We start from the raw sequence: 288358 nt of genomic DNA on the forward strand, positions 1-288358 counted from the left end.
GATAGCCCAGGAAATTATAGACCAGTGTGTCTTACTTCAGTGGTTGCTAAACTGATGGAAAAGATCTCGAGAGGCAAGATTTATGAACATTTGGAGAGGCATAATATGATTAAGAATAGTCAGCATGGCTTTGTCAAAGGCAGGTTGTGCCTTACGAGCCTGATTGAATTTTTTGAGGAAGTGACTAAACATGTTGATGAAGATAGAGCCGTAGATGTAGTGTATATGGATTTTAGCAAGGCATTTGATAAGTTACCTCATGCAAGGCTTATTGAGAAAGTAAGGAGGCATGGGATCCTTAGGGACCTTGTTTTGTGGATCCAGAATTGGCTTGCCCACAGAAGGCAAAGTGTAGTTGTAGACAGGTAATATTCTGCATGGAGGTCAGTGACCAGTGGGGTGCCTCACGGCTCTGTTCTGGGACCCCTTCTCCTCATGATTTTTATAATGACCTGGATGAAGAAGTGGAGGGATGGGTTAGTAAATTTGCTGATGACATAAAGTTTGGGGGTGTTGTGGATAGTGTGGAGGGTTGTCAGAGGTTACAGCGGGACATCGATAGAATGCAAAACTGGGCTGAGAAGTGGCAGATGGAGTTCAACCCAAATAATAATTAGTTGGTTCATTTTGGTAGGTCAAATATGATGGCAGAATATAGTATTAATGGTTAGAATCTTGGCAGTGTGGAGGATCAGAGGGATCTTGGGGTCTGAGCCCATAGGGCACTCAAAGCTGCTATGCAGGTTGACCCTGTGGTTAAGAAGGCATACAGTGCATTGGCCTTCATCAACCATGGGATTGAATTTAAGAGCGGAGTGATAATGTTACAGGACCCTGGTCAGACCCCACTTGGAGTACTGTGCTCAGTTCTGGTTACCTCACTACAGAAAGGATGTGGAAACTATAGGATGCATGAAGAGGAGATTTACAAGAATACTGCCTGGATTGGGGAATGAACTCAGCCTTTTCTCCTTGGAGCGATGGAGGATGAGAGGTGACCTGATTGGGGTGTATAAGATGACGAGAGGCATTGATCATGTGAATAGTTAGAGGCATTTTCCCAGAGCTGAAATGGCTAACACAAGAGGGCACAGTTTTAAGGTGCTTGGAAGTAAGTAGAGGAGATATCAGGATAAGTTTTTTACGCAGAGAGTGGTGAGTGCATGGAATGGGCTGCCAGAGACGGTGATGGAGGTGGGTACGATAGGGTCTTTTAAGAGACTCCTGGAAAGGTACGTGGAGCTTAGAAAAATAGAGGGTAAACCGAAGTAATTTCTAAAGTAAGTACATGTTTGACACAGCATTGTGGGCCAAAGGTCCTTTATTGTGCTATAGATTTTCTATGTTTCTAATTTTCTATGTAGATAGCTGTGGAGGCCAAGTAACTGGCATATTTAAAGCGGAGATTGATAGGGTCTTGATTAGTCAGGGTGTCAAAGGTTTCGGGGAGAAAGCAGGACAATGGGTTTATGGGAGAGAATAAATCAGTCATGATGGAATAGTAGAGCAGAATCGATGGGCTAAATGGATTAATTCTACTCCTATGTCTTATAATCTTAAAAAGGAATAACTTGCATTTTCAGCCACATTCATCTCCCCTACCTGGGACTATCTGCCTATAATTTTACACCCCTCCTCAGTACATCAGTCATCTTGAACTCCTGTTTTACCACTTCCTGCCTGTTCTTTAGACTGATATCTTGCCTCTCCACTCTCGGTCCTGATACAGGTTTTGGCTTGAAATGTCAACAATTCCTTTCCTCCCGCAGTTGAAACTGAGAAAGCAACAAAATACTTCGTTAGTTACACTTTTCTGGTGAACAATCACCACAAACAATAACCTGTAACTTCCCTTTCGACTTGGAGGTGATTCGATGTGGTAAGATGCAAGGCAAGGCAATGGGCCTGTTGCCAAGAGTGAGGGAAAACCCAAAATTCTATCGATTTAAGTGCTGGGCTGAATTGGATATGTTGGGTAGAGGCCAAATCTAGGCCTCAGAGCATATCAAAGCGATGTTTGGATGATGATATAAGCACTAAGCCAAATTGGAAATGTCGGGTATAGGCCAAATTGAGGCTGTGGGATCCAGGTTCCAGAGTGTGTCGAAGTGACAGCACCCAATGTTTGGATGACAATTTAAGCACCGGGTCAGATTGAAAAGGTCAGGATGAGGGACAGGCCAGTTCATCTCACTGCTCCACAGTGTTTACTCGACACTGCCCTGAACTGAGGCTATCTGTGAATGGACTTCTGTTCTTTACACTATCTACTTGCTTTATGCTTGCATGTTTTTTTTTCCCCTTTGTATATTGAGAGTTTGACGGTCTTTTTCTCTCTGGTTGCTGATCTCAATACATGAAGACCAAGAGGGACACCGTTTTAACTGGGACACCACAGAGGTTCTGACGCAGGCATGAGAATTTTTAGAAGTGTGGTTCTCTTCTGATAAACATATTGAAATAAACGCCATCTATGAACCTTTATGAGCCAAGGAAACGCGAGCCAGTAGAATTCAAAGATCAACTGAAGGGGATGCCAATCAGGCCCATATAAATGCGAGCATTCCCAGAGAGAAACGCCAACAACTGTGCAGTGAGGATGTCACCTTGTCTGATGATGAAGCAGCTTCAAGCTAATTGCCAAGCTCGGCAAACACCACAACATCAATAGATAGACACTAACTGAAGCTCCTTCAAAATAGATGTCTCACCCTTAATATCATAAAAATATCTTCCATTGCAACAAACTACCACCTGCGTGTCTAATCACAGGAGCAAACAGAGCCTAACCACTCATCCTTGCACCTGTTTCCCACTTTTCAGCTCAATTAACATTAACTGACACCTAAACATTACTTATCTCATTTGGCTTAATATTGATTGACATCAAAACTAAATTAACCTTAAAAACATTAAAATAATTCAAAGGAAGACACAGGAGACTGAAATAAAGGTCTAACTTTGAGTTTACTTTAAGTGAGGCACACACGTATCACAGAGTAGCAGACATCCCACCCTGCAAAAACTCATTTCAGGGAAGTAGTACCATCAATTTGCGGAAGACTCCCGGAACTTCCAGGAGAGGTGGGATGTCTGTAATAGAGTAGCTCCTTAGCAGCTGGCCAGCTAGTTTAAATAACGTTAGCTATGCTAATGAACGAATGACACCTGTTAAACTCACCTCAATATGTCTCTTACAGTCTTAACCCACCATGGGCAATAGAAAAGTCACTGTTGCAAACAGTGCAGCGAGAAACACTGTCATTATTTTGACCCCTATTAGGCAGGGGTACACTTTAGGGTAGTCTGGGGTGACACACATTTTATATTTTCTTTTTTTGGAACATTCTGCAATGGCGTGTGTTCTCTCTCTTGCTCTCTCATGGTCGCTCTCGCGCTTGCGCGCTCTCGCTTGCTTGCTCTCGCTCTCTCTCGCGCACTCGCTCTCAAAAAAATTGATTTCCGTGATATTGTATATAATTTGCGGGCATCAGGGAGCCACTATTAGTATGCGGGAGACTCCCGGAACTTCCGGGAGAGGTGGGATGTCTGTAGTAGCGTGCTGAGGTATGCAATTCTCATATTTATACATATAACCCGTAATGAATTATTTTATCTAAACAAGAATACTTAATCAACCATATTATTCATATATTAAATGTTCAGTAAGCCTCAGTTTCATCTGCCTGCACACCTCCCACACACCACATGGCCAACACTCCCAACAACATCAGTAGTCTTTTGGAAGACCTACTTCTCTTCTACTTTGCATGAGAATCTTGTCTCCCAATTTTAACCTATCTGTAAGTTTTATTATGTCACAACAAGCCTCTCTCCACCGTAGTTTCTCAGTGCATACTTATTTAACCTATTTAATGTTTTGACATGGTAGTGTGTGGTTCAAAGTTCAAAGTAAATTTATGATCAAACTACCCTGAGATTCATTTTCTTGCAGGCATTCACAGTAAAACAAAGAAATCCAATACAAGGACTGACAAGCAACCACTGTGCAAAGGAAGACAAACGTCGCAAATATAAATAAATAAATACTGTACTGTGGAAGCAGGTTTTGGTGAGTGAGGCAGAAACACTGATTAAAAATAAGCGTATTATTAATATATTTACAAACAGTAATAGATTCGAGCAAACATTTATGTTTCCCCCAAGTTGCACAAACTACAAAACTAAGTATTCAACAAACAGATACTTAACTAAAAACATGTGCGGAGCAAGCCTTCCCAAAGGCTCTGTGCGGCGTACCTTAGACGAAGGAGAGAGAGCAAACCCCTCATATGCATTACTCCTATACCCCCAAAGTGCTTGAAAGCAGACAGTACGTGCCACGGTGCACAAACCAACCAAGGGGAAGAGTGGCACATTTTAAAATACACCAATCAACAAAAGACATGGCAGAAGTGGCTTTCAACTGGCAAATAAGATACAACCCCACATAATAAACACTGAGAACATGAATTGTAGAGTACTTGGAAGTAAATCCATTGATTATGGAATCAGCTCGGTGTTGTGGTGAGTGAAGTTATCCACCCTGATTCAGGAGCCTGATGGTTGTAGGGTAATAACTGTTCCTGAACCTGGTGGTGTGGGACATAAGGCTCCTGTACCTTCTTCCCGAAGGCAGCAGAAAGAAGAGTGCATGGCCTGGATGGTGGGGGTCCTTGATAATGGATGCTGCATTCTTGTGGCAGTGTTCCTCGTAGAAGTGCTCACTAGTGCACACTTTGCCTGTGATGGACACAAAGATGTCAGCTGCGAGATTGGCGTTCACTTCCCACCGCTGTCTGTGAGGAGTTTGGATGACCTTCCATTGACAGTAGGGGTTTCCTTCAGCTGCTCCAATTTCCTCCAACATTCCAAGGATGTAAAGTTAGGGTTGGTAAGTTGTGAGCATGTTTTGCTGGCGCCGGGAGCATGGTGACACTTGTGGGCTGTCCCCAGTACATCCTCTGACTGTGTTGGTTATTGACACAGATGACACATTTCACTGTATGTTTTGATGCACACGTGACAAATAAAGCTAATCTTTAATCTTAAAGAGAGGAGAGAGAGCAGCGCGCCTCCGGTGAAAAATGATATTGTATCTGTTAAATAGGGGCCGTGGACAATTCTGATTTGATGGAGAATGGACGTGAAAGCACAAAGGAACATCTAGAGAAATTTCTGAAACGCTCGTTCCCTGCTGTCGTTACTGCGTAGTCGGGAATCTTTCGGAGGGTAGGCCTCAAAATCCCCGGCTCTGCCTGCTGTTGGCGACTGAGATTGAGGTCGAATCGTTCGGACGGGGATGGCGCTCAGTACTCGGTGTCGGAGAGCTGATCAGAGCTCGAAGTTTTCGGATGACTCAGAGTCGGACTGTGGTCGGGCATGGCAGGGAGAGTTTTTCTTCCTTCTCCCGTCTGCGTGAGATGTGGGACATTTGAGAGACTTTGAACTTTTACTGTGCTCATGGGCTTCTTCATCAAGTTATGGCATTGTTACACTGTTGTAACTATATGTTATAATTATGTGGTTTTGTCAGTTTTTTCAGTCTTGGTCTGTCCTGTGTTTTGTGATATCACACCGGAGGAAATATTGTATCATTTCTTAATGCATGCATTACTAAATGACAATAAAAGAGGACTGCGCATCTTCATAATCTAAAGTATGAAGTAAATCAGCAATTCATTCCTAGAGCAGCACATGCAAAATGCAGGAGGAACTCAGCAGGCCGTGCAGCATCAATGGAAATGAATAAACAGTCAACATTTTGGACTGAGACTCTTCATCAGGACTGGAAAAGAAGGGAGAAGATTCCAGAATAGGGAGGGGAGGAAGTACTTGCTATAAGGTGATAGGTTGGGGCCAGGTGGGTGGGGCTGGAAATTGTAGTTTACTGTTCCAATCAATGATGCTCTCAGTGCTCAAAATGAGAAGGTAGAGAGAGCGTTTACTCACACGAGGGAGCAGCAAGGAAGGTGATAGGTGGAAAAGATAAAGGACTGGAGTAGAAGGAATCTGATAGGAGAGGAGAGTGGACCAGAGAAGAAAGAGAAGGAGGAGGGGCACCAGGAGAGGTGATCGGCAGTTGTGGAGAAGAGAAGAAATAAGAGAGCAGCTAGAGTGGGGAATTGAGGAAGAGGGCAGGAGAGAGGGGAAAAATTGCCAGTAGCTGGAGAAATCGATGTTCGTGCCATCAGGTCAGACGCTACCCAAATGGACCCAAGAGTGGCCTCATCATGGCAGAAGAGGCAGCCATGCGTTTTGACATGTCAAAGTGGGAATGGGAGTCATATATTCTAACTCATTCATAGACTCATAGATACATAGAGTCACACAGCACAAAAACACGTTCCTGCTGACCAAGTTGTCTGTTATGATAAACTAATTGTTTCTCTGCAGTACGTTCTATGCATAACTTGCGGCAATCAGTGAAAATCCAAAATATTTATTCTGTATGTAATACTTATTGTACTCACCAATGGGTTCCTTAGGTTGTCATATCTAGGGGTGGTAGTGGGGATAAGCTCCCTCTACCTATAAAGTGCTCCAAATAGCGAACACCTCTAACAGCCTCTGACGGCCAAGTCCAACTCTTGGCCTTCATGTGTGGCTTATCTACTAGGCCCAGTGGACTTGTTTCTACCGACAAGAGGAGGGCCAAAGGCCTCAACAACAGCTGTTTCAGTCGGGGGGGGGGGACGCGTCAGCCTTGGACGGCAGCCCGCCAAGGAAAACAAAAACTCTGATTTTAAACCTCCGCTGCCTTGCAACCGTACCCACCCAAGGGAGCGGCTTCGGGAGTAAATCCCGAGGAAGAAATCTGGAGCCGGGGTCCCTGAGGCAGTTTGAAGTTGTTTACAACTTCACTCTGGCAGCCTCTGTGACAACACTGGTGCCAAGCTGTATTGGCACTTGCCCTTCCCTTGGACTACATCAGTGACGTGGAGAGGGGGAACCCGCTGCATGGGCAACAGCCGTTCTTCAAATCTTCCCGCCCAGGACTGCGCCCACCAGAGGCAAAAACCCATGATCCCCTGGGATCGGCGGCTGGCTACTACTCACCAGCAGAATTAAAAATTGGTACATTTTAATACAACATAAAACATAAATAAATAGGAAGCTAGCTAAATCACTAATGACAAAATTATATGCCAGCAAAAACAGTATCTTTCCAAAGAAGTTAAATTGCTTTCCGAAAAATCTCTTGTACCTAACATTGAAAGAAAATGAGCTGTTAAACATGCAGAGATTTTCAATGCTATTCTTTGACTCATTACATTCCTGTCACCTCAGCATTGACAGATCAGGAGAATCATGACATTATCTGACTTCTCTCCCCTTCAAAAAGGGAGCTTAAGCCATACACCCACAGGAACTGAGCTGCTCCCTAGTGTGAGCCAAGGCTCTCTCTACCTTTTCATCTTGATCATTGATTTGAACAATAAACTGAAATTAACCAACTGAATTGTTACTCTAAATCGCCAAAAATACCTTAAGCACCAAGCATATAAATAAATCTTTAATAAAATTGCTACTCTAATGTATATAAATAATTCAAAGGAATTATTTGGAGCCTCCAAACTGATGTCATGAATATCAATTTCTCCTTCTGGCAAAATATTTTCCCTCCCTCTCAACTCTTCTTTTATTTCCCATTCTGACCTTTTACCTCTTCTCCCCCTGCATATCACCTCTCCCTGGGGACCCTCCCTCTTCATTTTCCCCTGACTGAATAGACAGAGGAAGTGGCGGTTGGCCCACAAATCGCGAAAGCTTGCAGATGGTGAGAGGGAGGATAGGCAGGTGATAGAGAAAGGATGTGCTCAGATTGCTGGTGCGAGCTGTGTCTATTTTAATGCAAGGAGTATCATGAACAAAGCGGGTGAGCTTAGGGCATGGATAAGTACTTGGAGCTATGATGTTGTGGCCATTACAGAGACTTGGTGCGTGGCCAAGCGGTTAAGGCATCGGTCTAGTGATCTGAAGGTCGCTAGTTCAAGCCTCAGCTAAGGCAGCGTGTTGCGTCCTAGAGCAAGGCACTTAACCACACATTGCTCTGCGACGACACTAGTGCCAAGCTGTATCGGCCATAGTGCCCTTCCCTTGGACAACATCAGTGGCGTGGAGAGGGGAGACTTGCATAGGCAACTGCCAGTCTTCCATACAACCTTGCCCAGGCCTGCGCCCTGGAAACCCTCCAAGGCGCAAATCCATGGTCTCCTGAGACTAACAGATGCCTATATACAGAGACTTGGATGACTCAGAGGCAGGAATGACTACTTACAGTGCCAGAATTCAGATGTTTCAGAAAGGACAGGGATGGAGGCAAAAGAGGTGGGGGCGTGGCACTGCTGATCAGAGATAATGTCACAGCTGCAGAAAAGGAGGAAGTCATGGAGGGATTGTCTACTGAGTCTCTGTGGGTGGAAGTTAGAAATAGGAAGGGGTCAATAACGCTACTAGGTGTTTTTTTATAGACCATCCAATAGTAACAGGATATCAAGGAGCAGATAGGGAGATAAATTCTGGAATGGTGCAATAATAATAGGGTTGTCGTGATGGGAGATTTTAATTTCCCCAATATTGATTGGCATCTCCCTAGACCAAGGGGTTTAGATGGGGTGAAGTTTGTTAGGTATGTTCAGGAAGGTTTCCTGACACAATATGTAGATAAGCCTACAAGGGGAGAGGCTGTACTTGATCTGGTATTGGGAAATGAACCTGGTCAGGTGTCAGGTCTCTCAGTGGGAGAGCATTTTGGAGATAGTGATCACGGTTCTATCTCCCTTACCATAGCATTGGAGAGGGATAGGAACACACAAGTTAGGAAAGCATTTAATTGGAGTAAGGGGGAATACGAAGCTATTAGGAAGGAACTTGGAAGCATATATTGGGAACAGATTTTCTCAGGGAAATGTACAGAAGAAATGTGGCAAATGTTCAGGGGATATTTACATGAAGTTCTGCATAGGTACATTCCAATGAGACACGGAAAGGATGGAAGGGTACAGGAACAATGATAACAAAGGCTGTTGTAAATCTAGTCAGGAAGAAAAGAAGAGCTTACGAAAGGTTCAAAAAATTAGGTAATGATACAGATCTAGAAGGTTATAAGGCTAGCAGGGAAGAACTTAAGAATGAAATAAGGAGAGCCAGAAGTGGTCATGAGAAGGCCTTGGCAAGCAAGATTAAGGAAAACCCCAAGGGATTCTACAAGTACGTGAAGAGCAAGAGGATAAGATGTGAGAGAATAGGACCAATCAAGTGTGACAGTGAAGAAGTGTATATGGAACCGGAGGAGATAGCAGAGGTACTTAATAAATACTTTGCTTCAGTATGCACTTCAGAAAAGGACTTTGGCATTGCAGGGATAACTTACAGTGGACTGAAAAGCTTGAGAATGTAGGTATTAAGAAAGAGGATGTGTTGGAGTTTTTGGAAAGCATCAAGTTGGATAAGTCACTGGGACTGGATGAGATATACCCAGGCTACTGTGGGAGGTGAGGGAGGAGATTGCTGAGCCTCTGGCAATGATCTTTGCATCATCAATGGGGATGGGAGAGGTTCTGGAGGATTGGAGGGTTGCAGATGTTGTTCCTTTATTCAAGAAAGGGAGTAGAGATAGCCCAGGAAAATATAGGCCAGCGAGTCTTACCTCAGTTGTTGGTAAGTTGATGGAGAAGATCCTGAGAGGCAAGATTTATGAACATTTGGAGAGGCATAATATGATTAGGAGTAGTCAGCATGGCTTTGTCAAGGGCAGGTTGTGCCTTACAAACCTGATTGTATTTTTTGAGGATGTGACTAAGCACATTGATGAAGGTAGAGTCGTAGATGTAGTGTATATGAATTTTAGCAAGGCATTTGATAAGGTACCCCATGCAAGGCTTATTGAGAAAGTAAGGGAGCATGGGATCCAAGGGAGCATTGCTTTGTGGATCCAGAACTGGCTTGCCCACCGAATGGAAAGAGTGGTTGTAGATGGGTCATATTATGCATGGAGGCCAGTGATCAGTGGTGTGCCTCAGGGATCTGTTCTGGTACCCTTACTGTTTGTGATTTTTATAAATGACCTGGATGAGGGAGTGGAGAGATGGGTTAGTAAATTTGCTGATGACACAAAGGTTGGGGGTGTTGTGGATAGTGTGGAGGGTTATCAGAGGTTAACAGTGGGACATCGATAGGATGCAAAACTGAGCTGAGAAGTGGCAGATGGAATTCAGCCCAGATAAGTGTGAGGTGCTTCATTTTGGTAAGTCAAATATGATGGCAGAATATAGTATTAATGTTAAGACTCTTGGTAGTGTGGAGTATTAGCGGGATCTTGAGGTCCGAGTCCACAGGACACTCAAAGCTGCTGCGCAGGTTGACCCTGTGGTTAAGAAGGCATATTTATTGGCCTTCATAAGGTAAATTGGCCTTCATCAACCGTGGGATTGAGTTCAAGAGCTGAGAGGTAATGTTACAGTTGTATAGGACCCTGGTCAGACCCCACTTGGAGTACTGTGCTTAGTTCTTGTCACCTCACTACAGGAAAGATGTGGAAACTATAGAAAGGGTGCAGGGGAGATTTACAAGGATGTTGCCTGGATTGGGGAGCATGCCTTATGAGAATAGGTTGAGTGAACTCGGCCTTTGTTCCTTAGAGCGACAGAGGATGAGAGGTGACCTGATAGAGGTGTACAAAATAATGAGAAGCATTGATCATATGGATAGTCAGAGGCTTTTTCCCAGGGCTGAAATGGCTAACACGAGAGGGCATAGTCTTAAGGTGCTTGAAAGTAGGTACAGGGGAGATGTGAGGGGTAATTTTTTACGCAGAGAGTGGTGAGTGCATGGAATGGGCTTCCAGCAGCGATGATGGAGGCGGATACAATAGGGTCTTTTAAGAGACTCCTGGACAGGTACATGGAGCTTAGGAAAATAGAGGGTTATGGGTAACCCTAGGTAATTTCTAAAGTAAGGACATGTTCAGCACTTCATTGTGGCCTGAAGGGCCTGTATTGTGCTGTAGGTTTTCTCTGTTTCTATGTTCCTCTCATATCAGCTTCCTTCACCTTTCCAGCTCACCTGGCTACACCAATTACCTTCTAGCTCTCTTCCTTCCCCTCCGCCCAGCTTTTTATTCTGTCATCTTCCCCCTTCCTTTCCAATCCTGATGAAGGGTCTCGGCTCAAAATATTGACCCTTTATTCATTTCGCTAGGTGCAGCCTGACTTGCTGAGTTCCTCCAGCATTTTGTGTGTGCTGACTTGATACATTGTTGTATTTCAAGGCACATCAAAAGGATAAATTGTATTTCCTTTTTGTTGCAATAGGCAAGATATTGGAAAGTTAATAGACTATGGGTGCAATTTCTAACCGGCTCTAATTGATCTTCTGTTGAGAAGATATAGCCATTTCTATTTTTCTTTATGAACATATATAATCTTCCGTAAAGTGGGGACATATTTCCCATAAGTAATTTGTTTGTTCAGTTGAGGTTCTCACTCACCCATATTCCCCATCACTTCTATCTCTGCAACTACCCCGAGGCCCAGAGCCCTGTAGAAACTTGCCTCCAATTCTGGTCTCCTGCTGTTCCCAAATTTATTTTATTGATTTATAGAAAAGTACAGCACAGAAACAGGCCCTTCGGCCTACCTCGTCCATCTCAGACCATTTAAGTTGCCTACTCCCATCGACCTGCTCCGGGACTACAGCCCTCCATACCCCTACCATCTATGTACCCATTCAAACTTCTCTTAAATGTTGTATTCAAGCTTGCATGCACTACTTGTGTTGGCAGCTCATTCCACACTCTCACGACCCCGTGAGTAAGAGGTTTCCCCTCATATTCCCCTGGAACTTTTCATCTTTCACCCTTAACCGATGACCTCGAGTTGTAGTTGCACCCAATCTCAGTGGAGAAAACCAGCTTGCATTTACCCTATCTATATCCCTCATAATTTTGCATATCCCTATCAAATCTTCCCTAATCTTCTACATTCCAAGGAATAAAGTCCTAATCTATTCAACCTTTCCTTAAAACTCAGGTGCTCCAGTCCCAGCAACATGCTTGTAAATTTTCCCTGTACTCTTTCAACCTCATTTACATCTGTTATTCTCAATACTGAGGCCAAATATTCCACAGCTTTGACCATAAATCCTAGTTATGATTCCACAAATCTTCATTTTACCCCACCTTCAATTTATTAAACAACTCTTAGAGTCACAGAGCTACACAGCACTGAAATATGTCCTTCGGTCTAATTAGTTCATACTGACCAATTTGTTTACTCAAGCTAGCCCCATTTGCCTGCCTTTGGCCCATATCCTTCTAAACTTTTCCTAGCCATGTACTGTATCTGTCTAAATATCTTTTAAACATTGTAGCCATATCTGTGTTTTTCACTTCCTCCACAAATTATTCTGTATGAAGATGTAACTCCTTCAAGGTTATTTCAAAGAGCAGGGTTTCCTTTTCACTACCATCAATGCTGCCTTCACTCATATCTTCTATCCAAAGATTTAGCAGGATTTAGAGGAGCAAATATATGGAGAGTTTGTGAACAGTTGCAAGAAACATAAGGTTGTGATAGGCCAGGCAGCATCTCTAGGAAGAGGTACAGTCGACGTTTTGGGCCGAGACCCTTCGTCAGGACTGTACCTCTTCCTAGAGATGCTGCCTGGCCTGCTGCATTCACCAGCATTTTTTATGTGTGTTGCTTGAAATTCCAGCATCTGCAGATTTCCTCGTGTTTGAGGTTGTGATAGTACGTGATTGTATCTTTCCACATATTGACTGGGACTCCAATACTGTAAAAGGCTTGGATAGGATAGAGTTTGTCAAATCTATGCAGGAACATTTTCTTAATCATGCTACTGAGAGACACTGAGGCCCAGGTTAAGAAGAAGAAGGTACATACATCGAGGTTCCAACTAGAGGGAGTGTGATACCAGTTCTCCTATTAAGGAATGAGACATGCCAGATGACAGAAGTTTGTGTAAGGGAACACTTTGCATCTAGTGATCACAATGGCATTGTTTCAATATTATTATGGACAATGATAGCTCTGGTCCTTGGGTTGTGATTCTAAATTGAAGAAAGGTCAATTTAGTGTGGGTTGCGACGGATTATTTTCTGGCAAATGTGTATTTGGCAAGTGGAAGATCTTCAGAAGTGAAATTTTGAGTGTTCCTGGCAGAATAAAAGGTAAGGATAACAGTCTTAGGCCGCCTTCTCTCAAAGACTGGTGGGAGTGCGGAATGAGCTGTCAGCACAAGTGGTGGATGCAGGATCGATTTCAATACTTAAGTGAAATTTGGATAGGTATGTGGATGAGAATGATACAAAGGGCTATGGCCCAGGTGTAGGAAAATGGGACTAGGCAGATTAATGGCTTGGCACAAACTAGGTGGGCAGAGGGCCTGTTTCTGTGCTGTAGTGTTCTATGACTCTATGACTTTAACCTTGGTTTTTGAGAGATGCTGAAGCCCAGGTTAAAAAGAAAGAGGTACATACATAGAAAGTATAGGCAAAAAGGAGCAAATGAGGTACTTGAAGAGTATAAGAAATTCAAGATAATACTTAAGAAGGAAATCAGCGAATCTGAAGGGCTTCTATGGATATATTAAGAGCAAGAGGATTGCAAGGGATAAATTTGGTCCTCTTGAAGATCACAGTGGTCATCCATACATGGAGCCAAAAGAGATGGGAGAGATCGTAAATGGATTTTTTTTTACATCTGTATTTACTTGGGAGACGGACACAGAGTTAATAGGAGTGATGTCATGGACTGTATGCGGATTACAGAGGAGGAGCTGTTTGCTATCTTGAGGCAAATTTGGGTGGGATAAATCCCCAGGGCCTAACAAGGTGTTCCCTCAGACCCTGTGGGAGGCAAGTGAAGAAATTGCAGGGGCCCTAGCAGAGATATTGCAAACGTCCTGAGCAACAGGTGAAGTGCTGGAGGATTCGAGGATAGCTCCATTGTTTAAGAAAGGCTCTAAAAATTAGCCAGGTAATGATAAGCCGATGAGCCTGACAGGGGTAGGGGGTAAGCTATTGGAAGGTTTTCAAAGGGGAATGGATACATAACAACTTAGATAGACACGGACTGATTAAGGGTTGTCAGCGTAGCTTGGTCCATCGTATGTCACGTCTATAGAGTTTTATAGAGCGTTTTGAGGAAGTTACCAGGAAAATTGATGAAGGTAAGGCAATAAATATTGTCTACATGGACAGGCAAGGCCTTTGACAAGGTTCTGTGTGGGAGGCTGGTCAAGAAGGTTCAGTCTCTTGGCATTCAGGATGAGGTAATACGTTAGATTAGACATTGGCTTTATAGGAGAAGACAGGGAGTGGTAGTAGATGAGCGCCTCTCTGACTGGAGGGCCTGTGGCGAGTGTTGGATCACAGGAACTGGTGCTGGGTTCATTGTTGTTTGTCATCTATATCATTGACATGGATGATAATGTGGTTAACTGGATAAGCAAATTTGTAGATGACACCAGGGTGGGGGAGGTGGGTTGCGTAGTGGACAGCAAGAAAGGCAGCGGGATTGGGACCAGCTAAGAAAATGGGCTGAGAAATGGCAGATGGAATTTATAGACAATAGACAATAGGTGCAGGAGTAGGCCATTCGGCCCTTCGAGCCAGCACCGCCATTCACTGTGATCATGGCTGATCATCCACAATCAGTATCCAGTTCCTGCCTTATCCCCATAACCTTTGATTCCGCTATCTTTAAGAACTCTATCCATCTCTTTCTTGAAAGCATCCAGAGACTTGGCCTCCACAGCCTTCTGGGGCAGAGCATTCCATATATCCACCACTCTCTGGGTGAAAAAGTTTTTCCTCAACTCCGTTCTAAATGGCCTTCCCCTTATTCTTAAACTGTGGCCTTTGGTTCTGGACGCACCCATCAGCAGGAGCATGCTTCCTGCCTCCAGTGTGTCCAATCCCTTAATAATCTTATATGTTTCAATAAGATCCCCGCTCAGCCTTCTAAATTCCAGAGTATACAAGCCCAGTCGCTCCAATCTTTCGACATATGACAGTCCCGCCATCCCAGGAATTAACCTTGTGAATCTGCGCTGCACTCCCTCAATAGCAAGAATGTCCTTCCTCAAATTTGGAGACCAAAACTGCACACAGTACTCCAGGTGTGGTCTCACCAGGGCCCTGTACAGCTGCAGAAGGACCTCTTTGCTCTTATACTCAATTCCCCTTGTTATGAAGGCCAGCATGTCATTAGCTTTCTTCACTGCATGCTGTACTTGCATGCTTGCTTTCAGTGACTGATATACAAGAACACCTAGATCTTGTTGTACTTCCCCTTTTCCGAACTTGACTCCATTTAGATAATAATCTGCCTTCCTGTTCTTACCACCAAAGTGGATAACCTCACATTTATCCACATTAAACTGCATCTGCCATGCATCTGCCCACTCACCCAGCCTGTCCAAGTCACCCTGCATTCTCATAACATCCTCCTCACATTTTACACTGCCACCCAGCTTTGTGTCATTGGCAAATTTGCTAATGTTACTTTTAATTCCCTCATCTAAATCATTAATACATATTGTAAACAGCAGATACTTAATGCAGATAATTGTGAGGTGTTGCACTTTAGGAGTACAAACCAGGGTAGGACTTACATGGCGAGCAGTTGGGCACGGAGAACTGTGGTAGAACAGAGAAGTCTGGGAATACAGATGCATTATTCCTTGAAAGTGGCATCTCAAGTAGATAGGACCACAAACAGCTTTTGGCACATTGGCCTTCATAAATCATAGTACTGAGTACAAGAATTGGGATGTTACATTGAAGTTGTATAAATCAAATCAAAATCAAATCAAATCAAGTTTAATTGTCATTCAAACCTTACATGGATACAACGGAATGAGACAGCGTTCCTCTGGGGCCAAAATGCAAAAACATCCACTTGCATTTAAAATAACGAGAAGGAAAAATAAAAGAACATTGTCATGTAAGAAAACATACTTTTAATCCAAGACCCTGAGCAACAAGTCCCGCAAATGGATGGTTCCCTGAAGTCCAGCCTGTAACTCCACTGATCCAACACTGAAGGGCAGCACCAACAGGACCGGGCACCGGGCACCAGGCACCGGGCACTGGGCACCTCCCCCGCCCCCAACCGAACCTGGAAGCCATGCTACAATGCAAGTCCAAGCTACAACCGAGGCCACACTGCTGTCTCATCGCCTGTCTGGTTATCAAACAAGGGACACAAATCAGCAGCAATCAATATCCAACAGGGTCTTGTGACTGCGGAAGAAACGTCCAAGACGGTCACAAATACGACTCTGCTGAGGCATAAATAGGAGTAAATGGGAGTATTGTGTGCAGTTCTAGTCACCTACCTACAGGAATGAGGGGAGGTTTGATTGAGGTATGCAAAATAATGAGGTGTACAGAAAGGTAAATGCCAGCAGACTATTTCCACTGAGGTTGGGTGAGACTAAGATTCACAATCATGGGAAAGGGTGAAAGGTGAACTTTTTAAGGGAAATATAAGGGGGAACTTCTTCACTCACAGTGTGGTGAGAAGGTGGAACGAGCTGCTAACAAAAGCGGTGGATTGGGTTCGATTTCAATATTTAAGAGAAATTTGAACAGAGACTGGGAATTTGGAAATTTTGTACAACATTTTTTCATTTTTTTGCAGGCATTCACAGAAAATACAAGAAACACAATATATTAAATGAAAGAATGCCTCAACAAGACAGACAAACAACCAATGTGCAAAGAACAACAAACTGTTGAAATATAAAAAGTAAGTACTAAGTATCAAAAACATCAGATGAAGAGTTCTTGAAATTGAGTCCATAGGTTGCGGGAACGGCTCTGTGATGGGGTGAGTGAAGTTATCCCCTCTGGTTCGAGGGCCTGATGGTTGAGGGTTAATAACTGTTCCTGAACCTGGTGGTGTGGGTCCTGAGGCTCCTGTACCTTCCTATACCATCTTCCTGATGGCAGCAGCATTTCGGATCTCCCCCTCCCCCTCCCACTTTCAAATCTCTTACTAGCTCTTCCTTCAGTTAGTCCTGACGAAGGGTCTCAGCCCAAAACGTCGACTGTACCACTTCCTAGAGATGCTGCCTGGCCTGCTGCGTTCACCAGCAACTTTTATGGGTGTTGCAAGAAGAGAGCATGGCCTGGATGGCCGGCATCCCCGATAATGGATGCTGCTTTCCTGTGACAGCACTCTGTGTAGATGTGCTCAATGATGGGGAGGGCCTTACCCATGATGGACCGGGCTGTATCCATTACTCTTGGTAGGCTTTTACATTCAAGCCAATTAGTATTTCTATACCAGGCCATGCGGCAACCAGTCAATATACTCTCCACCACGCATCTATAGACTCAGTGAGCTGAACGGTCTAATTCTGTTCCTATATCTTATGGTGTTATGGTCTCTGTGGTCATAAGACACATGATTTTAAAATTCCTGAGAGCACAGTTACACAAAAGATCAAGTTACAGTTTTATCGATTCATAAGGAAATACAGCAATTATCACAACAAAACAGGGTGTATGACCCTGAACAGCTCTAATGATTTTCTCACGATGCATTGTGACATTAAATTTTAAGCAACAAACACATGGAGGTCTGTTTTTTGGCTGTGGACAGCAAAGAGCTCTTCACAGTTTTATTCTCTAAGCAAAGCCTTGATGCAAAGAACATCAAGGGTGCTCCACGAAGAGCTTTCAGCCAGCTCCCAGATCTTTACATTCAGGTTCAGATTATGAAGACACACAGTCCTCTTTTATTGTCATTTTATTTACTGTTTAGTTCAGGTTTACTACATATACACCAGTGTGCAATGAAATTCCTTGCTTGCGTGATGTTCACAGAGCGAACGGTGCACATAATGATAATAAATACCACAATGACTACAGCCATAAGATTAGTGTACTGGTTAGCACAACACTTTACAGTGCAGGCGACCTGGGTTCAATTCCCACTGCTGTCTGTAAGGAGTGAGATTGTACGTTCTCCCCATCACTGAGTGGGTTTCTTCCCACAGTCCAAAAATGTACCGGTTCATAGGTGATTAAGCTAGGATTAAATCGGGAATTGCTGGGCAGCATGGTTCGAAGGACCTGAAGGACCTATTGTCAAAAAATAAGTAAACACACAAAATGCTGGACAAACTCAGCAGGTCAGGCAGCATCCACAGAAATGAAAATAACAGTCAACGTTTCAGGCCGACATCCTTCTTCGAGACTGGAAAGGAAGGGGGAAGATGCCAAAACAAAAAGGTGAGGGAGGGGAAGGAGTACAAACTGGACGGTGATAGGTGAAGCCAGGTGGGAGGGAATGGTAAAGGGCTGGAGAGCAAGGAATCTGACAGAAGAGGAGAGTGGACCATCGGAGAAAGGGAAGGAGGAAGGGACCCGGGGGAAGTGATAGGCAGTAACAAAAAGGTAAAAGACCAGAGAGGGGAATAGAAGAAGAGGGAGGGGAGGAGAAAAAATTTACCAGAAGGAGAAAGTGATTGAAGAACTGCCAGCTGAGGGCATGGATCGAGTGGAGAATGAAACGTCGGAAAGGCCCATGACAGGTGGAGAGAGAGGCCCAGAGCTGTGGCAGAGAATGAGACAGGCCACCAGTTATCTTTGCACAGTGGAAAGAGCGGTGTGTAGAACTTGGAGAGAGAAACAGTCAATCAAACACGAGTATCTGTATCCTCGGTGTATCTTCATTGTATCTGTATCTGTATCTTTCAGTTAGTCCTGACGAAGGGTCTCGGCCTGAAACGTCGACTGCACCTCTTCCTAGAGATGTTGCCTGGCCTGCTGCGTTCACCAGCAACTTTGATGTGTGTTGCTTGAATTTCCAGCATCTGCAGAATTCCTGTTATATCCTCGGTGGGTCATTATTTCATTATGACTAGGGTTTGGAAAATGCTTCCTATCCTATTTACCTCAGCACATTACTGAACGAATCACTCATGCAGATGCACCCCATTCAACTCTTCCTTGCTCAGGTGAATGTCTCATCTCAGTTAGTCATGGTGTACATTATTTAGACCAATATTTCAGATAAAGACAGTCTGTCGGTGACAACTTAATTGATTCCACTATCTTCTTTCCTTCATCGTTATTCCAACCAGCATGGCAGGCTCATTTCATTTCTCGGGTCCTACAGACTGGATGTGGTGTTGCTGACTTATCCAGAAATCGTTATCTCCATCAGTTCCAAACTCATCAGCACTGCCATGAAATATCAGTCTAATTTCATTTTTTTAAATTTAGGCAAGTGGAAGATAACCCCAGCTCATGTAAAAACATCTACAATTTCTGTGGCTGACCCAGAGTAAGACTGATGAGTCACTTCAGGGTTCCTCTTAAGACCATAAGACATAGGAGAAGAATTAAGCCTTTCAGCCCATTGAATCCACTCCGCCATTTCATCATGGCTGATCCCGGATCCCATTCAACCACATACACCTGCTTTCTTTCCATCTCCCTTGATGCCTCAACCTATCAGGAATCTGTCAACTTCTGCTTTAAACGTACTCACTGACTTGGCATCCACCACCGTCTGTGACAGAGCATTCCTCAGATTCACCACTCTTTGGCTAAAGAAAAGTCCTCCTTACTTCTGTTCTAAAAGGTCGCCCCTCAATTTTGAGACTGTGCCTACTAGTTCTGGATAACCCCAAGAAGAGGGAATATCCTCTCTACACCCACTAGCCCTTTCAACATTCAGTAGGTTTCAATGAGATCCCCACACATTCTTCTAAATTCCAGTGAGTACAGGCCCAAAACTGCCAAATCTTCCTCAAATGTTAACCCCTTCATTCCTGGAATCATCCTTGTGGACCTCCTCTGGGCTCTCTCCAATGAAAATATTTCCTTTCTGAGATAAGGGGCCCAGAACTGTTGACGATACCCCAAGTGCAGCCTGACTGGTGTCTTATAAAGCTTCAGCATTATCTTCTTGTTTTTATATTCAACTGCCCTTGAAATAAATGCCAACATTGCATTTGCATTCTTTACCACAGACTCAACCTATAAATTAACCTTCTGGGAGTCTTGCATGAGGACATCCAAATCCCTTTGCACCTCTGATGTTTGAATTTTCTCCCCATTTAGATAATAGTCTCCATTTCTCATACAATTGGAGGGTGCAATAGTTCGATCTAAAACCAGTGTATTATGCCTAAACAATGGAGACTACAATGGGATGAGGGAGGATTTGACTAGTGTAGACTAGGAACACAGACTATATGGTGGGACAGTTGAGCCACAGTTGAAGACTTTCAAAGAGATTTTTCGCCGTGCTCAAAAATGTATATTCCAGTTAAAAGCAAGGCAGTAAGGGTGGGGAGAGCCAGCCTTGGATAACTAAGGAAATAAAAGAAGGCATTGAACTAAAGGCTTGTGCATATGAAGTCACCAAGAGTAGTGGGAAGCTGGAAGATCAGGAAAATTTTAAAAAGCAAAAAAGAACCACTAAACGAGCAACTAAAAAAAGGGAAGCTAGATTATGAAAATAAACTGGTATAAAATATAAAAACGGTTAGTGAAAGTTTTTATAAAGCGGAAAAGGGTGGCTAAATTGAATGTGGATCCCTTGGAGGATGAGAAGCGGGAATTGATATTGGGTAATGAGGAATTGGCAGAGGCTTTGAATGACTATTTTATGTCGGCCTTCACGGTGGAGGACACATCTAACATGCCAAAGATGCGATGGGAGGCGAGGACCTCAATAGCTATTATTAAAGAGGCAGTGCTGAGCAAACTTGTGGGCCTGAAGATAGATAAGTCTCCTGATTGTGATGGAACATATCCTAGGGTACTGTAAGAAATGGTAGAAGTTATAGTAGAGGTTTTGGTGATAATTTACCAAAATTCTCTGGAATCTGGGCAGGTCCTGGTGGAAGACAGCGAATGTCACGCCACTGTTCAAAAAACGGATGTAGGCAAAAGGCAGGTAACTATTAGCCAGTTAGTTTAACATCAGTAGTTGGGAAAATGCTTGAAGCTATCATTAAATAAAAAATAGTAAGGCATCTGGAAAGAAATGGATCCATCAGGCAGATGCAGTATGGATTTAGCAAAGATAGGTCCTGTTTAACAAATGTACTGGAGTTCTTTGAGGATACAATGAGTGCAATGGACAGAGTGGAGCAGATGGATGTTACTTACTTGGATTTCCTGAAGGTATTCGATAAGGTGCCGCATAAAAGACTTATCCATAAGATAACGATGCATAGAGTTGGGGGTGATGTATTAACATGGATAGAGGATTGGTTAACTAATAGAAAGCAGAGAGTGGGGATACATGGGTGTTACACTGGTGTGCAGCAGGGGTTGGGGCTGGGCCTGCAACTGTTCATGATATACATTAACGATCTGGAAGAGGTGACTGGGTGTAGTGTATCTAAGTTTGCTGAAGATACTAAATCGAGTGGAAAAACAAATTGTTTAATAGATATGGAGAATCTGCAGAGAGATATAGATAGGTTAAGTGAGTGGGCAAGGGTCTGAAAGATGGAGTACAATGTTGGTAAATACGAATTCATCCACTTTGGAAGGGAAAATGAAACAGCAGATTATTATTTAAATGGCAAAAATGGTAAATGTGCAGAGGGATTTGCAAGTGCTTGTGCAGACTATCAAGAAGGCAAATGGAATGTTGGCCTTCATTGCTAGAGGGATTGAATTTAAGAGCTCACTCTTACCACCTGCCGCGATCTAACAGAAAGTCCTGGATCCAGCTGCACAAGGCAGGGTGAAGGCCGAGGTCTCTGAGCTTCTTGTCGAGCCTGGAGGAAATTATGGTGCTGAATGCTGAACTGTAGTCCAGTAACAGCAATCTCACATAAGCATCCTCCCTCCAGCTGTGTAGAGTTGTGGCTATTGCATCATCTGTCAATCAGCTGTTGTGGTAGGCGAATTGTATGGGATCCAGTGTGGGTGGTAGCATGCTGCAGATGTAGTCCTTGACCAGCCCCTCAAAGCATTTGCTTATTATTGAGGTGAGTGTGACAGGCACCAGTTGTTTAGACATGTTACCTTGGTCTTTTTAGGTATAGGAACAATGGTGGATCTTTTGAAGCAGGAGGGCACTCTATACTGGAAGAAGGAGAGATTAAAAACATCTGCAATTTTCCAGTCCTCTGGGATCATGCCAAAATCAAGTGATTCTTGAAAGCTCATGACCAATGCATCTGTTATCTCTTCAACAACCTCTTTCATAACTCTGAGATGTAGTCCATCTGGTCCAGGTAACTTATCCACCTTTTCAGTTTGCCTGGCACATTTTGCTTTGTAATAGGAATGGCACTCACTCCTGTTCCGTGACACTTGTGGACCAATGGCATACATCTCATGTCTTCCACAGTAAAGACTGAAGTACCCATTAAGTTCTTTGTCCCCCATTACTACCTCACCAGCATCATTTTCCAGTGATCCAGTATCAACTCTCATCTCCCTTTAATTCTTTACATAACTGAAAAAAACTTCTGATATCTGTTTTATATTATTGGCTAGTTTGCCCTTATATTTCATCTTTTCCCTTCTCATAGCTTTTTAGTTGCCTTTTGTTGGATTTGAAAAGCTTCCCAATCATCCAACTTCCCACTCACTTTTGTTACATTATATGCACTTTCCTTTGCTTTTATGCAGTCCTTAAATTACTTTTTCAGCCATGGTTGCCTACCCTGCCACTTGAAAACTTCTTCCTCTGTGGGACATATCTATCCTGCGCCTTGTGAACTATTCCCAGAAACTTCAGCCACCTTTATACTGCTGTCATTCCTGCCAGTATCCTCCTCCAATCCACCTGGGCAAGCTCCTCTCTCATGCCTCTGTAATTCCCTTTATTACATTGCAATACTAATACGTCTGACTTATGCTTCTCCCTCTCAAAATGCAGAATGAATTCATTCATATTATGATCACTGCCTCCTAAGGTTTCCTTTGCGTTAAGCTGACTAATAAAATTGGGGGTTATTACACAACACCGAGTCTAAGATAACCTTTCCCCCAGTAGGCCTGAGCACAAGCTACTCTAAAAAACTATCTCATAGGCATTCAACAAATTCCCTCTCTTGCGATCTGACACCAACCTGATTTTCCCAATCCCCTTGCATATTGAAGTCCACCGTTACAATTGTGACATGTCCTTTCCAGCTCCTCTTGCAATCTCAACCCCACATCTTGGCTACTATTTGGAGGTCTATATATGATTCCCATATGGTTTTTTTACCCTTGCAGTTTCTTAACTCCTCCACAAAGATTCAACATTCTCTGGCCCTATGTCACCTCTTTCTAAAGATGTAATTCCATCTCATATCAATAGAGCCACACCACCACCTATGTCTTCCTGTCTGTCCTTTCAACACAAATTTTTAAATGGAAGGACACTACCATGGCTGACAAGTGACGTCAGAGCCAAAGTAAAAGCAAAAGAGAGGGCATACAAGGAAGCCAAAGTTAGTGGGAAGATAAAGGATTAGGAAGCTTTTAAAAACTTGCAGAAGGAAACTAAGAAGGTCATTCAGAAGAAAAAGATGAATTGTGAAAGGAAGCTACTGACTAATATCAAAGAAGATACTAAAAGCTTTTTTAAATATATAAAAGGTAAAAGAGAGTTGAGGGTAGGTCTAGAACCAATAGAAAATGTTGCTGGGTATATTGTAATGAGAGATGCAGAGATGGCAGAGGAACTGAATGTGTAATTTGCTTCAGTCTTCACCGTGGAAGACATCTGCAATATACCGGACATGCAAGAATGTCAGGAAAGTGAAGTATGTGCAGTGAAAATTACGACTGAGAAGGTGCTCAGGAAGCTTAATGGTCTGAGGGTGGATAAATCTCCTGGACCTGATGGAATGCACCCTTGGGTTCTGAAGGAAGTAGCTAGAGAGATTGCAGGGGCATTAACAATGATCTTTCAAGAATTGATAGATTCTGGCATTGTACCGGATGACTGGAAAATTGCAAACGTTACTCCACTATTTAAGAAGGGTGGGAAGCAGCAGAAAGGAACCTATAGACCTGTTAGCCTGACATCAGTGGTTGGGAAGTTGTTGGAATTGATTGTTAGGGATGAGATTGTAGAATACCTGGAGACACATGACAAGATAGGCCAAAGCCAGCACGGTTTCCTGAAAGGAAAATCCTGCCTGACTAACTTACTGCAATTTTTTGAGGAAATTACAAGCAGGGTAGTCAAAGGAGATGCAGTAGATGTGGTGTATGTGGATTTTCAGAAGGCCTTTGACAAGGTGCTGCACATGAGGCTGCTTAGCAAGGTAAGAGTCTATGGAGTGACAGGTGAGTTACTAGCATGGGTGGAGCATTGTTTGATCAACAGAAAGAGAGAGTGGGAATAAAGGGATCCTATTCCGCCAGGCTGTCAGTTACCAGCGGAGTTCCACAGGGGTCGGTTTTAGGACCACTGCTTTTTACAATATATGTCAATGATTTGGACTATGGGATTAATGGATTTGTGGCTAAATTTGCTGATGATACAAAGATAGGTGGAGGAGCGGGTAGTGTTGAGTAAACAGAGAACCTGCAGAAGGAACATACATCAAAGTTGCTGGTGAACGCAGCAGGCCAGGCAGCATCTATAGGAAGAGGCGCAGTCGACGTTTCAGGCCGAGACCCTTCGTCAGGACTAACTGAAGGAAGAGTGAGTAAGGGATTTGAAAGCTGGAGGGGGAGGGGGAGATGCAAAATGATAGGAGAAGACAGGAGGGGGAGGGATGGAGCCGAGAGCTAGACAGGTGATAGGCAGAAGGGGATACGAGAGGATCATGGGACAGGAGGTCCGGGAAGAAAGACGGGGGGGGGGTGACCCAGAGGATGGGCAAGAGGTATATTCAGAGGGACAGAGGGAGAAAAAGGAGAGTGAGAGAAAGAATGTGTGCATTAAAAAGAGTAACAGATGGACTTAGATAGTTTAGGTGAATGGGCAAAGAAGTGGCAAATGAAATACAATGTTGGAAAGTGTATGGTCATGCACTTCGGTGGAAGAAATAAGTGGGCAGACTATTATTTAGATGGGGAGAGAATTCAAAATGCAAAGATGAAAAGGGACTTGGGAGTCCTTGTGCAGGATACCCTAAAGGTTAACCTCCAGGTTGAGTCGGTTGTGAAGAAGGTGAATGCAATGTTGGCATTAATTTCTAGAGGTACAGAATATAAGAGAAGGGTGTGATGTTGAGGCTCTATAAGGCACTTGTGAGACCACACTTGGAGTATTGTGTGCAGTTTGGAGCTCCTTATTTTAGAAAGGATATACTGACATTGGAGAGGGTTTAGAGAAGATTCACGAGAATGATTCCAGGAATGACAGAGTTACCATATGAGGAACATCTGGCAGCTCTTGGGCTGTATTCCCTGGAGTTCGAGAATGAGGGGGGATCTCATAGAAACATTCCGAATGTTAAAAGGACTGAACAGATTAGATATAGCAAAGTTATTTCTCAAGGTAGCAGAGTCTAGGACAAGAGGGCACGACTTCAGGATTGAAGGACGTCCATTTACAACAGAGATGCGGAGAAATTATTTAGTCAGAGGATGGTAAATCTGTGGAATTTGTTGCCACGAGTGCCTGTGGAGGGCAAGTCGTTGGGTGCATTTAAGGCAGAGATAGAGAGATTCTTGATTAGCCAGGGCATCAAAGGATATGGGGAGAAGGCAGCGGAGTGGGGATGACTGGAAGAATTGGATCAGCCCATGATTGAATGGCAGAGCAGACTTGATGGGCCTACTTCTACTTCTATACATTATGGTCTTATGGTCTAATGGTCTTATATCCTTTTTTTTGTTAAACTCCAAACTATGACCTTCTTTCAGCCACGACTCAGTGATGCTCACAACATCATACTGACCAATCTGTAATTGTGCCATGAGTTCATCCACCTTTTTCCAAATGCTACGTGCATTTAAATACAACACCTTCAGTCCTGCATTCTTCGCCCTTATGAATTTTGCCTCTCTGGTACAACTTAACTCTTTACTCTGGCTGCAATTGTACCCAATCATTGGTTTGTCCTTGCTTACAGTCATATTACATAGTACACATCTACTTGTAAGTCTTCTAATTCATTTTCAGCTCTATCATACTGGTTCCCATCCTCTATCATTTTAGTTTTAACCACTCCCAACAGTTCTAGCAAACCTGCCTGCAAGAATATTGGTTCCCCTCAGAGTAACGTGTAACCTGTCTCTTTTTTACAGGTCACAACTGCCCCTGAAGAGGTCCCAATGATCCACAAATCTGAGTAACTGCCCCCTGCTTCAATTCTTCAGCCACGTATTTATCTACCACCTTATTCTATTCCCATCCTAACTGCCGTGTGGCACAGGCAGTAATCCCAAGATTACCACTCTTGAAGTCCTGCTTCTCAGCTTCCTTCCTAACTCCCTATAATCTGCTTTCAGGACCTCCTCCCTTTTTCAACCTATGTCATTGGTACCAATATGTACCATGACTTCTGGCCGCTCACCCTCCCTTCTCAGGATATTATGGACCCGTTCAGAAACATCACGGACTTCGGCACCTGGGAGGCAAACTACTATCCGTGCTTCTTTTTCACAACCACAGAATCACCAATCTGTCCCCCTAACTACAGAGTCTCCTATTACTGCTGCTATCCTCTTCAGTTTCCTGCCCTTCTGAGCCACAGGGCCAGAGGGACAACCTCTGCTGCTTCCCCCAGGTACATCTCCCCCTCCCACTCAACTGTACTCAGAATGGAGTACTTATTGTTGAGTGGGCTGTCTATAGGGTGCTCTCCACTATCCGACATTCTTCCCTCTCCTGACAGTCACCCATTTATTGGTCTCCTGTAGCCTTGATGTGACTACCTCCCTGTAGCTGCTGTCTATCATCTCTTCACTTTCCCTAACAAGCCACAGGTCATCAAGCTGCAGCTCCAGTTCCCTAACACTGTCTCTAAGGAACTGCATCTCAATGCCCCTGGCACAGTTGTGGCCATCGGGAAGGCAGGAAGTCTCCTAGAAATCCCACATCTGACACCCAGAACAGAACGTTGGCCCTGCAGACATACCCCCCTTTCTCTCAAGAGTCAATTCAGGAAAAAGTAAATAATAAATAAGGAATGAACTTACCTGCTTACTTTGACTCTGCCTGTTTTCGCCAAAACCTTGTTGAACCAAAGCATTACTACTCTGACTCAGACTACTCCTACTCCAAGATGACTGCTCCACTAGGTGGTACCTCTCTTTTATAGACACTCGCTTTTTAAAGCTCTTCAACAGACCTGTGCGGAAACTCTGCTGTTGCATCTGCGCAGAAGTCCAATCAACGACACCCATCAAGGAACTTCCTACTTTTTAAAGCTCTTCGCCAGACTTCGCAGGAACACTTCTTTTGTGTCTGCACAGTACTCCAATCAACTCCTCCATGGCGACTATCCTCAAAATTTGAGAGACTGACTTTAGCATAACAATTTAATGGCTTTAAGGTTAGGTCTTGTGATGTCGGGCCGGTCACCTGTAAGACAGGCAAGAAAGAAATGGTTGGATTCCTGACCAGTCTATCGCAATCCATTTTAATGTTTTCAGTAGCTCATCTCATGGCTTTCACTTTCCTCTGGGTTTGCCAGTCCGCTGTTGCAAACAACACACCACCATGCCCATGATTACAATGAGAAGGTGGAAAATTTTGAGATAACAGCTATTCATTTAATCCAACACCTTCAGAGGCTGTTTAATAACATTTTGACAAGTTTGAGTGAAACTGCCCTGGGGAATACCCAGGGCTAAACTCATATGCCAAGAAGCAATATATTTTCTTGTCTCTCGAGGCAGTATCTCAAGATAGTATTAGACATGACTGACAGACCTTGTCATATTCTACACCTTGGAAGGAAATTAGTACTCTGCCATTCATTATATTTTACTTTTATACTCTTGATGTTGGCATGAAATAAAAGCTTGAAAACAATTATCTTGACTTTGTAGTGTTTACGTGACAATTTCTTATACGTTATTTGGGAAGGCTGCTATATTCAAGTTCCAGCTGCATATAATCCTGAAGTGAAAATAAGGTGTTCCATTCTTCCTGTCAGATTGAATGATAAAACCATAAGACATAGGAGCAGAATTAGGCCAGTTAGCCCATCGAGTTCTCTCCATGGCTGATTTATTATCCCTATCAACCCCACTCTCTTTCCTTCTCCCTGTATCCTTTGACACCCTCGCTAATCAAGAATGCCCTCAAGAAAATGAATCTCAAGGTGACATATATGTGCTTTGATAATAAATTAACTTTGAAGTTTTAAACTTTGAACCTATTAACATCCACTTTAAATATATTCAATGATTTGGCCTCCACAGTCTTCCGAGACAATGAATTCCACAGATACACCACACTCTGTTCTAAAGGTATGTCCTACTATTCTAAGACTATGCCCTCTGCTCCTAGACTCCCCGAATACCACTTAACATCCACTCTAAATAGACCTTTCAAGTCCTTTCAGTATTCAGTAGGTTTCAGTGAGATCCCCTCTCATTCTACTAAACTCCAGAGAGAATGGTCCAGAGCCACCAACTACGCTCATACCTTAACCCACTTGTAGCCATCCTTTGGTGTGTTGGTTGTTAGCACAAACAACACATTTCATTCTATGTTTTGATATAAGTGTGATTTCAATCTGAATCTGAACCTAGATATGAATCTAATTTCTTTGCTCTTAACCAATTTACTACAGCACTCACTGTGAAAGATTAAATCTATTTTTATGTGCATGTGCAAGGGACATTGTATGAGCATCCAAAATTGTGTGTATCTGTGTCTGTTTGTTTTCCTATCTAAAACTTAGAACATACAGCATAGAACAGTCAAGCTCAAGGACAGACCATGCAGCCCGCAATATCTGTGGAAGGATAGGCAATTGGAAAAGATATAGAAAACAAATGTGATCAACAAGTGAATTAACTCTGGACTGCTGATCATGGAATTTTGTGGAAGTTCAAAAGATGGCTCATAAGGCTGTCCATTAGTTGGATTAGTTAAATGCAGACACTATTTCTCCATTCAGTCCCAATATGGATATATTTGTTGGTGTATATGGACACAGCAAACGTCTTTGCATGGCAGTTTGTGATGTAGTTTCCATGATTTCTACAAACATATATTAATGGTAATCTTTCAGGCAAACCCATTCCCACTGATGCCTTTCACTTATCATTATGTTCCATGTTGTGTGACGTGGGGATTATGATCTCTCTATGACCAGGTTTGATATTGGACAATTTTTCTACAGAAGTGCTTTGCCATTGCCTTCTTCTGGGCAGTATCTTTACAAGGTGGGTGATTCCAGCCGTGATCAATATTCTTCAGAGATTGTCTGCCTGGAGCCAGTGGTCGCATAACCAGGACTTGTGATATGCACCAGCTGGTCGTACGACCTTCCACCACCTGCTTTCATGGCTTCACATGACCCTGATTGAGGGGCAAAGCAGTGCTATACCTCCTATAAGAGGAGTGCCTTACACCTCCTTCGGTAGAGACGTCTCTCCACCTTGCCACCCACTCATTGACATAATCTTGCTCTGAACTCTTTATGCTGTTATTATGAGATATGACTAAGCTGCATTGCCTCACCAAACTGAATGGCTGACCCTTTGGAAATTTAAATAAGCTTAGCTATTTTTCTTTGTAATAAACTGGGAGATACACCTGTAAAACCAACAAGTCCCACAGAATGGCTGTGTCAGTCCTGGCAGGAAAACAAGTTTATCTTACCTTACTACTGTGACTTCCTAATGAAGCCCCCATAATGGAACAAGATAGGACATCTGATTGAGTGATGCGGCAACATCAACCTCTTGTTTAACATCAGTAAACCTAAAGAGCAAATCATTGACTTTGGGAAGGAGGAGACAGATAAACTAAGACCAGATCTACATTCATGTATTGGCAGTGGAGGGGGTCTGCAGCTTTGCATTTCTACATGTTATCATATCAGATCACCTGCTCTGGGCACAGCACATCAATGCAATCACAAGGAAGGTGCACTGCATCTTTACAATCTTACAAGATAAAGGAGGGTCAACTTGTCACCCAACACTCTCGCAAATTTCTACAGACGTACTTTTGAAGGATCCTGACTGGGAGGCATCACAGTCTGGTACAGCAATTAGACAATAGACAATAGACAATAAGTGCAGGAGTAGGCCATTTGGCCCTTCGAGCCAGCACCGCCATTCACTGTGATCATGGCTGATCATCCACAATCAGTGTCCAGTTCCTGCCTTATCCCCATAACCTTTGATTCCGCTATCTTTAAGAGCTCTATCCATCTCTTTCTTGAAAGCATCCAGAGACTTGGCCTCCACAGCCTACTGGGGCAGAGCATTCCATATATTCACCACTCTCTGGGTGAAAAAGTTTTTCCTCAACTCCGTTCTAAATGGCCTACCCCTTATTCTTAAACTGTAGCCTCTGGTTCTGGACTCACCCATCAGCGGGAACATGCTTCCTGCCTCCAGCATGTCCAATCCCTTAATAATCTTATATGTTTCAATAAGATCCCCTCTCAGCCTTCTAAACTCCAGAGCATACAAGCCCATTCGCTCCAATCTTTCGACATATGACAGTCCCGCCATCCCGGGAATTAAGCTTGTGAACCTATGCTGCACTCCCTCAATAGCAAGAATGTCCTTCCTCAAATTTGGAGACCAAAACTGCACACAGTACTCCAGGTGTGGTCTCACCAGGGCCCTGTACAGTTGCAGAAAGACCTCTTTGCTCTTATACTCAATTCCCCTTGTTATGAACGCCAGCATGCCATTAGCTTTTTTCACTGCCTGCTGTACTTGCATGCTTGCTTTCAGTGACTGATGCACAAGAACACCTAGATCCCGTTGTGCTTCCCCTTTTCCTAACTTGACTCCATTTAGATAATAATCTGCCTTCCCGTTCTTACCACCAAAGTGGATAACCTCACGTTTATCCACATTAAACTGCATCTGCCATGCATCTGCCCAGTCACCCAGCCTGTCCAAGTCACCCTGCATTCTCATAACATCCTCCTCACATTTCACACTGCCACCCAGCTTTGTGTCATCGGCAAATTTGCTAATGTTACTTTTAATTCCCTCATCTAAATCATTAATACATATTGTAAACAGCTGTGGTCCCAGCACTGAACCCTGCAGTACCTCACTGGTCTCCGCCTGCCATTCCGAAAGGGACCCGTTAATAACTACTCTTTGTTTTCTGTCAGTCAGCCAATTTTCAATCCATGTCAGTACTCTGCCCCCAATACCATGTGCCCTAATTTTGCCCACTAATCTCCTATGTGGGACTTCATCAAAGGTTTTCTGAAAGTCCAGGTACACTACATCCTCTTGCTTTCCCTTGTCCATTTTCATAGTTACATCCTCAAAAAATTCCAGAAGATTAGTCAAGCACGATTTCCCTTTCGTAAATCCATGCTGACTTGGACCAATCCTGTTACTGCTATCCAGATGTGTCATAATTTCATCTTTTATAATTGACTCCAGCATCTTTCCCACCACTGACATTATGCTAACCGGTCTATAATTCCCTATTTCCTCTCTTTTACAGTACAGGAATGTAAGAAGCTGCAGAGAGTAGTGAACTCTGCCCAATTCGTCACGGGCACATCTCTCCTCACCATTGGCGACATCTACAGGAGGCATTGCCTTTCGAAAGTAACATCTATTATCAAAAATCTATTACCATCAGGGCCATGTCATCTTTTCACAGCTACCATTGGGCAGGCAGTACAGATGTCTGAAGTCCCACACCACCAGGTTCATGAACTGCTACTTCTCTTCAGCTATTCAATTCTTGAATAAACCAGCACAACCTCCTTGATCACCTTGCACGACAATGGACTTTGGTTTATTTTGTTCCAATAGTGTTCTTTCTTATATAATTTCTGTATAATTCAGGTTTTTAGAGGGCGTGTCTCATGATGATAGGTTGACTGAACAAGGGCTATTCTCTTTGGAGAGAAGGAGGTTAAGAGTTTACTTGATAGCGGTGTATTCTTGATAAGAGGCATAGATTGAGTGGATAACTCAAAACTTTTTCCCAGGGTGGAAATAGTTAATATGAGTGGGCATAATTTTAAGATGATTGGAGAAAAGTATAGAGGGAAATGTTAGAGGTAAGTTTTTTTTACACAGGCAGTACTGAGTGCATGGAATGCCCCTCAGGGGTGGTGGGAGAGGCAGATACATTAGGGACATTTAAGACAGTCTTAGATAGCCTCATGGATAATAGATAAATGGAGGGCAATGTAGGAGGGAAAGGTTAAGATTTATCGCAGGGTGGGTTAAAAGGTTGGCATGTTAAGGTGTTTTCTGGAGTTAGGATATTAGGCAAGTATTAATTTCACCAGCAACCAGTCTTCAGATTTGAATGTGGATTGCAGATCAGATTTAAAATGCAGCACAGAACAATTAAACCTCAGATGCTTGCATATGCATGCATGCAGCCTAGATTCAGTGGAAGTTAACTTTTATTTTGGGTGTCTGCAGTGTGGGTGTGAGGAAGAAGCTGTGTGAAAACCTTACGTAACTCAAAGAAAGCATTGTAACTATGGAATTGCCCTGCTGTTAACTATGATCTTTAGCATGTCATGTAATGTTGGGTCAGGAGGCCTCTTCTTACAAGAGTGTCTCAATATGATGGTTGTTGCTCACTTTTGTTGAATAAGACACTTTTATGGCCACTAGCTTCAGTGTCTCTCCAGTAACTTTGCTCATGTCACAACATCATGGGCTGAGGGGCCTGTACTGTGCTGAAACTTTCTATGTTTGTTTATTTATTTATTTATTGAGGTAGGCACACAGTAGGCCTTCTGGCTCTTCAAACTGCACCACCCAGCAATCCCCCAATTTTAACTTAGCCTAATCGTGGGACAATTTACAAAGACCAAATGACCTACCAGCTGGTATGTCTTTGGACTGTGGGAGGAAACTAGAGCACCCAGAGGAAACACACGCGGTCACAGAGAGAATGTACAAACTCCTCACAGGCAGAGGCGGGAGTTGAACCCAGGTCACTGGTGCTGTAAAATGCTGTGTTAACCACTATGCTCTCATGCCATTTTCTTATTCATGTTGTTTCAAATGCTATGTGCATGTGACTCTGCTGCAAGTAAGTTTTTCATTACACCTGTGAATGCATGTACTTGTGCATATTATAGTAAATTTGACTGACTTTATACTGCATACTTCAAAGTCTTATGGGAACAAGACTTAAGACCTCATGATTTACATGCTTCTACAGGGTGAGTCTGGAAACTTTTAACTGGCAACTCCATTTTCTCTGTCTCCCCCTACTCTATAGTTGTGATTAATGAAGATTAAAAATAATGGGGAACGGTGAAGTGGAGGTGAATGGATTACTGAGTTGCGGCTTTAGCAATTGGCAGTGCAAGTACCACTGTTCCTATTCTATTAAATAAAACATTCCAAACAGGATTTATGACACGTTGGCATTTTAATCAGCTTCACAAACAAATAGGTTTCTAATCTTCAGATCTGGCAAGCATCAACTTAACACAAAAAGATGCTTTTCTTCTATGTTGCGTAGGATTTAAAGTTGTGAATACAATTTATTTGACAGTAGAATACATTCTTGTTAGATTCATAGAGCACTATTGCTCAGAAACAGGCACTTCAGCCCACCTAATCTGTGCCATCCTAGTTTTCTGCCAATGTTCTTCAAGTCTTTCTGATCTATGTAACTATCCAAATTTCTCTTAAATATTACAATTGAACCTGCATCTACCACTTCCACTGGCAGCTTGTTCCACACCTTCACCACCCTCTGAATGAAGAAGTTCCCCCTTAGATTTCCCTTAAATATTTCACCTTTCACCCTTAACCTAGTTCTGATCTCATCCACCCTGAGGGGAAACAGCCTGCATACATTAACCCAATCTATACCCTCATAATTTTGTGTACTCTACAAGATCTGCCTTCATTCTCCTGAGCTCCAGGATTGAAATCCTAACCTTCCTATCCCTATAACTCAGGTCTTCGAGTCCCATCAACATCAGTGTTCATTGTCTCTGCAATCTTTAAAGTATATTGATAATTTTCCTGTAGGTAGTTGACCAGAATTGCACAAAATACTGCAAATTTGTCCTCATCAATGTCTTACACAACTTCAACGTAACATCCTAACGGCTGTGCTCATTGCTCTGGTATATGAAGGCCAATGTGCCAAAAGCACTCTTTACAAACCTATCTACCTGTGATGACACTTTCAGGGAATTATGGATCTCTCTTTGCAGAACCCTTTGTTCAATTGGCATATCTCAGAGCCCTAACATTCCTTGTACAAGTCTTACATTGGTTTATCCAAAATGCAATACATAAAAATTACTGTAAGTTACAATAAATAATCAGTGCAAAAGAGGATTAGCACAGTAGGTTATTATTAGTAGGTTAGTAGTTTATTATTGTTACTATTCTATAGACGTATTGAGTATGTCCACAAGTAAATGAATTTCAGGGTTGTATATGGTGACATATAAGTACTCTAACAATAAGCTTACTTTGAACTTTCTGCCTGTAATTGAGCTGACTGAGATTACAACCCTCTGCGGATTCTTGTGATCCTCTGCATTTCAGCCTGCATATCAGGCGGTGATGCAACCATTCATAATGCTCAATACGGTGCATCTGCAGAAATTTACTGGAGTATTTGTTAACATACCAAATCTCCTCAAACTCCTAATGAGTTATAGCTGCCGCTGTGCTTTCGTCATGATTGTATCAAAATGTTGGGCTCAGGGTAGATCATCTAAGGAGCTGTTGCCCAGGAACCTGAAGCTGCTCACCCTTTGCACTACTGATCCCTTGATGAGGACTTGCGTGTGTTCTCCTGACTTCCTCTTCTTGAAGTCCACAGTCAATTTCTTGCTCTTGCTGACATTGCGTGTAAGATTGTTGTTATGACATCACTCAACCAGTCGATCTATATCCCTCCTGTATGCCTCCTTGTTGCCACCTGAGATTATGCCAACTGTGGTGTCATCAGCAAATTTATAGATTGTGTTTGATACATATGTGGCTGAGATTTTACATCAGTGCCATTATCTACATTACCTCAACACCTCTTCCTCCCTCCAAATCCAAAAACATTAATGGATCTTGAACAAACATTTGTGATGTGGTGTCAAAGAATGAAGGGAGAAGACAGGAACAGGGTACTGGTCAGGATGATTAGCCATGTTGGCGTTGATGGTAGAATAGACTTAAAGGGTTTGACACACAAAATGCTGAAGGAACTCAGCAGGCCAGGCAGCATCTATGGAAAAGAGTACAGTCGATGTTTCCGGCTAAGACCCTTCGGCAGGATTGTACTCTTTTCCATAGATACTGCCTGGCCTGCTGAGTTCCTCCAGCATTTTGTGTGTGTTAGTTGGATTTCCAGCATCCGCAGATTTTCCTTGTTTGTCAAAGGGTTTGATACTGTTTCTATTTTCTCTGCTTTACTTCCGCTCAACAACATACAGAATATAGTGTCCCACTTAATAGACACCCCATCCACAACCATCCCATCTCTCAACCTCCGCACAGTAGCAGCAGTTTGAACTATCTACAGGATGCACTGCAGCAACACGGCAGCGTTGTGGCTAATGTAAAGCTATTACAGTGCCAGCCACCCAGGTTCAATTCCCACTGCTGTCTGTAAGAAGTTTGTACCTTTTCTCCCTGACCATGTGGATCTCCTCCCAGGTGCTCCAGTTTCCTCTTACATTCTAAAACGTATTTGCATAGTTTGTTGTCTTTTGCACAGTGGCTGAATGCCCAAGTTGGTGCGGTCTTTCATTATGGTTAATGGACAGGTTAACTGCTCACGTGAGTGTAATTGGATGGTGCGAGTTCATTAGGCCAGAAAAGCCTGTTACTGTGCTGTATCAATAAATAAAGAAAACTCACCATCACCCCAACTTGGAAACATATCACCATTCCTATACTGTCATAGAGTAAACATCCTGAAATTCCCTTTGTAATAGCACTGTTGGTTTACCCACCATGCAAGGACTGAAGTGACTCAAGAAGACAGCTCACTACCAACTTCTCAGGGACTACTAGTGGATGAACAATTAAATGCTGGCTCACCCTGCAAAGTCCACACCCCTCAAAGATAGATAATAAAAACTAAAGAACACAGAATATAGAACAGCACAAGAACAAGCAATTCGTCCCACATGTGCCAAGTGAATTAAGCTAATGATACATAATTCCTCTGCCTGCACATGGTCCATAATTGCCAATTTAATTACTCTGGCAAAACATTGTGGACGGAGGGGCCTGTTCATATGCCGTACTGTTCTGTGTTCTAGAGTGCATTCACCCTAAATTGAAGAGTTCTGTTCATTGTGAAGATTAGCTCTAATCCTGCAGGAAATTTGATTCAAGTGAGCTGCAACATGAAGTTCAAAGCACATTTATTATCAAAGTATGTATACTTCATACGACCTTGAGATTCGTCTCCTTAAAGGCAGCCACAAGACAAAGAAACCCAATAGAACCCATTAAAAAAAAGACCCCGTCAAACACCCAATGTGCAGAAAAAAAACAAATCCTGCAAACAATAAAAATAAGCAAGTGACTTTCAGAACTGAAGTTCACAAAATTGAGTCCATAGCCACAAAGTCTCAGGCAATCTAGGAGCCTGTTAGTTGCAGGCCATAGCCTTAGTTCAGAGCTGAGAGAATAAACCTCGCCAAGCAGTGAGTTAAACACCAGTCCATCCCTCTCCTCCACCCCAAAATCCGGACCTTTTCAATTTGGCTTGGCACTTAAATCGGCCAAACAGTGTGTAGTCCTCACTCTCAGACCTGGGCCTTGGCACTTCAATACACTCCTCAGGCTCAGGACCCGCCACCTCAATTCAGCTCATACCCGAACTGTCCAAATGCAAATTTCTCACTGAGCTGATAAAAGCTTTTAATTACCAGTTTAATTAGTTTGGCACAACATCATTGGCCAAAGGGCCTGTTCCTGTGCTGTACTCTTCTATGTTCACTCAGCAGGTTTGTTGGTTCCTGGGAGAGAACAGTGGAAGAAACAGGTATCAACCTGTTTTTCTTGTAGCAGCCACCACCTGACCCACTGAGCAGCAGCTATTTTGTATTCTGGTTGCAAAGAAAGACATTTCATCATATTCTTTCCATGTGCATTTAAGTACTCCACACCACACAGATTTCTGAATCAGAATCAAAATCAGGTTCAATATCACTGGTATACTTTGTGAGATTTGTTGTTTTGCAGCAGCAGTATGTAATAGAAAAAACTATAAATTGCATAAGAAATATACAATATATATTTTTAAGTAGTGCAAAATGAAAGCAAAATAGATAGTGTACATGGGTTTATTGTCCATTTAGAAATCTGAAGGTGGATGGGAAGAAGCTGTTCCTAAAATGTTGAGTTTGTATCTGTGCAAATTACACATGGAGTACTTAATACACATTGAGCACAAGAAATTCACAAAGCAACCAGTAATTTAGTAATTGCATGTCTTTTGTTACAGTATATCCAAGAGGTTCTGTACCACTGACACCATCTGAAGACCATCAAAACAGTTGTAGTTACAATTACCAGAATGAACACTCAGTTTTGCTGTTGACACATCTTTCAGTGGATTTCAATACAGCAAGGCACTGCAAAACTAGGAAGGATATCTCTACATGACATAAATACTCTGAAGATTTCAAAAAAAAGTACTCCTAATATTTAAATTGCCTTGCCTGTCATTTGTTAGCAGCGTACTGTTCCTGATGCAAAATGGGGTTGGTCTTACTGCTTGTAAGCTATTGCTCAGGGGAAGCCACATATCTGTGTTTCGGGCTGTGACCTTTCATCAGGAACTGAAATATCAGCTGCTTCATAGATGCTGCCTGACCTGCTGGGTTCCTCCAGCACTTTGTGTGGGTTGCTCTGGATTTCCAGCTTCTGCAGATTTTTTAGCTGCAGAATCTCTCCTGTTTACATAGCTATGTGGCATTTCTTCTCCATGTCCATCAACTTTGGACCAGGTTGAGAATCTATGCTGGTTCTGTGACATATCTTGAAATCTGCATTTTAAGAGAGTTTAACAAGATTGAACCGACAAACAAATCCTGATGCAGGATTTTGACCCAAAACATTGACAAGTTCCTTCTTCCCACATATGCTGCTTGACCCACAAGACTGAATGGCTGAACCTTTGGAAATTTAAGCTACCTTAGCTATTTTTCATTTCAATAAACTAGGAGATGCACCTATAAAGACAGCTAATCCTTCAAGTATAGATTCACGAGGAGATTAAATAAGATGAAAAATATCTATGATGCAGGTCAAATTCAAGAAAAAACTGATTTAATGTTTCAGATTGTAAACATTGTATCAGAAATAGAATCAGAATTAGGTTTATTATCACTGACATTTGTCATGAAATTTGTTACTTTGCAGGAACAATGCATAAAAGTTACAATAAGTTACAAAATAGATAGTGCGAAAGACAAACAGTGAGGTAGGGTTCATGAGTTCATAGATTTGTTTAGATACCTGATGGTAGATGAGAAAGAGCTGTCCGTAAATCATCCGCTGTGGGTCTTCAGGCACCTGCACCTCCTCCCCGATGGTAGTAGAACATGCCTCAGATGGTAAAGGTCCTTAATAAGGGATTCCACCTTCTTGAGGCACTGCCTCCTGAAGATGTCCTCGATAGACTGTGCCTGTGATGGAGGAGGCTAAGTCTATAATCCCCTGTAACTTCTTGCAATCCTGTGCATTGCAGCCTCCAGGCTGTGACGCTACCACCATATATCCATAGAATGCTCTCCACCCTACATCTGTATAAATTTGCAAGATATTTTTATGACATACCAAGTCTCCTCAAATTCATAAGTAGAGCAGTTAGCGTGCCTTCTTTGTGATTGCATCAATGTTTCAAGCCCAGGATAGATCCACTGAGATATCGATGTCCTGGAACCTGAAGCTGCAAACCCTCTCCATACCTAACCACTCAATGAGGACTGGTGTGTGTGTTCTCTCGACTTCATCTTCCTGAAGACCTCAATGAAATCCTTGGCTGGTTGCTGTTGTCACACTACTCAACCAGCCAATCAATCTCACTCCTTTGCGATACAACAGGGTTCTGAGCAAGAAGACGTGAAAAATGGGAAGGGTAGTATAAATCAAACTGGAAGGTGTGTGATCAGGTGGCAGGCAGGAGAGATAAATGACTAAAGAAATGATTGTATGAGGGAAAAGTGGTGGTGACAGGGTTCAGAACTGCAGGTAAATCTGAAGGAGATCTGAATGGAAGGTAGATAATTGTTACCAGTCATCTGCTCTCTAATAGCATGGAACTGGCTATTACAATCTGAATTTAATGAGCTCCATTTTGAGTCCAGATGATTGTGAAATGGAGTATCACTGTTTCTCAGGCCTCTTACATGCTTCATTGGAGTGGTGTGGGATGCCAAGGGAGAGGTCCGGAAAGATTAAGTGATAAGCTACTGGACCCAGGATCACTCCAATGCAGGGGTTCCCAACCTTTTTTTATGTCATAGACCAATACCATTGGGTGAAGGGTCCATGGATCCCTGGTTGGGAATTCCTGCTCTAATGGATTAAGTGAAAATGCGCCACAAAGCAATTATTCAATCTGTGTTTATTTTTTCCCAATGTAAGCAATCTGGGAACGGGGAAGAATTTAGTACATGAGTTCATATCACTGTGTTTTGAGTGGAGAGAAGTTAATAACTTTCTTAAGGACTCTTTTTAAATTCTAATTGTCATACAGTTAGAGTCATAGATAAATACAGTGTGGATACAGGTCCTTCAGCCCATTCCAACCATAAAGCATCATCAACATTGACAATCAAAAGTAACTGTAATTGTGTTCTTTCTCGTAAAATCGTCTATAATTTATAACTGTTTTTCTTGTGAATACTGCATTTATGATGCCACATACCCATAATGCTGCTGCAGATAGATTTTTCATTGCACCTGTGTACACATATGCTTGTGCATAAGATGATAAAATGGACTTTGACAATGAGAAGTGTGTTTATAAATATGAAAGATCTTGGTAGTGTGATTTGACTGGAGAGGTGGTAACCTTAGGATGTGTTGTGGATTTAATTGGCAAAATCTGGAGGGAATAACTTTTCTTTGTATGCAGCGATGTTTTTGATCTGACATGCACAGCCGGAAAGGGCAGCAGAGGCAGAATCAAAGTGCCTTTCAAATGGATGATAATAAAGAAATTAAGTTCTACAAGACCGTGAAGAAAGGGAAAAAGACTGGAGGTAACTGGGAAGGACTTTCAAAAGGGTTGGTACAGGCATTGTGAGCTCACTCTCTCTGATACCAGAGCAGTGCGATCAATCGGGTCAAGTATGATGTTCTCCTAAGGGGGTGACAATTGGTGGGTCCTCAGGTGGCTGCAGAGGCCCATCGGAGATGCACAGATGGTGAAGTGTGGGCAGGCCTAAGTGGTGGCTGTGGTTAGGTCACTTGGTTGTTCAGTCTCTCCTTTCACAGCTGCCGCTTATTTTCTGTGGCACAGCGAAGGTTACTCTCATGTAGCACAGAATTCCTCCAGGTGTATTTATTTAGTGCAATGTCTTCCCCTTTTTTAGATGATAAGTACCTAAGGAAATCATGGCAATACCCAGCCAACGTCAAGACGTTCATCCTTTTCTTCTATGTATTAAATACAAGTTGCCTACCATCATTGCAGCATATAAATAGTGGAAGATTTCACTGCTGGAAGGTGTAGTGCTGACACCAAATCAAATAAGCTTTAATTGAATTTAGATTTCACCATCATTGATATTTCTGTGAGCAGCATCACCACTCAATCATGACTCTTAATGGCAGCAGTCACAATTCATTACAGCTGCTGTCTCTTTGCTGTGTAACAGACAAAAGAGGGTACAAGCTTTAAAGATATGGTCTCCAAGACAACCAGACATCAGTTATACACATTGTGGGTGTCATGGAAAAGAGGCTGGAGGGGGCATTGAGAGAGGACCAAAGGGTTCTGAGAGATGGAAACAGGCCCTTAGATCAAGACACCCATCTAACCTATTCCCATTTGCCTGCATTTGGCCCATATATCTCTAAAACTTTTCTATCTGTATACCTGTCCAAGTATCTTTTAAATATGGATAACGTATGTGTCTCAACAATGATCTTCAGCAGCCCATTCCATGTACAGACCACTCTCTGGATGAAAACAAGTTACCCCTGAGGTTCCCATTGAATCTCTTCCTTCTCATTCTAAGCCCATGTCCTCTTGCTCTCGATTCCCCAGTCCTGGCAAACAGACCGAGTCCATTGAATGTTAGCGAATACATTAATGCTGAGGGAGAATCTATGTACTTTATAATGAATTCCAAAAAGTGTCACCAGAGTTGTAAAAATGCTGTCTTGTTCATGCTGATGATAGACACACGCTTCACATACCACTTCCCACACAATGCCCACAAATGTAGAATATGGTTATTTGGTTCATGTTCTCCACTGAGGCAGGAATCACCAGGCATACAGGGAGACTATACAAAGCTGCCAACTCCATTTGAATTTATTCCTTCAGTTTCTGCATTAAATGGGAAGGGCTTCTGAGCCACTTTGCAATGTGAATAAGGTACTGGTTTTGTGTTGCAGTTCCAATTTACAATTTCCAGGCTTTGCTGATGGTGAGGGTTGATTTTCTTCTCCCCCAGTACTCATACAGCTTGGTCACCTGGACATTCCGTTACAGTGTGCTCCTTGTTCCTGCCACACACCTTAGTTGAGATGGTGGACAATACAAGTACCCACACAAAGAGTCATAGAGCAATGCAGCACAAAAACAGGTCCTTGAGCCCACCTAGTTCATGTCAAACTATTCTGCCTAGTCCCATCGACCTACACCTAGACCATAGCTCTCAATACCACCCCCGCCCCCATCCATGTACTTATCCAAAGTTCTGTTAACTTTTGAAATTGAGCCCAGATCCACTACTCTTGCTGGTAGTTCATTCCACACTCTCACCATCCTCTGTGTGAAGAAGTTCTCCCTCATGTTTCCCTTTAAGTATTTGACCTTTTACCCTTAACTTATAACCTCTAATTCTAGTCTCATCCAACCTCAGTGGAAAAAGCCTGCTTAACATTTACCCTGTCTAAACCCCTCATGAAATCATACCGCAGCAACATACTCAATGCAACTGAAATGGTTGATTCAAACGGCAGCATAGCAGCTTATCGGTTAGTGTAAGACTACTTGAGCACCAGTGAACTGGGTTCAGTTCCATCGCTGTCTGTAAGGAGTTTGCATGCTCTCTCCATGACTGTGTAGGTTTACTCCGGGTGCCCCAGTTTCCTCCCATATTCCAAAAATACACCGGTAGGTAGGTTAATTGGTCAAATAGGTATAACTGGGCAACACAGACTCACTGGGCCAGGAGGGCCCATTACAATACTGTATCTCTAAATAAATAAACTCATTGATGAATGATTTTCCTTGGAACCAGATATTTCGGGTAGATTTTCCACTGGAAGCATTATTTTGTTGAAGCCACTAACTCACAAGCAACACAAACTAGTCATGTAATCTATTAAGAGATGACAGAGTTGACAGTGAAGCAGAATGAATGCAAGAATTCCTCCTGTTGAGACGTGGCTGGTTTGCCACATGATGTGCTGCTTGAGACTGTTCACTTGACTAACAGCACTGAGGAGAGGCAATCAGTGGAAGATCTCCCACAACTTCCTACGATAGCACACTTTGCAACAAATACCAGTGTTCTGGGAGAGAACTGAACCCAAGGTGGAAGGTCAATTCAGCAGACAAGTTACTTTTAGCACAATTGAAAAAAGACAAGAGGCTGTGTGATAGCTGAAGTATACTGATAACTAAAATAATTTATTTTTCTCTGTGTGTTATGTATATATTTTATTAAACAGAGAATGTTGCTGATACACCAATCCACAACACGTCATCAGCAATCCTAAAGAAACTGTGGTAACATTGCAAAAGATTCAATTTAATTAGTTGGCAGTTTACAACAAAGAATTAGCACTGAAAACATGGAAAATTAAACTAAAATGCGCAGAAATTGAGGTGACAGCACAAAAATTATATGTTGAAGTAAACGATTAGAATGGCCAATGTGGACCAACTTACATGTGAAACCACAAGATCTCATAAAATACATTAACCCCTGTCCTCTTGAAGACAGAAAGAGGGAACGTACCAAACATGCTCATAACTTACTAGTTGCATACTTTGCCATGAGATATTTCTCCATACTTGCCATTGGATTATCAATGTCAAAATCAACCTTAAACAAGGGCTTTTGACCCAGGGCTAAGTAGCCCACCATAATACAGATCTGTGCAGTGAGGCCCCATATGGTGAATGACTTTTGCAGCTGCCGATCTTTAAATGTAAAGAAGTGCAGCAACACCCCCGAGTTGTACGGAGTGGAAGAGTGCTCCTCTGACTTTAAGAAGTGGTGCAATGGAAGGATAAACACGTCACTCACTTCGTTAGCATTGGGCTGTGGCCGGAAGGTATCTGAGATAAATGCCACCACTGGCGTCACCAAAGTATCATCCTGTGGTGGGTCAGAAAGATAAATATTATAATTATGTACATTCTTTGACTCCCTGTCCATGCTGATATTTCTCCCCAAAAGCTAGCCATACCTAATCATACACTATCTAAGTGACCTGTGAAATTCAGTTTCCATCTCCATCTCCCATTATCTCTACAGTCTCCTTCCTAACCAGCCTTTTGATACACAGAACATCAATCAACAGACATGAAGGGCAAATTACTCACAATTCAGCCCAACTTGTGCATGCTGATGAAGATCCCTCTCTGAGCTGGTCCCATTTGCCCCTGTTTGGTTCCTTTCCCATCCATGTCCAAAGGCCTTTTCAGCAGCTCTACCACCTCCTCTTGCCGCATGGTCCACCTACCCACCACTCTTTTTCCATCAAGTCATTTCTTACCCTAAATCTACGTCGTTTAGTTTCCAACTTTGGGGAAAAGTCCATGACCGTTCACCTTTTTATGCCCTCCGTGGTTTTATATACCTCAATGAGATCACCCCTCAGCCTCCTACACTTCAAGAAAGAAAGCTTCAGCCTATCCAATCTATCCTTATAACTCAAGTCACCCTGATCCCGGCAACATTCTTGTTGACTTCATGATTCACCATACATTTGTTAATATTGCCATCTTTGGCAAAACTGCTTTCTATAACCCTCAAATCTTTAAGTGCCACTTAGACTTCCTCGCATTTATAACCCTTATTCTGGCACGTGGAGTTAGGAGTTACAGTGAGAGTAATTAGTTTGACCTGTGAGTTTATTTCTCCTCTCTACCACAGTAGTACCCCTGTACTATAATTCACTAAGAACTAGCCATAGTCTAGCTCTGGTCCAGATATCTGTAAGCCACTGTTACCTTGTTGATGATAGGGACCAGCTTGCAGATAACTTCCACCTGATCTGGAGGAAGGCCGATTTCTTCTTGAGCTTCACGGAGAGCTGTATCTATGTCACTTCTGTCTTTCTTTTCCTGCTTCCCACCAGGAAAGCAAACCTCCCCTTGGCTGCTGTGCAACTTTAACAGAAAAACTCAGTTAGCGAGAAATATCATTGGAAATTACTTTAGAAGTTTCCTCCACAGTACAATGATTATTATAATCTACCCATCTGCACAATAATATTAAGTGTAACAGACTATAACTGTATTTTTCTCCTACACTGCTAGTGACATAAATATTTAGCTCTATCATTTATGTAGGTGATATGTACCATAATAAATGAATCAAGTTCATGGACAGTGCACACGGGTGACATTCATGAAGGAACAATCAAAAAAGCTTTATTTCTAATATTCTATTGCCAGTTCCATATTAACTAAAACTCTATTTTTCTCATTCTTTTCAGAACCTGTTGTTGCTGGAGCAACTTAACTAGCATGGAATTACGCTAGTTACAAGGGATACTGAAAATGGCACAGAACCATTCTTATGGCTTGCAGAGCATTGTAGACTCAGACAGTTCCAACACAGGTACAACCTCCACCTCACCATCAAGGACATCTTCAAGAGATGATGCGTCAAGAAGGTGGCATCCATCTCTAAACACCTTGTCATCCAGAATATGTTCTCTTCTCATTACTACCATCAGGAAGGAGGTACAGGAACCTGAAGACACACACTTAGTAATTCAGGAACAGCTTTGCCATTAGATTTCTGAATGATCCATGAACCCATGAACACTACTTCATTTTTCCTTTTCTTGGCACTCTTTTTTGTAATTGATAGTAATTTTATGTCTTTGCACTGTACTGCTGCTGCAAAACAACAAATTTCACAGCATAAGCAGCATGGTAGCGTAACACTATTACAGTGCCAGCCACCCGGGTTCAGTTCCACCCCTGTCTGTGAGGAGTTTGTACATTTGCCTTGACAAATTCCGGACATATGTGTTAGCAAGTTAATTGGTCACATAGGTGTAATTTGGTAGTGTGGGCCAGAAGGGCCTGCTGTGGTGTTGTATCTCCAGATATGATTATAAGTCTGTGATAATAAAGTTGATTCTGAATCTGGATTCTGCACCACCCACTGCCAATACTGCAATGGTGCAACCAATGAGTGCACTATTGTGAAAATTGTCAGTCTGAGACTGGCTGATGTTGCGTCGCAGATATTATAAGTGCAGCAAAAATTAAATGCTCTCTTCACCTTTTAGCCGTTTGCTATCTTCAGATATGCAACATGTACAAGTTTATTCTGGAAACTTAAAATAGCGGTTGTTGGAAATTACAGATAAAACACTCTTCTATAGTAGGCAGCAATACCATATGACTGTAGGAATTAAATCAGGTGGCAGTTTTACTGCAGGTCGTATTTAATTATGCAAGTTTTCTACTCTACCCTGAAACCACCATGATCAGCAGAAAGCCATCCGAACTGCACATCTCCTGAACTCTTGATATAAAATATATGCTTCAAGGACACACTGATTCAGATGCTATCTGTAACTCACAAGTGCTGTTGCCTATAGATGTCTCCAACCTGCAAGGTGTGCAGTTTACACTAAGATGATAAATAGTTAGGTTTACAGAGTGAATGCAACAAAACTGTCATCATATGTAGTCAACACCCAGCCAAACTAACAGCACTTTTTGGATTTCTGCTTGCATGGTTGCAGGCAAGATCCCATCATGGGCTATGTGTTTTGAGTGTGGGTTTGGTAATGGAGATAAACAAGAGCACACCAACTTAGACTAAATGCCCAATACTCATGGTCTAAACTTGCCAGATATTTCTGCTCAAGGTCCAAAAATATGCAAGGTGGATTTTGCTAACAATTGTAATGAAAGTGGATGACTGTGAGAATCAGAATAATTTCAAAGTATTTTTTCTACGAAGTTTATTTCCATCTCTATACCTTGTTAAGTTTAACAATTGCAAGGGTCTAAGAAGATGGCAGCCCAGGTCCTAGGTGGTGAAGAAAGCATATGGGATGCTTGCTTTCAATACACTGGGCACAGAATGTAACACCAGGGATTTTATGGTACAGCTTTGTAAAACATTGTCTAATCGACGAACTATGTGCAGTTTTGGCTGCTACATTTTAAGGAGTGATTGCACTGAAGAGGGTGCAACGGAGATTCACCAGGAAGTTGTGTGGAAATGAACAATTCAGTTACGAGCTGAGAATAGATATTTGGGGTTTGCTCTCCTGGAAGCTGAGTAGACTGAGTGGGCACTTGATGATGCTATACAAAGTTGTGAGGGGTGCAGGTAAGGTAGACACTAGAAAACTACCACTTTAGCAGTGATTACTAAAACCAGAGGGCACAGGTGTAAGGTAAGGGGTAGAAGGGATCTCAGGAAGATGACTGGAATCTGGAATGAACTGTTTGATGGTGTGGTGCAGGCAGAGACTCCCACAGCATTAAAGTACTGTTATGTGGCCTGGTTATACAACAATGCTATTAGTAAAAATGCTGGAGACGGGAGCTAAGGTTCATGGTTCTTTACTGACAGAAACCAAACTTGGCACACATGTACAGATCAATACATGCCTAATAGCGCATGCAACGATGTGTTACTAAAACATAAAGTAGTCCCTTTTTACACTGTAGGCTGTATGGTACATTCCTCCCCTTTTATTTTAATAGTGTATCAACGTTTTTTTTTACTGGGGCACTATGCTAAACAAATATGTTTACCCTTAACATATAAACGCCTACCATTTGTTTACTTAGTAACTTAATATCAAATTATAACAAAGTAACATAATAATATCAAATGATAACAAGCCTTTATAACTTAAGTCTCTGGGGGGGGGGGTCTTCTCTGCCTCTCCAGGTAATGTGTGTCAATAAACTTGTTTGTTTTAATACAGGTTTCCATATAAAAGGCATGAAAAGTTGACCTCTGAGCATAGGGAGTTAAAAAGATGTGCGCCTCCAACTTGCTAAGAGTTCGTGGCAGCAGATCGCCTCCAGATAATGAAGACTCCTCTGTGCAGCTGCCCTAGATATATACGCATCTTTGTGCTATCACTTGTGGCTGACAAGAGAAATTAGGGATAGTATCAATTCCAAAGAAGTAGCATACAAATTAGCCAGAGAAAGTGGCTCACCTGAGGACTGGGAGAAATTCAGAGTTCAGCAGAAGAGGACAAAGGGCTTAATTAGGAAGGGGAAAAAAGATTATGAGAGAAAACTGGTGGGGAACATAAAAACGGACTGTAAAAGCTTTTATAGATATGTAAAAAGGAAAAGACTGGTAAAGACAAATGTAGGTCCCCTGCAGACAGAAACAGGTGAATTGATTATGGGGAGCAAGGACATGGCAGACCAATTGAATAATTACTTTGGTTCTGTCTTCACTAAGGAGGACATAAATAATCTTCCAGAAATAGTAAGGGACAGAGGGTCCAGTGAGATGGAGGAACTGAGTGAAATACATGTTAGTAGGGAAGTGGTGTTAGGTAAATTGAAGGGATTGAAGGCAGATAAATCCCCAGGGCCAGATCGTCTGCATCCTAGAGTGCTTAAGGAAGTAGCCCAAGAAATAGTGGATGCATTAGTGATAATTTTTCAAAACTCGTTAGATTCTGGACTAGTTCCTGAGGATTGGAGGGTGGCTAATGTAACCCCACTTTTTAAAAAAGGAGGGAGAGAGAAACCGGGGAATTATAGACCGGTTAGCCTAACGTCGGTGGTGGGGAAACTGCTGGAGTCAGTTATCAAGGATGTGATAACAGCACATTTGGAAAACGGAGAAATGATCGGACAAAGTCAGCATGGATTTGTGAAAGGAAAATCATGTCTGACGAATCTCATAGAATTTTTTGAGGATGTAACTAGTAGAGTGGATAGGGGAGAACCAGTGGATGTGGTATATTTGGATTTTCAAAAGGCTTTTGACAAGGTCCCACACAGGAGATTAGTGTGCAAACTTAAAGCACACGGTATTGGGGGTAAGGTATTGGTGTGGGTGGAGAATTGGTTAGCAGACAGGAAGCAAACAGTGGGAATAAACGGGACCTTTTCAGAATGGCAGGCGGTGACGAGTGGGGTACCGCAAGGCTCAGTGCTGGGACCCCAGCTGTTTACAATATATATTAATGACTTGGATGAGGGAATTAAATGCAGCATCTCCAAGTTTGCGGATGACACGAAGCTGGGTGGCAGTGTTAGCAGTGAGGAGGATGCTAAGAGGATGCAGGGTGACTTGGATAGGTTGGGTGAGTGGGCAAACTCACGGCAGATGCAATTTAATGTGGATAAATGTGAAGTTATCCACTTTGGTGGCAAAAATAGGAAAACAGATTATTATCTGAATGGTGGCCGATTAGGAAAAGGGGAGGTGCAACGAGACCTGGGTGTCATTATACACCAGTCATTGAAAGTGGGCATGCAGGTACAGCAGGCGGTGAAAAAGGCAAATGGTATGCTGGCATTTATAGCGAGAGGATTCGAGTACAGGAGCAGGGAGGTACTACTGCAGTTGTACAAGGCCTTGGTGAGACCACACCTGGAGTATTGTGTGCAGTTTTGGTCCCCTAATCTGAGGAAAGACATCTTTGCCATAGAGGGAGTACAAAGAAGGTTCACCAGATTGATTCCTGGGATGGCAGGACTTTCATATGAAGAAAGACTGGATGAACTGGGCTTGTACTCGTTGGAATTTAGAAGATTGAAGGGGGATCTGATTGAAATGTATAAGATCCTAAAGGGATTGGACAGGCTAGATGCAGGAAGATTGTTCCCGATGTTGGGGAAGTCCAGAACGAGGGGTCACAGTTTGAGGATAGAGGGGAAGCCTTTTAGGACCGAGATTAGGAAAAACTTCTTCACACGGAGAGTGGTGAATTTGTGGAATTCTCTGCCACATCAAACTGTTGAGGCCAGTTCATTGGCTATGTTTAAGAGGGAGTTAGATATGGCCCTTGTGGCTACATGGGTCAGGGGGTATGGAGGGAAGGCTGGGGCGGGGTTCTGAGTTGGATGATCAGCCCTGATCATAATAAATGGCGGTGCAGGCTCGAAGGGCCGAATGGCCTACTCCTGCACCTATTTTCTATGTATGTTTCTATGTCTTCTTTACCCATGTCTCAATTACACAGCCAATCTTCATATTCTCCTTAGATTCCAAATAGATAGCCTGACCTTCACTGCTGCTTTCTTCTCTTTAATATAATTCCTTTCCACTTGCTCCATCTCCAGTTGCAGAAAAAGCTCTGTATTTTGTATTCTTTCCTTGTATTGTTGATCTGGTTTCTTCATCCCTTTCTGATACTCCTGCAAAGTGCCTTCCTGTAACTGCTGCAGCTGTCTTTTGAGAGATGTGAACTTCTCCTGGTACATCTGCTCTTTTACTTCCAGGTAGTCTTCATCATCCTGCTTATTGGCAATATCAGTCTCACTTGCATCCTCTGTATCTTCATCCAAGTCGTGGCCACCGATACTGTATTCGTCCTCATCGTCAACGCTGTCTAGCTCCTCCTTGTCGTTGTAATAGTCCACAATGGGTGAGAGGAGAGCTGCGGACATCTTCCCCGCCGACTTGTCCTCCTTTGTTGACACATCTAGTGCCTTGATGGTGTGCCACTCCAACTGGATTTTCCTGAGCTATTCCCATCCCAGCAATGGTGGTCCTCCATTTTTCAGTACATAGAGGTTCAGCTGCTGTGTTTTGTCTCTGTAGGTCACTGTCACTTTAATTTTGCCTTTGGGAAGCACTTTCTGTCTTGTGTAAGTCTTTAGCAGTAGTTTAGTTCGCTTCAGAGGTATATGAGAAAACGGTCATTTGTAGCTGTGTACAGAGATCACTGTTAAAGCTGAGCCTGTGTCCAACTCCATTTTCAGTCTCATGCCTGCCACATGTGGAGTGATCCATATTACTCTTTGATCATCTGACTCTTTCACGCTGTGAAGTTGCAGACAATTCACTTTTGTCTGAGTCGTTTTCCATTTTGTGCACATTGTTGTATTTTCCTTTCTGGGGTTTCTTATTTCTCTGTGTTTTGTCCTTTTTCTGCTGTTTACTGGCTTTGCAAACTCTGCCAGTGTGGCCCTGTTTGAAACAGTTTCTGCATTCTTTGTCTTTAAACCACCAATCATCAGGGTCATGTGATATGTTCCCACAACAGTAACATTTCTTTCCTTCATTTCTGTTCAGTGACATTTTATTCATAGCATATTCCAGAGATTTTTGTTGTATCTCTGAAGCACCCTGTGCTGCTGTTTCCGTTGATATTGCAATGTTCAGCGCCTTCTCTAATGTAAGGTCTTTTTCACCCAGGAGCATCTTCTGTGTGGTTTCACAGTGCATGCCACACACAAACCTGTCCCTCAATACGTCTGATAGACCAGCTCCAAACTGACAATGTTCTGATAATTTCAGCAATTCAGCACAATATTCAGAAATGCTTTCATTTTTGCTCTGATTCTGAATTGTGAAATTTAAATCTTTCAGCAATGATCAGTGGTTTGGGGTTTAAATGCTGTTGGAGAGTGTCTACTATTTGCTTGAACATTTTGTCTGCTGGCTTTTCAGGGGTTAACAAGCTCCACAGCAGGCCGTATGTTTTTGCTCCCATAATACTGACGCTGGCTTTCTTTTTATCCTTAACACCGTTAGCCTCACAATACAACTCCACTCTTTCAATGTAAGTTGCCCAGTCTTCAATGCCACTATCAAATGCTGTAATGGTTCTAATTATCGCCATCTTTGTAATGTTAATTAAGCCCCGTTCTCCCCTTATTTTCCTTTTTAACTCACGTGTCCTTTTTGCTAGCGCCACAAGCGCACTCCGTCTAGATGTGTGTGTGTCGCTCCTTTTTATCTCCTTTCTGGGGCAGGCAGACCCTCAGCCTCTGGGGGTCAGTGCCAGCTGTGGTCACAGCTGGACGTGCTGCGGCTTCAACTGTGTCTCTTGGTCTCCCGACGTTCCCGACCCGAGCTGTGCTCCCGTTTCCTTTCAGACTCACGGCCTTGCTCTGCCTCCTTCTCCCGCTCCTTGCACTCTTCTTCCAAGTGTCGTTATCAATTAAAACACAGCGTTCCGATACGATGTAGGTTCATTAACCTCGTCGCCAATTTGTTGTGCATGTGGCCTGGTTACACAACAATGCTATTAATAAAAACGCTGCAGATGGGAGCTAAGGTTCATGGTTCTTTACTGGCAGAAACCGAACTCGACACACATGTACAGATCAATTCCTGCCTAATAGCGCATGCTCAATATGCACCTAATAGCACATGCAATGACGTGTTACTAAAACATAAAGTAGTCCCTTATTATACTGTAGGCTATACAGTACAAGTACCATGTCAATAAGCAATAAAATTGCTAAGGTATTGGAGGTTATGGGCTAAGTGCTCCAGCACTCAGGGCATGCCCTTTTCTCACTGTTACCATCAGGTAAGAGGTACAGAAGCCTGAAGGCACATACTTTGTATAGGGTAGTTAAGAAAGCTTATGGGGTGTTAGCTTTCATAAGTCGAGGGATAGAGTTTAAGAGTCGTGATGTAATGATGCAGCTCTATGAAACTCTGGTTAGGCCACACTTGGAGTACTGTGTCCAGTTCTGGTCGCCTCACTATAGGAAGGATGTAGAAGCATTGGAAAGAGTACAGAGGAGATTTACCAGGATGCTGCCTGGTTTAGAGAGTATGGATTATGATCGGAGATTAAGGGAGCTAGGGCTTTACTCTTTGGAGAGGAAGATGAGAGGAGACATGATAGAGGTGTACAAGATATTAAGAGGAATAGATAGAGTGGATAGCCAGCACCTCTTCCCCAGGGCACCACTGCTCAATACAAGAGGACATGGCTTTAAGGTAAGGGGTGGGAAGTTCAAGGGGATATTAAAGGAAGGTTTTTTACTCAGAGACTGGTTGGTGCGTGGAATGCACTGCTTGAGTCAGTGGTGGAGGCAGATACATTAGTGAAGTTTAAGAGACTACTAGACAGGTATATGGAAGAATTTAAGGTGGGGGGTTATATGGGAGGCAGGGTTTGAGGGTCGGCACAACAGTGTGGGCTGAAGGGCCTGCAATGTGCTGTACTATTCTATGTTCTATGTTCTATGTACTCAGTGATTCAGGAAAGAGCTTCTTTCCCTCTGCCATCCGATTCCTAACTGGACATTGAACCTTTGGACACTACCTCACTTTTTTTTTAAAGTATACAGCCTTTCTGTTTTTGCATGTTTTTTAATCTATTCAATATATGTAATTGATTTACTTGTTTATTTATTATTATTATTTTATTTTTTTTCTCTCTGCTAGATTATGTATTGCATTGAACTGCTGCTGCTTTAACAAATTTTATGTCACGTGCCAGTGATAATAAACTTGATTCTGATCTAACATGGGATCAGCACTGATAGGTATTTGATGACCGTGCACTGAAGGGCCTGTTTCTGTGCTATGCGCGTCCAATAGATTAACTTCTTAAAGTGCTTATAGATTATTAAAAAGAATTTTAAAGTGTTAGAAGTGGTTTAAGTTTTATAATTTTTTTCACTAAATTTAAGACTCGGAATGTATCATTACTGAACAGACAGTTCTGACATTTTCATCAGACACCTGTCAAACTGTCTAAGACTGCAAGAAATCACGGAGTTACGAACACAGCCCCAGTCCCTCAGGAAAATGGTACTCCCCTCCAGTGATTTGGTCTACACTTCCTGCTGCCTTGGAAAACCTGCCAAGGATCCTCCCACCATTCTCTCTTCTCTCCCCTCCCACTGGACGGCAGATATAAAAGTTTTTGAGATACTATCAAGCTCAAGGGCAGCTTCAAACCATTGTTGTAAGACTTTTCAACACACCTCTCTTGCTATAAACTCTTGATCACAATCCCAGTCTAGATTGTCATGATCTTTGGATGTTATTTGTCTATCTGCACTTCATCTTCTCTGTAACTATAACACAAGATTCTGTATTCAACTTTCCTTTTGTACTTTCTCAGTGTACTTATGTACGGCACAATATGTCTAGAAGGCATGCAAAGAAGAGCTTTCCACTATAAGTGTGCAGCAATAAACCAATTATCAATTCCACATTTTCTCATTTTTTGACCAGATGAGGGTTCAATCACCCCACACACCACTTTCTTATTCTGCATGGTCCTTACGACATAGGAGACTGGGATACCGAGCATCACTATAGAATTTTCCGGCTGGAAAAAGCCAAGTTGCTTTCTTTTCTTATCAACATCCTTTACAAGCACAGATGATTCACCAATACTCAAGTCTTTCCCACAGAAGCTGGGAAATAATGTTTTTTTAAATATTGATTTTAATAATTGGAAAATCTGTGCATTTTATTACACATCTTCACTCACAATTCAAACCATCCACTTTATATGAAGTCAAGAACTATAATCCACTGGAAAAAGTTTGTTTGTACAAAACTCATCTTTTTGAAATGCATAATAAATACATCTAAATTATGGCACTGACTTTTCTAATTTAATTTCTGAGTTAAGATCAAAAGCGCTGCAATCTAAATCCTCTTAATGGGATTACTTGCTGACTTATCAACTGAGTAGTTCTAGTAATTTTATGACTCACATCTGTAATATTCTGTTACCATTTCTCAACTGACTCATCTTGAAATTTATTCAAACAGTAATACACCTGTGAAATTTTTGAACAATCCACACTATTCAAATGTTTAGAAATATAAGACTGGATAAGGTGTTGGTCATCATAAATTAGTACACATCTTGCACACAAAGATCTTATTTTAATTTTATGTTAATTGAACACCAGCTCATCTTCCTTCTTTAGATCATTTACAAACCCTCTACAAATTAGAGAAAACTCAGCTAGACCTTTAGTTAATAACCATAATAGCTCAGCAGCAAAATCAATATAACAGCAAATTCAGGAGGAGGTTATGATAACATTAATGAGTGAATAATCAGCAGAGGAGGTAATGCCTTCAGTGCAGAAGGCCTCTGAACAAGTATGGAACATATTGGCCTTGGATGGACAGAGGGGAACATAGATTATTTAAAATGCGACAATTCAACATTCATCCATTTGGGATATAGATCACTCAGGTAGAATATGAGATGTTGTTGTTCAAGTTTGCATGCAACTTCATGATGGTAGTTGAGAAGACAGAAATGGACAGACAATATAGAGAAGGCTGGGGACAGAGAGGTCAGTGTGGAGATGGCTGGGGACAGAGAGGTCGGTGTAGAGAAGGTTAAGGAAGGTCAGGTCAGTGTGGATCAGGCTGAGGAAGGACAGGTCAGTGTAGAGAAGGTTAAGGAAGGACAGGTCAGTGTGGATCAGGCTGAGGAAGGACAGGTCAGTGTAGAGAAGGTTAAGGAAGGACAGGTCAGTGTGGATCAGGCTGAGGAAGAACAGGTCAGTGTAGAGAAGGTTAAGGAAGGACAGGTCAGTGTGGATCAGGCTGAGGAAGGACAGGTCAGTGTGGAGAAGGTTGAGGAAGGTCAGATCAGTGTGAATCAAGCAGAGGAAGGACAGGTCAGTGTGAAGAAGGCTGAGGAAGGACAGGTCAGTGTGGAGAAGGTTGAGGAAGGACAGGTCAGTGTGGAGAAGGTTGAGGATTGACAATTCAGTGTGGAGGTGGAGGGCAGATGTCAGGGTGGAGAACCTGAGGATAGACAAGTCAGTGGGAGGGGGAGGGTAGAAAGGTCAGTGTGCAGATAGCTAGATGGTCATTCATTAGATTCTCTCTCTTCACAGACAGCACCTGATCCAATGAGTACTCTGAGCATTTCCTGTTTTTATTTCAGCTTTCCAGAAGCTGCAGTATTTTGGTTTCACCTTAATGGTGGTCTATCCTGATTTATGATTATATATTTTAAAGTGATTTCTATAAAAGAAATATATAATGACACATAAAACATATTTATACAATTAAAGAGCCTGTCAGGGATTAGAAGGCTCATTGCCCATCCATTAAAAGTGTTGGAAATGCAGAGGTTACCGCACCAGTGAATTGCTGATCTCTGTGGCTGACTGGCCACGAATACCCTGTCATCATACTAACTCAGACATTGCTTACACTTTCTATTCACTTGTACATTACCTTCATGGATCTGACTGTGAGCAGTACGTGGAGCTCCTCGTTTTTTATCAATAGAGGCACAAGCACTGAAGCCCTGGGGAGAGTCAAGTCTGAGTATTTACTTCCTATATCGTACACCTTCAACGCATGCTTGGCCCTCTCTTTAATAGAGGTCCTAATGGAAAATTAAAAAAAATTGTCATGCTGAATCCTGAATTGAGTTTTAAGTATCTGACTAGAAGCTATGGATTAAGGCAATGGTATTGTGAAGAGGATCTTCTGAAGAGGACAAATAGAAAAGCTGTCTCCTTTCTGGTTCCAATGACCAATATTGCTTGAGAATATGAATCAAAAGTGTGGATATATCCAATGTTGGAGGTGGGGATGGAAAGAAATGGGACTGCTGGGAATGTTTTGACAGCTGGCATACATCCAATAGGCCAAATAGCCTCCTTCAATGTAAGAGAATGTGAGAAGCATGATTGCTGACAAAATCCATTCACATTCACAAAATCCATACAGCATTCAGGCAGAAATTACAGAGAGAACCCATACAGATGAATCTTAAGCATGTCAAATTAGTACATTCAGTTTGTCAGAACACCATAAAAAGGAAGCATTTTCATGGCTATCATGTCATTGGGGAGCGGGGGTGTTCAGCTAATTGGTCCACAATGCAAACGTTTTGCTTTAAGCAGTAGTTATCAAATAAACTCATCAGTTAATGATATGGTAACAATTACCCTGCTGTTTTCTAGCATTTCAGATATACAATTAAGAGACAGCACTCTGGAATTTTAGTACCCTCTGCAATCTTAATCTGCAGCTTTCTCCATAAAAGTGTTAACACTGTGCTTAAAGGTTAAAGCTGGTCAAATTAAATATTGGCTGTGCACTTCAGCAAGAGAATAGTCTGGTATCTGAATTAAGTATAATTTCTCCATTCTCTTGGAGCACGGAGTCATTAATCTTTCTGACTGAATACTGTTATAACACCAGGGAGGTGGTATAAAGGAGAATAACAGAGCAGCTGTTGTTCGCACCAAAACAATATGTAGAGAAGCTGAAGTGAAATAAGGGATGGTTCTCAAAATTACGGCAGAAGAGTAGAGGGCTACGTAGGAGAGAAGGGTTAGATTGATCTTAGAGTCAGTTAAAAGATTAGCTCAACATCATAGGCTGAAGGGCCTGTACTGTGCTGTAATGTTCCATGTTCAATGCTTATATCACTTTGCATTTGATAAATTGTTGCCCTCAGTCAGTAAATATGATGGTGGTGGAAACTTTGCCTCACTTGAAGAACCATTTACTTCCTTGCACTTCAGGGTACACCTTCACAGACCTCTGCTACTTACTGCCAGCAGCTATTTTCCTCAAATGAAAGTAAGTTCCCTGCAATTACCAGAGTTTGAAATGAGGAAAAGTCATTGATTACAGAGTTGGTTGGTCTCAGAATCAGAAAGATCTGGGTTTAAGCCAGTTTCAAAACACTTCACATGTTGTGTTGGCTGTCTTGCACATGAGACTTGAATTCAATTGTAAGTGACAAGCTCAAAAGCAAATGTATAAATGCTCTTAATGATGTGCTGATTTATAATTATCCCTCACCTAGTATTATTAAAATAGTTAACTCTTTGAGATAGTAACTAGATTATTCATTGGCAGCTGCTACATCATTTCCTATATTGCTGACCACTCTGTAGCTGGTTGTAATTGGGGTGGCACTGTAGCGTAGCAGTTAACATAATGCTTTGCAGCACCAGTGATCTATGTTTAATTCCCACTGCTATCTATGAGTCCTGAAGTAGGGTCTCAGCCCAAAACGTAAACCCTTTATTCATTTGCATAGATGCTGCCTAACATGCTGAGCTCCTCCAGCAATTTTGTGCATGTTGCTATCTATAAGGAGTTTCTATGTTCTCTTTGTGACCACATAGGTTTCCCCTGCCGTTCCAAAGACATTCGGGTTAGGGTTGGTAAGTTCTGGGCATGTTACCTTGGCACCGGAAGCATAGTGATACTTCTGGCCTGCATCCAGCACATCCTCAGACTGTGTTGATCGTGGGTGCAAATGACACATTTCACTGTATGTTTTGATGTACATGTGTCAAATAATGCTAATTTTTAAAATCTTTAACATGCTTTGACGTGGTCTGGGGGTGTAAAGGCAAAGTATATTTGCAAACAAAATTGAATAGCAACATTTTGATTGGTGAAATGCAATTATTTCCCACAAAGTTACAATCCTCTGCCACTAAAAATGGGATGGATTCACTTCACAAGCCATTTCAATTTGAAGTAGTTCTAGATAATGGTTATGATCTTAAAAACTTCATCATTCCTCAGATTTTTATGACTGCCAGGATTTCTAATCATTGTCATCCATGGTTACTCTCCAGTGTCCTCAATGAACTCAAGCTATGGAGAGTGGTAAACACTGCAGCTCTAACAAGACTCCAGTATGAAGAACAGCAGACATGAAGATGAGGGTTTCAGTAGCAGGTGGGTTCAGGCAACACAATCAGGAAGAAGATAAAGGAGCCTCAAAACCCACATCACCAGGTTCAGGAAGTTATTATGCTCAACCATCAGGCTTTTAAATCAGAGGGAATAACTTTACTTGCCCCATTACTGTACTGTTCCCATAACCTATGGACTCACTTTCAAGGACTCAGCTCATGTTCTTGATATACACTGCTTATTTATTTATTATTATTTTGTTTCTTTTGTATTTACACAATTTGGTGTCTTTTGCACATTGGTTGTTTGTCTGTCCTATTGGGTGCAGTCTTCCATTGATTCTATTATGTTTCTTGGATTTACTGAGTATACCCATGAGGAAATGAATCACTGCATTGTATATGACAACATACAGTGCCTATAAAAAGTATTCCTCCCCCCGCCTGGAAGTTTTCATGTTTTATTGTTTTACAACATTGAATCACAATAGATTTAATTTGGCTTTTTGGACACTGATCAACAGAAAAAGACTACTTTGTGGTCAGTGATCTAAATTAATTACAAATATCAAACACAAAATAATTGATTGCATAAATATTCACCCCCTTCAAGTTAGTATTTAGTAGATGCACATTTGGCAGCAATTACAACCTTGAGTCTGTATGGATAGGACTCTATGTCAGTTTTGCACATTTGGACACTGCAATTTTCCCCCATTCTTCTCTGCTTAAGCTCTGTCAGATTGCATGAAGATTGACAGTCAACAGCCTTTTTCAAGTCCAGCCACAAATTTTCAATTGGATTGAGGTTTGGACTCTGACTTGGCCACTCAAGGACATTAACTTTGTTGTTTTTAAGTCATTCCTGTGCAGCTTTGGCTTTATGCTTGGGGTCATTGTCTTGCTGGAAAACAAACCTTCTCCCAATTTACAGTTCTCTTGCAGACTGCATCAGGTTTTCCTCCAGGATTTCCTTGCTTTTGTTGCATTCATTTTACCCTCTACTTTCACAAGCCTTCCAGAGCCTGGTGCAGTGAAGCATCCCCACAGCATGATGTAGCCACCACCATACTTCATGGTAGGGATGGTGTGCCTTTGGCGATGTGTGGTTACGCCAAACATAGCATTTAGTCTGATGGCCAAAAAGCTCAATTTTGGTTTCATCAGACCATTGAACCTTCTTCCAGCTGACTTCAGAGACTCCCACATGCCTTCTGGCAAACTCTAGCTGAGATTTCATGTGGGCTTTTTTCAACTGTAGTTTTCCCTCTGCCACTCCCTCATAATGCTGCGACTGGTGAAGCACCTGGGCAACAGTTGCTATATGCGCAGTATCTCCCATCTCAGTCACTGAAGCTTGCAACTCCTCCGGAGTTGTCATAGGTCTCCTGGTGGTCTCCCTCACTAGTCCCCCTTCTTGTACAGTCACTCAATATCGGAGGACAGCCTGCTCTATGCAGATTTACTGTTGTGCCATATTCTTTTCATTTCCTGATGACTGACTTAACTGTACTCCAAGGGATATTTAGTGACTTGGAAATTTTCTTGTATCCATCTCCTGACTTGTGCTTTTTAATAACCTTTTCACAGAGTTGCTTGGGGTGTTCTTTTGTCCTCATGGTGTAGTTTTTGCCAGGATACTGGCTCACCAGCAGTTGGACCTTCCAGATACAGGTGTATTTTCACTACAATCAATTGAAACACCTTGACTGCACACAGGTCTCCAAATACAGATCTCCATTTAACTAATTATGTGACTTCTAAAACCATCTGGCTGCGTCAGTGATTTGGTGTGTCATTGTAAAGGGTGGGGGGGGGGATATTTTGAAATCAATTATTTTGTGTTTTATATTTGTAATTAATTTAGGTCACTTTGTAGAGATTCTTTTTCACTTTGACATGAAAGAGTCTTTTTCCATTGCAGAGTGTAAAAAATAAAGCTAAATTAAATCCACTGTGATTCAATGTTGTAAAACAATAAAACATGAAAAATTCCAAGGTGGGTGAATACTTTTTATAGGCACTGTATACATACATGGATAATAAATTTACTTTCAACTTTGATGAAGGGGATATAAGAAGGAAAACTTGTTTCAGTGAAAAAGACTATACAGGGAACTTGCTGGTTTCTCTAATATGAAAGGATTTAACGGGGTAGGGATAATTTACCCAATGGAAGAAAAGCAAAACAAAACTTCAGAACTAAATTATGGTGAATATAAAGATATAATTGCACAGATACTAAATAATAAAAGAAAATTCAGAATACAAAAAAGATGACAGGGAAATTCAAGGGCAAACACAAAATACCGCAGGTAGTTACATATTTCAGGGAGATTAATGCTCAAGTTTATTACTAAAGTACATCATGGGCTAGATAGTAAAAGAAATAAAGATATTTAAGATAGAAAGCAAGGAGGCACATATAAGGAAAAGACAGGTAAACCTGTGATAAAGGAATATACTAATGTGTTAATTTGAATTAAATGAAGTAGACTAGGAGGAATTCCACATACATTAACACTGGCATGGGTGTCACACTCTTGTGCTGTATATGTACTACAGAATCAAACTCAGCTAGGAATAAACCCTCAAACCAGATGCCACCCATAAAAAATAAAGGGATAGCAGATATAATCTTATTCACAAACAGATTACTGAGAATAATGCCAGATCATAGTCTGAGAGCTAACATAATTTCTCTATTCAAGAGACAGACTAAATCCTCAGAATTATAATTATCTGAACATCAATGGTAAAAGTAATGAAAGAGACCAAACAATTTAAGATATAATACAAAAAAAATCTAGAAAATGAAATATGCAAGAGTAGCCAGTGTAGAGTTTTTCAAAAATATTTATTTCTAGTAATAAATTAAAAAACAGTAGAAAGGAAATGTAGTAGTTGTAAAATGTTTTTTTTCAGAATACCATTGATAACGTAGTCTAGACACACTATTACAGATACCCCCTTTGCTCTATCCAATGTTCTCCTTTCTCTGCTATTAAAAATGTGATTGCTTTCCAATTTTGGCTAGTTCTGATGAAAGGTCATCAACATGAAACTTTAATCTTTACCTCGAGTGTACTTACAGTATAGAACCCACTATTACAGGGAATATTTTTAATAAACAGCATAGACATATTTCAGCAGAAGGTAGAAATGGATATTTCTAAGCAGAATGAGCAAACAGTGTCCTCAGGAAGAGCCTCGGCCCAAATCATCGACTCTTAATTCCCCTCCATAGATGTTACCTGACCTGCATTCCTCCAGCATTTTGTGTGCATTGCTCAAGATTTTCAGCATCTGCAGAATCTCGTGTTTGTGAACAAAAATGCTGACAAATGAAGGTGAAGGAAGTTCATCTGCAGCATATATCCAATGAACAATATCGTCTGATGTAAGCTATTCCCTCTTGCAGAGAATTAAAATTAGATCTAGGTCATTCAGAATCAAAATCAGGAAGCACACTTTTGTGGGCACGTGGGATTTTATCTTAAAAAGGTTGCAGTTGCTTCATTCTTTCAAATGCGTAAGGTTGAGACCACCACTTTTTTGTTGGATGGGTAAAAGGATCAATGGGATAAGAGTCAAAGGCAGTAGAGTTGAAGTCAACCAAAAGAGTGAATGGCTTCCTCCTAGTACTAGATTTTAAAAATATATGTTTCACCTTTACATTTCACCTCTACAACTCCTCTTTGCATTCCACATCCTCTTGACTTTTCAACCAACTTATCTCTACCTCCTATACCAGCATGTATAAAGCATAAGTCTTGCTCCAAATTGCAATTAACCAAAATTCCCTTATTTTCAATTGCTTTCACATGCATCATTGCCAAGGATTACAATCTCTTCTTTTTTATTTGCTCTTCCATCAATTCCATACCCAACAATGGCTTTTTATGAAGAACTGCAATACTTAATCAGCAAATCATCCTAAACAAGAAATGTCAAGGGATGTCACCATCACCTTCTTTACATTAAATCACCCAACAGGTAAAGGCAATTTGGGCCATCATTCCTGCGTTGGCACCTTGAAAGAATTATTCCACTTTGCTCTTTCTACAGAAACCTATCAATATTCAAAGGCCAAGATAAACTGGGATGGGGAGAGGATGTTTCCAATAGTGGACAGGATGTTTCCAATAGTGGGAGAGTGCAGGACCATAGGGCTCAGTTTCAGAACAGAAGGATATCACTAGAACAGAGATGAGAAGGAATTTTTTTTAGCTAGAGGGTGCTGAATGTATGGAATTCATTTGTACTGGCAGCTATGAAGGCCAAGTCATTGGGTATTTTAAATAGATTTTTAATTCGTAGGTGTGTCAATGGATACAGAAAGAAGGCAGGTGAATGGGGTTGAGAGGGAAAATAAATCAGTCATGATCGAATGTTGAACACACTTAATGGGTTGAATGGCTTAATTCTGCTCCTATGACTTATGGACTTTCTCTGTAACCTCAGAAATCGTTTTCAAACACATGCAAATCCAATTTGAGAGTTGTAATAAAGTCTATCCTTTCAAACAGTTTAAAATATTTTATTTATAAGAACCTTTCCCTCTCTTCATTGTTTCTTGTTCATTTCTCCAGGCTTTGACAACATATACTTCATCTAAAGCTAAAGAGCATGCAGCTTCATAACACATGTTACATTATATTTATGTTATATTTCAGATATCCTTCCCTTAAAAACCAGTGTTACTGCAATGGATTATGGATTTGTTTTAAACACTACATGTGCTGATATTTACTTTGCCAGGATTAATACTGGTTCCACTTCCAAAAGCGTCAGTACTATTTGGAACTGCTCCTGAAATTCAAAGTACAGTTGGCTCAGATGGGGCAGTCATCACCTTCACACCAACTTCATTCTTGACAACGTCCACTCATAAATTTCAACCCTAAGATTGCTCAGTGAGTCAAAAATTAAGGGGCAAGAGCCAACAATAATAACAATACAGCTCAATATTAATATTGTTCTCTCTGTTGCAATAAAGCTGAATTCAAGTACTATGCCAATCCTTTTCTTACTAATTTTGTTGGAGATTAACATGCATAATTCAGCATTAAACCAATTTAAAATGCAATGGTTTCATTTTAAGAATGAAGCTTAAAAATGGCTTCATCTCAAACCTCCAGATCAAAAATTCATGCTGCCTGAATATTTAAGTAAAATATAACTGATGTCTTTATGACTATAAAAATAGGGGCTTTTTAAAATTATGCATACTGTATTAGTAAACATATAACATATCCAGGCACTATTCTCACTCTATTTTTGGCATATTGTGTGTGTCATAAATGTGAAGAATTTGCTTAAAATGTTCTACTGGTTTATTGAGGAGAAGAACAATAAGAATTCTAGAGCTTTTCATTGACATTATCACTTATTCTTTCTGTTTCATGTTTTGAATCTGTCCTAACATTCATCCCTTTATTGTTTCAACTATGATCTGCATTACAGCAACTTATCTCATTCAATCAACACTCATTCTCATTAATTATTTCACAAACTATCAAAAGACTACTGTACATTGAAATAACTACATTTAGATAGGGCTCCTGACCTATGGTCCATGGCATGGAAAAAGGTTGGGAACCCTTGAATTATATGAATAGACACTGAAATGTAAGATGTTAAATTAAATATGCACTGCGAACTGAACATTGTACTTATATACTTGAACAAAATGTGTTTAATGTAGCAGAATATCCTGAGGCCTTTCAAAGGAGTACTACCAAGTAAAAATGACACTAAGCCACACCAGAAAATATTAGAAAAGATGAAATTCTTGATCAGTTTTAAGGAACAAAGTAGTGAATTACTTGCCAAAATGAATTTGTTTCTGACCTTACAAATCTGCTACCAGGCTAGTCTAGAAATCGATAGGTTCTTGATTGTAAAGGAGTTAAGGTTTGTAAAGAGAAGGCGGAACAATGGTGTTGAAAATCAGCAGCCATGATTGAGCAGCAGAGCAGATTCAATGGGCTGAATAGCCTAATTCTGACCCTGTATCTTGAAGAAGTTGTTTCACTTCAGGAAAAATAGGTTTTTCCTTTGCTAGAATACAACCAGATTGACCACTAGAATAAACTATAAACAAGAATATACTGGTTTGACGTTAGAGCAGTTTTATCAGATTTATTCCTGGGAAAAGGGGACTGCACTACGCAAGGAGCAATGCTTAAGACTGGTCTTTACTAACTGGATTTATAAGTTATTATTAGGACATTCAAAATTCTGAAAGGTAATCAATCGGGAGATGTTGAGGTTTTTTCCTGTGATTGGAGTTTTGTACTGAAGGGCCGACCAAAACCCAACATTCCCCTCTACTACCTCAGGGTCCTCCCACTTCCTCACCCTCCCTCCATCACCTCAAACCGGTCTCATACCAAATCCTCTCTCACAAACTCACTGCCTTTATACCCCACCGCCTCTTCATTCCCTATCCTCCGTGACCTTGGTTACCCGGCCTGGTGACCAGCCCTCCCCGAGCGGCGCCCGGTTATCCGGTTCGGGTTTTCTCTCGCCCGCTGCCCCGCGGCTTCATAAAGCAACGCCATAGAGATACTTATGTAGATATAGATAGACAGAGGAGACACCTTGCCGGCTGGTACTCGGCCATCCCTTCTCTTCCGCCACAGCGACTCCGAAAAGCGCGGGGCAAAGGGCGTCCCCTGAGAGCGCCGACTCCAACTGTAGCGCCCCTCCCGCTCCAGCAGAGCATCGCAACAGCATAATGACCCTCTCTGACAACCTCAAGTAATATACACCATGACACTGCTGCAGGATTCATCCCTTTGTCTCCAAATGTTAATACCTCAATGCCCACTTAAGAGAGTCTTCCGTTGAATCTCATTCTTGGTTCTTGATCCTCCATCCTCCAAAATATTCCGCATGGAATTTAAAATGGAGATGGCAGAGGGTGGGCTTAGGGAGATTTTTGAAGAAGAAAAGCTGCCTTAAATTTAATTGCGTTTGGTTGTGTGACTGTGTTAAGAATAAGATTATTCCATGCTTTAATTGTGCGGGGGAAAAATGAATTGCTGCACACATCTGACTTGGTAGTTAGTATTTCAAATTGAGTTGAGTGCCCTCGTCTGCTCCTAATAGGTTTGGGTTTGATGTGGGATTGGCAGTCTATGTCGAGTTGACCATTTAACAGATGATAGTACCTCCCTTACACCACCCACCGCTTGCAATGGGTACTTCAGCTTAGGTGTGTTCTGATCCCTTATGTGCTCAAGTCCGAACTGCTATTTTAGAAGCAATCCAAGATTAACAATTAATTACATAACCTGATAATTAGACATTTAAAAAACCCAAATTCTCACATTATTGAATTACTAATTCAGATTATAGTGGAATCAGAACTCTCAGTAACTTGAGGTGTCAGAAAAAATTAGAAACTGAACAAGGTGGTGCAAGCTGAAGAAAGATAATGGAGCAGGGAATTAGTTGCTTTTTGTCATTGCATTGAGAAAGCAAGAACAGTGGTATGAGTTCCTTCTGCTGGGCACTAAAAAATAGTATCGTCTGCTTCATCAATAGGCCATGGAATCAGAATCAATTCAAATTCAAAGTAAATTTATTATCGAAGTATGTATACAGTACACATCCCTGAGATTCCACTTCCCACAGCCATGAAACAAACCCCCATCGTGCAAAAAAAGAACAAATCGTGCAAATGGTAAAAAAGAGCAGAAAAAAAATATAAAACATCAAACCATAAGTCCTTGAAACAATCTAGGAATGCTCAGTTTATTTCAGTTCAGTTCAATTTAGCACTGTGTTGTTCATTGACTGCAGGCTGTCCTCCCGGATCAAAATCGCAGTTCTAAGTAAATTTATTATTATAGTACGTATTTTTACCATATACTACCTTGAGATTGAGTTTCTTGAAGGCATTTACAGGAGAAAGTAAAAGAAATACCATAGAACTTACAAAAAACAATGAACAAAGACTGACAAACAACCATTGTGCAAATAAAACCGTATAAACAAAAAAATACTGAGAACATGAGTTGTAAAGAGTCATTGAAAGTGACTCTATAGGTCATATAATCAGTTCAGTGTAGTGCTGATTGAAGTTATCCACACTGGTTCAGGAGTTTAATGGTTGTACAGTAATAATTGTTAATGAACTAAGGCTTTGTACCTCCTGCCCAATCAGGTTTATTATTACTGTATAAGTCCTGAAATGTGTTGTTTTGTGGCAGCAGTACATTGCAAAACATTAAAATATCATGATATGTTACAATAAACAGCACAAAAGATGAATAATGGGATATTGTTCATGCACCATTCAGAAATCTGATAGCAAAACTGTTCAGCTATTCCTAAAATATTCTGGCTCCTGTACTTGCTCCCAGATGGCAGTAATGAGAAGACGACACATCCTATGTGGTGAAGGTCCTTAATGAAGAATGCTGCCTTCTCACGGCACTACCTTTCAAAGATGTCCCCATTGGTCAGGAGGGTTGTGTCTCTGATGGAGCTGGCTGCGCCTATAATTCCCTGCAACCTCTTTTGACCCTGTGCGTGCTATTCCCTTGTCCATTTTTCCAGTTAACCTAAGTCCTGCTGTACACCTTGGACAACTTTCATTGTACACTGCACCACCAATTCTGATGTCATCTACAAAGTCACAGATCGCGGCACCCACATTCTCACCTAAATCAGGAATACAGATTACAAGTATTAGTGGACCCATCACCAGTCCCTGCACCACACCACTGGCCCAGGTATCCAATCTGAAAATCTACCCGCCACTCTGCAACTTCTACTACAGATCCAATTGTGTAAACATTTGGCTAACTCACCACAGGTCCAACCTTTTGTCCTAGTCTACAGCACAAGGTTCTGTCAAAAGTCTTACAAAAATCCACATATAAAGCCTCTCATAGATCCTCTTGGTCACTTCTTCAAAACACTCTCAAATTTGTGAGATATGGAAAGCCAATGCAAGCAGTTCTTCACACCTGACCTAGGCATGTGCAGGGACCATTGGCAAAAAGTTGAATCCAGAACTGTACGTAGTAGAGTACCTTGTACGGGAACAAGCCTTGTGCCGAACCAATTAAATTAGTAATCAAATGGACAACTAAACAACCCTTTCTGCCTCCACAATGTCCTTATATTTCCATTTCTCTCACATACGGGTGCCTATATAAACATCTCTTAAAAGTCCCTAATGCTTCTGTTTCTACCATTACCCCAGGCAGCCTATTCCAGGCACCCTCCACTCACTGTGTAAAATACATACCCCTCACATCTCCTTTGAAATTACCCACTCTCACCTTGGATGCATGCCCTCTGGTAGTTCAACCCTGGAAAAAAAGACATTGTTTGTCTACCCTACCTATGCCTCTCATAATCTTATAAACCTCTACCGGATCTCCCCTCAGCTTTTGCCACTCCAGAGAAAACAACCCAAGTTTGTCCTACTTCTCATGATAGCTCATGCCCTCTAATCCACACAGCATCCTGGTAAACATCTTCAGCGTCCTCTCCAAAGCCTTGACATCCTTCCTATATTGGAGCTATCAGAACAGTATGCAATTCTCCAAATGTGACACAACAAGGGTTTTATAAAGCAGCAACATGACTTCCTGGCTTCTGAATTCAGCGTCTCAACTAATAAAGACAAGCATACCATAATGCCTTCATAACCAACCTGCCAACCCGTATAGCCACTTTCAGGCAGCTATAAACTTGGTCCCCAAAATCCTTTTGTTCATCAACACTATTAAAGGTCTTGCCCTTAACAATGTAATGTCTCTTTACACTTGACCTACCAAGGAGCACCACTTCACATTCGGTTGGATTAAGCTCCACATGCCATTTCTCTGGCCCTATCTGTGACTGATTTATATCCCACTGTATTCTTTGCCAGTTTCTCCACAACACCATCAATCTTTGTATCATCTGCAAACTTACAAACCATCCCATCTACATTTTCATCCTGGTCATTTATAAACACCACAAAGAGCAGATGTACTATATCCAACTGAAAGGTACTGTGCTTTAGTTGTGGCCCAATTACTGATATTTACAGATTGAACTTACTCTGTGGCATCTTAAGCACTCTGCTTATTTGTCCTGCTGCCTTTGTGAATCCTCAGACATGCTAAAGATCTCACTCTTTTCACAATTCTCACTATTGTCTCACAAATTGTGTTTTTCCTTTCCTTAAATCTTCTTAAATGTATGACAATGTTTGACAAGATTGCCTATTTTCAGTCGATCTCACTCGACTACAGGGTGGCACGATAGCATGGCAGTCAGCATGCATCTTTGGGGAGACGGTATGTCAAAGACTCACAAATTTCTACAGACGTCTGTGGAGACCATTCTAAGTGGTTGCATCACTATCTGGAATGGAGGAGCCACTGCACAGGATCTGAAGAAGCTGCAGAGGGTTGTAAACGCAACCAGCTCCATCATGGGCAGTAGTAGCCTTCCCAGCATTGAGGACATCTTCAAAAGGTGATGCCTCATAAAGTTGGCATGTCATTAAGAACGCCCCTCACATAGGATGTGTCCTCGTCTCATTGTTACCACCAAAGAGACGATAAGATGGTACAGGGTCCTGAAAACACCCACTCACTTCTTCTCCACCGCCATCAGATTTCTGGATAGAAAATGAAAAACTACCTCATTTCTCATTGTAATTCAGTTTTTTTCATTACCTATTTCACTGTACTGCTGCCGCAAAACAACACATTTCTTAACATCTGTCAGTGTTATTCAACCTAATTCTGATCCTGAGTTTTAATTCCCTCCACTGTCTGTAAGGACTTTGCAAGTTTTCTCTGTGACCTCGTAGGTTTCCTCTGGGTGATCTGGTTTCCTCCCACGTCTGAAAAATGTACAGATTAAGGTTAGGGTTAGTAAATTGTGGTCATTCTATGTTGGTGCCAGAAGCATGGTGACATTTGCAGGCTGCCCCCAAGCACATTCCTCGGCCTGTTTTGTTCATGGACACAAATGACGTGTTATATGTTACAAATCTTTAAACCTTTTGACCACTGATATCTTTTTGCTGTCCATTCAGTCACCTACCAATTTTGAATTCATTGAAATTATGAGAGTGTGAATGCTTTAATATTTTACTGCATTTCTCTTAGCCATAATTTTTACTATTCCCAAGCACTGGAGTTCTGCTAGTCTACCCTCACCACTTGCTTTTGTGGTTGGTGAGGAAATTTGCTGGTTAAAATAATAAAAATTCTTCAGCTAAGTGTAGGATCGTCAATTCTAAACGATGATCATTGCTTACAGGATGACACTGCAAATTGAGCCCTTTTAGTCCACTGTAACTATGCTAACTCTTTTTTTGGAAGAACTAACCCAATCACTCCTATAACTTTGCCCTTGTCAACATCTCTGCATCTTTGCCCTCTTCGAGGACTCGACCAACTCCCTTTTCGAAGTTAAGATTCTATCAGCTTCCACCGCCCTTTTGTGAGGTTCATGGTAGACTATGCTAGCTCACTGCATGAAGTACTAGGCTATCTTTTCTGAATGAGGCTCCCAACCACTGCAATATCCAATTCAGTTCAAAACTGGAGAGAAGAAAAAAAATCCTTCAAGGAATCACGGAGATTATAGAGTGAATGTTTTAATGTTTTATCATACATCCCTTAGCCATAATTTTATTTATTCACCTAATGCATTGTCCTTCAGATGAGGTAGCATTGTCCTTCAGATGAGGTAGAACCATAGTATACAATATACATTCCCTTGTCTCAATTGTTGTTGCTACAGGGCAGAAATAAAGACCTGGCACTTCTGGCGTTTTCTTACCTCCTTGTGCCTCCAAGTATCCTCAGGCAATAAGCTACATCATGGAAGTTGCTTTTGTTCTGAAAAGTCACTTTGCCCAGCAATTCCCATGTGAGATGAATGACCAGTTAATATTACTATTGATAGTAGATGTGCAAGGAACACTGGAGATCTGCCATACTATTGGTCTGCTTTTAGATTTGTCCATGTTAACCAGCTTAAAAATAACACACTGGAGTTTCACAGTCAGGTTTAATATCACTGGCATATGTTGTGATATTTGTTACGTTTGTGGCAGCAGTACAAATCAATACATGATAAATATGGAAAAAACTGAATTACACTACGAATATATATATTCAATAAATTAGTGTAAAAGTGAAAAGAGAAATTTAAAAAATAGTGAGATAGTGTTCATGGGTTCAATGTCCATTCAGAAATCTGATGGCAGAAGGGAAGAAGCTGCTCCTGAATCGTTGAGTGTGTGCCTTTTGGGCTTCTGTACATCTTTCCTGATGGTAGCAATGAGAAGAGGAAATGTCCTGGGTGATGGGGGTCCTTAATGAAGGACACCACCTTTTTGGAGGCACTGAAGAGGTCCCGGATACTAAGGAGGCTGGTGCTCACAATGGAGCTGACCAATTTTACAATTCTCTGCAGTTTACTTCGATCTTGTGCTGTTGCTGCCTCCCCCCCCCCATATCAGACGGTGATGCAGCCAGTCAGAATGCTCTCCACTATACATCTATAGAAATTTGTGAGTGTTTTTGGTGACATGTTGCCTTCCTTATAGCTTCATCGATAAGTTGGGCCCAGATTAAAATGCCTAAATCCAGTCACAGTAACAATTTCTAGCCATAAAGCATTTACAAAGAGACATGAGAGCGACTATATTTCATTAGGAGTTTGAGGAAACTTGTTATGTCACCAAAGACTCTCAGATTTCGACAGGAGTGTACTGTGTGGAACTTTCTAATTAGTTGCATCACTATCTGGTATTGAGGGACAACTGCACAGGATCGGAAATAAGCTGCAGAAAGTTGTAAACTCAGCCAGTTCCATCACTGGGCACTAGCCTCCCCAGCACTAAGGGTATCATTGAAAGGAGATCCCTCAAGAAGGCGGCATCCATTAAGGACCTCACCCATATGTCTTTGGAATGTGGGTGGAAACCAGAGCACCCGGAGGAACCACATGTGGTCATGGGGAGAACATACATCCTTACAGGCAGCAGTGGGAATTGAACCCTGATCAGCAATTGCTGGCACTGTAATGTGATGCACTAACACTACACTACAGTGCTGTGCTCATGTGGTGAAAAGTTAAAAATAAACAAGTTTCTTTTTTTTTCCACCCTGTCTGGCATTCCTCTGATAAGCCTGGTTCCAGAGACACTGGTGGAGTTCATTGCCACTGAGATGTACAGCTTGAAAATAGGCCAAATTATCAAATATCTGTCTTGTTATCAGAATCAGAATCACTTTTTCTGCCAGTATGTGAAACATACCAGAATTGATAGCGGTTTGCTCCCAAGTATAAAACACAGGACAATACTATAACAGACAACATAATAGCAAGCAACAATTTACAAGACAATAGTGCAAATAGCCATGAGCAATCACCAATTAGCAGAACAGTCACATGTGCAAATGTCAGAAATTAAACAAATAAATCTGAGCGTATGAGCAGTCTTAATAATTAGGACAAGGAGAGCAGGAAATACCATTTAGCAGATGTTTTGCAGGGACAGTTAGCAGTCAGGACTGTCAGAGGCTGCTGAGCAAGCCTCCAGATGGCTTTGGATCAAGAGGTGTGAGCCCCCACTCCCCCCACCCCACCACCGGACCAATGCTGCTGGGACACAGCCTGGGCCTGATCATCCCTGATTGTGTTGCCAGGGCAAAGGTGTCCGATGTTGAATGACCGTAAACATGTGATGACCCCAGGTTATATTACTGATGATGTGTCCCAGCATATCCTAGGCCATATCTGAGCATCAGGGTCTTACACCTGAGTGAGTTTTGTTGAGAAACTGAATAACTGCAGGAAAGAAGCCTCAGAGTTGACGGTTGGGGGTAGGTGGATCTCTTCGAAACTTACAGAATGTTAAAAGGACTAGAGAGGGTGGATGTGGAGATGATGTTTCCTATGGTGGAGGTTATCCAGAACAAGAGGACACAGCCTCAAAATTGAGGGGTGACATTTTAGACAGAGGAATTTCTTTAGCCAGAGTAGTGAATCTGTGGAATATTCTGCCAGACTGCGGTGGAGACCAAGGCTGTGGGTGTATTTACGACAGAAGTTGATCATTTCCTGATTGGTCAGGGCGTCAAAGGATATGGTGAGAAGGCGGGTATACGGGGTTGAGTGGATCCAGGATCAGCCATGATGGAATGGTGGAGCAGACTCGATGGGCCAAATGGCCTAATTCTGCTCCTATATCTTATGATCACCCAGGACATGCCTCGACTCAATGCTACCATCGAGGAGATAAAGGAACCTGAAGACACACACTCAACCTTTCAGGAGCAGCTTCTTCAGCTCGGCCATCAGATTTCTGAATGGACATTGAACACATGAACACTAGCTCATTCACGAGGAATTCTGCAGATGCTGGAAATTCAGACAACACACATCAAAGTTGCTGGTGAACGCAGCAGGCTAGGCAGCATCTCCAGGAAGAGATACAGTCGATGTTTCGGGCCGAGACCCTTCATCAGGAGGGTCATTCACTAGCTCATTGTTTTTTTGCTCTCTTTTCACTACTTAATTTAATTTTATATACTGTATATATTAAAGCAAATTTTACAACACATGCCAGTGATATTAAACCTGATTCATCTGAGAAACTGAATCTGAACTGCTATCAATTTAAGACATGAGGAAGATTTTTATTCGAATAACAAAGTGATGAACATACAATCTCTGGGCGGCATGGTAACGTAACGGTTCGTATGATGCTTTACAGCGCTAGTGATTGGGTACAATTCTCGTCCTCAGCACAATTTTGGACTGTGTTGGTGCTTACGCAAACAACGCATTTCACTGTGTTTCAATGTACGTGTGATAAAGCTAATCTTTCTCTCTCAAGTCTTTTCCTGCAGCCTGCAATTCCTTCATATGCACATTTGTAATTACAGAAATGTTGCTGTTGTTAGAAAGGATAAAAATAATTGGTTGTGAAACTGGACAACCCTTTGCTCTTCAACTGAGCCGTTATCTCCTAGCCAACTCTCACTGACACAAGTCAAACTTCCAGTTGGCTTCTTTGGCAACAGTGACCTCCCGAGGATGTATTCTGACACTGCACTCAAGTCCATTAAATATCTCCTTCAGCAGCAGAGTGGGAAACTGCTTTGAATATTTATCCATTTCTCTATTTCTGACTTAGCAGAGGATGGACTACAACACAGAAATAGGCCCTACAACCCATCTAAACTGTGCTGAACTATCATTATGCCTAGTTCCATTGGTCTGTACCTGGACCATAGCCCCCTGTACCCATCCGATCCATGTACTTGTCCAAGTTCCCCTTAAATGTCGAACCAGAACCCGCATCCACCACTTCCACTGCCAGCTCATTCCACACTTGCACCACCCTCTGAATGAAAAAGTTTCCCTTAAACATTTCACCTCAGTGGAAAAATCTTGCCTGCATTTACCGTATCTATACCCTCATAATTTTGCATATTTTTTGATTTTATATTTTATTTTTACTTAGAGATAAAGCTCAGAACAGGCCCTCCCAGTCTACTAAACCGTGCCACCCAGCAACCCACCTATTTTAACCCTAGCCTGTACTACTTCAGACTGTGGGAGGAAACCAGAACACCCAGAGGAAACCCACATGCACACGGGAAGGAAAGCACAAACTTGCTCACGGATGACACTGGAATTGAACTTTAAACTCTGACACCCTGAGCTGAAAATAGCATTGCACTGACCACAATGCTACCGGAACACCAATCAAGTCTCCTCTCATTTTCCTATGTCCCAGGAACTTGGCCCATCAAAGCAGAAAGTGAAGGACAAGGTACTCACAATTAGATTCTAGTTCCAAGCAAGCTGTTGCACTTGGATCTGAGGTGGAGACAGAGAAAAAGATGCTGCTTCAAGGACAGGAACGTGTTCCAGGGGAACCTACTGCACTGGTGGAATACAGATGTTAAACCTGCGATCCTTTCAATGGATAGTCCTCATTAATCCTCAATCTAGAAACAGCTTCACACTGTTAACCTTGCTACTGTGGGAGGAATCAAAAATTAAAAGTAAATTTATTAAAGTACATATATGTCACCATATACAACCCTGAGATTCATTTATTTGCAGACAATCACAGTAAATACAAAGAAATAAAACATAATGATAAATAAGTGATAAATATCACGAACGTGAGATGGAGAGTCCTTCGAAGTGCATCCATAGGTTTTGGGAAGAGTTCAGCATTGACTGAGTGAAGTTATCCCCTCTGCTCCATGAGTCTGAGGGTTGAGGTGTAATAACTGTTCCTAAATCTGGACTGCTGCATTCAGAAAATGATCTCCAAATTTGCACTATGACGGCTTTAGAATTAGGGTACGCACATTTGTGGGGTGCCAAGGTAGTGTTAACACAAAACCACTACAACTTGGGACGTCGGATTTGTGAGTTCACTTCCGGCGTCTTTGTACGAGGTTTGTATCTCTTTCCTTGAGTGCGTGGGTTTCTTTCAGTTTCCTTCCACAGCCCAAAGACTTAGCAGTTAGTAGGTCAATTGGTCCCTGTGATTAGGCTGGTGTTAAATCGGTGAGTTGCTGGGTGGTGCGGCTTGTTGGCCCAGAAGGGCCTGTTCCGTGCTGTATCTCTAAATTAAAAAATAATCTTTGCTGTTATTAAAACTACCAGATGGGTGGCAGACACCAACAGAATCAACAAACTTATTCGTAAGGCCAGTGATGTTGTGGGGATGGAACTGGACTCTCTCACGGTGGTGTCTGAAAAGAGGATGCTGTCTAAGTTGCATGCCATCTTGGTCAATGTCTCCCATCCACTACAGAATGTACTGTGTGGGCACAGGAGTACATTCAGCCAGAGACTCATTCCACCGAGATGCAGCACTGAGCGTCATAGGAAGTCATTCCTGCCTGTGGCCATCAAACTTTACAACTCCTCCCTTGGAGGGTCAGACATCCTGAGCCAATAGGCTGGACTTGCTTCATAATTTACATATTACTATTTAACTATTTATGGTTCTATTACTATTTATTATTTATGGAGAAACTGTAACGAAAACCAATTTCCCCGGGATTAATAAAGTACGACTATGACTATTAAACACAGGGACTGGCATTGAAAATATTAAAGAATGACAAATATTTGTATTGAATTCCTAAACAATTCTACTATCAACAGTGTGATGCTGCACTCAGTGAGTTTCCCTCAGGTCTGCAACTTTAGTGATCCACACCCTCTGCTGTCAGTAACAGATAATACATAACAAAAAATTTCCAGCGACCACAAGACTGCGTGTTCACTCCTGTGTTTTAGTGATAGTGTTTACTCCAGTGACACAATGACGCCCAGAGTTTGGCCCAGCACTGCCTGTTGCTTAAGTGTTCCACATAGGTCAAAGACAACTTCAGTTGCTGAATTTTAGTGCCAGACACACACAACATGTGCTTTGGGGGCTGGACATCTGCATTTCAGTTCTGAAGAAAACCGGTAACGATATTAACAGCATCTCTTCACAATGTACTCACAGAGTTCACTGAATAGAGAAACATTGTCTCAGGAAAGCAGCATCCATAAGCAGGGACTCGCACCTTCTAGGTCATGCTCTCTTCTGGCTGCTGCCATCAGGAAGAAGGTACAAGAGCCTCAGGACTCACCCTACCAGATTCAGGAACAGTCATTACCCCTCAACCATCAGGCTCTTGAACGAGAGGGAGAACTTCACTGGTCCCATCACTGAACTGTTCCCAGAAACTATGGATTCTCTTTCAAAGACTCTTCATCTAATGTTCTTAACATTTATTGCTTGCTTACTTATTTATTTATTGTTACTCTTTTTTTATATTTGCACACTTTGCTGCCTTCAGCACACTGGTTGTCCGCCCTGCTGGTGCAAGTTTTCAATGATTCTATATGGTTATTGGGTTTATTGAGTATGCCTGCAAGAAAATGAATCTCAAGGTTGGATATGGTGACATATATGTACTTTGATAATAAATTTATTTTGAAATTTGAAATTCTAACTTTCCCCCTAATTAAAGAGGATTATTTTGAGACCTAGCCTTTCATTTCATCAACAATTACTAAGGGCAGTGCAGGGATTTTCCCAGTTCCATTGACAAGTCCCCTTTCCCTGTATGCTTACATCAAGAATATTCCTGACTTTGAAACTACATCACAATTTAACACTGTTCCACATTCACCTCTGCACTTGGATAAACAGGCAAAGACCCGTGAAGTAATTCTGGTGAGAGTGGTGGACACTGGTCAGCACATGACAAAAACCAGCCTCATCCCCATTACTCTGGCTAGGGTTCTCACTGCTTTAGGAAAGTGGCCAATACAAAGACCCCATCTGATTCACCCTGGACAATCTCTCCTCTCCCTCCTCTCATTGGAGAGAAGATACAAAAGCGGAAACTTTGGGCTCAAGGAGTATATGGTGTATAATTTGATAATAAATTTACTATCGAACTTTGAACAAGGACGGCTTCTACCGTCATAAGACTATTGAATGAATGTTGTGCAATAGGATGTTGTTCACTCAACGGGAGATGGGCTTTATTGTGGTTGGCAGTGAACTGATGGTGTGGGTTTCAAGACTCCTTTATGGCATGAAACCATCTGCATTTGTGTGTGACTGCTGATACTTTGATTTGCACTTCAACTCCAGAGTAATGCTGTCTCGTTTGACCATATGCACGTATCATTGAATGACGTTAACACCTCGTTGTGAACTTGCAGCTTATTACCTGCCTGCACTTTCTCTGTAACACTACATACTGCTTTTATAACTTTTCCTGTTTTCGATCTCAGATAACATTCAAAGCGAAAGTTTTATCACTGTACCCCGATACATGTGATAATAAGTCAATATTTTGAAATATAATGAATTATTCCGCTGCTGACTTGCCTATTGTGTTTCCCCAGTACATCCAACCATCACCATTTGAATTCTTTGGTAGGTAGTGTAAAGAATGTAGATCAAGGTCTTCTACACAGAAAAATTACATTGTGTTTATCATCTTCTCTTTGTAAGTCATTTCCTGTTTATAGATCTAGAATTGTTCATGATCAAATTCTCAGGTGCTTGTGAACAATCAGTCAAGTACAGAAGATGTATCTAGTGCTGGGACACACCTTCTTGGCTCACCACAGGACCTCATTCCTGTTCACATTCACACATTCACCAAGAACGTGTACAGTTCATCCTATTGTTGCACATTTTGGTCTATTTTCCATTCCGTTCTGTCGATGTCCCTCCTCTCCGCCAAGCTCCTTTGGCTACTTTGGAACAGCAGTAAATATCCTCAGTCCGTGCATGGATTGTATTTCGTCTTTTAATGCCTAGAAAAGAGAGAGAGAAACTCTGACAAACTGCCATAAATGCACAGTGGAATGGCTGCGTCACAGCCTGGTGTGGAAACAGCAGTGCCCATGTGCAAAGAACTGTACAGTAAGTGGTGGATACAACCCAACCCATCACAGGCAAAGGCCTCCCATGATTCAGCCCATCTACAGGAACACCATCACAAGAAAGCACCATTCATTATCAAGGACCCCCACCATCCCCATACTCGCTTTTCACTAATACCATCAAGAGGAAGCCTTAGGTTCAAAGCACAAGGTTTCAGGGACAGGTATTGGGGCATTATTAGACCATAAAACATTGGAGTAGAATTAGGGAGTTCTGCCGACCAAGTCTGCTCCGACATTTCATCATGGATGATCCTGAATCCCATTAACCTGCCTTCTCACCATAACATTTGATGCTCCTGACCAATCAGGAAACTATAAATTTTTGCTTTAAATAGACCAATGCTCTTAGCCTCCACCGCAGTCTGCAGCAGAGTATTCCACAGATTCGCTACGCTCTGGCTAAAAAAATTCCTCTTTACCTCTGCTCTAAAGAGTTGCCTTCAATTTTGCGGCAGTGCCCTCTAGTTCTGGACACCCCCACCATAGGAAGCGTCCTCTTCGCATCCACCTTATTCAGTCTTTTCAACATTCAGTAGGTTTCAATGAGATTCCCACGCATTCTTCTAAATTCCAGTGAGTACAGGTCCAGAGTTGCCAAACACTCCTCATATGTTAACCGCTTCATTCCCAAAATCATTCTCGTGAACCTACTCTGGAATCTCTCCGGTGACAGCTCATTCTTTCTGAAATATGGGTGAAAAACTGTTGACATTACAAGTGAGGACTGACTAGTGTCTTAAAGCCTCAGCATGATCTCTTTGCCTTTATATTCTATTCTCCTTGAAATAAATGCCAACATTGCATTTGCCTTCTTTACAACAGACTCAACTTGTATATTAACCTTTTGGGAGTCTCGCAAGAGGACTCCCAAGTCCCTCTGCACCTCTGATGTTTGAACCTTCTCCCCATTTAGATCATAGTCTGCACCTTTGTTCCTTTTACCAAAATGCATTTTCATAAATTTCCCAACATTGTATTCCATCTGCCACTTTTTTGCCCATTCTTCCAATTTGTCTAGGTCCTGCTGCAATCACATTGGTTCCTCAGCACCACCTACCCTTCCACCTGTCTTTGTATCATCTGCAAACTTTGTGACAAAGCCATCAATTCCATTATCCAAATCATTGACAAACAATGTGAAAAGTAGCGGTCCCAATCCTAAGGAACGCCACTGGTAACTGGTAGCAAATCAGAAAAGGCCTCTTTATTCCCACTCACTGTCTCCTGCCTATCAGCCATTCCTCTATCCATGCCAGTATCTTTCCTGTAACGCCATAGGATTTTACCTTATTAAGCAGCCTCATGTGTGGCACCTTATCAAATGCCTTCTGAAAATCCAAGTAAATGACATCCACTGCCTCTCCTTTGTCCACCTTGCTCATTACTTCCTCGATAAGCTCTAACAGGCAGGATTTCCCCTTATAGAAACCATACTGACTTTGACTTATTTTGTCATTAGTCTCCAAGTGCCCTAAACCTCATCTCTAATAGTGCACTCCAACACTTTCCCAGCCACTGAGGTTAGGTTAATTGGCCTATAATTTCCTTTCTTTTGCCTTCCTCACTTCTTAAAGAGTGGAGTGACATTTGCAACTTTCCAGTCTTCTGGAACAATGCCAGAGTCAAGTGATTCTTGAAAGATCATATCCAATGCATCTGCTACCTCTTCAACATCCTCTTTCAGGACTCTGGGATGTATTCCATCTGATCCAGGTGACTTACCCACCTTAAGACCTTTCAATTTGCCAGGCACTTTTTCCTTTGTAATAGCAATGGCACTTACTCCTGCTCCCTGACACTCACGGACCACTGACACATTGCTAGTGTCTTCCACAGTAAAGACTGAAGAAAAATAACCATTATGTTCATCTGCCATTTCTTTGTCCCCCATTACTACCTCACCAGCATCATTTTCCGAAGTTCCAGTATCAACTCTCACCTCCCTTTTATTCTTTACATAACTGCTTTATATTATTGGCTAGTTTGCCCATATATTTCATCTTTTCCCTTCTTATGGCTTTTTTAGTTGCCTACTGTTGGATTTTAAAAACTTCCCACTCACTTTTGCTACATTATATGCCCTTTCCTTGGCTTTTATGCAGTCCTTAACTTCCTATTAGGGAATTTCATTTCTCACACAAGACTCAGACCCAGGTATTCATTAGGAGACTCTTTATTTACACGACACAGAGAGCTGTCCCTATGGAAAGCAACAACTCTGTTTACAATCAGTACACGCTCCCTCAACATGGCTAATTCTAATGAGTATGGTTTGTTCAACAGTTCTATATTCGGTATTGTCCTAAGCAAGCTAAAGAGAAAAACTCCTAAGTCACGAAGTCTCGTGGTGTACGGCAGCAAGCTAAAGAGCAACACCATGTAATCTTATGTCTACAGCAAAATCTAAAAGGCAAAACCACGTAACCTTCTGCTTATGTCTACAGCAGAAGGGCAGAAAGCAGCTCCACGATTTTCTGCTGATCCAGGCCTAAAGCACTACAGACTTTGTCTGTACAGGCAGTGATAGGGGTCTAGTAAGTGAAGGGAGAGAGAAGCAAAAAGATGGCAGAGCCTCATGATTGTCTCTTTTTATACTCCATAGATAAACAACATTCCATTCAGATAATAGTCAACCAGTCAGATAGCCCCTATTCAGATAAGCACCAGAAAAGCTTCCAGAGCTTTCCAAAATGTTACAAAGAACTGTAACCACGAGGGGACACACTAAGCACCGTGGCCACTAGGAAACTTACTAAACAGTTATGTGTATATAAGTAGTTATGAAAAAGAATCTAGCAAGTAATAAAATGTTAAGCTGCAAAGATAATGACAATTAGACAGTATAATCCCAACATGGGTTCCAAGGACACCTCAGTTAATGGTAGAGGTCCTTGGCATAAAAAAAGGTTTGGGAACCAGGGGTCTAGACTCTAATCTAACAACGTTACAATACAGACAAAGTCTTTGTCTCACATCTGACCCCAGTTGTCCAAAATCCTCCACACTACCCTCATCAGCAATGGTTGCCTACCACTGCCATTTGAGAACAACTTCTTCTGGGGACCTATCTATCTTGCGCCTTGTGAGCTATTCCCAGAAACTTCAGTCATCTCTGCTCCGCCATCATCCCTGTCAGTATCCAGCTCCAATCCACTAGTTTCCTTTATTACATTGCGATACTGATACATTTGACTTATGCTTCTCCCTCTCAAAATGCAGTATGAATTCAATCATACCCCTAAGGGTTCCTTTACTTTAAGCTCCCTAATAAAATTTGGAATATTACACAACACCTAATCTAAGATAGACTTTCCCCTCGTAGGCTCAAACACAAACTGTTCTAAAAAAGCCATCTCGTAGACATTCAACGAATTCCCTCTCTTGTGATCTGACACCAATCTGATTTTCCCAATCCCCTTGCGTATTGAAGTCCCCTATTACAATTGTGTTATTACACTTTTCACATGCCTTTTCCAGCTCTCTTTGCAATCTCAATCCCACATCCTGGCTATTATTTGGAGGTCTATATACGATTGCCATAATGTTTTTTTTTAACCTTTCAATTTCTTAACTCCACCCACAAAGATTCAACATTCTCTGACCCTATGTCACCTCTTTCTAAAGATGTAATTCCATCTCTTACCAACAGAGCCACACCAACGCCCTGCCTGTCCTTTCAGTACAAAGTACATCCTTTGATATTAAGCTCTCCACTATGACCTTCTTTCAGCCACAATAGAGTAGCGTGGCAGTTAGCACAATGCTTCACAGTACCTGTGACATGGGTCCAATTCCCACTGCCTGTAAGGAGTATGTATATTCTCCCTGTGACTGCATGGGTTTCCTCCGAGTGATTCAGTTTCCTCCCACAGTCCTAAGACGTACAGGTCAGTAGGTTAATTGGTCATTGTAAACTGTCCTGTGATTAGACTAGGGTAGTGGGGTAGGGTAGCTCAAAGGGGTGGAAGACCATATTCTGCGCTGTATCTCGACAAATACTCCCGAACCAGTGTGGATAACTTCACTCACTCAACTTTGAACTGATTTCAAAACCTAGAGTCCCTTTCAAGGACTCTACAACTCATGTTCTCAGTATTTATTTATTTCGCACAATTTGTCTTCTCTTTGCAATGAGACAACTCAGCCCCAAAAAGCTTCCTGCTAGAATGGAGCTAATCTATAGAACAAACGGGAAACTCACAGCCAACTGTAGTCATTAAGCTGTAGTATGTAGATGCTGCTTCCATATTTACACATCTACAGGCTGATCTTCAAGTCAGCACCAACATTTCTGCTAAACCTTTCCAGAGAATAGGCCTTAACGTTGTTAGATTAGAGTCTAGACCCCTGGTTCCCAAACCTTTTTTTATGCCAAGGACCTCTACCATTAACTGAGGTGTCCTTGGAACCCATGTTGGGATTATACTGTCTAATTGTCATTATCTTTGCAGCTTAACATTTTATTACTTGCTAGATTCTTTTTCATAACTACTTATATACACATAACTGTTTAGTAAGTTTCCTAGTGGCCACAGTGCTTTAGTGTGTCCCCTCGTGGTTACAGTTCTTTGTAACATTTTGGAAAGCTCTGGAAGCTTTTCTGGTGCTTATCTGAATAGGGGCTATCTGACTGGTTGACTATTATCTGAATGGAATGTTGTTTATCTATGGAGTATAAAAAGAGACAATCATGAGGCTCTGCCATCTTTTTGCTTCTCTCTCCCTTCACTTACTAGACCCCTATCATTGCCTGTTTATCAATTTTCTTTACTCTATTAACTGTTAATAAAATGACCATGAAACCTCAAGTTTTACGCCTTTTTCCTGACTCCAGAAAGACCTTGGACCAAATGCCTGCTGAATTCAGGCACCTTTCACATTTTGTGCTCAATGTACAACACCATGCTCCAACACTAATGATGATAGAAAGATAGAGGCCATATCCCATGTATCAGAAATGTCCTTTAAATAAATGGAGACATCAGTGATAAAATTTGCCATTAAAATGATTGCTCGAGCATTCACATTTTCACAGCATACAAGTTGTGAGATTTAAGGCTGATTTATACTTGTGCGTACTAGTTTACGCCGTAGCATCGCAAGTGGGCTATGCCGTTGTGAGCATTTATACTTGGGATTGGTGTGTCTGCGTCGCTCTGCAAATCACCGCCAAAACGCAAGTTGGCGGTGGGGTTTCTATGCCACTGTGTTGAGTTTCTTCATGTTGAAACTCAACACGAAGAAACTCAAATTTCAAACAATGGCAACTGAAACTGAAGGAGGGTGAATTTTCTGTGCTTGTCCGGCCACTGAGAGACATGGACGAGGAAATGCATTTCAAATATTTTCGGCTGTCGGCAGGCAGATTTGACGATTTGGTTCATCATCTCCGACCATTTATTTCGCATCCGTGTACGCACAGTATACTCAGAGACTGGCAATCACCATTCGAGTTTTAGCTTCAGGTGGAAGTCAACAGGCTGTAGCAGCTAGCTACAAACTGGCGTCAAGCACAGGGTCCTCCATAATTTTGGAGGTCTGTAAAGCTTTATGGAAAGCATTGCAGCCAGAGTTCCTTCCCTGCCCTTCAGTCGCCCAATGGGAAGCTATTGCAGCGTAGGAGGAAATGCGATGCTGCCAAGCGGACCAATCACAGTTGTTGCAGTCTGCGACACAGCGATGCGTAGTTACATTTTGGGAGAGGTGCGCGTTAGGCTACGGCGTAGGGTTGGTATAGAGTACTTATGGCGTACATTGACGCACAAGTATAAATCAGCCTTTACTTGCCACAAAAAGATGATGCTGCTTTGAGTATTAATTTTTAGCTATTTCAGAAACCTTGCTCAAACCCATCCCTCAGCCCACATCACATGGATATCAATGACCCCAGCGCACCAAATACCTGGTTGATCATCTGGTGCTGTTGCACAAGTCGCTTTCCTTTAAATTCGACTGATTCAATGTGGACTTCATACATGGCTCCACAACCTCCTATTGGGGGGGGGGGGGGAGAGTTGGGACAGAGGAGAGTGAGAGACCATCAGTAATTGGCTCTGGCCGCAGTGCCACAGACACCAAAATCATAAGAGACAATGTAAGTCAATGTAATGGTAACAAAGGTAGAAGAGATTCTGCAGATGATTTAAATCTTGAGCAATAGACACAAAATGTTGGAGGAACTCAGCAAGTCAGGCAGCATCTATGGAGGGAAATAGTCGATGCTTCAAGCTGAGACCCTCTATCACAACAGATGATGAATATAAACCTGAAGTGTTAGTTGATAAATTAAATATCAGAAACGTTCTCCATTCTAATATCCCTTACCAATTTCAATATTTAACAATATAATTACAATAACACCTCATATTTTATCTGTGCACCCTCCAATCCTGGGGGCACGACAACATCAATTTCCCAAACTTGTGGAAATTTGTTCCCTATTCCCCTTCTCTTTTTCCATTCCCTGTTCTGGTTTCACTCTCACCCTTCCCTTCTTCTCACGTCCCCCTGGTGCCCCTCCTCTTTCCCTTTCTTCCATGGTTCACTATCCTCCCATCAGATTCCTTCTTCTTTGGCCGTTTACCTTTCTGCTGCCAAACAACAAATTTCACAACGTACGTCACTGATAACTAATCTGATTCTGAGGCTCAGGATGAATTGCTTCAGGTCTGGAGGCACACATAAGTTGGTCTGAGGGAGACAGTGAGTCATGAGACTTCAATAATTCAACTGCTTCCAAGTTACTTATTAGCACTAGCCTTTCACTGAAGATTAACCAGGTTTAAATTCCCCAGCTCTTAATCCTTCCCTATGGTTCGCCAGCCCAGTAACTCAACAATTTTGTTTCAATAACCTTTTTTTAAAATATTTATTTGTTACAAGTTTGATGAGCTTCCGCCCTGCACACTAGTCAAAATGTTAGCAAGTCCTCCTCGGATATTTCCTCTCTTTTTAATGACTGCTGAAAATATAAGCCAGCTAGTTTCAATACTTGCCTGATATATCCACCACCTTGACCAACGAAGCCTGTGGAAATCTCTCCTTTAATACATTTCTTATACGGACCTCACCACTGGTTTGTGCCGAGAAGTTTCTTCGTATTGTACCAGTAAGTATAAGGCACTGCAAGTGGAAAAGCAGCCAGTTAATCGTCAGCTCAGTCCTAAGCTTCGGTGCACAGAATGGAGTACAATGGTGCACTGGTGACCTCAGCCTAAGAGAAGACAACCAGCTTCCAGAGCCAATTCTGTACCTCAGCTCTATATTCTTGACTTAACACATCGTCCACAGCTAAAATATTGAATGCACCAGCTTACGGAAGGATGCAGTAGCAGGAGACAGACGCAGAAAATAAGTGCATGGGTATTGCCAGTGAGGGTGGGAATGTTCAGGATGCTGGAGCCAGAAGCCCTCACTGCATTGTAAAAGATTTATGCCGACCCACAAAGCCACAAATAAGGCTGGAAAGGGAAATCAAAAGGATAACTATCTTAAACAAGAGAAAATCTGCAGATGCTGGAAATCCAAACAACACACACAAAATGCTGGAGAAACTCAGCAAGCCAGGAGCATTTATGGAAAAAAGTAGTCAGTGTTTCAGGCTAGACACTTCGGCAGGACTGGAGAGAAAACAGATGAGGAGTAGATTTAAAAGGTGGGGGGTGCTGGGAGGGGCTGACATGGAAATTTTTACTTTTATTGAGATACAGTGCAGAATATGCTCTCCTACTTTCCAAGCCATGCCACCCAACAATCCCTCAATTTAATCCCAGCCTAATCACGGGACAGTTTACAATGACCAATTAATCTACCAACCAGTACGTCTTTGGATTGTGGGAGGAAATGAGAGCACCCGGAGGAAACCCACACAGTCACAGGGAGAAGGTACAAACTCCTTACATGCAGCTGAGGGAACTGAACCTGGGTCGCCTGTACTGTAAAGCATGTTGCCAACCACTATGATATTGTGCCGCCTAAATGATGATTTAATTGACCACTTCCCGAGCCGCAGAAACTTAGTGGCTGGTGCGACACTGTTACAGTGTCAAGAGTTCATTTCTGGTGTCCTCTGTATGCAAGTTCGTATGCCCCCTCTCGTATGTGCGTGCGTTTCCTCTGCATGCTCAGAATTTCCTCCAACAGTCCAAAAATGTACAGGTCAGTAGGTGAATTGGTTACGGTAAATTGCCTCTGATTAAGTGGTGGGTTGCTGGGCAGTGTAGCTTGAAGACGCTGTTCCGCACTGTATCTCTCATCATCATCAAGTGCTGTGTTGTATGATGTGGACGATCATAGTCCGATGACCATGATTGCTCTTGGCAAATCTTTCTACAGAAGTGGGTTGCCATTGCCTTCTTTCTGGGCAGTGTCTTTACAAGATGGGCGACCTCAGCCATTATCAATACTCTTCAGAGGTTGTCCTCCTGGCGTCAGTGGTCGCATAACCAGGACTTGTGATATGCACCAGTTGCTCATACGACCAGCAACCACCTGCTCCCGTGGCTTCAGATGACCCTGATCAGGGGTTGAGCAGGTGCTACACCTTGCTCTAGGGTGACCCACAGGTTAGCGGAGGGAAGGAGCACCTCACACCTCCTTTGGTAGAGACGCATCTTCACCCCACCACCCACTACATCTCAAAATACAATAAAATTCTTTAACAAGCTTGCTAACAAAATGGTATTGAATTACATGCGAGATGTTAAACTGACTTCATCCCAGTCTTTTGGTAGCAGGGAGATTTGGATAAAAGTGACACGGTAAATGCAAAGAAACACAATAGAATCAATAAAAAACTGCACGTAAACAAAGACGAGTAAACAACCAATGTGCAAAAGACAGGGTAGTCCCTCCATTGACCGGAGTTGAGCATCCTAACCGCTGACACAAGCCAGGGTAGTACAACATGGAGAGCAAGCTGTCGCCCAGGCAGCAGGCTCCCCCTTTCCAAGCAGCTGATGAACCCAAAGGAACGGCAGATAACCGATACATATTGGCACCAGTGATGTCGCAGAAATTGACAGTCAGCACTGAACTCAATGTAGGATTGGCTTAGGAACAGTCCCCAAGGCAAAAGCCAACAAACTGTGGAAAAGGAAGGCAGCGAAGGGAAGGAAGAAGAAAAAGATATGGAGAACAGCGAGATCGCTTTTAAAACAGTAACACACCCCATACTTCTCCACAGGAATATCATTAGGAAACACCCAAGTCAACAACAGAGATATTAAAACAGGCAACCAAAAGCTTTGCCAAAAAGGCAGATTTTAGGCTTAAGTAGTTGAAGACAGCTGGAGCTTTGGGACTGGAATTCCAGAACTTAAGGCACAGGAAACTGAAAACACAACTACTAAGGAAAGGTTCAAATAATTGTAGAATTAATACATCTAATCCGGAGATCAGGTTACAGGTAAACTGGAATTGAAACACCAGTAACCTTCTATGGAAAATCCTACAAAAGATAGAGGATTCAGCCCAGTACATCATGGCTAAAGCCCTTCTAACCATTGAGCATAGCTACATGAAACACTATCTAGGGAAGCAGCATCCATCATCAGAGATCCTCACCACTCAAGCCATGCTCTTTTCTCGTGGCTGCCATCAGGTAGGTAGAAGCTACAAGAGCCTCAGAACTCGCACCATCAGGTTCAACAAGTCCCTCAAACATAAGGCTCTTGAACAAAAAGGTATAATTACACTCAATTTTACCTGCCCCATCATTGAAGTGTTCGCACAACAAATGATCTCACTTTCAAGGACTCGTTATCTCATGCTCTCATTATTTATTGCTACTTATTTATATTTGCAGATGCAGTTTGTTGTCTTCTGCACTCTGGTTGATGTTTCCATGATCCTGTTACACAAGGGGTGATTGATAAGTTTGTGGCCTAAGGTACAAGGGGTCAATTTTAGAAAACCTAGCACATTTATTTTTCAACATAGTCCCCTTGAGTGATTATGCAGAAAGTTTGAAGTTAATAACTCATCAGGGGTGATTGATAAGTTTGTGGCCTAAGGTAGAAGAAGCTGTTATTAACTTCAAACTTTCTGCACAATCAAAGAGTTGAACTGCATGTGCATGTAACGAGAGCTGTATAACTCATCTCCGTCTAACTTAGGCCACGAACTTATCAATCACCCCTGCTGTGGACACGTTCTGGAGGTCCAAGATCCATATGCTCCACGACCGCTGGACTAAGTATGTAAATGTAGGAGGGGACTATGTTGAAAAATAAATGTGCTAGGTTTTCTAAAATTGACTCCTACCTTAGGTCACGAACTTATCAATCACCCCTCGTAGTTACTATTTTATAAAGTTGGAGAATGCCAACAAAAAATAATCTGAGGGTTGCATATGGTGACACATATATACTTGCATAATAAAATTGACTTTAAACAAATTATATTCTAGTTTCTCAATCAGTTTCTGCATGGGGTTATACACAGGACATACGACACAGTCCGACTAGTCCATACCAAAGCAGAATCTCTTTTCACTTCTTCCAACTTTCCTCATGCAAATCTTAGAGCAACCAACTAAACCCTTTTCCCTTGCATGCTCGTCCAATCATCTATACTAACAGCGAAGGTCATATCAAGTACGTCCAACAGGAAGCCTGCACTATTGAGCAGTTTCCTTGCCCCTACTTACTCCAAAACAATAAGTAATGGCAACAAGTTGTCAAAACACAGATTGCACACTAGCGTTTCTCATATCGTTCCTGCAGAACTTCCCTGCATCGGCTCCAGTCCATTGATATCCTCATACTCTCCCCTCACTATCTACCTGTCCCCCACTCCCTCCACCCGTCCCCAGCCCTTCAGCCACCCTCGTGGAGTTCCCTTCACCCCCTCCCCGCGATGCTTCCCGTCTCCTCCCGCCAAACACCTCACCACACTCCGTCCCAGTGCCCAAAGCCGGCCCGCCGGTTCCATGCCGCTCCTCCGTGTCGAGCCGCTGCGGCGCAAAGTGAATGCGTCACCGCGCGCCGGCACGGACTACCGACGTCATAGGGCGGCTTGGGGATCGTGAGCGCCGCCAAGCGGCGGAAAGGAGCAATGTTGGGGAGGAATCGTGGTGACAGTGGTGGGATCAAAGAGAAGCGGGACAGAAAGGAGACAGACAGATAGATAGATAGGAGATGCAGAGGGAATGGGAAGACAGAAATTGAAAAGGATCAAAGTGGGCATAAAATAATGCTTTAGAACAGAGGGATCTAGGAATAATGGTGCATAGTTCCCTGAAGATGGAATCTCATGTGTGGTGAAGAAAGCTTTTGGTTTGCTGGCCTTTATTAATCAGAGCATTGAGTATAGGAGTTGAGATGTAATGTTGAATTTGTATAAGGCATTGGTAAGGCCAAATCTGGAGTATTGTGTACAGTTCTGGTCACCGAATTATAGGAAGGATGTCAATAAAATTGACAGAGTACAGAGGTTTACTAAAATGTTGCCTGGGTTTCATCTCCTAAGTTACAGAGAAAGGTTGAACAGGTTGGGTCTTTATTCTTTGGAGCATAGAAGATTGAGGGGAGACTTGAAAGAGTTGTTTAAAATTATGAGGGGGATTGATAGAGTTGACGTGGTTAGACTTTTTCCATTGAGAGTGGGGAAGATTCAAACAAGACGGCATGGGTTGAGAATTAGAGGACAAAAGTTTAGGGGTAACATGAGGGGGAACTTCTTTACTCAGAGAGTGGTAGCTGTGTGGAACGAGCTTCCAGCAGAAGTGGTTGAGGCAGGTTCTATGTTGTCGTTCAAATTTAAATTGGATAGATATATGGACAGGAAAGAAATGGAGGATTATGGGCTGAATGCAGGTCAGTGGGAATAGGATGCGGTAAGAGTTTGGCACAGACTAGAAGAGCCAAGATGGCCTGTTTCTGTGCTGTAGTTGTTATATGGTTATAAAAGAGAAATGAAGGTGTCAGAGAACTAGATCCCCATTCTCTCAGGCCGGTCTACCTTCGTTCATTCTCTACTATCAAGGACACCCAAATCCTGGCTGCCTGTACCCCACCTCACACCAACCCCTGTCGTTTGGCACTCAGGTTCTCAAGCCTTTGTTGCTTTGCGGTCCTTATTATTGAAACACTCGGGTCTTCCAATTTTGGCTTCTGGCACCGTGCTATTACAGCTCAGGTCGACGGAGTTCAATTCTGGTATCTTCTGCAAAAAGTTTGTACATTCCTCCCCGTGAACACGTGGGTCTCCTCTGGGTGCTCCAGCGTGTCTCAGTCCAAAGATGTACCGTTTAGTTGGTTAATTGGTCATCTTAAATAGTCTTCCGATTAGGCTAAGGTTAAATAAGTGGCTTGCTGGGCAGTGTAGCTTGTTAGGCCTACATCTTTAAATAAAAAAATTGTTTTTTATCATTGTTTGATGGAGATCTTCGATTACACTGTGTGTAAACCTCTGATGTTTTCTCCTTAGTCCTCTCCCTTTGAGACACTTGTTAAAACTTTGGTCATGTTGTAGATGTTGAATTGATTGACATGGCTCCAATGAAGTAGGATTAAATGGTGCTATATGCCTGTCCTAATATGCAAATTCAGCTCTGGCAGACTGGGCGGATGAGACCAACAATGAGATCCAGTGGCTTGGAGGGTGGCACTGCAATGCTCCGCGAAGAGCGAAGGGACGACCATGACCTCTTTTGTGCCAGATGTCATGGCCATCCACGACAACCAAGGAAGACTCCAGTTTGTGATGCTGGTTCATACCATTGGACCTGGACCTCTGAGGTCGAGAGAGGGGAACTGCCCCAGTGCCACTTTAAAAGCTCTCCCACACGGGTTTCCTGTCATCATCAGACAACCACCATACATATAAGCACATGTTCTTAGAAAGGCACATAAATATATACAGAATAGAGGAACATGGAGCATGTGCAGACAGAATGGAAGATACTTCATTACCAAAAATTAGTTCGGCACACCTTGGGCCAGTGGGTCTGATCCCAAGCAGTACTGCTCTACGTACAATGTATGTTGACAGAACTGCTTGATGTTCCAAATACCAGTTGTTTCATTGAATCCATCTGGCAAGGGATCAGGCTATTTGACTCATCAAACTCAACACTGGATCTTTCAATAGTCAATACCATTCTCATGCTCCAAATAATCTGCTGGAGGAACTCAGCAAATTGGGAAGCATTTTTGGGAGGGAAGGAATGATCTAAACCCTGCATCAATACCATTCCTCTAATGTTTTCCTTTCAAAGCCTTGAAAAAGACTTAAAAAAGGTGAAAGCCTTAATGGTATCTCCTTAGAGGTGAAAAGATCCCGAGCGGAGGAAAACCGGAGCTGGGATTTCAAGAAGAGGAGGAGGGTTGAAGATGGAGAAAGGGTCATCAATGCAGGGTGAGATGCCTTAATGGTTTTTCTGTAGATAGATATGAATGCACATACGAAACAGCGAATCTGTTTCCATCCAGGGGGTCAGTGTGGACATGGTGGAGGATTACAAATACCTGGGGATACGTATTGACAATAGACTGGATGGGTCAAAGAACACTGGGGCTGTCTACAAGAAGGGTCAGAGCCGTCCCTATTTCCTGAGGTCCTTTAACATCTGCCGGACGATGCTGAGGATGTTCTACGAGTCTGTGGTGGCCAGTGCTATCATGTTTGCTGTTGTGTGCTGGGGCAGCAGTCTGAGGGTAGCAGACACCAATAGGATCAACAAACTTATTCGTAAGGCCAGTGATGTTGTAGGGATGGAACTGGACTCTCTCACGGTGGTGTCTGAAAAGAGGATGCTGTCTAAGTTGTATGCCATCTTGGTCAATGTCTCCCATCCACTACATAATGTACTGGGTGGGCACAGGAGTACATTCAGCCAGAGACTCATTCCTTCGAGATGCAGCACAGAGCGTCATAGGAAGTCATTCCTGCCTGTGGCCATCAAACTTTACAACTCCTCCCTTGGAGGGTCAGACATCCTGTGCCAATAGGCTGGTCCTGGACTTATTTCATAATTTACTGGCATAATTTACATATTACTATTTAACTATTTATGGTTCTATAACTATTTATTATTTATGGTGCAACTGTAATGAAAACCAGTCTCCCCCGGGATCAATAAAGTATGACTATGACTATGACTTTGAACAACCAATTGAGTTAATGCGGAAAGTCTGGTACAGGCAGATAAATACTGACAACTACCATCTCAAGACAGAGAAACAGAGTCTGTTTCATGGCTGCCTTTGCTGCCCTGTTGCTGGGGTTTCGGGCAGCAAATGTTAAACTCATTAGCATCCCTCAGCAGTACAGTACTCAGCCTCAAGATGTTGGATACAAAAAGGGGAGCGGACAAGCTGGAAAGCTGTGTTCGGTGATAATGCATGTCTGTTTATAAAGGCACAAAACATTATATCAGAGTGATTAGGAGCAGCACACAAAAGAACATCTTTCCCCCTTCCTTTCCAGTCCTGACGAAGGGTCTCGGCCTGAAACATCAGCTCTTTATTTCTCTCCATAGATGCTGCCTGACCTGCTGAGTTCCTCCAATTATTTTGTGAGAGTTTCTCTGGATTTCCAACATCTGCAGAATCTATTGATTTTATAAAAAGTAAAACTGTTATTTCACTGTTCACCATAATCCATGTAGAGACTCCCAATTCATGGCTTGTAGCCGATCGGTAAGGACCAAGGATCAACTTTATTCACCAAAGGCGCATCAGGAATTTACTGTGGTGTGTTGGTCAGGGTGTGATATGCAACAAAAATCAACAACATCCAACAATTATGAAGTATAAAGAATTATATAAAAATGAAGGATAATATAAAAATTAAAAACAAAACTAATAGAGGTGAAAGGATGGTTATAAAAAGTACAAACAAAACAAACAATAGCATGTACTCACAGTGTAAACAGCAATATAAAACGTGGTTTAAAGCGTCTACAGTGCAGAGACGGGTAATAGAGGAGAGAGGGGCGTCTAACTAGAATGGTTGAGATGGTAAGATGGCGGCACATTCGAACGCTGCGGCCTCTTGGAGACCAATCAAAGGTGTCCTTTTCTTTGTTAAACGTATTTTTTTATGATCGTAAGATTATACTGGACTCCAAGACCTATGGTACAGCAGGTCTACCTCATCAACGAGTTGCTCATGGTTTGTAGTAGTCGGACAGTGGTTCAGAGGAGCTGATCTGGGTGCAGACAGTGCTGCTACTTGGAGGCATCGGAGTTGGTGTGTGAAGGTGGCATGCAGTGAAATTGTGAGTAACTGTCTTGGACATTTCTCTTGTGATTGCCAAGACCCTGTTGGACATTGATTTCTGCTTGCTTCCTTGTTTGGTGGTGAGACGGGCGGCGAGGCACCAGCATAGCCTCGGTTGTAGTGAGGACTAAGCCTCGAGCTGTGGGATTGCCTGATGCTACAATCCAGGAGAGGAGACTAGCGTGACGTCTGTGCTTGGTTGGGGCTGGCCTCTCCCATTGGTGCTTCACTCCACTGGTGGAATGGCCGCCTGGACCATCAGTAACCATCAATTTGCCGGATTTGTGATTGAGGGTCTTGGACTAAAAATGTCTTTTCTTGCGTGACTGCTTTGATTTTCCTTTCTTGCTATTTTGAATGCATGTGTATGTTTTTTCACCTTAGCCCCAGAGGAATACTGTCACGTTCATCTGTATCTATATATGGTGGAACGATAATTAAGCTGGGGGAAGAAACTTTTAAGATGGCACAAAGTTTTGGTTTGAATTCTTTTGCAGTGCTTTCCAGATGGGAGCTTTTGGAAAAGATCCTTTGCAGAGTGGGTAGTTAATAACAAGCAAACATTGTCAAGGCATTTATTTTTTCTTGTTGCATTATTTTATTGCAGATGCATTCATTTCAGTTCATTCCAAATTAAAAATAGAATACATTATTAATCCACGATTATAGACTGACTTCAAAATAGCATATACACCATCAAAAATATACATGCGAGGTACACCATAAGGGCGTTTCTGCATTACATTCATAATTTGAATGCTTGGAGTGCAAAATTCTCTGCTTGTGGTGTCTTGGGTCTGAGCGTAGAGGCATTTGACCAGCGTGAATACATGCAGCGGCTGTAGACGGTGAACATGTGTGTTACACCCTCAACAAATGGGTATAAATAGAAGCCAAAGTAACCAAACAAAACAAGTTGAGGGGCCAGAACAGTGTAGAATTTCCATCCTGGTAGGAGAAGGGAGGAGCAACTGTGTAATGACGACATATCCCATTCATTTGCAGGATTAAGACTCGCGTTTCCTTTCATTCCCCTGTCAGGGACACACTGAGTACTTTATGAACTGCTCTGGGGATCCTGACAGCAAATTTGCAAGATCCTACAAACATGAAGTTGGTGGTTGACCAAATGATCCAACTTTAATGATACTGAAGAATGAATACTGGATAAATCCCTGACACTTCCTCCCTAAGACGGCACCTCCAACTCCTCAGTACACAAAGGATTTTGTACTTGAGACGTGAACCTCAAAAACAGGCAAACAGAGTTTAGGTTTCTGCTGAACGTGAGAGTGTGAAATCCAAGACTTCCTCTAAAAATCTGACTCTACCTGCTCCCTCATATCTCCACCATGCTTGCCAATCTAATCTGCATTTTCCGCCCTCCCGCTGGTGGATCCACTCAAGAAGGGAGAACCAGATGCACCCTTGGGATCCAGTGTGCTGGGAACTCCCCTGAGGAATGGTGCTCTGGGTGGAAGGGTCACTTTACTACCAGGCAGTTTGGAGATGGCACCAGGAGGGACCTTACGATTGAGGATGAAGTGTACTCATTTGTACTCATTTACAACACAGACTAATATGGTCTGGTGAGTGCTTAATGCCAGCTGAGTTCATACAACGAGCTGTGCTGTGATTGGTGCCATGCCAAGTGTAGACAGAGTCCATGGAAGGCAGAGGGTGGATCTCAGGACTTCATGGAAACCAGCCTCCGTCTCCACGCTCCCTGCCAGCATAATCCAACACCCCACCCGTCCTGGACACTCTCTGTTCTGTGCCCCCTCCTCCACCATTGGGCAGAAGATACAAAAACCCCTGAAAGCATGTTCCACCAGGCTCGAGGACAACTTCTACCACACTGTCACAAGACTATTGGATGATTCCCTAAAGGGATAAGATAGACTCTTGACCTCACAATCCACTTCGTTATGGTCCTTGCACTTTATTATCTGCCAGCACTGCACGTTCTCTGTACCTGTAACACTATTCTGCATTCTGTTGTTGTTTTCCCTGGCACTGTAACTCAGGATGTGCCACAATAACAATCCCTTCACCAATGGTCAGCAGGTGTAACCCGAGCAACTGGAGCCCCTGCACGATAACTGGACATGGCGCAGTCAGGCGGATCTAACCAACCCATGCAATGTCCAGACTGTGATGAATTCAAGCCAGCAAGTATAATATGCTCAGCTGGAATTCCTGGATTGTGCTTCATTCAAAACCAGCAGATCTGACACAGCCAGCTAGATCCCACCTCCCCAGAATGTAATTGGACTCTGCCCCAGAAGGTCATCTGGATCCCCTGGGCCGTAATTGGCTTGTGGCAACACAGAGGAACTAACCCTCAGCAAAGCTGCAGATCACTTCACATCCTGCCTCACCTTCTGTCCTGAAGAAGGTGTCTTGGCCTGAAATGTCAACTGTTCATTTCCATAAATGCTGCCTGACCTGCTGAGTTCCTCCAGCAATTTTTGCGTGTTGCTTAGGATTTCCAGCTTCTGCAGACCCTCTTGTGTTTATGCTTTATCTTCTGCTGCATTTGAGTTGATCTGTGATATACGACAAGCCTATTGTCTGTCACTGTTTTTCACCATGACCATCTGGGACAGAGGTTCTGAAAATGGGGTCTACAGACACTTTACTTAATGGTTTGGTCCATGGCATAGAAAGGGTTGGGAACTCCTGATCTAGGACATCTTCAAAAGGATCTCCTCAAGTTTGCAGCATTCATCACTAGGGGCTCTCGCCATCCAGGAAATACCCTTTTCTGATTACCCATCGAGGAGAAGGTACAGAAGCCCGAAGGCCCACACTCAACATTTTAGGTTTCCAGCATCTGCATGTTTTCTCTTGTTTGTGATTAGGTACAACTTCTTCCCCTCTGCCATCAGATTTTCTGAAGAGTCCACGACAATGCCTCATTATCTATCGTTGGCATTATTCAATTTTTTTCTAACCTAAAAGTAATTTTTATGTCTTGTACTGTGTTAATGCCACAAAACAACAAATTTCATGATAGATCAATGATAATGAACCTGATTCTCAATTTTATTCCCGAAAGGAGCAGAAACCACAAGGCAGGCCTATTCCCGTCTACTTTTTCATTAAGACACAGTAGAGTATAAAACAGCAATAGGCCCTCTGGCCTACCATATCCATGCCAACCTTTTTGCCTAGCTACACTACACCTATTTGCCCACATTAGGACCATATCGGCCTATACTTTGCCTATTAAGTATTTGTCCAAGCACCTCCTAAAACATTGTAATTGTATCTGGTCCCACCACCTCCTTTGGCAGCACGATCTAGATACTAACCACACTCTGTGTGTGTAAATCTTACCCCTCTGATCCCATTTAAAACTCGCTCCACACATTTTAAACCTGAACCCTCATTGTTGATCCACCTTACCACGGGGGGAAAAAAAATCTGAGTATCTATAAACACGAGGAAGTCTGCAGATGCTGGAAATCCAGATCAACACACACAAAATGCTGGAGGAACTCAGCAAGTCAGGCAGCATCTACGAAAAGAATAAATAAGCAATGTTTCAGACCAAGACCCTTCTTCAGGGCTGAATATCTATGAAATTTAGTACTGAGCCAAGTCCAAGGTGTGTGTGTATATATATATATATATATATATATATATATATATATATACATATATAGCTAGGGTGCCTAAGACTTTTGCACAGTACGGTAGTAATTTTGTGTTTCACTGAACTGCTGCTGCCAAAAAAACATTCATGACATACGTGAGTGATGATAAATCTGATTCTGAAGAGGGAAAGGGAGAGGGGAGGGAGTGGGAAGTACCAGAGAAAGATTCTGTAATGATTAATAAACCAATTGTTTGGAATCAAATGGCCTTGCCTGGTGTCTCACGTCCGGGTGTCTATATCCGTGCCATCCCCCATCTCTTGGCATTCCTTTCCTCTCACCTGCCCCATACCCTTCCCTTGGCACTCCACCCCTGCCACTCCCAACAACCTTTGCTCCCACCAGATTTACTAATTCGCACTCCGCTTCACGTTGACAAATACAGTACTGTGCAAAAGTCATTTTCACACAAGCTAAATACATGTGCCAAGGCTTCTGCACAGCTCTGTATGTTTCCATATGCTTATATAATTCTATCAATATCTGAATCAGGTTTAATATCACTGGCATACATCATGAAATTTGTTAACTTTGCGGCAACAGTACAATAAACAAAATACTTAAATTAGGATAAGTACTGCAAAAACAGAAATTAATAAAAAGAAATGGGTGAGCTAGTGTTCATGGGTTCAATGTCCATTCAGAAATTGGATGGCAGAGGGAAGGAGGGGTTCCTGAATCACTGAGTGTGTGCCTTTAGGCGTCTGTACCTCCTTCCTGATGGTAACAATGAGAAGAGGGCATGGCCTGGGTGGTGGGGGTCCCTGATGATGGAAGCCACTTTTCTCAGGCACTGATCCTTGAAGATGTCTTCGATGCTATGGGAGCTAGTACCCTTAATGAAACTGACTAATTTTACAACTCCCTGCGGCTTACTTCAATCCTGTGCAATCGCACCCCCCCCCAATACAAGTTCTATCAGAAGATTCTTCATTACTACCACCAACAGGTTGTACAGGATGTACAGGAGCCTGAAAACACATACTCAATTTTTTATGAGCAGCTTCTTCCCTCCGCATTTCTGAATAGTTCATAAACCCATGAATACCACATTACCATTCTGTTCTCTTTTTGCAGTATTTATACATCTTCTACATTTTATATTTTAATGCATTGCACTGTACTTCTGCCACAAAACTAATTTCACAACATGTGTCTGCAATAGTAAACCGGATTCTAATTCACTCTATGGAAAACAAGCCAAACCAAAGCCATCTCTCCCAATAACTAAGGTCCTTCAGTGAAAGGAATGTGCTGGTGAATCTCCTCTGCACTCTCTCCATGGTAACTGCATCCTTTTTGTAGTATGGCAACCAGAATTGCACACCAAGTAGAGCTTAGCCGGTGTTTTCTGAAGATGCAACATAATGCCCCAACTTATATATTCTACGTCACCCTATAAAGAGAAGCGTGACATGTACCTTCTTCATGATCCTGTACAGAACAATGGGCTGGGCATCCTAGATCTTTTGATTCCCTCCTTACTTCTTTATGCTCATCACTGTTGCCTCTAAGCTGCGTGGGTGCGCTCTCGTGCAATAACTGAAATGCTCCCATGCACATAGCCTTTGTTGCCATCTAGCTGGAATTGGACACAGCTAGAAAAAAATGCTTGAAATGTGAAAGATTTTCTTTGCTGTATTTCAATACACGCTTCAATTAATAAAATCCAAATTATGCGATTTTTCAATTTTCATTCTAAATATTCTTAGTATGCATATTACAAAAAAAAGCCATTTAACATGCCTCACAGTTTTCAGACCGTGTAAGAATTTCCTGCTCAAAGCAATGGCTGGTCTGCGCAGCTATATATATTAAAAAAATGAGAAGGAATGCTGGTGCTGCTGTTGTTTCCCAAGGAAGAAGAGTGAGAAACCCACATCAGTTTTGATTTTGTTCATTGGCATGGCATCAAAGCAGGAACAAGATTTAACTTGGCACATATACAGTCCAGAAACAGGCCCTTCCCAATGATCTCATCTCCCCCCCGCCCCACCAATTATATAGATTTTATTTTTTATTTTCTCTACATACTCATCATGCAGAGAATTGTGAACTCAGCCAGCTCCATCATTGGCACAGCCTCCCCACCATCGTGAACATCTTCAAATGGCAATGACTGCATTCCTTGGAACATAGAAGATTGAACGGAGATTTTATAGAGGTATACAAAATTATGAAGGGTATAGATAGGCTAAATGCAAGCAGGGTTTTTCTACTGAAGTTGAATGGTCATGGGTTAAGACCATAAGACGAAGGAGCAGAATTAGGCCAGTTTGCCCTTTGAGTTGACTCTGACATTTCATTTTGGCTTATCCATTTTTCCCTCACAGCCCCAATCTCCTGCATGCTCTCTATATCCCTTCATGCCCTTACTAATCAAGAATCTATCAACCTCTGCCTTAAATATACCCAATGACTTGGCCTCCACAACTGTGTGTGGCAATGAATTCCACAGATTCACCACTCTCTGGCTAAAGAAATTCCTTCTCATCTCCATTCTAAAAGTACACACCTCTATTCTGAGAATGTGTCCTCTGGACTTAGAGTGGATATGAAGAGGATGTCTCCGATGGTAGGAGAGTGTATCAAGGCCTTTCACCATTTGATAGGTTTCAATGAAGTCAACCTTCATTCTTCTGAATTCCAGTGAATACAGGCCCAGAGCCATTAAACGCTCTTCATATGACAAGCTGTTCAAGCCGGGAATCATGTTTGTGAACCTCCTTTGAACCCTCTCTGGTATCAGCACATCCTTTCTAAGATAAGGGGATCAAACCTGCTCACAATACACAAGGTGCAGCCTCACCAGTGCTTTATAAAGTCTCAACATTACATCCTTGCTTTTATATTCTAGTCCTCTTGAAATGAATGCTAACATTGTATTTGCCTTCCTCACCACAAACTAAACCTGCAAATTAACCTTTAGGGAATCCTGCAGAAGAATTCCAAGTCCCTTTAGCCTCAGTTTTTTTTTCTATTTTCATTCCATTTTTAAAAAAGTCAGCCTTTTCCTTTTTTCTACCAAAGAGCATGGCCATACACTTCCCGATACTGTATTCTATCTGCCACTCATTTGCCCATTCTCCTAATCTGTTTAAGACCTTCTGTAGCTCCTCTGCTTCCTCAAAACTACCTGCCCCTCCACCTATCTTCGTATTGTCAGCAAACATTGAACCAAAGCCATCAATTCCATCATCCAAATCATTAACATATAACAAAAAAAAAGAATCAGTCCCAACACAGACCCCTGTGGAACACCATCAGTCACTGGCAGCCAGCCAGAAAAGGCTCCCTTTATTCCCGCTCTTTGCCTCCTGCCAGTCAGCCACAGCTTTATCCTTGCTAGAATCTAATACCATGGGCTCATAGATTGTTAAACTGCCTCATGTGTGAAACCTTGTAAAAGGCCTTCTGAAAACCCAGAATATATATCAACCAATTCTCCTTTGTCTATCTTGCTTGTTATTTCTTCAAAGAATTCCAATAGATTTGTCAGGCAAGATTTTCCCTTGAGGGAACCATGCTGACTTCTGCCTATTTTATTGTGTGCCTCCTAGTACCCTGAGACCTCACCCTTATCAATTGACTCCAACAATTTCCCAACCACAGAGGTCAGACTAACTGGCCTATAATTTCCTTTCTTCTCCCTCTCTCCCTTCTGGAACAATGGAGTAACATCTGCAATTTTCAGTCTTCCGGAACCACTCCTGACTCCAGTGATTCTTAAAAGATCATTACTAATGCCTCCACAATCTCTTCAGCCATCTTTTAGAACCCTGGGGTGTACACCATCTGTTTATGGGTGAAAGGTGAAAAGATTACTGGGCACATGAGGGGAAACTTCTTCGCTCAGCGGGTTGTGCAGGTGTGGAACAAGCTGCCAGCACAAGTGGTGCATGTGAGCTCAATTTCTACCTTTAAGTTTGGATAGGTACATGGATGGCAGGGATGTGGAGGGTTGTGGTCCCAGTGCAGGTGAATGGGAGTAGGCAGTTTAAATGTTTCAGCACGGACTAGATGATCAGGAGGGTCTGTTTCTGTGCTGTACTTTTCTCTGACTCTATGACCTAAAGAGGCAGCATCCATAGTTAAGGAACCTTGCCACCCAGGGTACGCCCTCTTGTCACCTCTACCATCAGGGAGAAGGTCTGAAGACATACATTCAACATCCTAGGAACAGTTGCTTCCCCTCTACCCTCAGATTTCATGAGTCTATGAAGCTCTACCTCATCACCATTTTTGATCTCTTTTTCCCACTTCTAATTTTATATATAAATTCCTTATTATAATTTATAGTATATTTTACATATTACACTGTACTGCTGCTGCAAAACAACACATTCAACAACAGAAGTCTGTGATAATAAACCTGATTTTGATTCAATTCCCCCCCCCCATCACCTACATGCAATTGACAACAGCTTTTTCTCTGGGATGCAGGAGGAAGGTGGAACACACAAAGGAAACCCACCCAGGCACAGGGAGGACGTGCAAATTCCACATGGGCAGCTGCTAAGACCAGGATTGAACCCTGGTCTCTGGCAGAACTGAGGCAACGGAATTACCAGTGCCACTCCACCCAGGCATCAAGCAGGCAGGACATGTCCATCAGAAGAACCCAGATCGCCTTCCAAGGAGTGCCTGTGCCTTACCTGTGGGCGCTACAGTATGTCGAAAGTCACCGTGGAGACCACAGCCCTCGAACTGTGTGAGCTGTGTCCCGTGAAGGGCACTTTTGCCTTCAGAAAGCTTGACACCCCTGCGCCCCTGCACAAGCAAAGTATTTGAATACAAAAATATTTTTTGCTCTCACCACTTTCAGAAGGGCTGAAGTAAAATATTACCGGATGCTTGAAATATAAAATTTTAAGCCATTTCCATCAAACACAATACAAAAATAGTGAAATAATCTGAATAATTTCCAGATATGTACATTTCCATATGGAGTCTTTTCTCCCCACATTCTGTTGCTTACAAGTAAATTGAGATGATAATGATATTTAGGAATCTACTGTGCTCAGCTCTCCGGGATATTGTGAGGGAATCCGTCCTTTCTTCAGACCTTGTATTTCTGCCTGCCTTTATCGCTGATCACACAAATGTGCTACATAGAAAAGATAAAATGAAATAAATTCAATGACTGTGGCATTGTTTATTTTCGTCAAGTTAAATTGTACTTTAACATGTTCAGTGGAAGTCTACTCATAAAATCATCATCATTATGTGCCCTGTCGTATCTCTTTTGACCATGGTTGTCCTTAGCAAATTTTTCTATAGAAGTGGTTTGCCATTGCCTTCTTCTGGGCAGTGTCTTTGCAAGACAGGTGACCCCAGTCATTATCAATACTCTTCAGAGATTGTCTGCCTGACGTCACTGGTCGCATAACCAGGAATTGGGATGTGCACCAGCTGCTCATACGACCATCCACCACCTGTCTCTTCAGGCAGATGGGACTCATCAGCGGTGTTTGGCAGCTCAGGTTGGAGAAGGAAATCTGATCTCAAACTTGTTACCTTGTGGCTATACCCGCTCATGGGGAAACCTTTGGAAGAGCGCCCCCCCACCACCTGCGGGAAAAAAATTGGGAGCTGGAGTCCCTATGACAATCCTACATTGAGTTCAACGCTGACTGGCAACTCCTGTGACACCACTGGTGCCAATTTGTATCGATCTATGCTGTCCTTTGGCTCCATCAACTACATAGAGGGGGGGCTGGCTACATGGGCAGCAGCTTGCTCTCCATATCGTACCGCTCTGGCTTGCGCAACATCCATGGTCGACCACAACCAACAGAGAGCCTCAAGAGTCACTCACAGCACATAGTTATGATCCAGCACATACAGTCACAAAATAATACCAGTCGTACAAGTCCCACAGTGGAACCAATTGTGTGTGGTCCAGGATGAGAGTGCGTCATGTCGTATATCTCACATGGCTGGGTCAAGCCAACTTGGTTGTTTTTTCATTCTATACTCCAACTTTAGAATTCAGACCAATGTGATAATTCATAAAAGTAGTTAACTTATTTCCAAATAGTTAGCTTGTGGAGAGAAAAATATATTAGTGAATACACAAGAGACAACAGATGCTGGAATATGGGCCAAAACACAAACTGATTGACGAAAGATTAGCGTCATTAAATTATCACTTATTCACAGGAATATCTCACATGAACATTCAAACATACAGTGAAGTGTATTATTTTGCGTCAAATCAAATCAGTGAGGATTGTGGCAGCCCACAAACATCGCCGTACTTCCTGTGCCAACATAGCATATCCACAACTCACTAACCCTAAACATACATCTTTGGAATGGGAGAAGAAACCCATGCAGTTACCGGGAGCATGCACAAGCTCTTTGCAGGCAGCGCTGGGAATTGCACCTCAATCGGTGATCACTGGCACTGTAAACTGATAAGCTACCATGTCGCCCTAGGGTACTCAGTGAATCAGGCAGCATCTGTGGAGGAAAATGAACAGGTGATGTATTAGGGACTGAAGGGTTCAGATTAAGAGTATCCACACAATACATTGACTGTTCGTTTCCCTCCATTGATGCTGCCTCGCCTGTCTTGAGTTCCTCCAAAAGTGTAGTCAAGGTGGCATTAATGTCCCTGAATACAACCCTGGTCGGAATTGAGCCCAGATCCTATGCCACAGCTATTGACAGGAAACACTTCACTTCCCATTCCCATTTTGACATATCCATCCATGGCTGCCTCTACTGTCGCGACAAGCACACTCAGGTTGGAGGAGCAACTCCTTATATTCTGTTTGGGTAGCCTCCATCCTGATGGCATGAACATCAATTTCTCAAACTTCCGGCAATGCCCCCCCGCCCACCTTCTCTATTTCCCATCCCCTTTCCCCTCTCTCACCTTATCTCCTTGCCTGCCCATCGCCTCCCTCTGGTGCTCCTCCCCCTTTTTCTTTCTTCCATGGTCTTCTGTCCTCCCCTATTAGATTCCCCTTCTCCAACCCTGTATCTCACTCAACAATCAACTTCCCAGCTCTTTACTTCGCCCTCCCACCCCCCGTTTCACCTATCACCTTGTGTTTCTTCCTCCCCTCCTCCCACCTTCTAACTCTGACTCCTCATCTTTTTTTCCCTCCACTCCTGCTGAAGGGTCTCAGCCCAAAATGTCAACTGTACTCTTTTCCATAGATGCTGCCTGGCCTGCTGAGTTCCTCCAGCATCTTCTGTGTGTGTTGCTCACACTTCACTATACCCCTTTTCACCTACGTCAGTCCTGTTTACGGAATCAAAGAATTAAATTTAGCTGGTAATCATGGATACTTCTCCCACTCAGCATCACCCTCACTTGTGGGATGGACCATTTCAGCAACCCAAGTGGATACTCTAGAATTCTCTTCGATGCTGGGAATGACTTTGGTTGCTAACATAAACAACTCATTTCACTGTATGTTTTGATGTACGTGTCTGAATCTTAATCTGAACATACTTCTTCTGTGCTTCCACAATTCTATGGCCCTTTCCTGGAATGAGGGTGTGAAGTTGTGTCGGAGGTTACATCTTTTGCATTAGATACTAATGTTTCAAAACTTCTCCGAGGACCGTCACCTTGTCATGGTGGAGAGGTTTTGGAGTTCCAGAGATCGATGTTGTCCAGAGTTGTCCGTCTGGAGCTTAGCTCCATGCGGGGTCACCCATGGTAGTAAGGTCAAGAGAGAAGTTCTACACAAAGAGAAATCGAACCAAGACCTCAAGGTGAAGCTGGCAGAAGATGATGACACATCACAACGGCAGCAGTAAGGTGTCCCCAGATGACGTTCATTGCATTCTACTGGACCCTGATCCTGATCTGTCAAGGACCATACAGTGGCTGCCTGTGCATTAGCCTGCCCATGTTAAACAAGTCAAGCACAGGTAATTATCATTAAGGAATTGACACTAATGTTTCAAAGAACTGCAACTGTAAGCTTTCCTTATGAATCGCTATCAGCTGAAAATGTCTAGTAAACAATAGTAATGTTTAAGAGGCACATCAGCACAAAAATGTGGGATATAGATTATGTTCAGGCAGATGTGCAATTTAGTTTGGCATCAACACTGTGGGCTGAAGTGTCTGCTTCTGTGATTTACTGTTTCATGTTCCTTTCTCCCAACGACGTTTACATGGAGCTCAGTCTATGTAAACTGGCTGCTACTTTTCCTATCTTACATCAGAGAAGTGACCATGTTTCAGAAGTGGAGGATGGTCCCCAGGGTCTGATCATAACCTGAACAGTTTGCTGGGCAGAAATGCAGCCGAAGTTTCTGGTGCGGAGAAGATGCGACATCAGCTGACAAATCCATCCCATTAGTTGCTCAAACAACTGGTCATATGTACAGCCTCTACCGAGTCTTCATAAGTTGGAAGGAAGCTGTATGTCAGCAGTGTCAAGAGATTCCTTAGGCTATTTGGAGGTTGTGAAAAATGGCAATATAGAACATAGATCAGTACAGGCCCTTCAGCCATGATATTGTGCCAACCTTTTAACCTGTTCCAAGACCAACATAACTCTTCCATTTCATATAGCCCTCAATTTTCTCTCATCCATATATCTATCTAACAGTCTCTTGAATGTCTATAATGTACCTGCCTCTACCACTACCCCTGCCAGTGTGTTCCACACTCCCGTCACTGTGTAAAAAAATCCCTCCTCTGACGTCCTCCCTATACTTTCCTCCAATCACCTTATGTCTCCTTATTTTAGCCATTTCTGCCCTGGGAAAAAGGCACTGGCTATCCATTTACTCTATGCCCTTTATCATCTGATAGATCTCCATCGCCACCTCCTTCACTCCAAAGAGAAAAGCTGTAGTTTGCTCATTCTATCCTCACAAGACATGCTCTCTAATCCAGTCAGCATCCTGATAAATCTCCTTTGCACCTTCCCTAAAGCTTCCACATCCTTCCTGTAATGAGGCAATGAATTCCTATAGAAACAATTCTTTTATTAATGCTTAAATGGTTCAATTTAATATCAAAATGTTTACAGTATACAACCTGAAATTCTTACTCTTAACACAATCAGATTGCATCCTTTCAGGTGGGCTTATTTTAAATAGGTAGATGCTTGTCAACAGGTAGTGTACAGGATGTACAGGTAGTTGAACTGAATGAATGTTACCTTGCACTGGAGAATCTAGACCAAATGAGACAAGGGATCGGTGACAAAGATGGGAAGAAATTAGACTCTCAATCTTTTAAACTATCTATTATCAGATGCTGGTGAATTTTTGCAACTCTCTATTGCACATCAGCTAGGATTTTAATGAATGGTCTGTACGAGTCTGGAGTTCAAAGTCCATAATCAGTGAGTCCCAGAGTCAGTGCTGAAGATCAAAACCTAAAGGTTGTCCTGTCCATGTATGTGAGCTGGAGCGTGGGTGCGAGGGAGAAACAGGGAATGTTTTGCTGATGTCGTGCTGCTGAACATGGTGGGCATGCTATGTTGGTGCAGGAATGTGTGGTGACACTTGTGGGCTGCCCCCAGCACATCCTTAGGTTGTATTAGTTGCTTACACAAATGTTGCATTTTGCTGCATGTTTATATGTCCAATCGATTGCTGGATGCATGCATGAATGGATAAATAATTCTGAGCAGGTAATGTAGTCCATCGCTGGTTGCATTTCAAATATCTGATGTGCATTCCCAAAAGTCTGTGGAAGGACCAAGTACCTTCAAAGCTAAAATCGTAAGACTTCTGAACACTAATAATTGAGAGGCATAGGATTAGGCACGAAACAGAGTCCAGATGAAGGGTCTCTATCTTTAATGCTGTCATTTCCCTTTGGAGCTGGAGTGCAAGCTTAATGGCAGGATTCTTCACAGTGAGGTGGATCAGATGGATCCTGACATTCAAGTCCATGGATCCCTCAAAGTTGTCACGTAGCTTAATGGCTAAAAAGGATTATGGGGTCTGTTGGCCTTCAATAGTCAATAGGGGACTGAGATCAAGAGTAGTGAGGTAATCTCCAGCACTATAAAACAAGTTTAAACCACACTTGGAGTATTGCTTTAATTTCTGGTGACCTCATTAAAGTAAGGATATGGAAGCTCTAGAGAGGGTACAGAGGAGGTTTACCAGGGTGCTGTCAGGATGAGGAAAGATTAAGTGAGATTAATAACAATCTGGTAGTTTCATGGTCTCACTACTAACACCAGCCAGGTTTTCCTTTAGAAATATTGATCATTAATGAGGATCGGTTAATAAAATGACTTCTCTGTCTGAGATAAGGCCATAACCATAGGACATAGGAGGAGAATTAGGCCATTTCGCCCATCGAGTCTGCTCCACCAATCTATCATGGCTGATTTATTATCCCCTTCAGCCCCATTCTCCTGCCTTCTCCCTTTCAAGAATGTAACCAACTTGTAAAAGACAGCTGAAATGAAATGGGTAGCATTGGACACTTACATTCAAATCCCGAAAATGTTCATTGTAATCCAAGGCGTATCCCACCACAAATTTATCTGGAATTTCAAATCCTACAACTGTAATAGAAGGAAAATTAGCACAGCGTCTACTGGTGCACTTCTTATCACAAAGTAGGTCTTTCTTCAAATATACTCAGTCTGTTTGGACTCCAGACTTTTAACCATATTTTATTCTACCATCTTCCCACCACAGTATCCAGCTGCTGGAGGGGTGGAATATAATGAGCGATGGGAACCTCTTTCAATTGGCAGAGGGGTTCAGACTTATTGGAAAATCAAGTCAAGTTTATTGTCATTTAAATATATACATGTATATTATCAAATGAGACAATGTTTCTCTGAAGCAAGGTATAAAGCACAGTAGTATTTATAACACACAATAACTTAGGCAAGTAGAGGCAAGATCTACAGATGAATTACACATAAATAAAGTGCATAAATTAAATAAATAGGATAAAGATGACACAAGGGAAAAGTACTTTTCTGCCACACAGCTAGCTAGCAGTTGTGATCTAGAAAACACATTCCGAAAGGTCAATTAAAATGGTTTCAGTCATTGTTTCATTATGGAATTCAACAAAGATTTGATGGAGAAAATATTCCAGGATTATGGGAAAAGAAATGTGGAATGAGTTTAACTGGGGAGTTCTTAAACAAAAAGTGCAATGAGCTTAATGGTCATTCGGCCCATCGATGTTGTATAATCTTGCATATTAGAGACATTTGAAACTAGAGGGAGAAAAAGAGGTTTACATAGAACTGTAAAGCACTTAGCCTTCTGAGTTGTGCCCAATGACACCTAACTAATCTGATTCTTTCCTACATGTTGACTGTTTTCCTCTCTTCTCTGCATATTCTCGTCCCTATTTAAGGCTCTCTTAAACGCCCTAAGCTACTTGCTTTTACCACAACCTCTGGAGGCACATTCCAGGCAGCCACCACCATGTAAAATAAAACTTCCTTCGTATCCTTTGTATTTTTCCCCTCTCACAAATGTTATTTAGTATTACATACTTCAGTCCTGGGAAAAATATTTTGGCTGTCTGTCTATATTCCGCATAATTCTATAAATTTAAATCAAACTCTCTTCTCAGCCTCTGCTACTGCAGACAAAACAGTCCCAGCTTGTCCAGCCTCTCTTCAGAGAGCATGTCCTCCAAACTAGTAAGGGTTAGTAAGTTATGAACATGCGCTGTTGGAGCTGGATAGGCTGCCTCCAGCATATCCTCAGACGGTGGATGCAGGGCATCTGCAGAGTATCTTGTGTTTACGATTATCCTCAGACCGTGTTGGTCGTTGATGCAAACGGCGTTTTTCACTGTTGTTTCAATATACATATGACAAATAAAACTAATCTTTATCTTTAAAAGCAGGCAACATCCCGGTAAACCTCCTCTGCACCCTCTCCAAAGCCTCCACGTCCTTCCTGTAATGAGGCAACCAGAAATGAATGCAATACTCTAAAATGTGGCCAAACCAGTGTTTTTAGAAGCTACAATTTATCTACCCTGCTCTTGAACTCAGTGCCTTGATTAATGAAAGCAAGGACACCATATGCTTTATCACCCCATCAGCCGATGCAGCCAATTTGAGGGAGCCAGGTCTCTGGACCCTAAGATCCCTCTGTCCATCAATGTGGTTAAGGATCCTACCATTAACTATGTACTCCCATTTTAAACTGGATCTCCCATAGTGCAGCACCCTACACTTGTCCAGATTAAACTTCAACTGCCACTTCTCGACCCATATCTCTAACTGATGTATATCACACCATATCCACAATATCATCAGTCTTTGTATCATCTGCAAACTTACTCACCCATCTTACACATTTTCATCCAAGGCTTAGAGGGGCTCTGAGAGAGATTTTTTTCATTCACAAGGTGGTTACAGTCTGAGTTGAATGCCTAGCACAGCAAACTGCCAACTCTTACAACTTGTTATTAGGTTGATTACTTGAATCATCAAGGTATGGTCCCCAACTTTAACACTACAATTATTAATACACCTCCCCCCCCCCGGGTGCTCAGGATTCCCTCACGTTCCAAAGGGGCGCTGGCTGATTGGTTGTGATAAATTATCCTAAGTGTAGGTGATTAGCTTGTGAACTGAGATGGAGTTCATGGGCTGGTGAGAGAGACTAGGTTACAAGGAGAAAGGAAAAGGGATTGCTGACAGTCACAATAGAATCAATGGGCTAAATGGACTCCTTCTACACAGCAAATAGGAGAATGAGAATTTAAACCAAATTAAAAAGGGACAGATAACTGAGCCAATGAAACCCATTGGTAATGGTTGCAAAAATGTCAGCGGAGCCAACTTTGCATCAAGTCACCACTCTTTGCACTTTGAACTTTTACCTTTTTGACCATACTGCCTTGTGGGACTTTAGCAGAAGCCTTGCCTCTTCACAGCTATTCCAGATCTTCAGCAGGCTAGGTCCCAAACTCTACAACACCCTTTTCTGAGCATCACTGCCCCTTTAATGCTCTCACCTCTTACAAGATGTTCCCTAAACTCAACTGTTTATTATAACATCTCTCTTCGGCAGCCATTATAATTATGATACAAGTGCCAGCTTGCTAGAATGTTCTATGCCCATCTTTGAGTACAAATGGGAAAAAAGCAAGAGGCCCAAGGGGAATCCAGAATGTTAGCTGGCCCCAAGTCTCATTTCTCCAAAAAGAATAATGTAGTTGTCTCAGCTCCAGGCTAAGTTAGACCTGTGAATGATGTTCCTGACTCGCACCCACTGGGTGTCACTGGTGGCATTAAAAGGGAAACTAGTACTACACTGCATCTCAGGTGTTATCCCAATGAAGAAACTGCAGTACTTACAGTCCGGTCTGTATCCTGAGCTCTGAGGAGTTCTTTTCAACAATAAGCTGTGAACAGGTTAAAATGAAAGCCATTTAACTTTTGAAATGTGCAAATAAAGTAATATTGAAAACTCAAAGGTTAAAATTGATGGACTGATCTTCTGGGGAGCATATCTGAGAAACACTGAGGAGAAGCCATTTTCACTGCTTAGGGAGTCACGCGGATGAGTTAGGCAGGTTGAAAATTACAGTTAGGCCTCTCGGGAGTGAAATACCATCAATAAAGTTCTGCAAATGCTCAGCAGGTCAGGCAGCATCAGTGAAGAGAGAATCTTTTGGGCCAGAAGTCTTATCAGAACTGGGAAAGAAAGACAAAAGACAGTTTTAAAATTGAAAAGTTGACTTGAGGGATGGATAGGATGAAGGGAATATCTGCAATAGTGTGAGGCCACGGTTGCCGTGGGGATGATCTGCAGAGGTCATTCGAGCAAATGAGTGCAGTTAGAGAGTGACAAAGAAGTGTGACGCATTGCTGGAAGTAAAAGATACCCAGCTGGGCAAGCTGTACCAAAGGAGTGAGGGGGAAAAAATAAAACCCAACATCATAGTTAGATGATTTACATCAGAAGTAGCCAGTTTGTATACAAACGGAGAGAGCAGCCTAGCTGAAGTTGGAGAATTTATAAGGCTACAACATGGCCACGTGGAAGGGAAAGTGTTGTTCATCAAGTTTGTACTGGGACTTGGCATAACAGGGAAGTGGGATGGAGACTTAAAGGAATGCAGTTGGGAAATACTTCCACAAATCTTGGAACTTTGAAGTTCCCATTAGCCATTGGCCTGGCAGCATATGTTGTGGTGTATCTAATTTTGTAAAATATTGCTTGAAATCCGAACAGCTCCAAGTAACACTTTAACTCTTTGTGAACCCACGTCTCAAGGTGTCTGTACAAGTTAAACACTGTGGGTTTGTTAAATGTTTGCTGATAGTGGCTGGAGTCTGTTTTTGGCTTCAGGCACCAGTGCCATGAGAACTAAAAATCTTTCTCTGTGTGTCTCGCTTTGCTTGTGGATTGAAACTCTTTATTGAGGCACCTTTCGTTTGGTTCTTTGCACTTCACCTAGACAAAGGAATCGCAAGCAATCGGTGCCTAGGATGGATCCAGGGTGGATCTGAATTTCCAAGTGTTGGAATTCAGAATTCCCCCAACAACAGCGACAATCAAGTCTCCTGACAACAGCAACAATCAAGTGGAGACTACGAATCATGAGCCGGAAACCTTTGCAACTTGCTATATAGTATTTAGTGTGGTTTATTTGTGCGTTCTGTTTTATGATAATAAATTAGGCTCAAGTTACTTTTATGTGGTTGTAGGCTTATTACCATATCTCCTGGAAACTTCCAATTGCTTGGGTCTTTTGGGTCTGATCAATCAAGCTCAATTCACAGTATCTCCAATTTTAGGCCAGAATTTGTTAATCAAAGACAGGCGTGCGAGATCTGATCATAAATCAGCCCTGAGGTCAAGCCTATGGAAATAGGATCAGGTGTGGATTACTCACATATACAGCAGAGAGTTTCACACAAAGGCACTGCTGATCATATGTCATCTTCCTCCTATATCCCCAAGCACCTTATGGACCACATAGAGTACAAGATTTTGGCCTCCTTACCTAAGCAAAAATAAGCATTGGAGATAGTCCAGGGAGGCTTATGGAGTTCATTCCTGGAATGAAGGAGTTGTGAGAATGTTTGGGCAGTGTGTGTCTGTAATTTTGCTTTTACCCATAGTGTGGTGGATGTTTGGAATGCACTCAAGGCTGGTGGTAGAGGGAGATACGTTAGGCACATTTCAGAGACTCTTAGATAGAAACACGGATAATAGAAAAATAGAAGACCACTTGGGAGGGAGAAGGGTTAAATTGATCTTATAGTAGATTAAAAGGTTGACAACATCATAGGCTGAAGGACTTGCACTGTTCTGTAATGTTCTATATACTCTTTGGAATTTAGAACTGCGAGAGATGATCTTATTGAAACATGCAAGGAGGATTGACAGGGTAGATCCCGAGAAAGTGTTTTCCTGGTAAGGGAATCTCAAAGTGTTGGGGCCTAGTCATTGTAAAAGGGGTCATCTATTTAGTACAAAGGAAAGGATTGCTTTTTCCTTCTCCGAGAGTGTTGAGAATATTTTAAAGTCTCTAACCCACGGAAGGTTACAACTGTTATTGAATATACTCAAAGTCAAGATATGGACTTTTGTCCTAAGAGAGCAAGGCATTTTGTGGAATGAATTGGAAATTGGGGCCGGGGCCAAGGCCAAGATCAAATCAGCCACGTGCATTTTGAATAGTGATGAAGGCTCGAAGAGGCACGTGGCTTTCTCTTGTTTACGTTCTCCATTGTCAGCTAAGCCAAGTCATGCCAGGATGAGTGTTGGATCGTTCCCTTACCTTGCCACTTTGACCATCTGGGGCTTGTGGCTCTCCAGAAGTTTAAGGAGCTTCTTCATCGTTCTCCCAGTTTCCACAATGTCCTGGAGAGGAAACAACATGAGGTAATGGTTTATTCCAAAGTTACACAAGTTTTTTGGCAAGCTGGAGATTATATAAATTAGGGGGTGGGGGGTGGGGGGCAGTGGAATACAGGATATTATTTCAGAAGTCCTAGGTTATTGGTAATATATACTTGTCCCAATTGTCCCTAATCCATTGTAAATTACTCCCTCAGATTTACTCCATTAAATCGTAGCCTTGGTCATAACTTCCTCTCAGGCTCAGAACATTATAACCTCACACTTCACTCCTTTGATAAAGGTCAGTTTCTTCACAAACTGACCACCCACTGATGAGCCAGGTCAGCCATTTACAAAGCCACTACCCCACGCCACGTCCAAGTTTCTTCATGTCACCAGAGCAAGTCAGTGCATCACAGAAAGAAAGGGTAGGAGGAGGGGTACCAGAGGGAGATGCTGGGCTGTGAGGAGAAATGAGGGTGGTGAGAGCAAAAGAGAAGGTGGTGAAAGGGGAATGTGAAAAATAAGAGAAGTCTGTTTTTTTTTCCTGAAATCTTGGAAACCAGTATTTTGGATGTTAGTGTGGGCACAGCATGCATCCTATTCATGCACATTTAGTTCATGCTGCACATCTATTTAAAGTACATAACAACCACCACCTATAGTCATGTAACATCTTCAATATAGCAACAGTTCCCAAGTGGCTTTATGTTATCAGCGATACAAACCAAGTCAGGTCTGAAGGTAGACAAGACACCTGGCTCAGACAGACTACAGCCCAGGGTTCTGAAAGGTTGTGGAGGCTGCTTAAGTTAAGAGCACAAGGTATTACAGGAAAAATACTAGTATGGATAGAGCATTGGCTGATTGGCAGGACACAAAGAGTGGGAATAAAGGGAGCATTTATTGATTAGGTGCTAATGATTAGTGGTGTTCCTAGGGGCTGGGCATTGGGAACACTTCTTTTTATGTTGCATGGCAATGATTTGGCTGATGGAATTGACAGCTTTGTTGCCAAGCTTGCAGACAATACGAAGATAGGTGGAGGGCAAGTCGTCTTGAGGAAGCAGGGAGGCTGCAGAAGGACAGATTAGGAGAATGGGCAAAGAACTGACAGACTGAATACCGTGTAGGGAAGTGTATGGTCATGCATTTTGGTAGAAGGAATAAAAGAGTAGACTATTTTCTAAACGGGGAGAAAATTCAAAAATCCAAGGCGCAAAGGGATTTGGGAGTCCTCATGCAGTATCCCTTAAACATTAATTTGCAGGTTGAGTCAGTGGAGAGGAAGGCAAATGTAATGTTAGCATTCATTTTCAGAAGACTAGAATATAAAAACAAGGATGTAAACCTGGGGTTTATAAGGCTCTGCTGCATCTCTTGGAGTGTTGTGAGCAGCTTTAAGCTCCTTAACCAAGAAAGTCTGTACTGACATTGGACAGGGTTCAAAGGAGGTTCACAAAAATGATTCCGGGAATGAAAGACTCATCATATGAGGAGTGTTTAATGGTCTGGGCCTGTATTTGCTGGAAATTAGAAGAATGGAGGGGCGGGATCTCATTGAAATCTACTGAATGTTGTAAGGTCTAGATAGAGTGGATGTGGGGACAATGTTTCCTATAATGGAAGAGGCTTGGATACGAGGGCGCAACCTCAGAATAGAGGGACATCCATTTAGAAGGGAAATAAAGAGTAATTTCTTTAGCCAGATTTTAGTGAATCTGTAGAATTTGTTGCCACAGGCAGCTGCGGAGACCCAGTTATTGTGTGTATTTAAGGCACAGGTTGATAGATTCTTGATTAGTCAGGGCAAGGTAAGTTTTTCCCCCTCCAAATCCCTAAAGACTTATAAATCATCACATATAAATCTTACAAATAATGCTTCCAATGAAATATTAAACAGTGCTGCAGTAGATTAGAATATAAGCAACTTACTTCAACTATCAAGATGTTCTGCATCATGTGTTAGCAGTTGGGAGAGAGAAAACAAATAAAAATAATTTTAGTTTCATTTCACTTTGCATTAAATATTAAATTACCAGTTTGCACAATTTTGAGAGATAATGGTAAGTGATCTGGGCACAGGCTTTGGGCCTTGATTATGACTTATGATTATGATTATGAGGACACGCAGTCCTCTTTTATTGTCATTTAGTAATGCATGCATTAAGAAATGATAAAAATGTTTTTCCAGAATGATATCATGAAAACACATGACAAACCGACTTAAAAACTAACAAAAATCACTTAATTATAACATACAGTTACAACAGTGCAAAGCAATACCGTAATTTGATAAGAACAGACCATGGCACAGTAAAAGTCTCAGAGTCTCTAAAGTCCCATCATCTCACGCAGATGGTAAACCTCCAGCGCCGCCAACTTGCCGATGCAGCATCCCGGAAGCATCCGACCACAGTCCGACTCCGAATTCGTCCAAAAAACTCCGAGCCTCCGACCACCTATTCGACACTGAGCACCGTCTCTACCGAGCGTTTCAACTCCGGCCCCAGCAACAGGTGATACGCAAAGCCAAGGATTTGGGGCCTTCCCTTCCGGAGATTCTCGATCGCACAGTAGCAGCGGCAGCGAAGCAGGCATTTCAGAAGTTTCTCCAGATGTTCCTCTGCGCTTCATGGCTGTCCCCATCAAACCCAGATTGTGCACAGCACCTCTAGTTACACATATCGATATTCATTCGGAACGGCCGCGCGCGCTGCGTCGTTCCGCCATCTTCTCCTCCCTCCTGTATTACCTCATTATATTAGTCTTCACTAATCAATGTTCTTAGCCACATCTTGTCTTCTAGTCTCAACCCTCCCCCATTTCTTCTCTTGCTAAGACTGCCTTCTAGAAAGATGATTAATTCACTTAGAAGTGGGTGGCGGCGTGTAAATATGTCTCTACCAAGGAGGTGTAATGTGCTCCTTCCCTCTGCTAGCCTGCAGCAAGGTGTAGCGCCTGCTTCGACCTCTTCCCTCCCCCACCCCCGATCAGGGTCATGTGAAGCCATGGGAGCAGGTGGTGGATGGTTGTGTGAGCAGCTGGTGCAAATCACAAGTCCTGGTTATGTGATCACTGACGCCAGGCCGACAGTGTCTGAAGAGGATTGATCATGGCTGGGGTCATCCATCTTGTAAAAACACAGCCCAGAAGGCAGCAATGGCAACCTGCTTCTGTAGAAAAATTTGCCAGGAACAATTATGTCATGGAAAGACCATGGTCACCCAGGTCATAAGACATGGCACATAATGAGCAATTGAAAAGGACCTTCTCATCCACCCTCTAAACAACTCCAATATTCCACACTGCTAAATCCAGAAGCTATGATCTAGCATTTTAACTCCTCATAAATGGATTGAAAATATTTTGTTATGGACGTTATGAAGTTATAGAGCTGTACAGCACAAAAATAGGTGCTTCAAACTCCAATGCCGACATTTTTGCCAATCTAAACTAAAATCCATTTGTCCATAATAGATCCCTATCCTTCCATGCCTTACCTTTCTAAGTATCTGTCAAATTGCTTCGTAAACATACAGCAGTAATTGTATCAGATTTTGTCACTTCATCTAGCACCTCCACCCCTATCTGTCCTCCTAAATGCATCACTTTGGACTCGTCAGGATTAAGTTACATCTGCCATATTTCCAACCCAATTTTCCAATCTACCTACAGCCTCAAAATTGTCCTCACTCTCGACAACGTCACAGATTTTCATGTCATCCCTGGATTCAGGCTTCAGACTCCTAGTCTGTTTCGCAGATCCCTGCACAAGCAGATAATTTAATTATTATGTCACCTATTGATGGACCATGAAGGGAGAGGTACAATATATTTTAAAACAGAGTGATTGATAGCTGGAATGCGTTGCCAGAAAAGGCGGAGGAATCAGATACAATTACCACTTTTAAGAGATATATAAACACATGAATAAGCGAGGCTAATGCAGTCAAATAGGAATTAGCGGAGATGGGTAAGAGGGTTAGCAGGGGTAATATGGGCTGAAGGGTCCATTACTGTGGTCTATTTTTCATGACGAGGCTGGAATCTCTCATACACATTTTTTCTGCAACATTTCCTTTTTCTAAAAATTGTACATTAACCACATGAGAATTAAAGATTAATAAGTGCAGAAAAAGAATGGGCAATACAGAATAGATCACTGTTCCCTCTAAGCTGCATGGTTGCACAGCCTCACAGTAACCAAAAATGCTCCTGCGCACATAGCATGTGCTACCATGCAAATGGAATAAAGGTAGATGCTTACAGAATGTGAAAGTTTCTTTACTGTACTGTATTTCCATTACCCTTCAATTAATAAAATCAAAAGTATGTAATTTTTCAACTTTCATTTTCAATATTCATTGTATGTTACAAAAAGAAATTAAAGCACTGTGCACTTTTCAAGCTGTGTAAAAATTTCTTGCTGAGAGCAATGGCTGGTCCATGCAGCTGTAAAAAATATAGAGAGAGCGTTGGTGGTGCTGTTGTTTCCAAAGGAAGGAGAGCAAAAAACCCAGATTATTTTGGATTTTGCACATCGACCATGGCTCCAAAGCAGAACTAAGACTTTATTTGCCACATGGGGTGGCACGGTAGTGTAGTGGTCAGCATGACTATTTACAGTACAGGCAACCCGGGTTCAATTCCCACCGGTGCCTGTAAGGAGTTTGTACATTCTCCCCGTGACCATGTGAGTTTCCTCCCACAATCCAAAGACGTACTGGTTGGTCAGGTTGATTGGTCATTCTAACTGGCTGGTGATTAGACAAACATTAAAATGGGATTGCTGGGCAGCATGGCTCAAAGAGTTGGAAGGGCCTATTCCGTGTTGTATCTCAATAAAAAGAGTGTAGAAACAGGATCTTCGGCCCACTGAGTTGGTGTCCATCATGAACACCACACCCCCCTCACCCCCATTTATATTGATCTCTATTTTTATTCTCCCCTCACACTCATCATACAGAGGGTTGTAGACTCAGCCCGCTCCATCCCCCCCCCCCCCACCATCGAGAACATCTTCAAAATGCAATGCCTCAAAATAAAAAGGGAACATTGGAACAGATGCCTTCTCTCTTCGGTTGTCCATCGAAATCCGATGACAATGTCCACTCCTTTAACAGTGAGATCTTTGATGACTATACAGTCCTATCCTGGACCCACAAGCTCTATTGCAGGTGGGACATGTATATGTGGTAGTGGTGGCAACCATGGCTGCGTTTCTCCTGGTTCTCTTCTGCTGTTTTCTGGTTGTTCTTTCCATCTCCAGAATACGAACTTCGTCCCTACACAGCTGTCGCCAAGTGATACGGTCAGAAACAACCTCCTCCAGGTCCTCCGGTCTGATCTTGCACTTCCTTAAAGCATCCTTCATCTGATCCTTATAGCGCTTCTCCGGCCTTCCAGCTGAGCGTCAAGCATGATGTAGCTGGCCGTATAACACTCTGCGGGGTAGCCGACATGGGGGCATCCTTATCACGTGCCCCAGCCACTGCAGCTGATGCTGGGTGATCATGGCCTCAATACTTCTGCAGTTGGTCTTTACAAGTATTTCAGTGTGAGGCACCTGATCATGCCAGGTAATTCCCAGGCTGCGCTGGAGGCAGCTTATGTGGAAGCGCTCCAAGGACTTGATGTGACGGCTGTAGGTTACCCAAGCTTCACAGCAATAAAGGAGGGTGGTGACACAGACTGCTTGGTCTACGGTGACCTTTGGGGAGGGACAAAGGCTCCTGTTCTGAAAGACTCTACACCGAAGTTTCCCAAAGGAACAGATGTACTTAACAAAGATCAGCACAGCACAGGAATGTGCTTCAGCCCATAACGACACTGCCACGCATGACGTCAAACTAGCCCAATCCTTTCTACCTGAACACAATTCATATCCCTTGTCCCGATCTAAAAGCCTCTTTAGCACCACTATCACATCTGCGAGGTCCAGGATTGCAAGGTAGAAAATGGAAAAAAAGATTATTTAAAAAAAAATGAAGTACTCCATTTTGGTAGACGAGTATTTCAGAGACGCTGACCATCATTCCCCACGCACAAGGACAGGAATGAATGATATGGGAAAGTATTTAATTGAATTGGCAGCAGCGTAAATTGGGTACAGATGTATTAGGAAAATGCACAGCCAAAATGGGGAAGTTATTTAGGGACCACTTGCATGGTGCTCTGGATAAACAGAGAAAGGAGGGTAGAGTAAAGGAATATCTAATCAAGAGGACGAAAGAAGCATACTTAAGATTTGGGAAGGGAAGACCAGACACGGTCTGCAAGAGTTATAAAGTGGCCAGGAAGGAGTTAAAGAAGAGACCGCGGAGAGGTTAGAAGGGCACATGAGAAGGCTTTGGTGAATAGGAGAGTAGGATTAAGGATAACGTACATAAAAAACAGAAGGAGGGCTAAAGTAAAGGTTGGAACAATCAGGGACAAAGTTGGTGAGGGGTGATGTTATATGCCTGGAGATGGAGGAGGTCGGGAAGATCCTTAATGAATACTTTGCCTCAGTGTTCACCACAGAATGATGAATCTGAGACCAGTACAGAATCAACTAATGTACTGGATCATGTTGAGGTTAAGAAAGAGGGGATGCTGGAGGCTACTGAAAAAACATCTGGAAATACGTCCCTGGGGCCGGACGGGATATACCTCAGGTTACTCCAGGAAGTGAAGACATTGCTGGGGCATTGACGATGATCTCTGTGTCCAAGAGTAGTAGTACTGAGGATTGAAGGATGGCAAATAGAACACAGAACATAGTACATTAACAGCATAGTACATTACAGGCCCTTCAGCCCTTGAAGAGACATTTAAATGACACTTGGATAGGCACGTGGTTGTAAGAAAAATAAAGGGTTATGGGCTATGTAAAATGTTGGGTTAGATTGATGGTAGTGTAGATTTATAAAGGTTGGCAGAACATCATGGCTGTCAGGCCTGTACTCTGCTCTACTCTTCTGGGTTATATTTTAACGCACTGATAATGACTATTCTATATAAAACATTAAGGAAATCACATTTGGAATACTATGTGCAATTTTGGGTTCCAAAACACAATGTTGAACCAATAGAAATAGAAGCTACTAGAATAACACCTGGTATGAAGTTGAACGACCATAAGATTCTATTTTCATTGGAACAAGAGACATTTGATGGGAGCTGATAATCAATAAGAAATGTTACAGATTAACCAGAAAAAGACAATTTCCAACAACTGAACTGTTGAAAGTTAAAGAGCAGATTTGAATTTTTCAGAAAATATCCTGTGTACATTTTAATTTACAAAGAGGTGTATAATGCTGTGAAAATGAAGGAGACTGTGTGGGCGTTGGTTAACCTGGCAGTTTTATTATGGAGACTTTGGGGAGTTAAGAATGAATGATTGGACCTGGTTGTATCTTTAAGTTTTCCAACTTAAACAAGGTGGTTCTGAAATGTCTGGAATTGCCTGGTGTTTTAAGGCAAGATAGGTTTCTATAAAAAAAAAATAACAGCAATCATACAGTAGTTACTTCTGGTGGTTTCTGTAATGAATGAAGATAGAGAGACCAGTTAACTCCAGAATGGAAAGATAATGGTTTATGAGAACTGTTCTTCAAAGGAATTTAGTGAAACCAATCGAGGAGCCTTGTCTAAAAGACTTCGGTTTGAAAACCATGTGAACTTATATCTACAGATGGTTCGGGGGGAGTTGCAGATTTGGAATAAACAGTAGTGTATGTAGTTCATTCAGAAGTGTCAGTAAAAATAAAATTTGTGCAGTCTTATCTGAGGCTGTGGTCAACTAACCTACCAACCCACACATCTTTGGGATGTGGGAAGAATTATCTCATTATTCCTTTTTTCTTTTACACTATTTATAGAGGAAGTAATGTAAAATAAATATATTGTAATGTATTATCATTTATAGTAATTTTAATGTCTGCACTAAACTGATCTTGCACAAAAAAAAATAAATTTCAGACATACACTTCAGTAATAATAATTGTCTAGCCCCATCTATCTGCACCTGAACCAGAGCCCCCATTACCACCCTCCCCCATCCATGTATCTATCAAATTTTTCTTAAATCCTGAAATCAAACCACTTCCACTGACAGCTCATTTCACACTCCCACCACCCTCATATCCCCCTGAAATATTTTACCTTTCACCCTTGAATCATGACCTCTAGCTCTCATCTCACCCAAACTCAGTGGAAAAAAAACAGGAGAAAGTCTGCAGATGCTGGAAATCCAAAGCAACACACACACACACACAAAAACACACAATACTGGAGGAACTCAGCAGGGCAGGCAACATCTATGGGAATGAACAAGCTGTCAACTTTATGGGCCGAGATCCTTTTTCAGGACTGAGAAGAAAGGGGAAAGAAGCCAGAATAAAAATGTAACAGGCACGTCAGTGATAATAAACCCAATTTTGATTCTGAAATTGGAGCTCACAGAGGAAACGCACGCAGTCACAGGAAGAACATGCAAACTCCACATGGACAGCATCCGAGGACAGGATTAAACCTGGGTTTCTGGTGCTGTTAAGTGGGCACGTGGCCAAATGGTTAGAGCATTGGGCTAGCTACCTGAAGGTTGTGAGTTCGAGCTCCAGCCGAGGGAACGTGTTGTGTCCTTGAGCAAGGCACTTAATCACACATTGCTCTGCGACGACACTGGTGCCAAGCTGTATGGGTCCTAATGCCCTTCCCTTGGACAACATTGGTGTCGTGGAGAGGGGAGACTTGCAGCATGGGCGACTGCTGGTCTTCCATACAACCTTGCCCACGCCTGGAGAGTGAAGACTTTCCAGGCACAGATCCATGGTCTTGCAAGACTAACGGATGCCTTATAGGTGCTGTTAAGTAATAACTTGACCAGTTGCAGGGAAAATGCAAGCACAACCTTGGACTGCTGTAGAGGCAGTATTGAGAACACATTCATGTGTTCTACAGAGGACATCCTATTGGAGGAATGACATTTAGTTAATAATTTACACAACTAAATGAAAGAATTGGATTTTACCAGGGAAAAAAAATTTGGATTTAGGCTGCCATCTAGAATAATTACCCCTGAAATTGAGAAATTCATCATATTCTGTACAGAAATGAGGCAACATGATGAAAGGCAGTCTGGGCAAGACGGTTCCAAGCTGCTTTCTCCATTGAGATCATTGCTTCAACTGAGTTGTTTTATTTTATGTTCATAGGGATTGTTTTGGGGACAGAGAGGGGAGTTAGAGATCAGGTTAGGGTTTGGGGACAGGTATGTGGGGGAGTTAGTGGTCCAATTAGAGATTAGGGTCAGGGATGTACAAGAGTTATAGGTCAAGCCTGAGTCTAGGTCTCCCTTCTGTGTTCGAAGGCCAGCAACGTGGATGGGTGATAAGGACATCCATGGACATCCAGCTGTCCCAGATCAGTTGGTCGCAGGAGACACCAAGGGCTGGTGAGCCGAATAAACTAGAGATTGAGCCTGGAGTTCAGAGTCCTGTCATCAACTAGTCCAGGCGTCATAGGTTGACAGGAAGTTTGAGAGGAAATTAAAGCTTGATTGCTTAAACCTGGAGGGCTGCCCTAGATTTGGAGTGTCCATGCTTGTGGATGGGAGGGAGGGGGAGAGACAGGGCTGTTGTTGTTTTGACCTGTTGATTTTATGTTCCATGTTGCTCTACTGAGCATTGTGGGTGTGCTATGTTGTCACTGGAATGTATGGCGACACTTATGTCTGCCCACAATGGATCCTCAGGTGTTTTGATTGCTAACACAAATGATCCATTTTACCATATGTTTTGATGTCCACGTGATAAATAAATCTGAATCTGAATGGAGTCAGGAATATGTCAAGTCCTTGCTCTGTGTGTGCTTCAAGGCATGATGGGATTGAGAGGACAGTGGCAATGTTTCTCCCTGTTGGAGAGTCAAGACCATTGAGGTAAAGTCTTAGGATGAAGAGTTAGCCTCCAAGGATAGAGATGAAGGGGAATTTCATGGTGAACCTTTGGTCTTCTTTGCTCCCATGAGCTGTGGTTGCTCTGGCATTGAGAATTTCAGTGCCAGAATGAGAGCAACAGACATTTGAGGAGGAACAGTGGGAATGGTGATCATTCCTTGAAGTAATTGGATGGTGGAGCAAGTTTTCTTGGTCTGCTTGACCCACTCCTGCTTTTATTTCTCATGAAGAGAGAGCACCTCCATTACAAAAGAAGGCACATCAATGAAGTTAGAGAAACAAAGTTAACGGGAAGACCAGTGGTGGAAGGTGAAGGTGGAGAGGGGAAGGAGGTCAGAATCAGAATCAGGCTTATTATCACTGACAAAGATCATGAAATTGGTTGTTTTGTGGCGGCAGTACAATGCAAGACATAAAACAATTTCCAAATTTGAAATAAAAAAATACAGACATAGTGAGGCAGTGTTCACAGGTTGATGGACAATTCAGAAATCTGATGCCAGAGATGAAGAAGCTGTTCCTAAAACATTGAGTGTGTCTCTTCAGGCTCCTGTACCCCCTCGTGATAGTAGTAATGAGAAGAGGCTTTGTCCTGGACAGTGAGGACCCTTAATGAAGGACAGTGCCTGTTTGATGATGCCTTTTGAAGATGTCTTCAATGGTGGGAAGGGATGTGCCTGTGATGGAGCTGGCTGAGTTTACAATCGTCTGCAGGCTCTATCCATCCAGGCAGGAGGCTCCGGGGTGCAGAGACATTGGGGGACAATGCACGGGAGAGCAGAGTCAGGAGAATGGAGCAAACAGTCGAGTAAAGCAGTCTGAAGAAATTCAAAGAAAACAGGGCAACATGGTGGGGATCTGCCAACTAGGACAAGAGTTCTAACGATGTGTGGGGGTGTGTACAGGAGGTCATCAAACGGTGAGAGTAACAAGTGAAATCCACAGAAATTTCCTGCACTGGAAGTGGTCACTCCATCCATCTTGTTACTTGTGAGAATGAGACTTGCATTGGTAGAGGATAGTTCAAGGATGCATTAAAAAAAAAGCCATCATGGAATTATTAAGTTGAAGGTTATCTTGTTGGAGAAAGAAGTTAACAAAACTGCTTTTACCAGCATTGTTGTATTTGGGGTACCGAATTTCTCCTAGTCTGAAGTGGTACTCACCATCAATGCTTTGCTTAATCCATTCCAGCATCAGTGAGAGAATTATACCTACCTTCCCAGTCAGTGAAGACAGATCATCCCCTCCAATAACTTTCACTTCCTCTGCAGTTTGATCGTTCTATATAATGCACAATAAAACAGTGAGAAGTAATTTTTATTGTGTCAACAACTATCAGAAGAGCTTCACCAGCAATTAATTCTGGTCTCACTTGACATCATTCCAAATCAAGGTAAACTCAGATTTCTGAATGGACAATGAACCCATGAACACCACCTCACATCTTTATTTTGCTCTCTTTTTGCACTACATACACATACATATATAGGAAATGCTCCCACAACCACATCCAGATCCTGGCCCTCATGTGTGGTTCATCTACTAGCCTGGTGGATCCATTCCTACTACCAGAAGGGGCAAAAGTGGGTTACTGGTGCCTTAAAACCAGTCACTTTGGGCAGATGGGGCTCATTTGCCATGGTTGGCAGCTCCATCCAGGATAAGGAAATCTCTGATCTCAAACCTATACTGCCTTGCAGCTGTACCCACTCATGGGGATGGATTCAGGAGTAGCCCCAGAAAAAAAAATGGAGCTGGAGTCCCTAAGGCAGTCCTACATCAAGTTCAACACTGACTGGCAACTCCTACCACTGCTGCCAAACTGTATCGGTCTCTGCCATTCTCTTGGATTTATCAGCTGCATGGAGATGGAGAGCTTGCTACAAGGACAACAGTTTGCTTTCCATATTGTACTGCCCTGATTTACATATCAAACATAAACAATATCTATATTCAACTGTGACCCATAAAGGCCTCCTGTATATTATACTATATATACTTCTTTATTGCTGCTGAAAAACAAATCTCATGACATTATAATGAACCTGATAACTATCTCTGGTTCTAATCCACTGTGGGTATTGATACAGTTTTACAATGAGCTGTTTCTATTTTGCTTTATTCCGTTTACGGGATGTGTTGCTCCTGATAACGGCCAACATTTATCACCCACCCTCAATCACCCTCAGGGTTAAGGTGAGCCCCGCACTTGAACTGTGCAGTCCTTCAGCTGAAGGTGCTGCCATTGTGCTGTTGAGTGAGGGATTCCAGGGACTCGTTATTTTCACTGAGTCAAGTGAGGAGGAGGGTAGGCAAGTTGCTGGAGAAGGCGCCTGCTTATTCAGTGGCGGTGAGAGCCTTCAGTGTGCATGGGCTGTTCATTTCGTGGATGGTCCAGCAGGGGTGGAGGGTACTGGATGCTTTTCTGGCAAAGTCGGTGACCAGTGGTGTACTTCAGGGATAGGTGTTGCCACCTTTTGTTTGTGATGTCTGGTAATGACTTGATGTGGTACATGTATCGAGTGATCAGTAAGTCTGCAGATGCCTCAAAACTCACAAAATGCTGGAGGAACTCCATAGGTCAGGCAGTATCTATGAAGGGGAATAAAGTGTCAACGTTTCAAGTCAAGACCCTTCACCAGGAATTGAAAGGAAGGGGGCAAAAGCCACAATAAGAAGGTGGGAGGAGGGGAAGACAGGTGATTGGTGAGACCAGCTTAGGAGGACATTGCGTGGGTTGGTGAGGGGAAGGGATGAAGTGAGAAGCGGTGAGGGAGGTTAAGTGGAAGAGGTAAAGGGCTGAGAAAGGAGTCTGACAGGAGGGGACCGTGGACAATGAGAGACAGGGAAAGAGAAGGGGCATCAAAAGGAGGTGATAGGCAAGTGGGGAGAAGAGAAGGGTAAGCAGGGAACTAGAATGGGGAAATGGAAAAGGGAAGAACAGGGGGGGAGAACGGGGGGGAAAAGAACAGGGGGAGGGGGGAAGAACGGGGGGGGGGAAGAAATTACTGGAAAGAGAAATCAATGCCCATACCATCAGATCAGAGGCTATCCAGATGAAATATGAGACATCAGTCCTCAAACCTGAGAGTAGCCTCATCATGGCAGTAGAGGAGTAATATGGGAATGGGAAGTTAAATAAAAATGGGTGGTCATCGGGAAAACCCAGCTTATCTGTTGTGGATAGGGAAAGCCACAGCAGGATATGGATCAGATGGAAAGTTTGATGGAGGTGTTGGAAAGTTTTTTTGGGTTGGAGGTATGTGGGTGTGCAGGGAAGGGTCTTGTTTGGCTATTGTTTTGCTGATTGCTGCTGCTGCTTGTGTTGTTCTGCTGAACACTGTGGACATGCTCCCTTGGTGCTGGAACGTGAGGCAACACTTACTGTCTGCCTCCAGCACATCCCCAAGTGTGATGGCTGCTAACACAAATCGACGCATTTCACTGTATGTTTTCAATGTAGATGCAATAAATGAATTTGAATCAGAATCTGCTTAGGTCCAGCAATGATGAAGGAATGATGTTAAGAACCTTCAGGTGTCCCCCTGTGCTTCAAGCCTCATCTTTCTTGGTGCTGGGTCTGTGAAGGGTTTTTGACAAGCTCCCGCAGTGCATTCTGAAGAAGACACAAATTACAACCAGTGGTGGAGCAAATAAGTGTTTAAGGGGGTTGACAGGGTCTATGTTTACCCAGCATAATGTTGAGTGCTACTGGAACTATACTCGTAAAAACAAGAGGCTCTGCAGTGCAAACATACAAAATGCTGGAGGAACCTAGCAGGTCAGGCAACCTCTATGGAAAGGAATAAACAGTCAATATTTCAGGCCCATATTCTTTATCTGAGAATATACTCATTCAGCTAAGTAGAAAACATTCCATCATGTTACTGATGTCCCTCATAGCTGCTGTAAAGGTTTTAGGGAATCAGGAGGCAAGTTATCAGCAGATCGCTGTTCACATTTCTATAGTTCCTAAAGATACATTTGGCAGTAGTCCATGTGTTCCCTCATCTATATTTAACAAGTTATTACCTCAAAACAAATGCAATATTTAAGCTAATGAATTCAAAGTTGGGCATTAATGATATCTCAAGGGCACACGTCAGCCAGATGGCTCATTTGATGGGATCCGTGTGTAAATGTGCTGTACAGACATGCAAGGCACTGGTCCATTACCCAGTCCGAACATCATCAAACAACAGGGCAAAGTAACTGCAGAAATGGTACAATTGGCCTCAAGTCATTCTGGGCCAGGGGACGCAAGAACAGATGAAACAGGAGCAGGAGTTGGCCATCTGGCCCACTGAGCCTACTCTGCTATTCAATTTAATCATGGCTGATCTGGCTGTTATGCAAGCCCAATCTACCCGCCTTTTCCCCACAACTCTAAACTCCCTTGCTATGCAGAAATTTATCTAACTGTGCTTTAAGTATATTTAATGAGGTAGCCTCTGCTGCTTCTGCGGGCAGAGAATTTCACAGATTCACTACTCTCTGGGAAAAGCAATTTCTCCTCATTTCAGTATTAAATCTACTCTTCTGAATGTTGAGGTTATGCCTCTAGTTCTGGTCATATTTTTAAAGATTAGCTTTATTTGCCACACCTCTATTCAAATACACAGTGAAATGTATTGTTGGCGTCACTGACCAACACAGCCCAAGAATGTGCTGGGAGGCTGACCTTCGTGTCACTATGTTTCTGGCACCAGCATTGTATGCCCACAACACACTTACCCAAAATAGTATGTCTTTTGAACATGAGAGGAAAGTGGAGGACCCGGAGGAACCCCGTGCAAACCCCTTACAGGCAGGAGGAATTGAACCCTGATCTTAGAGCTGGTGCTGGTTTAAAGGTTTCAAGGAATCAGGAGGCAATCATGCTGACCACTCTGTTCCTGTACCATCCACTTACTAGTGGAAACAATTTTCCTTCCTCCATCTTATCTATCCCTTTCACAGAGTCATAGAACAGTACAGCACAGACACAGGGCCTTTGGCCCTTCTAGTCCATGTCAAACTATTAATCTGCCTAGTACCATTAACCTGCTCCTAGATCATAGCTCTCCATACCCCTCCCAACCATGTACCTATCCAAATTTCTCTTAAATGCTGAAATCGAATTTGCCACTTCCACTGGCAGCTCATTCCATATTCTCACTACCCTCTGAGCAAAGAGGTTCTCCTCATGGTCCCCTTAAACATTTCACCTATCACCTTAAACACATCACCTCTAGTTCTAGTCTCACATAACCTCAATGGGAGAAAAAAAAAAGCCTGCTTGCATTTACCCTATTTATACCCTCATAATTTTGTAAACCTCTATCAAATTTCCCTGATCTTACATTTTTATTATTTTATATAAGCTCATATGTTTTTGCAAGATTCCCTCTCATTTTTCTGAATTAACACGAGTGATGACTCAAGCTCTCCGTATAGGCTAACTCCCTCATCTCCAGAATCAACTCCTCGGCACTGCCAACGTATCATTCCTCAATAAGCAGATCAGAACTGCACGCAGTACTCCCGGAAAGGGAGACTTAAAAAAAATCTTACTATGAACATTATTCAGTCACACCTCCTGGGAAATAGACACATGATATTATCATTGTTATACTCAGTGGCCACTTTATTAGGCACAACTGCTTGTTAATGCCAATATCTAATCAGCCAATCAAGTGGCAGCAACTCAATTTTTTTTAAAAGCATGCAGACATGGTTAAGAGGTTCAATTGTTGTTCAGACCAAACAACAGAATAGGGAAGAAATGTGATCTAAGTGACTTTGACTGTAGATGCTAGATGGGGTGGTTTGACCATCTCAGAAACTGATCTCCTGGGATTTTCATGCACAATCATCTCTAGAGCTGACAAGAGAATGGTGCAAAAATAAATCCAGCCAGCTGCAGTTCTGTGGGTGAAACATCTTGTTAATGAGAGAGGTCAGAGGAAAATGGCCAGACTGGTTCAAGCTGACAGGAAGATGACAGTAACTCAATTAACTACGCGTTACAACAGTGGTGTGCAGAAGAGCATCTCTGAATGCGCAACACGTCGAAGCTTGAAGTGGATAGGCTACAGCTGCAGAAAACCACACCGGGTTCCACTCCTGTACCTAATAAAGTGGCCACTGAGTGTAACATCTAGACATTTGATGTAACTGCTCCTTACAGTGCAGCAGCTTACACTTCCCGGGCACAGGTAAAGAATGGCCACCTGACCAAGGCATGCTTCTGGTATAACAACCCAACAGGTGGCCATTCAGGCCAACAGATCCATGCCAGCTCCCAGGAGAGTTCCATAAACCCTTCTGCATTTTCCCCGTGCCCCTGTGATTTATTCCCCCGATACACACCCATCTCTCCTTTTGACTCTTTGTGGCACAAACCTACAGTCACAATGGCTAAGGAGCCCAGCAGCAGATCCTCAGGATGCAGGAGGAAGCCAGAATACCCACAAGATCACGGTGTCAACTTCACAAGGTCCAGAGGTCAGGATTGAACCCGGATCCCTAGTGTTGCTGTGACAAAATTACAAAATTATGAGGGGTTTAGGCAGGGTGAATACTTGCAGATGTTTGCCTCTCAGGTTGGGTGAGAATGGAATCAGAGGTCATGGGTTTAGGGTAAAATGGGAAATATTCAAGGGGAATCTGAGGGGGATCTTCTTCACTCAGATGGTGGTGGAGCTGTCAGTGAAAGTGGTGGATATTCGGTTAATTGTAATATTTAAGAGAAGTTTGGACAAATACATGGATTGGAGGGGAATGGAGAGATATGGTCCAGGTGGATATAGATTGGATAGGGAGAAGATCGGGTTGGCATGGACCAGATGGGCCGAAGGGCTGATTTTGTGCTGTAGTGCTCTACAACTATTATCCTTCTCTCCCGGCTGAAGTTCATTAACCTCTGCTCACTTACCAGTCCCCAAAACCCTAGCACCCGTCTTTGACAGATGGCCCAGATGCTACCGCCACCAGTCAGGCAACACACTTAACCCCATTCCAGCACTGCATCCGGTGCTGCAGCCTCTTCCTAGGGTAGAGGAAGCAATGACTAACCATCTGACTGATTCTGGGTGGAGAACCATTGGAGAAACAAAACCACGTGACACTGGGGAAATCGGGGCACATTCGGAGCCATTCTCTCTGGTGCCGCAATGCCTGGACATCCTATTCCATTAAATATCAGGGACCACAGTGACTAGAATCCAGATACTGGCGCCTTATGAGATCCATTGCCAACACTTGCTATTCCATTGTACACTGCAGCTTTGAACAGGCCACCTGCACCAATACAAAAATAGTCAGAAGCAAAGTGGACACAGTCCCTGGATTATGTAAGGGTTCGACTCCTGAGGACTGCCAGTATTCTAATTTCTCTTCAAGTCAGAAACATCCATGTTAGAGCACAGAGTTAAAAAGCAATACAGCAGGAGAAAAAGGCCTTCAGCCAGTCTGGTCCATGCTGATTGTAACATCCCCCCTGCTAGCCCCAGTTGCCTGCATTCGGCTCATAAACCCACCAAACCCCCTGCAATTTAAGTACCTACTGAAATGCTTCTTAGCAACTGCTTTAGCAACTTCCCTTGGCAGCTCATTCCAGGCACTCACTAACCTCAGTGTGAAGAAGTTACCTCTTGGTTTTCTTAAATCTCTCCCCTCTTATCTCATCCCTGTGCCCTCTAGTTTCGGACTCTGCAACTCTGGGGAAAAGACTGTCCACCTTATTTGTAAACCTCACAATATTATAAACTTCTACGAGGTCATCTCTCATTCCCCTGCACTCCAGGGAATAAAGATGCAGCATAGCCAACCTCTCCCTGTAACTCAGGCCCTTGAGCACGGTAGCAGAAGGGTTTAGTGTAACACTTTACAATGCCAGCAATCAGAAGATCAGGGTTCAATTCCTGACAGTGTCGGTAAGGAGTTTGTACATTCTCCCTGTGACTGTGTGTATTTCCTCCTAGTGCACCGGCTTGCTCCCACATTCCAAAGACGTATAGGTTAGTGCTGTGGGTATTCTATATCAGCGGCGGAAGTACGGTTACACTTGCGGGCTTACCCCAGCACATCCACAGACTGTGTTGGTCATTGACTCTAAAGGCACATTTTACTGTATATTTCGATGACATACAAATAAAGCTAATCTTCCCACCCCCTTGTCCCTCTCTCATGTTATCTCCTTGCCTGCCCATTGCCTCCTTCTAATGTTCCTCCTCCCCCTCTTTTCTTATTTCTTCCATGGCCTTCTGTGTCTTTCATCAATCAACTTCCTAGCTCTTTGCCACATTCCCCTCCCCCCACCAAGTTTCAACTATTACCTGGCATTACTCTCTCCCCCACCCACCCACCTTTCAAATCTACTCTTTAGCTTTTTTCTCCAGTCCTGCCACAGGGTTTCAGCCCAAAATGTCGACTGTACTTTTTTTCCCCCACCATTGATGCTGCCTGGCCTGCTGAGTTCCTCCAGCATTTTGTGTGTGTTGCTCGGATTTCCAGCATCTGCAGACTTCCTCTTGTTTCTAATCTTTAGCCTTTCCAGGTAGCATCCTTGAAAATCTCTTCTGCATCCTTCCCAGTTTGACAATATCTTTCCTATAACAGGGTGCGCAACATTATACAACTATTTTCTATAATAACCTCTCTATATACACTGCTATGTCACTTCATTGTATTATTGACCCATAATCTACCTATAATTCAGTTATTAAATGAATACCATGACATATTTTTGATTACCATATTGAAAACTACTTTTGAACTGTCTGGAAGAATTTGGATAAGATCAGATGTCCGCACGCCAAATTATTCCTAATCCAGGAAGCCACTGTACTTACGCAGTAACTCTTCAACCTGATGAAATCAATGGTCATTGGGAGTGACTCTTCCTGGTTCCTGTTCAGAGCCTTGATGTAGTCCAACAGATCAGCAAAGAACTTGTAACCCCCCTTCAGTACACAAAGCACCACGATGTGATCGCCGCCCATATCCTTCATTATATCTCTGGCTAGCCGCTCGGTCCTTTTGCAAAGAGAAAGAACGAATAGGTAATTATTGCCAAATGGCACTGGGCCCCCATACAACACCAGCTCATGTACCAAACCTAGCTTCAGATGGTATGGTGACATGGCGGTTAAATTACTGGATCAGTAAACCAGAGGGCTATGGGTCAGAAGCAGAAGACAAGCCCACTGTTTGCTATAGTTTTGAATAAGGAGAGGTGATCACATGGAAATCTGCAAAATGAGCAGCACGTTAGCATAATGCAATGCACGTACCAGCAATTGGGGTTCAATTCCCACCACTGTAGGGAGTTAGGATGTTCTTCCCATGACCTTATGGGTCTCCTTATTGGTGCTTCAGTTTCCTCCCACATTCCAAAGACATACGGGTTAAGGTTAATAAGTTGCGTGCATGCTACGTTGGTGCCAAAAGCATGGTGACACTTGCGGGCTCCCCCCAGCACATATTTGGACTGTGATAGTCGTTGACTTAAATTATATATTAAACTGTAGGCATTGACTTTATATGTAACAAATAAAGCTAATCTATAAATCTATAATTCCCACTGAGCTGTCAGAGTGAGACACTTCCCCAGAACGAGTCGTCTAGAAATTAGGATCATATTTTCAGAATACGGAGTTTGTCATTTTGACTGAGCTGAGGCGAAGATTCCTCACCCACAAAGTGATGGAACCTTAGATTCTCTACCCTAGAGTTTCAGTTCAGTCCATCACAGATAAAGCCCTCCCCAGCATTGATCAATTCTATATGGAGCGTTGTCGCAGGAGAGCAGCATCCATCATCAAGGACCCCCACCATTCAGGCCATGTTCTCTTCTCACTTCTGCCATCAGGGAGGAGGTACAGGAGCCTCTGGACACACACCACCAGGACAGTTATTACCCTTTAACTATCAGGCTCTTGAACCAGAGGGGATAACTTCATGCAACTTTATTCAACCCAACATTGAATTGTTCTTACCACCTATGGAATCACTTTCAAGGCCTTTTCATCTCTTGTTTTGATATTTATTGCTCATTATTTTTGTTTCTTTGTATTTTCTGTGAACGGCCACAAGTAAATGAATCTCAAGGTTACATATGATGACATATACTTTTACTTTGAACAGAAACTGCTAAGATTTCCCGATAGTAATGGAACGTGGGGATAATGCAGGATAATGGAGCCAAGCTGCAAGGTCAACCATGATGTTAATGAATTGTGATCAGACTCTAAGGTTTGGGTGCATGACTCATTCTCCTTATTTTTATGTCTTAAGACACAGAAACAATTCCTATTAAAACAGTAGCTGGGTGAAGTTAATTAAATGAGTCTGGAATAAAAAGACAAATTTGCTTAAGAAATAATATCCAACATGCAATGAAAAAACTAATTCTATTCCTCCCCAAGGATACAGATAAGTTATTTAGCCCAAGAATATTTATATCATTTTTGACATATCAGTCAATGCACTTATTCATGCAAAATAGTATTTGGTAGCATTGCCTTTAAATTGTTTAACTTGGGTCAAATATTTTGGGTAGCCTTCCACAAGCTTCTCACAGTAAGTTGCTGGAATTTTGTTCCATTCCTCCTGACAGAACTGGTGTAACTGAGTCAGGTTTGTAGGCCTCCTTGCTCGTACACGCTTTTTCAGTTCTGCCCACAAATTTTCTGTCAGATTGAGATCAGAAAATGATGTCAACTCTGGTTCATCCTTGGGAGCAATTTCCAAACACCTGAAGGTACCACGTTTATCTGTACAAACAATAGTACGCAAGGATAAACACCATGGGACCACACAGCTGTCATAACGCTCTGGAAGGAGACGCATTCTGTCTCCTAGAGATGAACGCATTTTGGTGCAAAAAGTGCAAATCAACCCCAAAACAACAGCAAAGGACCTTGTGAAGATGCTGGAGGAAACAGGTAGACAAGTATCTATATCCACAGTAAAATAAATCCTATATCGACGTAACCTGAAAGGCTACTCAGCAAGGAAGAAGCCACTGCTCCAAAACCACCATAAAAAAGTGGACTACAGTTTGCAAGTGCACATGGAGACAAAGATCTTACTTTTTGGAGAAATGTCTTCTGGTCTGATGAAACAAAAATTGAACTGTTTGGCCACAACAACCATAATTATGTTTGGAGGAAAAAGGGTGAGGCTTGCAAGTCGAAGAACACCATCCCAACCGTGAAGCATGGGGGTGGCAGCATCATGTTGTGGGGGTGCTTTGCTGCAGGAGGGACTGGTGCACTTCACAAAATAGATGGCATCATGAGGAAGGAAAATTACGTGGATATATTGAAGCAACATCCCAAGACATCAGCCAGGAAGTTAAAGCTCGGTCACAAATGGGCCTTCCAAATGGACAATGACCCCAAGCATACCTCCAAAGTCGTGGCAAGATTGCTTAAGGACAACAAAGTCAAGGTATTGGAGTGGCCATCACAAAGCCCTGACCTCAACCCGACAGAAGATTTGTGGGCAGAACTGAAAAAGTATGTGCGAGCAAGGAGGCCTACAAACCTGACTCAGTTACACCAGTTCTGTCAGGAGGAATGGAACAAAATTCCAGCAACTTACTGTGAGAAGCTTGTGGAAGGCTACCCAAAATGTTTGACCCAAGTTAAACAATTTAAAGGCAATACCACCAAATACTAACAAAGTGTATGTAAACTTCTGACCCACTGGGAAAGTGATGAAAGAAATAAAAGCTGAAATAAATCATTCTCTCTACTATTATTCTGACATTTCACATTCTTAAAATAAAGTAGTGATCCTAACTGAAATAAGACAAGGAATGTTTTCTAGGATTAAATGTTGGAAATTGTGAAAAACTGAGTTTAAATGTATTTGGCTAAGGTGTATGTAAACTTCTGACTTCAACTGTATGTACTTTGATAATATATCTACTTTGAGCCTTTGATCAGGACTGGAAAGGAAGGGAGAAGAAATGAGAATGTGGGGAGAGAGGAAGGAGTTCAAGGTTACAGGTGATAGGTGATGGGGGGGTGATGGCAGGGGACGACAGCGGGGGGGCGATGGTATAAGAAGCTGGGAGGTGATAGGTGGAAGAGGTAAAGGGCTTAAGAAGAAGGAACTTAATAGGAGAGGGCAGTGAACATTGGTATAAAGGGAAGGAGGCGGGGAACCAGGGATCATGAGGGCAAAGCCAGAAGAGAATGAGTGAGAGAGCCATCAGAATGGGGTAAAAGCAAAAAAAACTGAGAGGGTTTGAGGAAAACAGAAGGGAGTGGTTACTGCAAGTTAGAGAAATTGATGCTCATGTTATCAGGTTGGAGACTATCCTGGTGGAATAGGAGGTGTTATAGAGTCATCGAGTAACACAACATGGTTACAGGCCCTTGGCCCCATCAAGTCCACGCCGACAATGGTGCCCAGCCAGCTCTTTCCAATTTCCTGTGTTCACACCATATCCCTCTAAGCCAAGGTTATCAACCTTTTTTTATACCATGGACCCCTATCACCAACTGAGTGGTCCGTGGACCCCAAGTTGGGAACCCCTGCTGTAAGCCCCACCCCTCCATGTATCTATCCAAGTGCTTCTTAAATGATACCATTCCCCCTGCCTCCACCAATTCCCCTGACAGCTCATTTTGCCATCAAAAGTCTCATATAGCAGATTGCATGGATGGAAAAGTTGGAGTGAATGGTTGGTACCTGGACTCCATAAGTGTATCTGACCAAGCTAAAAAGAGTTAGGACATTTAAGAGAAAAAACACATTAAATTAATAAATGAAAAGACAAACCATCAGAACAAAATTCAAGGCCAGTTTTCACAGAGATTATTATCACTGACGTACATCATGAAATCCTCTGTTTGTGATAGCAGTACAGTGCAATACATGCAACAGACTACAAATTACATTGAGACACAAATAAGAAAGTAAGTAATGAAAAATAGCGAGCAAAAGTAGTGTTCATGGTCCATTCAGAAATCTGCGGACAGCAGTGGCTAACACAAAATGCTGGAGGAACTCAGCAGGTCAGGTAGCATATTTGGAAAGGAATAAACAGTTGATGTGTTGGGCAGAGATCCTTCAAATGTCAACTGTCTATTCCTTTCCATAGATGCTGTCTGACCCCCTGAGATCTTCCAGCATTTTGCATTTGTTACTCTGGACTTACAGCATCTGCAGTGGCTAACAGGTTTTAGTCCTGGGGACACTTGTATTAAATGTGCTTATTGATTTGGTTCCTTACAGTTGTCATAGCTGAAAGTGGTAATGGGGATAAGCTCCCACAGTCTAGTAAATGTTACCAATGGTGTGCGTCTCAAATAGCCTCTGACAACCAAGTCCAGCTCCTGGCCTTTTCATGTGGCTTAGTTACTAAGCCCGGCTGAACTATTTCTACTGACAGGAGAAGGGGCATGGGCGGGTTACTGGTACCTCAAACCAGTCATTTTAGGCAGATGAGGCTCATCATCCAGATTTAGCAGCTCATCTAGAAGGAAAATCTGATTTCACACCCTTGCTACATTGTACCTATACCCACTCATGGGGAAGGTTTCAGGAGAAAAACAGTGAGGAGAAAAAAACAAATCAGGAGCTGGAGTTCCTAAAGCAGTCTGATGTTGAGTTCAACACCGATGGGCAACTCCTGTGACGCCACTGGTGCCAAACTGTATTGGATTATGGCGTTCCTTTGGATTGTGAGGGGATCCTGGGGTGCCCCTATTAACTGTTGGGGGGGAGAGGGGGGAGAGGGGGGAGAGGGATATTTATCACCGATGGTTTGTTTTGAAAAGAGAGAGAGAGAGACGAAGATTAACGGTTGGACTGTCCCGTTAGGGCACGGGAGGTATCCTTGGATTTCTATTTTGGAGATAGCATCGAGCAGCTCGAAAGTTGCTATGGCGACCGACAGCACATTATTGATATTACTTTCAAGGACAGCTCTGCTTGCTTGCATTTCTTCACAGACAAAGGAAGGAGGGACTCTTTGAATGATAGGTGAAGCTCAGCACGGTGAGATAAATAGGAGGTCAGATGATACAGACCTCAGACACATGATCTGGACACTGAATGAGCATTGTTGTGCCCACAGAGAAAGTGGGTTTTGGAGGATCGATCAGGCGGATCGATCCAAATTGCTCTACCAGTGAAGGAGAAGGGGTTGACTGGTGGGGAGTTGTCTATGTGTCCACCCTTGCCGGGGTTATAGCTCCACCACAGGGAAACCAGTCCCCCTTGTTAAAGTCACAGTTGGTGACTTGTGAAGGATTTCAGAGGATGACAAGAAGATCGATGGCAACAGCTCAGCTGAAGACTCGACTCAACTCTCTCTCTCTCCCTCCATCGCTACTCAACTAAATACCATGAACTGAACTGAACTTTACTCATCATCGTAAGACTGTATCTTTTTACCCCTAGACTTATAGAAGCTTGGTTTTTCATACATATATTTCCACACTTACTGATATACTTACATTTACATATATATATACACACACACATATATATATATATATATATATATATATATACACATACACATACATATATGTAAGGGGGTTTTGACTTTTATGTTACTGCGGATATATATAAATCACTGCTAACCTGTTTGATTTATTTAAATTTATATTACTGTATTGCGCAGTCACTAATAAATATTATTAGTTTATAGCAATACTAGACTCCAAAGTGTTTTCCATCTCTGCTGGTTCTTTATTCCCATCACGGGGTACGTGACAAGATCCATCACTTGCATTGAGAGGGAGAGCCTATTACATGAGTAACAGCTTGCTCTCCATATCGTACTGCCCTGGCTTGCATATTACATAGATTGCTGGTATGAAACATCATGGTCAACCCCAACCAGAGGTTCCCAACTGGGATCCATAGACCCCTTGGTTAATGGTAGGGGTCCATGGCATAACATAGGTTGGGAATCAGTGACCATGACCAACGGAGGATCTCAAATCGATTTGGCAATGGTACAGACATGGATCAACGACTGAACTGATGGAACTTTTAGCCAGCAAGGATTCCATAGTCGTGTTCTCCTGCTGTATTGTAATTCTCCGTGATTTGGGGAATAGATTCAAAACATTAAAGACAGCTTCTTATGGACATTGAGGACATAAAAGTAGAATTTAAGGCTTTATCACTGGGAATAGAACACAAAGTGGAAGCAGAAATGACGAGTCTTTATAAAACCTTAATGAGCCAGTTAAGAGCAAAGTCTTGAGCTCCACATCACAGGAAGAATATCAAGGATAGAGAGAGAGAGTGCAGGGCATACACATTAGGATGCTGCCAGAAAGACAAATACTTAAACACAGGAGATTCAATAAATTCTGTAATCCACACACACACACACACACACACACACACACACACACTCAAGGAACAAACTGCTTGGAAAAGACATGCTTTTTTAATTTTGAATGATGCAGATTATTGGCCAATATGAAACATTTCAAATTGATAACTGGCCTCAAAACTCCCAGAAACTTTATTACCGAGATGGTTGGTGCTGCACTTCTATATACTGAAAAATATGATATATTAGTAACACACATAAAATGCTGATGGAACTCAGCAGATCAGGCACCATTGATAGAAATGAATAAACATTGATGTTTCCGATCAAGACTGGAAAAGAATGGGAAAGACTGGAAAAGGATATTTCGGATCAGGACTGGAAAAGAATGGGGAAAGTTGGGGGTGGGGAAGGAGGTCAAACTGGAAGATGACGGATGAAGCCAGGTGGGTGGGGGAGGGGACATGAAGCAAGAATCTGGGAAGTGATAAGTAGAAAAGACAAAAGGGCTGGAGAAGAAAGAATCTGATAGGAAAGGAGAGTAGACCATGGGAGAAAGGGAAAGAGAAGGGATATTAAAGAGGGTTATAGGCAGCTGACGAGAAGAGATAAGAGGGCGGTGTTGGGAAATGAAAGGGGAGGGGGAAAATTACCAGAAGGTATCGATGCTCATGCAACCAGGTTGGAAGCTACCTAGACAGAATATGAGGTGTTGCTCCCCAACCTTCTTATTCTAGCATCTTCCCCCTTCCTTTCCAGTCCTGATGAAGAGTCTTGGCCCAAAACAGCAACTGTTAATTCATTTCCATTGATGCTGCCTGACTTGCTGAGTTCCTTCAGCATTTTGTCATAGTCATAGTCATACTTTAGTGATCCCGGGGGAAATTGGTTAAATTTGTGTGTGTTGCTCTGGATTTCCAGCATCAGTAGAAACTCTTGTGTTTCTGATATATTTAGTAAAGCAGCTGTACTTAGACAATCCTTGTATTGGTTTCCCTAATCTGCACTTGGCCTCATTGTGGCAGTAAAGGAGGCCATGGCCAGACATGTCAGTGTGGGAATGGGAAGTTGAATTGAAATGGGTGGCACCAGGAGATCCTAGCTATTGCAGCAGAAGGTGCTCGATGAAGTGATCCTCCAGTCTGCATTAAGTCTCACTGATGTGGAGGAGGCCAATTTGGGAGCATCAGATGCAATAAGTAACCCAACAACTTTGCGGGTGAAGCACCACCTCACCTGGAAGGACTGTTTAGGGCCCTGAATAGTGGTGATATTCAAAACACTGCAGATACTAGAAATCTGAAATTAAATAGAATATCGTGGAAAGGCCAAGAGAGCTGGGAAACAGCTGTGGGAGGTGAAGTAAAGGTTAACAATTCCAGCTGAATTGAATGGAAAGAGAAGTATTTCATGCAGTCAACTGTGATGTTTTGTACTTCAGCAGGACCAGTCAGGGTAGGTTTTACACAGTGAATAGTCGGGTACTGGGGAGTGTGGTAGAACAAAGGTGTCTGGGAATACAGGTCCATAATTCGTTGAAGTGGTGTCACAGGTTGATGGGGTTGTAAAGAAAGCTTTTGGCACATTAGCCTTCATAAATTAAAGTACTGAGTACAGGAGATTAGATGCTACGATGAAGTTGTACAGGAAGTTGGTGAGGCCTAATTTGGAATATTGAAAACTGTTGTGGTCACCTACCCACGGGAAAGAGGCAAAAAAGGTTGAAAGGGTACAGAGAAAATTTACAAGGATGTTGCTGGATCTGGAGGACCTGAGTTATATGGAAAGATTGAATAGGTTAGGACTTTATTTCTTGGAACGTAGAAGACCAAGAGGAGATGTGACAGAGGGGTACAAAATTATGAGAAGGATAGATAGGGTAAATGCAAGCAAGCTTTTTCCACTGAAGTTAGGTGGGACTAAAACTAGAGATCATGGGTTAAAGGTGAAAGATGAAAAGTTTAAGGGAAACATGAGGGGAAGCTTCTTTACTCAGAGGGTCATGAGAGTGTGGAACAAACTGTCAGCTCAAGTGGAGCATGTGAGGTCGATTTCAAAGTTTAAGAGAAGTCTGGATAGGTACATGGATGGTAGGGGAATGGAGGGATATGGTCCCAATGCAGGTCGATAGGAGTAGGCAGTTTAAATGGCTTGGCATTGACCAGGTGGGCCAAAAGATGGTTTCTGTGCTGTACTTTTCTGTGCCTATGACTTTATGAAATCTAAACAACTGCAGATACTGGAAATCTGAAAGATGAACAGATGGCTGGACATAACGCTGGAACTTTATTCCGTAAAACCATAAGATATAGGATCAGAATTAGGCCGTGTGGCCCATCGAGTGGCTCCACCATTTCATCATGGCTGATCTATATTCCCACTCAGCCACACTATTTTGCCTTCTCCCAGTATCCCTTCATGCCCTGCCCAATCAAGAATCTATCAACCTCTGCCTTAAACCTACATGAAGATTTGACCTCCACAGCAGCCTGTGGCAAAGAATTCCACAGATTCACAATTCTCTGGTTAAAGAAATTCCTCATCTCCATGTTAAAAGGACGTACCTCTGTTCTGAGGCTGTCGCCTCTGGTTTTAGACTCTCCCATCATAGGAAACATCTTCTCCACATGCATTCTATCAAGGCCTTTCACTATTCAATAGGTCTTAATGAGGTCACCCCTCATTCTTCTAAATTCCTATCAATACAGACCAGAGCCATCAAACGCTCTTCATATGACAAGCTATTCAATCTTGGAATCATTTTCCTGAACCTCCTTTGAACCTTCTCCAGATTCAGCACATCCTTTCCGAGATAATTGACCCAAAACTGCTCACAATACTCCAAGTTGGCCTCATGATGCTTCATAAAGTCTCAACATTATATCCTTGATTTTATATTCTAGTCCGCTTGAAATGAATGCTAACATTCCATTTGCCCTCTTAGGCACAGATTGTAAATTAACCTTTAGGGAATCCTGTACAAGGACTCATAAGTCCCTTTGCATCTCAGATTTTTGGATTTTTTCTCCATTTAGAATAGTTATCCCTTTCATTTCTGTTACTGAAGTTCATGACCATACACTGTATTCCATCAGCCATTTCTTTGCCCTTTCTTCTAATCTGTCTGTCCTTCTGTAGTCTTTCTGCTTCCTCAGAATTACCTGCCCCTCCAGCTATCTTCATATTGTCTGCAAATCTTTCAACAAAGCCCTCAATTCCATCATCAAAATCATTGACATATAACATAAAAAGAATCTGTCCCAACACAGAGCCCTGTGGAACACCACTAGTCACCGGCAGCCAGCCAGAAAAGGCTCCCTTTATTCCTGCTCTTTGCCTCCTGCCAGTCAGCCACTGCTTTATCTGTGCTAGAACCTTTCCTGTAATACCACCAGCTTGTAGCTTTTTAAGCATCCTCATGTGTGGGACCTTGTCAAAGGCCTTCTGAAAATCCAAGTACACAACAATTCTCCTTTGTCTATCCTGCCTGTTACTTCAAAGAATTCCAACAGATACGTCAAACAAGATTTTCTCTTGAGGAAGCCACGCTGACTATGACCTATTTTATCATGTGCCCCCAAGTGCCCTGACAACTCAGCCTTAATAATCGCTCTCTCCTTAAGCCTTAAGCCTCTCTCTTACACTTTATGTACTTGAAGAAACTCCTCCCCCCCCCCGAAGAGTGTGAAGAATGACAGGAGACTTGATAGAGGTTCTAGCACAGATAAAGCAGGGGAATATGAAGGGAAACTTCTTCACTCAGAGGGTTGTGAAGTGTAGAACAAGCTGCCAGCATTAGTGAAGCATGAAAGCTCAATGTCAACATTTAAGGAAAAGTTGGATAGGTACATGGATGATAGGGGTATGAAGGGCTATGGTACAGGTGGAGGTTGATGGGAGTAGGCAGTTTAATTAGTTTCAGTCCGGACTAGGTGGGCCAAAGGGCCTGTATACATGCTTTACTTCTCTACGACTCCATGAATCCAAGTTATTTCTCTCTCTCACAGATGCAGACTGACCTGCTGAGCATAGAACAGTACAGTACAGCACAGTACATGTACTTTGGCCCACAATGTTGTGCAGAACCCTTTACCTACTCCAAGATCAATCGAGCCATCCCCCCTCCCCCCCCCCTCGTGTTCAGACAGTCCTCTTTTCCATAGATACTACATAAACTTCTGTATTCTGCACTTTAGTTTATGGAACCAATAATTCCGTATGCAGTTTGAGTAGTCTTGTCCTAAACACAAGAGATTCTGCAGATGCTGGAAATTCAGAGCAACACACACAAAATGCTGGAGGAACACGGCAGGCCAAGCCACATCTAAGGAGAGGAATAAACAATTGACATTTCAGGCTGAGACTCTTCATCAGGAATGGAAATAAAAGGGGAAGAATCCAGAATAGGTGGGAGGAAGAGAGGAAGTATGTTGGTAGGTGATAGGTGATGCCAGATGAGGAGGAAGATGGATGACTGGGGGAGGGGAAATGAAGTGAGAAGCTGGGAGGCGATCGGCAGGAAAGGTGAAGCGTTGAAGAGGGAATCGGGTAGCACAGAGTAATTTTGTCAAAGTCTTGCTGCTTTCAGAGGAGTCAGACTGCATAAATATAACAATGCATCTCCAACAATGCCCAACTCCCAGGTACAAAACTTTAAGGAATCTCTCTTACCGATCCATAATAAGCCCATGAGGAATGAAAACTCTTTCAAGGTCTTCTTCATAGTGCTTCGGAATACAAAACAACTCTGGGTCATAACCCTTTTCATCGTCACTGATCTGCAGAGATCAAAATGTCACCATTAATTTCCAAATCACTCAAATGGAAGTATAATTGTATCTCCTTGGAAACCTAAAATTGGATCTGATTCACTCGGGCTAACTTTGCTCTTCACTAAGAATTGCTGCACTTCACAAAACTACAGCTCGCCACTGTAGTGTAATGGTTAGTGCGATGCTATTACAGCTCAGAGCATCGGAGTTTGGAGTTCAATGCCTTCCAGTGTCCTCTGTACAGGCTTGTACATTCCTTCCTGTGCGCGTCGGTTTCCTCCAGATACTCTGGTTTCCTCCCACAGTCCAAAGACATGCCAGTTATTGGGTTAATTGATCATTGTAAATTGTCCCATGATTAGGCTGGGGTTAAATCAGCGGGCTGCTGGACGCTGTAGCTCAAAAGGCCGGAAGGGCATTCTTCACGCTATATCTCTAAATAAATAGAAATAGATAATACTTTGAGGTAAGCAACACACACAGAATGTTGGGGGAACTCAGCAGGCCAGGCAGCATCTATGAAAAAGAGTACTGTCGACATTTTGGACCAAAACCTTCAGCAGGACTTTGGAGTATCGTGTTTCAGTCCCGCCAAAGAGTTTTGGCCCGGAACGTCGACGTAACTCTTTTCTGTAGATGCTGCCTGGCCCGATGAAATCTCCCAGCATCTACAGATTTTCTCTTGTTTGCAGCACTTTGAGGTAGTGGCTGCAAAGGGAAGCAAAGGCCTGCAGCAACATCCAAGTGCTGGAATGCGGCAGAAGAGTGAGAGAAATAGAAGAAAAGAAAGCTCATTGAGAACATTTCCAAACATTTTGCAACCATTGAAATGGTGTTATATACACACAGCAACATTTTACAAAGAACAATGAGGTAAGGACTAAATAATCCGACTGGTTAGGCAAGGATACTGACCTCTTTATATTATAACAAACAATCCACTAAACAGTTATTTTATTTATTCTGTTTGTTATTGCTTCTGAGTAAATTTATAATGAGCAAAATAACTTTCAATTTTAGACTCGTTGCTCGGAGCCCCTTGTCACTCCAGGCCGAAAGCTCATATATCAGTGCTGAGTTGGTAGGTTGGAAAGTTTGTGTTTCAGCCCTGGGACTGGACTCCAAAACTCCGTATTATTGATGTTGGGTAGGAGATAAATTTTGCCAGGGAACCTGGGAGAACCCCGGCACGATGGGAAACCCCCTTTCATTCTCACAAGATAACAAGGATTTCCGAGCAGGGAACACTTCTGATTAATGCTTCCCATGGAAGGTGGCAGTTCCATTTTCCTGGAAACCCCTGAATACTGCTCAGTTCTTTGCAGATACCCACCTCTGACAGGGCAAAAATTGCCCAACCTCCCAAACCTGCACAACATACTTTAATGATCAGTTCTGATTTTCGCCTGAGATTTAGCATGAATCCGGGGCCAAAGTCCCAGTCAGCCAACGTGGAAAAAATATCACAGTTTGTTGCTACCTTCTCCATGAGGCGTCACGGTAGCGTACAGGTTAGCACAACGCTTTACAGTACCGGTGACCAGGGTTCAATTCCTACCACAGTCAGTAAGGAGTTTGTACGCTCCCCCCGTAACCACGTGGGTTTACTCTGGATGCTCTGGTTTCCCCCCACTGTCAAAAGCATACTGGTTAGTAGGTTAATCTGCCATTGTAAATTGCCCTGTGATTAGGCTAGCATTAAATAGGTGGGTTACCGGGCTGTGCGGCTCACTGGGCTGGAAGGGCACGTTCCATACTACATATTTGAAAAAAGGAAAAAGAAAACTACGGAGTACAAGCAATCTTGTGCAGCATTATGAAACATTCCAATTCTGTGGGACTCCTTGCAAGAACAAATCAATCACAGGAAGAGTTTCACAATTAATTAGAATTCAATGTCCTTTGAGAGCATGCCTCAGCTATTGCTGTACGTTCCTTTCCATTTAATAACAAAATGATCTGACAAAATGTATGAACATTTATTTCATTAGACAGAGTGCATGCATTACCAGTTTCTGATTTGACTGACAACTCTGAACAAGGAATAAATGAATGCTTCAATTCATAAAGGATTATGTGAAATGGGGCTGAGGCTTTAGAAGGCATTGGATAGACCACATGTGAAGTATTGTGAGCAGTTTTGGGCCACATATTTAGGAAAGGATGTGCTGGCATTGAAGAGGGTCCAGAGGTTTACAAGAATAAAAGGGTTAATGTCTGAGGCATGTGTGATGTCTCTGGGTCTGTACTCACTGAAGAATAGATGGGCTGTGGGGAACTCATTGAGACTAACGAAACATTGAAACGCCTGGGCAGAATGAACATTGCAGAGAAATTACTTTAGTCAAAGGGTAGTAGATCTGTGGAATTTGTTGCCATGAGTGCTGTGGAGGCTAAGTCATTGGGTGCATTTAAGGCAGATAGGTCTTTGATTAGCCAGGGCATCAAAGGGTATGGGAGAAGACAGGGGAGTAGGGATGACTGGAAGAGTTGGATCAGCCCATGATTGAATGGTGGAGCAGACTCAATGGGCTGAATGGCCTACTTCTGCTCCTATATCTTATGGTCTTATATGGAGAGGATATCTCCTATAGTAAGAGAGTCTAGGACCAGAGAGCAGAGACACAGAATAGAAGGATGTCCCAGAGATAAGTTGGAATTTCCTTAGTCAGAGTGTGAAGAATATATGAAATTCATTGCCACATATGGCTGTGGAGGCCAAGTCGTTGAGTATATTTAAAACGGAGGCTGATAGGTTCTCGATTAGTGAGGATATCAAGGATTATGGGAAGGTGGCAGGAGAATGAGGCTGAGGGGGAAAATAATCAGCCGTGATCAAATGGCAGAACAGACATGATGGGCAAAATGACCTAGTAGACCACAAGACATAGGAGCAGAATTTGGCCATTTGGCCCATCGAGTCTGCTTCACCATTCAATCATGGCTGATCCTTTTTCCCCTGTTTAGCCCCAACCTTCTCCCTGTAACCTTTGATGCAGTAGCCAATCAAGAACCTATCAATCTCTGCCTTCAATACCCCCTATGACCTGGCCTCCACAGTTTTCTGTGGTAACAAATTCCACAAAATCACCACCCTCTGGCTAAAGAAATTTCTCCACACTTCTGTTTTAAATGGACACCCTTCTAACCTGAGGCTGTGCTCTCTTGTCCGAGACTCTCCTACCATAGGAAATACCCTTTCCACATCTACTCTGTCTAGGCCTTTCAACATTCGAAAGGTTTCAATGAGATCCCCCCTCATTGTTCTAAATTCCTGTGAGTACAAGCCCTGAAATATCAAATGTTCCTCGGTATGTTAACCCTTTCATTCCCAGAATCAACCTTGTGAACCTCCTCTGAAACCTCTCCAATGCTAGCCATCTTTTCTGAGATAAGGAGCCCAAAACTGGTCACAATACTCAACGTGATTCCTCACCAGTGCCTTATAAAGCCTTAACATCACATCCCTGCTCTTATATTCTAGTCCTCTTGAAATGAATGCTAACACTGCATTTGCCTTCCTCACCACCGACTCTACCTGCAAGTTAACCTTTAGGGTGTTCTGCATCTCAGATTTTTGGATTTTTTCCCCATTTAGAAAATGGTCTGAACATTTATTTCTTCTACCAAAGTGCATGACCATGCAATTTCCAACATTGTATTTCACTTGCCACTTTCTTAAAGAGTGGTGTGACACTTGCAATTTTCCAGTCCTTCTGAACCATGCCAGAGTCCAATGATTCTTGAAAGATCATTACTAATGCCTCCACAGTCTCTACCGTTGCCTCTTTCAGAACCTTGGGCTGTAGTTTATCTGGTCCAGGTGACTCATGTACCTTTAGATCTTTCAGCTTTTTGAGTGCCTTCTCCCCTTTTTAAAAAAATATATAGTAACTGCACTCATTTCGCTTCCCTAACAACCTTCAACAGCTGGCACACTGCTAGTGTCTTCCACAGTGAAGACTGATGCAAAATACTCATTTAGTTCATCTGCCATCACCTTGTCCTCCTCCTTCCCCCCCCCCCCCATTATCATTTCTCTGGCCTCATTTTCTAGAGGTCATATATCCATTCTCATCTGACTTTTTTTTTAATATATACTTGAAAAAGCTTTTTCTACCCATCTTTATATTGTATGCCATCTTGCTTTCGCATTTCATCATTTCCCTCCTAATGATTTTTTTAGTTGTTTTTTGTAGATTTTTTAAAAAATTCCCAATCCTCTATCTTTCTGCTAGTTTTTGCTTTGTTGTATGCCCTCTCTTTTGCTTTTACATTCGCTTTGACTTCCCTTTTCAGCCACAGTTGTACTATTTTGCCATCTCAGTATTTCTCTTTTTCGAGAATACATCTATCCTGCACCTTTCTCATTTTCCCAAGAAACTCAAGCCATTGCTGCCCTGCTGTCACTCCTGTCAACATCTCCTTCCAATTTACTTTGGCCAACTCGTCTCTCAAACCACTGTAATTTCCTTTACTCCACTGAAATATAGCTATGTCAGACTTTCTCCCCATTAAATTTCAAGTTGAACTCAACCATTTGATATCACTGCCTCCTAAGGGTTCCTTCATCTTAAGCTCCCCAAACGCCTCTGGTTCATTACATAACACCCAGTCCAGTATAGCTGATCCCCTAGTAGGCTCAATGACAAGCTGCTTTAAAAAGCATCTTGTAGGCATTCAACAAAGTCACTCTCTTGCGAGCCCTTACCAACCTGATTTCCCCTCAATTTACCTGCATATTTAGATCTCTCATGACTATCTTAACATTGCCCTTTTGACACACCTTTTCTATTTCCCATTAAAATCTGTAGTTCACATCCCAGCTACTGTCTGGAGGCCTATATATAACTGCCATTAGGATCCATTTACCATTGCAGTTTCTTAACTCATCCCACAAGGATTCAACATTTTTCTAATGATTTGATGCCATTTTTATCAGGAGCACCACACTAACCATAAACCATAGAAACCATAGAAACTACAGCACAGAAACAGGCCTTTTGGCCCTTCTTGGCTGTGCCGAACCATCTTCTGCCTAGTCCCACTGACCTGCACACGGACCATATCCCTCCATACACCTCCCATCAACGTATCTGTCCAATTTATTCTTAAATGTTAAAAAAGAACCCGCATTTACCACCTCGTCTGGCAGCTCATTCCATACTCCCACCACTCTCTGTGTGAAGAAGCCCCCACTAATGTTCCCTTTAAACGTTTCCCCCCTCACCCTTAACCCATGTCCTCTGGTTTTTTTCTCCCCTTGCCTCAGTGGAAAAAGCCTGCTTGCATTCACTCTATCTATACCCATCATAATTTTATATACCTCTATCAAATCTCCCCTCATTCTTCTACGCTCCAGGGAATAAAGACCCAACCTATTCAACCTTTCTCTGTAACTGAGTGTCTCAAGTCCCGGCAACATCCTTGTAAACCTTCTCTGCATTCTTTCAACCTTATTTATATCCTTCCTGTAATTTGGTGACCAAAACTGAACACAATACTCCAGATTCGGCCTCACCAATGCCTTATACAACCTCATCATAACATTCCAGCTCTTATACTCAATACTTTGATTAATAAAGGTCAATGTACCAAAAGCTCTCTTTACGACCCTATCTACCTGTGACGCCACTTTTAGGGAATTTTGTATCTGTATTCCCAGATCCCTCTGTTCCACTGCACTCCTCAGTGCCTTACTATTAACCCTGTATGTTCTACGTTGGTTTGTCCTTCCAACGAGCAATACCTCACATTTGTCAGTATTAAACTCCATCTGCCATTTTTTAGCCCATTTTTCCAGCTGGTCCAAGTCCCTCTGCAGGCTCTGAAAACCTTCCTCACTGTCTACTACACCTCCAATCTTTGTATCATCAGCAAACTTGCTGATCCAATTTACCACATTATCATCCAGATCATTGATATAGATGACAAATAACAATGGACCCAGCACTGATCCCTGAGGCACACCACTAGTCACAGGCCTCCACTCAGAGAAGCAACTCTCTACCACCACTCTCTGGCTTCTTCCATCGAGCCAATGTCTAATCCAATTTACCACCTCTCCATGTATACCTAGCGACTGAATTTTCCTAACTAACCTCCCATGCGGGACCTTGTCAAAGGCCTTACTGAAGTCCATGTAGACAATATCCACTGCCTTCCCTTCATCCACTTTCCTGGTAACCTCCTCGAAAAACTTCAACAGATTGGTCAAACATGACCTACCACGCACAAAGCCATGTTGACTCTCCCTAATAAGTCCCAGTCTATCCAAATGCTTGTAGATTCTGTCTCTTAGTACTCCCTCCAATAACTTACCTACTACCGACATTAAACTTACTGGCCTATAATTTCCCGGATTACTTTTCGATCCTTTTTTAAACAACGGGACAACATGAACCACTCTCCAATCCTCCGGCACCTCACCTGTAGATAGCGACATTTTAAATATTTCAGCCAGGGCCCCTGCAATTTCAACACTGGTCTCCTTCAAGGTCCGAGGGAACACCCTGTCAGGTCCCGGGGATTTATCCACTTTAAATTTTCCTCAAGACAGCAAGGACCTCCTCCTTTTCGATTTGTACAGTTTCCATGATCTCACTACTTGTTTCCCTTAATTCCATAGACTTCATGATAGTTTCCTTAGTAAACACAGATGCAAAAAACCTATTTAAGATCTCCCCCATTTCCTTTGGTTCTGCACATAGCCGACCACTCTGATCTTCAAGAGGACCAATTTTATCCCTTACAATCCTTTTGCTCTTAATATACCTGTAAAAGCTCTTTGGATTATCCTTCACTTTGACTGCCAAGGCAACCTCATGTCTTCTTTTAGCCCTCCTGATTTCTTTCTTAAGTATTTTCTTGCACTTCTTATACTCCTCAAGCACCTTATTTACTCCCTGCTTCCTATACACGTCATACAAAAGAAGAACTTTATCAGAGTTGCAATATCCCTTGAGAACCAAGGTTCCTTATTCCTATTCACCTTACCTTTAATCCTGACAGGAACATACAAATTCTGCGCTCTCAAAATTTCTGCTTTGAAGGCTTCCCACCTACCGATCACATCCATGCCAGAGAACAACCTGTCCCAATCCACGCTTTTTAGATCCTTTCTCATTTCTTCAAATTTGGCCTTCTTCCAGTTAAGAACCTCAACCCTAGGACCAGATCTATCCTTGTCCATGATCAAGTTGAAACTAATGATGTTATGATCACTGGAACCAAAGTGCTCCCCTACACAGGCGTCTGTCACTTGTCCTAACTCGTTTCCTAACAGGAGATCCAATATTGCATCCCCTCTAGTTGGTCCCTCTATATATTGATTTAGAAAACTTTCCTGAACACATTTTACAAACTCTAAACCATCTAGACCCCTAACAGTATGGGAGACCCAATCAATGTATGGAAAATTAAAATCCCCTACCACCACAACTAACCACTTTGCCTACTTTCCTATCCCTCCAATACAATGTGTAATCTTGGACATTCAGCTCCCAACTACAACAATCCTTCAGCCATGTTACAGTGATGGCCACAACATCATACCCAACAATCTGTAAAAGTGCAATAAGATCATGCACTTCAATTCTTATACTCCGTGCACTGAGATATAACACTGAGTACCGTATTTGCTACCCTTTTTGATTCTTGAGTACCGTATTTGCTACCCTTTTTGATTCTTGAGTACCGTATTTGCTACCCTTTTTGATTCTGTATCCTTAATGCACTGATATTCACCCTGCTGGCTGCAATTTTGTCCTATCATTTGTCTACCCTTCCTGACAGTCTAACTGCAAGCTATCTTTGCTTTTTTACCATCCATCTTATCCCAAGTCCCTTCACTCTGGTTCCTATCCCCCTGCCAATTTAGTTTAAACACTCCCCAACAGCTGTAATAAACCTGCCCATGAGAATATTGGTCCCGCTCGGGTTCAGGTGCCACCCGTCCCATTTATACAGGTCATACCCTCCTCCCGCCACAGAAGAGATCCCAATGATCCAAGAACCTGAAGCCCTGCTCCCTGCACCAGCTCTTCAGCCACATACTTATCTGCCAAACCATCCGGTTTCTACCCTTTGTCCAATGTCTTACGGAGTTCTGCTCAACATTAACTCTCTGTATGGACAACATATAAAGGACATAAAATAAAAAAGGGAAGTAATAGAAACAACAGATTCTGTGCATGCTGGGAAGTTTGAGCAACACACACACACACACACAAACACTGAATAACTCAGGAAGTCAGAAGTCAGGCATCATCTTTGGAGGGGAATAAACTGTCAGAGATACCAACTGAGATTTGATGTGCCGAAACACTATTGGGACCCTTAAAGACAGAGAGGTCAACAGAATCATGACCCTCTGACAGAGAGAAAAAGAAACACCTCATTTCTTGTTTCAAACAGGCAACCTCTTCTATTTTTCCACACAGTGATTTCTAATTCCAGATTCTCACACAAGATGAAACATCTTCTTCAAAATCATTTATCATGATCTTACATAGTCATGGTCACTCCTGCTGTCTGTCTGCAATTCATTGTGACATTCAGAACTCTGGGGAGAAACTACGTTGCATTAACACCTGATTGTAGCTGTTTACCTGCCCTTCATGTAATTTCTTCACTTTGACATTAAGCAGGAAACACACCGTGTCGACACCTTTCTTGCAGCCTCAGTGTTGTGTTGTATTTTACCTAGGCAGTTGGACTACCCTACTCCACGCCAGTTCCACGTCAGGCGGGGTGACCCGCTGAAGGGGCCTGGTACGTATTCAGAAGCACCAGCGCACTGACGCTCCCGAAGGAGTTGGGGAGCCGGTGGGTGAGTGGGGAAGTTGCAGACTCAACTCACACTCACTGCAGCTGGACTGATCCAGCTCTTAAAGCCAATCCTAATTCAGAAGTTTCAGATCTAACTTGGAGTCACAGAGCACCATTGCACAGAAACAGATCCTTCAGCCCATCCAGTCTATGCTGACCTAGATTTCTGTCTAGTCCCATCTACCTGCACCAAGACAACATCCCTCCAAACCCTCCCATCCACATACCAATCCATACCTTTCCAAACTTCTCCGTTACAATTGAATCCACATCTACTACTTCAGCTGGCAACTCACTCCTCACTCTTACCACCTTCTGAGTAAAGAAGTTCTCCCTTTCACCCTTAAACTATTACTTTTAGTTCTAATCTCACCCGGCCTGAGAGGAAAGAGTTTGATTGCATTCACCCTATCTATAACCGTTCCAATTTTGTACAACTTTCTAGGAACTTACCTCCTCCTTCTCCTGTGCCCCGGGAATAAAGTCCAAACCTATTCAACCTCTAACACAGTTCCTCAAGTCCTGGCAACATCCTTCCTAGTTCCCTTCTCTATAGTGTTCCAATATAACAGAATATGGTCACCTTGGTGACCTGTTGAATATATGGGTAACCCAGTGCAAGAACGTCAGCAGATACAAGTCTGGCTATTCCAACCTTCCCTCGAGACACACGCAGCTTGGCATGGCAACTGCTTTGCCCATGACCACAAGAAACTGCAGAGAGCTGTGTCCACAGCTCAGCACATCACAGAAACTAGCCTCTTACACTCTCAGCTGCCTCATTAAAGCAGCCAGTATAATCAAAGACCCCACCCATCCTGGACATACTCTCTTCGATTGGGCAGAAGATATAAAAACCCAAAAGCACGTACCACCAAACTCAAGGAAAGTTTCCATCCCTCTGTTATCAGACTATAGAACTTAATAGGATATTATGGATGCTTGACCTCAATCTACTACATTATGATCTTGCACTTCATTGTCTATTAGTGCTTTACTTTCTCTGTCGCTGTGACACTCTATTATTGATTTACCTTGTTCTACCTCAATGCACAGTGATCCAAAGAACAGCATGCAAGAAAAGCTTTTCACCATGTCTCAGTACATATAACAATAATAAACCAATTCTAATTCTATTCCGGATATTAGTCCAGTAAACATTCCCAGGATTACTTCGCCCATGTATTTACACATTTCCTTAAAAAAAGACTGCCAATTCTACACATAATACTACAGATATGTTTAACAATGAGACAGGGAAAGAATGGTCGGGTACAGGAACCGTGGTGTAAATCTAGTCAAGAAGAAAAGAAGAGCTTACGAAAGGTTCAGAAAACTAGGTAATGATAGAGATCTAGAAGCTTACAAGACTAGTAGGAAAGAGCTTAAGAAAGAAATTAGGAGAGCCAGAAGGCCTTGGCAGACAGGATTAAGGAAAACCCCAAGGCATTCTACAAGTATGTGAAGAGCAAAAGGATAAGACGTGAGAGAATAGGACCAATCAAGTGTGACAGTGGAAAAGTGTGTATGGAACCAGAGGAGATAGCAGAGGTACTTAATGAATACTTTGCTTCAGTATTCACTACAGAATAGAATCTCGGCGATTGTAGGGATGACTTACAGCAGAGTGAAAAGCTTGAGCTTTTGATGAGAGGCATTGATCATGTGGATAGTCAAGAGGCTTTTTGCAGGGGCTAAAATGGCTGGCATGAGAGGGCATAGTTTTAGGGTGCTTGGAAGTAGGTATAGAGGAGATGTCAGGGGTAAGTTTTTTAAAAAAATACGCAGAGAGTGGTGAGTGCGTGGAATGGGCTGCTGGCGACAGGGGTGGAGGCAGGTATGATAGGGTCTTCTAAGAGACTCCTGGATAGGTACATGAAGCTTAGAAAAATAGAGGGCTATGGGTAACTCTAGGTAATTTCTAAGGTAAGGACATGTTCAGCACAGCTTTGTGGGCCGAAGGGCCTGTATTGCGCTGTAAGTTTTTCTAATACTAATTTATTAAATTAGTTATCCTTGTTTTGAACATTATTTACTGCTAAATAAATAACTCCAGTCACATTAATGCAGTCCATGAGGTTAAAGGAAATAAGAATATCATGAATCTGGTGGGAGAGTAAAGGTAAAAACATTATCATTACATTTGAGTAACACTTAGACCACTTTGGACTGAAAAGGACTTCATTTAATTTTGTTCTATTTGCATTGCTTCTTATCAAAATTGTGTCTAATTTATATATAATTCATCACTTCGGTGAATCTTTGGAATTCTCTTCACCAGAGACCTAAACATAGAGTTAGCTCATATAGACATTGACGGTTTTCTTGATATTAGAAGAATCAAGGAATAGGGGGATGAGCAAGAAATAATGGTATTGAGGATGATTCTTGCTTTGGCATTGCAGACTCAAGGAGTCAAATAACCAATTCCTGATCATTTCCCTTTCGATTGGACATCAATGTAGTGTTGTGGTGTTAACATATTATTGCAACCCAAGTAAGTAAGTCAACACACAAAAACAGAGCACCTCCACTGCAACCTTGAAGATATCTGTTTTTGCACAAAACAGATCACCTCTACAGCAATCCTGAAGATACACACCAATCCTGAAGGTGGTGTGTGTTCCTTGGATCTCCAGCATCTGCAGATTTTCTCATTTGTGATTGGAACCCTGAAGATATCTGGATATGGACAAACACAGATCAGCTCCACAACAATCCAGAATATATCTGAATATGCATAAAATGAAACTGTGTACTCGCAGGGAGCATATAAAATAGAAACAAATTCCAACAAGAACAATGGTTGATTTGAGATCCACTATCACAAAAATCTCTTGCAACAACATATTTAATCTAAAAACAATGAAACATGAAGGCATGCTCAACACGATATTTGCTCAGCCAAATGAAACACCAACTTGACATTGCCAAACACTTCTTGAATTGATTTACCTCTGCGAATGATGCATTATCTGCCAAGCAGTTCCAAGATTATATTGTTTATTCCAGATTTCAATATGTAGAGATTTGTGCTTTTCAAAAGTTAAGGATCATTTAAGTCATAGAACACTACAGCACAAAAAGAGGCCCTTTGCCAAAAGGCCAGTCCGTGCCAAACCGTTATTCTGCCTAGCCCCAGACTAGCACCTGTACCACAACCCTACCATCCAAACTTCTCTTGTATGTTGAAATCAAATCCACATCCACAACTTTCACTGGCAGCTCATTCCACAATCTCACCACCCTTCAGAGTGAGGAAGCTCCTCCTCAGATATTCCCTCTTTCACTCTTTTCCTACACTCTCTAGTTCCAATCTCACCCAACCTCAATGGAAAAAGCCTGCTTGCATTTACTCCATCTACACTCCTCATAATTTTGTACAACTTTAACCCTGTTTGTACCACTCATAATTTGGTACACCTTTAACCCTATCTATATCTCTTGTACATTCTGTTAGTAAATGAAAAACAGAAGAAAATACATTCAAGCTTGTTTGTAGTAACTTCCAATTTAAAAAAAACATAACAGTTTTCAAAGATGAAAATCAACTTCACCTCTCCGAGATTAGCTCGACTTGCCTAGAAAGCCATTACTGTGTCATGGCATCTGTTGGATGCATCAAGCAGTACAGTATATTAATCAGGCTAAGTGCATCTGCACTTAAATCTATGAAATAAAACCTGCGATTAATAGAGCATAGATGCTCACCAGTGGTTCCAAAACCATCGCAAAGGATACAGATTTGTTGTGCTGTCTGACTGTCGGTGAATTGTAACAGCAGTAAGTGGTTGGACTCGACTGCCAGGCCACCTTCAACTTCCCAGTGGTTAGAGCACACCTCAGGTGCTCTTTCATTACCCCCATCTATCACTCCCTTTGCCTGGCAACCACACACTTACACTGGCCCTTTGCCACCTGTCAGTTACCTTGCCACTGGGCAGCAACACAGAAGTTTCAAGTTAGTGTTGAACTCAACATAGGACTGCCGTACGGACCCTAGCTCCTCATTCACGCGCCCCCCCCCGGGGTTTTCTCAGGAAGCCTTCCCCATGAGTGGGTAACGCTGCAAGGCAGAAGACTAACGAGTTCAGAGCTTTCGTCCTCCTGGATGAGATGCCAACCACGGCTGATGAGCTCCGTTTGCCCAAAGCGACTGCTTTTAAGGTGCCAGTAACCCGCCTTTGCCCCTTCTCTTGTCAGTAGAAACGGTTCCGCTAGCTTAGTAGCGAAGCTGCACGTGAAGGCTAGGAGCAGGACTTGAATGGCAGAGACTATACGAGATGCGCGCCACATTTAACTATTTATGGTTCTTTTTCTATTTATTATTTATGGAGCAACTGTAACGAAAACCAATTTCCCCCGGGATCAGTAAAGTATGACTATGACTAGATAGTGGGAGCTTATAGTCGTAGTCATACATTATTGATCCCGGGGGAAATTGGTTTTCGTTACAGTTGCACCATAAATATTAAATAGTAATAAAACCATAAATAGTTAAATAGTAATATGTAAATTATGACAGTAAATTATGAAATAAGTCCGGGACCAGCATATTGGCTCAGAGTGTCTGACCCTCCAAGGGAGGAGTTGTAAAGTTTGATGGCCACAGGCAGGAATGACTTCCTATGACGCTCTGTGCTGCATCTCGGTGGAATGAGTCTCTGGCTGAATGTACTCCTGTGCCCAACCAGTACATTATGTAGTGGATGGGAGACATTGTCCAAGATGGCATGCAACTTAGACAGCATCCTCTTTTCAGACACCACTGTGAGAGAGTCCAGTTCCATCCCCGCAACATCACTGGCCTTACGAATGAGTTTGTTGATTCTGTTGGTGTCTGCCATCCTCAGCCTGCTGCCCCAGCGCACAACAGCAAACATGATAGCACTGGCCATCACAGACTCGTAGAACATCCTCAGCATCGTCTGGCAGACGTTAAAGGACCTCAGTCTCCTCAGGAAATAGAGACAGCTCTGACCCTTCTTGTAGACAGCCTCGGTGTTCTTTGACCAGTCCGGTTTATTGTCAATTTGTATCCCCAGGTATTTGTAATCCTCCACCATGTCCACACTGACCCCCTGGATGGAAATAGGGGTCACCGGTACCTTAGCTCTCCTCAGGTCTACCACCAGCTCCTTAGTCTTTTTTACATTAAGCTGCAGATAATTCTGCTCACACCATGTGACAAAGTTTCCTACTGTAGCCCTGTACTCAGTCTCATCTCCCTTGCTGATGCATCCAACTACGGCAGAGTCATCCGAAAACTTCCCCACTACCACCCCTGGCAACAACCTTAAGGAATGCTTTATACAGTATAGTCATTATCAGTAATGTTTTATATTTGATGTGCTATGCTTTAAAATAGAACACAGGGGAGTAGAATATGGGCCCATCAGCCCATGATGTCGTATGCTGAACTATATAAATATATAGACCACCATCAATCTAGCCCTACCTTCCTACACAGCCCGTAAGCCTCGAATGTTCTTACCTTCACATTCCTATTCAAGATTATTTAATGCCATCTCCAGCACACAAGTGTAAAGGGAATTAAATAATTGCTACTCCAGATCTGATGCAGCAAAAGAAAAAACACAAACACAATAAATACAGTGCCTATAAAAAGTATTCATCCCCCTTGGAAGTTCTCATATCTTATTGCTTTACAACATTGAATCAGTGGATTTAATTTGGCTTTTTTGACACTGATCAACAGAAAAAGATTCTTTTGTGTCAAAGTGAAAACAGATCTCTACAAAATGATCTAAATTTATTACAATTATTAAACACAAGGTAGTTAATTGTATAGTTATTCACCCCCTTCAAGCCAGTATTTAGTTGATGCAACTTTGGCAGGAACTACAGCCTTGAGTCTGTGTGGATAGGTCTCAATAGACAATAGGTGCAGGAGGCCATTCAGCCCTTCGAGCCAGCACCACCATTCACTGTGATCATGGCTGGTCATCCACAATCAGTACCCTTTTCCTGCCTTCTCCCCATATCCCTTCACTCTGCTATCTTTAAGAGCTCTACCAAACTCTTTTTTGAAAGAATCCAGAGAATTGGCCTCCACTGCCTTCTGAGGCAGAGAATTCCACAGAAACACAACTCTGTGTGAAAATGTTTTTCCTCAATTCCGTTCTAAATTGTCCACCCCTTATTCTTAAACTGTGGCCTCCGGTTCTGGACTCCCCCAACATCGGGAATATGTTTCCTGCCTCTAGCGTGTCCAATCCCTTAATAATCTTACATGTTTCAATCAGATTCCCTCTCATCCTTCTAAATTCCAGTGTATACAAGCCCAGTCACTCCAATCTTTTAACATATGACAGTCCCGCCATCCTGGGAATTAACATCGTGAACCTACGCTGCACTCTCTCAATAGCTAGAATGTCCTTCCTCAAATTTGGAGACCAAAACTGTACACAATACTCTAGGTGTGGTCTCACCAGGGCCCTGGACAACTGTAGAAAGACCTCTTTGCTCCTATACTCAACTCCCCTTGTTATGAAGGCCAGCATGCCATTAGCTTTCTTCACTGCCTGCTGTACCTGCATGCTTACTTTCAGTGAATGATGAACAAAGATACTTAGTCTCTATCAGCTTTGCACATCTGGACACTGCAATTTTTCCCTATTCTTTACAAAACTGCTCAAGCTCTGTCAGATTGCATGGGGTCGTGAGTGAACAACCTTTTTCCAAGTCCAGCCACATATTCTCAATTGGATTGAGGTCTCTACTCCAATGCAACCACTCCAGGACATTAACTTTGTTGTTTTTAAGCCATTCCTGCGCAGCTTTGACTTTATGCTTGGAGTGATAGTCTTGCTGGAAAACAAATCATCTCCCAAGTCACTGCTCTCTCACAGACTACATCAGGTTTTCCTCCAGGATATCCCTGTGTTGTGCTGCACTCATTTTACCCTCTACTTTCACAAGCCTTCCAGTACTTGCTGCAGTGAAGCATCCCCACAGCATGATGCAGACACCACCATGCTTCACGGTACGAATGATGTGATTTTGATGATGTGCGCTTATGCCAAACATAACATTTAATCTGATGACCAAAAAGTTCAATTTTGGTTTCATCAGACCATAGAACCTTCTTCCACCTGACTTCAGAGTCTCCCACATGATTTCTGACAAACTCTAGCTGAGATTTATGTGAGGTTTTCTTTCCCCCAATAGTGGCTTTCTCTTTGCCACTTTCCCATAAAGCTGTGACTGGTAAAACACCCTTGCAACAATTACTGTATGCACAATCTCTCCTATCTTAGCCACTGAAGCGTGTAACTCCTCCAGCATTGTCATGGGTCTTTTGGTACTCTCCCTCACTAGTCCCCTTCTTATACAGTCACTCAGTTGAGTTCAGCCTGCTCTAGGCATATTTATAACTGTGCCATATTCTTTCCATTTCTTGATGACTGACTTAACTGTACTCCAAGGGATAATCAGTGACTTGGAAATTTTCTTTCATCCATCTCCTGACTTGTGCTTTTCAATAGTCTTCTTGTGGAGTTGCTTGGAATGTTCTTTTGTCTTCATGGTGTAGATTTTGCCCAGATACTGACTCACCAGCAGTTGGACCTTCCAGTTACAGGGACATTTTTTACTACAATCAATTGCAACACCTTGACTACACATAGGTTTATATAAAGCTAGGACATGCAGCGGTCATCTGCCTGCTGGAACAGAGCCTATACTCATTTGGAAAAGCAGGCCAGCACTCTGAGGATCATGTTTTTTGATTTCTCAAGTGCCTTCAATACCATACAGCCCTCATTGTTGTGGGAAAAGCTCCATTAAATGCAGATTGGCACTTACATTGTATACGGGGTAATGGACTACCTGACTGGCAGACCACAGTTTGTGCGACTTTAGAGCTCTGTGTCAGACATGGCTATAAGCAGTACTGAGGCCCCACAGGGGACTGAGTTGTCTCCCTTCCTGTTTACCCTGTATACCTCAGGCTTTAAATACAACACTGAGTCATGTCATCTGCAGATATTCTCCAATAACTGAGTAATAGTTGGGTGTATAAGGGGAGGACAGGAGGATGAATACAGGACCCTGGTGGTAGACTTTGTCAAATGGCTTTGTGGCAAAGTTTGCAGATGAGACGAAGATAGGTGGAGGGGTAGGTAGTGCTGAGGAAGAAATGCGATTGCAGCAGGACTTAGACAAATTGGAAGAATAGGCAAAAAAAATGGCCGATAGAATACAGTGTTGGGAAATGTATGATAATGCTTTTTGTGAAAGGAACAATAGTGAAGACTAAATAGGGAGAAGATTCAAACATCAGAGGTGCAGAGAGCCTTAGGAGTCCCCATGCAGTTAATTTACAGGTTGAGCCTGTGGTAAAGAAGGCAAATGCAATGTTGGCATTTACTTGAAGTAGAATATAAAAGCAAGGAGATAATGCTGAGCCTTTATAAGATACTAGTCAGGCCACACTTAAGAGTATTGTCAACAGTTTTGGGCCCCATATCTCAGAAAGGATGTGTTGGCATTGGAGAGAGTCCAGAGATGGTTCACGAGGATGATTCGAGGGATGAAGGGGTTAACATATGAGGAGTATTTCGCAACTTTCAGCCTGTACTCACTGGAATTTAGAAGAATGTGGGGGATTTCATTGAAATCTACCAAATGTTGAAAGGACTAGATGGGGTGGATGTGGAGAGGATATTTCCTATGGGGGGGTTATCCAGAACTAGAGGGCACAGCCTTAAACTTGAAGGGTGACCCTTTAGAACAGAGGTAAGGAGGATTTTTTTTCCAGCCAGAGTGTAGTAAATCTGTGGAATGCTATGCCACAGACTATGGTGGAAGCCAAGTCTGTGTGTATATTTAGGCAGAAGTTGATCATTTGCTGATCAGTCAGGGCATCAAAGGATATAGTGAGAAGGCAGGTGTATGGGATTGAGTGGGATCCAGGATCAGCCATGGTGGAATGGCAGAGCAGGCTTGATGGGCTGAATGGCCTATTTCTGCTCCTACGTCTTATGGTCTAATCTTCTCACCCTTCATCCTTAAGCCATGATCTCTGGTTGTAGCCTCACCTAACATCAGTGGAAAAAGCCTGCTTGCATTTCTATACCCCTCAGTTTTGTATTCCTCTGTCAAATCTTCTCTCGATCTTCTCCATTCTATAGAATACAGTCCTAACCTATTCAATCGTTCCTTTTAACTCAGGTCCTCTAGCCACAGCAAAATCCTTATAAATTTTCTCTGCACTCTTTCAACTTTGTATACATCTTTCCTGTAGGTAGGTGACCAAAACTGCACACAATACTCCAAATTAGGCCTCACAAACGTCTTGTACAACTTCAACATAACATCCCATCTCCTGTACTCAATACATCGATTTATGTAGGTCAATGTGCCAAAAGCTTCCTTTACAGCCCTATTACGATGTCACTTTCAACGAATTAGGAACCTGTATTCCCAGATCCCTTTTTCCTACCACACCTCTCAGTGCCCTATTGTTCAATGTGCAAGACCTACCCTGGTAGTCCCATGGAAGTGCATTAACTTCTCATTTATCTGCATTAAATTCCATCTGCCATTTTTCAGCCCACTTTTCCAGCTGACACAGATTTCTCTGCAAGCCATGATAGCCCTCCACATTGTCCACTGCACCTCCAATCTTGGCGTCATCTGCAAATTTGCTGATCCAGTGAACCACATTATCATCCAGATCATTGATATAGATGACAAACAACAAAGCACCCAGCACTGATCCCTGATGCACACCATTTGTCACAGGCCTCCAGTGAGAAAAGCAACCCTCTACTACAACTCTCTGGCTTCTCCCACAAAGCCAAAGTCCAATCCAATTGCCTACCTCATCCTGAATATCGAGCGAATGAACCTTCTTGACCAGCCTCACATGCAGGACCCTGTCAAATGCCTTACTAAAGTCATTTTCAGTACTCAAAGATTGTCTGCCTGGCATCAGTAGTCGTATAACCAGGGCTTCTGATATGAAGCAGCTGTTCATACGACCATCCACCGCCTGCTCCCACAGCTTCACGTGACCCTGATCCAGGGGGCTAAGCAGGTGCTACATCTTGCCCAAGAGTGACCTGCAGGCTAGCAGAAGGAAGCCTCCTTTGGTAGAGATGCACCCCCACCCTGCCACCTATTTCTGCATTATTATATTTATTTTAGTAGTCATTATGACCATGTAATGCTAACCTACTTAGGTAAATGTTGAAAAGTACCCTGCTTCAATAGATCCTCCCCCTGAATACTTTTTGTGTATATTATGCTTTCATTTGCTGGTTAGCTCTTTCCCTGGATGTTAAATCAGTTTTTGCACTTTATTCAAAGTTCAATTACTATCAAAGAATGGACATTCTTGCTATTGAGGGAGTGCAGCGTAGGTTCACAAGGTAATTCCCCGGATGGTGGGACTGTCATATGTCGAAAGATTGGAGTGACTGGACTTGTATACACTGGAATTTAGAAGGCTGAGAGGGGATCTTATTGAAACATATAAGATTATTAAGGGATTGGACACGCTGGAGGCAGGAAGCATGTTCCCGCTGATGGGTGAGTCCAGAACCAGAGGCTACAGTTTAAGAATAAGGGGTAGGCCATTTAGAATGGAGTTGAGGAAAAACTTTTTCACCCAGAGAGTGGTGGATATATGGAATGCTCTGCCCCAGAAGGCTGTGGAGGCCAAGTCTCTGGATGCTTTCAAGAAAGACATGGATGGGGGGCGTCACGTGATGACGTGGGATTGAGACGTATAAATTCAGCTCTCCCGCAACAAATCAGTAAAGTACCGTTTAAATAAAACAAAGTTGGTAAATATTTTTTGAAAACTATTTATAAACTTTGTAAGACTACTTTACGATATGCCTCCTAAACCGCAACAAAAGAAGTCTGCTGTTGCGAAGCAGCCGCGAGACGGGAAGAAAAAAGGACCTACTGCAACGATGGAGCCTCGGACTCAGGTTGGATCTCCTTCGGTAGAACAGGGAGCAATGGCGGTGGCAGAGGTTGCTCCGAAGAAGACAACGGAATTGCGCATGCGCAAAGAAGAGCGCATGCGCAAATCGACACAACGCAAACTACAAGAACCGACATCCACTGCAATTGAAAATGACTCAGAGTCAGATTCTGCAGAGAACACAGATGAAGAAGAGGAGGAAGAATTGGAAGCGAGTGGAAGTAAAGGAGATGATAGAGACATAAGAGAGGCTGTATTGCGATCAACGGCTGAATTAAGGAAAGTAAGAGAAGAGCTTAGAGATACGAAGAGATGCTATAATAAAGTTATGGAAAGACAGGACAAAATGGAAAAGAAGCTTCAGAAGATGGAAAGAGAAATGGGGCTTATGAATGATAGAGTGGAAAAAACAGAAAATGATTTGCTTGTCTGGAACTCGGAAAGAAACCGACTCTTGGAGAAAGTGGACATGTTGGAAAATTTCAGTAGGCGTAATAATATAAAAATTGTTGGTCTTGCAGAAGGTATGGAAGGAGATAAGCCAATAGAATTTTTTCAAAGATGGATCCCGGAGGTTTTGCAAATGGGAGAGGAGGCTCGATCAATTGAAATTGAGCGGGCACATAGAGCTTTAAGACCAAAACCAAAAGATGACCGATATCCATGATCAATTTTAATAAAATTCTTAAGATTTCAAGACAAGGAAAGGATTCTACAGGCGGCTGTTCGAGCTGCCAAAGATAGAAAAGGGCCATTGATAATTAAAGGGAAAAGAGTTTTTTTCTACCCTGATATAAGTTACAAACTTTTGAAGAAAAGGAAGAAGTTTAATCCAGTGAAAAAACCCCTATGGGAGCATGGTTATCAATTTATACTGCGTTATCCTGCAACTTTGAAGATTTTTTTGTCTGGTGGAGAAAAAAGATTTTTTGATGACTACCAGAAAGCAGAGCAGTTTGTGCAAGATTCTCTGAATATTCACCAGATACAAGAACAAACTCAGGAGAGGGAGATAGATTGAAGATGAAGATTGGGTTTAAGAATGGATTTGTTGGATTTTTGAAGCTGGATGAATGCATAAATATAGTATTAATTATATGAGGGGGGTAAGAAAGGTTAATACTGAAGGAAATTAGCTGGGAATAATAATACTAATTTTGTTTATATATATATAACTTTTTTTTTGTTGTGGGGGAGCTGGAAGAAGCACTGATCGATTGCTACGTTAATCATGTGTGCAAGCGTGGCTTTTGCCGCGACCCGTAAAATGGAGGGGGGTAGTGTTGTGTATCTTTTCATTCACAACATTAGTGGGGGGGTATTTTGTTTTTTCTTTTTTTTTTCTATCTTTTTTTTCTCTTTTTGCCTGGAAGGTTGGGGGGGGGAACACAGCATCATGGTGAAGTTTAAAGTGATTCCCCAAGGAACTATGAGAGTTGAGAAGATAAGTAATGTTTTAGATTGGAGTAACTTTGTTAAGAATAATGACTAATTTATTGAATTTTTTGAGTTTTAATGTTAATGGGCTTAATGGACCAGTGAAAAGAAAAAGAATCTTAACATATATTAAAAAAATGAAGATAGATTTAGCTTTTTTACAGGAAACGCACCTAACAAAAACAGAACATCAGAAACTAAAGAGAGATTGGGTGGGTAATGTTGTTGCGGCCTCATTTAATTCAAAAGCGAGGGGAGTAGCAATTTTGATCAATAAAACGTTACCAGTTAGGATACAAAATGTAATAACTGATTCTGCGGGGAGATATGTGATTATACATTGTCAACTTTTTTCCGAACTATGGACTTTTATGAATATTTATGCACCAAATGAAAATGATGCAAAGTTCATACAAGAAACTTTTTTGAATTTGGCGGATGCACATGAAAAAATATTAATTGGAGGCGACTTCAATTTTTGCTTAGACCCAGTCTTAGATAGATCAACCAAGGCTGTTATAAAATCAAAGGTAGTAAATCTAACTTTATCATTGATGAAAGATTTAAATTTGATTGATATATGGAGAAGAATCAATCCTAAAGAAAGAGACTATTCGTTCTATTCCCACAGACATAAAACTTATTCAAGGATAGATTTTTTTCTATTATCAATGCATATTCAACACAGAGTGAAAAATATGGAATATAAAGCAAGAATATTATCAGATCATTCTCCTTTATTAATGACAATAATAATGGCTGATAAGGAAGAAGTGGCTTATAGATGGAGATTTAATTCAATATTATTAAAATGTCAAGATTTTTGTGATTTTATGAAAAAGCAGATTCAATTTTTTTTGGATACAAATTTTCATTCAGTGGAGGATAAATTTATATTATGGGATGCGATGAAAGCATATCTTAGGGGACAGATAATAAGTTATACATCTAAAATTAAGAAAGAATATATGGCAGAACTAGATCTATTGGAAAAAGAGATTACAAGAATAGAAAAAGAATCACAAAGATATATGTCAGAAAAAAAACGAAGACAACTTGTCAATAAGAAGTTACAATATAATACACTTCAGACATATAGAACGGAAAAAGCAATTATAAGATCTAAACAAAAGTATTATGAGTTAGGTGAGAGAGCACATAAAATTCTTGCCTGGCAGTTGAAAACAGAACAAGCTTCCAAAACAATAAATGCAATTAGAACAAGGGCAGATAAAATATCTTATAAACCTCTTGAAATAAATGAAACCTTTAAAAATTTTTATTCTGAATTATATCAATCAGAATCCCAAAACGATGTTAAGGAGATAGAAAGGTTTTTATCACAAGTTTCTCTTCCAAAATTGAATTTGGAAGAACAGAGGGGATTAGATATGCCTTTTACATTAAAAGAAGTTGAAGAAGCTTTAGGATCACTTCAAAGTAATAAATCTCCAGGAGAAGGTGGTTTTCCACCTGAATTTTATAAAAAATTTAAAGATTTATTATTTCCTCCTTTAATGGAATTAATACGTCAAGCAGAAAAAACACATAAACTTCCAGATTCTTTTTCAACAGCAATTGTAATAGTATTGCCAAAAAAGGACAGAGATCCTATGAAACCAACATCATACAGGCCTATTTCTTTATTGAATACAGATTATAAAATAATAGCAAAAATTTTATCGAATAGATTATCTAAATATTTACCAAAATTAATACATATGGATCAAACAGGATTTATTAAAAATAGACAACTGGCAGATAATGTAACTCGGCTACTCAGTATAATTCATTTGGCACAAAAAAGGGATGAGAAGAGTATAGTAGTAGCTTTGGATGCAGAAAAAGCATTTGATAGATTAGAATGGGATTTTTTATTTAAAGTATTAGAAAAATATGGGTTAGGAACATCTTTTATAAATTGGATTAAAACTTTAAATTCTAACCCTAAAGCTAAAGTAGTGACAAACTCTCAAATTTCAACACCATTTCAGCTAAAAAGGTCAACTAGACAAGGTTGTCCACTATCACCTGCTCTATTTGTATTGGCGATAGAGCCATTAGCAGAACTAATTAGATTGGATCCAGATATTATGGGTTTTAGAGTTAACCAAGAGGAATATAAAATTAATCTTTTTGCCGATGATGTTTTGATCTATTTAACAAACCCACAACATTCGTTACATAAATTATCTTCTAGATTGGATGAATATGGGAAGGTATCAGGTTACAAAATAAACTGGGATAAAAGTGAAATTTTGTCTCTTACTAAAGGAGACTATAGTCAATGTCGATTAGTAACCCAATTTAGATGGCCGGTAAATGGTATAAAGTATTTAGGTATAAGACTTGATAGTGATGTAAAGAATTTATATAAATTTAATTATTTACCACTATTGAAAAAAATTCAAGAAGATCTTGACAAATGGATGATACTACCAATAACATCAGTAGGTAGAGTCAATGTTGTAAAAATGAATATATTTCCGAGATTACAGTATTTGTTTCAAACATTACCAATACAATTGCCACAGAAATTTTTTCAAGAGTTAAATAAATCTGTGAGAAAATTTCTTTGGAAAGGTAAAATGTCAAGAATATCATTGGAAAAACTGACATGTAAATTTAGGTTAGGAGGGTTACAACTTCCAAACTTTAAAAATTACTATAAAGCAAATCAACTTAGATTTATTGCATCTTTTTTCGATGATCAATAACCAGCATGGATTAAAATAGAACTAGACAAGATAGGAGAAAATAAACCTGAAGATTTTATATATAAATGGGAATCTAAATGGATACGGGAAAAGAAAGAATCTCCTATATTAACACACTTGATTGATCTATGGAATAAGATAAATGTTGATAAGGAAACACAGAAATCTCTATTAGCAAGGAGACCTTTGTTTCAAAACAGACTTATTCCTTTTACAATGGACAATCAACTTTTATATAATTGGTACCAAAAAGGGATTAAATTTATAGGAGATTGTTTTGAGCGAGGTATATTGATGTCATTTGAACAATTAAAGGATAAATATAAAATATCTAATAATACTTTCTTTTGCTACTTTCAGTTAAGGGCTTACTTAATAGGTAAGCTGGGTCAAACAATGTTTTTGCCAAAAGCTAATGAAATTGAAATTTTAATTCAAAAAGGGAAAATTAAAAAATTTATTTCTTGTATGTATAATTTGATTCAAGAACAGACAATTAAACAAGGAACCCATAAGTCAAAGCAAAAATGGGAAACAGATCTGAATATTAATATTGATGAAATAAATTGGTCAAGACTTTGTCTGGACAGTATGACAAATACAATAAATGTTTGACTTAGATTAGTACAATATAATTTTTTACACCAATTATATATTACACCACAAAAAATAAATAGATTAAATTCAAATCTATCTGATAAATGTTTTCGGTGTAATCAAGAAATTGGTACTTTTTTACATTCTACTTGGTCTTGTTTTAAAATTCAACCCTTTTGGATAAATTTAAGAGTCATATTGGAACAAATTACTGGAATTCAACTTCCACATAACCCTGTATTATTTCTATTAGGTGATATTGAAGGGATAAAACCGAAACTTAAATTGAATAAATATCAGAAAGAATTTATAAAAACTGCATTGGCAGTAGCTAAGAAGACTATAGCAGTTACTTGGAAATCTGATTCGTATTTAAGTATGGATCGTTGGAATAATGAAATGGCTAGTTCTATTCCACTTGAAAAAATTACTTATAATTTAAGAGATAATTATCTAACATTCTTGAATATTTGGCGCCCTTATTTACAAAAGATAGGATGTCATATTTAAGTGCTCCGACAAAGAATTTGGTTACTTGGGGAAAATAACGAATAATTATACCAAATTTATTTTGAATCCCATGGAGCATGTGGAAACCTTCCAATACCCAGGCGGCTCTTCTTTTTTTTTCTCTTTCTTTCTTTTAGGTAGACTACATATATGGGGGGGGGAGGGTTAAGGGGGGGTGGGTAGATTTTATCTTTTCATGTATTCTTTTTGAAAATTCAATAAAAATTATATAAAAAAAAGAAAGACATGGATAGAGCTCTTAAAGATAGTGGAATCAAAGGTTATGGGGAGAAGGCAGGAACTGGATACTGATTGTGGATGATCAGCCATGATCAGTGAATGGCGGTGCTGGCTCAAAGGGCCAAATGGCCTACTCCTGCACCTATTGTCTATAACCTTGAGCTTTGTCTCCTTATAGGCATCCACAAAACAAAGAAACCCAATACAACCCATTAAAACCAAGACGACCACAAACCACCCAATGTGCAGAGAGAGACAGAGAGAGAGAGAAACAAATCATGCAAACAATAAAAGCGAGCAAACAGCATTCAGAACTGAGGTTCACAAAACCACGCGTCATTGCAGCCAATCCAGAAGTCCATAGAAGCCTGCATTGTTACTCTCTTACCTTATTCTAGTTCAATGCACTGTGTAAGGTCTGAACTGTATAAACAGTATACAAGACAAGCTTCTCACTGTATCTCGGTACATGTGATAATAGTAAACCAATACAGACAAATGTCAGCTTTCTCCCCCTTCATATGATAGTGGCAGCTGCTTTGGAAAATAGACAGCGCCCGAACTGAATGTATGAAAGGCTGCAGCTCTCGCAGAACAACACTGTAGTCCTGATGAAAGGTTTCAGCCTGAAACATTAACACTTTATTCCTTTCCATAGATGCTGACCGACCTGCTGAGTTCCTCCAGCGTTTTCAATCTGTTACTCTGAATTTCCAGAATCTGAGAATTTCCTGTGTTTATGACTTACTGGCGTGCTGCCTGGGTTTATGAAGACAAGTCTCTGAAGTACTTCAGCCCACATCGTTCCATCTCAGAGGAAGGAAACTCCATCGTCTCAGCTCAGTTGAATAATCACAAAACATTCATATTTTTTAAACTTGATGAGGCCTTTATAAAATACTGATAAAGATTCATAACTGTCTTCTGAATCTATTTATACAGTTATGTTTCTGTTGAATGGTTCTTGCTGATAAACAAGACAACTTGACAGGTCAAAGCAGTTTACTTCAGGTTCTCCTGTCGCAGAGGTACCTTGTGACCAAGTGGTGTAGCTGTTGGAGTCACTGCCACGCAGCTCCAGTGAGTTAAGCTTGATCCTGACCTCTCATTCTGTCTGTGTGGAGCTTGCATGCCCTCCCTGTGACTGTGTTTCCTCTGGTTGCCCCCCATTCCTCCCAATTTCTCAATGATGTACAGGTTAATCGGCCACTACACTTCAATTCGATCATTCCTACCGGTCTGATCAATAACTCCAAAGCCTGGTCCTCTGTACCTCCCTCTGCAACTGGATCCTCAAATTTTCAACCGGAAGACCACAGTCCGTGCATGCAGATTGGAAATAACATCTCCACCTCACTGACAATTAACACTGGTACACTTCAGAGATGTGTGCTGAGTCCAGTGCTCTACACTCTGTACACCTATAACTGTGTGGCTAGGCATAGCTTAAATGCCATCTATAAATTTACTGACGACACTAGTATTGTTGGCAGAATTTCACATGGTGTTGAGAAGGTGCACAGGAGTGAGGTATATCAGCTAGTTGAGTGGTGTTGCAGCAACAGCCTTGTACCCAACGTCTCTAAGACCAATGAATTGATTATGCACTTCAGAAAGGGAAAGACAAGGAAAAACACACCAGTCCTCATAGAGGGATCAGAAGTGGAAAGAGCAAGCAATTTCAAAATCCTGGGTGTCAAGATCTCTGAGAACCTATCCTCTGCCCAACATATCGATACAGTTACAAAGAAGGCACAGCAGCAGCTATATATCATTGGGAATTTATGGAGTTTATATATATCACAATGCTGCTTAATAACAACTTTTAGGACATATGCCTTTACTTCCAGCACCTTTACTTCCTGAGAAAGCTAAAGAAATTTGGCCTGTCCCCTAAAACCCTCACTAATTTTTATAGATGCACCATAGAAAGCATTCTTCTAGGGTGCATCACAACCTGGTATGGAAGTTGTCCTGTCCAAGACCGGAAGAAGCTGTAGAAGATCGTGAACACAGCCCAGCACATCACACAAACCAATCTTCCATCCTTGAACTCACTTTACACCGCACACTGTCGGAGCAGTACTGCCAGGATAATCAAGGACACAACCCACCCAGCCAACACACTTTTCGTCCCTCTTCCCTCCAGGAGAAGGCTCAGGAGCTTGAAGACTCATACGGCCAGATTTGGGACAGCTTCTTTCCAACTGTGTTAAGACTGCTGAACGGATCTTGACCCTGATCTGGGCCGTACCCTCCAAATATCCGGACCTGCCTCTCGGTTTTTTTGCACTACCTTACTTTCCATTTTCTATTTCCTATTTATGATTTATAATTTAAATTTTTAATATTTACTATCAATTTGTACTCCAGGGAGCGTAAAGTGCAGAATCAAATATCGCTGTGATGATTGTATGTTCTAGTATCAATTGTTTGGTGACAATAAAGTATAAAGTATATGCCAGGGATATTAAACCTGACTAAAAGTTGACCCAAAACTCCACCCTGGATGGTTCCAACCCTAGCTGCAAAAGGAGGAGGGTTGGGTATGGGGCTAGCATCCCCATTCCATAAAAACCCAAAGATACAATATAGAAATGCCAACAGAAGCTCCAAAATCCTCATCTTAGGAGTGAAAGGATCTTCAACAAGAAGACACACAAAATTGCATTGTGAAAGTGGAAGCCACAAAGCCAAACAATCTTTGGCCCAGGACTGAGGACTCTGGCAAGATGCTGTTGGTGGCCTATACCTCAGTAAGAGTGATAAACTTAAGAAGTTTCAGCCCCAAATGCTAAAATGGGTATTATGGTGTGGGAGGAGTTAATGGGAATGGGAATAGAAGAAGAATACTCAGTGGGAAGATGAATGGAGTGATGGGGCTGCACTGTGAACCAGCGCAGATTTGATGGCCAAAGATGCCTCCTTTCTCTGGCATAAGGAAATATAAAAATCTTCACATCCATAAGAGATTTGGGAGGGAAAAGGGTATTATTATAAAGATTATATCAAAATAGAGTGAAATGTGTCCTTTGCATTAATGGCCAACACAGTCCAAGAATTATGCTGGGGGCAGCTCGTCATGCCTCCAGACCAAAATAGCATGCCCATAGTTTATTAACCCGAACCAGTCTGCATTTGGAATGTGGGAGGAAAACAGAGCACCTGGAGGAGACCAACACAGCACGGAGAGAATGTACAAACTCCTTACAGACAACAGGGGGAACTGAACACTGAACACTGATGACTGGCACTGCAAAGCCTTACCCCAACTGCTACGCTATAAAAGGAAATGTTCCAACCAGAAAAAAAAGTCTAAACCATGAAGTCAACTCCTAGCATTTCATGACTTACCATCACTAGAGTGAGGCTCTCCATTGGTCGCGGTCAACCACGGATGTTGCATCCTAGCTGTCTATGTGATATGCAAGCTGGGGCAGTACAGTAGAGACAGCAAGCTCCTACTCTCCATGTAGCTGATGAATCCAAAGGAATGGCAGAGATCAATACAGTTTGGCACCAGCAGTGTCATGGGAATTCCCAATCAACATTGAACTCGACATAAGACAGCCTTCAGGATTCTAGCTTTCCTCAGGATTTAGTCCCGAAGTCTTCGCCATGAGTGGGTATAGCCTCAAGACAGCAGAGCTTTGAGATCGGAGTTTTCCTAGATGAGCTGCCGACCATGTCTTATGTGCCCCATCTGCCCGAAGGTTTTAAGGCACCAGATCCTCACCTTTGCACATTCTCTTGTCAGTAGATATGGTTCCATTGGGCTAAGTAGCTAAGCCGCACATGAAGACCAGAAGCTAGACTTTGTTGTCAAAGGCTATTTGAGACACATAGCATTAGGAGCTTTAGTAGGTAGTGGGAGTTTACCCCTACTACCACTTTCAGCTAGAACAACCTTAAGGAACCCAGTCCACTAGAACCTCTCGCTGCCATCAGAACTAATAATGGCCCAGAGTTTGCTGGTAAACATGGTATTCTTGTTCAAATTGAAGCAACTGCAGGTCAGTTGTGCAGACGTAGGCAGGTGAAGGTGTACAGAATGATACCAGAAACACTATTCCACACAGCCCACCACACAATTCCCGAGAGGACAGTCAATGTCAACGAGGGGGGAGAACGAAAGGAAAACACGGACGGTAGGTCGTGGCAAGTTCTGAAAGCGCAAGCCAACTTACGTCAGGAGGCTTTGTAGAAGAGCAGGGAGAACATGAAAGGAAGTGCTGAATTTTGTTTGCACCAAGCTGAAGGACATCTTCTGTCCCACTCTTCAACAGATCTCTGGTATGGTTAGACAGCCACTTGACCTCACAATCTACCTCATTATGATCTTGCATTTTATTCTCCACCTGCACTAAATTTCACTGTGTAATCATGCAAATTCTAGCTCAACTGCACTGTGGCACCACAGTATAACTTTTAACAAAACACTTTACAACAAAAGTGAGCCAGCATTCAATTCCTACTGTCTGTTATGAGGTTTTTCTATTCTTCCCCATGACGGCGTTGGTTTCCTCTGGGCGCTCTGGTTACCTCCCTCATTCCTAAAGATGTCCAGGTAACAAAAGTGAATTGTGGACATGCAATGTTGTCACTGGAAGCATGGTGCCTCCAGCACATCCTTGGACTGTGTTGGTCATTGACACAAGCAACACATTTCACTGCATGTTTCAATGTACATGCGGCAAATAAAACTAATCTTGAACAATATGCAAGATGTTTTATTCTGCTATATCTTGGTACAAGTGACAATAAAAGAAACAATACCAATGTCTAACCAATACCAATTGTATCTTAACAAGAATAGGTTTATTATTAAATCCAGGACAAGAGGACACAACCTCAGAATACAAGAGAGACGAGGAGGAATTTATTTAGCCAGAGGGTGGCAAATCTCTGGAATTCATTGCCACAGACAACTGTGGAGGCCAAGCCGTTTGGTATATTTAAAGTGGAGGTCGATAGGTTCTTGATTATAAAGGATGTCAAAGGTTACAGGAAGGAGGCAGGAGAATAGGGCTAAGGGGGATAATATATCAGCCTGATAGAATGACAGAGCAGACACAATAGGCCAATTGTTCTTATTGTTATAATCTTAATAACAATAAGCTGCCACTGCCACTGTGCAATCCAGAATCTCCGGAGGGGAAGGCCCCAAATCCTCAGCTTTGTCTATTGCCTGATGCCGGGGCCGGGGTCGAAGCACTCAGCAGAGATGGAGCTCCGTGCTCAGTGTCGGAGGCCTGGTCAGAGGCTCAAAGTTTTCGGACGGACCCAAGAGTCGGCTGTGGCTGGGTGCTTCCGGGGTGCTGCATCAGCAAGTTTGTGGCGCTGAAAGCTCATGGCAGGGAGAGTTTTTCTTCCTTCTCCATCTGCCTGAGATGATGGGACTTCCGAAGGACTTTGAGACTTTTTTTAAAACCGTGCCCATGGTCTGTTCTTATCAAATTACGATGTTGCTTTGCACTGTTGTAACTATGTGTTATAATTATGTGGTCTTTGTCAGTTTTTCAGTCTTGTTTGTCTTATGTTTCTGTGATATCATACCACAGAAACATTGAATCATTTCTTAATGCATGCATTACTAAATGACAATAAAAGAGGACTGCGTGTCCTCATAATCTAATCTAATAATTGTTGGTAGTCTGTGTCCCAGGATCACTGGTCAACTACCCTTGTGCCAAGTAGTTTGTCCCAGCCTATCTTCGAGTACACTTTGTGGTAAACCATGTATATATGTTGTAACTCGGTTGCCTGTCTGGACACACCCCTCTGCTGACTGCCCCTGTGGCTCCTCCCACAGAGTCTTGTATAAAGGTGTTCACATTGCCCCTCCCCCTCAGTCCAGGGGCAGGCACTCACTGTGGAGGTCATATTGTACAGCGAATAAAATTGAAGCACCTTCAATTACTCCAAAAGACTGAGGTTTGGTAAAATACTGAAAGGCTTTTATTCGCTGTACAATACGACCTCCACAGTGAGTGTCTGCCCCCGGACTGAGGGGGAGGGGCAATGCGAACACCTTTATACAAGACTCTGTGGGAGGAGCCACAGGGGCAGTCAGCAGGGGGGTGTGTCCAGACAGGCAACCGAGTTACAACATATATACATGGTTTACCACACACTTACATAGGAATTCCACTCCCACTTCCTTCTCTGTGGTCCAGTGTAAGGCAGGAAGCCAGCGGCTCCCACCCAATAGTTTTAACAGCCAGCAAATCCCTCATCCCATCCACTCCAGCCGTCGGTGTTATTGAGTGGAGCTACAGACTACGAGCTGGGGGAGCTCAGCAGGTCGAGCAGGAACTGTGCAGGGGCGGGGAATGGAACCGGTGACATTTTAGGTCAGAATCAATAGAGGAGAGGGGTAGCTGTCCAGTGTAAAGAGCAGAAGGAGAGTGGTGAGACAGAGGCCCCCGAGGTGCCTGGTGGACTGAGGAGGGATAAAAGATGATAGACTGGCAGGTTACACCAGGTAGGGGAGGGGAAGGGGTTTGGCATTGTGAGACAGTGGCAGGTGGGTGATAGATAGAGGTAAACAAAGAAAAATAAAGGAGTGATGTGGGAAGATGGGAAGGCGAAGTCTACAGAGAGGTGCTGGGGAGAGGTAATATGGAATACTAAGACTACGTCCAGACTAGACCGGATAAACCTGTAACCGAAGCTTTTTCTCTTCGTTTTGACACTCCGTCCACACTGAGACGGCGTTTTCCTCCCCCAGAAACCGAGCTTTTCTAAAATGCTCTCCAGAGTGTTTAAACCTGAAAACACTGGTTGGGCGTTGTAGTGTGTACGGGGTAACCGGAGGTTTTAAAAATCTGTCGTCCCTTTCATCGGTAAAGAGACTATAGCTGTAGGAAATGTTTCCAGGGTGACCCCTCTGTTGGAGTGGGGAAGATGATGGTGGGGCCACCCGGGGGTCTGTGTGTCCGTAGGTGTAGCCATTGTAGTGGCTGTGAGGCTGGTATTGTGGTGGTGAGAAGTACTGGGGAGAAGCCATCATTGCAAATCCCTCTGCAACAGAGTTAATCAGTTTTTCCAATGTTCGTCATCAGCCAGGTCATACTGCCCGTGAACTCCCTGTCAGTTGCCTCCACATGCTCCAGTATTTGTTTTTTCAGTTTTAAGTCCTCCTGCGCGAGAGCCAACAGCTGTCCGTCATTTGGCAATTTCCTTGTAACTTCTTCTAGTCTGTAACTGGACAAACGCGCACCAAGTATACTGCTTCCTCTTCGCTTGTTTTCTGTAGGTGTATCCTGCGCATGCCCAGTAGGAGGAGATTCGCCCAAATACCCGTTTTAATGTGGACAGAGGTATTTTCAAGACCACCGGTGTGGACGCGTATTGCTTTTACATGAAACCGGCGTTTTCAACATCATCTGGTTTAGAGTGGACGTAGCCTTACTGCTGGAATCTGATAAAGGAGGTGATAATGGGAACGAGTAGGGGAGGGAAGAACATTTATTTAGAGGTACAACACGGTGAAGGGGCCTTGTGGCCCAACCAGTCCATGCTCCCTATTGCACCCATGTGACTAATTACCTGCCTAATCTGTAAAATTTAGATATGTGGGAGGAAAGTGGAGCACCTGGAGGAAACCCAAGTGGACGTGGGAGAACGTACAAACACTTTACAGATTGTGATAGGAATTGAACCTGGGTTGCTAGTTCAGTAATCAGACTACAATACCACATCACCCTAAGTGTTATTGATTGTACGTGAATGCCTTTAGCATTAGATATACAGCAAGGATCTTTTAAAATAGACCACTTAAGACACAAAAAAAATCAATTGAATCCAACTTCAGAAATCCAAATATAATCTGCTCATGAAGGAAATGGGGTCAACGTTGCCGTTGGTGATCTTATCCCAGCAAACGTTCTGGAGGAAATGTCACAACTTCAGCCAATGGCAGTGAGGGAAAACTGGCCCTCTCCAGTGTCCCAGACAAGATCCGGCTGTAGGTCTCTGGGGCAGGAGACCATCAAAAACAACCAGAAACATTTTAAAGCATGTTCTAAGAGTCAGTAAAGCTGGAGATGGGTATTTGATGTCTGCCAAAGCTTCCAGGGGCTTTCCCATGGATAAAAGATTACATTTATTTCTCACATGTGCACTGAAACAGTGAAATCATTATTCATGTCAATAACCTACACAGTCCTACGACGTGTAAGGGGCAGCCTGCAACTGCTGTATGCTTCCAGCACCAACATAGCATGCCCACAACTTATCAACTCTAACCGGTACGTCTTTGGAATGTGGGAGAAAACTGGAACACCCGGAAGGATCCCACGCAGTCAAGGGGAGAATATACAAACTCCTCACAGCCAGTGGCAGAACTGAACCCCTATCGCGGGTACTGGAAAGCGTAACACTAACCCCTATGCTACCAGAAGTTCTGACCACCTCTGAACCTCTCCCTGAAGCTCAGGTGCCTCGTGACAGGCCCGCTGAATGTGCAGCAGGTGAGGTGTAACCCCTTGTTCCTAAGCTCGCAAATGCGCAGTAAAAGCCTAGCAATTTAGAGTGAGAGTTATAAAATACTAAAGCACAGAAACAGGCCCTTCGGTCCATCTAGTCCTTGCCTTGTTACATTAACCTTCACCCTGACCTTTGCCCTCCATACCCCTCCCATCCATGTACTATCCAAATTTCTCTTAAATGTGGAAATCAAACCCACATCCATCACTTCCTTGGCAACTCATTCCACACTCCCACCACCCTGAGTGAATAGGTCCCCCCCTCATGTTCCCTTTAAATATTTCACCTTTCACCCTTAACCTCAAGTTCTAGTCTCAACCATCCTCAGTGAGGGGAAAAACTGCATGCACTTACCCAACCTATATCCTTCATAACTTCACACATTGCTGAAACTGGTTTATCATTCAAGGACTTAATTTTGTACTCAAATAGTTTACCAGTGGAACATTCTCACTAAATAGTTTATTTTGGTGTTACTTAAATACGTGACGAAGGTTATCCAATTTTGCACAATAATATTATAAAGCCTTCATTTTGGATCATGCAAAACATGTTCTTTTATCTACTTGTGGGAAGGTTGCATTCCTTCCATCATTCTTTAGTGCCTCAATATTCACTGTGCTCAAGAAAGGCCTGAACAGTATTTCTGCTGCCCGACCTTTACGCCATATCCATGAACCGCTTCTCCAACAGAGATTGAAAGCTCCGCAATACATTTGCTCTTGGCGAGGAGCACTCCTGGTTATGCCTACCCTTCTGTCACGAACAGTTTCCTGACTTTGCTCAGAGGTTGAGCAGGACTACTGCCGCACGGTCGCGTGGTGGGCAGAACAACGTGTTACAGTACAGGCAACCCGAGTTCAGTTCCTGCTGCCTCCCAAAAGGAGTTTCTACACTTTTCCCATCACCACGTAGGTTTCTTCTGGGTGCTCCAGCTTCCTTCCACAGTCCAAAGACGTGCCGGTTAGTAGGTTAATTGGGCATTGCAAATTGTCCCGTGATGAGGCCAGGATTACATCGAGGAATTGTCGAGGGCAGCGCAGCTCAAAGTGCCAGAAGGGCCAATTCCACGCTGTACCTATCTCAATAAATAAATAAATACAGTGCCTATAAAAAGTATTCACAAACCGCCCCCCCCGCCCCCCGAATCACAGTGGATTTAGATTTGATCAACAGAAAAAGACTCTTCCATGTCAACATGAAAACAGATCTCTACAAAGGATTCTAAGCTAATTACAAACATAAAACACAAGATAATTGATTGCACAAGTGTTCAACACCCCTCCCCCTTAATATGGCTCACCAATCATCACTGACACAGCCAACTGGTTTTAGAAGTCACATAATTAGTTAAGGTGTCCTAGTTATATATAAACTTGCGTGCAGTCAAGGTGTTTCAATTGACTGTGGTAAAAATAGAAACATCTTGACTACACACTGGTTTATATCTGGAAGGTCCAACTGCTGGCAAGTCAGTATCCTGGCAAAAACTACACCATGAAGATAAAAGAACACTCCGAGCAACTCCACAAAAAGGTTATTCAACAGCACAAGTCAGGAGATGGATACAAGAAAATTTCCCAAGTCACTGATTATCCCTTGGAGTACAATTAAGTCAATCACCAAGAAATGGAAAGAATATGGTACAGCTGTAATTCTGCCTAGAGCAGGCCATTCTCAAAAACTGAGTGACCGTACAAGAAGGGGGACTTGTGAGGGAAGCCCCCAAAAGACCTATGACAACTCTGGAGGAGTTACAAGCTTCAGTGGCTGAGATGGAAGAGACTGCGCATATAACTGTTACCCAGGTGCTTCACCAGTCACAGCATTATGGGAGAGTAACTAAGAGAAAGCATATGAAATCTCAGCTGGAGTTTGCCAGAAGGCATGTGTGGAGACTCTGAAGTCAACTGGAAGAAGGTTCTGTGGTCTGATGAAACCAAAATTGAGCTTTTTGGCCATCAGATTAAACACTATGTTTGGCACAAGCCAAACACCACACATTATCAAAAACATACCATCTATACCATGAAGCATGGTGGTGGCTACATCACACTGTGGAGATGCTTCACTGCAGCAGGCCCTGGAAGGCTTGTGAAGGTAGAGGGTAAAATGAATACAGCAAAATACAAGAAACTCCTGGAGGAAAACCTGATGTAATCTGAAAGAGAACTGTAAATTGGGAGAAGATTTGTTTTCCAGCAAGACAATGACCTCAAGCATAAAGCCAAAGCTGCACAGGATTGACTTAAAAACAAACTAATGTCCTGGAGTGGCCAAGTCAGAGTCCAGACTTCAAACCAATTGAGAATTTGTGGCTGGATTTAAAAAGGGCTGTTCGCTCATGATCCTCATGCAATCTGACAGAGCTTGAGCAGTTTTGTATAGAAGATTGGGGAAAAATTGCAGTGTCCAGATGTGCAAAGCTGATACAGACCTATCCACACAGACTCAAGACTGTAATTTCTGCCAAAGGTGCATACACTAAATACTGGCTTGAAGGGGGTGAGTAAGTATGTAATCATTTTGTGATTAATAATTGTAATAAATTTAGATCACTTTGCAGAGATCTGTTTTCACTTTGTCACTAAAGAACCTTTTTCTGTTGATCAGTGTCAAAAAAGCCAAATTAAATCCACTGTGCTTCAAAGTTGTAAAACAATAAAATGTGAAAACTTCCAAGGAGAGAGCGAATACTATTTATAGGCACTGTATGTCCCCCAGTTCCTGGTGGTGAACAAGGAAGTTCCACTAGCAGAAGCAGATTCTCTTTGGCAACCCATTCAATTCCATTTCACTGTATGTGTCCATGCATGTGGGATAAAAATATCCAAATCTGAAACAGTTTCTCTTTCTACAGATGCTGACCCCAACCCGCTGAGTGATTACAGCATTTTCTGTGTTGAATCAGCCTCTCCTCGTAACTACACATCTCAAACCCTGGCAGCATCCTTGTGAATCTCCTCTCCTCTCCACCAGGGCTGATATTCTCAGGCTTCCTCCCTCAGGTTATGAACGCCCATTGGGACACAATGGTAGCTGCAACTTGGGCGACGGAATTCAGAATTCAATTCCGGCAACCTCTGTAAGCAAATCTATGTGCTCCTTCCTGTGTGCCCATGGGTTTCCTCTCAGTGTTCTGGTTTCCTCCCACAGTCCAAAAATGTCATTGTGAATTGTCCCATGATTAGGCTAGGGTTAAATCAGCAGGTTGCAGGGTGATGTAGCTTAAAGGGCCGGAACGGCCTGTTTCTGTGGGGTATCTCTAAATGACTATTCCTTCTCTCTGAGCTGCAACGATCGGGGCTGGGTGGAGCCTGACAGAGCTGGAAGTGGTGAACAGACTCACTCACCGAACCCTGTGAGGCCACCTCTTCCCATACCTGCTCACTGTTCCATCATCACTGTTTCTGTGATCCTTTCCCACACCCTGATTTCAGTTACAACTTACAAACAGTCTGGGTTACAAACATTTCTTAGGAACATTAAAGTTCAAAGTAAATTTATTATCAAAGTACATACAGTATCTGTACACTATTCGGAGATTCATTTTCTTGCAGGCATTCACAGTGGGACAAAGAAATACAATAGAACCAATGAAAAACTACACACAAAAACTGACCAATGTGCAAAAGACAAACTTACAAATACAAAAAAAAAGGTAAATAAAAGTACTGAGAACACGAGTTGTAGAGTTCTGGAAAGTGGGTCCATAAGTTGTGGAATCATTTCGGAGTTGAGGTGAGTGAAGTTATCCACACTGGTTCAGGAGGCTGATGGTTGAAGGCTAATAACTGTTTCTGAACCTGGTGGTGTGGGACCTATAGCTCCTCGACCTGCTTCCTAATGGCAGCAGTGAGGAGAGAGCATGGTCTGAATGGTGGGGGTCCTTGATGGCCATTGACGTTGCCATTGCAGCAAGGATGCCTAACTAATTGCAGACCAAAAGAGAAATTGAAATTCCCGCCAAAGGGTCTTGTCCCAAAACATCGACTGTGCTGTTTTCCATACATGCTGCCTGGCCTGCCAAGTTCCTCCAGCATTTTGTGTATGTTGATTGAAATTCCTATCCCATGCTGTTGTCAGGGCCTCAGTGTCAGAACTGAATATTCCAAACAGATTGCAAATTAGAAAGAATCTTAAGTATATATTTATTTGAAAGACAAATCCTCCAGTCCCATGCTTTTTCACAATTTCACACTACATCTGTATACAGTGCAGAAACAGGTCTTTTACACCAGGGGATCCCAACCTTTTTGATGCCATGGACCAATACCATTAAGCAAGGGATCTACAGGTGCCAAGTTGGGAACCCCTGCTTCAGACCAACATGTCCACATTGACCATCAAGCTCCCATTCTACACCAGGCCTACTTGCTGTACGTGCACCTGCTCCAAAGCCTACTATGCCTTGGCAATTCTAGCGCATTCCCAAATGATTCTTCAACATTGTGGAAGTCCTTACCCTCACCACCTTCTCAGGCAGTGTGTTTCACATTGCAACCATCCTCTGGGTGAAAACCTCCTAGAACAAAGAACAGACTCACAATGCTGTGCTGAACTAATTATACTAGTAACTAAACTAATTTCTTCTGCCTACACAATGCCCACATCCCTCCATTGTCCTCACATTGAGCCTTAATCATATTCGCCTCCACCGCCGTGGCCGGCGGCATGTTCCAGGCAGCCACCTCCCTGTGGGGGGAAAAGAGCTTATTTTCCACATCTCCTTTGAACTTACCCCATCTCGCCTTAAATACAGGCCCTCTAATATTAGATATTTGCCCCTGGGGGGAAAAAATACCAACTGTCTACTCCAGCTATGCCTTTCATAATTAATTGGTCATTGTAAATTGTCCTGTGGTTAAGCTGGTGTTAAATTGGTGGGTTACTGGGCTGTGTGGCTCATTGGGCCAGAAGGGCCTGTTCCATGCTGTATCTCTAAATAATCCTATAAACCTCAGCCCCGGGGACAGCAGCCCAGACTTCTCTAACTTCTCCTTGTAGCACATGCCCTCTGGTCTTAAGACACTCTTCCGTGGTGAAACATTTCTTGCTAGCTTCACTTTCCTGGTCTTTCACAATACGAAACACAGGAAATTCTGCAGACGCTAGAAATACAGAACAACACGCACAAAATGGTGGAGGAACTCAGCAGCTCTGGCAGCATCAACGAGAAGGAATAAAGACCATAAGACAAAGGAGCAGAAGTCGGCCATTTGGCACATCGAGTCTGCTCCGTCATTTTATCATGAGCTGATCCATTCTCCCATTTAGTCCCACTCTCCTGCCTTTTCACCATAACTTTTGATGTCCTGGCTACTCACATACCTATCAATCTCTGCCTTAAATACACCCAATGACTTGGCCTCCACTGCTGCCCGTGGCAACAAATTCCACAGATTCACCACCCTCTGGCTAAAATTCCATAGTTTCACCAACCTCTGGCTAAAAATTGATGTATCAGGCCGAGGCCCTTCGTCAGGACTGGTAAGGGGGAAAGATGCCAGAATAAAAAAGTGGGAGGGGGTGGGGGAGGTAGGGCTGCTAACTATCCCCAATTCGCTGGGACATCCCGTATATTGGGCTAAACTGGTTTGTCCCATAGGGACCGCCCTTGTCCCGTATTTCCCTGGCTAAGGTAGAGCATTCCTATGAAACCGTTCGTAAGCCAAAATGGCGTAACATCGACTTCTCTAACTTCCGCTAATGCCCCACCTCCCCCTCGTACCCCATCCGTTATTTATTTTTATACACACATTCTTTCTCTCTCTCCTTTTTCTCCCTCTGTCCTTCTGATTATACCCTTTGCCCATCCTCTGGTTCCCCCCCCCCCTTGTCTTTCTCCCCGGACCTCCTGTCCCATGATCCTCTCATATCCCCTTTGCCAATCTCCTGTCCAGCTCTTGGCTCCATCCCTCCCCCTCCTGTCTTCCCCTATCATTTTGGATCTCCCCCTCCCCCTCCCACTTTCAAATCTCTTACTAACTCTTCCTTCAGTTAGTCCTGACGAAGGGTCTCGGCCTGAAACGTTGACTGTACCTCTTCCTAGAGATGCTGCTTGGCCTGCTGCGTTCACCAGCAACTTTGATGTGTGTTGCTTGAATTTCCAGCATCTGCAGAATTCCTGTTGTTTGCGATGATATGATAAATACAGCCTATATAAAGTAGAAATAATGTATGTATAGTGTAGTTTCACTTAACAGAATCGGGAAGGTTAAACCAAAACCAATTTGTAGAAAAAAAATTGGCACGTACACACATGCGCACGTCACGCATGCGCACACAAGTGCCCGCGCAAGGCTTCGTGGTCATGGTAGTCTTTCTCGGGGTAAACACAAGTGTCCTGTATTTGACTGCTACTCTTGTCCCTTATTTGGGACTGAGAAAGTTGGCAACCCTAGGGGGAGGGGAAGAAGGATAGCTGGAAGGTGATAGGTGAAGCCAGGTGGGTGGGAAAGGTAAAGGGTTGGAGAGGAAGGAATCTGATAGGAGAGGTGAGTGATCCATGAGAGAAAGTGAAGGAGGAGGGGACCCACAGGGAAGTAATAGGCAAGTAAGAAGGGGTAAGAGGCCAGAATAGGGAATAAAGAAGAGGAGACAGGAAGGGATTTTTTTTTAAATGAAAGGAGAAATCGATATTCATGCCATCAGGTGGGAGGTTACTTAGATGGAACACAAGCTGTTGATCGTGGCACAAGAGCAGGCTATGGACCGACATGTCAGAATGGAAATTGGAATTGAAATTAAAAGGTTGGGCCACTGAGAGGTTCCACTTGTGGTGGATGGAGCAGAGGTGCTTGATAAAGCAGTCCCCCGATTTACGACAGTTCTCACCAATGTAGAATAGGCCGCATGGGGAGCACTATACACAACAGAAGACTCCAGCATACTCACAGGTGGGGCACTGGCTCACCAGGAAGGACTGTTTGGGTTCCTGAATGGAGTTGAGGGAGAAGTTGTAGGGGTAGATGCAGCATTTTGGCTGCTTGCAGGGAGAAGTGCCGGGAGGGATAAATGGTCGAGGAATTGCAGAGCGAGTGAGCCCTGCAGAAAGGAGAGAGTGAGGGGGATGTTTGTACATCCATCTGGTTCAGTGTGGCGACTGGTAGAACCTCTACCTCACAACTCCATTCAGCCATAAGTATAGGAGCAGAACTCGGCCATTCAGCCCATTGAGTCTGCTCAGCCATTCCATCATAACTGATTTACTATCCCTCTCAACCCCATTCTCTTGCCTTTTCCCTGCAATCTTTGATAACCCTTACTAATCAAGAACCTAGCAACTTCCACATTAAATATACCCAATGACTCAGCCTCCCCAGCCGCCTGTCGTGATGAATTCCAAACATTCACCACACTCTGGTGAAATAAATTCCTCATCTCTTTTCTAAAGGGACATTCTTGTATTCTGAGGCTGTGGCCTCTGGTCCTAGACTCCCTCACTATAGAAGACCTCCTTCCCATGTCCACTCTATCTAGGTGTTTCTGGACCTGACCTCCACTGCTGGTTGTGTGGAGTTTACAGGGTCTTCTTGTGACCGCATGAAGACCCCCCCCCCCCCAGTGTCCCGATGTCCCTGGTTCCTTTCCACAGTCACGTGTAGACTGGTAATTTAACTGATTGCTGTAAATCGATGGGTAACGGGGTGGGGGCCACTGATAGGAATAATGAACGGGATTAACGTCGGATTCGTGTAAATGGGTGGTCGGAAGGATCTGTTTCCATGACTCTGTGACTTTACGAGATTCCCCTCTCTCAGCCTCATCCAATCCGGAGGGTGACGGTGTCTTGAACAGTAACCTCCCCAGTTACTTCAGAACGGAACTGGAACCATTTCAATTCCATCTCAAGAGACCTGCTCGGCGCCGCGGAAGTCATGCACTGCTGTATTCTAGGAAATAAGTGATACCCTCCCAAGTGTTAATCGGAGAGAATACAGCCAGTAATTAAAATAATCCATATTCCTAAAGGGTTGCAGCAAAACGCACGCTGGAGGAATCACAACCAAAACTATCTTTTTTAGGTATCTTGGAGCGTTGAAGGCAGCCAAAGCAAATTATGAGCTCCCGCATTAAATTTTATTGCTTACGAATGCCTTCAATAAATTATTCCCGGTTCCCGGACCGTTGAATGCCGAACACACACGGTAAATGGAAGGCACATAAATGTGGATTAAATACCCTTCTTCTACCACCGAGAAAAAAAATCACGCAATGACTAGGCATATGAAAATAAACAGTGCGGCTCAGAGACGAGCTTGACTCGCGTAGAAAGCTGACAGTCGCGCATGACGTCTGTTGGGTGCATCAAGCGGTCTATTAATAAGGATAAATGCGTCGGCACTTAAATCTATGAAATAAAACCCGCGATTAAGACAACGTAGGTACTCACCAGCAGCCCCGAAGCCATTGCAAAGGATGCGGATTTGTTGCGCCGTCCGGCTGGCGGTGAATTGCAACAGCGGAGCGCGGCGGCCGGTCGTCTTCGTCCCGTCACGGCGGCTTTAACAGCCGCGACCGCCGGACGAATTTCACCTTCCCGCTGGTCAGACGACACCTGAGGTGCTCGCTCCTTCCCCCACCCCGTCAGTCACTGCCGTCGCCTGGCAACCGCGCACCTGCACGGGAGCACCCCTGTCCTGCCCGCCGCTTACTTCCTTGTCAATCACTGCCGCTGCCTTAGCAACGCGCACTGCTGTTCTGTCAATCATTGCCAGGTCCAAAGAGTTGCGGGGGAGAGGTGTAGAGATGAATTGCGGTGGAGAAATAGGCAGCTCGGCCCCTTTTACTTTATACTAGCCCCTTCCTATCACATTTGATCCTATCTACCCTGGTTGTTCACTCTTCCTCCAACCCCCTCTGGGCAGAAGCAAATCTCAGTGTGTCCTCCCCATGGAATGTCTGGGTTTTTTGGCTGCTATGCCTTCCTCTCGCAGTCTAACGATGTACAGGTTAGTAGGTTAATGGGTCGTTGTAAATTGTCTCACGAACTGGTTAGGGTTAAATTGGGGTTGTTGCATGATGCAGCTCGAAGGACTGAAAGGACTTACTCAGCGCTCTATCACTAAATAAAATAAATAAATAAAAAGCCATCGGTGAGGCCTAGATTGGAGCATTGTGACCAACTATCTATAGGAAAGATATCAATAAGACTGAAAGAGTATAGAGAAAATTTACAAGGATGTTGCCAGTACTTGAGAATCTGGGTTATAGGGAAAGGTTGAACAGGTTTGAACCTTATTCCCTGGAGCTGTCATAAGGGGGGCATTGGTGGTGGACCGAAATGCAAGACACAGACACCGAAGTACTAGGAACAGGACTAGGTTTGTCAAGAAAGCAAGGGGAGTGGGGAAGAAATGACGCTGGGCATTGAAACAAGCCCCGGACGAGACAAGGATTCAGGGCCTGGGCTAAGACTTGGACAAGAGACACGGGACCTGGACGTGGAACTAGGAACGAGGAGCCTGGACTAGGACACCAAGCGAGAGACTGGACAGGGACCCAGAACCTGGGTCTTGACTCAGGCTCCGAACCTGGATCCAGGCAAGGACAAGACGTGGCTACAGGATGAGATGAGAGACTCCTGGACAGGACGAGGGAACTCCAGGCCAGGACGAGGAATCTCCAGCTGGGCGAGGCACAAGGACAGGATGAGAACATGAAGCCTTGACTTGGTCGAGGGAGACAGGAATGCAGAACACAGAGCCTTGGTCGAGGGAGACAGGAACGCAGAACACAGAGCCTTGGTCGAGGGAGGCAGGAATGCAGAACACAGAGCCAGGACCCCTCCTTAGGAACAGGACGTAGGGTCAGGACTCATACTTAGAACACAAAGCCAGGACCCCCCCTTGGGAACAGGACGTAGGGTCGGGACTCATACACAGAACACTGAATACGACAAGATGGTTTCTAACACAAGGTAGCGGCAAATGGCTGGACCTACCTAGCGAAGGCATGGACACAGAGACGGTTCCCAACACTAGGTAGCAGCAGACGGCTGGACCTACCTAGCAAAGGTGTGGACACAGAGATAGTTTCAACTCAAGGTAGCGGCAAACAGCTGGACCTACCTAGTGAAGGTGAGGACACAAAGAGACAGTTCCAAACAATGAAAGACAGTTCCTTATCTAGACACAGCAAGGCTCCAGTCTTGCTCCGGTGGTAGAACTTGACAATGAGAATAAGCGAGGACACAGGCAAGGCTTCAGGCGAAAGAAGGTAGCAGGCGAGGCTTCAGGTAAAAGGTAGCAGGCGAGGGCTATAGAAGGAAGGGGAAGGGAAGGGAACAGTCCAGCAACTGAGGCTGAACCCAGGAGCTGTTTATGTAGCCAGCCCAAAATGAGAAATATGTGCCTCAATTAAGACACCAACAGAACAAGGGAAAACTGGAAAACCTGGAATAAGGATCGATGGACCGGTCCGTGAACTGGAATGCAGACTTCATGGACCGGAGCATGACAGGAGTGCAGGAGAATGAGAGGAGATGTGGACAAAAATGCAAATAGGCTTCTTCCAATAAGGTTGAAGAGACTAGAGCTAGAGTTCAAAGGTTAAGGGTGAAAGGTGAAATGGTTAAAGGAAAGCTGAAGGGAACTTCTTCACTCAGAGGGCAGTGAGAGTGTGGAACGAGCTGCCAGTGGAAATGATGAATGTGGCACAATATTTCTCCTGTACATATTTCTTATATTCAGTGACTGAAGGTTCACAATCACATTCAAAGCCTTTACTGCCCTTTGGGAAAATAAATTCCTCTCTTCTCCATCCTGAAGGATTAACCCTTTAATTTGAGGTTGTGATCCCAGGCTCTAGCCACTCCAGCTTGTGTAAACATTGGATTTACATGTGGTTTCTCAAAGTTGGTGAGAAGTCATATACTTCAGTTAGACTCCAACACATTCCAGGGGTTCCCAACCATTTTTTATGCCATGGACCCCTACCATTAACCAAGGGGTCTGTGGACACCAGGTTGGGAACACCAAACTGTAGAGAGCGTAAATCATTCAACCTTTCTTTCAAAGGCATTCCATCATCCCAGGGATTCTTTCATTGAATATTCCTTTTCTGTCCTGTACACGTTACTCCACTGATGTTGTAAATAGGCCCCTTCGTACCTCGAGTAACAAATCATAAACACAAATGATTCTGTAGATGTTGCAAATCTAAAGCAACACACACACACACAAAACACTGGAGGAACTCAATGTTCCAGTTCCGATGAAGGGCTCCGGCCCAAAATATTGACTGTTTATTCCCCTCCATAGATGCAGCATGAGCTGCTGAGTTCCTCCAGCATTTCAAAGGTTCATTTTATTAACAAAGTATGCATACAGAATACAACTCTGAAATGTGTCTTCTCCAGACAGCCATAAAATAGAGAAAACCATTTAAGTAATTGGAAGAAAGACATCAATCCCCCCCAAACAAAAAGAAAAGGAAACAAAAACTCGCAAACTCCAAACACCCCCAACCCCTCCCTCGCACAAAAATGAAAAAATGAACAGATCACCCAAACCCCCAGCCAGCCAATTGGCAACAAGAAAGAATGGATGAGAACATGAAACAAACATTGAACTGAAAGAGGCCCATATGATCTACAGTCCAATCCATAAATCTCAGAATTGCAATAACATCTGCAAGAGCATTGGGACCCAACAGCCTCTCTGAGGGCAATGATTTGAACCAGCGGCCTCTCCAAGGAAAATAACTCGAACCAGTGGCCCGTCTGACGAAAACAACTCCAAACCAGCGGCCTCTCTGACGGCAGTGACGCCACCCAACGGCCCCTCCGAGGAAAATAACTCGAACCAGCAGCCCCTCCAACGAAAACAACTCAAACCAGCAGCCTCTCTGACGGTGGTGGCTCGACCCAGCGGCCCCCTGAGGAAAATAACTCGAACCAGCGGCCCCTCCAAGGAAAACAACTCAAACCTGCGTCCCCTCCGAGGAAAACGACTCGAGCCAGCGGCCTCTCCAACGGCATTAACTCGAACCTGTGTTCTTTCTGAGGAAAACGACTTGAACCAATGGCTCCTCCGATGGCAGCGACTAGAACCTGCTGCCTCTCCAAGGAAAACAGCACAAACCAGTGGCCTTTCCAAGAAATGCTCACTCTTCTCTTCATTTGTCTTGATGTTTCAATCTACCTCAATGTTCTAATCGGCAGGAACTGTAGTCGACCATGGCCCCTCATCTCATCTCTGAGCTTTTCCTTGTGGTAGCTCGCGCTCGCATTTCTCTCCTGGAGTTTTCTCGGGGACTGCAGGGTGCTAGCTCATTCATTCGAACTGTAGACTGCAAGTCCCAAGCTCCAAGAGTATCAAAAACAAAATTAAGATAAAAAGAATAAGCAGAAGACATAGAAAAACTAAAATTATTGACTATGTGGAAGATGTTGCCCGAAGAATCATTGTTTGTTGGTGTCCTCTTGATTGGAAAGCTTGTGTGTTTAACTGGAGCAAAAAGTTTCGTTCAACTCACTTCAATACACCAGCTCAACCTTGGGTCAAATGAGGAAAAGAATGACTGAAGATGTACAACTTGATGTGGCACTAAACACAACTGATCCACTGAGCGAGCAAAGATGCCGGCTCCTCCATACTCTCTCTGTTGCTTTTCACCTTCCATCTTCTGTCACTATTCACACTCTCCCCTGTTCTCATCCGGTGCTTTTCAACTCTTGTCCAACCCATTCCCTCCACCTTTTTATACTGGCTCTCTTCCCTCTTGGAGGTGAGTCTCTACCAAACGAGGTGCAAGGCAGTCCTTCCCTCTATTAGCCTGCAGGTCACCCCTCGTCAAGGGGTAACATCAGATTAGCCCCCAGTCAGGGTCACATGATGCCATGGAAGCAAGTGGTGGATGGTCGTATGAGCAGCTGATGCATATCATAATTCCTGGTTACGTGACCACTGACGCCAGGCAGACACTCTCTGAAGAGTATTGATGATGGCTGGGGTCACCCGTCTTGTAAAGACACTGCCCAGAAGAAGGCAATGGCAAACCACTTCTGTAGAATTTCCCAAGAACAATCATGGTCATGGATAGATCATGATCACCCATATTATACATGACACATAATATGATAAGATAAGATAAGACTTTATACTTTATAATAACTTTATACTTTATACTTTATAAATATATACTTTAAAATACAAAATATAAGCATTGAGGAATGGAAAAAAAAACAAAATGTGCATTAAAAAGTCATAGTGCAAATTACCGATGTGCAATGAAACCATATCGTTATATACTTGACAAGGAGGAGTTGTAGAGTGTAATAGTCAGAGGGAGAAAGGATCTCCTGTGGCGTTCAGTGGTGCACCTTGGTGAAATCAGTCTGTTACTAGAGGGGCTCCTGTTTTGCCAGTGTGTCATGGAGGGGGTGAGAGGAATTACCAATCATGCTCCATAGCTTCTACAGCATCCTCCTCTCCAACACAACCACTAGGGAATCCAGTTCCACCCCAGGAACAGAACCAGCCTTCCTGACGAGCTTGTCGATCTTCTCGGCTGTCACCCTGCTGCCCCAGCGGACTACAGTGTAGAACAGAATGCTGGCCACCACTGAGTCGTAGAACATCTGCAGCACAGTACTGCAGACATTGAATGACCGGAGCCTCCTCAGGAAGTACAGTCGGCTCTGTGCCTTCTTGTACAGAGCACCTGTATTTTTAGCCCAATTTATTGTCCAGGTGAGTTCTCAGGTACTTGTAGTCTCAGACGACCTCCACATCTGTTCCCTTGATGGAGATGGGAATGCAGGGTGTTTTCACCTTCTTGAAGTCCACCACCAACTCTTTTGTTTTGGTGATGTTGAGCTGCAGGTGATTCAGCCCACACTACCCAACAAAATTGTCCACCACTCCTCTGTCCTCAGTCTCTTGACCCCGGCTGATGGAGCCCACAACTGCCGAGTCGTCCAAAAACTTCTGCGGGTGGCAGGACTCCGTTGTGTCTGAAGTCCAAGGTGTAGATGGTACACAGGAAAGTCCCCTAAGGTGCCCCTGTGCTGCTAACTGCAGTTATCTGATACACAGCTCTGCAATCTCACATCCTGTGGTCATCTGGATAGGAACTCTGTAATCCAGTACACTAGTAAGCATCCAGCTGCATCTCTGTGAGCTTACTCCCTACTAAAGCAGGTTGTATGCTGTTAAAAGCACTGGAGAAATCAAAGAACATGATTCTCACAGTGCTGCCTAGCTTGAATGAATGATCTTCCCTATATCTTTAAGTTTAAGTGAAGGGTCTTGACCAGGGACATCCCTCCACTTCTCTCCATAGATGCTTCTTGACCTGCTGAATTCCTCCAGTGTTTTATACGTTTCTCCAGTATTCCCTATCTGCAGTTTCTTGTGTCTCCATCCTGCCTACTTTCTATACTCTCAGAACATGACTACCCATAGCAGATCAGAATCAGAATCTGAATCAGGTTTATTATCATAAACATAGAGCATGTTGTGAAATGTGTTGTTTTGTGGTGGCTGTACAGTGCAATACCTAAAATTTGTTATATTGCAATAAAAATAAATAGGGCAAAAATAGAGCAAGATAATAAGGTAGCATTCATTGATTCATGAACCATTCAGAAATCTGATGACAGAGGGGACGAAGATGTTTCCAAATTGCTGAGAGAGTGTGCCTTCAGGTTCCTCGGGCAGTAATGAGAAGGGGGCATCTCCTCGATGGTAAGGGTTCTTAATGATGAATGTCGTCTTCTTGAGGCGCTGCCTTTTGAAGGTGACCCCGATAGTATGGAAGTTAATGCCCTTAATGTAGCTGGCTGTGTCGACAATTCTCTGCAGCTCTTTCCAACCCTGTGCATTAGCATCTCCGTACCAAACTGTGATGCCACCAGCCACTCCATCTGTAGAAATCTGCTACATTGTCTTTGGTGACGTATGAAGCCTCCTCAAATTCCTAATGAAATGTAACCACTGGAGTGTCTACTTCATAATTGCATCAATATGTTTTTTCATAATACCCCATTATTTTGTGAATCTCACAGCAGCAATCCTCCACTTCTGCGGCTGTCCACTGAACACATGAAGCAGCTTTCCCATAAAGGATTTCCTGAAGTGGAGCAACATTGTAACTTCATGCTACCCAGGGTCAACCACAAAATTACCTTGCCTTATATTCTGTGCACCTCCACATGACACAAAAGATTATCCCACATCTCCCCTCACTTTTATTTGTGGCATTCTACATTGTATCAAAGAGAGCACTTTACAGGTACTGAAGTGACTAATAAAATATTTGGGGGCATTATAAATTTGTAATATATGTTTCTTTAATGAATATTCTTTGTCTTATTTCTTAAGTAATTGTTATTGGTATGTTGATCTAAAGATGTGTGTGTGTCTGGCTGAATGTCTGTGTGGGTGTCTATGTGTGAGTGTTTCTGTGTGTGTGTGTCTGTGCATGTGTGTGTTTCTGTGTTTATCTGTTTATGTGTGTGTGTGTTTAATTGGGTGTGTGTGCTTGTGAGTGCATATATGTGTGTGTATCTGTGTGCATGTGTGTTTCTGTGTGTTTGTGTTCATGCATCTGTCTGTCTGTGTTTCTGCGTGTGTGTGTGTGTGTGTGTGTTTGTGTGTTTGAGTGTGTTTCTGTGTGTGTTTCTGTCTGTGTGGGTGTTTTTATGTGTGTCTGTGTGTATAAGCATCTGTGTTTGTGTGTGTTTCTGTGTGTTTGCGTGTATGTGCATGCATCTGTGTGTTTGTGTGTATTTCTGTCTGTGTGTGTGTGTTTGTGTGTGTGTCTATTTGTGTATATGCACCTGTGTTTGTGTATTTTTCTATGTTTTTGTGTGTGCATGCGTGTGTGTGCTTCTGTCTGTGTGTGTGTGTGTGTGCATGTGTGTGTTTCTGTGTCTGTCTATCTGTGTGTGTGGCTGTGTTTGTGTTTATATGTATCTGTGTGTGTGTGTATACACACATGCACATGTGTGTATTTGTGTATATATATATATATATATGTGTGTGTGCGTGTTTCTGTGTGTCTGTCTGTGTCTGCGTGTGGTATGGTGTGTCCACATGCAACTGGTGAGTCAGGGTTCGACTGGGTGGGCAGGCTGGGCTCATCAGCCTTGGTTGGCCCCCAGCCTAGGAGAAGGTCAACTCCGATTCCAAACCTGGGTAGATGGGACTCATTAGCCTTGCCGGGCAGCCTGTCTAGGAGAAGGAAAACTCTGATACTCAACCTACCTACAGTCTTGTGGTCGCCGCAGTTGTCACAGCTCGCTGTGCCATTGTGGAACGCTTCCCGGCATAAAGAGTGGAATTGGTCCACGTGCTCTGATCCTCACTATAAACTGATGCAGCCCAGGTGTGAAGATTCTCCTGATCTTCGCAAGCGAAGAACCAGCCATCATCACCAAACATGTTCCATGTGATGTATGGTGTACTGTATAGGTTACAGAGGGAGACAGACTGCTGTATGCCATGATGGCAAGTAGGAATAGGTGAAAAGGAATTGAATTTACTGAGGAGGGTGGAATGCTGTTGAGGTGGTCATGGCATCAGGAACGAAATCACCAGGCACTCGTAGCAGCTGCCAGTATACCATCTCAGCTACAGCCCACTGCAGGTTCTCTGCTGGAGCTGAAGTACAGTCAAATGTGCTGTACTTCTTTTCGGGAGGATGGAGCTGCTGGCTGAAGAAGGTAGACAGTTGACACACGCCTCAGACCAACTGTTCATGGACGGCACCCACAGCATAGCCCGAAGATCAGCAGTAATGGCTATGGGTACATTGCAGATCAGGTGCGCCAGTAGGGTCGCGTTTGTAAGAGTTCGTTTGGTATCATGAAATGCCCTAGTCATCCAGTCATGCACTTGATTAGAGGTATTGCCTTTAAGCCCACTAAACAGGGGGAGCATAAGTTCAGCAGCTCGCAGAATAAAACGGTGATAGAAATTCACCATGCCTAAAAGCTCTTGTAGTTTTTTAGTAGTGTGGGTTGGCGGGAAATTCATAATAGCGACTACCTTTTGAACCTTCTGTGGAGATGCAATAGCCAAGAATCTGCACTGAGGAAAGGTCTAGCCACTTCAGCCAGGACAAAGTTCTACATGTAATATCAATCTCCGAAGCAGTGTCACACGTCGTGTCCCGTAAGTCTGGATCTTGCTGAAGCCTCCAGTGAGGTTTCGTCGGTCTTTGCCACCTCATCAGTAGGCAAAGCTGGCAGCACACTCACTTGAGCACCTGTGTCACACAGGGAACATCGCCTTGTAAGGGTGTCCGTAATGAACAGTGAATGACCTTGGCAGCTGGAACCCGTGGTGTTCACAGACCTCTGATGTCCCGATGCGCTGGCACGGTCGAAGCTGCATGGTGGTCAGTACTTCCTAGCATTGGCTCCAAAGCGAGCATGATAAATCGCAGGCCTGGTATTGTCTGTTTCACAGCCGTGGGCATTCTTATATCGGGGGCTTTGCTAACAGGGCTTATTGAGGTAGAGAAAGGAGGAGGAATGATGCACCACTGCCTGGCTGGATGTAGACTCTCAGCCATCCTAGCAAGCTCCCTATAGTCCTTCACAGGTGTATTAGCGAGGGCTACGCGAACTTGATCAGGCATTTGCTGCACGAAGAGTTCTTTAAAACAAAAGGATGGTGATATCCCAGGAGAGACAGCATGTGGTCCATTAGCCCCAAAGGCCGAGTCTCGCTGAAACCAGGTAAGGAGAGCAGCTGTTCAGTGCATTCAGACTCCGATTGTCCAAAAGTTTGTAAAGAGTGAGTTTTTAGCGATCGGTATTCATCGCGTTCAGTTGGGTGAACCACTCACAGCTGTTGAATTGCTGAGTGATGCTACCATGTAGTAAAATTTGGTGGTGTTGGGAGAGGTTTCTTGCAGAGCGAATTAGGCCTCAGGTTGTATGAACCAAGTAATGACATTTTGCTCCCTAAGCTCCAGAAGTTACAAAACAGCTGCATTGGCCGACATGTTCAATAACTCTGGAATCATCCTAGAGCATTGGGGACACCAGTATAGGTTTTCACAAATAAAACTAAGTGAGCTGTTTCACGTTTAATGAAACTAGTAACACATTTTATTGAACTCCAAAACCTAAACACAAAATTGTGCTAAAATTCGTCACCAAGTCAGACCAACCTCTTGAAGCGAAACCCAAACTCAATGTCGATGGTTGTGAATTATGTACATTTCTCCCAATTACGTTACCCTACAAAATAACAGTAACCAACTCACTCTCCACCCCGCACCGATGACCCCTTCTCCCGTCTTCAAGCCCCCTCCTCTTGCTGGACACCCCGCTTTGGTCTTCTGCCTGCTCTTGATCTTTCTATTTCTAACTGCTGATGGGACATCAACTGTCTTGACTTCATCACTCCTCTCTCCAATTCCAGCCTCATTCCTTCCGAATGCACAACTCTCCACTCTCTTCCCACTAATCCTAACCTCACTATCAAACCTGCATATGGGGGGTGGTGCTGTAGTAGTCTGGAGGACTGAACTCTACCTTGTCAGACAAATCTTATTTACCCCTCGAACAGGGTCCCACTAAGGAGCACCAGGCCATTGTCTCCCACACCATCACCGATCTTATGAGCTCCAGGGATCTCCCATCACTGCCACCAACCTCTACTTCCCTGAGCTTGCACCTTCCATTTCTACCTCCTATCCAAGATCCACAAACCTGTCTGTCGAGATAGACCCATTATTTCTGCTTGCTCCTGCCCCCCCCCCGACTCAGTTTTATCCCCCCTGGTTCATTCCCTTTCTACCTACATCTGTGACACTTTACATGCTCTTGATCTTTTCAATAATTTCATGTTCCCTGGCTCTAATCAACTTATTTTCATTATGGATGTCCAGTCCCCATACATCTCCATCCTCCACCAGGAAGGGCTCAAAGTTCTCCATTTCTTTCTGGACACCAGGCCCAACCAGTTCCCCTCCACCACCACTCTCCTCCATCTGACAGGACTTGTCCTCACTCTCAATAATTTCTCCTTTGGCTCCTCCCACTTCCTTCAGACAAGAGGTGTAGCCATGGGCACTCACATAGGTCCCAACTATTCCTGTCTGTTTGTCGGCTATGTGGAACAGCGTACGTTCCAAGCCTACGCTGGTATCACTCCCCAACTTTACCTATGCTACATCAGAGACTGTATTGGTGCTGCTTTCTGCACCCATGTGGAGCTCATCAACTTCATCAAGTCTACTTTCAACTTCCACCCTGCCTCAAATTTACCTGTCCATTTCTGGCACCTCCCTCCCCTTTCTTGAACTCTCTGTCTCTATCTCTGGAGACAGCTTATCTACTGATGTCTACTATAAACCCACCGACTCTTATACCATCCTCCCTTACACCATCTGCCCTTACACCATCCTCCCAGACACCATCCTCCCTTACACCATCCTCCCTTACACCATCCTCCCAGACACCATCCTCCCTTACACCATCCGCCCTTACACCATCCGCCCTTACACCATCTGCTCTTACACCATCCTCCCAGACACCATCCTCCCTTACACCATCCTCCCTTACACCATCCTCCCTTACACCATCCGCCCTTACACCATCCTCCCTTATACCATCCTCCCTTACACCATCCTCCCTACACCATCCTCCCTTACACCATCCTCCCTTACACCATCTGCCCTTACACCATCTGCCCTTACACCATCCTCCCTTACACCATCCGCCCTTACACCATCCACCCTTACACCATCCTCCCTTATACCATCCTCCCTTACACCATCCTCCCTTACACCATCTGCCCTTACACCATCCTCCCTTACACTATTCTCCCTTACACCATCTGCCCTTACACCATCCTCCCTTACACCATCCTCCCTTACACCATCTGCCCTTACACCATCCTCCCTTACACCATCCGCCCTTACACCATCCGCCCTTACACCATCCTCCCTTACACCATCCACCCTTACACCATCCACCCTTACACCATCCGCCCTTACACCATCCTCCCTTACACCATCCTCCCTTACACTATTCTCCCTTACACCATCCACCCTTACACCATCCGCTCTTACACCATCTGCCCTTACACCATCCGCCCTTACACCATCCTCCCTTACAACATCCTCCCTTACACCATCCTCCCTTACACCATCTGCCCTTACACCATCCTCCCTTACACCATCCGCCCTTACACCATCCTCCCTTACACCATCTGCCCTTACATCATCCACCCTTACACCATCCACCCTTACACCATCTGCCCTTACACCATCTGCCCTTACACCATCTGCTCTTACACCATCCTCCCTTACACCATCCTCCTGCCACCCAACCATGGATAGGTTTCCTCATCTTCACCTACCACCACACCAGCCTCTACGTCCAGCACATAATTCTCTGTAACTTCCGCCATCTCCAGCGGGATCCCACCCCACAAAGCACATCTTTCCCTCCCCCCACACTTTCTGCTTTCCACAGGGATCACTCCCTACATGATTTCCTTTTCCATTCATCCCTCCCAATTGATCTCCCTCCTGACACTTACCCTTGCAAACGGAACAGGTTCTACACCTGGCCCTACACCTCCTCCCTCACTACCATTCAGGGTCTCAAATAGTCCTTCCAAGTGAGGTGACACTTTACCTGCTTTACCTGTGAGTCCGTTGAGGTCATCTACTGTAATCTGTGCTCCTGGTGTGGCCTCCTGTACATCGGGGAGACCTGACACAGACTGGGAGATCACTTCACCGAGCACCTATGCTCAGTCTGCCAGAAAAAATGGGATCTCCCATTTTAATTCCATTTCCCATTCCCATTCCAATATGTCAATCCATGGCCTCTTCTACTGTTGCGATGAGGTCACACTCATGTTGGAGGAACAAAACCATCTGGGTAACCTCCGACCTGATGACATGAACATTAATTTCTCAAACTACCCATAAAGCATCCCCCCCTTCACCATTCCCCGTTCCCATTTCCATCCCTTATCTTACCTCCTTATGAGTGTATCACCTCCCTCTGGTGTTCCTCCCCTCCTTTCCTTTCTTCCATGGCCAGTTTCCAATCTTCTCCAATCAGATTCTCCCTCCTCCAGCCTTGTGTCTCTTTCACCAATCAACTTTCCAGCTCTTTACTTCATCCTTCCCCCTTCCAGTTTCACCTCTCGCCTTGTGGTTTTTCCTCCTCCTCCCCCACTTTCTTACTGTGACTCCTCATCTTTTTATCCAGTCCTGATGAAGGGTCTCGGCCCGAAACATTAACTGCTTGCTCATTTCCACAGATGCCACCTGACCTGCTGAGTTCCTCCAGCATTTTCTGTGTGTTCCTTGGATTTCCAGCATCTGCAGATTTTCTCAATTGTGATTTCACTCTTCTGTATGTAAGGAAGACCAAAGAAAGAACTTTGCCAAGTGGTTGACCTTTATATTGAAAATTGAATAGATAAGAGAATTCTTTTCATAAGAACAGCCCATGAGGCAGTGTGATTCATACTCGTGAAACACAGGCTGCAGACAAAAACATTTATTACAGAACTAGCTATAGAGCAAATTACTGAAATAAAGAATCAAGTTTATTTATCACATGCATATTGAAACACGCAGTGAAATGCATCATTTGCATTAACATCCAATGCAGTCAATGATATGCTGGGGGCAGCCTGCAAGTATTGCCACATATTCCACTGCCAACAAGAGACAAGTATTGCCACATATTCCACTGCCAACATAGGATGCCCACTATTCAGGACATTTTCTGTGACAGGTACGTAAAAAGGGCCCGAAGGATCATTGTGGGCCCGAGTCACCCCAACCACAAACTGATTCAGCTGCTACCATCTAGGAAAGGGTACCGCAGCATTAAAACCAGGACCAATAGTCTCCAGGACAGCTTCTTCCACCAGGCTATCAGACTGATTGATTCATATTGACACAATTGTATTTCTAAGCTATATTGACTGTTCTGTTGTATATCTTACTGTACCTACTATTTATTACAAATTACTATAATTTGCTCATTGTACATTCAGACGGAGAATTGATGTAAAGATTTTTACTCCTCATGTATGTGAAGGATGTAAGAAATAAAGTCAATTCAATTCAATTCAGTTCAATGTTTGCCAGAACAATATGGACCACAACAAGCAACAAAACTTCGGCAGTTGAACGGGGCACGACTGCGCAAGTGCGTGAAAGTTGGACCATGAGGCAGCGGGAGTGTTTAAAAGCGAGAAGATTAGCGGAGCGGGCGAGGTTGTAGCGGGCAATGGAGAAGTGGGAGACAGAGTAGGAAGGCTTTGGCTCGAGAGGCTTCGGCGAGCAGAGGCTGAGGATGAGCTTCACTCCAAGTGAGGTAAGGTCAGGTAAGTTCCTTTAATTAATCTAATTACCTTAAGGGTAGGTAATGGAGGCAGCAGTAAGGGCAGTCAAGTGCTCTGTTTGCAGTATGTGGGAAGTCAGGGCGAGCACAATCGTCCCTGATAACTACACCTGTAAAAGATGCATCCAGCTGCAGCTCCTGATGAACCGAGTTAGGAAACTGGAGCTGGAGCTGGATGAACTTCGGATCATCCGGAAGGCAGAGGCAGAAATAAACAGGAGTTACAGGGAGATAGTCACCCATAAGAGCCAGGAGACAGGTAGCTGGGTGACTGTCAGGAGAGGGAAGGGGAACAGACAGAATGAGCAGAGCACCCCTGTGGCTGTTCTCACCAATAATAAGTATATCATTTTGGATACTGTTGATGGGAACGACCTATCGGGGACAAGTTGCAGTGGTTGTGTCTCTGGCACCGAGATGGGACCATCAGCTCAGAAGGGAAGGAGGGAAAAGAGGAGAGCAGTAGCGATAGGGGATTTGATAGTTAGGGGGACAGATAAGAGGTTCTGTGGAAGAGATCGAGAATCCCGGATGGTCTCTTGCCTCCCTGGTGCCAAGGTCTGTGATATCTCGGATCGAGTTCTCAGTATTCTCAAGAGGGAGGGTGAGCAGACTGATGTCGTGGTCCATGTAGGGACCAATGACATGGGTAGGAAGAGTGAGGAGGTCCTGAAAGGTGAGTTTAGGGACTTAGGCGCCAAGTTAAAGGACAAGACCTCCAGGATAGCAATCTCAGGATTGCTACCAGTGCCACGTGCAGGCGGGTTCAGAAATAGTAAGGTAGCTCAGATCAACACGTGGCTGAGGACATGGTGCAGAGGGAGGGCTTCAGATTTATAGATAATTGGGCAGTTTTCCAGGGAAGGTGGGACCTGTTCCGATGGGGCGGTTTACATCTGAACTAGAGGGGGAAAATATTCTTGCAGGTAGGTTTGCTAGAGAGGCTCCCATGGATTTAAACTAGATACAAGGGGGGAGGGGAACCAGAGTGTAGGAACAGATGTAGGGGAGAAGGAAGAAAAAGAAAATAGTAAAGTTGTTTACACTGTTAGTGATAAACAGAGAGTAAGAGGTGTAAAATTTCTTAAATGCATTTATTGTAATGCTAAGAGCATTATAAGAAAGGTGGATGAGCTCACAGCATGGATTGATACCTGCAAGTATGATGTTGTAGCTATTAGTGAAACATGGTTGCAGGAGGGGTGTGCAACTAAATATTCCAGAATTTCATTGCTTCGGGTGTGATAGAATTGGAGGGACGAGAGGGGGAGGTGTTGCATTGCTTGTCAGAGAAAATATTACAGCGGTGCTCTGGCAGGATAGATTAGAGGGCTCGTCTAGAGGCTATTTGGGTGGAATTGAGGAATGGGAAAGGTTTAGTAACATTTATATTATATTGTATTATGGACCACCTAGTGGGGAGCGAGAAGTGGAGGAGCAAATTTGTAAGGAGATAACAGATATTTGTAGTAAGCACAAGGTTGTGATTGTGGGAGATTTTAATTTTCAACACATAGACTGGGAAGCCCATACTGGAAAAGGGCTGGATGGTTTGGAGTTTGTAAAATGTGTGCAGGATAGTTTTTTGCAGAAATACATAGAGGTACCAACTAGAGAAGGAGCAGTGTTGGATCTCCTGTTAGGGAATGAGATAGGTCAGGTGACAGAAGTATGTGTTGGGGAGCACTTCGGGTCCAGTGATCACAATGCCATTAGTTTCAATTTAATTATGGAGAAGGATAGGTCTTGACCCAGGGTTGAGATTTTTGATTGAAGAAAGGCTAACTTTGAGGAGATGCGAAAGGATTTAGAAGGAGTGGATTGGGACAAATTGTTTTATGGGAAGGATGTAATAGAGAAATGGAGGTCATTTAAAGGTGAAATTTGGAGGGTACAGAATCTTTATGTTCCTGTTAGGTTGAAACGAAAGGTTAAAAGTTTGAGAGAGCCATGGTTTTCAAGGCATATTGGAAACTTGGTTCGGAAAAAGAGAGATATCTACAATAAATATAGGCAGCATGGAGTAAATGAGGTGCTTGAGGAATATAAAGAATGTAAAAAGAATCTTAAGAAAGAAATTAGAAAAGCTAAAAGAAGATTCATGGTTGCTTTGGCAAGTAAGGTGAAAATAAATCCAAAGGGTTTCTACAGTTATATTAATAGCAAAAAGATAGTGAGGGATAAAATTGGTTCCTTAGAGAATCAGAGTGGATGGCTATGTGTGGAACCAAAAGAGATGGGAGAGATTTTGAGCAATTTCTTTTCTTCGTATTTCTTCTTGTTCATCTATCATTGACGTCGATGAGGACCTCGACACCAATATGATGGTGTCGAGACTAGCGCGTGATTTGGATTTAAGTGAGGGAGAGTTGCGCAGCGTCAGCCTCATTCTCTCTTCCCAATTCCCATCTGGATCCAGTGGCAAGACAGAGTCTAGACGGCTGGAGATGGGACAAGGCGCAGTGGATGACCAGGACGCCTTCTGTGTCTTGTCCTGCTCTACACATTCCACGACGCTTGCAGAGATCGCCTTCTTGACCGTTGGACCTTCCATTGGTCTTGTCCGCTCAAACCGCCGGAGTCTGTCTTCACATGCTGGGATAGACAACTCACTATCTCACCGAGGGTTTGAGACCCGTCGGCTACCCTCACCTGGTTTAGCCGGCTTGTTGAAGCCGTTGCCCGGGGTGTGGCCGCTGTCGCATGCAAACAGCTACGGGGAGCCACAGGTGAGAGCTGAGTGCCAGGTGGGGACCAAAGGTGGACTAACCGCCCTGAAAAGGACGCGACATGTTCCCCCACCAGAGGTGTTACCCCTCCCAGACACCCCATACACCCTAGTATTTACTAAGGAGAAGGATATTGAATTGTGTAAGGTAAGGGAAATAGGTAGGGAAGTTAAGGAAACTTTGATGATTAAAGAAGAGGAAGTACTGGTGCTTTTAAGGAAGATAAAAGTGGATAAGTCTCCGGGCCCTGACAGGAAATTCCCAAGGATCTTGAGGGAAGTTATTGTGGAAATAGCAGGGATCTGACAGAAATATTTTAAATGTTATTAGAAACGGGGATGGTGCCGGAGGATTGGCGTATTGCTCATGTTGTTCCATTGTTTAAAAAGGGTTCTAAGAGTAAACCTAGCAATTATAGGCCTGTGGGTTTGACATCAGTGGTAGGTAAGTTGATGGAAAGTATTCTTAGAGATGGTATATATAATTATCTGGATAGACAGTGTCTGATTAGGAACGGTCAACATGGATTTGTGCGTGGAAGGTCATGTTTGACAAATCTTATTGAATTTTTTTGAAGAGGTTACTAGGAAAGTTGATGAGGGTAAAGTGGTGGATGTTGTCTGTATGGACTTCAGTAAGGCCTTTGACAAGGTTCCACACGGAAGGTTAGTTAGGAAGGTTCAATCGTTAGGTATTAATATTGAAGTAGTAAAATGGATTCAGCAGTGGCTGGATGGGAGACACCAGAGAGTAGTGGTGGATAACTGTGTGTCAGATTGGAGGCCGGTGACTAGCGGTGTGCCTCAGGGATCTTTATACTTTATTGTCACCAAACAATTGATACCAGAACATACAATCATCATAGCAATGTTTGAATCTGTGCTTCTCGCTCCCTGGATTACAAATCAATAGTAAGTATTAAAAAATTAAATTATAAATCATAAATAGAAAATAGGAAAATGGAAAGTAAGTTAGTGCAAAAAAACGAGATGCAGGTCCGGATATTTGGAGGGTACGGCCCAGATCCGGGTCAGGATCCATTCAGCAGCCTTATCACAGTTGGAATGAAGCTGTTCCCAAATCTGGCTGTATGAGTCTTCAAGCTCCTGAGCCTTCTCCCGGAGGGAAGAGGGACGAAAAGTGTGTTGGCTGGGTGGGTCGTGTCCTTGATTATCCTGACAGCACTGCTCTGACAACGTGCGGTATAAAGTGAGTCGAAGGACGGAAGATTGGTTTGTGTGATGTGGATCTGTACTGGGTCCAATGTTGTTTGTCATATACATTAATGATCTGGATGATGGGGTAGTAAGTTGGATTAGTAAGTATGCAGATGATACTAAGATAGGTGGCATTGTGGATAATGAAGTAGGTCTTCAAAGCTTGCGAAGAGATTTAGGCCAGTTAGAAGAGTGGGCTGAAAGATGGCAGATGGAAGTTAGAAGAGTGGGCTGAAAGATGGCTCAAACAGGCTTCGGCGAGAACAGGTAGAGGCCAGGGTAGGTTCTGGTAAGTTGTTTGTTCAGATTGTCTAGCGTAGAGAGAATGTCAGGCAGGATGTTGGAATGCTCCTCTTGCAGGATGTGGGAAGTCAGGGAGCCCTCCGGTGTCCCTGACAATGACATCTGCAGGAAGTGCATCCAGCTGCAGCTCCTAACAAACCACGTTAGGGAACTGGAGCAGGAGCTGGATGACCTGCGGATCATTTGGGAGAATAAGGAGATTATAGATCGTAGCTACAGGGAGGTAGTTACGCCAAAGGAGCAGAGGACAGGAAATTGGGTCACTGTCAGGCGAGGGAAGGGGAAAGGGCAGGCAGAGCAGGGTTCCCCTGTGGCCATTCCCCTCAACAACAAATATACCGCATTGGATACTGTTGGGGGGGATGACTTACCTGGGACTAGCTGCAGTAGCCGGATCTCTGGCACTGAGTCTGGCTCTGCAGTGCAGAAGGGAGGGGGAAAAAGAGGAGAGCGGTAGTGATAGGGGACTCGATAGTTAGAAGTGCAGATAGGAGGTTCTGTGGTCGTGACAGAGAATCCAGGATGGTTTGTTGCCTCCCAGGTGCCAGGGTCAAGGATGTCTCTGATCAATTGCATGACATTCTGAAGTGGGAGGGTAACCAGCCAGATGTTGTGGTGCACATCGGTACCAATGACATAGCAAGGAAGAGTGAGGAGGTCCTGGAGAGTGAGTATAGAGAGCTTGGTAGGAAGTTGAAAAGCAGGACCTCGAGGGTGGTAATCTCAGGATTGCTACCTGTGCTAGGTGCCAGTGAGGGTAGGAATAGGATGCTCTGGAGGATGAACAAGTGGCTGAGGAACTGGTGTAGGGGGCAGGGTTTCAGATTTCAGGATAATTGGGACCCCTTCTGGGGCAGGTGGGACCTGTACAAGAGAGACGGGTTACACTTGAACTACAGGGGGACCAATATCCTTTCAGGGAGGTTTGTTAATGCTATTGGGGGGGGCTTTAAACTAGATTTGCAGGGGGATGGGAACCACAGTACCAGAGCTGACAGTGTGGCTGGGGTGAAAATAAATGATGTTAAAAGTTAAAGCAAATCCACTAATAGAAAGGTTGTGAGTGGTGGTAAAAATCTTCTGAGGTGTATATATTTCAATGCTAGGAGTATTGCGGGGAAGGCGGGTGAGTTGAGGGCATGGATTGACACGTGGAATTATGACGTTGTAGCAATTAGTGAAACTTGGCTACAGGAGGGGCAGGACTGGCAGCTTAATATTCCAGGGTTCCGATGTTTCAGATGTGATCGAGGCAGAGGAATGAAAGGTGGGGGAGTGGCATTGCTAGTTAGGGAAAATATTACAGCAGTGCTCAGGCAGGACAGATTAGAGGGCTTATCTACTGAGTCCTTGTGGGTGGAGCTGAGAAACAGGAAAGGTATGGCCACATTAGTGGGGTTGTATTACAGACCACCCAATAGTCAAAGAGAATTGGAAGAGCAAATCTGCAGAGAGATAGCAGGCAACTGCAGGAAACATAAAGTTGTGGTGGTAGGGGATTTTAATTTTCCATACATTGATTGGGTCTCCCATACTGTTAGGGGTCTAGATGGTTTAGAGTTTGTAAAATGTATTCAGGAAAGTTTTCTAAATCAATATATAAAGGGACCAACGAGAGGGGATGCAATATTGGAACGAGTTAGGACAAGTGACAGAAGTCTGTGTAGGGGAGCACTTTGGTTCCAGTGATCATAACACCATTAGTTTCAACTTGATCATGGACAAGGATAGATCTGGTCCTAGGGTTGAGGTTCTTAACTGGAAGAAGGCCAAATTTGAAGAAATGAGAAAGGATCTAAAAAGCGTGGATTGGGACAGGTTGTTCTCTGGCATGGATGTGATCGGTAGGTGGGAAGCCTTCAAAGCAGTAATTTTGAGAGTGCAGAATTTGTATGTTTCTGTCAGGATTAAAGGCAAGGTGAATAGGAATAAGGAACCTTGGTTCTCAAGGGATATTGCAACTCTGATAAAGAAGAAGAGGGAGTTGTATGACGTGTATAGGAAGCAGGGAGTAAATAAGGTGCTTGAGGAGTATAAGAAGTGCAAGAAAATACTTAAGAAAGAAATCAGGAGGGCTAAAAGAAGACATGAGGTTGCCTTGGCAGTCAAAGTGAAGGATAATCCAAAGAGCTTTTACAGGTATATTAAGAGCAAAAGGATTGTAAGGGATAAAATTGGTCCTCTTGAAGATCAGAGTGGTCGGCTATGTGCGGAACCAAAGGAAATGGGGGAGATCCTAAATAGGTTTTTTGTGTCTGTATTTACTAAGGAAACTGGCATGAAGTCTATGGAATTAAGGGAAACAAGTAGTGAGATCATGGAAACTGTACAGATGGAAAAGGAGGAGGTCCTTGCTGTCTTGAGGAAAATTTAAAGTGGATAAATACCCGGGACCTGACAGAGTGTTCCCTCGGACCTTGAAGGAGACTAGTGTTGAAATTGCAGGGGCCCTGGCTGAAATATTTAAAATGTCGCTGTCTACAGGTGAGGTGCCGGAGGATTGGAGAGTGGCACATGTTGTCCCGTTGTTTAAAAAAGGATCGAAAAGTAATCCGGGAAATTATAGGCCAGTAAGTTTAACGTCGGTAGTAGGTATGTCATTGGAGGGAGTACTAAGAGACAGAATCTACAAGTATTTGGATAGACTGTGACTTATTAGGGAGAGTCAACATGGCTTTGTGCGTGGTAGGTCATGTTTGACCAATCTATTGGAGTTTTTCGAGGAGGTTACCAGGAAAGTGGATGAAGGGAAGGCAGTGGATATTGTCTACATGGACTTCAGTAAGGCCTTTGACAAGGTCCCGCATGGGAGGTTAGTTAGGAAAATTCAGTCGCTAGGTATACATGGAGCGGTGGTAAATTGGACTAGACATTGGCTCGATGGAAGAAGCCAGAGAGTGGTGGTAGAGAATTGCTTCTCTGAGTGGAGGCCTGTGACTAGTGGTGTGCCACAGGGATCAGTGGTGGGTCCATTGTTATTTGTCATCTATATCAATGATCTGGATGATAAGGTGGTAAATTGGATCAGCAAATTTGCTGATGATACAAAGATTGGAGGTGTAGTAGACAGTGAGGAAGGTTTTCAGAGCCTGCAGAGGGACTTGGACCAGCTGGAAAAATGGGCTAAAAAATGGCAGATGGAGTTTAATACTGACAAGTGTGAGGTATTGCACGTTGGAAGGACAAACCAAGGTAGAACATACAGGGTTAATGGTAAGGCACTGAGGAGTGCAGTGGAACAGAGGGATCTGGGAATACAGATACAAAATTCCCTAAAAGTGGCGTCACAGGTAGATCGGGTGGTAAAGAGAGCTTTTGGTACATTGGCCTTTATTATCAAAGTATTGAGTATAAGAGCTGGAATGTTATGGTGAGGTTGTATAAGGCATTGGTGAGGCCGAATCTGGAGTACTGTGTTCAGTTTTGGTCACCAAATTACAGGAAGGATGTAAGTAAGGTTGAAAGAGTGCAGAGAAGGTTTACAAGGATGTTGCTGGGACTTGAGAAACTCAGTTACAGAGAAAGGTTGAATAGGTTGGGACTTTATTCCCTGGAGCGTAGAAGAATGAGGGGAGATTTGATAGAGGTATATAAAATTATGATGGGTATAGATAGAGTGAATGCAAGCAGGCTTTTTCCACTGAGGCAAGGAGAGAAAAAAACCAGAGGACATGGGTTTAGGGTGAGGGGGGAAAAGTTTAAAGGGAACATTAGTGGGGCTTCTTCACACAGAGAGTGGTGGGAGTATGGAATGAGCTGCCAGTCGAGGTGGTAAATGCGGGTTCTTTTTTAACATTTAAGAATAAATTGGACAGATACATGGATGGGAGGTGTATGGAGGGATATGGTCCATGTGCAGGTCAGTGGAACTAGGCAGAAAATGGTTCGGCACAGCCAAGAAGGGCCAAAAGGCCTGTTTCTGTGCTGTAGTTTCTATGGTTTCTATGGAGTTTAATGCTGATAAATGTGAGGTGCTACATTTGGTAGGACTAATCAAAATAGGACATACATGATAAATGGTAGGGCATTGAAGAATGCAGTCGAACAGAGGGATCTAGGAATAATGGTGCATAGTTCCCTGAAGGTGGAATCTCATGTGGATAGGGTGGTGAAGAAAGCTTTTGGTATGCTGGCCTTTATAAATCAGAGCATTGAGTATAGGAGTTGGGATGTAATGTTAAGATTGTACAAGGCATTGGTAAGGCCAAATTCGGAGTATTGTGTACAGTTCTGGACACCAAATTATAGGAAAGATGTCAATAAAATAGAGAGAGTACAGAGAAGATTTACTAGAATGTCACCTGGATTTCAGCGCCTAAGTTACAGAGAAATGTTGAACAAGTTGGGTCTTTATTCTTTGGAGCATAGAAGTTTGAGGGGGGACTTGACAGAGGTACTTAAAATTATGAGGGGGATAGATAGAGTTGACGTGGATAGGCTTTTTCCATTGAGGGTGGGGGAGATTCAAACAAGAGGACATGAGTTGAGAGCTAGGGGGCAAAAGTTTAGGGGTAACATGAGGGGGAACTTCTTTACTCAGGGAGTGCTGGCTGTGTGGAAACAAGCTTCCAGCAGAAGTGGTAGAGGCAGGTTCGATGTTGTCATTTAAAGTAAAATAGGATAGCTATATGGACAGGAAAGGAATGGAGGGTTATGCGCTGAGTGCAGGTCTGTGGGACTAGGTGAGAGTAAGCGTTCGTCACGGACTAGAATGGTCGAGATGGCCTGTTTCCGTGCTATATTTGTTATATGGTTATATAAAACGATAGCGAAACAAGACCCTGTTCCTTCCACTCACTCACGCACATTCATAGTCCTCTAGTCTCAAGGCAGTCCATCTTCTTCAGCCTCCAACAGACCCAGATTCAGACCCAGACTCACAGACATTTGACTGCCCAAGAGCAATACACTGAACATTTACAGACTAACACATGTTTAATAATAATAATAATAAATACTTTATTGATCCCAAGTGGGAAATACTTCATTACAGCAGCAACATTTAAAAGCACACTTAACAGTGTGCAGACTTAACTAATAATAAAGTACAGAATAATAATATACATAATTATAATTTACCAATGTGCAATAATAATGTACAAAATAATAAAACAGACTACTCTACTATGATGTCTGTTCTCCTGTTGCACAGAGATGAACTATTGTATGTGGTTATTGCATTTGGTAGGAAAGATTTCCTGTAATGACCCTTGTGACAGCGTAGCTGAATGAGCCTGTTCGAAGAGCTGCTCCGCTGCTTATTCAGTAGGTCATGGAGAGAATGTCCATAATGGATAACAGTTTGTTTAGTGACCTCTTCTCCACCACTAACTCAACAGAGTCCAGGTTGTAGCCAAGGATGGATCCAGCCTTTTTGACGAATTTATACTAACATATAAGCAAGCGTGTTAAATTACATGATAAATAACAGTTACGGTTTAGGCCCTTTTCCAACATGATTTATGAGGCTATGTGTGGTGGTGCATGTGTAGTGTTTGCACACATTTGCTTGTGTACATGTATGTATGCGTGCTCTCCTGTTTGCCTGTGTGTATGAGAGAGTCCCGAGGGGTTTGAGTAGGCAAATTATTGAATGTTTATCTCATCTTCTAAGACAACTGACCATTGCAAATTTTTTTATTTATTTAGAGTTACAGTGTGGAATACACCCTCCTGGCCTTTTGTGCCACGCCATTCAGCAACCCCCCCCCCCCCCGACACACACACGTGAAGGACTGTACAATCCTGCTTACTGAGGACGACGGAATTGAACTTCAAACTCTGATACCCCAAGCTGTAATAGCATCATGCTAACTGCTAAGCTACTGTGGTAACCCAATCTTCAAAAAACAAATAAATAGCACAAAGAGAGAACAAAGTTGAGAGGTGATGTCCACGGGTTCTTGGACTGTTTAGATATCTGATGGTGGTGGGGAAGAAGCTGCTCCTAAAACATTGAGCAAACACGAGGAAATCTCCAGATGCTTTCAAATCTCTTACTAGCTCTTCTTTCAGTTAGTCCTGACGAAGGATCTCAGCCCGAAACGTTGACTGTACCTCTTCCTACAGATGCTGCCTGGCCTGCTGCGTTCACCAGCAACTTTTATGTGTGTTGCCTAAAACAGTGAATGTGTGTCTTCAGGTTCCTGTAGCTCTTCCCTGAGGAATCTTCAAATTTAAACTTCTACTTATAATCTATAAGTAGGTGGTTTTCTATTTACAAAAGTTCTTCGGAAAATCACTAAGATGTAATAACGCTTGAGTGCCTTACCTGACTGTAGCCGCTTAGAAATTGGATTACGCCCAGATTGGCTTTAACTCGATTATCTTTAATAAGGCAACTAAAATAAGATGCAGAACAGGTTAAACGCAGGTTATCTTTCATTGGTCAAGGGAAAGAGGGCAAGAGCTTATTTTATGGATCTTTGTTAAATCCTCCTTCCACAGTTCATTCAACAAGAGGCTCCCCTGGAACAGGAAACATTCTTCTCAGCCAACGAGGAAACAAAATTTTGACAAACGAAAAAGAGGCTCTACAGATCAAAAACACGAGGAATCTCTAATGTTTCTTAAAATTTTGTATGCTTGTTGGCTGAGAAGAATGTTTCCCATTCTGAGGACCTCTTGTTGAAGAAATGATGATGGAGGGATTTAACAAAGATCCACAAGTCCGTTCCTGCCCTCCCTCCCATGACCAATCTCCTCCCAGCTCCTTACTTCATCCCCCCTCCCCCATCCTGCAGATGCTGAAAATCCAGAGCAAAACACACAAAATGCTAGAGAAACTCATCAGTTCAGGCAGCGTCCATGGAAGAGAATTTCATCTAGACTGGAAAGCTGGAAGGTAAAGGGAAAGAAGCCAGAATAAGAAGGTTGGGGGAGCTTAGGGGATGGAATACAACTAGAAGGTGATAGATGAAACCAGGTGAATGGGGAATGGAGATGAAGTGAGAAACTCGGAGGTGATAGGTAGCAAAGGTAAAGATCTGGGGAAGAAGGAATCTGATAGGAGTGGAAAGTGGAACATGGAACATGGAAGAAAGGGAAGGAGGAGGGGCACCAGAAGGAGGTGATGGGCAGGTAAGGAGAAGAGAAGAGTTAAGAGGGAGTAAGAGTAGGGAACTGAAGAAAAGAAGAATTACTAGAAGTCAGAGAAATCATTGTTCATACCATCAGATCGGAGGATACCCAGACGGAATATGAGGTGTCGCTCCTTCAGCCCGAGAGCGGCCTCATTATGGCAATAGAGAAGGCCGTGGACTGTCATGCTGGAATGTAAATGGGAATGGTAGATTCCAATTCATTCATAGACTCACAGATTCATGGGAGAAAGGGAAGGAGAAGGGGCACCAGAGGGAGGTCATGGGCCGGTGAGGAGGGAAGAATGAAAGCAGCAACAAGGCATGATGTGGAAACAAGGCCAAGTGTTTGCTGGATTGCAGTACAAGTAGCAAGCTTTGTACAGCGTTTGATTTGGAATAGCAATCATTACTTACATTTATATATAGCTCCAGGAACATGTAAAAGCCAACGTCACAGCTGACAGAAATAGTCACCAAACCAAAGAGATATTGTTACAGAAACAGCAGAGACACAAGAGATTTTGCTGATGCTGGAACTTGAAGGGTCTTGTCCCGAAATGCAAACTGCTTATTTCTACAGATGTATCATCGAGAATTTTCTGACTTTCTGATCACTGTGTTAGATGGAGGCTCCAAATCATAGGATGGATAAAAACCGCAGAGCGTTGTAAACTCAGCCAGCTCCATTATGGACGCTAGCCTCCCCACTATCGAGGACACTTTCAAAAGGCAGTACCTCAAAAAGGCAGCATCGTTAAGGACCATCACCACCCTCTTAAGAGCAAAGACTTAGGAGCCATGTATCAATTTTCTCTCTGTATTGTATTTTGTGTTGTGCATTTTTATTATGGGTTATGGTAATTTGTCATGTGGGTCTGGGTGTGGTAGACAAGTACATTTATGTATTCACTTTCTGTGCTGTTAGTTTAGTTAGAAGGGGTGAGTAGGGAATGGATATTTTTTGTTGACCGCTAATTTCGCTGTTGCTATTTTTGATCGTCTTTCCTGATCATCTTTGCTGGTTTCGTAATAAAGGATCAAGTATACTTTTTTCATCTTGGAACTCAGTTATTTGGAAGCATGTCACACAGTGTCAATTCCCTCACTCAGTCCCTCAGCGGTTTTGGTTTGTTTTTCAAGTAGCCTCTACGATTACCATTAGGGACGAGACACAGGAGCCTGAAGACACACAGTCAACACTTCAGGGGTCACGACCATGGAGGGTGGGCGCTCTCACAGGCAGGCAGCTGAAAGACGACCCCTATCGTGCATATGAAATGCATACATTCCAGTCAATTGGGGTTCCTTTGTAATTGCATTTAACTCCCTTGCTTTCGTTTCAGTCTTGTCAAGCCCTGATCAAAGCGTAGCGACGACAACGCTCCCTATTTACCTTAGTCCATATACTGGGAAAGAAGATTAGTGATTTAAATATTCACTATTAAAGGAGGGGTATTAAACTAGTTCTAGTTACTGTTTTTGATCTGCAGTGACAGTGTGGGTTTTAGATAGGTTGAAAGTTTTTAGTTAGCAGTCCCGTTGTCCTCTACAGTTCTTAATCACTCGCAGTGACTGTTCATCCTGTTTCAGCGTCTCCCCTGTTTCACTTGGGCCATCACTGACCTTTTGTCATTAGGATCAGCTTCTTCACCCCCACCATCAGATTTCCAAACGTTCCATGAACCCACGAACACGGCCCCTCAATTTAGCTCTCACTTTGCACTATTTACTTACTGTTTAAATATGTTTCATGTAACTTACGGTAATTTCTTTACGTATTACACTGTAGTGCTGCTGCAAAACACCAAATTTCGCAGCATGTTAGTGATAACAAACCTGATTTGTGGTTCTGATTGTCCTGTAACCTTCACAGTTATAGATGGATCCTTTGATAGAGTCCTGACATAAGGTCTCAGCCCAAAGGATCTTCTGTTTATTCCTCTCCATAGATGCTGCCCGACCTGCTGAGCTCCTCCAGCATTTTGTGTGTTGCACATTATTAGATTATGAAGACACATAGTCCCCTTTTATTGTCATTTAGTAATACATGCATTAAGAAATGATGCAATATTCGTCCGGTGTGATACCACAAAACACAAGACAAACCAAGACTGAAAAAACTGACAAAACCACATAATTATAACATGTAGTTACAAACAGTATAACAATACCATAACTTGATGAAGAAAGTCCATGAGCACAGTAAAGTTCAAAGTTTCTCAAGTGTCCCACATCTCACGCAGATGGGAGAAGGAAGAAAAACTCTCCCTGCCATGCAGACCACAGTCCGACTCTGAGTCATCAGAAAGCTTCGAGCTCTGATCAGCTCTCCTACACCGAGTACTGAGTGGCATCTCTGCCGAACGATTCCACCTCCCTTGGTCGCCAAAAGCAGGCAAGGCCGGGGATTTTGAGGCCTACCCTCCGAAAGATTCACGACCACACAGTAACGACTGCAGCGGACGGGCGTTTCAGAAATTTCTCCAGATGTTCCCCTGTGCTTTCACGTCCATTCTCCATCAAATCAGAATTATCCACGGCCCCTATTTAACAGATACGATATCATTTTTCACCGGAGCTGAGCACTCACGGCGCACTGCCATCTTCTCCTCCCGCCGAATGCAACCTTCATTATAAATACCAGCGGTGTAACGGGCAGCAAATCGTGATTATGCAATATCACTCTTCCTTCTTGTAGGACCTTCATCATGGTAAAACGTCCCATGCTAACTAACTTGAGATAGCAACCAGAATGGAAGTTTTGAGCAGAGTCCCGAAGGGAGAGAGAGTGGAGACGAAGCTTAAAAATATAATTCTATGCATTGTAACGGTGAAATGACAGGACCAGTATTACAAATCACAACTTTGAATCTACTGTGGATGCTGAAATATTTGAAATCAGTCGATGGACCTGAAATTAAAAAGAATAATGGTGTCTGTGTAAATTACTATTGTAAAAGAAAGTCTGCTTCCCTAATATGGTGAAGGGGAGGAAATCTACCTTCCACAAACAGCCTGGCCAGTATGGGGTGGTACAGAACCGTGGCGTTTAGTGTAATGCTCTTACAGCACCTGTAGCCCGGATTCAGTTCCCGCCGATGTCTCTAAGGATTTTGTATGTTCTCCGTGAGGCTGCGTGGGTTTCCTCCGGGTGCTCCGGTTTCCTCCCAGATTCCAAAGATGTGTGGGTCAGAGGGTTAATTGGTCGCAGGGGTGTAATTGGGTGGAGTGATGTCATTGGGCTGGAAGATCCTGTTACCATGCATTATTTGCAAATAAATAAAAATAAATAAATAAATATGTGGCTCTGGGTTCGGTGGTGTGGTGACACTGAACTTCCACCGGACGTAATGTGGCAAGGCAGGCCTGCCTGAAGCTGTGCTGGGGTAGCCAGCATGTCACCATATTTCCAGTGCCACATTGCATGCCCACAACCTACTAACCCTTACTAACCCATACATTTGTGGAATGTGGGAGGAAACCCACATGGTCATGGGGAGAACATACAAGCTCCTTACAGATGGTAGCAGAAATTGAATTCCAGTCATTGGCACTACCTTGCTACCCTGAAGTCTTACAGGACATGACAGTGTCGAGAATGTTTCCCCTGACTGGGATGTCCAGAACTGTTCCAAAATAAAAGGTCCTAAAATTAAAAAAAACAAAAACACAGTCCTAAAATAAAACTTCATTCATAACAGACAAATATGATGGAAAATTCCTTTGTTGGGAAAAAACTGATCCTAAAACACAAGGAAACATCTAATAAATTTAAAACAAATTCCTTTCTGCAGGCCCAGATTAGGAGAGCACAAGGATATCGAAGGTTTGTACTGACAGGGAAGAGCAGAGACAAGGATAGGAGGCCCAGAGGCGGCCATTTCTGGGATTAGGGGCCTATCTCTGTGTGTGTGTGTGTGTGTGTGTGTATATGTGTGTGTGGTGTGTGTGTGTGTGTGGTGTGTGTGTGTGTGTGTGTGTGTGTGTGTGTGTGTGTGTGTGTGTGTGTGTGTGTGTGTGTGTGTGTATGTGGGGGGGTGGGGGGAAGAGGCTTGTTTTGCTGTTGTTTTTGTTGTTGCCTGTGTTGTCCTGCTGAGCATTGTGGGAGTGCTATGTTGGCACCAGAATGTTTGACCACACTTGCAGGCTGCCCCCAGCACATTTATTTTATTTAGAGATACAGTGAAAAAGTTGTGGGCACGTGGCCAAGTGATTAAGGCATTGGACTAGCTACCTGAAGGTCATGAGTTCGAGCCCCAGCCAAGGGAACGTGTTGTGTCCTTGAGCAAGGCACTTAATCACACATTGCTCTGCGACGACACTGGTGCCAAGCTGTATGGGTCCTAATGCCTTTCCCTTGGACAACATTGGTGTCGTGGAGAGGGTAAACTTGCAGCATAGGCAACCTGCTGTTCTTCCACACAACCTTGCCGAGGCCTGCGCCCTGGAGAGTGAAGACTTTCCAGGCGCAGATCCATGGTCTCGCAAGACTAACGGATGCCTTACAGTGAAAAGCTGGCCCTTCCAGCCAAACGAGCGACCCTCCTGATCACAGCACAATTTACAATGGTCACTTAACCTACTAACAGGCACATCTTTGGACTCTGAATGAAACTGAAGCACCTGGAGGAAATGCACACGGTTCACAGGGAGAAAATGCGAACTCCTTACAGACGCTGCCAGAATTGAACTCCCAGCCCCAGAACGCCGAGCTGTGTCAGTGTCACACTAAGCACTATGGATCCTGCATTTCACTGTTGTTTCAATGTCCATTTGTTAAATAAATTTGAATCAAAATCTGACATGGAGGCAATTGAATGGTGTTTGGCTCTATGGACTGGGAAGCAATGTAGGTCAGTGCAAGCGGAAAATATAAAACATGGAAGAAAACCGCAGCCTAGAAAAAATGTTTGACTTCAGACACAATTTACTTATTAAAATAGTTCTCCAATTGTCTGGTTGGTATGTTGGTTAATAATAATCCTCTTTGGTTTATGGGATTAGGATCTGAAAGCAGACCAACCAGAGGCCCAGGGCTTCCAGGAATCACATCAAGGATAGAACAGGGTGGATCCTGCACAAGTCCAGGATTTTGAGGTTTTGGTTACGTGCTACTCATGGAAAGAACGGAGCACAGGCATTCCCACCAGATCACGTGAGCCCTCGTTGCACGACCACAGTAGTTAGCAGCAAAGCGAAATTCCGAGCGGTCTTTCTTTCCTTATTTCTGCAGACCAGTGACTCCACCATTGCAGAGTAGAATCTTTCCACATTCAATAAAGGAACATATTCATTTACACAGAATATAAAACATAGAACAGTACAGGCCCTTCAGCCCATAATCTTGTGCCAACATCCTCCAAAGAAGGACGTCCCTTTGGAACATAGATGAGGAGGAATTTCTTTTTCCCAGAGGGTTATGAATCTCTGGAATTCACTGCCATAGATGGCTGTGGAGGAAAGACATTCAGTATGTTGAAAGCAGAAGCTGATATAGTTCTTGATTAGTAAAAGCATCAAAGGTTATAGGAAAAGGCAGGAGAAATGGGTTGAGAGGGATAGTAAATCAGCCATGGTCAAATGGTGGAGTAGCCTTGATGGACCGAATGGCCTATATCTGGTCCTACATCTTATGGACATTTTAACCTGCTGTAAAATCAGAACCAGGTTTAGTATCACCAACATATGTTGTGAAATTTGTTAACTTAGTGGCAGCAGTATAATGAAATACATGATAATACTGAAAAAAAAGTAAATCATTTACAATTAATATATATCTGTATGTTAAATAGTTGAATTTAATAACGTGCAAATATGGAAATAATATAAAAAAGTGAAGTAGTATTTATGGGTCATTGTCCATTTAGGAATCAGATGGCACAGGGGAAAAAGCTGTTCCTGAATCGCTGAGTGTGTGGCTTCAGGCTTCTGTGCCTCCTTTCTGACCATAAAAATTAGAAGAGGGTGTGTCCTGGCTGTTTGGAGTCCTTAATAATGGACTCTGCCTTTCTGAGGCACCGCTCCTTGGAGGTGTCTTGGATACTACGGAGGCTAGTACCCAAGATGGAACTGAGTAACTTAACAACTTTATGTAGCTTCTTTCGATCCTGTGCTGTAGAATCACCCCCGCCCACCCCTCATACCAGACAGTGATGCAGCCTGTCAGAATGCTCTTCATGGTACATCTGTAGAAATTTTTGAGTGTTTTAGGTGACAGAATAAATCTCCTCAAACTCCTAATGAAATATAGCCATTGTCTAGGCTTCATTATCACTGCATCGATATGCTGGGCCGAGGTTAGATTGCCGGAGGTGTTGTCAGCCAGGAATTTGAAACTGCTCACTCTCTCCGCTTCTGATCCCTCTATGAGGATTGGTTCATATTCCCTCATTTTACCCTTCCTGAAGTCCACAATCAGCTCTTTGGTCTTACTGATGTTGAGTTCAAGGCTGTTGCTGTGACATCACTCAACTAGCTGGAATATCTCACTCCTGTACACCCTCTTGTCTCCATCTGAGATTCTACCAACAATAATTGTATCATTATCAAGTTTATAGATAGCAGTTGAGCTACACATAGCCACACAGACATTGGTATATAAAGAGTAGAGCAGTGGGCTAAGCACACACCCCTGAGGTGCACCAGCGTTGATCATCAGCGAGGAGGAGATATTATTACCAATCCACACAGGTTGTGGTCTTCCGGTTACAAAGGGAGGTACAGAGGCCCAGGTTCTTGAGCTTATTGATCTGGGCTAAGGGAATGATGGCATTAAGCACTGAGCTATGGTCAGCAAACAGCATCCTGATATGGGTGTTTGTATTGTCCAGGTGATCTAGGGCTGTGTGAAGAGCCATTGAGATTGCGTCTGCTGTAGACCTATTGTGGCGATAGGCAAATCTAACCCGTTCCTCCCACATTTCCATCCATTTTTATTTCATCCATGTGGCTACCTAAAGGTCTCTTATATGTTCCTAATGTATCTGCCTCTACCACCACCCCTTGCAGCACATTCCACACACCCTCCACTCTCCGTGTAACAAACTTACCTCTGACATATTCTCCCTCAGACACCTAAAGTTATGTCTCTGGTTTTAGTCATTTCTGCTCTGGAAATAATGTCTCCAACTGCCCACTCAATCATTGCCTCTTACACACCTCTGTCAAGTCACCTCTCATCCTCCTTTGCTCCAAAGAGGAAAGCCCTAGATCACTCTGTTTGCCATCTTTTGTTGATCATCCATAACCCAATGACATGCTTCGGCTGAGCATGTTGTTCTCGGAAGACAATCTGAGCTCAACTGGCTCAAATCAACAGTGATTTTATAAGTGACCAGATAGTCTCTTTCAGATCACCAGAAATGAAAAAAAGTGAGGTAGTGCACATGGATTAATTTTAAAAACAAATAATAGTATAAAGTCAAGATAGAGTTTGTTGACATTTGTTGTATTTGTCAGTGTGGAGTGGAGAGTGAGTTTGTAACTCTGGCGGGAGCAAAGGATATTGGGAATAGTGACAGTGGATCGCCACTGGAGTGGTGTGGGACAGGTGGCAGAGGAGGAGAGGGGGGGTCGCGTGGGTGCAGACACACCCAGCCCTGAGACACCAAGCAAGGTAGTTTGATTACAAACAATTGGTTTACTGATCATTACAGAATGTCTCTCTGGTGTTTCCTACTCCCTCCCCTCTCCCCTCCCCTTTTCCCAATCATGATTTCCCTCATCCAGATCCCTTCCCACTCTCAGTCTACAATAGAGACCCATAGAATCAGGTTTATTGTCACTCATATATGTCATGAAATTTGTTGTTTTTTTACTACAGTATTGTGCAAAAGTCTTTGGCACCCTGGCTAAATATATGTGCCTGAGACTTTGGCACAGTACTGTACGTGTATGCACAGGTGCAATGAAAAACTTGCTTGCAGCAGCATCAAAGGCCCATAGTATCAGATAAGCAGCATTTACAAGAAAACACAATTAGAACAAAAAAAAAATCCAATTTACTGCATGGTGGTCAAAGTGGCTTCTAAACTGTGGTGATTAAGGTTTTTCCATTTGGTTTAAGACCACAGTTATAAAGAAAGCACAGTGTAAGTAGACAATAAGTCACAAGGTCATAATGAGGTAGACGGTGATAGTCATGGTCATACTTTAGGCCTGTTGAGCAGTCCTAGTATGATAGAACTAGAAGCTAGAAGCTGTTGTTGAGTTTGGCGATGAATGCTTTCAGGCTTTTGTATCTCCTACCTGACGGAACAAGGGAGAAATGAGTTTGTCCAATGTAGGGGGGTTTTACTGATTGTCAGCTGCAATCGCAGAACAGATACATACAAGGTGACACTTCATCTCTGAGTCTGGTCGGGGCTGTCTACTGTATCCTGTGTTCGCAGTGCAGCTTCCTCTACATTACTGAGACCGGACCTAGATTGGGAGATTGCTTTGTGGAACTCCTTTGCCCCAAGCACCACAAAAGCAAGCAAGGCCTGTTGGAGCCTGTCTGCGGAGCGGCAGATCGTGGAGTGAGCTGGGGGCAGTTCCTTATGGACCCGACAGTTAGGGATTCTGTAGCCGCGCAAGAGAAACCAGGATGCTGTGTTACCTTCCAGGAGCTGGGGTCCAGGATGTTTCAAAGCAGCGGCAGAAGATTCTCTAGAGGTAGAGTGAGGAGCTAGAGGCCGTGTTGCACATTGGCGCCAACGAGGGGGAAGAAGAAGTAAATGAGAGGTAAAAAGGGGGAAGAGGTACTGCACGATGAGTGTAGAGAGTTAGGAAAAAGGCTGAAGAGTAGGACCTGCAAGGTGGTAACCTCTGGAGTACTCCCAGCTGCATATGTCAGTCAGGGCAGGAACAGGATGATAGTACAGATGAATGACTGGCTGGGTGAGTGTTGCAGAGGACAAGGTTTCAGATTTCTAGATCATTGGCATCTCTCCTGGTGAAGCTATGACCTGTACGAAAAGGACAGGTTGCACCACAACCCAAGGGGTACCATATCCTTGAGGCCAGGTTTGTTAGAGCTTTTGGGGAGGGGTTAATTTGAGTTGGCAGGGGATGGGAACTGGAGTGATAGGACTGAGGATGGGGCAGTTGGTATATGAGTCGATGCCGTCTGTAGTCAGAGTGTGGGCAGGCAGGTGATAGGGCAAAACTGCAGTCAGTAGGATGAGGTGAAGTGTAACATCGGGGCAGAATTGCAAAGGGTGATGAATACTGGACTGGTGTTATAACTGAAGGGATGCAGTATACAGAATAAGGTATTCGATCTTATGATGCAGTTAGAGATTGGCAGGTATGACACTGTGGGCATCACCAAGTCGTTGCAAAACACAGGATAAGATGTTAGTATCTTATGCCAATGGGTCGTGAGCACTTGCTTGAGACTGACCTGATGTTGGGAGTGGCACAGGTTTGACACACAGGGGTTTTCAAGTGGGCACCCTCCTTCCTCGATGTTTCATCAATTAGCCTACTGCATCTCCGAGGGCTTGACAATGACTTCTGGCATCCAGAATCACCCCCTGTTGTGTTTTCCCACTCTCTTGATGTTATCTTGGAGCCTAGGAGATGTCTTTTCCCTTGATCCAAACCCAGTGACTGCTTCTTTCCGCGGCTTCTGATGTGCCTCTGATGGTTTGCCGTAGAGTCTGACCATGGATCCCTAGCTCCTTCAGCTATTTGATGGTGGATGTGGCTACCAATCTCCTGAAACCCACTTCCACTGGACAAACTTTGGTTTTCCAGCCCCGTCGCTGAGCTTTAGCTGTTAGATCTGCACAGCGTAGGCCTCTTGCACTCATCTGCTTCAGCCACTGAATCCTCCCACAGGACTGTGAGCTCCACCAAGTAGACAATCTGTAATGAATTAGACTAAAGAACCAAGCCTGGCCTGTGGTTCGAGAGAGGAATTTCTGGCGGAAAGGTGAGTTGTTTATTGACGTCCACCAGCATTTTCCAGTCATGGGCCACATTCATCTGTCCAGTTTCAGGATTAGGAGGGAGATTAGTTGGTCTTTTCCCTCTCTCCTGGATGACTGCTGCTGGTGTCAGAGCGTAGTCATTCTAGGGGGCAAGGAGTTGGTTGCTATCCTTTTGGTCTCATGTATCTGCCTTGTGTGAGGCTGGTTTTGCAGCTTGCCAGGATATGCTTGAGGGTTGCCGGAATCAGACACGGGGAGAAGTTGGGTCCTCACCAAACCATTGGTCTGACTCTTCTTGTCACCACACCTCTTCGACAACCATCTTCCTTCGGTCTGGAAAAGTGGCGTTGTGCCTGGTGGGTGCACCTCCTGCGGCCCCTGTCCTGTTGGACCTACCCCACAATGTCTCGATGCCTAAGGGCTGCTGTTGTTTGCTGCACTGCATCGGCTGTGGTCCATTTCCATCCAGTTGACAAGGTCTGTACAGCATTACTGACGCTCTTGTCACAAAAGTCTTTGAGTGTCATTTGTAGACCACTTTAGAGCACTCGAATTGCTCTGTAAGACCAGTGAAAAGTAGTTCAAGGACCCCTTTTCCATAGAGTCTGACATTGCTGATACACCTTGGGACACTGAGCCAAGATGTGATGGCTCTCCTGAACTTCTTCATGTTTGCTTGTGGGACCTCATAGAGAGTGAGTGGCCACCTCACCCGGGGTAGGACTCCAAACTGTAAGCACCAGAGCATCAGTTTTCCAGGCAGCATGGTCTTGTCGATGTTATCCAGGCCGTTGGTGAAGTGTTGCTTTAGTTGTTACACCTGCTCTTTGTCCCTGTGGTTGGCGTTGTACCACCTACCGAGGCTTTTGGCAGGCTGTTCAGACACCATTGGAATTGGGTCATCACCGATGAACTTTATGTCTTTCAGCCTTCCCTTGATTATGGAGACTTCGTGACTTGCTGGGTTTGATTTTCATTCTGGCCCACTTGATGTTTTCCTGCAGCTTTCCAAGTAGCTGCTTGATGCATGCTGCGATAGTGGTCAGTGTTATTATATCACCCATGTACGGCCGAATAGGAGGAAGACAAAGTCCAGCATTTGTTCTTTCACCATTACCACCCATCTTAATGTCCTGATAATGACCTCCACGGCCATTGTGAAGGCCAGGGGTGATACAGTACAACCTGCCATAATGCTAACTTCCAGCCTCTGCCATGTCGTGGTAAAATCTGCTGTTGTGAAGCACAATTGTGGTCTTGAAAGTCCAACTTTACTAGCATTGTGATGGGCTCTGGTATCTGGAAGAAGTCAGATCCTTCCCAGAGGTGTGCATGGGGAATTGAGCTCAATGCATTGGCGAGGTCCAGGAAGATCAGATAGAGATTTCTTTTGTCCTTCCTTGCAGCTTGGATGTGGTGCCATTTCATGCTCGTATGTTTCGAACACCTAGTGGTCCCTGGAATTCCTGCTTTCTATACAGATGTATCAACATACTTGCTTCTCTCCAGGTAGCTGGCCGGCCTCTGTGCTATTACAGTGAAGAAGATTTTCCCCTCAACGTTCAGAAGGCAGATGGGGCAAAACTGACTGTTGTTTTCTGCATCCTTTTCTTTTGGAATCAGGGCACTGCCAGTGCTTCGCCATGGTTTGCGTATATTTGCCTCTACCCTCATCAGCCTCCGGAGAAACTGCAAGCCATCCAGTGCGTTTCTATAAAGCCTATATGGTACTCCATTAGGCCTGGGAGCAGGTGCTCCTCTTGCCCATTGGACTGCCCTCTCCACTTCTCCCCACTTTGGAGGGTCAAATTCCAGGTTGTAGTTGGGCTGAATTGGTGGGATGTCGGATGCTTAGAGAGGTACACGGAGCTTAGAAAAATAGAGAGCAATGCGATAGGGAAATCCTAGGCAGTTTCTAGAGCAGGTTACATGGTCGGCACAATATTGTGGGCCGAAGGGCCTGTAATGTGCTATAAATGTCTATGTTTTAATCTTGCACTATCAGCAATGCAGATTTTGTTGATGTCAGGTATCTTTTCAATGTTACTGAGGTCAAATCATTTTAAAACATTGATCAATTGAAGAAATTAAAGATTGGATTTATTTATCACATGCTCATCGAAGCATCGCAATATACAGTGAAATGAGTCATTTGCCTCAATGACCAATACTGTCCGAGGTTGAGTGTGGGGCAGCCTGCAAGGAACATACAAACTCCTTACAGGCAGTGGCAGGAATTGAACCCCTATCTTATAGCTGTTGCTGTAAACGTTACACTACTGTGCTGCCTAGACATTGTTAGCATCTGTTGGAGGAAATTCGTGGTCCAGGAACATCTGTGGCAGTCAAGGAATTGTCAATATTTTGGGAGAAACCCCGCATTAGGATTTCTGAAAACATCAAAAGTTTAAGAGAAGTTTGGATTGGGAGATGAATGAGAGGTATGCATCTATGGTCCAGCTGCAGGGAGGTGGGACTAGGCTGAACATGGGGCTGGCATGGATTAGATGGGTCAAAGGGCCTGTAGTTCTATGCTGTAGTTCTCTAATTCCTTCATTGTTCCTGATTCCAACATTTGCAATTTCTTGCATCTCTCTAAAACACTGTGGTCTTCTAAAGGAAGCTAAAATAGAACTGAGGTTATGGATTGTGGATTTTTTGGATTGCCAGAAAAATGAAGGGTGGAAATTGGCATTTTTGGCTTAAAGGCAAAGATAACACCAACAGCTGCAGAGTGGTGATTGTGGTAGACACTTCCCTCTAGGTATGTGGGAGATGTTTATTTCCCCAGACAGTGAATCTGCTGAGAGACTTATGCTAACCTTTCGTCTTCTTCACATGCAATCCTCAGGGTTCAGAATCAGTCAGTTTTATTATAAAGGGCATAAGACATAGAATTAAACCATCAGCCCATCAAGTCTGCTCCGCCATCCAATCATGGCTGATTACTTATCCCTCTCGCCCCCATTTTCCTGACTTCTCCACATAACATTTGATGCCTGGACTAATCAGGAACCTATCAAAATCGGCTTTAAATATATCCAATAATCTGGCCTCCACAGCCGTCTGTGGCAATAAATCCCTCAGATTCACCATCCTCTGGCTAAAATATCACTAACATCTGTGAGGAAGCTTGTTGTTTACTGGCAGCCATACAGTGCAATACATAAAATAATTACTATAAATAAATAAATAAATGGATAAATCTATGTAAGTACAAAACAGGAATAGCGAGGTAGTGTTCATGGATTCATGGACTGTTCAGAAAGCAGATGGCAGAGTGGAAGAACACTGATTGTGTGACTTCAGGCTCCTGTCCTCCTCCCTGATGGTAGTGATGAGAAAAGGGCATGACATGGGTGGTGAAGGTCCTTAATGGTGGACCTTCTTGAGACACCACCTTTTGAAGATGTTGATAGTGAGGAGACTTGTGTCCATGATGGTGTTGGCTGTATCTACTGCCCTCTGTGATCCTATGCATTGCAGCCTCCATACAGAGTGTTGAAGCATCAATCAGAATACTCTTCAGCATAGGTACATCTGAAGAAATTTGCTAGGGTCTTTTGTGACATACCAAATCTCCACAAACTCCTAATGAGGTATTGCCATTGGTATGCCTTCTGTGTGATTGCATCAATATATTAGATTCAATCTCTGCAATGCCGATGGATTTGAAGCTGCTCACCTTTGCACCGATAACCCTTCAGTGATGACTGACTTCACCTTCCTGAAGTCCACAGTCACCTCACTAGTCTTGTTGAATGTCAATGTTGAATGTGAGCTTGTTGATGTGACAGCACTCAGCCAGCCAGTCTACACAAAATGCTGGAGGAACTCAGCAGGCCAGGCAGCATCTATGGAAAAAAGAAAACAGTCAACGTTTTGGGCTGAGACCCTTCTTCAGGACCTATCTATATCCCTCAAAATTTTATGTACCTCTTTCAAATCTCCCCTCATTCTCATATGCTGTAGGGGATAAAGTCCTAACCTATTCAACCTTTCCCTATAACTTAGGTCCTCAAGACCCAGCAACACCCTTGTAAAGTTTCTCTGTATTCTTTCAATCTTATTGTTATTAGATGACCACAATACCCTATATAAGGCCTCACCAATGTCTTATACAACTTCACCATAACATCCTAACTCCTGTACTCACTAATTGTATTTCTCAATACTTACATTTGAGCAGGTTCTGCTTTTATTTCAGATTTCCAGTATCTGCAGTGTTTTACTTAAAAGTTTTACTGTAGAAATACAATTTCTTTTTACCAGCCCCATATTTTCTTTCTAAAACCTCAATAAAATCTGCAACATCTCTTTCCAGAGTGAGAGAAAATACTCAGAGGACTGAGCTTGTTTCTTCAGGATCACTGTGCCTTATTACTTAAATCTTCAATTTCAAGGATCTCTGGGTGAAAGAATTTCCCCATTGAGGTCAGAAGGAATTTGAAAAAGAGAAGATAAAAACTAAACAAGTGATTGAAGGATTCAACCCTACTTTTTAATCTGCTGGCAAAAGTAAACTCAGAAGGGATTGGATTTCTCTCAATCACTCTTCAATAAATTTAACATTGAAGCTATTAAAGTTATTGGCATTGAAGTATACGGCTCTTGAGATTATACCTCATGTTTGTGATTTGGAATTCGATACCACATTATGTTTTCTCATTCTGTTCGTAAAGATTATAAGTCAGGGTTCAACCATTTTCAACCGTAACAATACCCAAAGCGTTTTGGAGTAGTTGCATCTATGAATGTACTTTGAACGTTTAGGCAAAGCAGAAATACTTAACAGTCGCACTTTCAAGGACTCTACAACTCATGTTCACTATATTATTTATACTTATATTTGCACAATTTGTCTTCTTTTAGACATTTGTTGTTTGGCAGTCTTTGTTTATGTATATTTCTTTTATTGTATTCCTTTATTTCCTTATGAATGGCTGCAAGAAAATGGATTTCTAAGTAGTATATGGTACCATACAGTATATGTATTTTGATAATAATTTTCTGGCTATCCTCCTTCCTCTTCCCCCCACATTTTATTCCTTCCCGGTCCTGAAAAAAGGAGTTGGCACGCGATGTCAACTGTCTATTCATTTTCATAGATGCTCCCTGAGCTGCCGAGTTCCTCCAGCATCCTGTGTGTGAGGCTTTGGGTTTCCAGCATCTGCAGAATATCTTGTATTTGTGTTTGTAATAACTTACTTTGACTTTGAAGATATTTTAAAACAAACATAAGCTGTTCTCACTCTATCTCTACATTTTCTTCCCTGTTATTTGATTATGTACACTAGGGGGCAGCATTCCCTCACAAATTTATTCACAAAAAAAATCATTGCTATTGTTTTAATGTTCTATAGTTCGTACTTACTGACCCATTGCTATATTTGCAATGAAAACACAATAGTTTGTTTGTAGAGTGACTTTTATTCAAATTTCAGACTTGAAGCTGATGATTGTTTGCTGGGGCATAGGACACTGAGTAGGTTAGTGGGACTAATTGGTTAGGTTAGGACATCATACCTGAAGATCTATGTCAGCACAGTTTCTCTAACCTGGGTTTGATCATGATCTTTGGTGCTGTCTGTGTAGAGTTTGCAGGTTTTCCCTGAGCCTGGCTACGTTGCTCCTACCCCCTGGGATCAATAAAGTATGACTATGACTATGACAACCCAAAGACATTGGTGTTGGCAAGTTAATTGGCCACAGTAACTCGTCTCTTCTGTGCAGAGGAGTGGTAGAATCTGGGGCCATTGATAAGAATGTGTGGAGATGTTATTGAAATTCTGAGATTTATGGATTGAATATGGGCCTCTTTCAGTTCTATGCCTTTTATCGTGTTCTCGCCCATTCTTTCTTGTTGCTGACTGGTGGGCTGGGGTTTGGGTGATCAGTTAGTTTTTGTGCGAGGGAGGGGTGGGGAGGTTTGGGGTTTGTGGGGTTTTGCTTCTTTCTCTTTTCGTGCAGCGGGGAGGGATTGAGGTCTTTCTTTCAATCATTTATATGGTTTTCTGTATTCCATGGCTATCTGGAGAAGCCAAATCTCAGAGTTGTATTCTGACTTGGTGGTTGCAGCCATTTTATCAAGTGTTACAAGAACAAAGAACGAACACAGAAGGAATGAAGAAAACGAAGCCACGGCCATCTCGTGCTGCGAGTAGAGATAACAATATTCCAGTGAGACAAGCAACCTATGAAATAGCTAGATTCAGGTGTGTGACAACTTCTGCTGAAAAACTGAGAAGCTACTTGAAAAATACTGAATCAGCTACACTAGGAAAATTTACTTAACAATTACATATTTATAACTGATTATATTAAAATACAAGCAAGCATAAAAAAGTTAAACATGGAAAATGCTGTAAAAATAACAAATCTACATCCAAATCCAACAATCTGGGTGGCAGGATGGAGATACATCTCTACTAAATGAGGTAGAAGGCAGTCCTTCCCTCTGCTAGCCTGGAGGTCACCCTCGGGCAAGGAGTAGCACCTGATCAGGGTCATGTGAAGCCTTAGGAGCAGGTGGTGGATGTTCGTATGAGCAGATGTGCGGGATCACACATCCTGGTTGTGCAACCACTGATGCCAGGCAGCCAGTCTCTGAAGAGTATCGATAATGGCTGGGGTCACTCATCTTATAAAGGCCCTGCCCAGAAGAAGGTAATGGTAAACCACTTCTGTAGATAAGTTTGTCAAGAACATTCATGGTCATGGAAAGACCATGATTGCCCACGTCATATGACATGACACATGGCGAATATACAAATTCAACAATATTGTGTATATCTATGGCTCAGAGGGTCAAAGAACCACTGGGACTTAAACAACAGGATAGAGGTCAAATGATCTCCTTCTGCTTTGCTTCATTCAGAATAAATTTGGTTTGCATGTTCTCACCTCTCTCTCCAGTTTTTATTCCATGTACTACAAGAGTTTCTGTCTGAGGTGGAGTTACTAAGTGGGTCAATGTGCAGTTTGGTCTGTTGACTGTCCTGTAAGTGGGGCAGCAGGGAAATCCACTGCACATTTCTGCAATGCAATTACACAGTTCCAATGACACAGGAAGGAAACACCTGAGGCTGTGGCATAAGAATCTGGAAGGTTAGAAAAAAACCTGACCAAGAAAGAGAAGTAAAATTCGCCAACCTCCATCTCACACTACCTAAAAGAGTTGGCAGTTCAGACAGAGCTCTAGTCCAAGTTAGTTCATGCAACAATAAAGAGCAAGGTGCATTGGAAGAAAGACCATAAGACTGTATGACATAGGAACAACAAAGGAACTGAATTAGGCCATTCAGCCCATCGAGTCAGCTCCACCATTTAAAGGTCGCATTTTATTGCATTGATGTCCTGGCATTATAGGAAGTCCCAGAGAGAGGACTTTTAAGAACAGAGCAGGTACAGCCATGCAGACAAATTAGATAGTGTAGATGTTACAGAATACTGCAGATCTATTTATTGAGCAACATGGAATAGGCCCTTCCAGGTCTTTGAGCCACGCCTCCCGACAATCCCCCGATTTAATTCCAGCCTAAATACAGCTCAATTTACAATGACCAATTAACTTACCAACCGGTACATCTTTGGACTGTGAAGGAAATCGGAGTACCTGGGAGAAACCCATGCAGTCACAGGGAGAACACGGGCAGTGTCAGGAATACTGGAACCTGGAGCTGTAAACAAGATGCTGGAGGAACTCAGCAGGTCAGACACAGCTTCGAACATTGGCAGTTTAGGAGCAATTTAATGTGAGGATATACAAGAGGCCGGAGTTAGAGGAATACAGTTATTTTGGTGAGTTATAAAAATGGAAGAGATTACAGTGACAAATAGTGCAGGGATTTTAAAACATATTTGTGCACTATAAAACAGAGGCTAAGAAACTTTAGCTTTATTTGTCACACGTACATCGAAACATCAACACATCGAGTGAAATATGTCGTTGTCCTCCATGACGAACACAATCAGCCCGCAAGTATCGCTATGCTTCCGATGTTAACTTAGAATGCCCAGAACTTACTAACCCTAACCCATACACCTTTGGAACGTGGGAGGAAACCAGAGCACCCGGAGGAAATCCATGCAGTCATGGGGAGAACGTATAAACTCCACACAGACAGCAGCAGGAATTGAAACACGATTGCTGATCACTGGCAATGTAAAGCATTACTCTAACTAATGCACTACCATGCTACCTAACTGTGGAGGGATACCAGCTACTGAGGGAGGGGTGTCTCAGTTGGAGATGGAGTCAGCACCTTAATGCACAAAAGTCCCATACAACTTAGAACATAAAACACAGACCAGTACAGCACAAGAACAGGCCCTTAGGCCTATGAAACTGTGCTAAACTAATTGAGCTGAAACACAAGATCCATATTCCTCCACTCTCTGCTTATTTGTGAGCCTCTTAAACATCTCTATCATATCTGCCTCTACCACCATCCCTGGCAGTGTATCCCAGGCACCCACTCCTCCCTCTGTTACGATTTTACCCTACACATTTCCTCAGAACTATCCCCTCCTACTTGCCCTCTGGAATTAAACACTTGGATCCTGAGAATAAGAAAACTGGCTTCTGTATCAATGTCTCTCATTATTTTATAATCTTGTGGCAAACGCCAGGCTCTTGGTCAAGCAGGGGTTAATAGTTGATTATGCATGGAACATTATAGGCCCTTTGGCCCACAGTGTTGTGCCGACCATTTAACCTACCCTGAGATCAACCTAACACTTCTCTCCTACATGAAATAAGTTCACATTTAATATCTTTCTGAAAAATATTAAACCCACTCTTTAATCTTCAGAACTTCAGTTGTTGAAAATGGTCCTCCATTTGTCCATCATCCTTGTATCTATCTAAGTTTCTTAAATGTTCCTAACGCATTTGCCTCTACCACCATTCCTGGCAGCATGTTCCACATATTCACTACCCTGTGTGTGAAAACCTTTCTCTGCCATCCCCCGATACTTTCCTCCAATCACTTTAAAATTATGCCCCCTCATTCATACCTCCAACCCCAAACAAAGGCAGGTAGGGCTCATGATGCACAGAGAGAGCAACTGGAGGGACTCCGTGGATCAGGCAGCATCTGTGGCGGGAACTGGATGGGCAACTTGTGAGGCCTCAGCCCAATATATCAATTGTCCATTTCCATCTCTAAATGCTGCCTGAGTCACTGAGTTCTTCCAGCAGCTCTTTTTTTTATATATCACTTCAGGTTCCAGCATCTACAGTTACATGTGTCTCCAGAATTCACATAGCTGATGCCGAGGCCGGGTGGAATCAACGAAAGTGTGGCCGCTGCTAAATCTTTGTACGACAGTCTCTCACTTCTTAAATGACATCCTTCCCACACACAGTGGGAAGCTGGTGAAGTAATCGGAACAGTCAAGAACTGAAAATTTTCAATGATCTGATTTCCGTCGCAGCGTTATAAGAAATTTAAAAAAAGGCAGGAAACGTTGCAGTAGGTTCCGAGTGCTGGAATTCCCATGAGTGACTCTGTCTGGGTCCTCTGAGAGTGGAGAATGCTATCAATAGTGTTGGCCTATTCTCAGCCGCTCATCCAGGTGCTCACCAGATGTGCGAAGGTGCATCTGGAACCCTCCTCTCTACCTCCCCCCGGAGGAAACAAACTGAAATTGCAGGCAGATGTGAGAAGAGCTTCATGAGGATTCCAGTTTGCTTACGTTTGCTTCAGATGGGAGCACAGAGCAGGTGCACAAAAATGTAGGAAGCTGGAGGTGGATCTAAGCTAATCGGCCCATCAAAACTATTCTACCATTTGACAAGATCAAGACTGATCAAATCTTGGCCTCAACACCACCTTCCTCCATCTCCTCACACCCTTTGTATTTCCACATCTGTTAACTTGCACCCTGATTAGAACCAATGAGTCAGCCTCCACAGCTCCCTGGGAATAAGGTGACCAGTTATTCAACAACTGTACCCCAAGGTTCTGCATAATCCCGCAAGGGAAAGACCCTCTCGACAATGTTACTGTGTCTGTTCCAGAATCCAAATCAGGTTTATTGTTACTGACATTCAGAATGTTGTAACATTTGTCGTTTTTGTGGCAGTACAGTAGAAGACACTAAAAAATGGTATAAGATACAATAGAGTAAAGAAATAATGCAAATGAGCAATAATGAGGTAGAGTTCGTGGATTCATGGACAAATCAGAAACCTAATGGTGGAGGGGAAGAACATGTTCCTAAAACACTGAGTATGGATCTTCAGGCTCCTGTACCTCCTCCCTGATGGTAGAATTGAGACGAGGGAACATTCCAGATGGAGACGTTCCTTAGGGAAGAACGCTGTGCCTTGAGGCACCCCCTTCTGAAGATGTCCTGATGGTCAGGAGGCAATAAGGTCACCTCAAACACAAGCGATTCTGCCGGTGCTGGAAACCCGGAGCAACACACACAAAATGTTGGAGGAACTCTGCAGGTCAGTCCTGCAGATGGGTCTCAGCCTGAAATGCCAACTGTTTATTCCCCTCCACAATGCTGCCAGACTTGCTGAGTTGCTCTAGCATTCTGTGTGTGTTGTAATAAGATTGCCTCTAGTTCTATTAAACTTCACTGAGTATGAACCTGGCCTTCCTTAGTCTCTTCATATGTCAATCTTCAACTTCAGAAATTAACCTTCTGAGATGACTCTGAATTGCCTCTGGCATAAGTATATGCAAGTATACCATTCCTTTGGCGTAAATATACCATTCCTCTGGCATAAGTATACATTGTCATAGTCATACTTTATTGATCCCGGGGGAAATTGGTTTTTGTTACAGTTGCACCATAAATAATAAATAGTAATAGAACCATAAATATTTGAATAGTAATATGTAAATTATGCCAGTAAATTATGAAATAAATCCAGGACCAGCCTATTGGCTCAGGGTGTCTGACCCTCCAAGGGGGGAGTTGTAAAGTTTGATGGCCACAGGCAGGAATGACTTCCTATGACGCTCTGTGTTGTATCTCGGTGGAATGAGTCTCTGGCTGAATGTACTCCTGTGCCCAACCAGTACGTTATGTAGTGGATGGGAAACATTGACCAAGATGGTATGCAACTTGGACAGCATCCTCTTTTCAGACACCAGTGAGAGAGTCCAGTTCCATCCCCACAACATCCCCCCACATACCATTGCTCCTTTGTAAATATACCATTCCTTAAATGTGGGGACCTGCTACTTCTTAAGTCAATGACTCCGGATCGAGGAGGAGTTGCTTTTCCTCGGGCTTTGTGGGTTCTGGGGTGCTAGGTGAGGACAATGTGGAAACGGCAGACACTTCCACAGGAGGCAGATGGCAGCTGATGTTCCCAGGTGGTTTGTGAGAATCAGAATCAGGTTCGTTATCACTGTAGTGAAGTTTGTTGCTTTGAGGCAGCAGTACAGTGCAATGCAGAGAAATTACTGTAGATTGCAATAAGAAATACAAAAATAGTTGAGTTACTGTTCACGGGTTCATGGACTGTTCGGAGATCTGATTGTAGAAGGGAAGAAGCTGTTTCTAAAACATTTAGTGTGTGTTTTCTGGCTCCTGTACTTCCTCCTGATGATAGTAATGGGTAGAGAGTATATCGAAGGTGTACTCCAGGTATGGTCTCACCAGCACACTGTGAATGGAATCAACAGTGCTCCACATGCTCCTGACAGGATAGGCGAACAACTTCCCATTAGTCTGTTATGTGCTGTGTTGTATGATGTTGGCAATCATGGTCTTTTCATGACCGTGATTGTTCCTGGTGATTTTTTAGAAAGACGTAGTATGTCATTGCCTTCTTCTGGGCAGTGCCTTTACAAGACGGGTGATGCCAGCCATTACCAATACTCTTCAGAGATTGTCTGCCTGGTGTCAGTGGTCGCATAACCAGAACTTGTGACATGCACCAGCTGCTCATATGACCATCCACCACCCGCTCCCATGGGTTCGTGTGGCTCTGATCGGGGGTGGGGAGGCGGGGGGTGCTAAACAGGTGCTACCGTTTGCCCAAATGTGACCTGCAGGCCAGCAAAGTGAAGGAACTCCTTACACCTCCTTTGGTCGAGATGTATCTCCACCCCACCACCATAACTTTCCATTAGTTTTCCTAACTACTTCGTGTACTTACGCAGGAATGCTTTTTGCTTCATGTATCCCCAGATCCCTCTGCTTTGTTGACACGATTTTTTGCATTTACCATTATTTTTAGAGTTCCGTGCAGTGTCTGTTGAAATGATGGGGTTAAAATTCCTTCCCTTGAATTTTGAACTTTTAATTTTGAAATATTTCTTCCTACTTCCCTCCAAAGCTAATACAATGTTAGGTGTCAGATGGTTAAGTTACAAAGAACAATGAGGGAGGTTGAATCTGAGCTTAGATTGTTTGGAAAAATTGAATTGGGATTTTTAATTTTTGTTTTAATTTAGAGATACAGCATGGTAGCAGACCCTTCTAGCCCAGAGGTTACAAGCCCACACCACCCAGTTACACTCATGTGATACAATTGACCTACTGAAAAGTATGTCTTTGGAATGTGGGAGGAAACCGGAACACCCGGAGGAAACCCCCATGGTCACAGGGAGAACATACAAACTCTTTGCAGGCCATGACAGGAATAAAATCCAGGTCGTTGGTGATGTAACAGTATTAGGCTGACTGCTACACCTCGTGCTGCCCCAAGAATTGGTTTCTTGTTGTCACATGTACTGAGAGAGAGTGAAGAACACATCCTGCTTACTGTTCATACAAGTCATATCATTACACAGGTAGAACAAGATAAAACAATAACAATGCAGAATAAAGTGTAGCAGCCACAGAGAAAGTGAAGTGCGGGAAGACAGTAAGTTCACAATCTACTTCATAATGAGATAAATTGTGAGGCCAAGAGTCCAGTTTATCAAACTAGGGAACAGTAAGCACCAGGAATACTTATTAAAGTCTAGAGGCTAAGGATACTCATTAGTGTCTAGGGATGTTTACTAGGAGCTATGGACAAGAGTTACTGGGGTCTAGGGATAGTTACTTGGTACAATATGTACTAGGGACTGGGGTAGTCACTAGGAATGGTTATGGTGGACTAGAGATGGTTACTAGGGACTAGAGATTGTTACAGGGGATGATCTTTCACTTTAAGAGGATCAGTATCTGAGAGAGACTGGAATTAGAATCTGTTAGGCGGAGTGGGTGGGGACTACAAATTGGACTTGTGCCTTCGGGGTGAGGTTAATACAAAAAAACACTGTGGTGGACAAACAAGCCTCCTGGTAATTATGGACTAAAATATCAAAAAGCCTGGCTTTTTGGAATTTTGCCAGGAATGCAAAGAAAAAAAAAGTTACTTAATTTCAGCAACAGATGGCTAAATTTCCAAAGACCAAAAGACTAACTCAGCACAATCAAGGTATTTACTCAGACAAAATGGACCCGCCAAACACAAGCTTTTGTTGATTTAAGCTGGTGAAGTGGTGTGTTTTTTTTAGAACAAATCACCCGGGTGAAAAGTTCCATAAGGGCTGACCTAAAGCCAAGCTGAATGTCCGTGTTCCATGTTCCATGTTCTTGTTGCTCCATCACTTCTGCATCTGCTGGTGGTCTCCACTGTGACCTGGTCAATAAATTTCACTTTTTAAGTAAAACGGAACCTACGAGGTGAAGGAAACCAATCGGGCCCTTAAATGGGCCAAGAGAAAAACCAGGAGACCCAAGAACAAGTGGGAACCAATCACTACTACCTATCTTTCTGATATTTCCACGGTTTCTGGAAGGGTCACCAGGATCCTGAAGAAGTATCATATCAATTCTATCCACAACCCCATAAGGAAGCTCAATAACAGCATTCGTGGGTGAAAGTTGATCTTGGTCTCATGCCTACTGATGTTTACAGGATTCCCAGTGAATGTGGCGCAGTGTATATTGGCCAACGGGTTTCACAGTGGGAACCTGCACCAAGGAGCACAGGAGGTGTATCCATTTGGGTTGCCAGGAGAAATCAGCGGTAGCAGAGCATTGTATTCACAATGGCCATTGGATTGACTTTGATGGCACAAAACTATTGTGCCGTGCCACTGGTTTTTGGGGCCGCCTGGAGAAGAAAGCCATTGAAATAAAACTAGAGGAAAAGAATTTTAACAAAGACGAAGGCCTCACTCTAAGTAAGAAGTAGAATTTGATTGTAAACACGGTGGGACAGCAGAAACCTGATTGGATGAGGACTAACCAATCAGGAGGGACGGACTAGGAGGGGTATAAATATCACTGGACTAAACATGCCCAGGTATCATCCCTGATGAAGATGGCAGAGTCTATCATCGAAACATCGGTTAAAATCGATACCTGTACTCAGCTGGAAGCCTGAGGAGAGTTTATTCATGAATATTCTAGCTTAAAATGGCACTCTGATAAGGAATATCATTACTTACAGGCAATTAGACTGACCCCATAATACTTCTAACTCTAGAATGACTTCCAAGTATCTGCACCCGGATGTATTTCGAATAACGTGCAAAATTTGGTTAACATTCAAGCAAGTGATGGGGCATATTGTAGTAAGTGTGCTAATCACCATGGCCTCTTGGTCTGCAACACAAAATAAGCAAAAACAGAGAGGGAACAGATCATCTGGAAACTTCAAATTCAGTCTATGAAGTCCCATTCTACCCGAAGCACTGAAGACATAGAACATAGAACTGTACGGTACAGGAAAAGACCTTTCAGTCCACAATGTTTTGCTAAACTAATTAAGATTTCCAGCATCTCTTGTGCTTAAGGACAATTAGTCCCTTCTACCAGCATAGCATTAAAAAAGAAAAAGTATAACAGAGCTAAGGTGAGTGGGAAGAGGGATGATTGGGAAATTTTTAAGGAGCAACAGAACTTAACTAAAAAGGCAACACGGGGAGAAAAAATGAGGTATGAACGCAAGCTAGCTAGGAATATAAAGGAGGATAGCAAAAGTTTTTTTAGGTATGTGATGGGAAGGAAGATAGTTAAGAACAATGTTGGGCCCTTGAAGAATGAATTGGGAGAAATTGTTATGGGAAACAGAGAAATGGCAGACGAATTTAATAAGTACTTTGGATCTGTCTTCACTAGGGAAGACACAAGCAATCTCCCAGATGTATGGATGGGCCAAGGACATAGGGTAACAGAGGAATTGAAACAGATTGACATTAGGAAGGAAACGGTGATGAGTAGACTGATGGGACTGAAGGCTAACAAATCCCCAGGTCCAGATGGTCTGCATCCTAGGGTACTAAAGGAGGTGGTTCAGGAAATTGCGGGTGCATTGGTGATTATTTTCCAATGTTCCTTAGATTCAGGATCAGTTCCTTAGGATTGGCAAATGGCTAATGTTATCCCACTTTTTAAGAAAGGAGGGAGGGAGAAAACAGAGAACTATCGCCCTGTTAGCCTAACATCAATAGTGGGGAAGATGCTAGAGTCCATTATTAAAGATGAAATAGCGGCATATCTTGATAGCAGTGATAAGATTGGGCCGAGCCAGCATGGATTTACCAAGGGCAAATCATGCTTGACTAATCTATTGGAGTTTTTCGAGGATGTAACCAGGAAGATAGATGCGGGAGATCCAATGGATGTGGTGTACCTTGACTTTCAGAAGGCATTTGATAAGGTACCACATAGGAGATTGGTGGGTAAAATCAGAACTCATGGCATTGGGGGGAGGATATTGACATGGATAGAAAACTGGTTGCCAGATAGAAAGCAAAGGGTAGCAGTGAATGGGTGTTTCTCGGAATGGCAGGTGGTGACTAGTGGGGTGCCACAGGGCTCGGTATTCGGACCACAGCTGTTTACGATTTACGTCAATGATTTAGAGGAAGGCATTGTGAATAACATCAGCAAGTTTGCTGATGATACTAAGCTGGGTGGCAGTGTGACATGTGATGAGGATGTTAGGAAAATTCAAGGTGACTTGGATAGGCTGGGTGAGTGGGCAGAAACTTGACAGATGGCGTTTAATGTGAATAAGTGTGAGGTTATTCACTTTGGGAGCAAGAACAGGAAGGCAGATTATTATCTGAACAGTGTGGAGTTAGGTAAGTGAGAAATTCAAAGAGATCTAGGAGTACTTGTTCATCAGTCTCTGAAGGTGAATGAGCAAGTGCAGCAGGCAGTGAAGAAGGCTAATGGAATGTTGGCCTTTATTACAAAGGGAATTGAGTACAAGAGCAAGGAAATCCTTTTGCATTTGTACAGGGCCCTGGTGAGACCACACCTGGAGTATTGTGTGCAGCTTTGGTCTCCAGGGTTAAGGAAGGATATCCTGGCTGTGGAGGAGGTGCAGCGTAGGTTCACTAGGTTAATTCCTGGGATGTCCGGACTGTCTTACGCAGAGAGGTTAGAGAGGCTGGGCTTGTACACGCTGGAATTAAGGAGATTGAGGGGGGGATCTGATTGAGACATATAAGATTATTAAGGGATTGGACAAGATAGAGGCAGGAAATATGTTCCAGATGCTGGGAGAGTCCAGTACCAGAGGGCATGGTTTAAGAATAAGGGGTAGATCATTTAGGACAGAGTTGAAGAGGAACTTCTTCTCCCAGAGAGTTGTGGAGGTGTGGAACGCACTGACTCAGAAGGCAGTGGAGGCCAATTCTCTGGATGCTTTCAAGAAGGAGCTAGATAGGTATCTTATGGATAGTGGAATCAAGGATTATGGGGACAAGGCAGGAACCGGGTATTGATAGTAGATGATCAGCCATGATCTCAGAATGGCGGTGCAGGCTCGAAGGGCCGAATGGTCTACTTCTGTACCTATTGCCTATTGTCATATGTGACAGGGTGGAGATATGTCTCCACTAAAGGCGGTGTAAGGTGCTTCTTCCTCCTGCTAGCCTGCAGGTCACCCTTGGGCAAGGTGTAGCACCTGGTGGATGGTCGTATGAACAGCTGGTGCATATCACAAGGCCTGTTTCTGCAACCACTGACACCAGGCAAACAATCTCTGAAGAGTATCGATAATGACTGGGGTTACCCCATCTTGTAAAGACACTGCTCAGAAGAAGGCAATGGCAAACCACTTCTGAAGAAAAATTTGTCAAGAACAATCATGGTTATGGAAAGACCACGGTCACCCACGACAGGGCACATTACTAATGAATGAGATGGCATTTGATACATTCTCTGCATATTCATGTGTCTAATAAAAAGTATCTTAAATGCCTCTGTTGCATCTGCCTTCACCACCAACCATGATAGCATTTTCCAGGCACCTGTAAGACTGTTTTAAAAAAAATTCCCTGTACCTCTCCTTTGAACCTACCACATCTCATCTTAACTGCATACCCTGTAGTATTTGATGTTTCTACCCCGAAAAGAGATTCTGTCTATCTATGCCTCCCTTATAACTTTATACATTTCTGTTACACTTCCTCTCAGCCTCCACCACTCCAGAGAAAACCACCCAAATTTGTTCTACATCTCCTTATTACACGTTCCGTACCTTCTAAACCAGGCAGCATCTTGGTTAGCCTCTTCTGTACCCTCTCCATAACATCCACATCATTTCTAATGTGGAAATTCGTCATCCCATGATAAATATATGCATCCAACTGGTTAAGTGAAATTGCAACAGAATGTTCCCATTATTTTATCTCAGATCATTCCTCTTACATTGCGTTAGGAACTTTCCATGACTTTATCTAGAGGTGGGACTGAAAGAGAATAGCAGAGAAGGGTTGGACTGTGAGCTAAAGTTGAGTGAACCAGAGATGTGAGTTCAAATCTGGAAACAGCTGCTTAATTAAACTTATTTAGTTAAACCAGTAATGCTAACCCTGTGTGGGCATGTGGCCAAGTGGTTAAAGCATTGGACTAGCAACCTGAAGGTCGTGAGTTCGAGCTCCAGCCGAGGCAACGTGTTGTGTCCTTGAGTAAGGCACTTAATCACACATTGCTCTGCGACGACACCGGTGCCAAGCTGTATGGGTCCTAATGCCCTTCTCTTGGACAACATTGGTCTCATGGAGAGGGGAGACTTGCAGCATGGGCAACTGCTGGTCTTCCATACAACCTTGCCCAGGCCTGCACCCAGGCGCAGATCCATGGTCTCGCAAGACCAACAGACCCTGATATGTTTGGATTGTTCCTGCAGTATAGGAGATCCCAGACACGTCACAAAGCTTTTAATAGCACAGTTATCTCAGGGTTATGTATACATACTTTGACAATAAATGTAATTTGAATCTTAAACTGCACCTCAGCACAGTAGGGTAGAAATTAGCATATCGCTACTACAGTGTTAGTGACCTTGGTTCAATTCACACCAGTGTTTGTAAGGAGTTTGTACATTCTCCCTATGACCACGTGGGTTTCCTCCGGGTGCCTCCCATAAGGATGTACAGGTTAGTGGGTTAATTGGTCAGATGGCTATAATTGGGCAGCGTGGGCTCGTTGGGCCAGAGGAGCCTGTTACCGTCCTTTTTCCGTATAATGGTGCAGCTGGTAGAGATGTTGTCGCCTAGTTCCAGTAATATGGGTTCAATCCTGACCTCTCCTGCTGTCTAATTGGAGACTGCACATTCTGGCAGTTACTATGTTTGACCTTCAGTGTCCTCCATAAAGCAAAGGTGTGCAGATTGGCCACCGTAAGTTGCTGCTAGTGTGTAGGTGAGTGGTAAAATCTCGGGGAGACTTGATGGGAATGTTGGGAGGAGAATAACACGGGATTAGTGTTGGATAAGTGTAAATCTGTGTTCCTAAGAGATTTTCCTCATAATAATGGCATGTGCCAAAGATCACTTTAACTGAAGGACAAAGGGACCTAGGTAATGAATGTCATCCTTTGGTGAAAGTCATCAGGTTCCGACAAGAGATTTTCCTTTTCTCTTTCACCACAGGAACAAAGATTGGCCTTGCAAAATTGCCCAGATTTGATGAAAAATAGCACACCTGCAGCTACACACATCCACCACCAGATGGAGCTTTATTAACACCTGAAGATCCAATTTCCGCAGAGATATGCCAGGAAAGCCATGAAACATGTAAAATATATTTGATCTTTCTTCTCCTTCACGGTGCAGACAGTGTACTTTGCCTGCCAATAACATTTCATTTGAATAATATTTTGTCTGATTTCAGAATTGGGAATAGTCAACCATTGAAAGACCTGACCAGCTCAGTACTTGAAATCCATCACTGAGTGCAGCCCTAACATGGAACAGAGTGTAACAAGAGTTACACAGGATGGAAACAGTCCGTTCACTCCAACTCATCCCTGCCAAGGCGCCTTGCTTTTCCCTGCATTTGCCCATATCCCTCTAAAACTCCTGCATTCACCACTCCCCGCGATCTGACAGTTTTGCCTGCAACTGCAGGAGGTGTAAGACCCATCGTTTCACTGCCTCTCTCAACATCGCCTGTGAAGTGAGGCAGAGGTTCACCTACATCTTGTCCTACCTGGACTACTGCATGTGGTGCTTACGTTTCAACCTTCTCTACATTGGAGACATCGAGCATAGACTACAACGGACATTTTGTGGAGCACCCGTGCTCTCTCCACAGCGATCCGCATGTGTTTCCAATTGCATGACACCTTAACTCTCCTTCCAGCTCCCGCACTCAACTGTCTGTCCTCAGTCTCCTCCACTGTTACAGAAAGGCCGTACACAAATTGAAGGAACAACACCTCATACTCCATTTAGGAGGCCTACAACCTCAAGGTATGGATATTAAATCTTCCAGTTTCAGGAAAGAACCAGTGCTCTCCCCCCCCCCCCCACACACACATGCACACCGCTCCACCAGAGGAGATCAGCAGGTCAGGCAGCATCCAGGAGGGGAATATAGAGTTGATGTTTCGAGCTGAGATGCTTCATCAGGACTGGAAAGGAAAGAGGCAGAGACTGAGTAAGAAAGTGAGGGAGTGGAAGGAGAACGTGCTGGTGGATGATAGGTGAGACCAGGTGAAGAGGAATCTAGGTGGGGGTGGTGGGGGAGGGATGAATTAAAAATCTAAGTGGAGGAGGTAAATATCTGAAGAAGGAGGAATCTGATAGGAGAAGACAGTGGACAATGGGGAAAGGGAAAGCAGAGGAGCATTAAAGGGAGGCAATGTGCAGGTGAGGAGAAGCGTAAGAGTGAGAGGGTAACCAGAATGGAGGTGAGTCAAGCATGATGAGTGGGCAAGGGATTCACATAGAGAGTGGGCCCTGCAGAAAGCAGAGATGGAAGAGGGAAAGATGTGTTTCATGGTAATATCTTGGTTCAATGTTTCAATAGTTCAATTTAATATCAGTGAATGTATACAGAATACAACCTGAAATCCTTACTCTTCGCAGACATCCACAAAACAGAAAGTAAAAAAAAAACAAAGAATGAATGACAGTAAAACCCCAAAGCAGCCCCCCCCCCCGCTCCAGCAACAAGTATTAAGCTCCCCGCCACCTACCATGCAAGCAATAGCAATGTCTCAGAGACCATGATCTGGAGTCCTTCAAAAGCTACTGTCCATCCCAACACTTCGACAGGCTCTCTCTATCACTAATGAGGGAAAGAGAGATATCGCTCCTGCCACAGTGTGAGGGGAGGCCAACAACTCAATGCTTCAATGTTACAACCTGCAGTATAGCTTATTCTGAGTTCCACCGACTTGAGAACCAGCAGACTCTCTCTCATCATCGAAAGGGAGGGAGAGAGGGAGGGGGAGAGAGAGAGAGAGAGAGAGAGAGAGAGAGAGAGATAGAGACAGAGAGAGTGATAGAGAGAGAGAGAGAGAGAGAGAGAAAGAGATAGAAAGATAGATAGATATCGGGTGTGGAAGCCTCCAATATCTATGCCTGCTGTCTCAATGTTTTGATCTCCCACCATGCTTCAGTTGGTGACATCAGTGAGGAATTGGGTCGTCCACAAAGCTGCACCCCGAAGGCAAAAATATTCAGAGCTGCTCCTGGAGATCCGGAATCACAGGCCACTTGGCAAGTTCCAAGAGCGAGAGCAGCTTGTTGTTGGAGATGGCCGAAGTTCACCAGGATTTCTCCTCCCTTTGTTCGTCCCTCCCGTCCCCTTCCGCCATCTAATTCCACCTGTTCATCATCCCCTTCCCATTCTAGCTCCACCTGTCACCTACCAGCTTCTGTCTGACCCACCCTCACTCTAACTGGACGATAGTCATTGAGGTAGGTTACCTCATTCCTCTGAGGCACTGGTTTAATTGAAGCTTGCTTGAAGTAGGTGGTTACCTCAGACTGCTGAAGTGAGAGGTTAAAGATCTCAGCGAATACTCCAGCCAGTTGATCAGCTCTGACTTATAACTTTTGCCTCCACAGATGCTGCTTCCCCCATCAAGTTTCTCCAGCCTTCTCTTTCTTTTTCTCACAAGAAGTAAAATATAAAAGTTCATGTTGATGGAGCAAAGTGAAATCGATAAATCTAGAACATAGAACAGTACAGGTCCTTTGACCCACAATGCTGTGCTGATCGTTTAACCTTCTATAACAGGGTCCCCAACCTTTTTTGCAAGCAGACAGGTTTATTATTGACAATATTCTTGCGGACCGGCCGACCCGGCGGGGGGGGGGGGGTAGGGTTGCCAACGGACAACGGACAAGAGTAGCAGTCAAATACATTGTGTTTACCCCAGGAAAAACTACAATGACCATGAAGCCTTGCGTGGGTACCAGTGCGCATGCATGACTTGCGCATGTGTGTACGTGCCCATTTTTTTCTACAAATCATTTTTGGCGATTCTGTTCAGTGGGGGTGGGTGTTAATCACGACCAGAATATAGGTGATAAGTGGCTAATACACTTAATTTCGTTTGTAAAAGGGTTTATCTAACGAATTTAATATTAAACACACAGCGCATATTTTCCTCGCATGAATATAGTGATAAGTCAATTATCAGGGGAGGACAGGGGAGCTTGAAGAAAGTGGAGGCAGGTTCGATATTATCACTTAAAGAAAAATTGGATAGGTATATGGACAGGAAAGGAATGGAGGGTTGTGGGCTGAGTGCAGGTCGGTGGGACTAGGTGAGAGTAGCGTTCGGTACGGACTAGAAGGGCAGAGATGGCCTGTTTCCGTGCTGTAATTGTTATATGGTTATACATGTTTATATGGTTATATAAGTTACTTATAAGTCAAAAGCATCATAACATTTTAAGTAACGTTTGGTTATTAAACACACAGCACATATTTTCCCCGTATGAACATATAAAATCATTGCAACACGCCAATATCGTTGAATCAGTGGGAGCCCTGGGCTTGTTCCCCTGCAACAAGACGGTGCCATCAAGGGGTGATGGGAGACAGCGATACTCGAAGGGGTTCCTTATGTCCAGTCTATTCCGCAATTTAGTTTTCGTTGCATTCATTGCAGAGATATGTTGGAAATGGAAGCAACATTTTCAGTGCTTTCGTGGCTATCTCAGGATATTTAGCCTTGACTTTGATCCAGAATGCCGGCAGAGATGTTACGTTAAACTTACTTTTCAGCCTGCCATCATTTGCAAGCTCGAGGAGTTGATCTCCTTCCTGCGCTGACGTGGATGACGCGTGGGTAATGACCTCACGTGTGTTCAAGCTCAACAGTGGGCGTGACAGGGAATGAGGAAAGGTGCAGCTGACTCATATCATCAAATCATATTGTTTCCTTGTGGCCCGGTAGCACATGCTTTGCGGCCCGATGGTTGGGGACCACTCTTCTATAAGATCAATATAACCATCTACTCAGTCATAGCACTCTGCTTTTCTTACAAAAAAGTTCAAAGAAGTTCAAATTATATTTTTTATCATTGGAGTGTGTGTACTATATACAAGTTTGAGATTTGTCTCCTTACAGGCAGCCACAAAGCAAGATGGTCCTAGTGAACATAGCAACGTTCTGCAGGATATGTGCAATAATTCTAAATATACCTCTTTTGAATTACACCCACTGCAATCTGCAGCATTTAATTTAATTTCAAACAATGCACTTTTAAACTATCTTCATGATCTACAGACTTAATGATCTTCTGAAAGACTCAGCAGACCAAACAGGTAGGACACCTTTAAGCAGATGAATTGGGCTTTATTCAAGGACTCATTGCTGGATCTGAATGAATGCACCATGGTTGTCATGAACTTTATTAAAACAGTCATAGACAATTGTGTCTACACAAAATCATTCAAAGTCTTCCCCAACCAGAAGCCTTGGATAAACCAAGAGATCCACAATCTGCTGAGGGCCAGAGCAGAGGCAGGTGACCGAGTAAATTACAAGAGATCCAGATACAATCACTAGAAAGCTATCTCATGGGCAAAGTGTGAATTCCAGACTAAATTTGAATCAATGAAAGATGTTCGACAGTTGCGGCAGGGCTTGAAGATTATCACCTCTTATAAAGTGAAACCAAACATCATAGGTGACAGCAGGGCTTCACCTCCAGATGAGCTCAATGCCTTCTGTGTTTGGTTTAATTTTGACTGTCAAAACATGGAGGAACTGTAGCAAACACCCACAGTCCCCAATGATCCTGGGATTTCTGTCTCCAAGGCCGAGTTGAGAGCATCCTTCAGGGTGGTGAACCCATGGAAAGCAATCGGCCCAGATGGAGTATTGAGTCAAGTACTGTGCTAATCACCTAACTGGAGTGTTCACTGAGAACTTTAACCTCTTGCTTCAGAAGTCTGAGGTACCCACCTACTTCAAGCAAGCTTCAGTTACACCGGTGCCTAAGAAGAACATGGTAACCTGCCTCAACGATTATCACCCAGTAGCATTTAGATACACAGTGATGAAGTGTTTTGAGGGGTTGGTGATTAAACATATAAACTCCTGCCTGAGAAACTAATTGGGTCTGCTCCATTTTGCACCTGGAGCCCCAGGTCCACAGCAGATGCCATCTCATTGACTCTTCACTAAACCCTGGAACATCTGGACAGCAAAGATGCAATAATCAGGAAACTCTTTATTGACTCTAGTTTGGCATTCAAAGCCATCATCTCCTCAAAACTAATTCAAGACCTTGACCTGAATACTTCCTTACGCAAATGGTACCTCGATTTCCTCACTTGCAGACCCCAGTCAATTTGGATTGGAAACAATATCTCCTTCTCAATCTCTATCAGCATAGGTGAACCACAAAGCTGTGTGCTTAACTCCCTGCTCTACTCAAATTACGCACATGACTGTGTGGCGAAGCACAGTTCTAATACTATGTTCAAGTTTGCTGATGACACAAGTGTCATAGGCCAAATCAAAGGTGGTGATATATCAGCATATAGGAGGGTGATTAAAAATCTGGCTGAGTAGTGCCATAACAACATCTTACTCAGTGACAGGAAGACCTAGGAGCTGACTATTGACTTCAGGAGAAGGAAACCAGAGGCTGTTGAGCCAGCTCTCATCGGAGAATTAGAGGTGGAGAGGATCAATAACTTTAAATTCCTTGATGTTTTCATTTCAGAGGAGCTGATTGGACCCAGCACGTAAGTGCAATTATGAAGAAAGCACAGTAGATCTCTATTTCCTTAAGAGTTTGAGTAGATTTGGCATGACATCTAAAACTTGAACAAACTTCTATAGATATGTATTGGAGAGTATATTGACTGGCTGCATCACAGCTGGTATGGAAGCACCAATGTTGTTGATCAGAAAACCCTACAAAAAGTAGTTGATATGGCCCAGTTCAGCATGGGTAAAGCCCTCCCAACCATTGAGCACATACACACGAAGTGTTGTCACAGAAAAGCAGCATCCATCATCAGGGACACCCAACACCCAGGACATGCTCTCTTCTTGCTTCTGCCATCAGAAAGAAGATACAAGAGCCTCAGGACTCACATCACCAGGTCCAGGAACAGTTACTACACCTCAACCATCAGGTTCTTGAACCAAAGGGGATAATTTCACTCAATTTCCCTTGTCCCATCATTGAAATGTTCCCACAATTTATTGACTCACTTTCAAGTACTCTTCATCTCATGAACTTGATATTTACAGTAATTATAATTATTACTTTCATTTTGTATTGTCACAGTTCTTTGTCTTTTGCATACTAGTTGAATGCCCAAGTTATTGTGGTCTTTCATTGATTCTATATTGATTTTTATTCTTAGTTGTGTTTGGTGACATATATGGACTTTGATAATAAACTTACTTTGAACTTTGAAAACAAAGAAACCCATAGAGCCCATTAAAAAAAAGACCACCAAACTCCCAATGTGCAGAAAAAAAACAAATATCATGCAAACAGTAAAAGTAAGCAAATAACCATTAGAACTGAAGTTCATGGAAGTGAGTTCATAGCCATGAAGTCAGACACAGCCGATTCAGGAGCCTATTAGTTGCAGGCCACACAACCTTGGTTCAGCGCAGAGACAGGTAAACCTCGCAGAACAGTGAGCTGAACACCAGCCTGTCCCTCACCTCTGACCCCTACACCCTGACCTTTTTAATATGGCCTGGCGCTTAAAATGGTCAAACCTTGGGTTATGACTTGCTCTCAGATCTGGGCCTTGCCACTTGGATGTCCTCTTGGGCCTGGGGCCCGCCAGGTCAATTTGGCCTCCACCCCAATTTTCCAATCTGGCCCGCTGCTTACGTCGGCCAAACAGCAGGTCGTTCCTTGTTCTCGGGCCTGGTCTTGCTGCCTCGGCTCTGCTTCGCCTCGGTTCTGCCACTTGGAGTCGCTGCAGCAATGGCCAAACATTGTCTCGTTCCCCGACTTCCAGCCCGGCATCCATCGCCTCGTTTCAGCCCCATACACGCCACGCTACGACCGTCCTGCACCTTCGAGACTTCAGTTCACACTGCAAAAATGTCATGTCGTACAGGCAGTTCAAAAGCTCAACTCTGAAGGGAAAGTTAGAGGCTATTGATTTCAGTGATGGTTTTTGAGAAAAAGATTGAGTAATAAAGTAGTTGATTGTTGTGTTGCTGCCAGCAAGTTGTTGCTGTTCTTCACCAACACTGTCTTAAACCAGATGTATCCATATGCCTAGCTCAGATTCTCTTAAATGTTCACAGTATATCAGCTTCTGTGTAAAAAAGCCACCTCTGATACCATCCCTGTACTTTCCTCCAATCACCTTAAAATTAATCATTAGCCATTTCTGCTCTGCAAAAAATGTTTCTGGTGTCCATTTGATCTCTGCCTGTTATCATCTTGTACACATCCATCAAGTCATCTCATCTTTCTTTGCTTCAAAGAGAAAAACCCCAGCTCAATCAACCTTTCTTCATAAAACGTGCTCTCTAATCGAGGCAATAGCCTGTTAATTCTCCTCTGCACCCTCTCCAAAGCTTCCACATCCTCTCTACAATGAGGCGACCAGAACTAAACATGATATTCCAAATGTGGTCTAACTAGGGCTTGTAGAGCTGCATCCTTACCTTGATAGATTGCACAAATAAACTCTTTGATTCCAGTGGCTGTTCTTATATTTTAATTTCTACATATTTTCATGAAAAATTAGTAAATTTCAATAATTTGTATGTTGGTTTATTATTGTCACATGCACTGAGATACAGTAAAAAAATATTTTGAATGTCATCGTACAGATAATTTCTTCACAGTGCATTGAGACAGCACATGGGTAAACGATCACAGAATCTACAGTACAGTGCAAAAGTCAAAGGCACATACAGTATATATAGCTACGATGCCTAAGACTTTTACACAGTACTGTAGTAATCTGTATTGCATTGTACTGCTGCAAAAAAAAATACATTTCATAACATGTGTGAGTGATAGACAATAGACAATAGGTGCAGGAGTAGGCCATTTGGCCCTTCGAGCCAGCACCGCCATTCACTGTGATCATGGCTGATCATCCACAATCAGTATCCAGCTCCTGCCTTATCCCCATAACCTTTGATTCCGCTATCTTTAAGAGCTCTATCCATCTCTTTCTTGAAAGCATCCAAAGACTTGGCCTCCACAGCCTTCTGGGGCAGAGCATTCCATATATCCATCACTCTCTGGGTGAAAAAGTTTTTCCTCAACTCTGTTCTAAATGGCCTACCCCTAATTCTTAAACTGTAGCTTCTGGTTCCGGACTCACCCATCAGCGGGAACATGCTTCCTGCCTCCAGTGTGTCCAATCCCTTAATAATCTTATATGTTTCAATAAGATCCCCGCTCAGCCTTCTAAATTCCAGAGTATACAAGCCCAGTCGCTCCAATCTTTGGACATATGACAGTCCCGCCATTCCGGGAATTAACCTTGTGAACCTATGCTACACTCCCTCAATAGCAAGAATGTCCTTCCTCAAATTTGGAGACCAAAACTGCACACAATACTCCAGGTGTGGTCTCACCAGGGCCCTGTACAGCTGCAGAAAGACCTCTTTGCTCTTATACTCAATTCCCCTTGTTATGAAGGCCAGCATGCCATTAGCTTTTTTCACTGCCTGCTGTACTTGCATGCTTGCTTTCAGTAACTGATGCACAAGAACACCTAGATCTCATTGTGCTTCCCCTTTTCCTAACTTGACTCCATTTAGATAATAATCTGCCTTCCCGTTCTTACCACCAAAGTGGATAACCTCACATTTATCCACATTAAACTGCATCTGGCATGCATCTGCCCACTCACCCAGCCTGTCCAAGTCACCCTGCATTCTCATAACATCCTCCTCACATTTCACACTGCCTCCCAGCTTTGTGTCATCGGCAAATTTGCTAATGTTACTTTTAATTCCCTCATCTAAATCATTAATATATATTGTAAGCAGCTGCGGTCCCTGATTACTGATGAAAAACCTGATTCTGATATGGGTCTCTATTGTGGACTGAGAGTGGGAAGGGGGCTGGGAGAGGGGAACAATGGTTGGGAAAACTATGTATATTTGTATATAGAACATATGGAATATATGAGCAGTATACAGAATAAGGTAGATGAACTTGTAGCACATTTACAGACCGGCATTTATGATGTTGTGGGCATCACTAAGTCCCGGCTGAAAGAAGATTATAGCTGGGAGCTTAACATCGAAGAATACATAATTGTACTGAAAGGACAGGCAGATCAGCAGAATGGGTGGCATTGCTCTGCTGGTAAAAAATGAAATCAAATCGTTAGAAAGAAGTGACCTAGGGCTGGAAGGTGTTGAATTGTTGTGGGTAGAACAATGGAACTGCAAGGGTAAATATACGGACTCCAAAACAGCACTGAGGATGTGATCTACAAATTACAACAGGAGATAGAAAATGCATGACAAATGGGCAATGTTATAATAGTCAAGGGGAATTTCAATATGCAGGTAGATTTGGAAAATCAGGTTTGTGCTGGATTCCAAGAAGGGGAACTTCTAAATTTCCTTCGAGATGGATTTTTAGAGCAGCTCGTGGCTGAGCCCACAAGGGGATCAGCTATTCTGGATTGGATGTTGTGCAATGAACCAGAATTGATTAGAGAGCTTAAGGTAAAAGAACGTTTAGGAGTAAGTGACCATAATATGATAGAATTCACACTGAAATTTGAAAAGGAGAAGCTGAAGCCAAATGTATCAGTATTACGGTGGAGTAAAGGGAATTACAGAGGCATGAGAGAGGAGTTGGACAAAATTGATTGGAATAGGACACTGGCAGGGATGACAGCAGAACAGTAATGGCTGAAATTTCTGGAAACAATTCAGAAGGCACAGGATATATACATTCCAAAGAGGAGGAAATATTCTAAGGTGAGATGACACAACCATAGCTAACAAGGGAAGTCAAAACCAACATAAAAGCCAAAGAGAGGGCATACAATAGAGCAAAAATTAGTGTGAAGTTAGAGGATTGGGAAGCTTTTAAAAACAACAGAAAACAACAAAAAATTAAGAAGGGAAAGATGGAATATGAAAGCAAGGTAGCCAGTAATATTAAAGAGGACACCAACAGGTTCTTCAGATACATAAAGTGTAAAAGAGAGGCAAGAGTGAACATGCGACTGCTTGAAAATGATGCTGGGGAGGTAGTTATGGGGGAACAAGGAAATGGCAGATGAACTGGTTGAGAATTTTGCATCTGTCTTCACTGTGAAAGATACTAGCAACATGGTGGAAGGTCAAGAGTATCAGGGATCCACACTGTGTAAAGTTGCCATTATTAGGGAGAAGGTTCTTGGGGAAACTGAAAGGTCTGAAGGGAGATAAGTCATCTGGATCAGATGGTGTACACCCCACCATTCAGAAAGAGGAGACTGAAGAGATTGTGGAGGCATTAGTAATGATCTTTCAAGAAACACTAGGTTCTGGAACAGTTCCGAAAGACTGGAAAATAGCAAATGAAAATCTTGCCTGACAAATCTGTTGGAATTCTTTGAAGAAGTAACAAAAGGCATTTGGTGGATGTTGTGTACTTGGATTTTCAGAAGGCCTTTGACAAGGTGCCACTTATGAGGGTGCTTAACAGCCCATGGTATTACAGGAGAGACACTGGCATAGATAAAGTAGTGGCTGATTGGCAGGAGGCAAAGAGTGGGAATAAAGGGAGCTCTTTCTTATTGGGTGCCGGTGACTTGTGGTGTTCTGCAACAGTCTGTGTTGGGACCATTTCTTTTTACATTACATGTCAATGAGTTGGATAATGGAATTTGTGGTTTTGTGGCAAAGTTTGCGGATAATACAAAGACAGGTGGAGGGGTAGGTAGTTTTGTGGAAGTTCAGAGGCTACAGAAGGACTTAACCATATTAGCAGAATGGACAAAGAAGTGGCAGATAGAATATAGTATTGGGTAATATATGGCCATGCATATTGGTAAAAGGAATTTTCTAAACGGGAAGAAAATTCAATAATCTGAGGTGCAAAGGGATTTGGGAGTCCTCATCCAGGATTCCATAAAGGTTAATTTGCAGTTTGGGTTGGCAGTGAGGAAGACAAGTGTGATGTCAGCATTCCTTTTAAGAGGACCAGAGTATAAAAGCAAGGATATAATATTAAGGATTTATAAAGCACTGCCATGTCCTCACCGAGCAGTTTTGGGCCCCTTATTTAAAGAAAATGGTTGGCAAGGGTATAAAGGAGGTTCATGAAACTGATTCCAGGATTGAAAGGCTTGTCATATGAAAAGTATTTGATGGCTTTGGGTCTGCATTCACTGGAATTCAGAAGAATGAAGGGTGACCTAATTGAAACTTACCGAATGCTGAAAGGCTTCCATAGAGTGGGTGTGTCCTATAGTGGGAGAGTTTAAGACCAGAGGAGACAGCCTCAGATTGGAGGGGTGTCCTTTTAGAACAGAAATGAGATGGAACTTCTTTCGTCAGAGATTGGTGAATCTGTGAAATGTATTGCCATCGGAGGCTATGGAGGCCAAGTCTTTAGGTATACTTAAAGCACAGTTTGATTCTTGATTAGTCAGGGCATAAAGAGATACGGGGAGAAGGCAGGATATTGGGGTTGAAAGGGAATATGGATATGTCATGATGAAATGATGGAGCAGACTCAATGGGACAAATGGCCTAATTCTGCTCCTATATCTTATGGTCTTATAAAAAGGGAAGGGAGAGGGGAGGATGAGGGACGCACCAGAGAGACATTCTGTAATGATCAATAAACCAATTGTTAGGAATCAAATGACCTTGTCTTAGGGTTGGTTGTGCCACCCCTTGCCCCTGGCACTCCTTCTCTGCCACCTGTCCCATACCCCTCCTGTGGCACTCCACCCTTGCCATTCCCAACATCCTTTGCTACCCCTAGATTTACAAACTCGCTCTCCACTCCACATTGACAAAGACAGTACTCTGCAAACACCTTAGGCACCCTCAAGTCATGAGTCATAGAAAAACACAGCACAGGAGGCCCTTTGGCCCATCTAGTCCACAGTAACCATTTGACTTGCCTATTCCCATTGATCTGCACCCAGACTATGGCCCTCTGTACCCCTACCATCTATACACCTGTCCAAACTTCTCCTAAACATTGAAATCAAGCTTGCAAGCACCCTACCTTTGTATATGTGTTTAAGATTTTAACACAATACTGCAGAATAAAGTATTACAAAGAAAGTGCAGTGCTGTCAATAAGGTGCAAGGCCATGATGAGGTAGATTACGAGGTCAAGAATCTGTCTTACTGTCCTAGAGAACTGTTCAGTGGGGTGGAAGGTGGACTGTTGGATTGATCAGACGTGATAAGTGGGGTGGAAACTGGACTGATGGATTGATCAGAAGGTGATGAGGGGGTAGATTTTGGCCTGATGGATTGGTCAGAAGGTGATGAGGGGGTAGATTTCGCACTGATGGATTGGTCAGAAGGTGATGAGTGGGATAGAAGCTGGACTGATGGATTGGTCAGAAGGTGATGAGGGGGTAGATTTCGCACTGATGGATTGGTCAGAAGGTGATGAGGGGGTAGATTTCGGACTGATGGATTGGTCAGAAGGTGATGAGGGGGTGGATTTTGGACTGATGGATTGGTCAGAAGGTGATGAGTGGGATAGAAGCTGGACTGATGGATTGATCAGAAGGTGATGAGGGGGTAGATTTTGGCCTGATGGATTGGTCAGAAGGTGATGAGGGGGTAAATTTCGCACTGATGGATTGGTCAGAAGGTGATGAGTGGGATAGAAGCTGGACTGATGGATTGGTCAGAAGGTGATGAGGGGGTAGATTTCGGACTGATGGATTGATCAGAAGGTGATGAGGGGGTAGATTTTGGCCTGATGGATTGGTCAGAAGGTGATGAGGGGGTAGATTTCGGACTGATGGATTGGTCAGAAGGTGATGAGGGGGTGGATTTTGGACTGATGGATTGGTCAGAAGGTGATGAGGGGGTAGATTTCGGACTGATGGATTGGTCAGAAGGTGATGAGTGGGATAGAAGCTGGACTGATGGATTGGTCAGAAGGTGATGAGGGGGTAGATTTCGGACTGATGGATTGGTCAGAAGGTGATGAGGGGGTGGATTTTGGACTGATGGATTGGTCAGAAGGTGATGAGTGGGATAGAAGCTGGACTGATGGATTGGTCAGAAGGTGATGAGGGGGTGGATTTTGGACTGATGGCTTGGTCAGAAGGTGATGAGGGGGTGGATTTTGGACTGATGGATTGGTCAGAAGGTGATGAGTGGGATAGAAGCTGGACTGATGGATTGGTCAGAAGGTGATGAGGGGGTGGATTTTGGACTGATGGATTGGTCAGAAGGTGATGAGGGGGTGGATTTTGGGCTGATGGATTGGTCAGAAGATGATGAGTGGGATAGAAGCTGGACTGATGGATTGGTCAGAAGGTGATGAGTGGGATAGAAGCTGGACTGATGGATTGGTCAGAAGGTGATGAGGGGGTGGATTTTGGACTGATGGATTGGTCAGAAGGTGATGAGGGGGTGGATTTTGGACTGATGGATTGGTCAGAAGATGATGAGTGGGATAGAAGCTGGACTGATGGATTGGTCAGAAGGTGATGAGGGGGTGGATTTTGGGCTGATGGATTGGTCAGAAGATGATGAGTGGGATAGAAGCTGGACTGATGGATTGGTCAGAAGGTGATGAGTGGGATAGAAGCTGGACTGATGGATTGGTCAGAAGGTGATGAGGGGGTGGATTTTGGACTGATGGATTGGTCAGAAGGTGATGAGTGGGATAGAAGCTGGACTGATGGATTGGTCAGAAGGTGATGAGGGGGTGGATTTTGGACTGATGGATTGGTCAGAAGATGATGAGTGGGATAGAAGCTGGACTGATGGATTGGTCAGAAGGTGATGAGTGGGATAGAAGCTGGACTGATGGATTGGTCAGAAGGTGATGAGGGGGTGGATTTTGGACTGATGGATTGGTCAGAAGGTGATGAGGGGGTGGATTTTGGACTGATGGATTGGTCAGAAGATGATGAGTGGGATAGAAGCTGGACTGATGGATTGGTCAGAAGGTGATGAGGGGGTGGATTTTGGACTGATGGATTGGTCAGAAGGTGATGAGTGGGATAGAAGCTGGACTGATGGATTGGTCAGAAGGATCTTTTCCTGCTGCATTTATCTTCAGCACAAATATCTGGATTTCAGAAAGTAAGTCACTCTAAGGTCAAGCATTTTGGACATTCTGAAAATCCAGAGAAGTATCCCATTAAAAAGCATGCATCCTCACTTAAAATGGATTGAACAGCGAAAAGAAAATTCAAAGTGCATGTCAGGATCACTCTGGCTGACACTTTCTTCTCTCTCTGTCTGCCTCTGTAGACCGGTGCAGGGTGTTGAAATCATGCTGATTGGAAAATCACAATGGGTCCAATTTACATTCAATATGTGTTGACTTAAAACCCCTTGTAGCTTTATAGCATCATTTAAAATATGAGTTGACAACAGTTGACATGGTGGAAAATTCATTGAGAACAAATAGTTCATTGAGCAAAAGACTCCATGGTTCAAAAAATACCCCAATTTTCCTTCACTAAGAGTTGACTAATTAAAGAGTGTATTATTTCTGATTTTTTAACTGACTGTCTAGGCAACACTTCAGACAAGAGGCGATGACATAAAGCCTTTGAAAACAGAATCAGGTGCAGTTCCCTGTTGTTAGTAACTCTGCTCACCAACTGTAACAAGTAATTTCTCCTTTCCCATTTCATGTGCCTACAGAACTGTGAAAACTTTCCCTTCGCGCTGATACCCAGACAGAATATTATGTGTTGCAAATAAAAGTCAGACATAAGTCAAGCCAAGAGAAGTTTATTGTCTGTATGGTGAGGTACAGCTTCTGGCCTGAGCAGTATCACATGTACATAGATTCAGATAATACACAGAATATACAGTATTGTGGAAAGGTCTTGGGCACATATATATGTATAGCTAGGGTAGCTGTCACTGTACTGTAGTAATTTTATGTATTGCACTATTCAGCTGCCATAAGAAACAAAAAACAAATTTCATGACATATGGGAGCGTTGACAAATCTGATTCTGATATAGATCTCTTTGTGGACTGAGAGTGGAAAGGAGGCAAGGAGGGTGGAGTCATGGTTGGGAAAAGGGGTAAGGAGAGGGGAGGAAGAGAGAAACACCAGAAAGACATTCTGTAGTGATCAATATACCAATTAGACCATAAGACATAGGAGCAAAATTAGGCCATTTACCCCAATGAGTCCACTGAGCCATCTCATCATGGCTGATTCCAGATTCCATTCAACCCCTTACACCTGCCCTCTTACCATATCCCTTGATGTGCCGACCAATCAGGAAACTATCGAATTCCGCTTTGAATATACATATGGATTTGGCCTCACTGCAGTCTGTGGCAGAGCATTCCCCAGATTCACCACTCTTTGACTAAAAAATTCCTCCTTCCTTCTGTTCTAAAAAGTCGCCACTCAATTTTGAAGTTGTGCCCTCTAATTCTGGAAACCCCCACCAGAGAAAACACCGTCTCCACATCCACCTTATCTAGCCCTTTCAATATTCAGAAGGTTTCAATGAGGGGTTATGGCATGTCAGGGAGGGGTAGCGCCTCTGTTGGGGGAACATGTCGCGTTCTTTTCAGGGTGTTCTCTCCATCTTTGGTCCCCACCTGGCACTCAGCTCTCACCTGTGGCTCCCCGTAGCTGTTTGCATGCGACAGCGGCCACACCCCGGGCAACGGCTTCGACAAGCCGGCTAAACCAGGTGAGGGTAGCTGACAGGTTTCAAACCCCCAGTGAGATAGGGAGTTGTCTATCCCAGCATGAGGACAGACTCCAGCGGATTGAGCGGACGAGACCAGTGGAAGGTCCAACAGTCAAGAAGGTCCAACTGCAAGTGTCGTGGAACATGTAGAGCACGACAAGACACAGAAGACGTCCTGGTCATCCACTGCACCTAGCCCCATCTCCAGCCATCGCAAATCTGTCTTGCCACTGGATCCAGATGGGAATTGGGAAGAGAGAGTGAGCCTGATGCTACGCAACTCCCCCTCACTTAAATCCAAATCATGCGCTAGTCTCGACACCATGGATGGTGTCAAGGTCTTCATCGATGACGACGATGGACGAATAAGGTTTCAATGAGATCCCCATGCATTCTTCTAAATCCAGAGAGTACAGACCCAAAACTGCCAAATGCTCTTCATATATTAACCCCTTCCTTCCCAGAATCATCCTCGTGAACCTCCTCTGGCCTCTCTCCAATGACAGTACTTCCTTTCTGAGATAAGGGGCCCAAAACTGTTGACAATAGCTCAACTGCAACCTGACTAGTGTCTTAAAAAGCTTCAGTATTATCCCTTTGTTTTTATATTCAATTGCCCTTGAAATAAATGCCAACATTGCATTTGCCTTCTTTAGCACGAACTCAACCTGTGAGTTAATCTTCTGGGAGCCTTGCATGAGTCCCTTTGCACCCCTGATGTTTGAATTTTCTCCCCATTTGGATAACAGTCTGCACTATTGTTCCTTTTATCAAAATGCATCATCATGCATTTCCCAACACTGTATTCCATCTGCCTCTTTTTTGCCCATTCTTCCAATTTGTCTAAGTCCTGCTGCCATTGCATTGCTTCCTTTGCACTACCTACCCCTCCACCTATCTTCGTATCAACCGCAAACTTTGCCACAAAGCTTTCAATTCCATTATCTAAGTCATTGACAAACAATGTGAAAAGTAGCGGCCCTAATACTGACCCCTGAGGAACACCACTAGTCACTGGCAGCCAACCAGAAAAAACCCCCTTTACTCCCATTTGCTGTCTCCTGCCTGTCAGCCATTCCGCTATCCATGTCAGTATATTTCCTATAACACCATAGGGTTTTATTTTGTTAAGAAGCCTCATCTAAGGCATCTTATCAAATGCTTTCTGAAAATCTAACTAAATGACATCCACTGCCTCTCCTTTGTCCACACTGCTTATTACTTTCACCAAGAACTGAAATGGATTTGTTGGGAAAGATTTACCTTTACAGAAACCATGCTGATTTTGACTTACTTTATCACTAGTCTGCAAGTACCTTGAAACCTCATCCTTAATAACAAACTCTAACACCTTCCCAATTACTGAGGATAGGCTAACTGACCTATAATTCCGTCGCTATTATCTACCTCCCTTGTTAATGTTGGAACAAAGTTATTAGTGTGGGTGAGTACGGATGCAGAGGGGGTGGGGTGGGGGATGTCGGGACGATGGTATTGGTGTGAGTGAGTACAGACGCATAGGGGGTGGGGTGGGGGATGTCGGGACGATGGTATTGGTGTGGCTGCGTACAGACGCAGAGGGGGTGGGGTGGAGGATGTCGGGACGATGGTATCGGTGTGGCTGCGTACGGACGCAGAGGGGGTGGGGTGGGGGATGTCGGGACGATGGTATCGGTGTGGATGAGTACAAACGCAGAGGGCGTGGGTTGGGGGATGTTGGGACAATTGTGTTGGTGTGGGTGAGTACAGACGCAGAGGGTTTGGGGTGGGGGATGTTGGGACAATGGTATTGGTATGGGTGAGTTCAGATGCAGAGGGGGTGGGGTGTTGAAGAGCCTGTTTCTCTGCTCTATGACTTGATGACGCACTATGACTCTTTTAGCTGGATGAAAGGGGGTAGTTTGATTGCTAAAAGATATCGAACCTCATTCCTCTGTTTGTGAAACACTCGATTTGTAGCCTTAAAATTGTAGGTACTCCTTCTGATGTAGCCAAATAAAAATCAAATCTATTATAGGTCAGGGCATTAGAGTTCGTAGTACAATCCAGTGCGTTGATCATGAGTTTGTACATAGGCCATTGGTGGTTGGTGGCGTTGTCTGCCTATGATTTCAGCCTGAAGTACCAGCTGGGAAGCAGGAACATTGATACTGGTGATTTGTCCTGACGGGCACTTGAGGGACTGGACAGGGACAAGGAGTGGGAGAGCTTTCCTACCCTGGGGTGAAGGCCATGTGTCAGTTTGCCATCACCATGAAGGCAGAGGGAAAGGAGGGGCAGGATTGAGCAGTGGATCAATTGGCGTGGAAACCAAAGGATGGGAATGGGCCTGTTAAGATTCTCCATGAGAGCCACATACTGCCCCTGGGACAAGAGGTGCAGGTAGACCCAGAGCCCGACCTGGAGCCTACACCTAGTAAGAGGATTCTGCGGAAATGTGGGGCAACTGCAGGAGAGGTTAAGCCAGTCCCCACCCCTGAGAGGGATACTGATTCGGAGGATAAGGACCTGGATGTGTGGTATATGCTGCCTTTTTCTAACTCCCCATTGATTGAGGAAGAGACTCCCAGCCCTTCCCCTGCTGAGTCAGGCGAAATTGGGTGGGCTCTCTGCGGACAGCCTGGGTTGCAGCAGGACCCTGCAAGGGATGAAGTGAGGCTTGGCCATGGGACAGAGGGGTCCGAGCTGCAGGTGGGCACGAGTGATAGGTCGGGGGGGAGGCCTCGTCAGGTAGACCGGAAGTATCCCCAGTAGTGTTGGAACCTGAAGAGTTAGTAGAGGGGAAATGGAGGTCTCAGAGAATTAGAAGACCACTGGATAGGCTGGCCTATGTAGCACCAGGGGAACAGAGTGTGACCCCTTCTGTTTTGGGGAGCTATGTCACTGCCTTTTACACCTGAGTCGGACTTTGTGTTTTGCAGGAAGGGTTGGCGAATTACCTCAACGTCATGAAGACATGACTAAATTTGGTGGGGGGAGAGTGTAATGCGCTGTAAGGTTTCACTGCTAATGTAATGGCCTCTCTGTAATGTTTCACTGCTAATGTAATGGTATCTCGGTAGCAACAATGTTTGGGTTATGACCAGAGATAACGGGGGCTTTAGAATGAGTGCTATCTAATGAGAGGCATGTTGTTTCTTTCTTGTGTGGCTGAGAGAAGGGATCTGCGGTCTTTTGTTCGGCGGAAGATGGAGAGAGAAGATGCCAGAACAGGGAATTCATAGACTGCAGGACGGAATGGACTTGGAACGGGGTTGGGAGTCGACGCCCAGGGAGAAAATTGAAGGAGAACGAACTGACCAGAAAACCGTGAGCTCCAACATTACAAAATAGACTGTTTCATGAGAATAGGCCCTTTTTCTTTTTTTTTGTTTCTTTACTAACCCTGTAGTCAAATCAAGAATTATAAAGTTCAATCGTTTAATTGCATAATTGTACGGGTTTGTTATTTCGTGGTACTGATTTGTAACAGGGGAAAACATCACGCAGCATCCACCCAAACACGATTTCTCAAGTTTGGCCGGGCCAGAGGCTGTCTCCCCCGAGATTAAGCCACTAGCTGAACCTGAGGGTTACACGGAGAACATGCAACTCCACACAGTCATCACGGGACAGTGGTTCTGGTTCGAACCTGGGCTGCCAGATCTATGAGGCAATGTCTCTACTAACCGGGCCACTGCACCACAGAGGAACTTCAGAAAGGAAGATCTGTTCAGTGCTGTCAGAGATGTCACTTCTAAGCAAGAAGGAACTCAACTGGTTTAGCAGCATCTATGGAGGCAAACGGACAGCTGGGACACCAAGGTAGCCTAGCAGTTAGCGGGACACTATTACAGCTCAGGTGCCGGAGCTTGGAGCTCAAGTCTGGCGTTCTCTGTAAGAAAGATTGTGCATTCTTCCCGTGAGTATGTGGGTTTCCTCCAGGTGCTCTAGTTTCCTCCCACAGTTCAAAGACTCACCAGTTAGTAGGTTAATTGCTCATTTTAAATTGTCCTGTGATTAGGCTAGGGCTAAATATGTGGGTACCAGCTGGTATAGGTTGATAGGCTAGCAGGACCTGCTCTGTGCTGTTTGTCTAAGTAAATAAATATATCAACACTCTCAATGACTCCACAGATGCTACTGAAGCCAGTGAGATCTTCCAGCATCTGCTTGTCACCTTAGGCTAGCCCTTATGCAAGGTCCCTCTTTGCTTGATCAGCAGAACCACTAAAATAAAATCACCAAAATAAGTTGCTTTGTCCTTTCCCAACAAGTGGCCACTTTATTAGGTACGCCTGTACACCTGCTTGTTAATGCAAATATCTAATCAGCCAAATATGTGTCAGTAAGTCAATACATAAAAGCACATAAATATGATTAAGAGATTCAGTTGCTGTTCAATCCAAACTTCAGAATAAAGAAGGAAAGTGATCTAAGTGACTTTGACTGTGAAATGACTGTTGGTGCCAGACGGGGTGGTTTGTGTATCTCTGAAATCGCCGATCACCTGGGGTTTTCACGCACAACAGTTTCTACAGTTTACAGAGAAAGATATGTTCTCCCCATAACTCTGTGGTTTTTCTCCAGGACCTCTGGTATCCTTTCACCTTACAAAGATGCACGGATTAGAGTTAGTAAGTTGTGGACTATGTAAATTGGGAGCATGACGATGCATGCGGGCTGCCACCAGCACATCCCCAGACTTGGTTAGTCATTGCTGCAAATGATATATTTCACTACATGTTTCAATATTGCCAATGCATATGTGACAAATAAAGCTAATCATTAACCTTTAATCTTAAAGCATCTCATTCAGTTCACCAAGTCAAAGTCAAGTTTATCGTCATCTGCAGGAACAGATGCAATGAAAATCTTACCTGCAACAGCATCACAGGTACATAGCATCAGAGACACATAAGAAAAACATAAATTGAGTACAATTTATTTTATGAAAACACACAATTCAACAAAAAATGGCCTTAGTTCACTTCAGAATCAGGTTTAATATCACTGGCATATGTCATGAAATTTGTTAACTTTGTAAATGCAGTACAATGGAATGTGTGATAATATAGAGAAAAAAATTCTGTTAATTACAATATATATGTTATAAAGTTAAATTAAATAAGTAGTGAAAAAATAGAAATAAAAACTAGTGAGGTGGTGTTCATGGGTTCAATGTCCATTCAGAAATCCGATGGCAGAGGGGAAGAAGCTGTTCCCGAATTGTTGAATGTGCCTTCAGGCTTCCTGATGGTAGCAATGAGAAGAGGGCATGTCCTGGGTGGTGAGGGTCCTTAATGATGGACACCGCCTTCTGGGGCACCATTTCCGGAAGAAGTCTTGGAGACTACGGAGGGTAGTGCCCATGATGGATCTAACTAAGTTTACAACTCCTTGCAGCATACTTCGATCCTGTGCAGTAGCACACTCTTCCCCCACTCCCCCCCGCCCCCCAAACCAGATGGTGGTGCAGCCAGTTGCAATACTGTCTATGGTACATCTGTAGAAATTTGACCAAGGAAACAACTTCGCTCTATCTATCCCATCACCTCTCAATGTTTTTACCACCTCAATCAGATCACCCTTCAATGCACTTTGGGAAAGCTGGCTCTGGTAATTAATCATAAGACCATCAGACATAGGAGCTGAATAAGCCCATTCCATCACAGCTGATTTATTATCCCTCTTAACGCCCTTACTAATCAAGAACCTTTAAACGTCCACTTCAGACCTCCATTTGGGTACAAGGTGGTGTAGTAGTTAGTGCGACGCTATTATAGCTCAGGACATCGGAGTTTGGAGTTCATTCCCAGTGTCCTCTATAAGGAGCCTCTGTACATCCTTCCCATGGGATGAATGGGTTTCCTCCGGGTGCTCCAGTTTCATCCCACAGTCCAAAGGTGTACCAGGTAGTAGGTTAATTGGTCATTCCAAACTGTCTCGTGATTAGATTGGGGTCTTCTCGGGGTTGTTGGGGGTTGCAGGACGGCAGGGCTCAAAGGGCACACTTTACATTTTAGCTCTGAATAAATAATTATATCCAATGACTTGGCCTTTACAGCCATCTGTGGCCAGTGAATTCCACAGATTCACCACCATCTGGTTAAAGAAATTCCTCCTCATCTCAGTTCCAAAGGCTTTGCTAACAAAACAACTGACTTGGTAAAAAGACTTAAGAGCACAGATTAGACTTCAGAAGTGCTTAACTGGGACCTCGGGACATTACAATTACGATGCCGTATGGAATCCCAGACACCAGACTGGGGTTGGCTGTCTAACCCATGAGATCACCCAGTAGAAAGGCAGAGAGAACGAGAAAGTGGTGACATACATTTGGCATGAAAATGTTGGGTTTTACTTATCATTCTCCTCAAGCAAATTCCTTTAAGTAATTTATCAGATGTCAGAGCTGAATTAAAAAGCTCTAGTGAGTAACCCACAGCGTGGTGGAAGGTGCGTTATCAAAGCAACCTAAAAGCTTAAAAATTTGTCAACACTATCACTTAATACCTCACTTTGAAATGTTAATTTCCTGATCTATTTTGTGTCTGAGATTTTATTTTGATAGGATCTGAGCTATGAGAATTGTGATGGATGAAATCACAGTTATAAATTTCATGAGTACATTGTCTACTTTATTTTTGTGTGATTTATGACAGAACAAGAGATTATGTGGTAGCCTAGCAGTTAGCATGATGTTATTATACCTTGGGGCATTGGAAATTAGAGTTCACTCCTAGCGTCCTCTGTAAGGGGCCTCTGTACATCCACCCTGTGGGTTTTCTCCGGGTGCCCTGCTTTCCTCCCACAGTCCAAAGATCTACCGGGTAGATTGATTGGTCATTGTAAATTGTCCCGTGATTAGATTAAGGTTAAATCAGAGTTGTCAGGGGTTGCTGGGTAGAGTGGCTTGAAGGACAGGAAGGGCTTATTCCATGTGGTGTCTCTAAATAAATAAATAATCATGTTCATGTTGGCTGCAAAAGATATACATAGTGTAATCCCACTTCTCAGCTTTTGCCTCGCAGCAGCATAGGTTATATCACATTGGAGTTAAATTGGCTTATTATTGTCAAATGCACTGAAGTACAGTGAAGAGCTTCTCTTGCATACTGTACATGCAAATCAAACAATTACAGAGTGCATTGAGGTAAAGCACTAACTATGCAGAATAAAATGCAATAGGTACAGAGAAAGGTGCAAGGTCATAACGAGGTACAGTAGACTGTGAGGTCAATGGTCCACCTTATCATACTAGGAAACCATTCAATAGTGTTAAAACAGAGGGATAGATCTATCCTTGAGCCTGGTGGTATGTGTTTTCAGGCTTTAGTATCTTCAGCTGACAGGAAGAGGGGAGAAGAGAGAATAACCAGGGTGGGGTCTTTGATTATGCTGACTACTTTACTGAAGCAGCAAGAAGTACAGAGCCCATAGGAGGGAGGATGTTTCCATGAAGTTCTGAACTGTGTTCACAATTCCCTGCAGTTTCTTGCAGTTATGTGCAGAATAGTTGCCACACCAAGTCATGATTCATCTGGATAGGATGCAGCATAAAAGCCAGGACCAACAGGCTCTGGGCAGCTTCTTCCACCAGGCCATCAGACTGATTAATTTACACTGACACAATTGTATTTCTAAGCTATATTGACTGTTCTGTTGTATATCTTACTGTACACGCTATTTATTACAAATTACTATAATTTGCACATTGCACATTCAGACGGAAACGTAAGGTAAAGATTTTTACTTCTCATGTATGTGAAGGATGTAAGAAATAAAATCAATTCTATTCAATTAATGACATTGTAGCGGTGTGCTACACACAGCGCTAGAATAACCACACGGAGTCGGTGAGTTAGAGTTGCGGTGAAAGAGATTTATTCAGACTTCGCGGCCTGCTTTAAAGCCTTCCTGTTCCCGCCCTCCCTGGGGCGGGACTGCTGTGGGGAATGCATATTCCCAGACCCTTTCCGCGCGCCAGATTTTCCCCCTGCTGGTGAAGATGGCCTGGCGCCCTTTTTGGGGCCGGCCCTCTGCCTGCGCGTGCTGTTGTGAGCCGGCTCGTGGGTGCCAGAAAGTGGGTCGCCACATAACCCCCCCCCCCGCAGAACCGGCGATACCTCCCCCAATGTCCACAGTCTGGATCGGCATCTGTTTGGGACGTCTGCCCCTGCGCCGCGGTGCCTGAGCCTGGACCGGCTGCACCAAGTCCACATGGGCCGGTTTGAGTCGGTCCACCGTGAAAACCTCCTCTCTCCCCCCAATGTCCAGCACGAACGTGGACCCGTTGTTCCTGATCACCTTAAATGGCCCCTCGTAGGGCCACTGTAGCGGTGCCCGGTGTCCGCCCCGTCGTACAAAAAGAAACTTACAGTTCTGCAGGTCTTTGGGTACGCAGGTCGGGCTCTGTCTGTGCTGTGAAGTGGGGATGGGGGCCAGGTTACCGAACTTCTCCCGTAGTCTGTTCAGGACTGCTGTGGGTTCTTCCTCTTGCCCCCTTGGGGCTGGTATGAACTCTCCTGGGACTACCAGGGGTGCGCCGTACACCAACCCGGCCGACGAGGTGTGCAGATCCTCCTTGGGTGCCGTGCGGATTCAGAGCAGGACACAGGGAAGTTCGTCCACCCAGTTAGGCCCCTCCAGGCGGGCCATGAGAGCCGATTTCAGGTGACGGTGGAAGCGCTCCACTAGTCCGTTCGACTGTGGGTGGTAGGCAGTTGTGTGGTGTAGCTGAGATCCTAAAAGGTTGGCCATACCTGACCACAGACTGGAGGTGAACTGGGCAGGTACCCCGAAGCGGGCTACCCAGGTTGCGAACAGTGCTCGGGCGCAGGATTCGGAGGTGGTGTCACTGAGCGGGACTGCCTCTGGCCATCTGGTGAACCGGTCTATCATAGTTAGGAGGTACCGCGCTCCTCGTGACACTGGTAGCGGCCCCACGATATCCACATGGATGTGGTCGAACCTCCGGCCGGTGGGTTCGAACCGCTGCGGCAGTGCCTTGGTGTGCCGCTGCACCTTGGCCGTTTGGCACTGCATGCACGTTTTGGCCCATTCACTGACCTGTTTACGCAGTCCATGCCACACGAGCCTGTTGGCGACCAGGCAGACGGTTGTCCTGATGGAGGGGTGCGCTAATTTTTGTGAATGGACTCGAAAACCCGCCTGCGCCAGGCTGCTGGGACGACGGGGCGGGGTTGGCCAGTAGCTACGTCACATAGTAGGGTCCTCTCACCTGGGCCTACGGGGAGGTCTTGGAGCTGCAAACCAGAGACTGCAGTCCTGTAACTGGGGATCTCAGCGTCTGCCTGCTGTGCCTCTGCCAGCGCTGCATAGTCCACCCCCTGGGACAGGGCCTGTATGGTAGGTCTGGATAGTGCGTCTGCCACGATGCTGTCCTTTCCCGAGACATGCCGGATGTCCGTCGTATATTCGGAGATGTAGGACAGATGTCGCTGCTGGCGGGACGACCAGGGGTCGGACACCTTCATGAACGCAAAGGTGAGCGGTTTGTGGTCTGTGAACGCGGTGAAGGGCCTACCTTCTAAGAAGTACCTGAAATGCCGGATTGCCAGGTATAGTGCCAATAGCTCCCGGTCGAAAGCACTGTATTTGAGTTCAGGTGGTCGTAGGTGTTTGCTGAAGAATGCCAGGGGTTGCCAGCGGCCCTCGATGAGTTGTTCAAGCACTCCACCGACCGCTGTGTTGGATGCGTCCACCGTGAGGGCAGTAGGAACGTCCGTTCTGGGGTGCACTAGCATCACGGCATTTGCCAAGGCCTCTTTGGTTTTAACGAAAGCGGTTGCGGCCTCTTCGTCCCAGGTAATGTCCTTGCCCTTACCCGACATTAGAGTGAACAGGGGTCGCATGGTTCGGGCTGCTGAGGGGAGGAAACGGTGGTAGAAATTCACCATATCCACGAATTCCTGCAGGCCTTTGATTGTGTTGGGTCGGGGGAAGTTGCGGACCGCGTCTACCTTGGCGGGCAGCGGGGTTGCCCCGTCTTTAGTAATCCTGTGGCCCAGGAAGTCGATGGTGTCGAGTCCGAACTGGCATTTGGCTGGGTTGATTGTAAGGCCGAATTCGCTCAGGCGAGAGTAGAGCTGGCGAAGGTGGGACAGATGCTTCTGCCGACTACTGCTGGCTATGAGGATGTCGTCCAAATAGATGAATGCAAAGTCCAGGTCGCGTCCCACCGCGTCCATTAGCCGCTGGAAATTCTGTGCAGCATTCTTTAGACCAAACGGCATTCGGAGGAATTCGAAAAGTCCAAATGGGGTGATAAGTGCTGTTTTGGGGATGTCGTCCGGATGGTATCCCCAGACGAGGTCTACCTTGGAAAAGATCCTTGCGCCATGTAGGTTTGCTGCGAAGTCTTGAATGTGCGGCACAGGGTAGCGGTCTGGCGTTGTAGCCTCATTCAGTTTGCGGTAGTCACTGCATGGTCTCCAGCCCCCCGTTGCCTTGGGCACCATGTGAAGGGGGAGGCCCATGGGCTGTCGGACCGTCGTATGATCCCCAATTCCTCCATCTTCTTGAACTCCTCCTTCGCCAGTCGGAGCTTGTCCGGGGGAAGCCTTCGAGCACGGGCGTGGCGGGGTGGTCCCTGAGTCGGGATGTGGTGCTGTACTCCGTGTCTGGCCATGGCTGCCATGAACTGCGGTGTCAGTATTGATGGGAAATCCACCAGGACCCTGGTGAATTCGTCGTCGGACAGCGTGATGGAGTCCAGGTGTGGGGCTGGCAACTGTGCTTCACCCAGGGAGAACGTTTGAAAAGTTTTGGCGTGGACTAATCGCTTCCCTTGCAGGTCGACCAGCAGGCTGTGGGCTCGCAGAAAATCCGCCCCCAGGAGTGGTTGGGCCATGGCGGCCAGTGTGAAGTCCCACGTGAACAGGCTGGAGCTGAACTGTAGCCGCACTGTGCGGGTGCCGTAGGTTCGTATTGTGCTGCCATTTGCGGCCCTCAGGGTGGGTCCTGGTTCTCTGTTGCGGGTGTCGTAACTCGTTGGAGGTAAGACGCTGATCTCCGCTCCGGTGTCGACCAAAAAGCGGCGTCCCGACTGCTTGTCCCAGACGTACAGGAGGCTGTCCTGATGGCCAGCCGCCGTAGCCATCAGTGGCGGCTGGCCCTGGCGTTTCCCAGGAATTTGCAGGGTGGTCTGCAGCGGCGGGCCTCTGTGCCCCACCGCTGGTGGTAGAAACACCATTGTCCGTTGGGCTCCTCACTCCCGTTGCCGGGTTTTGTAGGCTCTGCTGCCGGGCCTGGTCTGGTCTGTTGTTGGGCACGCGGCTTGGTGATCTGTGCGACGGACGCCCCTCTCTCTTTCCTGGCATTCCACAGTGCATCTGCCCGGGCCACTATCTCCCAGGGGTTGCTGAGATCTGCGTCGGACAGCAGCAGGCATATGTCCTCGGGCAGTTGCTCCAGGAACGCCTGCTCAAACATGAGGCAGGGTTTGTGTCCTTCAGCCAGGGCCAGCATCTTGTTCATTAATGCTGACAGCGGCCTGTCTCCCAAACCATCCAGGTGCATTAAGCGGCGTGCTCGTTCGCGCCATGAGAGCCTGAAAGTCCTTATGAGCAGAGTTTTGAATGCTGTGTATTTGTCGTCCTCCGGGGGCGACTGTATAAACTCCTCAACTTGTGCAGCTGTCTCCTGGTCGAGAGAGCTCAGCACATAGTAGTAGAGAGTGGACTCCGAGGTTATCTGCCGAATGTGGAATTGTGCTTCTGCTTGTTTGAACCATAATTGGAGTCGCAGCGTCCAGAAGCTCGGCAGTTTTAATGAAACTGCGTGAATAGATGCAGCGTCGGTCATCTCTGGTCCAAATACCGTTTGGGCTGTCGGGGTCACCAATTGTAGCGGTGTGCTACACACAGCGCTAGAATAACCACACGGAGTCGGTGAGTTAGAGTTGCGATGAAAGAGATTTATTCAAACTTCGCGGCCTGCTTTAAAGCCTTCCCGTTCCCGCCCTCCCTGGGGCGGGACTGCTGTGGGGAATGCATATTCCCAGACCCTTTCTGCACGCGGGATTTTCCCCCTGCTGGTGAAGATGGCCTGGCGCCCTTTTTGGGGCCGGCCCTCTGCCTGTGCGCGCTGTTGTGAGCCGGTTCGTGGGTGCCAGAAAGTGGGTCGCCACAACATAACTATTTTTCAACATGGGATACAGCATGTTTGCGCTCATTGGCCAAGGCACTAGATATAAAAGTTGTGAAGTCATGTACCAGTTATATAAAACTTCAGTGAGACCACGTTTGGAGAATTGCGTGCATTTCTGCTCACTACTCTACAGGAAGGACATGGAGCTTTTGGAGAGGGTGCAATAGTGTTTCACCAGGATGCTTGCCTGGATTAGGGAACCCGTCAACTCACGATTCGGAGGCAACAGGGTACACACCGAACTATGGTTGCTGCTTTGAAAGAGAGGGGTATGTCTTGTCACCATTTGTGAGGAGTTAAAGGGACAGGTGACACTATTTTTATGTAAAGGTTTGGATCAATATATCTGAGTTTGGTTTATTGCATTCAAAAATGATGTTGTTACTTAAGTGGTCAAGACTGTGACAAACTCTTAAAGTCTTCACATAGTCTGTTCAATCACTAATGCAGGGCTTTTTCACAATGAGGACACATTCGTTGATAAACTAGTTAGTGTCTTCACTGAAGCCTGTATTGGAACAGTGGCTAGACATTACCCTCTCTCGCAAAGCTGTTCGATGGGTACCCTGTTGCCTCTGAATCAGGAGTTGATGGATTCCTGATGCATAACCACATATTGAAAGCCAGTATTTTAGTGTAGGGCAAAAGCAAGCTGTATTCATGGCCAGATGGTTACTTTTCAACTATAACATTAAAGCATAGCTGCTTTGCCCTTTCTGAGCTCCTCCTTTGGACATGATGTTACATAAAACATCGAGCAGCGCAGTATGGGTCCTACAGATGGATACAATCGCAACATTCAAAGGACTCTTAGATAGGCACAGCTCCAAGAAGACCACAACCTTGTTATGGTTTAGAGGCTTTATGTGCCTCAGTGGCGCAAAGAGCTACGTTGGCTGAAGTCCATCATGTTGGGCTTTATGCTTTGGCTCTTGGCCATGCCAAACAGGTCAAAGGGTCGAGGCCAGAGTGAGAGTGGTCCACTATTCCTCCAGGTTCGGGGGTTCAACTCAGGGCTGACTTGTAAAACAAAATTGTTATGGAAACAGCAATGAAGAATCCTTCTACATCTGAGTGTGATGGTATTCCTGAATCTCCACCCGGGACTTGTATGCTTGACAGTAGTGAAAACTGAGAGGAGGCTATTGACATGATGAAGCAAGTCCTGAACACAACCAGAGATGGAGGACCTTCATTGCTGCTCTAAATGTCAGTGGTGTAACAGGTAAACTTGTTGTTAGGTAGGCACATGCATGTTAGGAAAATGAAGGGCTATGTGGGAGGGATGGATCAGATTGATCTGAGAGCAGGTTAAACGGTTGGCATAGCACTGGGGGCCAAAGGGCCTGTTCTGTGCTGTGTTCTATGTTGTTTGTTCCTGATGTCATACCAACATCAGTATACAAACCTATTCCACGGTCAATCTAACCTCATCCTCCTACACAGCCCATAACCCTCCGTTTTTTCTTACATCCATGTGCCTATCCAAGAGTCTTTTAAATGTTCTTGTATCAGTGCCTACTACCATCCCTGGCAGTGGCATTTCATTCAGTTACCAGTCTCAGAGTAAAAATCCTACCTCTGACATCCCCCCTACACTTTCCACCATTCAACTAAAATGAATGTGCTCTGGTATTGGGCACGATCGTCCTGCGAGAAAAGATGCTGGCTGCCCACTCTGTCTATGCCTCTCATAAATTGTACACCTCTATCAAGTTGCCTCTCATCCTCTGTCGCTCCAAGCAGAAAGTCCCTAACTTGCTCAACTTTTTCTCATAAGGTATTCATAAGATAACCTGACTAACCCCTCTCAAATGGATGTACAGTCCCTATGGTACCAACTCAAACAAGACCAGGAATCTCTCTCCAATGTCTTGACAAATAATTATCTTCAACCGATTGTCTGGTTGCCATTGGCCTGCTGCTTATGGAACCCTACAATCAGCAGAGTTCAGCTTAGTAAGTCATGGGCGTGCTATGTTGGCAACAGAAGCATGGCAATACTGCTCCCTATATAGTTGTAATGAGGCCACACTCAGGTTGGAGGAGCAACACCTTATATTCCATTTGGACAGCCTCTAACCTGATGGCATGAACATCAATTTCTCAAATTTCTGGTAACAGCACCCCGCCCCCTTTACCATTCCCCATTCCCATTTCCCTTTCTCACCGTATCTCCTTATCTGCCTATTACCTCCCTCTGGTGCTCCTCCCCCTTCTCTTTCTTCCATGGTCTTTTGTCCTCTCCTATCAGATTCCCCCTTTTGCAGCCCTTTTTCTCTTTCACCAATCAACTTCCCAGCTCTTTACTTCATCTCCTCCCCCTCTTCTAGTGTCACCTTATCACCTGCCACCTTTTACCTCTTCCTCCTCACCCCACACCTTCTTACTCTGACATTTTCCCCTTCCTTTTCAAGTCAAGTCAAGTCACTCTTTATTGTCATTTCCACCATAACTGCTGGTACAGTACACAGTAAGAACGAGACAACGTTTTTCAGGACCATGGTTCTACATGAAACAATATAAAAACTACACTGAACTACGTAAAACAACACAAAAACTACACTAGACTACAGACCTACCCAGGACTGCATAAGATGCACAAGACAGTGCAGGCGTTACAATAAATAATAAACAAGACAGTAGGCACAGTAGAGGGCGGTAGGCTGGTGTCAGTCCAGGCTCTGGGTATTGAGGAGTCTGATGGCTTGTGGGAAGAAACTGTTACATAGTCTGGTGGTGAGAGCCCGAATGCTTCGGTGCCTTTTGCCAGATGGCAGGAGGGAGAAGAGATTCAGTCCTGATTCAGGGTCTCGGCTCAAAAAAGTCAACTGTTTACTCTTTTCCATAAATGCTGCCAGGCCTACTAAGTTCCTCTAGCATTTTGCCTGTGTTGTCCCAGCATGCCTTTTGGCTGTGTTGGTCGTTGACACAAACAACACATTTCACCGTATGTTTTGATGTTTCGTTATACATGTGACAAATAAAGCTAATCTTAATAGTGCTGATCTTAATTATTCTCTGTTGCACTGCAGGAATGACCACATTCCAACTGTAATGTGTTCTGGGCCAGTCTGAGGTTATGAAAGGCAGTACACATCCCTGAAGTCTGAACACCGTTCTCCTCTACTTCTCCATAAAAAAGATTTGCCTCTTTATAATGCCCTCTCAATCCTACTCTGTCCCCTTTCTGAACCCTGTCCATTAGTTGGAATTAGTGCAGAGAATATGAAACGGTTGAATCGAAACATTCTTACTTGTGAGTTCATCCCCTGGGAAGCAACAAGTGTTGGATGTCACTTTCTTCATTTACAATGGGTGGGGGGTGACTTTACAATTAAATTCTTGCTTTCAGCTTTGTAACATTAGTGTCGGGTCAGGGGTTTAAAGTTACTTGGACATTTACATAGCAATTGTTCTACAACTGAAGTCATTGTGGATTTTAATATAACAGCGTGCAATGCTATCCCCTATTAACTGGGGGTGCTTTGTAATCCCCAAAGGAGTAAAATAGTAAAAGGCAACTTATACATGTCTTCCTGAGTCTGACATGAAGCAAGATATTGTTCACGATAAATAAGTTCGGCTTATTTTTATGAATTGCTGTAACTTATCCCGTCCTTTCAGCAGTGAATGCTGAGGGTGTGTGTGTATGTTCTGGACGATTTGGGGTGAGGAGAGGTTGAATAGGTCTGAGTCGTAACAATTTCAAACTTGTCACAGCACAGGAGAATGATAATATGATCATCAAGCTCTTTCTTAACCTGGTACAAAGTGTGTCCTTCACACTTCATCTCTTTGCCTGCCTCACTTTGTCAGACTGGAAAATAGCAAGGTAGAAACATTCAAAGATTCAAAGAACATGTATTATCAAAGTCTGTATACAGAATATAACTCTGAGGTTTGACCTCCCTCAGACAGCCAGGAAACAAAGAAGCTTCATGGAACCCGTTGAAGAAAACATCAAACACCCAATGCATAAAAAAAGAACAAATTGTGCAAACAGCAAAAGTGAGTGAACCACACAGAGCATATCAAACTATAAGCCAGTAATATTCTCTTCAGTCCAGTTCAGCATCGTGCCACTAACCCACTGCAGGCTGAAGGGCCCCAGTCCACATTATTGCCTTGAGCAAAATGCTCAAAAACAACCCAAAAAAAAATAACCAGTAAAAGAAGTGGTCTGCGAACTGTCTGCAAGGCATCACCGTTGGCTGTGTTGTTCACTGGCACCATCTTGAGAACATCAGCCCCTTATTGGCATTGGTACTGGTTTGTTATTGTTACATGTACTAAGATACAGTGAAAAGTTTGTTTTGCATGTTGTTTATTCAGATCAAATCATTACACACAGCATTGAGGTTTCATTCTGGCACACATCACTCTGTGTGTAGACAACCTACCGCTGACATCTCCTCTAAACTTTCCTCCAATCAGCTTAAAAGGATGTCCTCCGGTACTGAAAAATGGTGCTGGCTGTCTACTCTGTCTCTGCCTCTCATAATTTTATACAGCTCTATCAGTTTACCACTCATCCTTCATTGCTCCAAAGAGAAAAGCCCTCTTTACTCTTTGTGGCACTAACAATGCAGAATAAAGTGTAACAGCAATGGAGAAAATGCAATGCAGGTAAACGATAAAGAGCAAGATCATAATCAGGTAGATTGTGAAGTCAAGAGTGCATTTTAATGTATGAGGGGACCATTCAGAACTCTTCTATTAGCGTAGAAGCTGACCTTGAGCCTGGGGTACATGTTTTCAAGTTTTTGTATCTTCTGCTCAATGGCAAAAGGGAGAAGAGAGAATGTCCTGGAGAAACATGTCCAGAGAGAAAAGAATCTTAATGTTAAAGATCATGACTTCCCTACTCCATGTTTCTTATCCACATTACCAGTACTGTACCTCAATGAAGCTCAGACTGAAATTGATAATTGACTCATTTTTGGAAACCTTCCAGAACATTGTCATTTTTGGAAACATGTTTCAAATTTGTACAACGTCCATAGTGAAGCAGTCTTCTGTTGTCAGTCTGCTCCAGGAGTCCTGATATTAGGGGTTGCATCTGAAAAAACTGCATATTATTCCTCTGTCAAGGAGGTTCCGGTTTCCTTCCACAACGCAATAATGTATTGGTGGGTTAAGACTGTTGTAAATTGTCCCTTTACTTAGTTTATTACTGTCACTTTGTTTTGCATGCCATCTGGACTATCATTCAGGTACTACAAAGGATAAAACAACAGAAGGCAGAATTACGTCTTAATATCACAGAAAATATGCAGTGTAGGTTGACAAATACAGTGCAAGGCCAAGGTGAGGTAGATTGAGAGATCAGGAGTTCTTCTGTATTAAAAGAAAGGTCTATTCAAGAGTCCTATAATGACGGGGTAGAAGTTGTCCTTGAACATGTTCATGTAAATTTCAACCTTTTGTATCTTTTGACTGATAGACGGAGAGAGGAGAAGAGAAAAGACATCACTCTTCTTCGTTTCACTCTTTTTTTCCCTTTCTACTGGACAGAAGGTATAAAAACATCAAAACATGCTCCTCCAGGCTCGAGGACAACTTCTACTCTGTTGTGATAAGACTCTTGAATAGAGCACTTAGTCTATGCAAGTGGCATGAAGAATGAAAGGGAAGTTGAAGGGCCAGTCTGACAGAGAAAAAGTTGCATGGGTCAAAGGAACTAAGGAGATGGGGAACGGGGCTGATGGGGTTGATCCGTTGGGAGCTGTCAAGGGCTGAAGCACCTAATTACAGGTTTATAAAAAATGTTTGTCTCAATGTTTTCTTTATTGGATTTTGTTTTTTCTAAATTTTCAAAGCGAGGAGACAGCACATGGATCAAGTTGTGAGAAAATGATAATTGTGTATTTAAATCTACAGGTTAAGAAGGAGAAATGTGCACAAGAATAAACTAAATCTAAACAATAAACAATAATTACTGTATCTATAGTAAATGATGAATGGCTAGTTGTAAAACAAACTTTACCTTTTGGAAAAAATATCTTTTAATTGGATAGATAATTTGTTTGTAGTTCTCTCCTTGATTGAGAGCTATATTACACTCAGAGGCCACTTTATTGGGTACACCTGTACATATGCTCATTAATGCAAATATCTGATCAGCCAGTCGTGTGGCAGCAGCTCAATGCATAAAAGCATGCAGACATGGTCAAGAGGTTCAGATGTTGTTCAGATCAAATATCAAAATGGGGAAGAAATGTGATTGAAGTGACTTTGACCAAACGTGGTCAGAAATTTCAGATCTCCTGGGATTTTCACACACAACTGTCTCTACCGTTTAGAGAGAATGCTAAAAGAAACAAAACACATCCTGTGAGCAGCAGTTCCGTGGGGAAAAACACCTTGTTAATGAAAGGTTAGAGGAGAATGGCCAGACTGGTTCAAGCTGACAGGATGGCGACAGTAATTCAAATATCCACGCGTTACAACGGTCAGCAACTCATGTTCTCAGTATTATTTATTTGCTTATAATTTTTTTATTTGCACAGTTTCTCTTCATTTACACATTGGTTATTTGTCAGTCTTTGTTTGTGTATAGTTCTTTTTCCCTTGATTCTTTTGTATTTCTTTTTTCTAATGTGAATGCCTGCAAGAAAATGAATCTCACGGTAGTATATGGTGACATATATGTGCTTTGATAATAAATTTTAATTTTAACATTAATGAAACTAATCCCTTTTGCCTACACGATGTCCATATGCTTACATTCTCTACATATTAAAGAGCCTCTGAAGCACCTTTCTCATATTTGCCTCCATTACCAACTCTGGCAGTGCATTCCAGGCACCCACCTTTCTCTGTGTTAAAAAAAACTTACCCTCCACATCTACTTTGAACTCACCCCACCTCACCTTACGTGGCTGTAATATTAGATATTTTGACCTTGGGGGAAAAGATACCAGATGTCTCCTCTATCTAGGCCTCTAACTGGTCTCCCCTCAGCCTCTGCCGCTCTAGAGAAAGTAACCCAAATGTGTCCCCCTTTCCTTATAACACTTGTCCTCTAATCCAGGCAGCATCCTGGTAAATCTCTTTAGCTTCCTCTCCAAAACCTCCACATCATTCCTATGATGGGGCAACCAGAATTGAATTTGATTCCACATACGGTCTAACTAGAGTTTTATAAAGCTGCAGTATAACTTCCTGACTCTTCAACTCAACACCCTGACAAAAAAGCCAATCCCTTGAATGTGTTTGCACGTTAATACAATCATGAAGAAGGCAGTGACTACAGTATGTTAGAAGTTTGAGAAGATTTGCTCCATCACCAAAGACTCAAATTTCTCGAGCTGTACCGTGGAGAGCATTCTGACTGGTTGTATCACCGACTGGTATGGGAGCTCCAATGTGCCGAACCGAACGGGACAGCAGAGGCTTGTGGACTCAGCCAGTTCCATCATGAGTACAACCCTCCCCAACTTCAAGAGGATCTTCAAATAACAGTGCATCAAAAGGCAGCATCCATCATTAAGGACCCTCACCATACAGGACATGCCCTCTTCTCATTATGACCATCGGGGAGGAGGTACAGTTTAGGAGACTGAAGACTCACACTCAATATTTTAGGAACACCCCTGCTAAATCAGATTTCTGAATAGTCCATGAACCCATGTGCACTATCTTCTGGAATATTTATTGATATATTGCAATGTATTGTGATTTTTATGTGTTGTAAAGTGCTGGTGCCACAAAACAACTAATTTCACAACATATGTCAGCGATAATAAATCTGATTCCAATTCTGTTCTTAAGCACATCAATATGGTCCACACCATATTTGTGCCTGAAGCTAGTGATCTTATGTTAGCCTGAAGATGGTGAAGTTTGAACTGTGACTCAAATCCATAACATGTGGCCATTGTTCTCTGCAGGTGGACCAAAGCTGAAGAAAATAGATCATGACAGTGCAAAATTCATCTCAGATCTTTGCAACTTTGCTAACTAAATTCACTTCATAAATTAAGGCCATAAGACATAGGAGCAGAATTAGGCCATTTGGCCCATTGAGTCTATTCTGCCATTCCATCTTGGCTGATTTATTATCCCTCTCAATCCCATTCACTTACCTTCTTCCCATAACCTCTGAGGCCCCTAATTATCAAGAACCTATTAATTGCCCTTTAAATATACCAAATGGCTTTCAAGGCCATCTGTGGGATCGAATTCCACAGATTTACCACTCTTCGGCTAAAGAAATTCCTCTTCATCTCGATCCTAGAGGGACATTCCTCTATTTGAGGCTGTGCCCTCTGATCCTAAACTATTGGAAATATCCTCTTTATATCCACTCTATCTAGGCCTGTTAATATTCAACAAGTTTCAATGAGAATCCTCCCTTATTCTTTTAAACTCCAGTGAGCACAGGTTCAGAGCCATCAAATGTTTTTCATGTGTTAATCTTTTCATTCCTGGGATCATTCTTGTTGACATCCTCCGGACCTTCTCCAGGTCTACAGAGGAATGGCAGCAGATCTTTTCTTAGACAAGGGGTCCAAAACTGCTCAGAATACTCCAAGTGTGATCTGACCAATGCCTTATAAATCCTCAGCATCACATCCTTACTTTTATATTCTAGTCCACACAAAATGAATGCTAGCATTGCAATTGCCTTCCTCACCACCGACTCAACCTGCAAGTTATCCTTTAGTGAATCCTGCAACAGGACTCCCTAGTTAAGCTCCCTGATACAGATTTGCCTCAGATTTTGGGTGTAGAGAACATTTATTTTGAAACAATACATCTAAAAATATACATTTTTCATTCTGGAGTGTAATGTGATTCTGACGGTTTTTTTGTTGAATTGAACCACACCAGAACTTTCAATCATAATTAACTCTTGCATGCCATTTTTTTTCCTTCGCAGAATTCTTCTTGCAGCCCGCTCAAGAGAGGGTGTGCAAAGTCCAAGCCAGACTCGGAGGCTACACAGGTATGCAGCATGCACTCTCCTGCCCCATGAGTCATATGATGTTGCCCACTCAGATCTGCCCCCCGCCAACTGTGAAAGAGACGGCAAGCAAAATGATCCATTGATGTAAACTCCAGCCCCCTTTCACACTAGCTACTTTCAGGTATGACAGGAAAAATCCTGCAGTCCATTTTTACAGAGTCAGGGGTAGACTCCCCTCATACATTCCATGATCAAAGATGTTTTGGCAGGCTGCGGAATTGTTATCCCAACCCCAGGAGCATTGGTTTGCTTCCAGTTTCTTTCCTGCACACTTTTAACACAAGTAGCACACTGGGAAAATTGGGCTGAAACTTACAGGCCATTTTTACAGAGATTTAGGGACTTATACATCACAGAAACAGGCTCTTTGGCCCAATTAGTCCATGCTGACCCAGTTGCCTATGTTATCCCATACTTTTATAAATCTTTCCTACCTATATAATTTTCTAGGGGTCTATTGACTGCAATTCCTGTTAGAATTTCAGATCCTGCATCACACTTCAAGTTAATAAATTTTTAAGTGCCTCTGATCAGTCATAAAGTCATACAGCACTATAGCACAGAAACAGGCCATTCAGCCTGTCGAGTCCATGCAAGTTATTGTTCTGGCTAGTCCCATTGACCTGCATCTGGACCGTTGCCCTCCATTCCCCTCCCATCCATGTACTTATCCAAACTTCTCTTAAATATTGCAGTCAAACCCACATCCACCTATTTTGCTGACAGCTCATTCCACACTCACATCACTTTTTCAGTGAAAAAGATTCCCCTCATGTTCCCCTTTAATACTTCACTCTTCACCCTTAACCTATGACTCCTAGCTCTAACCTTACCCAACCTGAGGGCAAAAAGCCTGCATGCATTTACCCTATCTCTACCCTCATAACTTTGTACACCTTTATCAAATCTCCTACATTCCAAGGAATAAAGTCCTAACCTTTTCAATCTTTCTTTATAACTCTGGTGCTCAAGTACCTACAACCTTCTTGTTAATTTTCTCAGCACTCTTTCAGTTACGTTTACAATCCATTAAAAACCAGTGATTGTTTTCATAGCTGACAAATCCCCACTGACAACTTCACCAGCTGCTAGGAATGACTCTGCCACCTAGTCTCTGTACTGCTCCATCCAAGGCCAAAATGCCATTCAGGCCTTCCTATGTTAGGGGGAGGAGGCCCACCGTGATGGGCCTTTCACAAGCGGGCAAGCACTCTTGAAACGTGTCGGTATTGGTGATGGGAGGGAAGGGTTAGACTGCAGCGTGAATATCTTCCCTCACCTTGACACTGAACCGATCCCACAACCTATGGACTCACTTTCAAGGAGTCTAAAACTCGTGTTCTCAGTATTATTGAATGGCTTGTCATATGAAGAGCATTTAATGGCTTTGTGCCTGTATTCATTAGAGTTCAGAAGAATGAACGGTGACCTAATTGAAACCCATCAAATAGTGAAAGGCCTTGATAGAGTGAATATGGAGAGGATTTTTCCTTTGGTGGGAGAGTCAAGGACTAGAGGACACAGCTGCAGAATAGGGGGGCATTATTTTAGAATGGAAATGAAAAGGAACTTCTTTAGCCAGGGAGTGATGAATCTGTGAAATTTGTTGCCACAGGTGACTGTAGAATCCAAGTCATTGGGTATATTTAAGGCAGAGGTTGATAGATTCTTAATTGGTCAGGGCATGAAGGGCTATGGGGAAAGGCTGGAGATTGGGGCTGAGAGGAAAAATAGATTAGTCATGATGAAATGGTGGAGCAGACTTGATGGGCCAAATGGTGTAATTCTGCTCCTATATCTTATGGTCTTATTGTTTATTATTATTGTTATTCACATTTCTTGTATTTGCTCAGTTTGTCTTTTTTGGCACATTGGCACATTTGTCCAGCTTTGTTTGTGTGTAGTTTTTCACTGATTCTATTATATTTCTTTGTACTTACCTTGGTGAACCCCACACAGTCAAAGAAGGAACATGCAAACTCCACACAGAGAGAACCTAAGGACAGATTGAACCCTGGTCATGGGAAAACCCTGCCCACAAGAAAATGAATCTCAGTGTAGTATATGGTGATGTATATGTACTTTGATAATAAATTTACTTGGTACTTTGTTCTTTTTGTACTTAGATCTTGGAATAGGCTAGAAGGCCAGCACAACATTGTGGGCCAAAGGGCCTGTACTGATCTATGTTGTATGGGGGAAAAGGATTCTGCAGGTGGAGAGACCATGCCATGAAGCTCTGGATTAATGTACTTGTTTTCCCCTGTAAGATGTATTTACTTCCCAGCATTACACAATGCATTAAAAATCACCAGATGGAAAACACAGGGGAAATATCTCAAGATGAAAAGGGAAAGGCAGGCGATTCTGTAAATCTGAAATGAAGACAGAAAATGCTGAAAACAAATAACAGGCCATGAGGCACCTGCAGAAAGAGAAATGAAGTTAACGTGTTACATATGTTTGCACACTAAAGAGTTGCTCTCACAGAGAGTCATGCAACACAGAAACATGATCTTCAACCCACACTCAAACACTCAAGACCACTGGTCTGCCATGACCACAAGGAACTGCAGAGAGTTGTGGACATACCTCAGCACATCATGGAAACCAGCCTCCCATCGAAAGACTCTGTCTAGATTTCTCACTGCCTCAGTAAAGCAGCCAGTTCAGCCTGGAGGTTCTCTCGTCTCCCTCCTCCCACTGGGCAGAAGATGCAAAAATCTAAAAACAGGTACCAACAGTAACCAGAACAGCTTCTACCCCATTGATATAAGAGTATTAAACAGGACCCTTAGTACGACAAGACTGACTCTTTACCTCGCAAACTACCTCATTTTGGCCTTTCACCTTACTGTACTGTACTGTAAAACAATAAAAGGAATCAAAATAAATTGTTACAGTTACAGAGAAAGTACAGTGCAAATAGATCGTAAGGTGAAAGGCTTATGTCTCTGAGCTTCTCGTCAAGCGTGGAGGGAATTATGATGTTGAATGCTGAACTGTAGTCCAAGAACAGCATTCTCACATAAGCATCCTTATTCTCCAGATGTGTAAGGACGATGTGTAGAGCTGTGGCTATTTGGCATCTGTCGATTGGTTGTGTTGGTAGGTGAATTGTAGGCGGTTTAGTATGGGTGGTAGCATGCTGCAGATGTAGTCCTTGACCAGCCTCTCAAAGCATTTGCTTAGGTTTGTTTAAAACTTATTCATCACTACTATTATGTATTGTAACTCCAAATCATAAAACTAACTGAAAAAAGAACACAGGACCCAAGGGATAACGTGTGTACTTCAATTTTACTTTCAGTGAGGCACGGACTTATGACATGGTGACATGATGACGTATACCATTCACATACTTTTATATATTACCATAATGTATTATGTGGACAAATAACAAATGCATAATCTAATAACATATTTACAATATTACTGAAATATTAAATACACAACACTATGGTACTGGGCAGTACCATTCAGTCCACTGTCTCTGTGCTATCTCTTGGAAAACTATCTAAATTATCCACCACCAGCTTTTGACCCATGGTCCTACGACTGATAAGGCAGAATTCCCTTTCCCAAATCCAATCTCAGTCCCCGTCCATCATCCTTTCGGGCAGTGAACCCCAGGCACATGTTGAGGACACAATCAAAATCTTTTCTCTGCTTTTTCACTTCAAAACAGTTTCCTTTTGAATTCTGCTTCTAACTGAAGTGAAAATTTTCTTTTTGCATTTACATCAACTAGATGAAAGTGTGTATTGCAGACAGACAGAAATTTGTACACATACAATATACTCTTAGTGGCCATTTTATTAGGTACCTCCTGTATCTAAGGAAGTGGTCATTGTGCATATGTTCACGCTCATCCACTTTAAGATTCAACATGTTGTGTTTTCAGAGATGCTCTTCTGCACACCACTGTTGTATTGGACCTGATGAAGGGTCTCGGCCCTATACATCAACTATTTACTCTTTTCCATAGATGCAGCCTGGCCTGCTGAGTTCCTCCAGCATTTTGTGTGTGTTCAGTAAGGTTAGGTTCGATCTGATGGCGGTCTCAGTTTAACTTCCCCGGCATTTCTCACAAACTTTGTCCCCCACCACCATCGGCTCCCACTGATTAAATACCATCATATCTCAGCCTTGATAATATTCATAGATTGAGCCTCTGCGACTCTCTAGAGTAGGGTGGATAAATCTCCTGGACGTGATGGAATGCACCCTCAGGTTCTGAAGGAAGTAGATGGAGAGATTGCAGAGGCATTATCAATCATCTTTCAAGAATCGATAGATTCTGGCATTGTACCGCATGACTGGAAAATTGCAGATGTTACTCCACTATTTAAGAAGGGTGGCAGAAAATAGGAAGGAAACTATAGACCTGTTAACCTGACATCAGTGATTGGGAAGTTGTTGGAATCGATTGTTAGGAATGAGATCATGGCTTACCTGGAGGCACAGGACAAGATAGGCCAAAACCAGCATGGTTTCCTGAAAGGAAAATCCTGCCCGACTCACCTACTGCAATTTTTTTGAGGAAAATACAAGCAGGGTAGACAAAGGAGATGCAGTAGATGTGGTGTACGTGGATTTTCAGAAGGCCTTTGACAAGATACCACACATGAGGCTGCTTAGCAAGATAAGAGCCCATGGAATTACAGGGAAGTTTACATGGGTGGAGCATTGGCTGATCACCAGAAAACAGAGAGTAGGAATAAAGGGATCCTATTCTGGCTGGCTGCCGGTTACCAGTGGAGTTCCACAGGGGCCGGTGTTGGGACTGCTGTTTTCACGATGTATGCCAATGATTTTGACCATGGGATTAATAGATCTGTGGCTAAATTTGCCAGTGATACAAAGATAGGTGGAGGAGCGGGTAGTGTTGAGGAAACAGAGAGCCTGCAGAGAGACTTAGATAGTTTAGGGGAACGGGCAAAGAAGTGGCAAATGAAATACAATGTTGGAAAGTTTATAGTCATGCACTTTGGTGGAGGAAGTAAACGGGCAGACTATTATTTAGATGGGGAGAGAATTCAAAATGCAGAGATGCAAAGGGACTTGTGCAGGATCCCCTAAAGGTTAACCTCCAAGTTGAGTCAGTGGTGAAGGCAGCAAATGCAATGTTGGCATTCATTTCTAGAGGTATAGAATATAAGAGCAGGCATGTGATGTTAAGGCTCTATAAGGCACTCGTGAGTCCACACTTAGAGTATTGTGTGCAGTTTTGGGCTCCTTATTTTAGAAAGGATATACTGACATTGGCGAGGGTTCAGAGAAGATTCACGAGAAAGATTCCAGGAATGAAAGGGTTACTGTATGAGGAATGTCTGGTGGTTCTTGGGCTGTATTCCCTGGAGTTCAGGAGAATGAGGGGGGATCTCATAGAAACGTTCCTATTGTTAAAAGGCCTGAACAGATTAGATATGGCAAAATTATTTCCCAAGTTAGGGGAGTCTAGGACAAGAGGGCATGACTTCAGGATTGAAGGATGTCCATTTAGAACAGAGGTGTGGAGAAATTACTTTAGTCAGAGGGTGGTAAATCAGTGGAATTTGTTGCCACGAGCGGTTTTGGAGGCCAAGTCAGTGGGTGCATTTAAGGCAGAGATAGATAGGTTTTTGATTAGCCAAGGCATCAAAGAGAATGGGGAGAAAGCAGGGCAGTAGGGATGACTGGAAGAATTGGATCAGCCCATGATTGAATGTTGGAGAAGTCTCAATGGGTTGAATGGCTCCTATAGCTTATGGTCTTAAAATTCTTCCTTGTCCTCATCTCTGATTTTACTGAATCTCCATCCCTATTTTAAAGGCTCCTCCATGACAGAAATTCCCCTCTCAGCATCTCAGCTGTCCCACCCTCTTGAAATCTTTCATCCTTCAATTAGACGTTCTCTAATATTTAATGAAACTGTAGATAATATGTATATACATATTCCTCTTAGGATGACCTCACCATTCTAGGGGTCAGCTTTGTGGAATTGCTCTGAAGCATCCTTCAATGTGAGGTTGTCCCTTTTGAAATATGAAGGATAAGATCATTCTGCACTCTGAATTTTATCTCACCAGTGCCCTGTATAGGTGCAACAGGTCAACATTCGCAACAAGTCATAACATTTCACTTGATTACCATATTGTTAGCTGGACCTACCATGCTGATTGTATGTTCCTCTGTGTTTTATGTGAAAGGAGGAGGGAGGAGAAGATGGCGGTGCGGCCTCGCCAGTGAATGATATCGTATTTGTAAGTAGGATGCTGTGCACAATTCTGATTTGATGGAGACAGACACGAGAAGCACGGAGGAACATCTGGTGAAACTTCTGAAATGCCTGTTTTGCTGCCGCTGCTACTGTGTGATCGAGAATCTCCGGAGGGGAAGGCCCCAAATCCTCGGCTTTGCCTGTTGCTGGCGGCCAGGGCTGGGGTCAAAGCGTTCGGCAGAGATGGTGCTCGGTGCTCGGTGCTGGAGGGCTGGTCGGAGGCTCGAAGTTTTCGGACAGACTCAGAGTCGGTCTGTAGTCGAGTGCTTCCAGGATGCTGCGTCGGCAAGTTTGCGGCGCTAGAAGCTCATGGCAGGGAGAGTTTTCTTCCTTCTCCTGTCTGCGTGAGATGATGGGACTTTTGAGAGACTTTGAGACTTTTTTTTACTGTGCCCATGGTCTGTTCTTCATCAAATTACAGTATTGTTTACACTGTTGTAACTATATGTTATAATTATGTGTTTTTTGTCAGTTTTTCAATCTTGGTCTGTCTTGTATTTCTGTGATATCACACTGGAGGAACATTTTGTATCATTTCTTAATGCATGCATTACTAAATGGCAATAAAAGAGGACTGCATGTCCTCATAATCTAATCTAATCTAATCTAATGCAAAATGCCAGATCTCTCTGTATAGTAGCATTCTGCAGACTTGCTCCATTCAGTTAATACTCTACTCTTCTATTTTCCTGATCAAAGTAGATAATCTCATATCCTCTCCACAACATATTCTATCTTTCAAATGTTAGACCATTACCTTAACCAATTTATGTTTTTTGCAGATTCATTTTGTTCTTCTCACCACTTGTTCTCTTATTTATCTTTGTATTTACAGCCAATTCAGCACCTCCCTTCCTCCAAGTCAATAATATAGATTTAAAATTCAAGATTGTTTAATGTCATTTCCTATCATGCCTTCATTTTGATGACACTTAAGTGCTGGACCCAGGACAAATCCTCTGATATGTTAATGTTAAGAAATTTAAAACTGCTGACCAATTTCAATCTAAAGATTGACGAATTGAGGTTTGAGGCCTGTGTGGATTGAAAGGTGGGTCAGACTTGAGGAGGCTTAGTGGCCTACTCCTGTTACTGTTTTCTTGTGTTCAAGTGAGATGGATGTCAAAACGAGTGCTCGCAGTGAAATTTATAGTGGAGTTAAGATGGGAATCCCACAATCTGGAAGCTAAGATGTTTGGACACACAGTTGGCTCAAGGGAGAGATGGCTCCACATGAACCTGGTATTTAAAGTTCAAAATAAATTCGTTATCAAAGTTCATATATGTCACCATATACAACCGTGAGATTCGTTTTCTTGCAGGCATACACAGTGAATCTAATAACCATAATAGGATCAATGAAAGACTGCACCCTACAGGGCAGGCAACGAATGTGCAAGTACAAAAGAAACAAAAAGTAAAGAAGTTTTAAAAAGTTCTCAGCCACCCACAGACACAATCAAAATAAAATAAGACTTAGGATAATCAAGCTCAGTGTACCTTTTGGATTACCTGCACAAAGTGTAAAAATAGACTAAATCCCCAGTCAAAAGCTTTTAATTAAGGATCTCGTGTTCTGAGTCACTTCCACCCTAGTGAATGACTTCTCTTCAATAAATGGCAATTGAAACACAATGAAGTCCTACCTATCTACACCTATTGGATTCCGGTTCATGAAGCATTTCTGAGCCCATTCTGACTGAATGCCCTTTGTCCCAGTTCCAAAGTCGGGAATAATGGACAGACGGTATAGATGACAAAAGAGACTACACTGCTGTGAGTTGTTTATTTGGCAGTTCTGCTCAGGAGTGGTAGACTGATGAATGAAGGCTCTCATCTAAAACCAACAAAAGGCTCGCTACCCCTCCATAATCTGCTTTCATTTCTCGTGAGCCACAGAGCTTGCAGCCCAGTTGCTGTGGAGGCTTGACAGGTTCACCCAGTCATAGTTGTGTCAGCAGATTAAGATAATAAGCAGACCACACAGACAGCCAAGTGATTAGCCCAGACAAGCAGGTGGCAGCCACGCTTTAAGTAAGAGAGTACAATGCTACGCGCGGTGTACATACACAGGTGTAATGCACTGTATAGCATATTCGATCATGGTTATGCTGTGTAGCTTAAAGCTCAAGTACAACAGACATGACATTTGGATCTCCTTCGGTTTCATTGCACAGTCTGAATGCTTCTTTATCATAGATTGGATCAAATACATTGCATCACTAACCTGTATTAAACAATTATTTCACATATCAGAATCACAGAGTAACATAGCACAGAAATAGGCCCTTCAGCCCATCTCCTCCATGCCAAACAAAATACCTACCTGAGCTAGTCACGCTAGAGGCAGGAAACATGTTCCCGATCTTGGGGGAGTCCGGAACCAGAGGCCACAGTTTAAGAATAAGGGGTAGACAATTTAGAACAGAGTTGAGGAAAAACTTGTTCACACAGAGGGTTGTGGTTCTGTGGAATGCTCTGCCTCAGAAGGCAGTGGAGGCCAATTCTCTGGATTCTTTCAAAAAAAAGAGTTAGATAGAGCTCTTAAAGATAGCGGAGTGAAGGGATATGAGGAGAAGGCAGGAAAAGGGTACTGATTGTGGATGATCAGCCATGATCACAGTGAATGGTGGTGCTGGCTTGAAGGGCTGAATGGCCTACTCCTGAACCTATTGTCTATTGCCTATTGTCTAGTCCTATTTGCCTACACTTAACCCTTACCCACCAGTCCTATCCATGTACCTGTCTAAACGTTTGGAACTGGAATTGATGAGCAGTTCAAGGGCATTGGTGTTTCTATACCAGCCAGTCAATATACTCTCCACTACATATCTATACAAATTTGTCAAAGTTTTAGATGTCATGCCGAATCTTCACAAACTCCTAAGGAAGTAGAGGCACCGCTGTGCTTTCTTAGTAATTGCACTTATGTGCTGGGCTCAGGAGAAGTCCTCCAAAATAATAAAGCCATGGACCGTGGGTTTCCTTTTCCTCAGGTTAATAATCAGCTCCTTGGTCTTGACATTGAGGAAGAGGTTGCTGTTATGGCAACTCTCATAGATTTTCAATGCAAAATTCTATTTGCAGACTTAGTTTCTCTCCTATTCTCATATTTTCTTTCAAGGATTTTATTTGCTTTTTACATACATATTAGAGTTGAATCCTCCAATTCTCCATGACTAATCAGACTGGCAGTAGACTCCCACTCAGTAAGAAAACTAACAACTTCCAGTTCGACTATAAGATACAGGAGCCGAATTAGGCCATTTGGCCCATGAGTCTGCTCCACCATTGCATCATGGCTGATCCATTTTCCTTCTCAGTCCCAATCTCCTGCCTCCTCCCTGTACGCCTTCAGGCCCTGACTAATGAAGAATTTATCAACTCCTGCCTTAAATATACCCAATGACTTGCCCTTCACAGCTGCCTAGGAATGCCCAGAACTAAGTAGAGTGCTTGCAGTTTTTCAAAAACTGCTCAGAGCATTGAATATGAATTTCAGAATCAGAATCACTAGCAGAATTAGAATCAGGTTTAATATCACCAGCATATGTCATGAAATTTGTTAACCATGCAGCAGCAGTACAATGTAATACATGCTAATATAGAAAAAAGCTGTGAATTACATTAAGTATAACTATATTAAATAATTAAATTAAATCAGTAGTGCATACACAAAAATAAAAAAGTAACGAGGTAGTGTTCATGGGTTCAATGTCCATTGAGAAATTGGATGGCAGAGGGGAAGAAGCTGTTTCTGAATAGCTGACAGCGTGCTATCAGGCTTCTGTACCTCCTCCCTGATGGTAACAATGAGAAGAGGGCATGTCAATAGACAATAAACATTACGTGCAGGAGTAGGCCATTCAGCCCTTCAAGCCAGCACCGCCATTCACTGTGATCATGGCTGATCATCCACAATCAGTACCCCGTTCCTGCCTTCTCCCCATATCCCTTGACTTCACTATCATTAAGAGCTCCATCTAACTCTTTTTTGAAAGCATCCAGAGAATTGGCCTCTACTGCCTTCTGAGGCAGAGCATTCCACAGATCCGCAACTCTCTGGGTGAAAAAGATTTTCCTCAACTCCGTTCTAAATGGCTTAATGGGGGTCCTTAATGATGGACACCACCTTTTTAAGACACTGCGTCTTGAATACTACAAATGCTAGTGCCCATGATGGAGATGACTAATTTAAAAACGGTCTGCAGCTTACTTCCATCCTGTGCAGTAGCCCCCTCTTCCATACCAGACAGTGATGCAGCCAGTTAGAATGCTCCCCACAGTGCATCTGTAGAAATTTGCGAATGCTTACATAACATACCAATTCTCCTCAAACTCCGAATGAAATATAACCACTGTCTTGCCTTCTTTATAGCTGTATTGGACTGTTTGGACCAGAGAATATTATGATTATGAGGACACGCAGTCCCCTCTTATTGTCATTTAGTAATGCATGCATTAATAAATGATAAAGTGTTTTTCCAGAATGATATCACGAAAAACACATGACAAACCCACTTAAAAACTAACAAAAACCACATAATTATAACATATAATTACAACAGTGCAAAGCAATACCGTAATTTGATAAGAACAGACTATGGCATGGTAAAGTCTTGAAGTCTCTCGAAAGTCCCATCATCTCACACAGATGGTAAACTTTCAGCGCCGCCAACTTGCCGATGCAGCATCCTGGAAGCATCCAACCACAGTCCGACTCCGAGTCCGTCCGAAAAACTCCGAGCCTCCGACCACCTATTCGACACCGAGCACCGAGCACCATCTCTGCCGAGCGCTTCGATCCCGGCCCCGGCAACAAGCGATATGCAAAGCCAAAGATCTGGGGCCTTCGTCTCCGGAGATTCTCGATTGCACAGTAGCAGCGGCAGTGAAGCAGGCATTTCAGAAGTTACTCAGATATTCCCCTGCACTTCTCACGGCTGTCTCCATCAAATCCGAATTGTACACGGCCCCTAGTTACACCCAGGAACTTGAAATTGCTCACTCTCTGCACTTCTGATACCTCGATGAGGACTGGTGTGTGTTTAATCAAGGACACAGCTTTGTCTGAGATAGATTCAAGCTTCTTGATCATTGTTGGTGCTCATCAAGGCAAGGAGGGCAATTCTGTTTCATTTCTGTTTGCTTCATTTTGAAATGATAGTGGGCAGGCATTTGGGTGGTCAAGAAGTGAGACAGAAAATTGTTTCCACTGTACCTGCTGAACTGGTGATTAGGAGAATGCGCAGTTGTACGCGCAACCCATTGCAATCTCTGCAAATGAACCATAGTAATACAACTTAATTAAATCAGTGCTGAAGTAAATGTGGAATTCTTTCATGTGAGGTATAATTATTAACAAGTTAAATTGTATCAGTATAATTCTTGTAGATGTAGACAAGCATGTCAGAAATTGCATCTGTCTGGCCCTTGGATTACAAAAAGAAGCATAATGCCTTTCACAAAAGGGTCTTACAGCCAATAGATTAGGTTTCACTCCTTTATTGCAGGAAACACAGCAAACAAAATAAGATCCCAAAACCAGTTCAAAGTTCAATGTAAATGTATTGTCATATGTCTCCAAATGCTACCCTGAGATTCATTTTCTTGCTGGCATTCACAGTATAACAAAGAAGTACTTTAGAATCAATGAAAAACTACACAAAAACAAAGACTGACAAGCAACCAATGTGAAAAACAAAGACAAGCTGTTGAAATACTAATAGAAACAAATAATAATAAGTAAATAATATTGAGAACATGAGGTGTAAAGTCCTTAAAAGTGAGTCCATAGGCCTTGTTAGTGATCAGTTCAGCATCATGAACCATGCTGGTTCAGGAGCCTCATGGTTGAAGGGTAAGGTTGGATGCTGATGTTTTTGATCCAAGTTTTTTCTTAAGTCAAGAATGAAGCATAGATCTTGTTGCTTGTGATTGTTTATTAAGCAATTCAAGAACAAAGCATGAGGGCAGGAAGATGAAGCATGAGGGTGAGAGGGCAAAAGGGATAGAGAGAGAGAAGGAAAGAACCCCGTGTGGCAGGGGAAAGGACAAACCAACTCTTATACCAGATTGATGGCAACATATATTCCATTCAAACTCAATTGCTTGGATTAGCCAAAACTCCAGAGGACCACAACCTTGTCATTAGGTTTGGAGGCTTGCCTGGAGAGCTATGTTGGGTGGAGTCAGGGCTTTATGCTTTGGCTCTTGGAAGGGTTACCCATGCCAAACAGGTCAAAGAGTTGAGACTGCCTGAGAGAGGTCCACCGGTCCTCCAGGTGCAGGGGTTCAGCTCAGGGCTAACAACCCTGACTGGTAAAACAAAATTGTTACGGAAACAGCAATGAAGAGTCATCTACGTCTGAGTGTGATGGTATTCCCAAGTCTCCACCCGGGACTTGCGTGACTGACAGTAGTGAAAACAGAGAGGAAGCAACTGACATGATGAAGGAAGTCCTGATCACCACCCGAGGCAGAGGACCTTCATTGCTGCCCTAAATGCCAGTGGCATAATGGGCAGTAAGCAATTAAGTTGCTTAAATTGGCCAGTAAGATAGACCCATTCAAGCAAAGTGATACCCGCAAATGTAACAAAACTTAAATCAACTGCAACCACTAGAAAACTCACTGAACAATCACGTGGATACAGGTACTTACATAAAAATCAAACAAGCTTAAGGAAGTTAAACTATAAGGAAAATAACTATTATACAGTCTAATCCAGCAGCAATACATTTTCCTGAACCTGGTGGTAGGGGAACTATTGTTCCTGTACCTCCTTCCTGATGGCAGCAGTGAGAAAAGAGCATTGTCTGGATGGTGGGGATCCTTGATGATGGATGCTGCTTTCCTGTGACAGTG

General features: G+C 43.2%; 3 protein-coding genes across 5 annotated transcripts; all 3 read right to left on the minus strand.

The window, feature by feature from the left end:
• Window positions 1-42886: 42886 nt before the first annotated feature.
• On the minus strand, window positions 42887-64737 carry nudt7 (nudix (nucleoside diphosphate linked moiety X)-type motif 7). 2 transcript variants are annotated; one of them, XM_063067222.1, is made up of 4 exons: window positions 64649-64737; window positions 55606-55759; window positions 44460-44618; window positions 42887-43602 (listed from the first exon to the last, which is right to left on the minus strand). In XM_063067222.1, the coding sequence occupies exons 1-4, from the start codon at window positions 64669-64671 to the stop codon at window positions 43249-43251; spliced, it is 690 nt and encodes a 229-aa protein (XP_062923292.1). In that variant the 5' UTR covers window positions 64672-64737; the 3' UTR covers window positions 42887-43248. The 2 variants fall into 2 exon arrangements, with proteins under 2 accessions (XP_062923292.1, XP_062923293.1); XM_063067223.1 differs by having other exon boundaries at window positions 55606-55678; window positions 64649-64704.
• Window positions 64738-65672: 935 nt separating this feature from the next.
• bola3 (bolA family member 3) lies at window positions 65673-88499 on the minus strand. Its single transcript, XM_063067224.1, has 4 exons — window positions 88413-88499; window positions 84518-84644; window positions 83425-83513; window positions 65673-77390 (listed from the first exon to the last, which is right to left on the minus strand). The coding sequence occupies exons 1-4, from the start codon at window positions 88452-88454 to the stop codon at window positions 77328-77330; spliced, it is 321 nt and encodes a 106-aa protein (XP_062923294.1). The 5' UTR covers window positions 88455-88499; the 3' UTR covers window positions 65673-77327.
• Window positions 88500-93321: 4822 nt separating this feature from the next.
• On the minus strand, window positions 93322-184625 carry LOC134356336 (hypoxanthine-guanine phosphoribosyltransferase-like). 2 transcript variants are annotated; one of them, XM_063067225.1, is made up of 10 exons: window positions 184387-184625; window positions 142111-142217; window positions 130979-131162; window positions 123360-123425; window positions 114131-114148; window positions 112134-112216; window positions 109699-109745; window positions 106841-106917; window positions 102753-102874; window positions 93322-101516 (listed from the first exon to the last, which is right to left on the minus strand). In XM_063067225.1, the coding sequence occupies exons 1-10, from the start codon at window positions 184402-184404 to the stop codon at window positions 101504-101506; spliced, it is 735 nt and encodes a 244-aa protein (XP_062923295.1). In that variant the 5' UTR covers window positions 184405-184625; the 3' UTR covers window positions 93322-101503. The 2 variants fall into 2 exon arrangements, with proteins under 2 accessions (XP_062923295.1, XP_062923296.1); XM_063067226.1 differs by lacking the exon at window positions 184387-184625 and adding an exon at window positions 167890-168008.
• Window positions 184626-288358: the final 103733 nt, after the last annotated feature.

Source organism: Mobula hypostoma, chromosome 14 (assembly GCF_963921235.1).
Source record: "Mobula hypostoma chromosome 14, sMobHyp1.1, whole genome shotgun sequence".
NCBI classification, from domain to species: domain Eukaryota; kingdom Metazoa; phylum Chordata; class Chondrichthyes; order Myliobatiformes; family Myliobatidae; genus Mobula; species Mobula hypostoma.

Excerpts from the sequence above, each read along its gene's own strand:
- bola3 (XM_063067224.1), bottom strand. The coding sequence starts at position 88,454 with ATGGAACCGGCGGGCCGGCTTTGGGCACTGGGACGGAGTGTG. Across the intron at positions 84,645-88,412 it reads GGGCACTGGGACGGAGTGTG|TGCCTTATACTTACTGGTAC; the intron begins GTGAGGTGTTTG and ends TTCCACTTGCAG. Across the intron at positions 77,391-83,424 it reads AGCACCAGATGATCAACCAG|GCATTAAAAGACGAAATACA; the intron begins GTATTTGGTGCG and ends TCTCTTTTCTAG.
- LOC134356336 (XM_063067225.1), bottom strand. Across the intron at positions 131,163-142,110 it reads CATGGGCTTATTATGGATCG|GACCGAGCGGCTAGCCAGAG; the intron begins GTAAGAGAGATT and ends TCTTTGCAAAAG. Across the intron at positions 106,918-109,698 it reads CTCAGGATACAGACCGGACT|TTGTAGGATTTGAAATTCCA; the intron begins GTAAGTACTGCA and ends CTTCTATTACAG.
- nudt7 (XM_063067222.1), bottom strand. The coding sequence starts at position 64,671 with ATGGCCGAGTACCAGCCGGCAAG. Across the intron at positions 55,760-64,648 it reads GCCGAGTACCAGCCGGCAAG|GACCTCTATTAAAGAGAGGG; the intron begins GTGTCTCCTCTG and ends ATTTTCCATTAG. Across the intron at positions 44,619-55,605 it reads TCACAGTCAGATCCATGAAG|TTGCACAGCAGCCAAGGGGA; the intron begins GTAATGTACAAG and ends TTTCTGTTAAAG.